This window comes from Anopheles funestus, chromosome 3RL (genome assembly GCF_943734845.2).
Source record: "Anopheles funestus chromosome 3RL, idAnoFuneDA-416_04, whole genome shotgun sequence".
Lineage (NCBI taxonomy): Eukaryota > Metazoa > Arthropoda > Insecta > Diptera > Culicidae > Anopheles > Anopheles funestus.
In genome coordinates, this window is record NC_064599.1 from 76,467,515 (window position 1) to 76,750,225 (window position 282,711).

Below are 282,711 nucleotides of genomic sequence, written 5' to 3' on the forward strand. Positions count from 1 at the left end.
GGTTGCCAACAAAGTGTAAATCGAGCCATATAACATCAATTTCAGGTGCATGCAAATGCGTTTGAATGACGGTTGCTTTGAGCGATGGAAGATTGCATATATATATTCAATCTATTTTTAATAGTATGGCACAAGAGTCAATGAACATAAAAAAGTTGGATAAAAACAGTTTTGCACAAAAAGACTGTAAATTTGATTTTATTTCAAGGATCACGTTTAGAAAAACTGAGCAAAAGTTTTAGCTGCAGCGAGATTTTTGAGCGTATAATTGACCTTTTCAGAGGGTTATTGCTCTATGCTTGAATTATATGTCTGCACAACCGCTGCAATTGACTCTTTTAGTGGGGTTTTGAGTTGTACTGAAGACAGCATTTACTTGTATAGCAACAAGTTGATCTATGTGTGCAAATTGTGGCTGGCAACACTGTTGCACAGAAATGTATAGTAACAAGCAATATTGCATCTAATGAATCCATCCATTCAACGATCGCAGCAAGCCCAAGTTCGTAAACGAATTTAACATTTACGTAGAAACCATTCATCACGATATGTTTCCCATTTGTACAATCTGCAACCATTGGCTAATCGAAGACATTATCGCGCTAAGATGTGGCCACCTGTATCACAACGCCTGCATCAGGAAGTTTCCACAGGACTCCATAATGCCTTGCTCGAAACTGGGCGCAAGACAGCTGATGAGGTGCAACGAATATTGGCGCTTGACCGCTGCAAACCGAAATAGTGGAAGACGAATACGCCGCCGCAGGATCTATCTTAACTACACCATGAAAAAGCACCAGCAGGATAAACGTTTGTATCAAATTATGGAGGAACTTGCCAATGCGGAAAAGGAACTAAGGACCTACGATGAACTTCTTTTGGATGGGCAATGTTACAGTTGTAGACGATCTACGAAGGAGCAGACTGAGGTTAGGAGCATTAAACGAAGTGTTGATGGTACGCTGAAAGAATGATAAGGCGATGGTTAAGAAGTGAAAGGAATTTAAAAGCGTTTTTGGGTACTAAATTCTAATAAAATTCTGTTAAACCTTGTAAATGAAATTCAAATATCAGAAGATAAAATAATTTACTAAAATATAGAGTGCAAATGAACAGGAAACTAGATAAAAAGAATAAAGTTAAGATTCAGCATGAGAAGCACCTTTTTGGTAGGGCATGATCCGGCATTCTCATCATGTGTTTGCCTTCGCCAATATGTACGATGAACAGTTCCTTTTCATTCCGCTCCGAACTACCGGTCCTCAATCAGGATGTGGTATATGTTGCATTTCGTTTCATATCAAGCCTTTTGGATCGAAGGACCTTGTGAATTCCTCAGTAGGCACGATTTCCCTACGATCGTACCAAGGTAGCAGATCAACTGATCAACTATCTCGAGCTCATTGTCGTCAATTGATATTCTGTTCCCCAGACGGGTCCTATCACAGTCAGAGTCTCTGTTCAAGCAGACTCTTGGTCTTCTTGAGGTCTCGTGTTTTTGCAGGTGTATCACTGACGTTGATGCACGTCTGATGATTATGTCTACGGTGAAGCCAAGTAATTGGGAGGAACGGGTGAAAAACATGCCCTGGATGCCGAAGCCTATAGTTCAGGGCATGAGAAATTTAAAATGTTTTCAGTTAATTGAGGCATTTCTTTAGCCTTTTTCGCAGAAACTTTTTTTTTCAGGAATTCTTTCAGCTCTATTAGGGTGGATTTTTTCTTCTTCTTCTTCTTCTTCTTCTTCTCTTTCTTCTTAGCTTAACGACCTTTAAGGTAAGTTCAGCTATTTCAGCTACATATTTTTACCGCTCAGCTGGATAGTCAGTCTTTATTACTAGCGGACAGTTCGAATAGGATTTCATACCCGTTCCTGTCGTGTAGAACCGGCGCCGTTTATCACGTAAACCACCGGGCCACCATTTTTTGTTAGAAACACCAAACTGCAAAAGAAACGAAATTCAATTTCAAACTCTCGTTAAGCGAAATTTTGCTCATCTAATGGGGTATTTTTGTAAAATTTAGTTTTGCTAGTTGTGCGGAAAATTTGATAAAAGGAGATAGACACTTAAATGTATGGAATTAATAGTTTAAAAATAGTCAGCCACCATAGATGGGGGATAAAACAAATCCAATAACAAGAAAATGCATACTTTCAGGCGTTGTTGTGCCATTAAACATGTTCTTTTGATAAATATTTTATTATATTTATACAAAATTATTAATATATTTTATACAAAATTTAAAATAAACAATTGGTTTATGGGAACGAATGCCCTTATTCCTAAAATGTGGACACAAAATACAGCACCCAAGCCGATCACAATTTGTGTTGCCTCCACTGTAATGCGATAGCAAATCCTTGGTTATCCCTCATTTCACCTCAAAATCGTTATCTACCTCCGCAACATCAGTGGTGGTAACGTGCGGTGCGCATCATCATTGCATTAGAAATCGTTCCATCCGATTCAAAGGTGGGGCCATACTTCGCCGACAAAACGGCAGCTGCAACGACAGCGTGCTGCAATTGCATCGTTTGATCATCGGTTCCCGAATCTACTCCCGCACGGTTTGTAGTTTGACAGTTGCGATTAACAGTTCCGACAGTTCGCTAAACCCGGTGTATTTCTAATTTAATTGAACTAACCGCCAACCCACCAAAGCTGCGGGGAACGTTGGGGATGTAATTTCGCGACCACAATCCTTCGGATGCAAATTGACGGGAGTACAGGTTTGCTGGCAAGATGTGGTTGAGGCGAGGTAAGGATGCCCCAGTCTTGCAGTGTGCAAGCCGTGCTCGGGTACGTTTGTGTTTACCGGTGCAACGAAATTGGATCTGGCTGTGATTTCCCGATCCGTACAGCCGAAAGGCTCCATCAGACGTACTGTTTCTTCTGACGTCTTGTTGCGTGGGGTCTGCCTCCTTGATTGCCTGGTTGCCGGTTGCGCTCGCTACTTCTCGAAGGCTGGTCCAGATGGGCCATGGGATGCGACGTTGATCTCCGTCAGGCATTGGGAGAATTGTTTCATCTTCCAAGTCCAAGGCCCTTCCGTACCGAGCTGAGCAACGAAGCGTCAAGCATTGTACGCCACGAAGACTTCTACCGCAAGTAATTTTAGGGGGAAATTGTAGTGAGGTACACGAGGAACAGTAGGATGCACTTTTGTGAGTGACATCTTTGAAAGGTACGCTGAGAGATCTTTGGATCTCGTTAAAAGGGCCCGGAGTGCTAATTCACCAAACTGATATGTGGCATGTAAGTAGGGCTATCCGGAGTTGATGCTTACCATCCAAACGCATACAGCTCTCAAGACTTTGGCCTTCTCGAAGCAAATTTCGCGGAGCGATAGACTAACATACGGTTGCGTTACTAAGACTATAAACGCAACAACAATCGTCGGTACTATCATTAGCATTCATGTATTCAATCTCGATGGCACGATGAAGGCACTAGGGAAGATTCAAACATGAGTACCATTTGTTTTTGCATCCTAAAAAGTACATCGTGCTATTATGACTGGCCCTTTTACTGATGTTACATTAGACGTCATCAATCTGGATGAGGCTATAGGGTTTACTATGCATCGATTTTAAATCTTTCCATAAGATATTTTGTTTTAAGTACTTGTTGGGTGATTTTGTTAGCAAAACTCATGTTCTGCTATTAAAATATGTTTTGTTTTGCATAAACTTAGGTGATATCTTCGATTTATACGAGGGGTACTACATATATTTCTGGCCTAGGCCACAAGAAGTTTGGCCTGATCGAATCTGACATTTTTATTCGAAAGTTTGACATTTTGGAGCATAATCACACTCACAACGTTTTGACGTACGACCATCATTTGTGATGATTACATTGACTTGAAAAAAATCCGTTTGGCAAAAGAATGGAGTTAACCCGTGAACATTTTCGTGCGATCATTTTTCACAACTTTCGACGGGCACTATCTAGGCAAGACTGTTTTGATGAACTCAAATTTTTGTATGGCGATAAAGCACCATCCTATACGACTGTTAAGAACTGGTATAATGAATTTAGTCGTGGCCGAAGCTCGCTCAGTGACGAATTTCGTGAAGGTCGTCCAAAAACGGCCGTTGTGCCTGAGAACATTGATGCCGTTAGAAAACTAATTGCACAAGATCGTCATGTGACATACCGTGAGATAGAGGTATCTTTGGGCATTTCTTCCACCAACATAAACACTATTTTGCACAAACACATGGGCGTAAAAAAAGGTTTGCTGTCGTTGGATCCCGCACAATTTGACAATCCCTCAAAAAAAGGCTCGCGTCGATTGGTGCAAGGAGTTGAGTTGATCGTCGAGTTGATGGGTCATCCGCCCTACAGCCCTGACTTGGCACCCAATGATTTCTTTTTATTTGCGCACATTAAGAAAAAAATGCGTGGTCAACGATTTTTGTCGCCAGAAGATGCTGTTGAAGCGTTCAAAACCCATGTTTTGGGGTGTCTCAATTGGAGTGGAAAAAGGGCTTCATCAATTGGTTTGAGCGCATGCAAAAGTGTATTGATCATAGTGGAGAATACTTCGAAAAACAATAAAACCATTTTTGATGATAAATATTTGCACTTTCATAATCAGGCCAGAAATATAAATAGCAGCCTACGTATGATTTTCAAACCTTCGTTTAACTTAACCTAGGTTGCAATTTTAATTATTTTATTGAAGCGTCTCGTGATACCTATAAAAATAATATACACAATCATATTATTAATAAGTCAGTAGTACTGATGCTTCTGACCTGCGTACCTCTCTATGTTCATATGTTCCCTCGTGTTCCCGTCGTCATTGTGATCCTTTGGCTGTGGAAACTCGGCACACACTCTAAGGGGTTTAGTCCATTTAACTCCTTTCGTTTGTTCCCTCTTTGACTTACGATAGTCCTGCTTCATATCATTGTAAATAGTGTTAGTATTAGTATTAGTATACATACATTGTTTAGCCTTTACGGCGGATCTTTGTCTAAATAAATCTATTTTGAATTATGAAATACTCTGTTTTAATTTGTTAAAAGAAGAAAATTGTTTTTATCAATCATAAAGACGATGTTCTAGTTGCGATTCCTGAAATTTAACTTCCCAAAGACTGGATCGAGTGTGATAATTTTCTCTTAATGTACGGTAAACTAAGGTCAAATCTTTCGCTGGACATGAAAAAATGTTATACAATTTCTTGAAGATAATTTCCTCCTTTTGATAAAGGTCCTAAAAGGATAAAGGATAAAGGATAAAGGTTTTTGATAAGAGAAGACCTTTTGATAAGGGTCATTTGGTGAGTAATATGTTTGCTGGAAGTGCTACGAAATTATTCTATGGAAAAATGGAAGTAAAATCATTAAAGTTGTAAAGTGTTCAAGTTATTTGTTGATTATGTCCACAATCAATATAGAACTGTTTCTAGTGCTCCTAATCTTTCCCATTGCAAAGCGTCCCTAAACTACTAATTCACATGTGCAATATATTTGGTAGAAATGGTAGAACGGATCGGTTTTGTCTCGCTTGTATTCGTTTGCTGCGTGTTCAATGTGTTAATTTGTTTCTGTCACAACCAGTCGAGAAAAATTGGTGTGAAAATATGTCGTCATACCGTGTCCTATGTGACATTGGAAAATGGTTTTTATTTTTGTCATGTGTGACTTTCCAAAAAAGAATTTTTTTTGTATACAACTCTGCCAAAGTTTTCCAAACGATAGAAAACATTCTGCATTCTGAAAATATTTCCCTTAGCCAACAGTTTAGATCCATGATTTAGTTTTAGTGTATTTCTGTTCATTTGCCACTTTCAGACGAGTTGCAACGCTTGAAAGGTAATTTACAAACATATCAGCTACCCAAAAGCTCTTTCATTACAGTACGTAACATTTGTCTTTCTGTTCCAGCACAACCAGCTGACAAGGTCCTCATTTTATGTACTTTTTTGTTTCATCAGTGTACACCATCAAACATCCTATCACTGAACGTGGCCTTTTTGGGCACGCTTTTTTTCTCGCGCTGTTTTCGCCTTCATCCGGTACCGGTGCACTGGGCGGGAGATTGATTTCATATCACTGCGCTGCTGGAGCCGATCTTGCCGATAGCTTTCGGCTGCTGGGTTTTACGGCAGTAGATTTTTAACAAGATATCGCAAAATCTGGTTTTGGCGTTTGAAAAATCACTGCTCGCCGAAAACTGAACGCCGAAAACCGATCTCCCAGAATGTGTCTCCCGTAGAGCGCCGAAAGTACAGACATCAGTGGGAAGGCGTGGGTATCGGGTATGATATGCCGCCCTTTTGCTGTGATGCTTCACCTTCTTCCTATCACGGCAAGGCGACGTTTTCTTTTCCTGCTGCCAGAGCGAAAGGTTCCAAATGCGAGCACACGAGTGCTGCTCAGGGGCTTGTGTCCTGCGAAGTTTATTATTGTTACTGTCATTTCCGGCGCACCGGAAGGATGATAGCAGCAAGCAAAAAAAGTACTCGAACCAACTCGTGGCACAAGATTTCGTCGAACAGACGATGGACGGGATGGGACATTTGCTGATGATCGCAGAGGCATGGTTTTGAGGGATCGAATGAAAACAAGACACGATAGCGGGACAGTGGATAGAGGGTGGCATCTTTCGAGACGGTAAGTGCTTCGATGGTACTTGAGAAGCGGTTTCGAAATGATTGCATTTTGAAGGTACTGGCTTATTGATACTGCGCGAGCAATGTCATCCGATGAGAAGCTTGTTGAATGCTTCTTAAGAATAGTTTTGTACATGGTTTTGATTTGTTTGTTGATTTTCTTATTGTACGTGTATTGATGTTTAAAAATAATCCCTCGTTTCGAGTTACTTAGAGACATTTTTGTTTGCCGTTTTAGTATTATCAAATTAATTACTATGGACAGAAATGTTTCATTGGTCTCAAGAGGTACATTCGCAGCGAATCATAATAGATGCTATAATAATTTTATTTAAATTGTTAGCGAGTTTCTTGGAGAATATCTTTGAAAATCTTATCTATAGCTTTTTGGAATAAGCAAAGCTTTGGTGTCTGATGGGTCATTTGTTTCTCATGATAGATTAAACTGGTTCTGAAGTCATTTTACATACTCCATTTTGAAGCATGTTAAAAAAGCATGTTAAGATCTAACTGATAAGATTCTGATGGCGAGAAGAACAAGAAGTTGAAATATCATTTCAGGAGGCTTTTATGCTCAAAACTTAATATATTTGAACGTTAGAAATGTTACAGTAGAGTTATGGCCTTTTCGGCCTGTTTTCGGCCAAAAAAAATGCCTGTGAGGGATCTCAAAATGAAAAATATTTCAAATCTTCCAGGACAGTCATCATGAACCTTAATAGTAAGAAACGAGAAGTTCTGCATGATGGCGATAGATCAAATAAGGATCCCTTATAAGATAAGCACTAGTAATCTAGTGAAAAACTAGACTAGATAAAAGCTTCTATTCGTTGGTACTTACTCACATATCCGGCACTACAATCGTTCGCGATAAGAGTCCTCTAAACTACTCAAGAAGTAGATAAATTCAAGATATGCAAGCAATTATCGGGGAAAATATGGCGATCGCATCTATTCCATTATTCTATCTCAGTTTGGGTCGGCCAGGTCTCTTCTATCCATGCGGACAAACTAATAAGACTTTAAAGGCTGAGTCGTACAGTGCCATTCGAATTACATGAGCCCACCCCAGCCTTCCATTGCTGACGATAGTGAGTTAATTATATAACTCATAGAGCTCATCATTATAGCAGCTACTTGGTTATCCTTCAACACATGATCGTCCAAAAAGCCATATATTAATTATGTCTATGTCATCAGCGTACGCCAGGATCTTGATTATCTTCTAGAATTTGTCGGAAGTTTCCAACTTCTATGAGCGTTTGGCCCTTTCTAGCCGTAGGTTAAAGAGAAGAGATTGTGTAGTTCATGTTATTTAGATATTAAAACGATTAGGATTGTATTATGGAGGATACCATGACTTTTTGTTTTAAAATCCAATAATACAGGATATTCCGAAATCCATCATTCGTATAAAGTAGGATCAGATGAGAAAAAAATATTATGCGATTTTTGATAGTTTGATATGGACTGGTCATATTATTCGAATGGCACCAGACGAAGTAACCTGTAAAGTCCTTTTAAATCGTCCACATGGACAGAGAAGACGTGGTAGACCCAAACGGAGATGAAGTGAAGACGTTGATGCGTCCACCAGAAAGGCCTGGATTAACGGACGATGGCTTTAGACCGTGACCATTTGAGAGCACTCCTATAGCAGAGTGGTTGTTGCTCCGGATAAGCGAGTGAATACACAATTAAGAAGTCATCCAATTTTGGACCGGGTCTGGGATGACATTACGTTTTTATGTCGTGAATTCGGACAATTTTCTAAATGATTCTACTTGAGCAAATAGTGGGAAATCTGTGTTACTCGATTTACATCACTTCGCACAATTGTTTCATCACCTGATTATTAATCTCAATAAAACTCATAGATAATACCCACACGGAAGGCCTCTTTGATGCAGCGTGCATGAAAGCATTACCGACATTCAATCCGGCTTTCCCACATACATACATTCAAACACATTTTAAACGATGACAGCTTACAGACATCAGCCTTATTAGTTTTTGGGGAAAATGTACAAAATTAATTTACAACTTACCTTCATTTGCGAACACGGGGATACTGCTGTCAGGTGGATGATATTCAAGATTCAGTTGCCTGCATCCCAGCGCCCCGTCCAAATCGGGGCATTGGTTTGGAAAGGAAATTTTCTGGCAGCGGCAAGCAAATAGTTAACCGGCACGAGCGGTTTCAGTTTGATGTCCTACCGGTTGCGCAAAAGTTGATTGTGGAGAACTATGTATGGTTGTGTTACACAGCACTAGCAGTTCTCGTTTACGCACCCAAACCCAAACTATTCGTATGTTTGTTTGTTGAAATAAAAGCACAAGTTTTCAAAACCTCCCAACAAACAACGCGGGTTGCCCGAGAGGGGGTTGTGGCAGCACGGCCGCTACTCTGACGTGCGTTTAACTTGCGTAAGTTTATGCTGAAGCTCGCTATGTTAGCGCATGCCGGGCTGACCCTTGCGCCCATTCTGTTCATGTTTGCGATTGTCAGATCCGGAGGCAGGGAGTTATAATTAAACGAAAATGAATATATTAAAAGCAAACATTTCCTCACCTGATCGGGTAGCTTTTCTGGGTAGCATTGGAACTTTTGCTGGTCAGTGGAACTCGAACTGTTATAATTGTTTGAGGAGAGGGAAAGAGAGGGATAAGGGGGAAAGGGTTAGATAGAGTAAGCTCCAGATAACTTTTGGTGGTGAAATAAAAAAAAATTGCACTAAATAATGAAACGCACACAACTGGCTAAATGGAAATTTGCTCAACTAATAGGTGTATGGCTTACCCATCGCTTTTCTGTCTGGAATATCTTCGCTTTGAAGGCATCAAGCCAAGCGTGGAAGAAATGTATTACTACACATATTGACAGTGATTAGTAGACGAAACGTGAATGTAAAGTAAATATTTTAATGAAAAGTAAAATGTAACTCATAAACGAACATTTAAGGGAAGAACATTACCTGAGTTTTTGTCGTTAAAGTAAAAATAAAACAATAGTCTGAATAAATTCTAAGTTGTCTAATTTGTGAAAAAAGACATATACATATTAAATCAAAAATGAAAATATATAATAACAAAACAAAAAAGAAAAGATATTACAATAAAACAAAAAAAGAAACAATCATTATTCGAAGTGTCGTAATTTGAGATTATAAATAAAGATTAAGAATAGATGGTGGAATCCAACTAGAAAACTATGTTAAAGATTATCACATTTTCAATTTTTTTATTAAAGTTGAGAAAATAAACAAAAAATAACAAATAAAACGAAAAAAAATCCAATGTTAGTGGATCGACAGTGCACTGATGGTGTCTGGTCCCGGCAGTGACTGTGTGTGCCTATCCCGAAATCAATTCAAATCAAATAACACAAAATAAATAAACGCACCTGTCTTTATCGAGCGAATTTCCCATAAAAGGTTGTTATGAAAAACCACCATTCGAAAGCAAGCGTTGGGTGGAAGCGGCACTGAATGGAACTAAGGAGGGATGGTGGGTGGATGGATGGATGGATGGCTACAACCTAATGCTCGGGCATCCGGAAACGCTACGGGTTTCTTGATATATTTAGAGATTTTCTATACCAATACACCCATGCATTGGTGTTGAAAAAAAAGGGCTGCATCCGTGTATGTGTGTATTTATATGCTTGTTTTTAAATACATTTTTCTACTCTTCCCATTCGGCTGCTTTTGTTTACGTTGTGCTGAGCGAATTTTGTTCCGTATCGTAGCATTTACGTTGAGCGATTGTAAAAATGTTGTATTTGTTCAAGTGCGTTCAAGTTGTTGCCGATTTTACACTTTTTAAATATATTTTTTTATTCCTTTTTGGAAGAATTGTATGTTAACGAATTGATTGAATTGTTGTTTAAATTCCAGAATGGTAAAACGGAAGGGTGATAATTCCAGGCTTTCGGATATGTAAAAGTAAAAATGGTTGTAGGATGTTTGAATTGAGCTTAAAAGGTGATTATACTTTTTTCCATCAATTGAAATAAATGTTCAAAAATTTCACAATAACAATAATATTTATTTTTTGCATTACAATATGTCGAGATTAAACAAATTGGTTGGAAATGGTGTTTCTCTATCACATTAATTTAACTACACAAAATGCACCATTTGTCGTACACCCATGTCTAGCCGGGCGTGTTGGCTTGATTGTCCGCTTGTTAACATCCAGCAACAAGAACAAACCGTTGTATGTTTTTTTTATCGCTGCCTTCTCCCAACACCAGAGTGGGTGTGGTGCCCAAGACAGAAACAAAAATCTGTTCCTAATTTGCATACTTTTCCGTTAATTTATTCCGATAATTATACACAATGCGCCACGGTATCATCCGACGGATGCCCGCACCATCAACTACCGTTTGTTCATATTAAATGATGTAATTCCTAACACATGTCACATTCTCATCTTCCGAAAAAGTTGTCGCTGACTGTGTTACAGTTTTGGTTTTGGATTCTAGGCGCGAGATTTTTTTTTCTCAAGATATAGTTTGTCGTGTAGAATGGGTTTGATTGAATGAAAACAGTACCGTCATAAAACTCGTCGAGGAGTTTAATTGAATAGATGAAAACCTATTAGTTTTGTAAACATTTTGAATATAAAAGAATGATTGTCAAATTGATAACGTATAATAAACTAAACAATCGAATTGTTTGTTTTTTTGCAACAGTTTTTAATTACAGTGTGTCACAAAATTATATCGGTACGTGTTTCTTGATATTTTCGCAAAACGATAGTTGTGATGATTTTTTGAAAAATGATTAATATAAACGAGGACATAGACAAAATTGTTTTGTACAAACTTTGGTGAAATTATCGTGCTTCAACCAAAAGAAACAAGTAGTGCTTCAAAATATTTGTAAAAATATTTCGATTATCGAAAAAAACATACTGGGTTTATAGTCAAGCAGCAACGATTGCATTCTCTTGAAAAATGTATATTAGAGTGAGTGAAATTAGTAGGGTGTGTTTTATTTATTTAATAATATATTTTATAATCTATGTTTTAATGTATAACAATTAATATTATTTTATTTTATTTATATCATATTTTTTCTCAAAAACTTGAATAAAGTTCTAAAATTATGGCACACACTGTTAAAAGCGTTTTAGGTTTTTTTTTGCACGATAAAATAAATTGTTTAATAATTAGTGCGATCTAACGTATCCAGTCGGTTGCTCGACAAAAATGTGTGGAATTTCAACTGTTAAGTGTTTTTTTGTCGGATGCAGAAATCCAATCACGTTTAATTTATTTTAAACATAATTTGAAATATTGTTTGAACAGCGGCCAACGAGATATCAGTTTTGCATAATCGACACACGCACCGGTGGTACACCTACATCGGGCAGCCAACATGCAAGGTGCCGGTGTCGGATCAGCTCAGTCCATTCCACGTGCACATGGTGCCGGAAGCATCTGGTCAGCGAAAAAAGAAAAGGGGGAAAGAAAACAACGCGGAGAACGTTTCGTCGACATCGGAGCGACCGATGCACATGCCTTCCATGTGCGGCTGGTGGTAGCGGCTGTACAGCACATACCGTTTGCAGCTGTTTTTATCCGATCCGACCGACCTACACTCCAGGGAGAGAGAGAGAGAGAAAAGAGAGAAGAAAAAAGGGAAAAACGGAATAAAACAGACGACCCCGGGGCTGGACCATGCTGCTGAAAGGTCGTTTGCCATCGGCGGCATGTGCGTCGTTGGTCGCGTCTTGCACTTCTGTTCTTTTATTTGTTATGTTCTATTCTATGAAGGATTGAAAGGTATTCCATTTGCTGAACGGTTTGCAACAGTGTTCAAGTTGGTTGAGACTTGAAGTGAAAGTAAAACAGATTTTTCATATTTTTGTGATGAAATGAACAAATTAGTCAATTATGACGCAATTGTTTAAACATTAAATACAAAAATAAGAAAACTAAAACGAAAGAGTGTAGTGAAAAAAGGAGGAAAATTGCCTTACTTTCGCGAAAAAAAGAAAACAAAGTTGCTAACACACAAGTAAATTAAAATAAAGATAATAAAATAAAGCAATTTAAGAAAAACGGCAAAATGAATGAAAAACATCATACAATATAAATATAATAATAAAATTTATAAAATATAAATCATAAATAGCTATACGAACTCATGGCACCCTTACAAACGAATAGTTCCCATTCAATTGCATTAATGGATTGTAAAGGAAAAATGAAAAAGGAGGAATAAAAAAAATCAAACCATCATGCACAATAGTTCAACAGAGGTCCTTGTCGGGCATCACATCATCGGTTCGCATTTTGAGCATGATACTATCCAGCAACAGGAACAGATGTAACGCAGATGTTGTTGCGCTGGGAAATCACTTCATACTGCTGTAGATTGTTCCGATTGGTTGACTATAATGCGTTTTGTTAGAGCACAGTTTCGATCGGAATTAAAGAATGTGTTGTTCTTTATAAAAGAGATACCATACATAAAGTAAATAAAACTAAAACCAATCGATCAACATAGTATAAAAAATGTGAATAAACATCTGTGCTATCATGTTTCCCCCCCCCCCCCCCACTGTTTGAGGAATCTTTGATCCTTCGGGAAAACTATGTACTGTGTGTAAATGTTTTATAGCACCTTTGGTTGCAATTATTAAAATATCGTTCTATTGACACGCTGTACATAAAAAATTCAGCTCTGTTCGAACTGGGCATAACCTAGCACAATTACGCCAAGCTGCACCTGGGAAAGTAAGGATGGAAAACGCAACACTGCCCAAGGAGCGGACCAAAGAAAAGCGTTTTTTTCTCTCTTTCTCTCCTATTTTCCCACACACCACTTGGTTTTGTACTTGACAGGGTGGGGATGTGGGAAATAGTACACATGCAAATCAACACAGTCAACAACCGTCCCGTCGGCAACGCTGGAAAAAGTAGGCAAGATGGCAACCCAAAAAGGGGTTTCATATGCTTTTCAAATGCTGCCCTAGGCCAGCGAGGGAACCGTGCTGCCGTTTCCTCTAATCGGCACGGCATACGGCCAACCCCAAACCACAAACCACCGTACACTCGAAAGCGCTTTTTCGCAGACGCCAAATGTTCTCCCCGTTTCAGCGGGGAAACCGGCTCACCCAAAAACCCCCACCTACCCCTGCTGGGGGGGCCAAAACACCGAAAGACCATGTGGTGTTGGGTGTGTTCGGTAGATAAGAATTCTAATGAAACAAACACACACACATACAAATAGGAGCTAAACAAAAAAAATCTATATACACATAATACATCCCACCCAGTGGTAACAGCCGGCTGCATGGCAGAAGTTTTATTAGCGCTCCACGGTACCTCCGGCAAAAGTTCCGTGGGAAAATATTGTGCACCGATGGGTGGCGGCTTTTTTTTCTCTTCCCTCCAGGGTGTTTGGTTTCTTGGCCACCGATATGAAACATACTTTCTAAAAACGGCGCGTCCGAAAGGATACACAAATCGCGCATCAGAGTTTTGATATGTTAAATCAGTTCTAGGATTGCACGCAAAACGTTTGAAATGGATCAGTTTTGTGTCAGCAAGGCGAACCTCCATATAATGTCGGTTTTGGTAGAATGATTATTAGTTTAACGTATGGTTCACAAGTATTCACTAAGTAAAGCCATGGTAAGGGATAGTTTTAAAAATTGAATTAAATTAAAAATAAAAACTAATTTGAAATTAACGTAACTTATTATTAGACAGTAGTTTTTATGTTAAACATAACAAGGAAAAATAAGAAAATTAATCATAAATTTAAATAATAATCAGCATAAAGAGACATATAAACAGTAAATAAAAACCAGATAGTTGTAAACACACAAAGCAATAGGACATCTTTAATACAGAACAGTTATTACAACAAAACACACAATCAGAATAAATCATACTCGAAAAAGACAATATTATGAGGAGAAAAATGCTTCTGAGCATAATAAATTTTTTACAAAAACCGGGGTAAGGCGAAAGCAATCCATAAAAAGAATAAAAAAGATGGTATTAATATAATTTAGTTAATAGAAAATTACAAAGCAGTACAAATGCACAAAGTGTAAAAAAACGAAACCGTAAGTACATAAATACTTCACCTGCATTATTATCAAACAAAAGTAAGAAAAGCTCCTGAATTAATCGCACAATGAAGTAGAAAGAATAAATGAAGCATTCTGCTTTCCATGAAGGTATTAAAAAACTATAAATACGGTTGAAGTACTATTGACATGAACAAACTATAATAAAAATTTCTGCTAGGTTTCCCCTTATTTGTATTGAACAGTCTGAACTTTCAGGGTAGAATTAATTATATGCAAGGTATCAACATAAATCCAAATAAATAATCAAATTCATAAATCATTGGAATGAAATACTAATAATCCGTATCACAAAAATTTTACCGACCATAATAAAATTTCTAATAATCATTTGTTAATAATTGTAGGTACACAGTAACAGCGAATATTTTTTTCTTCAACGTAAACAAACACGGATTATCACCGCTTTTCGCTCGTTTAACAAAATAATGGTGGATGACATGCAACAGTTTCTTTTGGAGCAGCGGCCCAAAACCATCGCACACTCAACCGCGCCAATGCAAAAGGTGTGACAACGGCAAGCAAAGCCCAAAATATTGGTAAAACCGTGTAAAGCACCACTGCCGGGGTATAGTAAGGGGTGAAATGAAGAGAATAACAACATATTTATCACTGTGCACTTCGCTCCATCCGCTCCGGCCGCTATTCATTCATGATTTAATCTTCACGCTCCTTTCGCGTCGAATGTAAACTCCACGCCATGCCACGCCGAAAAACATACTCATTCAACCATCATCATCAGCGTAATCATGCCGATGTTCTTGTCCTGTTGGTATAGGAATATAAATAAATACCTACCTACTTATGTTGGGTGACACGGGAAGTGGGTATGGGTGGTAATAAAGCCGTTGTTCACTGTCGTGTTAATATTTCCCTCGAATGCATGTTGCTCGCCAATTTTTGTTTTATTTTTTTTAAGTATTGTTCATAGGTTAGTCAGGGTTTTTTTTGTGCATAATTTTCTTACACTTATTAAATGCAACAAAGAGTTAGGCAGCAACTTTACACTGGTACTGTATTTCAAAGTTACAAACGCCTGCAGGTATGCAATATAAATTTTAAATGTCGTTTATCATAAGAGGGATTGCGAGTTTTTAAAGTAACTGACTTACGAGAATTTTTAATAAGAATATAATTATAAATCAATGCTTGTATATTGGAACCACCCATCGAAGAAAGATATATGGCTTTGTTGTTGAGATTCGAATATACTAAACAACCTCCATTCAACCCGTACTGATTGATTGATATTCAAAATTAACCAAAAACAAATAGTAGGCAATTAATTTACTCCATAAATACTTAAAGGATGTAACAATTGAATGGAAAACTTCTTAGTAAAACAATATTGATACTGATGTTAAAAGTATGCCATACATTAACGAATAAAAATAAAACACCTTCCTTCAAAGAATTTACTATGTTTTATTGTTCAGTTGAAACAAGTGTAAGAAACAGCTTGTTCTTTCTTTTTAGTGACCGTTCTGCTCGACTGATACTTAGAGACTAATTTTATTGACTATCATTACATTATTACATTATTACAAAGTACACTAATACTAATACCTATAGCTAATTAGTTCGTGCAACTGTGTTAGTTCAATCTTAACAGTCGGACACCACATTCTGCAAGTTGTCCTCAACTTCCGGGCTTTCCAATTCCACTAGATTGCCCCACTTTTTCATGCGGTCCGCTGAATATACAGTAGAAAATGTACGCGTCGTCGTACCTGGTACACTGGCTACCCTATACCTATCATTCGGTAATTTTTCGCGAACTATATACGGTCCTTTGTATTTCGGTTCTAACTTTCGACTTCCGCCTGGCGTATACTGATCCTTCACTACAAGTACCATATCATTTACCTCGTAGTTATCCGCTTCTTTACGCTTTTTATCATAATACTTCTTTTGATTTTCTTGACTTTTTTTAATTTTCTCTGTTACACGCGCATTTAATTCCTCTATTGGTACTGATGATTCTGAATCATTTGATGCTATTGCCGAAATAATTATGTTTTTTAGCATATCCCTAGGTCTATAAGTCAACACCAACCTACACGGTGCGACCTTAGTTGTAGAATTTGGCATGGTGTTAATCGCATTTTGTACAATTTTTACCTTTTCATCCCACCTTCTACCTTCTTCTTCCACCATCGTTCGCAACGCTGACAATATCGTTCTATTGCTTCTTTCAACCTGGCCATTTGCCCTCGGCGTTCCCACTGCTACCAGTACATTCTCAATCCCATATTCCTCACAAAATGTTCTAAAGGCTCCTGATGAGAACGCTGTCCCCCTATCCGATATTATCCGCGAAGGTAATCCAAACACACTAGCTAATTCTTCTATCATTTCTATTACCGGTTGTGTTTTCGTCGTTCGCGTTGCCTTCATAAAGACAAATTTCGTGAATCCGCATATTGCTACCAAAATGTGCTCGTATCCTTTTACTGATTTTGGAAATGGTCCCAAATGATCTAAGTGTATCGTTCCGAAAGGAATCGGAGTCTTCGGAATGGGATGCAAAAACCCTTCAGGTTTTCCACCCTTTTCTTTGTAATATGCACATTGTGGGCAAGCCTTTATATATTCCGTTACATACCTTCTCATTCGTGGGAACCAGAACTTTTCATTCAACGTTGATAATACCTTCTCCACTCCAAAATGACCTTTTTCATCATGATACGATTTCAATATTCTCCATCTTACGCGCGTTGGAATAACCCAACATTTCCGTCCGTCTATTATTCTGAACAACCGATGATTCTCTAACACATAATTTTGATGCACCTGTCTATCTTCATCGCAATTTGGTTCCCTATTTAATGTGTCTATTATTTTAACTAAATTTTCATCTTGTCTTTGCAAGCTCACTATAAAATCATTATTTCCAAACTCTATCACCATCAGGCGATCTGCCACGGTTTCTTCCATATGTTGTGCTTTTTCCTCCACTGGTGCCCTACTAAGTGCGTCCACATGCTTCATTTGTGAACCACTTCTATGTTCCAGTTTACAATCGTACTCCATTAAGCGTAAAAAATACCTCGCTATCCGCGCATTCATATCCTTTTTCGCATGTGTGTCTTTCACCGCTGAACAGTCTGTTTTGATTACAAAGGGACGTCCAATCAAATAATGCCGAAATCTTTCCACGCTGGCGACAACCGCTAATACCTCCAGCTCGTAACTGTGATACATCTCTTCTGTTGGTGACGTCTTCCGACTAAAGTAGCTCACCGGATGCCATCCCTCATCGCTTTTTTGCATCAGTATACCAGCTACTCCCAATCTTGATGCATCGGTATGTAGTTCTGTTTCTGCCTGCGGATTATACAGCATTAGTATTGGGCGACTTATTAACCCACCTTTGATCGCTTCAAATGATCTTTGTTGCGCCTCATGCCACTCGAATTCCTTATTCTTCTTTAGCAAATTCAGCAACGGTGCCGCAATCATACTGAAATTGCGCACAAACCTTCTGAAAAATCCCGCCAGTCCAATGAACCGTTGTACGTCGTGCGTGGTTAATGGAATCGGGAACTCCTTTACCGCCTTGGTTTTGTCTTCCCCCGGTCGAACTCCATTTTCCGATATCTCGAATCCAAGAAATGCTACTCTTCGTTTGAAGAAATGGCTCTTCTCCAGATTGATGGTATATCCCTCGGCTCGTAATGCTACCAATAGTATTTCGAAACTATTCAGCAGCTCCTCTTCATTCTGGCCTGGAACTACCAGATCGTCCAGGTAGGCCACAATTGCTACCTTTTGCCGCTTACACACCTCCACAATCTTATTCATCGCCCGTTGAAATACCGCACAACCGTTTGCCAGTCCAAATGGCATACGCGTGAATTTAAAATGTCCGCTGGGCGTCGAAAACGCAGTGAAATCTTGACTATCCTGATGTACTGGTATTTGGTAATACCCACTGAACAAATCTAGCGTTATATACATTTTCGCACCACTTAATCTTTGCAAGCACTGTTCGAGGTCGGGCATAGGGAATTTATCCTTTACTGTCTTTGCGTTAAGCATCCGATAGTCGATCGCCATCCTAAATCGTCCATTTTTCTTCGGCACTAACACAATCGGACTATTATAAGGCGAATCTGTTTCCTTTATTACCTCCGCCTCTAACAGTTCTTCGACCATTTCGTTTAACATGATTTCTCGCGCATACTCCAACTTCCGTGGTTTCACATACACTGGTTCGATTTGGGTCAATTTTAGTGAAATTGCCGTCGATTTTGCACACCCTAACTCTTTAATATTCAACGCAAACACATCACGGTATTCATTTACAACCTTTATCAATCTGTCCGTGTGTTCGTAACTTCCATCCGAATTCACCATTTTGCGATCCACGACCTGTCTTGACCCTTCTTTAATGGTGAACATGTGCATTACTGATTTCGCACTATCATTCTCATCTTCTCTTTCTTTTCCCTCTGAGCGACAGTTTGGTTCCATCTGGAACGTTACTGATCCAGCACGCACTGTTACTACTAATCCTTCTTTTCCCAACACTTCTTCACCGATTATTATCGCGGTGTCCTGTACCCAATTTGGCACTACTTGAAGCTCAATTTCTAGTTTAACGTTGTCTAATAGTAATTCCGTGACAACTTTTGAATTCACCTGTATTTCTTTTCTACCAAACCCTCTTAAAATTTTATGAGTAGGCTTCAAATTTCCGATTTTATCTGCCCATTTTTGCTGAATGGTTGAAACACGTGCTCCTGAATCTACTAACGCCATCATGGTTTCATCTTCCACTCTGACCGTTTTTACAAACACACTTTTATTGTCCACTACATTCATTGGTGTGTTTTTAAGTGTAAGTGCTTTGCTTGCACTACGACAATCCTTCTTAAGATGCCCTTCACGACCACAATTATAGCATTTAACCTTTGTGCAGCTTTTCGCCACGTGTCCTTTTAAGCCACACTGGAAACACTTTTTCACTTGGTCGTCATCTTTCTCCGTCGTGCTTTTAGCAGGATCGTTGTAATCCTTTTTGCCATCTACTGCTGCAATTCCTTCAACCCAACTTATTTCCTTTAACAAGTCGGAGATCGTTGACACGCGTCCGATCGACAGTTTTGACCTCTTCCATAGATCACACATACCATTTACGATATACATCACTATCGTTTCCTCTTGAAATCCGCCTTTCCTGCCCATCGCTAACATCTCATAGACATACTCTACGGGTGTTTCCTTGGCGTTCCACTTTCTCGCGGCTAACCAATTATGGTAATACGCTTCATTTTTTGTAGAAGGGAACCCTGCTGCTAAACCTTCTTTAAATGCGTCCCACGATTTGATTTGGCTCTGTAGCCCTTCAAACCACAGCTTAGCACAACCCGCTAGACTTAACCGTGCGCAATGCAGCTTCACTGCTTCATTCCACCCATACACACAACTCGTGTCCTCAAAATTTTGTAACCACACTTTAGCGTCCGGACACACCGCGTTCTTCGGGTCAAACGGGGTTACGCACTCACGCAATTCTCTGATCTCGGGTATGCGACCTGTTAACGAATTAGTTTTGCGAACGTTTTGATCACTCCCGTCCCTGCTCGTCGCACTCGCACCCAAACTCTCGTCGAGCTTGCTCTGCAGTTCCTCTACCATGCGTTTAAGCGCTGCTATTTGGTTGGTCTCCACCTTTTTCTCATTTTTTCTTTCAGTGACAAACGCACTTGCCACCTTAAAAGTTTCAGTCTCGCTATCGCTCATCACTTTAACTAGATGATTTCGGGTTCAGCTATACTACAATTGATCCTTTCCGATTCTTTCGCTTCCGATCGCTAGCTACTGCTTTATCCGTAATCCTGTCTACAGTGTAAGAAACAGCTTGTTCTTTCTTTTTAGTGACCGTTCTGCTCGACTGATACTTAGAGACTAATTTTATTGACTATCATTACATTATTACATTATTACAAAGTACACTAATACTAATACCTATAGCTAATTAGTTCGTGCAACTGTGTTAGTTCAATCTTAACACAAGTAAACTACAATTGTTGTAATTGTTTATTCATCAAAATAGGCTATTTAAAAATAGTCGATGAAAATATTAGGAATTGAATCTAAAATTTTGTTTGTACCTGTTAAAAGACCATAAACACTCTTTATTGTAGTGCAGTTTGCATAAGTGTGGGCTGATTTGTTTTATGCATACAAAAACCTTATCATACAAACTGTAATCCAAACGGCTGATGCAGTGACCAGGATCATTTGTTTCGAAGCCGTGTTGAAAAAGGGTTTTTATTAGACTTTGAGTGTAAAAACTATGGCAATTTGTAAACATCGTTCTGTTCAATACTTACGGTTGATTGTAAATTTGCACTGAATAATGCTATCAAGTTTGCCAAACATGGCCAAGAAGAAGCAACGTAAGCAATAAGTTTCTCCAGTTTGAAAAAAAACAATAAGCTTTGAAAAAATGAAACAATAAAATGGAAAAATTAACAATAAAAAATGCTTATTCTACATTCAGTAAAGGTAAATAAAATGCAAAAATGTTCTTAAATTGTATAAGATTTTTAAACAGTTTACAACTGTAAAAAATTTTACTCATTAAATAACATCCATACCTTTTAATTCCATACCATAATTAATTTAAAAAATTATATAAAGCACCGAACTAATAAATAAGCATAAACCATAATCTAACATAGTTTAACTTTTTCCTGTTTGAAATACACAATTTCCAAGTGAACAGAAAACAATTCTCACTACTGTTGCACGGGGTTGCTCACGCTTCTCTTCTCACTTCTCATAAGCCGCGTACATGTTTCGTTCTCAGCGCATGCTCGCATTCGAATGCTCGTCTGCCGAATGCTACACGCTCGGGGTACGCACCGGTAGTCATTCACGTCGTGTCCGTCTACGGTATCGGTTGTGGTTTTCTGGGTCTCCGCAGAAACAGCTGCTCTGGTGGCTGTGTGGCAGCATCAACGCGTACAAAACTTCGTTCGGCCGTATCGAGCGCGCGGTAAACATCTGTGCCGCATCATTATCTCGCACAACGGGAACATAATGTGCCAGCTGCGTTGCGTTCATTCTGTCGGTCTAGCAGTAGTTGACAGCTGCATGCGAACCGTATCGCGTTGAGGCCCCCTTTTTGTTCCTTTTCCTGCTGCTATATTTTGACCGAGCGGGTTTTGCTAAAAGTGGCCAACGTTAAACAGTCGAATCCGTCGAACCGTTGTTGACGAAAACTGTGTGACGCACACGGGGGAAAAATCGTATTGCAGAACAGATTATCCACACACGTGTTTTACCCGTCAGGTGCCATCGGTTGGTGTGTTGTTGTTTAAAGTGCGTTTTTTGTATTCTTTCATTGACGTAAAGGTAAAGTTCAATAACAAAATTTTTACTATCAAACAAAGTTGTGTAATGTTCAAACCTTGATGGTGTACCGGGAAACAGGCATGCTTAGTTTCAAAGTGTAATCATGACGCTGGTTTAAACAAAAAAAAAACCCCGTTTACCGTGTTGCTTGTTGTGTACGAAAAGGAAAGGTTCAACCCTACGACGATCAGCTGTTTTAACGCCCCGAATACCGTTTGGGGGTGTTTGCACGAGGAACGTATTTTTCGGTCTGTTACTCGCACAAGTTTTTACACAAGTGTTGGTGTGCGAAACCCCCCTCCAAAACAGAACGCCTTCCGGTGAAACACGTGCGCGCGTTCCCGATCACTCTCTCTTACTCACTCTCTCCGTGTGCTGTTTGCTCTCACGTCCTGCCGTTCGTTCGTTATCCTTCCGGTACATCCGGGGGTACATCGCAAGAAGTTTGTCGAACAAGAAGTTGTGTGTGGGTGTTTTTGTGCAAAGTGGTGTTATTACCCTTAATCGAGTGTTTTGGTTTGGTGCCGGCATTGAAGAATAAGCGTACTTTCTTCCTTTCCGAGACAACATCACCTACGAGGACATCCGCTAGTGCTCACCAAAAACGAAAAAAAAATCGAGAAGCAAAAGGTAAGAGTCACCGTCTAACGACAGCTCACAAACTCCATTAGCGTTTTCGGTGTGGAATTTTCTCAAATTAGAACGAACCAATTACAAACACTCCAACGCATGGGGGAAAAAGCCAGTGGTGGAGGGTTGTGACGCGATCGCCTTTGCCGTCTGCCGCTCCATCTGTCACCGGATTAGGTGGACCATAAATCAAAGCAGTTGGCGCTGCACAGGATGCACTTCGGTCAGACCTGAAAATTCTGCTGCACCCGATGCCGTTAAGGTTATTTGTGGGGTGTTTTACGAACCGGCCGGCTAAGTTTCTTGGGTGGTATGATTATTATTGCCCACCACCGTGTCTTCCAACCTTGATGTTCCCTTTTCCGGCAGTGGAAACGCGGTAATAGTTTTGTGCGCGGTGGAGTCGTCGCCATCGATGATTGCCGTGCATCACGCAAACCGAAAATAAACATCGTGCAAAAACATTACAATTTCCTTTGGACCGTGACTTGGAAGTTTAGGTGCTCCCTGTGCTCGGGATGAGTGGAGCTGTAGACACGGCCTGTATATTATATAGCCCCCCCCCGGCAAAAAGACGTCCATCAGGTGGTGGACGGGCAAACGCACGTGCTACGGTTCCCGGAGCCGAAGTATCAAATTCCAATTCCTATGTCCTCTGTCGACGGTGGAGGAATGGTAGCAGTACTCTGCCGGTATGGATGGGTTGTCACAAAGTCGTCGTATAGCGCCAGACGGACCATCCGCCAAAAGGTGCATTTTGTGGTCTGCATCTTTAATGTGCATTGCGTTGCAGTTTTGGGACGGGTTTTTACATCGGACCGTTGGTGTGGGTGCCTTATTCGGCTGAGGGAATGTGCTGAACTAATCGGTTTTAGTAACGAGTTTTATGTGGGGAGATAGAAATGGCATTTTCTTCCAACGTTGTCTAGATGTACCAAGAATAGCTGAAACCAGCTATCCATGTCACGTACATGGGAAACATCTTCACGCAGCTATCAAACGGGACGACGGTACCAATTCGGTGCCACGTAAATGTTCTTCTAAGAAGGGTAATGTTAGAACGCGAACCTTCCTGCCCGAATACGAACCTTCTACACCTAAAGGCGCCAAAGAGACATCGTCCAAATCGCTTCGACATGCTGGGGCATGGCATTAACTTACACCTGTCTCGCATCGGTTCGGAAATTTATGTGATCATATGTTGACAGACTTTTCTTGTGTGTGTTTTATTTTTTTTTTTGCGAGCTCGCGTACGATCTATGGCATTAGCCGGTTTGGGAAGACTTCTTCTTCGAGGAGAGGTTGCATGTGTGAGTGTGTGTGAACGTACGGTTTCTTACACAAGCTGCTGGTCCCTGGTGCTGAAACGTTGTCGAACTTGCCCCGGAAGCGGGCTGTGCTGCAATTTAGCATCGTTTCGTTCAGCTGTTTTACGGCCAATGTTGTCCTGTTCGGTGCGTTCTGACTTTTACTCATTCTCATCGTTCGCGTGCACATGGTGGTACGGTAAATATGCCGTATATAGGCCTGGTCGGCCTTGCTGGTTTTATCCCCGCGGAGTGATCCTTTTGAGGGTTTCCTTCTTTCTTTCGTCTTTCTCTGTCTGCAGCCGTTTGAACGGTTGGGATTGAGACAAACGAAAAAGTAAAAACTGGTATAGAATAAAACATATGAGGAAGAATTTTTTTAATGAAATGACAAATTAGCTCACAAATTATGTTTTTTACTTCAAAACTATTTTAAAACTTTTTTTTTGTTACTAAATTCAAAATTCGTTAAACATTAAACTCTTGGAATTTTAACCAAAAACATTATTTTTTTAATATTTTATGATTAATATTTTAAAACGTTTTGTTTTTTATTTTAGTAGATCGTCTATTAAAGGGCCAACAAGTATATTTTCCATCACTTGATACTAAAGTGGATAGCAGTTGTTTCAAAAATGTTATAATAAATTGTTTTATTGATGATTTATGCTCAAAATTACGTTAAAAAAAGCTTCTAAACATTTTTTTTTCCGTTTGATGAGAAATGTATTTAACAGTTTTATTTATTATATTTGATTAATGTCACAAGATGTAAAATTCTACATATTTTGCTTTGTAATGAATGTAAATGTGAATTTTATGGGTTAATTTAATAGTTTTAAAATTTAATTTTAAACACGTTAACAATTAATTATTAAAATTATTGTTTTTCCGTAAATGTTTTCCATTTCCTCTTGGTTCAATGACACCAATTACGATTGACACATATAGGTTAATTAAGTTGGGTGTATTTTTACATTTTTATGAACGTTATGGACAGTTTGCATCGTATCATATGAACCATTACCTTCAACATTCACGACCAAACCCAGTCTGCGGGAAGTGTTCAGAACCATTTTCTTTCGCGCCGCACCGATATCACATGCTGCTGCCAGTCATTCGCATTCGTATGCACACTCATTTCCTCCCATGCGGGTTTGGCCACGAGGTTACGGATCGCAGTCTCGGCTACGCTAATGTTGTTTTTGTTTGGGTTTTCACACCGATTTTACAGCCGTGTTTTGTCCGACGGCAGGATACCGATGGGTTTCCACATTCGGTACGTGGCGCTCTCCCATAAGTCACAACACGGACAAATTGGTGATTGAATTATGCTGATGGAAGTGGAAGATCGTGGTTGCTCGCTTTTGGGAAGAATTAATTACAGTCGGAAAGAGAAAACGCGTGTAGAAACATTCCGAAAAACAAAACGAGAATCTAATCTTATCAAATGCAAAGGTCGATTTTAATGCAGTTGAATGAGCCGTAAATGAATTCCGTTTTTTTAGCTCTACGACTAGTGAAAAATAGAAGTGATTTTCTATGGTAAAGTGGTAAACTTTTTTCATTAGTGACTGAGTGACTGTTGATTCGACTTAGCTCAATAATTGGATTTAGAATCACAGATATTTCTTGAGATATCTGTTGTACAAGGATTCGTAGATTCGCGGATATTAAAATTTGTCAGCTCTGGGAGTTTATTTTTATAATTTAGAACAATCTTCTAAGTTATTGTTGATTGTTATCAATTAATTAAAAATATTGCTCGTCAAATTAATTTCCAACAAATAAGTGAAGCCAACTGTAGTCATATCTTTCAAGTATAGTAAGTTCCCAGGACTCCAAGTACTGCAGATAAGCAGATTTTAAAATTAGCCAGTCCATTACATTTTTTGAAAAAAAAATAAGCGAATAATTCGTAAAATTGGTTGATAAAGTCATTTTATTTATTGCAATAAATTCAAAATAATTTAATTTTTTTACATTTTTACATTTTTTTAAATGAAACGCGCCTTGTTACCTTCAGAACAACTTGTTCAGTAAAAATAAAATCAAATTTGGGGAGGGAAATGACCGGAGGCTTTAGAGTGATTGGTTCCTTATAAAAACTAGACTCCCTAATAAAACCTTAGAAAGGAAATCCTTGTTTGTCCCAACTAAAACTGCCGTAGAAGCAGTTTCTACGCCAATTTCACCGAAAGACCGTTAACCAAATTAATGCAAACATCCGTTTATGTGATACGTTTTCCCCGACGCACGGTGACCATATTCTTCAATTTAGCTGGCTGCTCAGTCATCCAGCCAGAAAAAAACTTCATTCCGTTTTTGTTTGGAAAGCAATGTGTATTTTACCTGCCTAAAATTGGGCGCTTTTCAAACAAGTGCGTTCTGGCATCTCCAACTCCCAAAAAGTGGTCAGTCTACCCAGACGCAAACCGGAAAGCACTGTCTGGGTGAGGTCGGTAACATTTGCCAATACGCAATTACGGCCACTCTGTGTGCACTGTTTGAGATGCATCCGTTGTTGTTCCAGTCGCATCGAGCTGAGCAAATTCATCGCGCAGAGAAAAAAATATCTATGCAAACGGAATCCTTCTTCCGATGTCCGGTTTGCTCGGTAGAGAAGTCTTCTGGTACGGTACCAGCACCCTTGGCACTAGTATGCATTGGCTGATGTTTCCTTAGCTGTGTTTTGGGAAGCGAAGACGAGACCGGTTTGCACGTTGCGTGTACCATTCCTTCATGGCCTCCAGAGATCCACCATCTGCAGCCGTAGCAGTGTTCTCCGGTACCTAAATATCCAAACATTGGCCAGGTTTGCTCGGACAGCGGTAGAAACAACAAGACACTGGTATAGAGATATGGTTCTACCGATGCATTCCGGCTGCATCACATCTTTCGGCCGTCCCGATGGCGCAACGATATCATCTACCACGCTTCTAAGGGGCTAACTGTTTTCGGGGGTTCCGACTTCGGCAAAACGGGCTAAAGCAAACAATGCCGTCGCTAGCACCGTGTGTGTCGACTATCCTTGGTCTTGTACCACCGCTTGCTGTACGGTACAGGCTGCGGGTTGTATCTTGAAAATGTGCCGATAGCCCGAGCACGAAAGAAGAGTGAAACCCGGAACCGCCATATCCTTGAGCATTCGTCGCGTACGATATAATTTCCTTGCTCACACAACCTACCCGACACAAGGTTTCGGTAGTCTTTGACGGGTTTTGTTGCTCTGATGCTGCCACTGTTTGTGCCACACCGGTACGGACGGACGATTCTTCCCCGGTGGTGTTTCATTCGGCCCCAGTATCCAACAGACGAGATAGCTGCTTTGATTTTACTCTCCCGCATTTTCCGGCAACCAGCGCGAACTGCCGATAACAAGTGCTCAAGTGGGTTGGCCCGTTCCGTAAACAGACACACGGCCGCCCTTCCTGGTAGGAACAACAGAAACGCACCCGAGCGGTTGAGCGGGTTCGTCCACCATTTTCAGCAATATTTTGGGGGGCTGAGCTGGATGCAAGCAACCGAAAAACTCGCATTCATCCACGATTGGCCGGATAAATGCAGGCAGCCAGACCAGGGGATGCCGGCCAGCGAGACAGCCAGAGGCAATGTCAAAATGCTGTGGTGAGACTCTGCAAAGTGGTGGGAGCTTTATCCTGTTTAAGCTTCCATTATTTCTGTCGGTTCGTGTTTTTTGTGTTGTGTGTTCTGCCGTGTGCAATTCAGCATGCGGGAACTGCTCGAGAACTGGGTGTGCGATAGTACACGGTGGGTTCTGCATTTCGCCGTCGCTACCTTGCGGACGGGGGAAAAACTCCGAAACAAACATTGTGCAAGTGCGGGCGAAATGACAACACGAATGTGCATACGGTTGCCTGGGTGTTAGGGCCAGGTCGGGAATGGATGGATGCGTAGACGAGGTTTGGTCTTATCGTTCCGAAAGATCCCTGCGTTTTGCGCCGTTGGTACGTGCAATTGACGCTCGGTGTTGCGTAGGGCTGCGTAAGACTGCAAAATAAAGTTGTTTGTAGAAAGGACTCTTGACCTATCGGTGGTTTAGAGTTTCTGGCGGTAAGTCGTATAGATTGAGGGATATTGCAAACAAAAATAGCAAATATGGCCTCTGGAAACAATACAGGGATTATTAATTCAAGTTTTCATAACTAGCAACTTATGCATTGCATTCAGAATTGTTTGTTAGCATATATTTTACGATTTTCTTATACTTTCTTACACATTTTCTGATTGCGATATTTATATTTCGCTGAATTCTTCTTTTTTCGTTAAAGATCATTTGGAGATTTACCATATTCTACCTCTACTTTTTGTTATTATTCATTTCGTAATGTTGAGCTTTGTGAAAAATTAAGCTTCGAGTTGGTTGAAATTTGACCTCAAGATAATATTTTTTTCATAAGAAATTTGTTCAGTTTTTTCATCGATTTAGTTGTTTTCATTATCTACTGTGGCGTTTATAGACTTGTCTTGACTCTTGATCCTGTCAACAAATGTTATTTAATTGTTGTGATGAATTATTATAACAATTTTTTTATTTTTTTCTTATTATATTGTTCTTGATATTATTATTTTATTATTTAATTAATTTATATTCAATTTTTTTTATTTCAATTAATAATTATGATTTAATTACAATAATTCAGATATTTATGCCAATTTTAAGGAAAAAGGATAACATATTTTAAATAAACCAATTGGTAATTTATTATTTTTACATTTCTCTTTTAAGTTTATGTATTGATCTTTTTGTATTGCTCCAGTTGTTTTCAGTGATTTAAGTACTGTGAAGGCATTTTATTACTATTTTTTATTATTATCTTGCAATGGTTAAAAAGCACAAAATACGAAGCTTCAAGGCCCTCTATATGTCTGAAGCTACAAAATACCGATGTGTAACTTTCGTGCTCCTTTCCGAAACCGAAAAATCTCCACACCCTTTGCCGGACAGGGTACGGTTCGCTTGTTTCTCGTTTTAATGACTGTGGGAATGGCCACAGCCGGAAGGCTTCGCGCGCATTGAAATCCTCGTGGGATTGCACGCGCCTCGATGGGCGCGTAACAATGGTGGCCCAATCCATTTGGGTGGGTTGGATGTGACACGGCAAACGTTGGGTTCCCGCCACCATCATCGTCCTGCCCACTCTGACAGGGTAAATAACAATTTCGGTAAACATCGGTCGTCGGAAACGCACGCTTTTGGGGCTCATTAAATCGGCCCGTCGCGGCCATTAATGGCCGTAATTGTGACCATTATTTCAATCTGGTCATTGGTATATGCTGGCCCGTTGTAGAAGGACTCACGGGTGGGGGGTCGATTGTATGGGTGGTGGGATAAGAAGGTTTAAGATTGGCTAGACGTAGCGTTACACAGACGAGGCGTGTGTACCGCCGGTCTTCACATAACGCTGGTAAGATGGATCAATAGTTTGCTGATCAAATCATATCAAATCGCTTCCATTCATTTTACTGTAAGCGTGAACAATGTATAGAAAGTGTGTTTAATAGTCTCATTATGCTGTCAAACTATTCTTAATATGACAAAATGAGCTTTTTTATTGTCCGCACCAGTAGCGATGTACATTTGTCGATTACTCAATGCTAAGTTAAATTTTCTATGAGCTCAATTGACGACGGTGTAAGCTTTCCTTTCAGCCAGCTACAATCGTACACCCATTTACTTGAAAATCTTCCTTAACAGTTTACTTCAAAAGCGCTCCCAAGCATTGAATTTCCTTCTCCAAAAAATCACAAAAAAGGATCAACGCCTCTCGGAGCAAGATGCGACACAGATGTAAATTATGCAACATATGTTCCTTTTCCACACGGGACGAAGATGTCCATGTCCACGCAACGCTCAGCATGCTCAAGCACGAGAAACGACACGCTACCGAGATCGTTTCACCATCTTCTGTGGATGTTCGCTTGGAAGGGAGAAGCATTACACGATTGCTTGGACAATTCGTGGGAGTTTATCCACATGGGTCACGAAAGCGGCCACTTAAATCCGCACACGAAACAGATCCACCACGGCACATGTGTGAGTGTGTGTGCGTTGGGAAGAGACATGCGAGAAACAATTTCCTTTCAAATAATAAGCCCTTGATTTAATAAAACACAAATAAAGATTGTGGATCTTCAACCGATGTGTACGGTAGCCTGAGCTGCCTGACACGGATTGTACGGATGTGAGCTGGTAATCGGTCGATCAAAGAAGGATTGTGTTGCACATGGGAATCTTCGGATTGGGTGGTTTGAGCTATGTGAGTGCCGTTAGTTTGATTCTTGTAGGAATGAAAATTGGACAGTAATGAATATTAATGTTGCACTGGATATGATTTGTTTCACATTTTTGAGGAGGTTTAAACAATAGATGAAAAATAATTCGTATTCAGTTATACAAATGTCAGGATGAGAAATCCAATCGTAGAAACTACAAATACATCTGTGGAGTTTAGGATTGTTGATTCATTATTTTGTTAAAAAGTTTCTGCAAATGATTTTTTCTGATTGACTACTGTGCAAATCTAAGTGGGAATTTAAGAAAAAATCACATATTACAAGAGAAGAAACTTAAAACAACAGTGACGAACAAGTACGATCAACGATCGGAACGTTGGTGCCGTGACCAGGATCACGTTGGATTTAGATAATCTGTTTATTGGGAAGGCAAGTTGAGATAATTTTTCTACAAATTAATTTTATTTCAATATTATTGATTCCGTTATAATGCTTAAGTTTCATAATGAAAGTTTAAAAAGCGTTTGTTTCCGAATTACTTTTGAAAACAATCACTCTAGGTGATCGAAGTTACAATAGTTTCTTCGTTTTAAGACATGAAGTATTTAAAAACATCGCTGTAAGTAACGATAAGCTTTCATCTCATCCTGCATTGTGCTGGAGTATTATTTGGGTTAAATAAAACTAGAATCGACCTTTTGGTTGACCCATGCGGAGGTGTTTCATTTGGATTGCCTTTTCTGTTCAAATATTTATCACAACACAACCACACACCTGGTGGGATGAAATGAGTTGTTCTTCTCAAATTTTCAGTTGTCCACATTATGGGAAAACTAAGCACTGATTTCCACTTCCACGATGCTGCGTGTCCAGCCGACCTGAAACTCGGTCAATGCTCTATCGACAATAGTTGAGAACAGCAACCAGCAAAGACAGAACGGTGTCCAGCACAATTTCTCCACGGCTGACATACAATGTATCGACAGCTTAAGTGCCATCTCAATTTGTCTTTCTTTCTTCACCTGCTACGCTGCTCCCGTGTATCGTGCCTTTATCACCAAAATACAGACATGGTAGCAACTAAACCACAGTCGAAAGAAGCGTCCGGCCAGCATCTCGGTATCTTTCTCGGCCGTCTTCTTCGATGCTGGCTGTCGGTGTGAGAGTTTTCCCAAGCAAGACTACTTCTTGCACAATCGCTCGTACACACGCTCGTATCCATCTACGTCCCCGGCTGTTTGGTCACAATTGGCACGAAGCGGAAGTAGCAAACGGGCACTGGGGAACGAAGACGATAGAATGGCAGCAAACCATCAGCAACGATCAGCTGCAGAACGTTTGGTCGAAGAGAGAGAGAGAGAAAGAAGCAAACGATGGTTTCCGGTGGGTTTCGGGTTTGTGGTAACGGATGGAAAATTGGAGAAAGAAAAAGGGAAAACACCTCTAACGGAGCACAATGAGCGTGCAGGCAGTAGAGCAGGCTGCCGGTAGAATACCGGTACCAGCTGTAGCGTGTGTTCGGGACACCTGTGACCACTAAAAAATTGTTAATGGAATTGGAGATTTTTGTGTATTTCTCTTTTTTTCTCCTTACCTCCCTTAAAGCCGTAGAATGGAAACGGTAAACGGACACGTTGGTGTGTGTAGGTGTAAGTGAAAGTTTTGCACACACAAAACCACCCTTTCGGAACCAGCTGGTCGGGGAGCAAGCAACGGCACCATTTCCTTTAGGTCCTTCTCCGTGTCAGTCCTCAAGAAAATGGTTTTTGGGGAAAAGTTTTGTGGGCTCCCTCTCATGCCGGATGCACAATGGCTGTTGTGTAGGATACCTGTGGGAAATTGAGTTCGGTAAAGGCTTACCTGGACCTGGGTAGAGGATTACGGGATGGAGAGTTGTGGCAAGCGGATGGGGTCGGTCTGTGTGGTTTACTGAGCTGAGAGAACAATGTCTGGAACGGGGAAGGTTATAGCCCATGCCCGAGGAAGTTTGCTGTCCTTCACGGACGGATGATGATGCCATGTTCTCGGCATTAGGCGAGACGTTCGGAGATTGAGCAGTAACGTGCCACAGGGCCACTGTGTGTACTTACCCTAATGGATGTGCTGCTGCTGCTGCTGCTCGGTGATCGGTAGTTGCTTCCCGATGGATCCGAAAACCTTCGGGAGAGGCATTCAAGCGGTTGTCAGAGACATTGCAACCCGCAACCCGGTACTGATGTTGACAGGTGCACTAACGATGCTTTTGTTGCCGGTAGAAACCTTCTTACCCTGGCGCTCAGTAGCGTAGACTGGTTTTTGTGTGCCATGGGAGAAGATCCTCAATTTCCGGTTTGACGTTGGGCTAGTACAGGATGCACTTGATGAAATCATATCCGTACTGGAGAGTAAGAAGTAGGGCGACAAGAATCTTAATTATCAATACACAATGGCATATGTGTGGGTTTTGATTGAATTTTCCTGATGAAGTTTTCTGACACCTGTGAGGTAAGAAGATATTTAAAGAAGCATTTTTTTTTCTAGAATAACTTCATCCTTGTCTGTTAATTATAAATAGAACCCTTTTTAATAAACCTTTTTCAACAGTTTTCGATTTTTGCTGATCGTCCTTTTCGTGTACGGTTTGCGGACGCTCTGGGACCGAGTCGATAGAATTGGCATAATTAATCATTGGTTGCACGTTTCACACACGTGTGCCCACTGTCCAACACCTTCTGTACATCGTTTCGCTCCTGTTAGCATATTCCACCGAGGTAGGCGATACCGATGTACTGGGATCTTCCCGGTCGAAGGGTGTGGACTGGTGTTGCCGGAAAGCAACCGACACGTTCACACGGAAGCGCCTGTAAACCACAGTTCAGCAATATATTAATAGCATTCCAGTATGTTGTAATCGACTCGACTATTGGCACACGCACGCAGTGCCAGGAACAATTGCGCGCGGCAGAGGGATCACCCAAATCGTGACAGGATCGGTTTCCCGGGGAAGGGGTTGGGCATGCGACCAGCGTCTGGTACGGGCTACACGCTATTGAGTGATGGTGTGCCAACTTTGAACGGCATCCCCGATGGCCTCTGTCCGACCGCAGCAATTTTCGGTCGGGTCTGGTTCGGTCAGGTCTGGCATACTGGGTTTTCACGCCGCCCCGACTCCATCCCGGACTGCGGGAACGGATGGGAAAACCCAGCGACGGAACATGGTGGGTCATAATTTTCTCACACTTGCGCTTACCACTACCGCACAGTCGGGACCACCTGCACCGTAGGGTAAAAAGGGGTCACCTGTACCGAAAATTTCCCTTCGTAACCCGCATGATGGGGGGTAGTTGTGCAAGTTGTAGGGTTAGTGACTATAGGGGCACCATGGGTTTCGGTGAAAGATGCTATCGGTTTGAAGCGTGTGGGTTCGAATTTATCAATCACAGTGTTGGACACAAAATTTGCAGAAAAGAATATTCTATATTTTATGTATGTTTCAAACAGTTTAGCTCACTTTTATTCTGTTTCCAATTATGTCCAGATTATTCCAGAAATATTTTATACAATTTTGATAAATGATTAGAATTTTATGTCAGTAATGAAGACAGGTAGATCTTTAAAAAATTAAACCAAATAAATATATTAAAATAAAATGCGCGTTGGTATATATCAGGGGTCTCCAAACTAAGGCCCGCGGGTCGCATGGGGAGAGATCTCGGATCCCGAGATTCCCTATTCCACTCAAAGTGGCCCACCATCTAAAAAGTTTGAAGGCCCCTGGTATAGATGACGGCGCCGTCATTGTCATGGTTAACATGACAGGACCAGGTGTAAAATTTCATCTGGATCATACCCCCCACGACTGATTATGCTGCTATGGGGAGTTTAAGTCAAGAAAAATCAGAAATTATAGGCCAAGATCTCTTTTGAGATCGTAGTGCCACATAAGAAGAAGAAGAAAAGGAAGAAAAGAAGACGAAGAAGAAGAATATATAAAAGTACTGAATAGCCATTTTCAAAAATCGTCTAACTCGAAAAAAATGGAGAACTTCTCTATGGTTTAATAGAAATATTTTTAAAATAAAAATCCAGAAAATACATAATGAATCGTTTTAAAAATTTCCTTAGAAGAAAGAAGCTATTGGAAAGTAGTAGATATTTTTTTTTAAATAAATTTTTCTACTTTTACATAGTAATTTCTTCGGGGTTTCTTTAAAAATGACTGCTCCAAACATTATTTGACAGATTAACTCTTGTGTGGCATCAATTTGCCCAGCATGCGAATAGAGTCAAGATTTGCAAATGATCCTTCGATAATTTAGTAAGCGCCTGTTGCGATCCACACTGTAACCACGAACTGTTGGGGTGTATAGCAAACATCCATATTGACTGCCAATACAACATTCGCCCAAACCCTTGTCCCCGTTACCACCAGCACGATCCTCCACCCTGTCCGAACGGTACAGATTTTGTGCCGACTGTTTATTAATGGTATTTTCAACACGTTTTCCGCACCGGACTTCGGCTTTGGCGACATCGACCACCATCGGCGGGATCGAAATGCCGGAAAATGGCGGTATGTGACCGATGCCGCGTGCACCCGCATTTTTAATTAGGTCGGTTATATTGTGCGCGATTATTAATTTGTTGCAATAAAAATAATAACAATAAATATTGTACACACCCACCCATAACTGTGTGGCGCTGGGTGTACGCAGCAAGCCTACGTGCGACATGTTTTTGCTGGGTTGTCACCAGAAGGTGGCTTTCGCTGTTGCGCGCCCGTTGTGATGGGGTTTTGTTTTTCGGGGCGGTTTTTGCACATTTCAAACCCCGCTCGGTGGGGGGTGGGGTCTCTTTTCGAGTCTATCATGCGGTGTGTGAAAGTGCATGTTGTTTGCATGACATCGTGGAGGTGATGAAGTGAGGAGTAAAAATGGGGATTTGTAGGGTGATTTTAAAGGAAAAATGCAAGCGGAACATTAGTGCGGTTACTGTGGGTTAGCCTTTTGTTACATCGGTTAGCAGATGTTTAGCGATTTCGCGGTGGGTTAGTCCCTAAATTGTGGTATTTATGAAGTGATTCAGAAAAAAATATTTATAAAATGTTAATTATTATTAAAATATTAGTAACAGAAAAAACACAATTTTCTTCACAACACAGAATAATATAAATAAATTACATATGCCGGAAGTGTCTAATTACACACCATTTCGGGTTCATTAATATTGTAACATATTTGATGTAACTTAATTTTGAACTTGCTTAAACTTTGTGTAAAAAACGAAATAAATTTGTATACGAATTAATACAAACAAATCAAATTTATTAGCATTAAATGAAAACTTCCTCAACCTATTTCTCCTACGACACACCTCTCGACATATTGTCTAAAGATTTGTTTAGAAAAGAAAGATGCATCAAAACCTTTCAAAATCATCACCCGCATTGAGGGCTCCGTAACAACCGTAAGCAGCCTGCATTCTTCGAATTTTCACTCTGCCGGAAAAACTGTTCAGCAAACATCCTCCAGACGGCGGTACCAAACAAACAAAAGGAACAAAAAAAACCCCAAACCCATACACCACATGCTGGTGGCGCTTGGTCAGTTGCCGGTGAGAATTGATTGCATCTAGTGGGGTTGCGTAAAACTTGTCGAAATTTCTAAAAGGGCTGAGGTTACGCCACACCATCGGTTCCATCCGATCAGCGTGACTTCGATCGGTAGGAAGCGATGGGTCAGGGACAGGTGGTGGAAAAGGAACCGAAGCCACCCAAAAACCACCTCCCGTCGGGGGTTGAAGTGGGGACCCCGAATGGGTCTGGTTGAGTCCGGTGTGGAATAACAGGTGTAAAATGGAAAAGTGTACTTTATTCATCATGCAGCGTCGGTCGTTGCCATATGCTCGTGAGACCACTTTTTCCCAGCTGGTTCTGCGTTAGGTGTTGTTGTTGTTGTTGTTGTTTTTTTGGTGCTTTGCAGTGAATGTGAATGTGTGTGCTGATATGTTCACGAGGGCTCGTAAGGCTGCTGACGTGTTGGACGGTGTTTTTGAATTAATTCAAAATTAAGTTGTTCGAAAGGCAGCTGGCAGATGCGTCAAGGTTCTCATTTTCATTCGCGCATTGAAGCTGACACGGGCCTTATCGGAGGCAGAAACGTTTTGCTGAGAGGAAACTTTTGATTTTCCTGTCGGGCTGGAGAGCCCAAATATTTCCACCTAAAACATACTTAAGTATGTATTGCAGTCTTACTGCCGGAACGGTGTTTTGATGGGTTAAATTATATAAATATTTTTATTGCAATGAAGGTTTATTAAAATGGTATAAAAATATTTTATAAACCTAATTTGTTGAATCCCCAACCCCTAGCTCACTTATTATAAAATTAAGTTTTATTTTGTTCCACACTACCCAACAGCGCCCGCTTGTACCAAACGAAACAATGCGAGAAAATTCAAATGCGCTGGAAAATGCCATGACGTATACGGGGCGAGATTTGTCGTGCCGGAGTTTGTTTTTTTTTGTTCCTTCCCAAGCAATGGTCGGTTTTCTCCGGCAGTGCCACAATTTACTGCCGGTCGGCAGCTGTGTGTCATGTGGAAAACTGTGCTAGAAAACAAAACAGAAAAAAACCCATTTAAACGAAAGAAACGAAATAGCAGAACCGAATATTACTGCACAACATTTGTTCGATATCGATATCCTTCATGTTCCTCATGGTTCTACCCATTCGAGACGGTGCTGGAAAACTGTGCTCCACGAGCGTTCTTGTGGAAACAGGGGAAAACAGGGAATGATAAGACGGGGGCCTTTTTCCCTTCCCCAATAGTATGAAGGTAGAGGTACTGGGAGGAGGCGAGGAGATGGGGCGAACAATTCTTTCCTGCCGGCGGTTGTATGTGTATGTTCGGATTGGCCAGAACAGACGAAAACCGGAACACATTGTGCACAGATGTGGCAAAGGCTCTGCGTTCACACCAGACTATATTTACCCTGGGCAGTGCTTTCCATACGCGTTCCGATACCGTGCGTCCTGCATTTTCCTTCAAATGCACACATGTGCACACACACGCACACACTGCTGGTGAATGTCTGTTTTCTCGCAATCGATGCCGAGTGAAGGGAAAATTCACTGCTTAGCACAACTTCGGCTGGATTGTGTCGCTCCCGGTTTTGCGCGTAGAGCTTCATCGTCTTGGGAGCTGTTCTCTTACATCTTACGCCTCTTGAGTTGCCTGTATTTTGTTTCTCCTTTTGCCATTACGGCCCACCCACATTCCGAAAGCCCCGGATACCCGAAGCGATGATTTAGAACCGGACCGTAGTATGCACGGTTTCGGACATTTCACACACGTGCACGGCAGATGCATTCCGGGCGGGTTCCTTTACCCGAACACGGCCGTAACCATTTTGATGGTAGTTTTTTTTTGTTTTATTTCTGAAGTCAAACATCTTAATCCAGACGGTGGTTGAGGTTTTTTTTTGTAATTTTGAACTTGTGCCGAGTCGGCAAAGTGATGATCGTGTGGAGGTGATTGATAATTTTAGATATATACATATATTTTGCTAGAGCATTATCAATGCAGGGTTTTCGAATAGTATCGCAAAATAATAAAATTAGTTTGAGAATAGTTTTTGCAAAAAAATGATCGTATCATTTTATTTTGATAACCAATTAGTTGACCAAACTTATTTTACAACATAAATAACAATATTTTAAAATATTTGTAAAAAATAGTTAACGAAAGAGGAGATAAAGTATGAAGTCTCTTTGGCGTATTTGATTTTTTTGTTAAAACACCAAAAATATACTTATACAAATTCCAAACTTCATATATACAGTGTTAAAACATCTTTTCATTTTTCCAACAAAACAACTTTTGTCAAACGGTATATCAAACTGCTCAAAATATGCGAATCAATTAACATGAAACTTTCAATAGATTTTCCTTACTCCATTTTATTTTTTTCACCGGTACACGAAGACAATTTATATTTTGTTTTAGGGAAATTCATTCATGTTCGGTTAAAATTTTAAAATATTTGGAAAATGTAGGCGAATATCGTTTCTATCGTTTCTATCGTCTAGTATCGTAAACGTCCTGAATTTTGATTTTAAACAAAATAAAAATGAATATTTTAATAATTCTCATGACAAGTCAGAAGTTACGTGATTCTACAGCAATCCGAAGTTAAACCTATACAAACGTCTTCTAGTTTGTTTATTTATTCCTTAATAAATACAATTTTCCAAAATTTCCCGATTGAAAATTTTAGATATTTTTTTTTCTTTAAAAAAGAATCACAAAAATCATTTTTTGTCCTGTTTTATACCAACGTATCTCATTTACCAAAGAACATTTTTCACCACCAAAAATGTCTATTTATTGAACATTAAAACTTAAGACTAAAATAGCATAATTTATGGTTGCCTGAAAATGAACGAAAATGAAAAGTGAAAAAACAGTTTTTTGTAGCAAAATACTTTGCAATTTCACTGTAAAGACTTTCTCAGTATATTTTCAAAAGAAATCTTTGAATAAAAAAATTTAATGAAGTAAAAATATTCTTTTTTTGTGGTAATTTCATGCCGCATATTTCACATGCCTCCCTCTTTGCTGAGTATTTGAATTTATCGTATTTTTTTTTGTTCAGCAGCTTCTAATAATGGAATGATTGCATAAATATGATCTACCCTTGCGAAGCACATTATCCGTGCAAACGCCACCGTCTGCAATGCCGATTGTTTATCATACACCAAGCACACCAGATTGGACCCTTCCCGAGGCAGATCGCTTGATTAGCCTCAATTTTAAGTGCCCTTCGCACATTACCTCACATTATCCGCCGCTCACCTAACGGGCATCACACCGTGTTTCGGATGATCGCCAACCATACGGCCACTCACACGCACTGCTGGCCCCCCGGGGGGCCTCGGCGTGGCTGTACGCGAAAGAGTGCTGCGCATAAATTTCATTAATTATTAATTATTATTATAATAACAATTAGAAGCATTTGGTCGGTTGTTTGTGTGCGTGTGGCGCAAGGTGGTGGTACTACCCGCGGTGGTGGAAAAACATAGATAATGGATTTTTCGACTGCTCGCACTGTGGTTTTGTATCGATGCGTACGCGTGAACCGTGTTTTGGCGCAACCGAAATCGAATGCTGGACAAATATTGGTTTGCAAGCAAGCGGTACGTTTCTCACCGGCATGAAAGCATACGGGCCACTCCTCGCTGATGATTGAGGGGAGGAGTTGTATTTAATTTGCATTCCACTGTTATGCTTCGCTGATGTTCGCCGATGTGCGATGGGGGACACATGGGAAGGTGTGTGCAATGCACTGTTGCCCGTTTTGCTACAGACGTTTAAGAATACGTACCAGACGAACGGAAAATGCCACATCATTCAAATAACGTTTCGCGTTAAAAATCCATTTCGTTTGCGTAAAGAAAACATTTTCCGCAAAACAATCACCTGTGTGGTTTTGCGTTCGGTACGTAAGCAAAATACGTACTTCTATCCGCCACCTCAAGGGACACTAAATTTGGATCCCATTCCGGTCCTCAGCTGCATGTTTGTAACCGATGTGGGAATGGCATGGGACAAAACACGCGAACCTGGGATAATGCTTTGGATTGCCAATAAATCAAATTAATCGCTAGAATTTCGGGAATATTGCGATATGATCCTCCAACCACTCCAAAAAAATAACCCCTATCCAGTACCTGGAACTGTCGCAACCCTGTCGAAGGACAATTTCGTCATCATCCTTGCTGCGGGTAACCACAGCCGTGGTGACACTTGCCCCAAACATTTGTGTTACATTTTGGGTGTGTTGTCTTTTTTTTTGCTTTTCGTTGTTCACCCACTCGTGTTGACTGTTTTTATGAAAGCCTCTTGTGTGTGTGTGTGTGTATTTGTGTTTTTTTGCATTCACTACAGGGCCCCATTTCGAACCGGTCCCAGGATGGCCTCCGTATGCCAATATAAATATTGTCTTGATCCCCAACCCGAGGAATATTGCCAAAAAATGGCAGCAACAGCTGCTCCAGCTGGAGCACCGTAGTTTGTTGTGCCTCTTCGTGTATGTGTGTGTGTGTTGTCTTGTCGAAGAGCTGGAAAAACAAAACGCACAAATGCGCGATGTGGCCAGACCCGCGGATAAAGATAGGCTTCCGGGAGGATTTCCGTCGTCGTCGTTGTCGCCGTTGTTCTGCCGCACCGACGCGCAGTTGGTACCGCGAGTACAGACGGTGGCAAAGCAAATGTGCTGGTACGCGAAGGAAAACAGGAGAGAAAAAAAGTAAAGTAAAAACGAATGCGGTTATTTGTACCGATTTTCATGAATAAATAAAATCACCATTAAACTCGATTGGCTTCGCACGCGCTGGGCTTTTGCGATCGTCGCGAGCTTAGGAGGTTGGGTTTTTCGACTGGAAGCGGCAAATGGTTTAAGCCTTTACTGGAAGAGATATGGCATCCATTTGGTGGAATTATTGATGAAAAAAAGGTCGTGTTTTGGGGCAGAGTGGGAAAGGGGTGGGAGAATGACAGGAAAACAGGAATGTTACCGTTTTACCTGGGAAAGTGACCACATTTGAGTAGTTTAAGGCATGTAGTTAATTTTGAAACATTGGTGTACGTATTGTATGTAACAATTAAATTAGAAAATAATTCTTCATTGTGTTTGAAGCGAGACATAGTGTTTGTTGCAATGATTAATAAAAAAAGAACTAATTATTTAAAAAACTAATTTTAAATCCTAAAAAAAAATAAAATTGTATCACTTACATACTGACACATAAGTAAATCATATGTGAGATAAAAGCAGAATAAGATTAAAAAAACTTAGCTAAATTATTAGGTGAGGTGACGAAAGTTCCTGTTTTTTTATTCTTATTACATAAAATGAAATCTTTTGCCATAAATATTATTCTTGAAACCTCACCTCAAATCAATAAATTTAAGAGATAAAAAAAAACAATTAAAAAAATCTTATATATATATTGATTTATTTATTTATAATTAATTATTACGGCTTCGGCCATATTGTCAGCCTCTGAAGCTGAAGAAGTACATTTTTCACAAGGCATTTCCTCCTTGTATTTTACCTTATCCCGGGCATACTCGGTTGTGAATCTTATATATAGTTAAATTCTTTATTTTACTAAAGTCCTCCAAATGCGCATCCTTGACACCAAACGCATCCCATCACCTGACATGACGCATACGACAAATGTGGTGAGCCTCAAAACATTGGAACCCATTACGCGCGCTTACAAGGTCGGTCCTGAAGAGATCTTAATTAAGGCGAAAACTGCCAACGGATCACGAGCACGTTGTGTTACTTCGGCGATAACTACTTTGTTTTTGTCACCTCCCTCAAAAAGAAAAAAAACCCTTTTTCCTACCCAATCCTGGTGTATAATATATTGCGTCCAAGTGTGAGTCGACCCTAACAACACACCCGGGTGGTGCTTGTAATTATGGCAACGAGCCGTCACTCACATCAGGATGTTTCGTTTGAATGTTTGACGGGAAGGGAACGAAGCACAACAAAACTCATCCGCGTGTTGTTTGGAATCAGTGCCGGGCAGAAGTGCTTCAAAATTTGCTCCAATGTGACACATGCTTCGTGTGTGTGAAAGTGCAAGACGTTTGGTGTGCCAGTGATGACTTAGTTCCAACTGACCGTATGTTTCATTTCTTCGTTCTATTTTCAGGTAATAGCCGCAAATGGTACAGGGCATACTGGTTCCAATCAAATCTTCCAACGCCTCCCAGGACGCGTCTGGCGAGGTCAGACGGCTGTGCCTTCTCAAGCAGCTCGGTATGCATCATTAGCCGACATACTAGACCGGGAACGAGTGTCGTGTTTTGGATGCGACTGGAACTTGGTAGCGGAGCGGTTGGTAGTACTTGAAATGTTCCAACCGTAGGGTTTTGGTGTTGTAAAAATTCCGCCAGAAAAAACCAGATAAGACCTCAACCGCGTTGAGCGAATCAATTAGAATATACCTCTGGATTGTATCACATTACAGCGCATCTTTCGTCACAATAGGTTGTGTTGCTATCGAATCATACAAACTCACACACGCACTCTAAATGTGTACTTCTACGTGTTTCCAGCATTTCCGCTTTCCGCGGCCGTGGGATTGAGAAATGATTTATAGCCGGTGTGGATCACCTGCGAAAGGTAAACAGTTTGCGCGTCGACTCGATGTCGAGATCTCACGCTGACTTGCTACTCCCGAATACAGCATTCCTTGAGATATGTGGTAATGAGCAAAAAAAAAAATAATAAGAAAGAAGTATAAAAAACCCCAAAACAAAATCCCTTTACCAAAAAGCTGTCTGCTATCTGTGCATTTACCATGCCACGTATTTGCCATACTGCCGGCAAAACGTCCGGCTGCACGATACGATGGAATGCCGAACATTGGGATGGTAGTGATCTGTTTTGTGTCCGCACCAGTCCAGTTGTGGTATGGAAAATATTTTAGTGCGTCTGTTTTTTCTTGAAATACACAAGCGATGCTGTCCGTGTGTGTGATGTAGCGGGCAAGAGGATGATTCCCTCACAGCCAGCTAATTGACTTAGTTCCGCAATGTAGTGCGTTGCATATGTTTTCATCTATCGGCTTGTACTTCTTGGAAAGCTGACCGTGCGTGGTGCAGTGAGTGAATGTACATGTTTTTAATTATGTTACATCATGTTTATAAAATACGTCGCGATTTAGACCATCAGCTGAACAATCTAAGCCCTGAATCGGTCCGTAGTGAGCGCATGGCTGATTTAAAAGATTTTTATCACTTCCATAGACTATCTAAAGAAGGGCTAAAACCACTTTTCTTATGTGTTGAAGTGATTTATCAAACCATAATTGTCATCTCTAGAGTATTACAAGTCCAAGGTGTACATGTCTACAACATGACGAGCTTGCTGATATTGGATTATGAATATCTGCTCAAGAGATCTGATAGAGTTTAGAAACGATTTGACATTCAACAGGTGAAAAGCATGACGTCTTCTTAAGAAATCCTAAGAATCTATATGATTCAAAACATTATTAAATTATTATTAAAGAAAATAATAATTTATTATTAAAGAAAAATAGTTGAAATAGAAAATTGTTATAATAAGATACTTTGAAAAATTAAGGAAACCATCTTCTAACAACCTTTTTGTTGTGTTTATTGTGAAGTACCTTCTCCTGGTCGTTGTGTATCATTCACATGACGTAACCAGCAGTAGTGTAATAAACAGTGAAGTCGTCGATGAATTGACATCGTCATTCTGCACAGATGAGTTGGTATATTTTTTTTCCATAACTCAAAAGATCTATGTTTTTCACATGTTCAATGGATCCGTTGCTCTAACTATCTTTGTTCCCGCCTTAGATAGGTGTATTTCGAATACAAATAAAGCTTCTTAGCTCATTGTAACGCGTTACTATCTCGTTATTAACGACTAGAATGGAATCGTATCGAAACGAATACGTAAAGAATTGAACGTATGTATGTTTGTGTACTGGACATTGTTTGCCGTAACTCGCTTATGTTTGTGACATTTTTCAACGTACTTGTCAGCATTATCATCGGTTTGTGAATCATTGGAATATTCCTCCAACTTTCTTTGTACAAGCGGAATCTTACCATCTTCCAATGCTTCTCCATCTTGTTTTGCCCGTCTGCGTCTAGTGCCTATAGTTGCTGTAAAGGGAATTCCAACTTTTTTAACACTCCTGCCCTCTGGCTGTCCGCGTGGAGGTGACGTACAACTTCTACTACATTTAGCAAGATGGCATTACGCAGGTACCTGTACATGTTGGCAATGTTCGCGACCGAGTATATCCGTTTGCTCAGCTGCGAGGCGTGTGTTGACGAAGCTGTTCAGCTGTTTTACCACTTGGCGCGAGCTCTTCGCGTTTGCGGCATTCGAGGTTGCAAGTGTTAAGTGTTTGGAAATGAAGAATGCCACCCCATTCATTGTGCGTGGCCGGTCGGGCGTGTTGTTGTTTGTATGACGCGTTCCAAAACGCGATGCTGTTGCCTGTGTCCCGCCAAGGTGAGTGATACTTTTTGGGGTATTTTTATCTTTTTACGTACGCTGGTATCAGTAGAATATGCTTGATTGGATTTCGAATTTAAAAATTTAAAATTCACCTCACTGATAATTCACCCAAAGCTTTCCCGCGGTTTTTGAAGAATGGAGGATAACAAGTTTTGGCAAGATCTTCTATTCCTTTCCGTTAGAATGTGTGTGTTTTTTTGTTCTTTTTACCATGGTGTGAATAACGAAGATTTAATATGTGTTCCCCAGGAACACTGACAGGCTGTCTGTTTGCTGGTAGTGGCCCGCATTAGTCTTGGCTTTCGGTTCGACCGGGCCGCCACTAGCGTTCTCCAAATCGTGCTGGTACGAGCGTTTATCCGTCTTTCAGCATGCCGACCATCCGGGGCACAGCATTCGGTGGGATCGGACCGGTTCTGGACAGCATCAAGTGGCGGGAATCGATTGAGCATTCGAAAACCAGAGTGTACGTTCGGTTGTTTTCGGGTGTTTAAACATCCCGTAAGCGCAGATTTGTGTGGAACTGTACGCCGTGTGCCAGTGGTCGGTTCTGCTGACGTACAGCAACATGGAAAAATACGCACTACGAAATGCGCGGGTTGCCGAGTTACTGCTGCCGAGCAAATGTGGCCACCCCGCACGGGCGTTGATTGGTTTTAAATGATGGAAGCATTCCGCCGTAATTGGTTGGAGCATGATGGTTTCAATGTGCCCATTGCCGATGGTGGACCAGCATCCGGAGCAATGGCGTCGCGATCACATTTGGGTGCTTCCCGTCACTGTAGGGAAACCTCCGGGCATGGAATAAATTATCACACGACCTTTCGCATCGGTAGTGTGTGCTGGTATGAAGAGTGAAAGCGACACGACCAGCATGAGCCGATATCTGCCGCTTTGTTGCAGTACAATCTAATGTTACGAAACGTATCCCTTCAAAACGTGATCCAGCATCGATCGGGAGCGTTCGACTTGTTGGTAGGAATAATGAAAAGAGTAATAGTTAATAGACAAATAATGGGTAAAATACTAATTATTTACCTAGTAATGACTAAATGTGGGAAAATGATTAATATTTCATTGAAACTTAAAATATCAAAATTATTTAGAAGTTGTGATTTTTAATTGAAAAAATGTTTTGAAGATGTACTGCTTCGTCCTCCTAACTTGATTAAATGTTTATAAATTTTGTGCTTATTGTTAATCAAAATTATTAGATCCATCTTTTTTTGTATGCTTTTCCTTTACAAGAAAAGATTTAACTTATGTAATTTTATTTTCAAATAACAATAAAGCTTTAACTTATTTTAAATAAGTTAGTTTTGTATTACTAATGGAAATAAAAAAATGTATTATATGTAGAATTAATAACTTCCCAACATACCCCTATCATCCCTATCAGTTGAGAGACTTTCTCAGTAAATTGCACATCCGGGCCTTTCTGCCGCGCCACCACTATACTTGATAATGTCTTGACAGACTTTATAGGATAGGTTGTCAGTCCGGTGTGATTCTAACGACATGCACAACCCAAATTAATTTATTTTTTTTATTTATTATTGAAATATCCCCTTTAGAATGAATCAAAATATTTATCTAAATATTTACAAAGTAAATTAAAAATTAACGAAAAAAATTAAAACCGAACATATATTAAGACAATTAAAGTTAAAAAAACTTTTTAAGCTTCAATCTAAAAAACATAACAATCAAGAAAAATATAATGTGCTGTACATTTAAACCGAATTTAGAGATATTTTATCAATTTCTGATAAAATTTGAATAAGTTATTTAATTTGAATAAATTCCTTCGATTAGGGATCCTCTGGTTTAAAGTAAGTAGATGGAATTTTTTTTGCATTGCTTTATTTGCAATGTTTTCTTTATTTAATGTAAGTAAAATATAGAAAAAAAGCGTACAAAAACATTAAACAAAACAGTTTTAATTTGAAAAAAAATGGTTAGAAAATTCAAAATTCCAGTAAAACATATCGATTCGTTCAACGAGAGCGATGGTAATTTGCTGCACGTGTCACACCCATCTTTCCCACCAAAAAAAAAGGTTTTTTTGTCTATTTTTTCACATACAATTTGCAACCCTGCCATTTCGCGCATCTTTACCATTTGAAGCGTTGCGCTCGATCGAAACCACTTCGACGAATATTTGCGGTTTTCCACATTGGGAACGGTTTGCCCATCCTGAACGCGATGAAATCGGACATGTATTGCCACTCTGGTGGCCGTTTGCTGGAATGTCCTAAAATAAACGAAACAACAAAAAAAAACATACAGAAACGGAAGGATGTGTCTTTGGGATGGGGACAAACCGAACCGAAAGCTAATGGACCACATAAAGTCCGAAACATAACCATTCATCGTAAAACAAGACAAAACCGTCCATCCGAGCAGATCGAATTGGAAGTGAAAATGGGAAAGGGGTGTAGGTTTAGGGTGACGCGAGGTCGTCGTTTCCACTGGCAAGGTGTCCGTTTATGTTCCATCGACGGTTTTATGTGGCACAGATTGATTCTATGGTTTTGTGTCACACAAACACACCCCAAACCCGTACTCCCACCACCGCTAAGCGCTATCAAGACGCGTTTTGCGTTACCTCATGTTCCTGAGTACGTATGCATCGTATGAAGCCCTTTTTTTCTCCCGAGGGAAATCGACGATCCGTGCGTTCGTCATAAATATTGATCGTAAATTAAAAAGTTTTACTTGTCGCACGCCCGTCGCCCCACCTCGTATACATTGGAACCCTGTTGGGACGGTATTTAAACAGGGTTTGGGCGCGAGGATTTGAATTTTTGGGGACGATTCTTCGGCGTGATTGATTTTTCTGTGTATGTTGGATGTGGTAGGATACAAGAAAAAACAAATGCACCCAACAAGGTTTTTGGGGACAGTCGTATGAAAATCATAAATGTAAGGTGCTCCTTTTGATTTTGCAAGGATACGAAAAAAGGACAAATTGAAATACGGAAACGCAATGTGTACCTTACCAAAAAAAAGGTATACACCTATCATTGTCATTGCACCGGTCGTTTTCCGGAAAAGGTATCCTTTGATTTTTTTTTACTCTGTGCGTTGTTTGGGTCTCCTACCACAGCCGCTCGGAGTTGAAACTCGGTAAGCTTTTGCCGCACCGAAACAACTGTCATTTGCCATGCATTTTGGCTTTATCGCGGAAAAAACCGTCCGCTGTCAGCGTCCGAAAACGTCCGGGAGTTTGGCCATCGTGTGGCCGTATGGGGGCCATACTCCTACGTAACATATTTAGTACGATCTGTTCACTCCGTAGAAAAAAACCCATCAAAAACATCAGCGAACAAGCTGAAGAATAAAAACGCTTCCGCCGACGACGGGGGGAAAATGATGTTCATACACACACGCACACACAGAAATGAAAGAAACACAATCTGCCGCACCAGAACTGCCTGAAATGTCCTCACGCTGCCAACATGATTCTTAAATACCGCGGTTGATTTCATTCGTGTCTGCAACGGATCAGAGTATCCTAAGGGTTATGGACATGGGTGTGAGGTTACGGGAGAGGGTAAGGATAATCTTTTTTTCCCTCTCGGTGCACGTTGGGCATTTGACCGGAATAAAAGTCCAAAAATTAACTTTTTATTAGCTGCAAACTAGAGCGTGGGTAATTTACTTTTTTAAGTTAACTGAAGTTAAACTATACAATATTGAGTCTCCGGTTTATTCCGTTTCAGATAACGAGGCCTTCAAAGTGGAAAATTGTAACAAAGAAATTCACGTTATTTTAGCAAACGTCAAAGTAATGTAAATATTTGAATACTATATCGATTTGGATATTTTTTTTTATTCAAAAATTTAATAAATTTAAAACTTTTCATGCATATTTGCTTGTTTTTTTTAGCTTTTATTTGATATCATAGCATTATTGAAGAGACGTCGAAATATGTAACACATATTAGAGTAACGTACATATTATCAATTTACGAACGAATTTTTTGAGACAGTTTTACCAAGTGGAAGTTTAATCAGGTTTTACTTGATAGCTTACAACTCGTTTAAAATGTGCGCTTTAAGTACAGGGTGTCCTCGTAATAGATTTTTTTTATATTAAGTTTTAGGTCAGGTCTCTAAGTGTTTGATATAAAATTAGAAATATTGTGATTTAAAAAAAACTGAAATTTTAACAGGAAATTACTGGTTAAGTTTATTAAAGTGGCACAATCATATAGGATTTAGTATTATTTCAAAAACTTTAGTCGCACTTTTTGGGGCTTTAGAAGAAGAAGTTAATACTAGAAGAAACAAGTTATTACTAGAAGAAGAAGTCATAAATTCTACAGAATACTCCTTGATGCTTGATTAATTCAAATTCACTTATTAAAAGGTAGAATTTCAAGAAAGAGCCTCCTGATATTTAAAACAATGTGTATGCTGCTACTTTAAATGATGAGCTTGCTTCACTTTGTCCATAATGTCTTAATATTTTTAACATCAGTACCGTAATCACTCTCAGTTTCAATCAAAAACTACATCTAATTTACAAAAATATATTTTCAAAATTTTGCTTATAAAATTCCCGCTGTGCAATGGCGCACACACACACAGAGGGATGACACCGACACCCGGGTAGACACGATGTGAACGAGGGTGAATCCAATCGTGTGGCCACGCGAGAAAAACAAACTATACTGCACGCGCAAGGCGTAGCGAAGGAAACTCCTCGCACACTCACACACACACGTTGAGAGTCTAACCTGAGACGGGGTGGGATGCAAGGAAGGCGAACTGCAAAAACCACAGACAGGGAAGTGCACGGAGCAGTCCGCCAGAATGGGCAAAGCAAAAATGGCGGGAAAAAAAATGGAATTATAAAAACATGTCACAAACAGACGTAACATTTGGTTTTTAATCTAATTTCAACGCGCTTTTCCCAGTTCCTCGCTTCGCTCGTACCCGACCCCCCCGATTCCCCCGGTTCCACAGTTCCACGTGCCGTGCATCCTTACTTTGTGTGGTGGAGTTTTGTTGCCTCTCATTTCATCTCGTGCTCCTCAAGCACCTCACATTTGCTCTTTATCCCACTCGCATCGACATTCCTTTGTTTGTGTTGCAGAAGCAGTACCAGTTCCCATGTCCTGGACGTGTCCTTTCGACATCCACTTCTGTGGTTGGATTTTTTTTGTTGTTGTTTCTGTGCGAAATACTTTCGAGCGCATCAGCTTCACTTCCCTGGCGGATGTGAGGTATTATTTGCTGCTTCCGGATTCTCTTCTTTAACCGCAAATCGTACGCACTGCACTGCGAATCAAGCGATTGCTTTCGGGGCGGGGGAACGTCCGTTGTTACCGTCCGGTGTACAGCCGTTCAGGCATCGCACGCGCGATTTTGCAAACTTTATTTTCACCGCAAAACGCCGCTACCCGATGAGCGAAACAAAAACGGCAGAACGTGAAGAGGAGTGTACTACTTCGTCTGGAGTTTGTTTGAATCCCTACAGCTAAGTGCTGAGTGCAGCAGCAAACTACGAAGCAAAGAAAAGGTGAGCCCCGGTGCATTTTGTGCGGTTGTGCGGTACAAGCCACAGGCAATTGTTGTTTTTTTGTTTTGCTGTTGTTTTGTGCCCGTGGTTTTCGTACTTTGCTGCAGCTACTATTGTTCTTTGAATTGAGTTGCATACGGTTGCCGTATCCTCCGGACTGGTGTTGCAAGATTTTAAATACGACACCTTTTTCGAAGGAAAAGTAATTTATTTTCCACTGTGTATGTCACGGAACTGGCAGATAATAAGGATTGTTAATTTTTTTTTGACAGGAACGGAAAAAAATAAAACGGAATTTTATTTTAATTAATCCTAGCGTAAAAAAATGTTCCAAAAGGGCCTTCTTTACATAGATTTTTATCCTTAAATATCTGATATGAATTTAATAACTGAAGGTGATATAATCCATCAAATTCCCGAAACAAGAGATTGTTTTTGTGGTTCCATATTTGTTTGAGATTGTTTTCTGAGCTAGTATAAAATTTAAAAATTGTAAACAAATAATACTTATTTTAGTATAAAAAAGTGTACTATAAAAGTATATAAAATTATGTTTAACAAGCCTTTTCCTAAGGTACAATAACTTTCGAGGTATTTAAAGACTTTTAAGTATTTCAATTTCAATTCATTTTCAACTGACAGATAGGTAAATGTTGAAAGTAAATGTATTTTTTCTCATTTAAAATATTTTCAATACTAAACAAACTTAATGATTCGAAATCTGCTCTTTTAAATTCATTACGTTTTCAAATATTCTATATAATATGTTCTGTAAAATAATTGTTTGAATAAAAACCCTTTTAATGCTGAACATATGCCAGGTTCGGATAAATATGCTTGTAGTATTAAAACTGTTTTTTTTTTATTTTATAAATATCTTGAAACATATTATTTCAACTTGTTTTTCGGTTTCGAGGAGAAATAAAAAATCGAATTTTTTGCATATGTTGGTTATATATCTCCACTAAACGGATAAATTACAGTGGGCAAATGGAGTGGCCTGGTGGTTTGTAGATAATCATTCTGGACTTTATTCATTTTGGATAAAATTGGTACATAATGCTACAGAAATCGTTTTTTCTTACGCACAACAACATTTTCATTTACTACGTGTAAACAAACTTGGAAAATAAAAAATAAAATAAAAACAGAAATGTCCGTTAATGAGAGGTAATAGAGTTCCATTAAACCTTTAACGAATTTTAATTTTTATTGTAATTATTGAAATTATATTAAAAAAAACAATTAAACAACTAAAGCGAGCAGTTAGCTATTGGTAGAAAATCTATAAACGTATTTTATAAATAACTTAGTTTTTTTTAAAAATATTTACATGTAAATTTATTGCACTTTGTTAACTTTTCTTTTTAACTGTTCGTTCGAATTTTTAAAAATTCCCAATATTTTTCATTTTACGCTAATACTCGTCATGGGAAATCACGTTCGCTTTTCCTATGCAAACAAATTTCATATTTTATGTTGCAATCCGTGTTTGGCGATCCCATACTTTTATCTATAATAAACCGAAAGAACCAAAGAATATCCCTTTATGCTTCTTAACGATCTGTACACAGGCGTGATGGAATTTGGTTAAGTTATCGCTTCAATCGACATCAACGATTTTCCTGCAATTTGAAAACTCTTTTGTCTACGCTCGTTAACTCGTCTGCTGGTACGAGTTTCGTTTTCTTTCCGCTCGGGAATACATTTTCACCACCACCACTTCAGAATCACTTACAAAAATCATCTGTTGAATCTTACCCACTTTTTTCGCTTTTTCCCCCAGTACGTATGTGTGTGTGTGTATGTTGTCCATTTGCTTGACTCGCTTCCCGAAAGTCAAGAGCAAACAATGATGCAAATGGCATATCGTTTTGCAATCGGTTTGAAACACTGCAGACAACCCTCTGTTTGGTGTTTGGAGTAGCAAAGCAGACGAAAACAAGCGCAGAACAAGCTGAGAAACTACGCAACTGGCTGGAAAGTAATGGTGGCGTTGGCGGCGTGTGAGCGTCGTAAGCCGGGAAATGTCTAAAAGGCACACGGACATCTCCGGCACTAAAGCCACTCGAAAATATTTAGCTCTCGCACGGTGGATGGAAAGCAGAAAAACTTTTCGGTTTCACGATAAGAAACAGCCCCGAGCATGGTTCATGCACAAGTGGAAGATCTGCAGTAAGGAATGGAAATGTTTCACTGCATTCACAGCCGTCGGCAGCGCTGAAGATCAAGTGAAGGTATTCGGGTGTTGTTCCAAGTTGCTTTCCCTTTCTTTCGAGTTTGCTGGGAATTGTTGACGCTCTAGCCATACCAGCGCTACTATCATCACCACCACAACAGGGTACACAATCCCATTGCTAGCAGTGCTGACGAAGACGCATTTTTCGGTAGTTTGTTCAGCTTTCTGCTACCACAGTAGCGTGCGTTTATACCGCCCGGTGAGTTCATTCACTTAAACACGCTTCATACGGCCCGAAATACCACGTGCTTACATTTTGGGTGAATATTTCACACCCCTTCGCACTATTTACGCGCCATTTTCCCGACGCCGAGTGAAAAGGTGTGTGTATGGTATGAAAGTGTCAATATTATGGTTTTAATTGATGGAGATAATTCCGAATTTTATCAGATTTTTATTATAAAAAAGAAAAAAAAATTATTTAAAAGTTTTGCAAGAAGATTTAGTTTTTTCTTATACTTACTTTATTTATTAAACAAATCTAGGAATTTGTTCCACTTACATCATTGCGAAAGAATTTATGGAAATTCTAGGAAAATCGCTAGCCAATGTGAAATGTTCCACATGGCACCGATAACTAACAGACAGATTGAAAATCGCTCCTCAATGTCTCGCTCCTATTCAACCGCACCAAGCGCTTTTTGCGGGAACAGGAATCGGAAGTGGAAAACACCAAGAGCTCCCCCACCACTCACTTCACCCCACCTCCCTAAAGATGGCCACTTTAGCTTCGTCAGCAGCTGCGCGATTTTGCCATTCGCCGTTAAATGCTTTCCGGTTCCTCTAGGGTTGCACCCGGCCTGGTTGGAAAATGGTAGCCAAGGATGGACCGAAGGGAGCTACACAAACTTCCAAACGAATTGCTGAGGAATGGGGTGTGATGCGTAAAAAGGGGTTGGGGAGAAAGGGATGGTGGAGCGGTGAGTGGTGATGCCGTTGCTGCTGGGGAGCAGCATATGGTCATATGTGTCACCGCTTCAAATATGTTTATTTAGGTATTTTAATCATATGGTGTCAGAAGGAAGACAAACATTATTTCCTTTATCACTGCAGGACCGCATGGTGCTGTACCGAGCGCCATGTTTTCTGCCTCGGCTGTACACCGGTGCTTTGCTATATGTGGTACACAACATGCGATTGTAGGAAGTAGTTTTTTGTGTGTGAATGTGTTTGGATAGCAGATAGGATGGTAGAGTAGAAAGGAGGGAAGGAGGAAGGGAGAGGAGGGGGAGCTACAATTTATCCGACATGGTGTGCAATCCTGTCCAACCTTTCTTCTTGCCAGTATCTGATTACAATTTTTCCATCAGAATCCTTTTTTTTCTCCCCGTCCAGCAGATGGAATAAAAAGGGATGGTAAAAAATGGATCCAGTTTCCTTCTGGTCCTTCGTAAACATGATTGAGAAGCGAAAAGATGGGTGTTTGAACGTTTTTCCAATGCCGGACAGGGTGTATGGACATTGTGCTAGAAAGCTGTACGTTACCAGTTACATCACTCGGCGTTACTCAAACCTTAAGCTACACTGTGCTCTAAAATGATAGCCCGACTCTAAAGACATTTTAAAAATAGTAAAGAAACAAAACAAATAGAACGAACAATATAATAAATGGAGGCAAAATTTTGCTCTAAAGAGATGTTTTAACAATTCATAATTTGTAACTTTTGTTTTAGAATATTTTTAACTAAATTTTCTTAAATTTTGTTTCTGTTTTTTTGTTTTTGCTTTTTCTTTTTTCTCCTTTTTCTTTTTTTATTTTAAAGAACCAACCTGTTGTACAATGGGCTGTAAAATAGTGTATGATTCTCTCTTAACGAAACAATGTGATTCTCATCTGAAATCTCGCTGAAAACGTTCGTTACAATATAACTGCTGAAATCTTCAAATCATTCTTCAGTCAAAACCTGAACAAATCGTAATTAAATAGCATTATTATACCCTTATAACGTTATGCTCTTGAATCAGTAAAATGGTTCTTAATAACATGATAATTTTTAAATGAAATTTTAAGTATACTATAAATATGGCTTATGAACTTTACATCCTTAATACATAGTTTGTCTTTTTATTCTATTGATTAATACTTTATTATCGTGAGGCTTTTTTACTCGTTTATCCTTAGGACATATTTTTCGACTCTTAGAAAATAAAAATCAATTGATTGCTTATTTTTCAATCAAAAACAAAACATGATTATCATATTTTTTTGCTATTCTTCTTCCCTTTTGTGTATGATAGCAAAAACCACTAAATGTGCTATTTCAATAGTTTTGTTAATAGTATAAATTAAGAATAAATTGTAAAGAATAGAAATAGAAAAGAAATTTAGGTAGCATTCCTGGCGACGGCCGAAAATTGATACACAAATTTTAAGCAAGTTTTTATCTCTTCATCGAGAATAGAAAATACATTTTTTAAACTTTCTTTCCTTTCCATACATTTGAACAACGGTTCATTTAGTTGTTATGTTGTTCTTTGTCCGTAGATTAAAAACACTTGAAGACGCACGAACCCGCGCAAGTGGCATCCAGTGTTTTGCAACTGGCAGCCCGACGGTGAACAAACCTCTTTCACTTTGGCACGATGTTTGTGCGCACACGAATGGCAAACCAAACATATGTGCAAGTTTGAGCGACAATGAAGAGCTGGAAAAAATAAGAGAGAGTTAAAAAAAACTACGGGCATCATCCCAATTGCACACATGGCGCTGCAAGTTGCAAGCTGCCCGAAGAAGAGGATGCGTGTGTTGTGCCAGCAAAATGGTGAAGTGGCAGTATGTTGCATTAAACTTTTCCCCCTTTTACCCGGTTGGAAAAACCTCCCATGCGGTACATGCAGGCATGCAGCTACTCACTTGTCCGGTCGTGGTGCAGGATGGAAAAGGAGCCGGTAGGATGGAGACACGGTGAAACCATACACTCTCTCAAGGATTAATAGTGGAGGAGGCAGACCACTCTGTCCCTTGGTTGTCGTCAATCCATTAAAATCTTAGACACACATGTGCTAAAGCGAAGGGAACGACATTTTAGGGGTGAGGTTAGCCGGAACGGGCCAGGGTAGAAGATGTCGGGGCCATTACGAGCAACGCAAGTGTTTGTGATGGCGGTTTGTTGTCGTTTGTTTCGGGCGGGTTGTAGCTCCCTGGTGCTGTGGTTGCAACTGATTGGGATTTGGTCGTGGTCCGAGACGGGGATTGGTGGTGCGTTCGGACACATTGGGACGAGTTTCGCCGAGATGAAATACATTATCGGAACATGCAGCACCTAGAGGTGGCATTGTGTCCGACGCTGGTTCACGTAACACTGGGCCTGGGTACGGCGGGAAAGGAGGTTTTTCTTTCTTATCGAGATGTCGCAGGCAGTTCTGTTCGGGATTGTTATGGTACTGATAGGTGGTTTAATACCTCTTACACTAGAATTTTTGTACCATGCCTTAAGCGAAAGGAAATACAGGGAAATAGTTTAATTGTTTACCGACTTGAGTGACATGTTTGTTAAATCACATATTTTTATTCTGAAAATTTGAAAAAGCAATCCAAGTGCAAAACTTCCTACTATAATTACAAAAAAGGAAATTTTCTTAAAATATATGTATAAGGCTTTTTGAACCTTTTTGGAATGTTTTAAACAACATACAGTTGATTACATAATTTTATGACAATTGTATTCTTAAAGATTATTAGAATAAGATAATAAGTGGTTTAATAATTTATATTATTATTTTGAAAAATTGAAAGTCGATGTTTTGTAAAGTTTCATTTCTATGTATAGGTTGACTTTTAGTTTAAATGCTGTGCATTCTTCAATTTTATTCAGCTATTTTTGTTATCAAAAATGGACTGTTCTTGTAGTCGTCTGCTTCGATCACCAACATGTTTACATGTTTGGCTAATTTTGTAAATAAATAAAATCAACATATAGGAAGACAAGAGGAAATGCTAGAAAAATAATTTTATTAAGAGTTGAATTATTGTTATCTATCCTTTCTTTTTTCAATATCGTCAATAAAGAATATGTCGTATAGTTATGTTACACACTGTACGTATTTCATTTTTACTCTTCGTTCTTGACTTAACATTTCTTCCTTTTTTTCATTAATTATAATTTATATTTTAAATGTCATAAAGAAATTTAATTTATATTATAATGCATTATGATATATTATACTAAAAATTATTTTGGTAATTAAAGGACAAATCAATCTTCATTCATAAAAAACAGTCCAAAAAATGTTTTAAAATTACTAAAACCTTCTATTTTATGGGAAAAGCAAAAAACTGAAATATTATTAATAATTTCTTGTGTGTTGTTTGAAAAAACAATTACTAAAACTTCAAATAAGTCGTAATATAATTCAACTGCTTGTTAAAATGTATTATAATATATTATTTTACAAAACAAAAATGATAACAGATTGTATAATAAACAAAATTTTGTTTCATTCATACTGCGTTTCAAAAGCTTTTAAGAAAAATGTTCTACGTCTTAGAGCAGAATGAATTGAAGAACAACATTTCTTTCGTTAGCAAAACTGCGAGCAAAACTGCGCGGTTGGTTGGCATTCCAAAACATGCTGGTCCCGCACGTGTGTGGACACGGCTGTTTGTGTGCGGTCGCGAACGACAGTGTGGTGATTTGTTTTTCCAGTTCAAAAGGGTGGTAGGTGGTGCTGCCGGGGAGGGGGGAAGTTCGGGATGGAAGAGTTGCTTGAGAACGTTGCCTGCTGTCTGCGCTGTGCTCATTCCATCCGGAATAGTTTTCGTTGCGCTGATACCACTTCATGAGGGTGCCAGTAATCATCCTCTTCCCCGTACCAGAAAGTGCGATGTTGAGGAAGGTAGCTGGTGGCAAACGTCTTGCAGCACGAGTTCCAGCACCAGCAGCATCGTCTTCCGAGGACGAGGGTTAAGCACCACTTTCTGCACAAAACTGTTGCTGAGCTTCTGAAGGTGAAGGCGAACTTTTCCAACCCTAAGTTTGGCGACCGGCGAACTCGGGGTATACCGGCATGATTGTCTGGCCAGCATCACGGACAGCACTTCTGCAGCTGATGACGATGATGGAAATTATACGCCTTCCAGACCGAGTGTGCATAAAAACGCTCAAATGCAACACGCTCCTGCTACGAGCAGTGGGCTCTAATCGCCCGGATCGCGCGATATCACTCGTACGCCTTTGTCACCCAAAATTTGTTGAGTGTCGAACTCATCCGCACCTTCCGAGCGAGGGAACAAAAATCGCATGGGAAGTGGGTCGGAAAATGTCACCAACATTTGCGAGTGCGAGAATCAATTTCAAGCGCTTCGTTGCGCCGTGAGATGCTTCCCGTACGGACCGTTTTTGGGGGTGGGTTGTCTTTGCGCACTGCTTTCTCGCACGGTCTGACAGTGACGGTGAGTGAGTGTTTTTGATTCCTTTTGTTTTGTCAGCAGATAACATTCAGCAAAGGAATTTGTTTCGTTTGTGATGGAGAAAGCATGTTTTGTGTGTGAAGAAAACAGAAAACAAACTTTGCTGCGGAGTGTTCAACCATTGCTTTCCCTTTGATCGGCACGAGCAACGATGGATGGGCTGGATCGAATGTGGGCTGTAAATCGGCCGTCGGTACATAACAGTTTCCGTAGTGTAGCGGTTATCACGTCTGCTTCACACGCAGAAGGTCCCCGGTTCGAACCCGGGCGGAAACACATTTTGGTTTGACAGTGTATGAAGAAACTATTCGGGAAGAATGAAGAAACTGTGAAGGGTTTGGGAGAGTTTTATCTATTTTGCATTTAGATTGAAAAAACTCCATAATTGTTTATTTTTTAAATATTTCCATATCAATCATCAAACTCAGTTCATAAATTTTGTGTTATTAAAGTTTTTGCTTCGTATACGATATTGATTGCTTTTTAAAGTTAAAGTGCCCTAATTTATTCTTATATAATTTTTATTTTAAAATTTTCACACTTTTTTTACTACTTTAATAAAGACAAGCGTTGTTTTGGGTCTATTCAGCATTTTTAAATTTAGCATCTTTTTCATTTTTTCTTCATGTGTAATTTGTTATATCGTTATATGATGTTTTTTTATAACAGGCTTAAAGCTACATAAAGGTGTTGAAAGGTTTGGCGTACTTTACTGTAACCTTCTAGTAAGAACTCTTATTTTAATTTTATCACGTATTATATTATTATATAAAATTATCTTCTTAAACATTTTTCATCTTGTTTTCTACTCTATGTTTTGTTCGTGTTGATATATTGCGTTAATCATTCTAAAAAAGAATTCACATGTTTTATGGTTGTTTAACAAAACAACTCCATATATCGTGACTTTAAATACTATGATTATGATAAATGGATTGCATACTTTTAGGCGTAGATTAAAAAAAAGTAAAAAAGAAAATGTTTATTGCGGAACTGTAAAATGTAGAATACACAGAACTCCCTAAATAAAATTACTTAACATGTAAAAATAAATTGAACCCTTGCAAGAGTTGTAAATCACTCTTCGGCTGCAAAAGACTTTTGACATAATCGAACCACCATTTATTCTAAAATCACCGTTAACCTGCACAAACCCGTCAACAGCATCAGCTTTCATGGGTGATTAGTGCGCGTTGTGATGCATTGAACACACTGTAGCAAAACTGCCATCACGAAGAAAAAAACTTCCATCCGGAACCCATTTCCAGCTCGCGGTAGTTGCGGGCGTTGCAAACGATTGCACACAGCACCAGGCAGTGGAACCGGTCATCGAAGTGCAACCCACGTCGGTGCATTTGATTTTGGATCGTTCCGTTGGTTTTTTGTTTTGTGCCCACTCCACGTTTAGGTGTGTGATCCTTTCTTGCGAAGGTGGTTGCTAGAACCCGGAAATGCTTTTGGGTGTTTCGGAACGCGGGTGGAAGTAGCGCACGTCTGTGTTTGATGGTGTGGTGATTGTGGGTGTTGGAATGCTTCCAGCCTCGGGGTTGAGCATTGAAATCGACTGGTTTCGACGGGCTGCCAGTGCCAGTGCCGAAGTTTCGATTTCTGCCGTTGATGTATGTGATGTTTGGTGTGGATTTTTTTGTTGCTTCCTTCATCGTGGTGTAGTTGAATCTGTGGGTTTTTTTGGTGTGTGTCGTTCATTCAACTAGCTTACGGAATGAGTTGTACCGAGCATTCTTTCCATCACCCACATCTGAATGGAATTTCCTTTCGCAGCTTCGGTGGGTTTGTGACGATTTGGCACGGCGGTAAGATTGTGTTCGGTACAAACTCTCTACCCTTCTAACTAGAACATAATCCAACGCAGGAGAGAATGTGTTGGTCTATTAAGGATTTTTTTGTTTGTTTTGAATTCCCGTACACATTCCCGTGCACGAATCTCATTGACGGGGGTGTTGTGCAGTTTGAGTGCGCCTGCTGTCAGGGTTTCGACAGCACCTTCTCCATCCCTTTAACCAGCACGTCAACTGCAAGAAGCAGGTCAACGTCAAACGTCGGCAACAGCAAAATTGATTGTACCGAAGTTCGGAACAGTGATCAATCATGAGTTTTGTGCACTGCCTCTAGTAGTATGCGGCGAGTACAACAGCATCTACGGTGGAACAAAAACAAGAACAAAGCAAAAAAAAACCCACACTTCTTCATCTTTGTTCATGCCCTTACCGATTTGTTTTACCTTTCCTAGAGAGTTCCCTGCAGGGAGCGACACACGTTGAAACGATTTGCAGGTGGACGGATAGCGAAAAAAAGCCTTCCCGGATTTTGCAAACGAACGGACGACTGTTGATTGAACTTCGAAATGTGCGATTGATTGAGTGAATTCCGGTAGCTAAAAAAAAGGAAAACCAAGGAAAAAAAACATCCGGAAATCCGTTTTGCACTTGAAGTGGTAGCGAGTTGTTATCAGGCGTCTTTTTTTTTTTTTGGGGTTTCTTTTGTTGCTTCGTTTGTTCTTGATCGAAAGGGAAATTATGCTGACAGGGATAAAACCCGGAACTCCCTGCATAGTAGTGTAGGATGAAATTGCGCTGGAATCGATTTCGTTTTTGCCCTCCTTTCTTCAATTTGGTGTGACAATCTGCTTTCGCAAATCGTTTTCTTGAGTTCATGTGTCCCATCAAAAATCCGGTATGCGATTGATGTTTGTGTTTATGAGCAAGGATCGATTGATGCTCCGCATGGGTAGGGTTTAATTAAGGAACAATCATTTTGAGAACTGGCCGTAGGGTACATTCCCTTTGTTAAATGCAAAAATCGATTGGTGGTGAATTCTTTCCAACCACTTCTGTTGGAAGGTATTGTAGAATGATTTTTGTGAGATTATTGTGAGACGATGTATGGAATGATGTAAGAAAAGTTTACGAATTAAGATGCTTTTTAACTGGCACAGTTAATTATTCAAACGTTATGACAAAATAATGAAAATATAAATATAAATTTGTTAAACAACAAAAAGAAAAGAAAAAATATTAATATTCTGTTGAATTTATAAGTATAAAAAAGCAGCTTAAAGTAAGTTAAACTTACCTTTCTATTTGAAAAATTCTACTGCTACTAATCACTGAAGCAATCTTTAGATTTTTCAATCGCTTCGTTCGTTATTCGTCAAACCTTTAAATTCGTTCTGCATTTGTTTGTTACAATGCTCGTAAAAGTGCAACACGTCAAAAATCGCACGTTGAAAATATTTAATTTTTCGTGTTTATCACGAAAAATATTTTTTAATTTATTTTCCGGAATGACGTTATGAGCTAACTAATTGGCTTAATTTGCGATAGCAAACGATAATTTAATATTTACTATCTCAAATTTCTACCAAATTTATACTATTCGTTTAAACTTTTCTATACTTTTGTAGGTGCTTATGATACAAGTTTACTATTATTATCAGTAATTAGTTTAAAAGTTTCTTTTCCTTCTCAAATATACATATTTTCATTTGTATTGACATCACTTTATAATCTATTTTATTTTATCAAAAGAATTATCATTTAGTTTCATTTCCCGTCATATTTAAATAAAACAAAAATAGTAAAAATTATATTTTTGTGTTACACTGAAAGCTTAATGCTGCTAGTAGTTCCAGTTTGCAGCCAAAGAAAAAAAAATCATTTTTATTGTCCGCACATTCGTATTCCACTGCTCAAGCAAACCATCTCCAAAAGCACACATACACTTTGCAAGCAATTTATCTTCCATTTTACGATTATGATTATCGTCGCATAAAAAATCATGCGTAAAACTTCTAACGCCACCTTTTCACCAATGTGGCAGCGCTAGTCAACAGGTGTAGCATATAATTAACTCACTGTGTGGGTTGATTCAACATAACCAGTTCAACCAAAAAAAAAAAAAAAGAAAAATACACACACAGATCGAGCTTTTATCGAAAGTAAAACTGCTCCCAAAAGCTCCTATACCGCCATGCCGCGTGTGAAGTTCGCTTCAATTACATCGGCCCAGGTTGGCTCAATAATCCGTGTCACATAAATAACCATTCGATAAAGTTAACCGTGCGCATTTTAACTAGCCCGCTCGGTTGTCGTTCCTTTTTGCTGATGGTGCTTTCTAGCGGGAAAAACGCCGATCCCTGTCATCTTAGCACGAGGAAAAACTCTGCTGCTCCTTTAATCGAACACAGGAAATAGGCAACATGGTACCAACTGGTATCGGTACTAAGGCCACATTTCTCCTCGCTTCTTGCTACATTTCCGCCCAACTGGTGCTATGGCAGTTAATTGAAATTTTAAATTAAAACTTATCAATTCCAATAAATTGTCCCGCCCGGCCCGACGGCAGCAGACATAAATTGCAACTGTCTTCCGGGGCAAAGGAAACGAAACTGTGGCAATGGTGTAACATTGATTCAATTTGAATGAAAAACTCTGGCAAGTCGAATAGAGAGAACGTTTTCTTTGAGCTCCCCCAGTTTCTCCCCAGTGGATGAGTTTTTTCTTCTCCCTTTTAGTTAGTTAGGTTTTCACACACGATAGCAGTTGGTTCGGAAGACTTCATATGAAGCGAGTGCGTGTTGGCGATTTGCTCAAGGAGGCTCGAATTCCCGTTGGTAAGGGTCACATATCAACTAGCTTTCTTGCAGAATCAGTGTTTTCAACCACAGTAATAGTTGTTTCAAAAAAAAAAAGAAAAATCATCTTCTCTATACTTCTAACTGTCACCCATAGACGAACGAGATACCAGCACACGAGAAGAAATCGGGTAACAACCGTCCGCGTACTGAGTCTCTAAAAGGTGTCGAAAGGAAATAAAAATGGAAGTCCAAAAAAAAAAGGAAACGAGCAAGGAGACACATGATCCATCCATGGTACCAGTACAGAATCAATTCCTTCTTGTGCTTTTCATCCACAACCGACAAACGCGGACACAAAGATTGAGTCGGCTTTTCGGGTGCCCAAATGGTTGCAGCCTTCGACACCGGCACAGCAATCGTTACAATGTGCTGCAGTTTGAAATGGGCCCAAGCACTCAAAGGAAACGGTTGCCATTTTTCCCACCGTGTGGTTCAGCGAGGAAGCGAAGTATAAAATAAATAAAAACTCAAACTAATGTCGAACACTCGGCACCGTGCGCGCCATGTTCCCTGGCAAGTGGAAGCTTTGAATAAGGAAGAAACGGCTGCGAGTGGTTTTTGTGTGCGCTAGAAATGATAGCTTGGCTAAGCATTGCTTACTATCGTTCGTATTGTTGAGAAGCTTTCAAGAAAAAGTTAATTGAGTTGGTAAGGATTTTTTACTCTCAATGCAGTGAATTCTAAGAATAGAAATGGAAATTGTGCTAAGTTTGTGTTTCATTTTACAACTATTTTTTAACTAATTTTTAAACTATTAACGTGTATGTGAAGAACGTTTAATTATTTTTTAATTAAAAGACATGTATTAAATTTTGTATATTTATCTTTTGAAATGTAACTTAAAATTTCGTTTTTCTGTTCTAGTGTGAAGAAGATGTATTTTTACATCTTTGGTAATATTTATCTCCTTTCATCTGTTCATCTTTATTCACAATTACATTTTACAATCTTTTCACTTATTTTTCTTATCCATTTGCTTTATGTAATCAAATTATTTTGTATTTAATTTATATATTTAATTATTTATACATTTTTGGTTTGGTTTTTCCCTAACACCTATTATTTATAAGCTTATTAAAAATATATATTATGTTTGTATTAATGTTACTCTTTTGGTTTTCACTTTTTTTTTTAAAGTAACTTCCTTATTCATCAAACTCTCACGACGTAAATGATAAAAACTAAAAAAAAATGAATAAAACCCATGAACAAAAACACAAAACGCACTTCAGTTGAATATCGACCGAAACGGGGAAAAATCATTCCGACCATCCGCTTCGAATCACATAAATTTACTACCCAGAATCGGTACACATTTGGCTTTGGGAAACTTTCGTTATTAGTTTGGACGTTAAAAGAATCCATTTTTTTTTCTCTCCATCGCCAACCCCATTTTGCACTGTGCTCCACTGCCGCATTTCCGTCATTTTATTTACCTTCAACTGCACCAACTGGCAAAAAGTGCCACCGGCACAGCTTGAACTGTCGTCATCATCGATGTATTTCTGACCCGCCTGGCACTACTACCCAAACATTTATCCCCAGGACCAGGGGAAGGTGTGGAAGACTCTTCCGGTGTGGGAGGGTTTTTCGAATTTTTGACCAAATCCGAAGGCAACTTCCGACAGGAGGCACACCGTGGCCCGACCAATGTGGCACGCTAGCATTAATTCTTTCAGTCACAGCTGTTTCCGTCCCATGCAAAACGGAGTTTTCCTTCGGTTCTGCGCCAGCTCAAGAAGTCCCGGCTGCCGGAAGGTCCTTTTTGCAGCAGCAGCAGCAGCAGCAACAACAATCGTGCCAGTGGGTGTCTTTGGGTTGGTCCTGTACGTGTGGCACGGTGTGGGAACGGATTCGTGGTACTCCTTTTGCAGTGGCAGTACTGAAAACCGTATGCTACAGTCGGTTGACTCGCACGGAGGAGGTGGGGCACCGGTGCGAGGAGAACTGTTTCCTCGGTTTCGCCTGCAGCTGTGTCATCGTGCCGACAGGTTTCGAAGATGATTACCGGAATCTCTCTCCGTCCGCGTCGTACTCCCTTCATACTCCTGGAACTATTCGTCCGAGGTCCTTGAGCAATATAGGTGGACGACGCAACGGTAAGCGTCATCGGGCACATCGGGAACGCCATGATCTGAAACCAAACACGGATGCCGGTCTAATGGACCATTTCCGTCTCGGATTTGTGTCCTACGTGCTGGGTTTTGGGTTTCGGGTTTAGTCCACTCTTTCTCCAACCCCAACATGCACGAGCAGGTTGACCATCGCCTTGGGTAGGGGCGAATGTGATGCGTTCGTTCAGGTCCGTGCAACATTTGCGGTTTATGCGAAATTCTCAGACAGATTGCTGCTACTGCCGGGTGCTGCTAGTGCTGAGACGATCGCCACTGCAACCGGTTTTGGCAATTATGGCGCATGTTCTGGGCACCATTTTGCCTGACAGCTAACTAGCCTGTTTCAATTTGCAACAGCAATTGTGTCATCGGGGCTGTTACACACATCTTGGCTAAATGGAGATCGTAATTGAAATTTTACAAAAAAAAATACTGTGCTTAAAAATAAATGTAAAAGTTGCATGCTTGTAATGAAAAATTTGAAAAACTAAAATATGTGGAAAAAATCAACAAAACACATTTTTCTTATTGAATCTTATAATCTTATGCAAGTCTTATTAAATAATGCGTGAAGCAGAAGGATAAATGGTATTATTTTAATTTTTTTAATAGCTTCCCAGTATTAAAATATGATTGAATTAGTCAAAGAAAAACAAAACAATCGAAATTAAATAACATCAACAGGAACAGTAAAATAATATCGGATTTTAAAATAAAATATTTTTTTATAATAATATTTTAATATCGGATAGCAATATAAATATGTACAGAATGGAAAAGATGAACATGATCTAAGCTGATTTAAACTAATTATTTTTGTGAGTTCATTTTCTTGAACAACTCTGGTGTCAGTGTAAACATAGAAAAAAGTGTTTTTATTTTCACAAGACAATTATTAATTAGGTACAATTTTTTATTGCAACAAAACCAATCAAAATTTATACTTTTAAAGTTATCTTCCACTACTGACGAACCTTCATTTGTGTCATGATGTTGCAACGCCTGAAACTATGCAATCCTTATTTTTATTATCTTTTTTGAACGTTTTTTTTAAGAATGCTTTTGTTAGTTTTGGGCACGAAGCAGTTTGTAAATATTGTAAAAATAATCAATGATGTTCTTGGGGTAATCTGAAAATTTAAAATGAACAAAATATATTGCAATATTGTTATTATGTATAATGAGACGTTGTACAAAAACTAAACAAAAATTAAAAAAGGCAACTTTGGTGCATGAAGTATTACTGAAAGATTCCACAGTATTTCTTTTTAAACCCTAATCGTGCACCATATCTTCCACCCAACAAAACGTAGACTCGCTGCCAATAAATCTCTAACGACTGTCAAACAGCTGGGAACTGTTACTCTCGTTTCGTTCACTGATAAGCACCATACAAACACCCCAAAAAAGGCCGTACATCCCTCAAGAGCAGCGAAGTACCGATTAAGACAGTCATTTCCATTTTCCCCCTCGTACTGATTTGGATTTGATTTGGGAAGAAGAAAAAAACACACACACACTGTAATCCCCTTTCCTGCCGGGGTACTTTCCAGGGCAGCCAAAGCCAGAAGCTTCAATTGGATTCGTCGGTACATTCGCTTTCCTCCAAGTGGGAAACGTATCGTTTGTCCGTTGCTCAGGTGCGTACGGAGTAACGCACGGACATCGCAATTTAGCCAAACGAAACGAACGAACGGACGATGACAGTTTGTGTTCGGTTCGGTAGAGATAAGCGTGGTGTCTCATTTCGGGTACGGAGACAGTACGCGAAAGGCCAGGATTAAATCCTGGCAGCAAATATTTGCTACTTACAAAACCACCGAATGTGGCGTGTGAGGGTGGATAAGGAGAAGAAGAAAGGGGAAGTGAGCTTGAGGGAAGCTTTTTTCGATGAAGCTGTGGTGTGGTATGGGAGAGAATCCATCGTCGATGATGCTAATGCATACTGTGTTTTAAATGAACGGCAAGGTAGCGATGTGGCTCATGTGTCGATGGATTAGAATGTAACAGAAGGCGAGGAATACAAGGAGAGAGATAGAGAGAGATCCTGCTATCCATCCTCATCTCCAACCAGCTCAGGAAATTGTGGGATTCAAACCCACAGAGTGGAGACCTCATCCCTTTCCAAGCGGGTGCAAGTGTGTATCACCACGAAAAACTTCTACAGCACAATTTCAATCCATTAATATCGTGGACGAGCTCGATAGCACGCTTGTGAGAGTGTGGAAGACGGAACGGACGAGCTGGGCAAGCTGATCGTGTTAATGGGCGAAGAAGATGATGGTTGTGGTGTGAACCACGGCGGATGGTTGTCGCCCTTGCAGTAAGCGTAGCGCGAAAGAGAGAGCACCAGCAACGAGCAGCGAAGAAGGAAATAAAAAGCACGCAAAGGATCAGGTGGGCAAGCGAACCGCATCGGAAAATGCTTCCCGAGGAAAAGCGTACCAAGTGGGCCCATATGTTCTATCTGTCAAAAACTTATGAAGAACGATATTTTAATATAGGTTATGTTACGCCGGGCTCCCCGAGCTGGTGGCTTTTGTGGATCTATCGTAGGATCGTTTTTTTTCACTGCTTCTTCTGCTCTTCCTGTTGTTCTAAGGGTAGTCGCTGCTGCTGGTATTAGTATTGGTGGGTGGGAAAGGGAATGATAGGAGGTTGGGTGGGTCGTTGGTTTTACCATCGAATAGGTGTGCCAGCATCCACCAACCGATGGATGTTTTGTATGTGTGCCCACTCACACTGTCCAACACACACATACACACAGACCGAAGGTGGTTGAGCTAATCCAGCATTTTCCACTCCAATTTTACGACGAACAACATAATGCACTCTTACGGGCACTTGCACACATAGAACGGCGGGCGGTGTAGCGTCCATCGTCTTTTCCACACCCAGTTCGGGTCTAAACCCCAAGGTGGTGGGGTGGTAAAGGAACAATGTCTCGACAAATGGTTCCACGGTGGCACAGATTTCAAATGCGTCCCCTTAGGATCGTTCCACCCACATACATACTTGCCCGCATAAAGGTAACTCTCTTCTCCTAATCGTCGCCTTCGAACGAAAGAAAAACCGTGTGGAAACGTCCCATGGTTGGCATTTTTATAAATCGATTTGCAACGCCTGCGGGTCAGCAGTTATGCAGGTGTAAATTGAGCTCTGGCCACAATTCTACACGCCCGTTTGGTCGATGGCATCCTGCATGGTGCAGCAGGTGTGCAACTTCTCGCAACCCGCAAGAAACCTTTTTCTCGCTTCGTTTGCTGTTTCTGTTCGGGAAATCGTTTCTTTCGTAAACTACGGTTAGTGTTATTGAATGAAATGATGTATTGCTGTTATAACTATGATAAAAATAAGAATTTAAAAAATAATTAATTTTACTTTATACAATAATAAAAAATAATAATTACGACAATATAATGCAATTTTTTATGTTAAATGGTTCCTTCTTGTGTTTTTTTTTGTTATATTGCTACTGATATTTTTTTTTATTTTTTTATTATTGTAAAATTGTAAATGTTCAATTTAAAAGAAGTTTTACTGCTTCCCGCAATAAGTATATCGATTGAACATGTTATGAATTTGTAAATATGAATGTAAATATTTTTAATTTTGAACAAGTTATATTAAGAACAAGCCGTTCAAATTGAGATATAAATTGCAACAGTCTATAATTAACTATCACTTGTCTTCAGTTAGTGTACTATAATAGAAATAGTAATAAAATTAGAACATGCTATAGTTAGAACAAGCTGTAGTAATTCTGACAGCAAATACAACTTTTCATATCTAATAGTAAATCGTCACTTATCTTCCACTAGCGTGTTGGTAGCGGAAATGTAAAATTAGAACAAGTTAAATTTAGAACAAGCAGTACTAAGTTCTGCCACTAAAGTTACATCGTACCCATGTAACAATTAGCCATCACATGCCGTGCATTAGTGTATAACAATGGACATGTTGTGTGCAGGTGTTGTTTTTCCGTTCCGTCAATTTCCCAACATTTGTACGGCTAAGTGATGAGCCTGAAAATATACAGCAGCACAAACACATAAAAGCCGACGAGAAGCAGCTCGTCGGTGGGCACCGAATTCGTGTGCTTCGCTAAATGCGTCTTCGCCACGTTCGAAAACAGCTGGCATGGCTGGAAGCAAATGGTTTGATTTGATTTTGACGGTTTTCCGTTTTGTGCCATCGCTTTCCACAGCTGTGCACTGCTTTTTTTTCGGTGTTCTTTCCTTTTTCCTCTGGAAAGTGCGAGTGTTGAAAGGGAGTGGGTTTGAAAGGGAGGGATGGAGGGATGAGGGGACATTTTTCCTACAGAGCGGTTTTTTTGGTTTGTTTCCATCTTCTCTGCGTTCAACACACTGCTCCAGTGAGGAACGTCTCGATCAGCTTGTCGTCTGGTGAACAAAACTGCCGAAAACAATCGCTCCGGTTCGATCGCCACCTCTCCACCCTGTATGTTGTTGACTCGTTTCATCCACACCCTTCCTCTATCTTTTCATTTCCATTCGATGGTAAAACGTGTCGATGACAGTTTTTCTAATTGGAAAAAAGGGGTTGAATGTCAATTTAATCGTTTGACCAAGCGAACCGGTTTTTCGGTCGAGAAAGAAAATGTCGTACAAAGCGAAAACATACAAAACAAAAGCGAAAAAAGCAACACAAAACACAACACAGAAAGGAAACCGATTGCGATGCCACTTGAAGGAAAGCAAACGTAAAACAGTGGCTAGTGTGTGTGTTCTGTTTGGGTGGGAAAAACCCGAAAATATAACGACGGAGAATGAAAAATGGTGAGCTAGCGCGTACGGGGGTGGAAAATTCGCACAAATGTTTCGCTGCTTCGGGAGCGTCAGCCGGCGGCACACTGTAGCAGACGTGACGCGTCATTATGGCGCAACCGAAATGGAAAATGTGTTGCATTAATCAATCACGGGCGGAGCTGTGGACTGAGAAGGAAGTGAAGCAACAAAATGCCAGAGTTTGTAGGTTGGAGTTAGAACAACACCTGGTGTTGATAACACAGTAGGAAAGTGGCCAGTAAATGATGTTGTCTAAATTTTCTACGTTTTTTGTTCTTCTTTGCAAGGCCGAACATCGATTACGATTGGTTGTTCTACGTCGGACTTTTGATGGACGGTGAAGCACCAGGGTGCCATGGAGCATGTTTTTTTTCGAGTCAGATTGAAGAGTTGTGTATTGTTAAAGAATCGTGAGACATCCTGCAATAATATCTTTTTTAAAATAAAATAACAAGAACCGTTGAATTCGAATCAATGCAAACATTTTTTAATGGAGGTCTTGTAGTTCTGAAGATGTATGAAGATATTTAACAAAACATTATTCAATTGTTGTTAGGTACTCAAAAACGTGTGAAATTTAAAAGAGTTTTAAGAATCAGCAGATCATCATCATCATCATAAAGAATAATTTGACTGGGAATTGCATACATTTAGGCGCTTTTCACTTAGGAAGCAATCTAGCACGATTTCGATGCTGCTAAATATTTTATTTCTGATAATCAAAAATGTTCGTTTACTTCTATGCTCGTCTACTTAAAACTTTGCTAATTTAACTATATTTTAAAATGTTGTTTCTTTCAGATGGCACTTGATGGTAAAGCAATCAAAGAAGAGATACCAGATAAAGATACGTACGAGACGAGTGCTCGTAAATTGAAAGGTAAGCTCAAGTTGAACATTTTCGCAGCCCTATTCACTATTCTTCTCGTCGTTTAAAAAATAATATTTTATTGCAAGCCATTTCCCGCGCATCTTCCCTACGTTTAATTTTACAACGCAAACCCGGGGGTTTGCTCATATTTCACTCAAATGTATTGCCTTTTTGGGGGTGTAAGATAAACCACCACCATCAAGGTAATAAATGGGACAGCAACGGTCGCCCGGTGTAATCGAATGAAAACTCACCTGGCAAATACATTTGCCGTGCTTCATCCTAATTACAAATCAGGTGCTAAATTGTGTTTACATTAGGGAACACCGAACGCTTCATTACTTTCGGTGACCTTTTGCACCGCCGGTACACCATGGCAGATCGGGCCAATCTTGCGAAAACCCCGAATGCGAGAATGGCTCTTATCAATTCAGCCACAGCCAGGGCAGGAGTGTTTGTTGAACGATGCTGAAAGATGGTAAACGATGCTTTGCAAAGGAGTCATGGATAATAGAAGCGAAGAGTGAGCGGGAACTAACATTCCATTCCCGAGCTATCCCGAGCATGTGTTGCAAAAGCGGGAAGGTAAATGTTCCTTGGGGATGGGAGAAACGTTGTCTACAATTGTGCAGGTGGGCTGAAGTTGAGTTTTCTCACCCTTCTCGCTGCCAGCTTGAGTTCGCTTGCGTGTTGACGACAAGGATTACGACGACAGGAGGGCCAACGAAACGTGCTCAATCCGTACCAGCAGAAAAATGGAACCATTCCTTTACTTTCACTTGAAAGCGAATAAAGAAAATGGCGTGCAAAATAAAAGTGGAGGAAAAAACACGCACCCCCGTCCTTTGCCGCAAAATGTCCTTTAGTGTCCTTTTACGAAGAATCTTAACTGAACGAACTGGAAGATTTGTTGATTCACCGCAAAGCGCCATTTAGGTGGACTGTTCCGTAAGGGTGGTTGTGTACTTGGAGCGCAAATCTATCTTGCGATATTTTCAGCTCCCATTCCGTTACTCCTGCACGTTCGCACTGATTTTTCCCACCCTCGATCGGGGCCCGGTGTCGTGTGGGAAAAACCACTCACCGAGCGCGTGCGGCTGATTTGATAAAGAAAGAATTATATGTGCACTCGCTGGTTGATTTTATTTTCTTCTTCCACTCCCTTTTCGGGCCCTCCGCCACTTGGTCCTTGAACCAAGTCGCACAAGGATGGACTGCTACTTTATCGCATTTTTCGCCACCCGTCAGCACGGGCAATGGTTGGGGGAATAAAGTTCTCCTACACTGTGGTCGCGAAAGAAAGGCAAGCATAACACCGGCAAACACGCAATAGAACCGTGTGGCTGGATGCTGATACGCGTCCCGAAAAGGGCACAACCCAGTCCGGAAGGATTCCATGAATCAGCAAATGTTTGCAAATTGGTAATCATGTCTTGGATGGGTTTTTTGGTACGTTCAACGTGTTGAGGACGGGCGTGGTGTTGATGATGATGGTGAGACCGAAAACACCCGGCAGGGGGAATTGGAATCCGTGTCTTTCAGCGACCGGTGTGGGCAGAATTTTCACCCCTCTGCTCGATGAAGCATGAATGTCGCGCAACACAATCCATATCGGCTACCGAGAGCAGCAAAATGCAACCGCCAGGAGTGGCTTGTTAGGAAAAAATATTTTCCACCACCACGTGCATGCCGAACTGGTTGGATTATTTGGAAGCGGCCAGGTGACAGTGGAATGCGGCGAAAAGAATACACCCTGTTTGTCGTGCCGTTTTCCATTATTTTCTCCCGTCGGAAGGTTACAAGCGGTTTCCGGCAGCTGACCACCACCTTTCGCGGGCCAAGACCAATAACAGCCGAACCGGACAATTGAGCTGAGGTGTTGGTTGGGGGTTTTCGTTGCGATCGGATTAAGCAAGCGGCAGCTCTCAACACACTGCGCTACGGTACGAATCGCAATTACAGACCGGCAGATGAAAAGCTTTTTCTCCTCTCCAACGGACGACGGTATTTGGTACCGAAAACTTCGGTTCGCAAAATCAACACAAAAAGCACCGACGGGGGTGAAAATTCATTTGCATATCAGCGCGATGGTACGCGTAACTACGTTCGCGCTGCAGCTCACACTTTCGTGGCAGTAATCCTTTTGCTGGTTGTACGGTTGAGGTGTGCTGGATGGGCAGATAACGATTGAAAGGTTTTTGGAATTCAGAAAAATTGTATAATTAGTTGTGAATATTGGATTTAGTACAATGGTTTACACCAATGTTATACGTGTATATATGAAAAGAAAACGTTGAAGTGATTACGAAAAGTAATAAAAAGTAGCCACTAATCAAGGCGAAAAGTAAAAAAAGAAAGATTAATATCCTAGCCCATGTCTTAATAGAACATTTTTTATAAATAACTTTTTGAGGTATTAAATAAATAAAAAAATGAATTTAGTTTTTATTTATTTTATGATTTGTCTTCAACTTTTTCTTACATTCTCAAAAAATTCATTGTGTTGTTATGGACTTGAAAGATAGGTTAGTTAGAAGTTGGAATGGACAGTTGAAATTATTTTATGACTAAAGCAAAATGGCATAACTTTAGGTGTAGATAAAATTAAACCAATAACTTATTTCTGTCGTAATTGAAATTTTTAGAGGAAGAAACGATATTCATTTAAAATCCCGTTGCCAACTCCTAAATGTATGCAAAAATATTTTTTTAATTTTTGTTGGATTCAAATGTAATGCACTCAAAGTAGTGTAAATTCTACCTATTGTTGAAGAACTTTTGTATTGAGGTAAGTCACTGCCACAAAAAATCCATTTTTTGCACTAGATGTGGAAAAGTTTAGTAAAATGATTTTAATTAGAATTGCCCAACAACTTATCAATTCACTTTTCACAAACACGCAATGAGCGCGTCATCTCCGTCTACTGCTGCCGCATACGTGCAGGCAGTTACGCGAACGGTGCTGATGCTTTTCCCACGATTTCCAACGTAAACAAAACTATTTATGCAAATCGTGCGCCACCTCACAACGGGCCCAGGTCCGAAATGGCGAAATGGTAATTGCGCTAAGTGTTCGATGGTTTGCCGTTTCGGGAAAAGATTTGATTGATCCATCGCGTGCGCTAGTGTAACGGTTTTCCCCGGTACCCCTGTTTTGGCGCATTCGGCAGGATGGCGGATTTGGTGATGATAAATCAACAACGTGGTATAAACTTCTTTGGCGTGGAAGTACGAACGCTCTGTACCGTGTTGAGGTGTGATAGTGAGCGTGCTGGGAAGTGTGAAAAGGGCTGCTTAAGTTTGATTCAGTTGGAGGTTGCTTTTTTATCGGTACTTGTACTGGCCAGCTGGTCGTAGGGATAATACTGGCCGAGTGGTTAAATATGAACGATGGAATGCGTGCGATAATGCTAAGACGAAGGATTGCGTTGGCAGCACGAACCGGGTCAAATTGCTTTACCATGTGGGGTGACTCGATGAGACACTACTGTAAGGGTCTTTAAAGCTTTCTTTGGGCTATTTGTGATAGTTTTGTTATTAACGGCAAAACACCGACCATTTGTAAGCGCAGTTTTGGATGAATGTTTCTGCTTCAGTAAATCTTTTTAAATATTTTTTTATAATAGTATATTGCATACATTTAGGCGTCGATCCAATACAGTCTGTAATGGCCACTTGTGTTTTGAAGTAAAAGGGGACCAGATAGATTAAATTAAATTTCTAAGCAGCTTTAAAAAGTAAAACATAGTGTATTTAATTTTTTTTTATCTTTACCTTTATCTTTATCTTGTAAAACGTTATTAACAATATATTTACACTACATATTGGGGACTATCGCTTCTTGAACCTAAGAAAATATTTCAGATTATTTGATGCTAGTTGTATTTTAAAATATTTTTTATACGATCACACTGGTATGATGATTTATACGATCTAAAAACCACATAATGTATGGTAGGTGGTTGTATAATCATTGTATGTGTACTAATGTTCGAATTAGAAAAAAGTTTGAATAATATATTTAAAAAAATAAAGACAAATATTAAAAAAAAAATACAAAAAAATTAAAATTAGAAAAGTCTCAAAAACACACGTTTTTTATCATATTTGAAAGACATACTTTATTGCTAATTTTTTCAACGGAGTTTAAACTACTATACAAAATCGTAAACAGTTTTTCTTATAGCTTTAATTTCGTGTAAAAAGATCAACCTGACTATAACATAATTATTCTTGTCCAGGGTTTCGACACTGTCCTGTAGCTCACACCACCGATGGCATTTGTGTACATTTCACACGCTTGTTTGTCTACATTTATTCACGTGCGAATGGTATGGTTATGGGCGCTATATGGAGTGAGAAACGGAACAAACAGAAAACAAGAGGGACAAAAGCAAAACAAAACAAAACAAAAAAATCCCAAAGAAAGTCTAGAAAAACAACCAAAGCAAAAAAAGGGGTCGGAAAGGAAGCCGCTTTTCCGACCGAACATTATCCCCACGTTCGCCCCGAACCCCTTTTTCTACGAACAAACGGAAACCACCCGCACTACCCGACACGGGATGGGAAACATGACGGCCGGTGTGAGTGTTGTGCATCCATCTGCAAAATCATCCTCGTATTCTTTCCTTCCAACGAACCAGTTCCCCCACCGTCTCCGTAAGGCGGGGGTTTTTTTTTGGTCCGGGCGGTAAATTAAGCCGCAGGACAACACGCCTGGGTGGATCGGAGGGGGTGCGGGGGTGTGGAACAGGATCCAACGTTTAAGGCAGGAATGCAAAAGTGACGGAAAATCGCCCTCCGGTGTGCGAACATGGCCAGCTGAAGGTGGCCAAGGTTCGTCTGCAAAATGAGAAAGGGAGAGGGAGAGAGAGAGAGAGAAAATGAGAAAGAAAAACGCAACAACCGACACAGTGAAGGAAAACATAATCAACCCCCATGGACATAGAAGCTGATGAAGGTGTACGAGGGGAAAGAAGGAAAGCGAGGGCAAGCTTTCCATGTACTATGAGCGGAAGGCGGCACCGAGATGGAACGGGGAGCGAGAGAATAAAAAAAACTACAATCACGCAAAGAACGCGATGAGGTGAGGTGAGAAAGATGGAGCGATTTTTATTGCCACATTTTGATGCTATCGATGAATTTTCCCACCGATTTTGGGACTTTCGGGTGGGAGGGTTTTCGTGTGTTCACCGCGGGAAATGTTACGCCCGATTGCTGGACGGCGGTTCAATCCATTTTGGGGTTTTCCGATAAATCCTCCCCCCGACCCCTCTGCTGCCCTGCAAGCGCTTTCCCAAGTGCCAGGACCTGGTGGGCTTGTTAGTTGATCGGAGATTGGGATTTTTCTTCATCACTTAGCCTCACTTGCGATTTTCTCATTCCTTTTTGTACTCCAGTTTGGTATTGTTTTGTTTATCCACTTATTGCAATTGAGTGGAAATTAAACCGCACCAAACCTTCGGTGAAAGTTTTGCAAGTTAGCAACTGTTTTTTTCTTCCCGTTTTCTATTAACCCCAACACTATTAACTCTTTTATTTGCAAACCGTAAAAAAGAGTACCTCAACTCGACTGTACATTTTTAATTGAACAACACTTTCCACATCGCTTGCGGAGTGAAATTACGCTTTGTCGAAATATTGTGAATTAAAATAGCATTAAATGGAAAATAAACTCGGGCTCCGGTACTATTATGTTTCACTTTTTTTTGTTTCTTTAAATTTTTCCACTGCATTGACATGCCGCAGCCTTTAGCGAGGCGCTTTTGCCGGCCTCCAATTTCCAGCACCTTTCCGTGCGGCCGAACGCAAACGTTCGCTTCAATGGCCACGTCGTTTATCCAGCTGTTACGGTACCGTATTCGCCCCTAACAAAACCGAAAACTTCCTCCCATGCCCTTTTTTCCATCGTGATGCGAGGCGAAAAACCTCCCACCGTTTTCACACGGTGCGTTCGGTGACAATGCCCAAAAATAAACCACACACCCAAACACGGCACCCAAATGTGGCATTGTTTTCGTACAATTTATATAAAATAAAAAAATAAATATTTTAATACACTGCCCACAAACACACCCACACGCCTACTGGCATGGCAAATGCACTTTCGGAGAAAATGTACCGGCGCCAGCCAGCTTCCGATGAAGGGGTGGGAAAATTCGATGGAAATGTGTGATATGCAGGATGTGCGAATGTGCAGGCTAAATGCAGCTGGAAATTTTCCCGATCGGTGCACTTCCTAGTACGGCCTTCAGGGCTTTTCACAGCCAACTTCTAACACTCTCCGTGTTTGTCTGTGGTTTTAAACAGGAGAACTTAAAGCAAGTAAAATTTAATAAAGCTGGATTTTGAATATTTTTGATTCCTTATAAGAAAATATTTAACATAAACAAATTGAGTGAAAAAACACATTACACGTAAGCCATTCGCTTTAAAAAGGATTTATGAAAGATGAATTATAGTAAAATGAATTATAGGATTAAGCCTTAATTGTACATTAGAGATAGAAATAAAATCACTCTCAAACAAACCTTCCACGAGTGCACACGCAATATTATAGAGAGAGAAATCGTACAAATTGTTTTAACATCTTCTTAAACTTGTTACGTTTTTTATCCTTTTATCCTATTTCTGAAATTTATATTATTTTTTAAAGATAGATAAAATTCTGGAAACATGAAAACGATCTTATTGAGACCAGGTTTTTTTCTGTTAATTTTTGTCAAAAAATTAGATTCAGCTAATTCGCCTAGTAAATTCCAATAGTTTATCATGAAACAAATACCAGGTGGAAAATTTCATTCCTTTGAATATGAATACTTCCACACGAAAACACAACCAATATTAAACACTATTCTTTCACCTCTTTCTACACGGATCACATTTTCAATCCTGTTTTTCGAGCCTTTCAATGCATAACTGCTTTTAAATGTGCTAAATTTAATTTAATACCAATAAAAAGAGAGTTTTCTACAGAAACATAATAAAAAAATAACTCTATTACTGTTGTGCCTTTGGATTATGTACACAAATGTCAATTCATCGTTAGTGTTGCATTTAACTTGATTTTTCGGATGAAGTGCTTTTAATTTATTTCTCTACTCTTGGTAGGCATTTTCCTATTGTCTAGTTAATCCTGAGAGAGCCATAAAATTGCATTTTCTGACTTCATATTTGTTTCAATTTTTGCTGGCTTTTATTGTTTTATTAGTTGCTGTTTTGTTCACTTTCGCGTAAAAGTCAATAAGTAATTATGCAATATTCAGTTGAGTTTTATTGCTTGTATTGCCATCATATTTTTTTCTTATTGGTGACTATTTCGATTACATTCATTAACTGTTCTAGTTAACATTATTGCCTTTGCTATTTTTTATTTTAAAGATCCATAAAGCATTTCTTTATGGATCTTAAGGAGCGGCCCGGTGGTGTATGTGATTAATAGAAATAATTTTAAGAAAGAAATTCTTAACATAAGTTGAATAAAAGGTATGAACAGAGGTGGACGGGAACGTAGACGTCGGTAGGGAACATAACGGTTTAAAGAAGAAAGCGAGGATTGGGCATCGATATTGTATAGCTAGAAGCGCGATTGTTGTTCGTCTATGCTCAACATCCACCAACGTATAGGATATGGTGGTATAGGTACTTAAGAGTGTTGGATCGTTACGCCAATAGCTGTACCTGGAAAATTATTTTTCGATTCTCACTATCCTTTGAATAGCACCCTTGAGATCATATCTTTCAGGCATAGTCAAGAACTGACTGAACAGAAGCAGCAATATTGAGCCTTCGGATACGATAGATAGATACGACCACGAATACCTCGAACACATTTTCAAAATTCATTTTTCGCAGAGTAAAAATTAATTAAGAATTAAAGATTTATATTAAAAATATTACTGAAGTTTTGGGGAATTATCGATGTACACTCCAAACAATATTCGCATCACAACATTGAAAGTGTAGTGCTTTAGACTAAAACCTTACTTAATTTTTTGAACGAGACTCCCAAAATATCCAGTATTTCAATGTTAATAATAATAATAAATTAATAATAATATGTAAATACTTTACTTCTATTATTTTTCAAATACAATCCTTAAAAAATATGCATGAAACTGCATTGTTCGTGCGATATGATAACAATCATATATGGTAAAAAGTATGGTCTGCATCGAACGTTCAAACTCAACTCAACAGCCGTTAGAACTGTGGAAAGCAAATCTGCATTACGTCACTTGCAGACGTCACGGCTTTTGGTGTAACGTTAAAGTGCAGCAGTAGCAGAAGTCACTCGCACCGGTCGTTCGTCGATAATGACAGAAACCAACCAGACCGGTGGCGTTTCCTTGCACAGCACCCAAGGAACTAGTGAGTCAGGCATCCGCGCGTTCGGACATTAACCGGAAGCCAGCGTCTCGGGTAGCAGAAGAAACCATACTTCCACAACCCAATATCCAGTGCTTTCGGCCACAGACAGGGCTGCCACTGACAAACGCCAAGTGCCGCTGCCAACGTTTCATGCCCGCCTGTTCGTCTGTTCCTGTACTTGCTTCTTCACACACACAGAGCGAAGAGAGTTCACTCCAAACGCCATCAGTACCAGATGGCTAGCGCGCACGTGTGAGGGAAAACCGACCGAGAACCTGTGAGTGTCTGCGTCTGCTGAGCGTATCCACCACCACCCTTGAGAAAGGCAGGCAACCAGAGCAGATGGCGGAAAAGTAATAGAAAACAGAACTCCACCGGCAGTACTGGTGGGCCGTAATGAAATGCGCGCCCGGTCGATGTTTCGTGCCCTCCGGGTGCTGGTTCTTGGGTTCACCACCCGACACCCCACAATCCGGGCCGGCTAAGGTTGGGTGGCTAAGAAGTGATTAACCCTCGCGCACGGCAAACGATCTCCCGACACACTTACCTTACCTTCTGTCTCATCCTACCGGCATGGCCATACGTATTGGCCGTTGGTCAACGAAGTTTTCCGCTCGAACCCAAAAAACCCCCCATCTCATAGAAACCACGGGCCAAGGTTTTACCGGGCGTCCTTACTCGTTTGCTGAGCTCCTCTTCGCGAGCGGCTGTTTCGCCTTTCCATAACCTTTCCATCCATTTTCGGCACGGCAACCATTCGGCCGCTGGTTGCCATCTGCAGCGGACGGGTTCTAGTGTGCGTGAATGAATACACTTCACTGCCAGCCGCAGGTCGGTCGAGTCGAAGCTTTCGGGACATGCCTGCACCATTCTTCGGGACATGCCTGCCAGCTGCTGCCACGTGCAGCTCCACTACTAGTCGTGCTTCCATCGGTTCGGTTTCGACCATCGGGATTCGGTTTCCGTTTCCTGTTGCCAGCCTGTTCACCGGTACGGTACAATGCGCGAGGGTACACTAGAGCCGGTTCGGGACACTGTCACTGACAACTTCGTAGCCGTACAATGCCAATTTATAATGATTTGTGAAGAATATTTTTCCCACAGAATGCCAGTTTGAGCTGTAAAAAGGAGATATGTTTTTTTCTCTCTCTGTTCTGTCACTCTTATACTTCACGACAGTTAAAGAAAAGCGAAAAGTTTTGGATTCTAGACCATCTTTGGAAGCCGGCAGAAAGACTCTCCGAAATCATTACAACTCAATATCGATTAGTTCCTGTTTCTGTCAGTAATTGTGTACAGAGTGGTCTGCATAACGGACACTCCTCCACACCAAAAAAGCAAAAAAATGTGAGAGAAGGTCGTGTTAAAAATAGTTGCACCTAATGTAACGATTTGTACAACATCTTGTGGACAGCCGCCATTCCACACGTACGTGAAAGCATTGTCATTGTCATGTACACCGCTGCTGCTAAAAGTGGAAACAATCGAGCCCCGGTTTGGTATCGTTGCACAATTGTGAGCTCGGTGATGTGTTTATTTATGGATTTCATCCACGTTTAACGAGTACGGTCCTCCAGAATCGATGAACACACAACGTGAGTTTATGTAAGAACGGGCTTATGTAAAGGTGGGCCAGCGGTTAAAATTGGACCCAATTTGTGAATGAGATCGTGAGGTAAATTGCTAGAAATTGATGAGAGGTATCTTTGATTATTAAGAACTGCAAATAACATTTATTACTTAACGCTTTTCATATCAATTATTTTATGTTGAGAAGATGTTTTTAATATATTTTTCAAAAAGTTTTATTTGATAATTTTGAATTTTTTATTTACAAAAAATAAATCGTACAGAAGCTTCTTATTACAATAAATACAGATCTTCGCCTTTAGAAAAAAAAGGTTCCTATAAATCTATCTTATGTGAAATTCTGTCACTTAGGAATCAAAGGCAAAATCCTTCTTCCGTCTATAATACAAGCTCTAGCCGGAATCCCTCTATGTAGAAGATATATTCATCTTTCTCACCATTTTCTCCCATTACCTGCCTGCCCATTACCGATCAGACCAATCGGCATCGGCATCAACCACGGATCGAATGCGATATCGCATATGGTTAAATCTGCAAAACAAATGTAAACTGCCATAAATTGCCGCATTAGAACGCCCGAACACCCGGACGGTTGATCTTCGGGTCCGGGTCCGGGTTGGGTGGATTCGCTTTGCACCGAGGACTGATGCCGATGAAATCATGCAAATAAGCGGAAGTCGTAATCTGTCTTCGTAGCGTACGGTGCACGGCCAATATGTCTGCATATGTCCCATGTTTGTCTTCACTAATCCCTCACTCGGTTAGAAGCGATCTGTTTCGGTATCGGTGGCGATGCTGCTGGGTGCAAGACAAAAGCGTGAATTTATCGACCGAAGATGTTATGCATGAGAGCAATCATCAGAAATGGCACCTTTTGAGCAGGCGATCCTTAGCAATGCCGATGGGAATGGGATGAGGTTGTAGGTTTTTCTTTGCCACTATTGGTAAGATATCGCTACGAAGTGGTATTTGTGTGAAGATAACATTGCAATTCATTCCATAAATCATATGTGAAGAAACTTTTTTTTCTTCTTAGTTCTAATATCTTTTTTTGTTATTTTAGTTTATTTGTTTGATTAGTTTTTTATCATCATGTTGGTTTTGATGGTGTAAGTTTAATTATAATAATTCTATTATTCTCAAAGGTACACTTTCCATAAACCACTTAGAGTTTAAAAAATCTTTTTAAAAATTTGTCCACAATTTTTTGGCGTAAATATAACTATTTAATGTATATATGCCTTTAATATAAAAAAAATGTGGATAAACATAAAAGTGATTTTCAAAAAAATGAAAAAACTCTTTATAACATTTTTTTGTATATTTTACGCTCATTGTAAGTATGTGTAGCGAATAGAATTTTATGGTTCTTGACGTAAAATTTCGTGTCTTTAGGGTTTCGATACTCTTTTAACCGCACGTAACGGTTTCACATTTTTATCTAATACTACTAAAAAAAACCTTACAAAATATGCATATACTTCTCTGATACAGTGCTGACAACAAGTACAGAAATCAACATAGAAAAAAATTTACATATACATCGAGTTGAGTGGGGCATAAACATCGAAAACTAAACGTAGAAATATTTCTAAAATTTGATAAAATCTGTTATAATTAAGAATCATAGGAAATACTACGAATAGCAATACGGCCAGGCCAGGTTCTTTTGTGAAATAAAAAAAATACTATAAACTTTGTTTTCAGAATTTTCTCGTAGTCTTGTTTTTATTTGTCTTCAACTTTGTACATCGTCATTTTCCTCTATTTTTTAAACCTTTTTCTTTTATTACAATAAACCTAGCTGCCTTATAGTTACGTTATGGACTGTATTTTTTTCTTCAATGTTTTTTTTTAAATATCAAAACATTACTTATGAGTATGACCGCTTCATAGCACTTTATTAAATCGTACAAGGATGTAATATTATAAATTTCCGCGTGAAAAGTTGTAGTAAACAGAATTTAATTCTAAGAACACTCCTACTACTCCTACATTTATTTTTAAATCAAAATCATTGTTTTGATTGTTGCCCTATATTTAAGACGTTGAGAAGCGTATGTTCCTCTTGGCGTTGAAAATCGTTCAGAATTTTCGTTCACCTTGGTGTGCTGGAATTCCAACAAAACAATTAGCTTGGTAGTAAAGCAAAACACATCAACTCACTGCCCTGAAGCAGCTGCGGGAAGATGTTGAAATTTCTTCAACATTAGCACGTGTGTACTACTGCTGCTGTAGTACTACGCGGTAGTAACGTAAAAATGGTTCGATCAGTATCGTTTCTGTTGCCGACACGCCAAATAGCTGGCGGGCTTGTGAAAGAACGGCAGCAGCAGCAGCAGCAGCAGCAGCAGCAGAAAAACAATATCCGGTGTCGAAGGATTCGGCAAGATGCCTTCATCGTCATCAACAACTTTTAACCTGCTGCGAGGCATTATACGATAAAAATGGGCCACTTTTACAACCGAAAAAAGTTTGCAAAAATAAATACCACCAGTGAGGCCTACAGGGGTGGGTGATTGAGAAAGAATTTTTCTCAATGAAATGAGTAGCGTCGTAGTGGACGATGTTGATTTTTAAAAAGAGCCTTCAATGCACCACGTGGAGACCCAATATTCCAAGTGCGTATTAGCAACTTTGGTGAGATAAAATTGTATTTCAATCATTTAAGCATAATTTTTAGCAACATATGTATGTATTTGTTTTGTTTGTTTGATCCAGCTGCTGCTTGTGCACCGGACAGCTTGGTTTTATTTTAGCCATGCTGCAAGGTGGACGGCAAAATGGACGGACGGCAGGAATTGTGTGTGTCATTTTGTTGTTTGTGGTTTCACCGAACGTTTTGTAGACGAACGATGTGTCAGACGGAATGTTTGCAACCAGAAACATACACCAGACCATCAGATTCGCTTCGTTTGCAGATCTCGATCCGAATGGCAACGACAAGGAATCCCCACATTCCCATGAAGCGTTATGTTTGTGTGTGCGGGATCAGGTTGAATGCTGTTTGGAGGTTGCTTTCATCTCCACAAGCAGCCCAATATCACCCAAATATGTGTACCGTGTACCGAACAAAAAGGGGGCAGATGTGATGTGGTGGCGACATTCGAAACTTTCCCTCCCCGAAACACGTGGACGGTAAACATGCCGGACTGCCGGAGACAGGAGAGGCCCATATTTATAATGAGACTGACCGCACGATACCAAAAGCCGGAAATATCGTAAATAAATATTTTGCAGGCCGAAATGTTTATGACGCGTCCGCTGCGGGAGCATCCGAGCTTTTGTTGTCAGCAGCCAAACAGTGGTCAGCATGGTACCGGTCCAATTCCTGCACACTGCATGTGCTCCCGGGGTGTTGTTGCTTGCTAGTTTTCCCCTTTTTATCCGCTTTTTTTGTACTAGTCGTCTAGCTGTCTGCCGTTTTGCAATGGTTTGTCTGTTCTGCAATGGGACAGTTTTTCCTAGTCCAACAGCGCCTGAAACTATGCAATCTAGTTGTAGGTCGAACATATCGATGAGTGTTGCATTGAAGATATCGTAACACAGAAGGAAGGGAATGAAAACAAAAGTGCAGCAAGGAACGAATTCCCATAAGAATGGTCAGAAATAGATCATGTTTTCGTGTTGTACCGGTGGCCTGTGTTAGTCTGTCTGTGCTAGATTTGAACTCTTTTTTGTGTGTTGTTATACCTTCGACAAAAGCGTCATCTTACCGGCTGTGTGACGTCTACAAGAACCCCTTTTCGGTAGCAGTTTAAGAATACACTTTGAAACGTTTGCCAACTGGAATGAAAAAAAAAACATAAGAACAAACATACATACAAGCTGCAAATGTTGACATTTTGTTTTCATGAAACGTTTCTTTTGTAGCAAAGGAACGAAGCCGATTATTTACATTTCGCCTTTGTGACACAGCGCCGAATTTGTGTTTAATTAAGACAAGCATTAAATAATGGGTTCTATCGAAAGCGGGTTGGGAATGATTGGCATTTTCTATTCAAACCTCTTTTTATTTGCGATATACTTTTATTTGTGGTACTTAGACATGCTTGTATAACACACATATTAAAAAAATAAATATCTACTTAATGAGCTTGTCAACATCGCGATGGTAAGCATTGCTCTGTCTGTTATCAGTACATTCGTGTTTGTTTCTTATTGCGGCTTATTGAACTGGAGAAGAATTTATATTGACATTATGCATCATTATTATCATATGTGTTACGAAACATGTAATAAAATATATCTATAATTATTGATTTATAATCCATGAATGGAAATATGAGTTTATTTATCTCTTAATTGGTAAGAATTGTTACGAAAAACAGCTAAACAGTTGCTATTGTTTTTTTCGACTAATTAATATCACATTGGTTCGAGGACATCGTAATGCATTTAAGCTCCACTATATAGTGCTTTTATAGCATTTTTAAGCTTTTTAAAAGATTTAAAAGAATTCATAAGGTAACAGGTCAAACTGAAGTACCAGTAAAATGCAGCAAAAAAAAAGGATGAAGATCAAGCGTAGAGTAACTTCAGCGTTATATCAGGATGTTTGGGGTGCTCCTGAAGATCCGTCATCAAGAACATAGTCTAGCTTCAATTTTTCAATTATATTAAAATATTATGATTCTTAAATACGGTTGACAGTACAATTTTTTGTGGAGATACTCCAATATTTTTTTCCAATAAGTGACAATTAATAGGGCAGCAAAAAGGCCAAGAGAAAACATTAGATCAAATTTTAAGCAATTATGTTTTACTTAAAGTTTTGCGGATAACGATACCAAGAAGAACATCAAAATCACAATTAATTCAAAGAGGATTGGTGCGAGTAACTATCGAGGATAAATTTGGACTAAAGAGGGTTCTAAAACTGATGAGACGAGAAACATTGTAAATCATAACAGAATTCAAATTGTTGTCAAATTATAACATAATCAATAGATTAGGTTTACCTCCAGCGCTAGTTGAATTATCTCAGCTCAGTTTATCAGCTCATTATCAGCTAGTTGAAAGATGTTATTTAATTATATTAGTAGATTACTTTTAGCTGGAAAATGTAATATTTGCACGATAAAACTATTAAGTATCAAAAGCAATATTTTAGTAGTCACTTCTGCACAAAACAATTTCTTTTTCTTTTATGACACTACAACCTTAAGACGTTAAACATACACCGCTGCGTTCCCAAAATAACAATTAATATTTGTTCATTTTAAATTAAATTTAAAAAGTTTCATAAGAAATCTTGAAAATATCTTTCCTTGCAAATGTGATTTAATTTTTTTTCAATTTTTTTTGCTGCTGCAGCAGCTTAATTAATAGTTTTTCCTATTTACTTTGGGATTTGATGCAAGTTTCTTTTGCTTCTGGAAGCTATCTTTGATTTATTCACTTCTATTTTATACGGTAACTTTACAGGGCTTCGTACCATCTCGATCCAACAAATCATTGCCTAATTTGTCGTTTTGATTAATTAGAAAATGAAATTCCCTGTGATTACCGTGCGGATTTATCGAAAACAATTCATGTTTACATTATAGAAAAAAATCACTTAATTGATCATCTACTCGATTTATGTGTTGCAAGTTGGATGTACACACTTTCAATCTTCATTCTAAATCTCATGAACAATTTAGAGAAATAGGGAATTTTATCATATCGACACCGAAAGCCAGTGCAATTGAATTTATGCGAACAAATCGCTAACATAACCCATAAACTTTAAATCGTAATGCAATTAGTTTTATTTTCTCCGCACACCCATACCACCCATCGTTTCGAAACGGATTGTATCATCAATCAGTACCGACCGGCAGACCGATCCGCTGACCAGACGTTTTCAAATTAGAAAATTATCACCACGTGCAAAGCATGTGCTAGTCGGTTTCCTAGGGGAGGTTGAATAAAAAAACCCACCCAAACCAGACGGGGTGGTAAAATAAATATGGATCGCTCTGGCATTGGGTCTGGTGGGTTGGATGTAATTTTATTTCTGTCCAGAAACGTTCGCATCTTCACCATCTGTTTCCGATCGGGCCTGCTCGACCGGGTGGCCAATGGCAAAACGCGGGAGGCTCACTGGACAATGTTTTGGATGCCCGGTAGCGACCGGCGATGGGCTCAACCAACAGCCATACTGTACGCGTTGTGTTCCGCTGTGGTTGTGTCAATGGTGAATGGTTTTCAGAATGGCCTTTTTTGTGTGTGTGTGTTTCTTTTTTTTTTGTCTTCTGTGTGTATGTGTTGGTGTTCGCTTTACTCTTCAGATTCCATTCTCGTCTGCAGTGGCATGCCAATCTGGCATGCTTCAAGCTCGATAGATCAACAGCAGACGCGCCTCGCCTGCTGGAGCCACGAGTGCCAGCTGCAGCAGCAGCAGAAGTGGAATTACAACGGAGCAATAGTTTAGCACGGCAAACGGAAGGAGGGCACACCCGTTGCGGTGAAAATGCTGAGCCCGAGCCGTTGGCACCTGTCACTGGCAAGCTGTTTCCAATTGATTAAATCGAAAAATGTTTGAATTAAATAGCGCTTGTCGGATAGATTTGGTGGCGAAAGGTTTACCGAAGGTCGGAGCGGGCGTTTGATGCATCTGTTCGTGTGCTGTCGTCGAAATTGCTGTCAATGATTGGATTCACCTGATTCGATCGAACGGCCCCACAGCATCGGGATGAATGAAATGGATCGAAAATCATCCCACCACCCTAAACGGCCACCCTTTCAGATCGTTCACTTTCGGTTCCGAAACGATGCAAATCGATTAAGTGGTATCCTGGTCTAGGAATGGTCTGTGCAAGTGTCACTATTTGTACCACCGGACGAAAGGATTAAATTTCGATTGTTATTACTCTGAGCGATCGTTCTCGGATTTAGACCTTTATAGACCAAACACAACAAAAAAATCGATCCAACTAAACTAGAAACTCACTACAGACAATAAATCTCTCGAATAGCTTTTTTTGGAAACAATCGCACAGGAAACCGATTTTTGCACACGAAAAACGTTGCAAGTAAAATAGCAACCAACACGTAAGGAGGTGCAACGTATCATCGGCAATTTTGTTGATGTTGGCCGACAGTCGAACGTTCACACCGGCGTTCGAGTCTGGAGAAAACAAATATCGTGCGTTGTAGTGCAAATCGTCTAACCGATATTCCATTTTTATCGCCTGCCACGCTTCATGCTTCTCGATTGCAGTTGTGAGTTTTCACATCAAGGCTTTTGCGTATTTCGCCGCGTCTCGGAAACGTATTTCTACGGTCGCGTTGTCCGTTCTTTGCGGAAAAGCTTTGCGGTATATTGATGCGTTTATACCTTTTGTGGCTATCTTCGTTCCCGGTCGTCAGTTCTACACTGGTTTGTGTTGATCACAGTGGCAACAAATTAGCGTTTCAAGATGTGTTTTAAAATTGACCATTTTTTTATTTTTGATTAATTGAACTGGAAATAATTACTGTAAGTGAAACTTTTTTTTACCAATATTATTGTTTTATTTGTATGATATAATTATGTAACATACGTACGTATTTTTGAGGTCTCAAATTTCCCCAATAATTCTCTATATGATCTTAATATTAAAATTGTTTGATTAATGGTTTTAACTAGTGTTGGATGAATCTGATTCTGATTCAGATTCATGAACGAATCTTTGTACTGAATGAATCATTGTGAATCTCTATTCGATTCATGAATCGTCATAGTATAGAATCTTAATCTTAATGAAATCAGTCCACCCCCTGGTCAGCCAGGATTGAATCATTTGAATTTATAAAAAAATTCATTAACATTTTGGGAGTCAGCTCAAGATTTGTATGACTCTTTATTGACGATTAATATGAATGATCGAATTTGAATCTTTCAAAAAAATTCAATAGGGTCAACACTATTTTTTATATCAATTCAAGCGCCTTAAAATATGCTATATGCATGTCATTCATGCCCGGAATTCTCTTAAGCACTTTTATTTAATTTAGGACCTGATATAAGAGAATAGTTTAAACATTTCTTTTGTTAAAATATTGAGTCAAAATTACTTAAAATTCTTATGGTTTTGCTAAGCGCGCCATTGTTGATTATAATTGAATTTCAATTATATATTCATAGATTTTCAGAGATTATAACAACACTAAAACGTAGATTATGCTGCAGTTCTATAGAGACCTTTTAGAGAACATTTAACGTCATACAATATTATTCAGGAAAAACGTTTAAATACCAAATTTTCAAATTGATAAACGGTCATTGTTGGGCCACTTTCACTTTTAACAAATTTAAAATTACTTCATATTCTAACAATTAAACAAAAATAATATTTCTTAAACCATCTTCAACCTACAAAAATAGGTTACGATTATTTTCAATTTATTCTTTTGTCGTACGTTTCACACAAATTTCCCATTGTGCACGTTTCTGAGATATGGTTCAAAACCACTCTGCTATGTTGATAGCACGTTAGGCACTGGAATCCGCCGGATCGAGTTTGGCGTAATAGGTGGGAAGTGTCATGTTCAGCGTGTGTTGCATCGTACACAATGCACTTGTGTACCAATTTTTACCTTCACCATTTTTTTGGTCCATCCCCGGGACCCTTTTACTTTCCAACTCGATCGAAACATTCTTGATTGCATTGCCTGCAACGCCACCCGTTTTGGTTTGCTGTTCGGCACCTTCGCACGAACTATTTCCACTTCGGGGCATCACTTAGCGCGCTCAATCACGGGATAAAGGATGCGCATTGCGCTTGCCGTAACGTTGTGGCTTCCGGCGGGAAAGGTGACAGTCGGATCAATTGTTCAATCGTTTGCATTGTCGCGCCTGACTGTCATGTCCTTTTTGGCGGATTTCGGGCCACTACCTACACGATGAGTGCATCAACAAGCGAGCAAAAAAACATGCAGGAGAACAACGTATACCTGAGTTCCTATCATCGAACGATTGTACGATAACACGATCCGAATGGAATGTGCTGAGATATCACGTTCGATGAAATGATGCAAAACATTTCACTAGTAGTTTTGCTCTTTTTTTTTTGGTCGTACGAGATTGTCAGCTGCAAGTGTATCGAGTTCAAGTGAAATTGGTGTTGGCATGTTTAGATGGCGTTTTTTGGCAGTTTGGATTTTATTCAAAAGCAATAAATATGTCGATTTGCCTGTGCAATTTAGCGGTAACAATTGATGCATTGAAATGCATTTTTTAAAAATTATATTAAATTATCCTTAACGCCCCTTAACATTGATAAGGTCTTAAAAAGCTTTGAGTTGACAAAGTTTGTATAAAGAATTTTAAAAAATCTTATATTTTCTTTTACGAATTCATCACTTTTTTTAAATTTTGACGACACTCAACTGAGCTTTGCACTAGTTTCCAGAGCTCTGTAACTCACCCAAAATTTCGTACTTTTTTTCGCCATTTACCGGAAAACTGCTCCGTCGCGCACAGCGAATGAGTGAAAATTATCCATTCATGGTAAAGTTTTTGGTTATGACAGTTTTGTAATTAGTTGCAAAACTGATTGGTTGACTGGTTGAGTACCCGATTCAGCGCGAAGTGTGCGGCGGTTATTTCCTCCCTGGAACGGGAGCCGTGCTACCAACTGAGGGAAAGAGAGAGAAAGAGAAAAAACACACACAAAGAGGAAAAATAAAGGAACACCACCTGGCAACACCGACGGCAGTAGGTGGAGTGAAAATAGTGTTCTCACTATACCACCGCTCGCCAAGTGGCACGAGGCTAGCGCCGGAATAGTTGCCGAGATGAATGAAGGCTTCATTTGCTTTTTCCTCTCCCCACGCGCCACACTTCTGTACCGCCCGGATAGCGTGTATGTGACACCGGACCGTCGGATGTGGTGTAAGCCGGGGCAGTATAGGTATAGAGGGATACCCGTGTAAAGCGTATCCTAAAAGGACGCTTTTCCAGACGCGCACCTGTTTGATGGAAATCCGTTTCAGGGAACTCGTTGTGTGTGTGTGTTTGAGCGACTGGTAAAATATTTTTCACCCCAAACTCTCTTCCCTCACAAAACAACGAGCGTCACCAGGCGTCTCCATCGGGTGTGGTTGATTTTACTGCACGGCCTTGGCCTGGTCACCTTTTGCCGATTTCCCAAACCATGTCCCGGTCGTTTCTTTATCCGGCAAACGGTACGATGGCGGTACAATTAAGCGTTTATCCCACCGTTTCGGGGAGCACCCGGTTGAACCGATTTTGATTGAAATTTCAATTAATTTCTTTCTTTTTCCCCATACACACCCAACGGATACACGCGGGCAAAAACAAGCGCACATACACACACTTGGCTTTCATATCGGAAGTAACCACAGGTAGCCATGTTGCTTTCACCAAAGCCAACACACCGGGGAGTGAGCGCCGAACGACACGGTGGTCCTGTCACGAACATTGACTGATTTTGCCACTCCCGAAACTCCCGGGCGCTCTCATCGATCCTCCATACTGATCTGATGTTTTGTATTTCTTCTTTTGCTTATTCTCTTTTTTCCGTTTTCTTTTCCTTTTCATCTCATCTTTGCATCTTGTGGATGGGAAATACAACACGACGCAATGAAATCAACGCCCGTATGAATGGAAACGCACCGCAGGCAAAGAACAATGCCGCACACCGGACTCACCGGAGGGGGCACGGGTAGTGGCACCCCGGTCGCCCATCTCACCGCAGATCTCGCAACATCACAGCACGCTGGTACCGCCAAGATCGGCCTCGTCACAAGTCAATCGCCACGGGAGCTCATCGCCGACCGGAACTGTCAATGGCAGTGGCGGTAGTCTCGGCAGCCTGACGCCACCGCCGGCAATCACGCCCGCTTCGGCGGCTGCCGTTGCTGCAGCGGCTGCTGCTGCCGCCGCCCAGCAGGACACCGCCAAGCTGCTGAAGATCCGCCGATTCCTTGGTGCGCTCGTTCAGTTCGGCCAGGATGCGAACGTCGACACCGGTGATCGGGTGCGCGCTTTGGTACTCTCACTAGCGGTAAGTCGTCTTCGGTAGATTCAGTTCTATACGGAAATTATTTTAATTTTTACGCTTTATGAGTTTATTAGTTTGGTTTATATTTTTTTTCATTTTTTATGAAATAATTTCATGAATGAATATAGTTTTCATAGGAAAATAAATTAGATGCTTCGATATTTTGTGTGATAAGAATGTGTAGATTAAGAAAAAAATCTTGTATTGTAATAAACTAAAAGAATCTGGCTCTAGCTAGCTGGCTAGCTCGCTAAAAACATGGATAAGCTCACTAACTTGTGCATTAAAAAAACTTTTTTCAAATGGATGGTAAAAAAGACCTGAAGAATGATTTATTTTTTAGCTGCATTTTAATTTTTAGGATTAATTCTTGAGGAATCCCGCTCCAGTTTGCACCTGTTATACAGAACATTAGCCATTGGTGTAAAAAAAGTTTGTATGTATATTTTCCCGTCCCAGATGCCTTTTTGATCAAATTATCCATGTTTGTGGTTACGATTTTTTTTAAACATATTTCCCTGTGTATATTAACTCATAATATTTCTATCGGATTGAGCTACGGCAAGTTGAGAAGGTAAACACTACCAAGCACTTCAGTTGATTTTGCAATCGCCGTGGATTGACTTTACCGTATGTAGATATATATTTTGGCCTTATATTTTTTGACCGGCAGGTTGTTTATAACGAACCTTTCGACCCACCACACGGCCACCTTGCCAAAGAAATGTCCAACATACCAAGAAAGTGCCCGATATCAGTTTTCCGTCTGAATCTCTATTGATTCCTCCGATCAATTAACATGATCAGATGGCCTGAACCAGAACCTCCGATAGATTTCCTAATATAAAGACGTGCCACAATTTTTGTAAAGTTTCCGCGATCGTTTCCGGCTGACATGAAGTGTGCCACGATGGCTGATTTTGCTGTTGACCCGAATGGGTTCGGCGATTTTAATAAATCTCAAATCAACGTTCCTTCCCTTTCTGGAACGATAAATATCATTCGTTCAGCCAAAACGAAAAAGTCAATCAAGCTAGTTTTTCTTCTTTTGTGGCACTACATTTGTCGTTTTCCTTGATTTTATTTCTCCCGTAGCGAATACGGATGGAATTTGATATCCATTGCTTTCGCGTAAGACCGGCGCCGGTACCATATACGCTACCGAGAAGCCCTGCCTGGTCCTGGATACAAAATAAAAAAAAATCTTTGTCTTCTTCTTGGCTTAACGCCCTTACAGGTCATTAGATTAGATTAGATAAAAAAATAAAATAATCAATAAAGCAAAACTAATAATACAAAAAAGCGAGACTCGTCACCCTTGGATGAACAAAGAGATTATAAATTAGAGAAATAGACAAGCTATTAGAAAACGAATACTAAAGTCTAGTACAACTGAAAATTTTGTTAATAGCAAGAATTTTCTATAATTTTTTTTTTATTTTTTATGTTTTTATGTACCCAAGCAGCCCCAACATTAAATTTATTTAAAACAATAACTGCAAACTAATCACTTCAACGTGCCATTTTCTTTTCCTATCCAGAGCGGTGCCATCACGGTGGATGAATTTCAACTAGCGGTACAGGAAGCGACGAACTTTCCTTTGCGTACCAACGTCGTACCGTTCCTAAAGTCGCACGTTCCGGTACTGCAGCGTGAGATCAACATTCTTGCACGATCAAACAAGCAGGTGGGTGAACCTAACTACTCTTATGTACTACATCCCCTTGCCACATAGCAACAGGAAGTTCATATCCTTCCTGTTGATTTAGCACGATCATTTGCCGTTAGAGTTCGCGAAGGAGAACTTGTTTTATTACTTTTGAAGAAACCAATATGTGATCTAACTATTGCCGACGATATTCTTTGGCCATCTTCTGTCAAAACCACGCTTTGTTGGTACACAGTTGACGAAGAAGAGTAAAAAAAAGCCCAGACACACGCCTTCATACTCAGCGCATGAAAAATGTAGTCTTCGCAAATAGGAGCGAATTATCACCAACCTGCCGACCGCTCGTGGGAACTATTATCCTTGCCAACTTCTGTTGCTGTTTAGGTTGGGGTTTTTCCTTTCACCACAAAACTTCCCGTCCGGGAGTTCCGCACCACCACCACCCCAAATGGAAACAGTGAGCGCGATGATGATTGACGACGGTGTGGGAAAGAAAACAAGAGGCACAGAACCAGAACGTTTTCGCGGGTGGGGCTGCGTTGGTGGAAATTCGGAAGAATAGAAAGAAAATATCCCTCCGCTAAACGTTTGCGGGCAGGAATCGTTGTTCCTGGCACACCACCTTTCATACACACACACACACGCATTCAACGAACGCTGCAAGGCTGGAAGCTTTTCCCAGCTGGTTCTTTTGGTTCGTTTCGTGGCCGCCAGACTGCTCCACGCGCGGATTTTCACCGACCGATTGAATGCCGTGCGATCCAAACATACGCGCCTGTCTGAGTTTCCTGTAGAAGGGGTGGAGAGGGGCGCCTGGGGGTTGGTTAGAGGGAGATCTTCTTTTTTTTTAATTCTCCAAAGAAAGAACTCCTATGTTGTGCTGGAGCGGAAAACACTTTGAGGTCGTGTAAGGACGCAAGTTTGAAGAATTTCCACCTACTTCTCCCTGCAATTGATGGAAGCAACCAAACCGGTCGAGCGACAGAGAGAAAGAGAGAGGAAAATGAAGTGGTGGGAGTAGGAATTTGCGGTAGGGAACGTAACCGGTGGCGAAAAATGCACGAACAGTTAGAAAACACTGTTTCCGATTTTAATCTTTTTGAAAAACAAATTTCGGTGTATTCCGTGCAGCTGTGACACGCTCGGTTTTATCTCGTGGCGTGGCGCACAGGGAATTTGCTTCCGTGAGGTTGTTAGTGTATATGTGTCGGTGTGTTTTTTGTTTTTCTTTCGTTTTTCCCATACTTTCTCATTGTTCCCCTCACCTTCAAGTAACACACTTGTGGGACCAACAAAAACCCACCACCGCTTTACCCGGGTGAACGATTGCTTTCGTGTGCGGTTTTACGTGAATTGCTCGCAGCTTTTCCGCGAGAGCTTAGTCTGTTGCGTTTGTGTGTGTGTGTGTTGCGAAATTTGTGGAACAATCGGAACCAATTCTAAAGCAATAGGATTGGCAATGAAGGATTTTATTTATGGAGTGTGCATTCGTAGAGCGTTGCTTCGCGTGTGAACCATTCCATGCGTGGTCAATGGAAACGATGTGAGCTTATGGGAGAGAATGTTTTAAAACAATAGTTTTTATTTATGAGTTGCTAAAAATTATCTGAATTGAACAGTTGACATTTTTTGAATAGAAAACAGAGGAAAACTCTAATTCAATGTAGATTCAATTATTTTATAACAGTTGATTGAGATGGATACATTTAAAATAATGTTTTCTTATACGATACAAGTTACGATACAGTTTTAAATGGATTTGAAGAAATTTAAACAATTTTAAAATTTTCCTTACTATTTCCTTAACCAACAGAATTATCGAAATTCATGAAAGTCTAAGCGATTGATCGCGCTATAAAACTAACATTTCATTCATAAGGTTAGTTAATTAACTTTAGCCGATTTAGGCTTAAATTTAAATGGATTAGAAGAAATTTAAACAATTTTAAAATCTTCCTTACTATTTCCTTAACCAACAGAATTATAGTAATTCATGAAAGCTTAAGCGACTGATCGCGCTATAAGACTAACATTTCATTCATAAAGTTAATTAATTAACTTTATCCGATTTAGGCTTAAATTTCCCTAGTGTCATTTCTTTACATAGGACTTGAATGATCAGACAGGTCAGAAAACTATTACTTTTGACTAATACAAGAAATGATAAACATCATTATAAAATATATTCGTCCAAAATACAATTTAATACTTACTGGCTTTCCTAAGAACATAAACATTGATCTGTTATTTTTCTTTTGTGGTACTAAAACCTAAAGGGGCCCTGGCGTGCCATTGCTGCCTTTCCTTGGCTTTATTTACCCGTAGCAGAATAGTCAGCCCTGTGTACGCGATTTCAAACCGAATCCGATTTGATTCCCCGTCCTGTCGTGTAGAGACCGGCGCCGCTTTCATCTCCATTAATAATTTTATCAAGGCTCAATATCAAACAAATTGATATTGTTTTTTTAATATTTTTGTTCGTTATTTTAATAATTTATTTAAAAAAATAATTTAGTGTAACAGGACATAATCCGGAAATGATTTAAATTTTTCAATTGTATGATGCCCAAACCGTTGCCAAGTAGTGACAAATTTCTCGAAGCAAGCTGTTACATCGAACAACATGTGGTAAAGGTGGCCTCTTTTCTTTGCTTAGCATTCCATTGCTATTGGGTTTGCTTGTAAAATTTATTGGGTTTGCTTGTAAAATTAAAGCACACTGTCCAAGCTGTTTGCAAAAGTTGTGCTCTTGGTGTAGAGAATGAGCTTTGACTGTACTTTATCATCATTGTTTAACAGCTGATACTATTATTGGCTTCCGCTATGATGTTGGTTCAGCTGGACAGGAATGTAATTGATAGAATACAAAATATCCGCAATTTTACGAAAGCAGATATGGGGATTTCACGGATGTATTACAAGTTTCTTGTATTAAGTTTTGAAAATGAACTTTGGATTTAAATCAGAAAGACATTTATGGCCATTTCTATCACTTGGTCAGGAATTCCAATTCTGACGATCATATGATATCCTGATCTCAATATGTCGCTATAGTCCTGCAACAGTTCTATAACTCATTTCGTAGTATCTTAATTAGGTATCTTAAGAACAACATTATTAAATCATTAATTCTCCATTTCCAGACATCAGCACAGTACGTCAGATCGAACGAAAGCAGCGTTATGGAGTACGTACAGAACTTAGCCGAAACGGCTGAAATATTTTTGCCACACGAGGGAACCTTCGCCTCGTCGGTAACAGCTGCCGCAGCGGCTGCTGCAGCCGCCGCAGCTGCCGTTGCAAGTGGTGCTGCTTCCGGAGGACCTACAGCCGGTGCAACCGTAAACGGGTTGGGACTGAAACGACGAGCTTCTGATAAGTGAGTATCACAAGTGATTGGTGATGTAGAAGAAATATGTAGAACTTATTTTAAAGCAAATCTTGCTTCAGCTTATACGACACACATTCGTCGGGACCTCCAGAATGGAGTGATTACGTGCTACCACCAACCAAACGTCCCCATCCGTCGCTTCTGTTGGCATCCGGTGCATCGCAACTCTATCCTGGCCACCCGGCTCTCTTCGAATATCAAAACGGTGGCTTACATCCACATTCCGATGGTTTGGTAAGTGTTTTGAGTGTCTCAAACTCATTTTTTGGTTGACCAAATTCTTACTGTGCCCTTCTTTCCACAGCATTCCATTCATCGAGACGACCGGGATTTGCGAGCTGGCTCAACCGAATCTCATCGGCCACCGAGAATTCCACCGGGCGGGGGAAGTGGTGGTGGCGCTGGCGGTGGTAGCAGTACCGGCAGCACTGGTAATGGTACTGGAGGTAACAGCAGTATAGGCGGTGGCTCGATTGGTGGCGCAAGTGGCGAAGAGGAGTGGAAAAACATTCACACAATGCTGACCTGCATTTCGGCAATGGTGGAGAAAACGAAGCGAGCTATCTCGATTCTGCAGCAGCGTGGTATCGATAACAGTCATGCGCGAGATCATCAGGACACCTCGATGGCAGATATCAAGAGACAAACGGAGGAAAAAATATCCGAATTTCGGCGCACTGCCGAAGAGTCCGTTAATCAGGTAAGGCAAGGCATTAGCTTGAGTAAAGTTTCGGAGAAAATGAAGTAATGTGGAATGGTTGCCTTTTTGTTGCAGGTTAAGCGACAAGCCGTTATGGAGATACAGCGTGCCGTTGCGGCTGCAGAAGCAAGAACACTGGAGATGATCGCCCAGGAACGGTTAAAGATGGAGAAGCTGTACGCTGACATACATCGCAACAGTGCCGATGACACAGAGCCACCCATCACGAGTGGTAGTCAGAATGTAATATTCAGTTGAGAAATTGCTATGGCCCGTTTAGAGACACAAACCGATTAACCAGTGACCTTTGTACCTTGCAGGCTTGCTGGAACTGTGGACGAAAGGCAAACGAAACCTGTTCCGGCTGTAATTTGGCACGGTACTGTGGATCATTCTGTCAGCATAAGGATTGGGATCAACACCATCAGGTAAGATAAACTGCGATCTTTTATTGGAGAACAACTAAACAGACTGTTCTCTCTTTTCCCAAGGTTTGCGGTACATCACGTGCGGAGAACAGCTTTCAAAAGCACACGCAGAGCTCCCGTACGTCTATAGCATCGCGTTCGACTACGCCTCAGCAGCAGAGCAACAGTACATCGAACGGTACGGCTTCCGCTGCAAAATGACGGACTAAACCGCTGAAACCTAAGAAAAAGTATCTGTGCTAGTCAAATTACCGTAGTGTGTTGAACCTTCAGGCTAGGAACCGTTCCGGAACGGTTGGTTCATGTTGGGAAGAAGAATCGTGCCACGCACGACCATGATCCCTCTCGTCAGCATCTGTTTCGATATCTTTATCTCGTCTTAGTCGGATAGGCTGGTAGGTGTGTTTCAGTAATTTTAACCATAGACGTACGAATACAACCTTTTACGATTTATCCTACTGGTGTACGGTCCGAATGAATTGTTAGCGCGTAAAGTTTATTGTTTATTTTGTAGCTAAAGTTAGTTCAATACCTAAGTTCATTACACCCAGTGCAATATAACGTTTCATTTTTGTTTTAAATTATCCTTTTGTCTTACGGTATGATAACACGGTAGGGAAGGTTTAGGGATAGCAAAGAGCCAAAAGTAAAGTTTATTACTAAAATCCCAAAGTAGATGTTGACCAAAATAATTATTAAATTTAGCCGTAGCTATTGTAAGCAAGCGGAAGCAGTTGGCAGACGTAATATTACTACAATAGAGCAAACCTAAGCTCACTCACATAGCTGTAGATCTACACACTGAATGACACAACTTCTCTGAATGCACTAAAATCTGCACAACTGATCGTTTTTTGTGTAAGCACTACCCCTACAAATACAATATCAAACGTCTAACGTCGTGAATCATAAATAGAAGTAACGTTTTTTGCGATCGTACGATGCTTAATGTTAATTTTTTCTCATGACACGATCGTGAAGATCGTACGAAGCTGAGGTTCGAAACGTTTTTTTTTGTTATCTTTTTCTGGAAAATTACTATAAGCCCACCAATTAAAAATGAAGACTTGCGTTAAAAGAAGAAGAAGATATGAGTTTTTGAGGAACTCCCTTTGAAATGAAATTTAAACCTGGAAGAACTTTATTTCGATTTATTCTCTCCAGCATCGAATTTCCACAACTTGGCATCGCGTCATCGATGTATAATGAACAAAATGACGCTCTCCCATCTTCATTGCCGATTAAAGATCAACTACGATTCAGCCTTGTACATATTCGATTGTTAACTAATTTATTTATACAAATGTAGCTTAATTTTTTTTACACCACCGTAACATGTTTTGCTTTGCATTAATTGGTACACATTTGCGGAACGAATCAACTGTAGGTGTAAAAGATCTGGCTGATACGATATGTTTCCAACTTTAGTCAAACGCGTTTAAATTAAGATTGTGAAGCTGAACGAAACAGGAATAAAGTACGTGATTTAATCACCTAGATGCGTTATTTGGTTAGAAATTCTTTTCACCTTGCTGATTGATGCTCCAGTTTGTTGAGGTACGGTAGGAGGCTAAAGTCAAATGAAATGGTATAATGACCACAAAATAGCACGCAAATAGATATCAATCTTTCAGTACTGTATATATAGCTACTTTCTGTACAACTTATCGCAACCTCTTTATCACTTCGAGTCGTATCATACGATGTAAAATTAAACAAATAATGAAGAAATAAACCAAAATTGTATTTGTAAAATGAGCACCCAAAGTGGAATGGTTGGTTATGTTTAGAAAAAAAAACAGCAGACATCCGAAAAATTCGTAAGAAATGGTGACACCACCATAAAGCAGCGTGAACGCTGTTTAAGAGCTTCCTAATAGGTGCGAAGTGATTTGTATTCTTGTTGCAAAAAAGACGGAGTTTTTACGCTTAAAATCGAGGTTTTCTTCTTTCATTCAATTATTTTACAACTTTCATTCATATTTCAATGCCACGACTTGTATTACATACATATTTTATAAAATTTATTAATTTGATTGTTGGGTAGCGGTTCTTTCCAGTTGGGCCAAAAAGTAAACAAATATTGAAATGACAGTTCGAGTCGAACGTCAGTTCAGCATTTGCGTCATGTTTATTTGTGTTCTTCGTGGCGAATAGGAACGCGATATATTCGTTAGATTTTGCATTAATTAAACCTTAATTTAAGTATCATTTCATCCGAAAATGACACTCAAACGAGCCTTCTATCGAACCGGTGACGCTATTTGTGATGAAATTCTTGGACTGCTTGAAAAATTCGCCAACGAAACACTCGCTAAGCAGGATAAGTTCCGTCTAGGTGTATCGGGTAGGTCAAAACGCGTGCATTGAATTCAAAGTGAATTCAAAGTCATTCTCCTACGTGCTGTCGTGCGTGACCGTGCTTGTACCTACTTGACCGATTTTCATTCCAGGTGGCTCATTGGCGGACATTCTATGTGAGGGTATGTCAGATCTGCGGTCCGATTTCAGCAAATGGCAGATATTCTTCTGTGACGAGCGAGTTGTCCCGGTGGCAGATAAGGAATCAACGTTCGGCATTTTTAAGCGAGATCTGCTTGCGAACTGTGATAACATTCCGGAAAATGTATTCTTCCCGGTGAATACTTCGCTGGACGTAAATGAAGCTGCAGTAGATTACGAACGTACGATACGTAAAACGTTTGGGTTGGATAAACCCGAAGATGTACCCTCGTTTGATCTACTGATATTGGGTATTGGGCCCGATGGGCATACGGCATCACTGTTTCCTGGCCATCCACTGCTCGAGGAGAAGAAGAAATTGATCGCCCCGATCGAAAATTCTCCGAAACCACCACCAAAACGTGTCACCATGACGTTGCCGTTGATTAACAATGCCAAGGTGTGCCTGTTTGGTGCACAGGGCGGTGGAAAAGCGGAAATGCTGAAGGTAAGGGATATTTATGGTTTAATTTATTGAGCACTATTTTTAATGTAACATATTTCCACAGCGTATAGTAGCAGACAGGGACACTACATTGCCGGCCACGCTGGTCGATCCTCCCAAGGGTGAACTCATCTTTGTTGCCTGCGATGCAGCTGCCGCCCTTATAGAAGGAGACCCATTTCCACGATCGTAAAACCATTCCGCACTAGATTCCTTCTTTCCCGGTGCCTTAAAAGTGTATCAAACTGTGCAGCTGCTTATGCGTGACTAAACCCAACATTTAACCATGGCATTTTACAACACCTGACGGCGGTCGTCGGTGTGCCCGATCGGTGGCGGATTGGCTTTTATTTTATTCTATCTTGTGTGTACAATAAATTACAACCAATACTAAAGAATATGTATCACATAACAGTAACACCGTTGCGTTTCGCTGAACGAAACATCGTCGATCGGATAGTCCGATTCTAGTTAAAATACTAGCAATACTGTGTAATTGTTAGCTACCATTTGCTCATCGATCGCTAGGCTAGCGGATCAGTCCTCGTCGATGAACTTCTTGTATTCGTAATGTGTCGCAGGATCGAGCGGTCCCCAAGCAGGCGTAGGTTTGAAGGAGTTCTTTATTTTCTGCAAAAGAAATTTTGATTACTAAAATTACCTTTCTGGTTCAGTTGTGTCGATAAGTTGATGAACATACCTCGTTGAGCGTTTTCCCACTCTGCTTATAGACGGCATAAGCACCCCAAATTGGAAGCTGCAGCAGTCCGAATGCGAAAATGCACCAACCAATGTCTGCGTAAAAGTGAAAACAGTTGCCGGGAGAAGGTTTTAATATGAAAGCAGATCAACTGTGGACTAATAATGTTTCGTACCGTATGCGATCGTCGGATAAACGTACTGCTTGTACATTAGCGGTTCCAGCGTGACAAGGTTGTAGATAAGAATCACAAACATGAGAAGCGGTGTGATCCAGCGCCAGCAAAGCCTCCAGTAAAGATTTGGCCGATGTCCCAGCATGAATTCCGTATCCTTACACAACCGGTCTACACCGTAAACCCAGCCGATTGCAATCAGTTCAGCAATCGCGAGTACCAAAGCGATCGACGAAGCACCATAATAATCAACCAACTTCAGCACGTACTGGCCACCCTAAATGGGATGACAATGAATTAAGAAATATGTAGTAAATATTGCACATTTCTAACACATCCCTTGTAACATACCGGAGTAACGTAAATGCTTCCGAGCAGCACACCGCAGATAGCGATAATCGTTGCCGCTTGCCAGTTGCGTACCTTGGGGAACTGATCCTTAATAACCGTCATAACGCACGATGTCATCGCGACATTACTACCAATACCGAGCACGAACAGCATCAGAAAGAAGAGTACCGAAAATGCTTGTGGCAATACCTCAAACTTAGCAATTGCCTCCGGGTAGGAAATGAACGCCAAACCTGCATCCGATTTGACAACATTGCCAACATCCGTTTTACCGGTAACGTGTGCCAAATGGCCGAGAATGCCAAAAATAGTGCAACCGGCCAGCAGCGAGGTAAAGGTATCGATCGATGTGACGATCGTGGCGTCGCGATATACATTGTGCCGGAATTTATTGTAAGACGAGTACATAATGATGTTGCCGAAACAGATCGAAAGCGAGAAGAAACACTGCGTCACTGCTGCGTACCATACCTTGGGGTCGTAGATTTTGTCCCACTGTGGTTTAAGGAAGTACACGATACCGTCCACAGCTCCTGGGAGTGTGCAGGCGCGAACCAGAAGAACGGTCATAACAACGTATGGGAAGAGCGCCAGGAAGTAGGAAGCTTTTCCAGAACTTTTCACACCTAGACGTTCAGAAATAAAGAATGTATTAGCTTGCTTGTACTCTAAATCGCTGGAGACACTATAATTACCTTTGATCAGGGTCAGAAACACCAGCGACCATGACAGAACCAGGAATAGGGTCAATCTTAGATCCGGCAGTCCAATACCATCGTCAATTCCGTCCAGTTCCTTCAACACTACCTTACTGTAATCAGATTAATTGGTGTGATCAATCCCGTCCATTTGCTCATCAGTCAACACACAAACCCATCGGTCAAACAGAACGCTTACAGCCAACACCGGACGAGAGACATATTGTACCACCACCACCAACAGAGACGGTCGACAGTTCTATGTCCGCTAAACTTACGTAAAGTACAACTCCGAACTACTGGCCATCGAGAGACCTGTGCCGTTGACACTGTACGAAGCCGATCCCATCGCCTTGGCTTCCGAATCAATGCAGTTCGGTAACCATTCCTGGCGACACTTGGCCCAAGGCAGAGGATTCATAAACGAGTCTATCATATACCGTGCAATTAGCGCCATGAGCGAAGAGTAATACGTTATTAGTGTAGCCACCGAGAACAGCTGCCCATAGCCAACACCTTGCGAATAGGGGAGAACCAGAAGGATAGGAAGGGTAAGTACTACGCGAAGGGTTATTATTGAGCTCAACCGATGTTAGATGCGCTTGAGTGACTCCAATCGAAAGGTTCCCAGTCGTTTCGATTCGTATACCGTCTTATTACCGCTAGCGTTTGGAAGAATAGTAGTAGAACGTTTGCCCCAAATGTTTTTTTGAACTGAGACAAGATAGCTCCACTTACGTAAAGTACAGTTCGGCTGAGGAGGTCCTGTTGGACAGTACTACGGTATCATTAAGATCGTTCATAAGGGTAGTGTTGCGTGAGCCCGAGGGAATGCAGCTTCCTGCCCAGCTGTCCTCGCATACCGCCCACGGTAGGATGCTTTGAAACGAATCGAACAGATACCGCAACGTGGTGGCCATCAGTGAGGCATAGTACGTGGTGACGATTGTTGTTGAGAGTATCTGTCCATACCCGACGCCTTCGTAACGTTCGTAAGTTTATTTATGGGGTAAGAATCCATGTGATCAAAACATTCTTCCAGCTCTTTGGAAATTTTTCAATACCCTGAAGGAGGGAACTCAATTTGGTGATAACTTACCTCGCATGATCGGGGCCATATCGTACACCTTAACGCTTCCCCGGCTAGAGAACTGCCCAATGATCATCTCCATGTAGTAGACCGGTTTGCCAACGAGTAGCAGCACAATGATGTACGGTATCACAAATGCACCGCCACCATTCTCCAGTGCCACGAACGGAAATCGCCACACATTGCCGAGACCAACCGACATGGCGATACAGGACATCAGGAACTCTATACCCTTACCCCACTGGTCTCGATCGGCACTGGGTTGGACGGGCACAGCGGTACCGGTTCCATTTCGCGAAACGTTTTCCGATGCCGTTGTCCTGTGGACGGTTTTACCTCCTGCCAGTTCCACATCGGTAAGAGCCACACCCTGCGTACCGGGGACATGAACTCCATTCGCAGGTGGAGCATTCCAACGGAACTGACCCACTATAGAGGGGCTATTATCACCGATGAAGCCATTATTATCTCGACCTTCCATTTTTCCTGTGTTATATCCGTTGTAATCGCTACCGAGATCCGTATGTGAAGGATGGCGTGGCGTTTGTCTGCAGAAATAAAAGATGAAAAAACAAATCATAAGCCAAGTTGTCGGTTCCATTTAGCAGAGCTTGCAGATAAGAAGCAGTTAATGGATAATTTATTGCACTTTCAAACGGATTTCGCACAAATGTAATAAATCTTTGCAGCACGTGAGAGGGAGAATTAGAGAATTCGAATGGAATTAACAAAACAAACATTCCAACTACCGACATGCATAAAAAACACATTATCATAGATCGTTTTAAAAGCCGTCCGTTAAATTAATACAAGCCGTTAAAATTTTGCTGTCCGAAGGCTTTTTGGGAGGTAACCTCCTTCTGCGTGGTTTGTATGTGTAGAATGTACTGGCAAAACAAGTTTTTTTCCGCATGAACGATCGGTACCTACAACCCTTTGCCGGCAGTGTGCATGGCCGATCGGTAAGGATTTACGGTTAGCGAATTTCAATGTCACCGTAACGGACATCATGGACAAGTCAACAGACAAGCGCCGGTTTACCGAGCGCCGTGTACTGCTAAGCGCCCTGTGTATCGATCGCAAACGAATTGGCCATCAATGTGCGCGAAGGTCAAGAGCAAGGTATGTTGAGGAAGGATTGGTTCGTGAAAGAGGCAAAGTCAAGTCTACCCGTATAAGCTAAAACATGTTTTTATTTTCGGTCAACTACGTCACTAAACTGGTGACGCTAATTTTGATTATTTTACATTCCCGGCAGCTATTGGAATGTGAACTGGAAACTGCGGGATAATCTTATTTTTGATTGAGAATATAACTTGTTTGTCAGGTTCAAAACCAGGATCTTTCGGTGTAATATCGTCAACCACTGGAGATATGAAACAAGAAACTGTTCTTTAGGGTATACGTAAACAATATATTTCCAACATGTACCATTGAGATGCATTATCACAGTTCTCTTTCCTACTGAATTAAAAAAAAACGCCTTCTTAAACCTCAATCTTCAAGCAATGTCGAAAGGTTGCGTGTGATATATATTCCGCGGATACGGCCCAAGCTTTACCGGCGATTCCGAGGATGATCTGCGTAATGTTCGAACCTTGCTGCAGGATGACACGGTGATTTTCCGCCTTCAGCGAACGTCCCGGTGTCCACTTGACGATCGCACCGTCGCGCTGCAACACGTACAGCAGGTTGTCGCGGAAGTCCAGCTTCAAACCACATGGTCGACCGAGCAACCGTCCGAGATAGGTAACTTTCGTTTTCATAATGATCTTCCGTACGCCATCTTCCGGAAAAGCGAGCTGACGTATGTTCCGGACGGGAAGTGCGAACAAGCGGTTGCTCACCGTATCTGCTATGTACAGCTGGTTGTTGTTGATCGTCACCTCCGAAAGGGAGATCGGATGCAGTGAGGTAAGATCGTTCTTTCTGCACAAGAGGGGAGGAAGCTTAAGTATGGAAGCTTTAACGAGAGCAATGATGATGTTTAACTTACTGAAACTGTAGCTTGCCTATCGTACGCTTAAACAAGGAGTACAGCAGTATGTGATCCTCATCTAGAAGGGTTATAAACGCACGTGTATCTCCATCACTAGCCGGTACTGGGTCAACAACAATCGCGTGAAATCGTTGATTATCGGTCACACGAAACTGGTGGTGTATCTCACCCGTAGCAGGGCTAAGTAAACTACGAATGACCAGTTTCGGTGGACAGGTTAACTTGTCTCGGTCCGCTCCACAAAGCACCCACAGCCGGGCAAGTCGATCAATATCCGTACCCAGCACCTGTCTCAATCCACGACACGACCCTTCGTCCCAATCGCTCGACAGCACGCGAGGCCTCTGATGGCCCGTATTTTCGGGCCAGGTTGTTTCCACCAGAGACACTAAGAAAGGGATAGACAATATTACTAGCGCACCCTATTGTGTAACACGTGGCCACGGAATGTTCACTCACCGTTGGATGATTCAATCGTTAGGAATGCTCTCGAGTGGTACAACGAAACGTGCCGCACGCGGAATCGATCGATCCCGATCGAGCCGAGATCCCACGAGTGGCCGAAACGCACGAAAGCACTTAACAGCAAGGCGCAAAAGATGCGACACTTCATCGTGAACTGATTCCAGACCCACTTGAACACCGGACACGGTTGTCGTGTGCCACGGATTCCACCATTGATGCATACCTTTCGCGCCGCATGTTTGCGCTGACGTTGGCACACGGGTCGCGTGGACACCGTTCACGGTGGGAATGTTTTACAAACAGTCAACCTGCTGCAAGGTCGTTGAAGAATGTTGGCAGGGCGAGTAAAGTGGAGCAGTTTTGGAATTTGGACAGTTTAACAGTGATATGCTTGGTGGACGTAACGGGCTGTTCAAAAGGTGTTGGAAGCGTGTGTTTGCGTGAAGTGATGCTTAAGTTTACACTTTGGACATTTACGGTTAGCTTTTGAAGGGATTGGAAATATTATTTACCAGAGCAAGTAATAGCTTAATTTACAGAGTAACTTCGAAGCTGTGCAACATTTCTCAAATTTTAAAATCCTTCAATAATACCTTTAGTATCTCGAGGAATTTGTTGAGCAAGTGAAACAATTCTTTTGTTTGGACGAGTAAAGTGTACATGAAAATATGTGAAGAGCTGTAATATAAAATGGTTATCTGCCTATTCATGACTAGCTGTGGAGGTTATACGTAACTATCCAATAAAACCAACCAGAGATAGCTACTGACGCCGTATGTGACCTTGGTTAAGTTTAGTGCTTTAGAGGCTAAACTCGGATAAAATGATGTTCTCGTTTCTTCATTGTGATTTTCCTTGAAGAGTATAGGATGTGCTCAAAATCAGTAAAACTTTGAGATAGAGGAGAAAAGAGGCGATTTAAGAAATGGGGAGAAAAAAGACTTTCTTTTTGGATCTTATCAATCCTTCCATATATAAGATAGCTTTAAGGTATTTAAGTTTTAAATTAAATTTTACTAATTCTTCATTTTCTCATTGTGTTAATCGTGATCATTCTCAAACTTTACCGTTTCTTTGTCGAATGAATGTTCTACTGCACCACATCAATCACCCACAAACTATTGCACGCATATTACAAATAGCTGCCCAACCACTTCCACGTACGTAAATCGTTCCTCATTTACATATGCAAAAGCACCGGTGCGTGCCTGTTGCGGCTAGATACCGCATCACACGTGGTCCCGTTTGGTATGCGTGCCTGAAGGTTTGAATAGGACCGCGCTGCATTAAAATTGCACTCAGGCACGGGTGCATGCACGTAGCAATTGCAAACGAGCGTCCGTCCGTTTTGGTGGAGGGTGTTTAAAGACACAAAAACTCCATCATCGAACGTCTTGTTGATGATGCTATTGTCGCGTTGTAATTGTCGACATGGGCTCGAATACTAATGGCCATGTGTGCCTGTGGCGGAACTGGAACAGTTCGTACCATGAAACATATGTTCATGATCGACATTCATATCGGTTGGCCCATGTGCAAGGTCTACGTCGCTTTGTGTTGTACCACGAAGTTCTCAACCAATATGAGAACGAACAGATTTGGTTAATCATCTGGTTAGTTCGATGATGACGATAGAACAATAAATCACTAATTGCATAAGAGAAACAAACAGCGATCTCACGCCATCACCTCCACATATCGCCGTATCTGTGTTAGCCCCGGCCTTGGCTTCACAGCACGTGAGTTACGGTGGCTTTCCGTCGATGTTTCAAGCATCAGATCAAACCGATGCAACTTGCAAGCGCGCACAGTGTGGGACAATCAACTGATGCGCGATCATCTCGCGGTTACATATAGACATAAGGCCATACAAAGTGCAGCAACTTCCCACCGACTCAACAGCTGATTGCTCGAGGTCATGCACTTTTATGATCCAACCGATACCCTCCCAGATATGTGGATCCCAGTGAAGATTCCAAAACCTTCCTTCACCTGGCTCGTCGTTGACATAGGGACAATCTAGACACCAGGCCACGAAATATCGTGCTGCTGTACCCCCGCGGCAAACTTTATGATCGTGCAAAATTGAGAGATAAAGCTCAGCTTCCCGGACAGTTCGGCAGTACTAACGCGGTGACTGCCGATAAAGCCGCAGTGTCTTTGTTTTTCTAAACCGTGTCGCACGAACGTCAGGATGGTAAAATAGCTTTAATGATTTTACAACCACATCTGTCTTATCTGTTTCAACCCCTACATCAACCGGTTGGAGGGTAGTAGAACACTCGGTGGCATTTCGTATCGTGAAGGAAGTAATTCGCGAAGGAATAATACGCCTTGCCCCTATTCAGGTGCAGCCACGTACAGAGCTGCAATACGCCTTTCGAGAGGGTGCAATATTTTGTGCCGCGAGACATTGATCCACTTAGAGCTTAAACCGGAACTACACAGACGGATATACTACCACTCACCATTGTACAAAACCGTGATGCTTGGCATTCCAATGTAGGTAGTAACGAGGAAGTGGAGTTTTCTGTTTTTTTCTCTACTTCGTTTTTCTAACCAACAATCATATTGGATCATGAAGGAGGGTTTTGTTTTTTGTGGAGAAGGTCTATTTAGCAGACGTTTGGCCATGTGGCACCAGTGTGGTAAACAAAACTTTGAACCAATCTCCAAAACGACGAATGTTTACTTTCCCAATATTTAGTGGCTCTAGACGACCGAATGATGAGCGAATGAGTAATGAGTTATGAATATGCACAAAGAAATATCATTTTCCATAAGGGAAATTCCCAATTCCCGACTCGACGTGAGAAAGATGTTGTTTTGCTATCGTTTTATCTTTGCAGAATGGAGTGCAATACATGTTGCTCGTGGTTTTTTTTTTATTCACTCAGTAATACTTCAACAAATAAAAGGGCATCAGTTTTGTGTGCCTTTTGGATGAGCAATTGGAATAAATTACTTATGGGACATTTGTAACTCTTCAAACAAACTGATATAAGACAATTTTATCTTGAAGACTTTTGAAATCGCACTGCAATCATGTCTTATCTTCCGACAAAAGGTATTAGTCCTTTATTGCAACGCAACGTGATCTTTAAGGCCCTCTTAATGGCTTGGTCTATTTTTCTTGCATATGTGCTTTTTTTTATTTTCACTCTAAAAGGTACACATAACGACAGCAATTAAGCATTGATTGAAATTGTTTTGAAGTGATCATTAGGGTCACTTTTGATGGAACAGATACAGAGGGAGAGAGAGGAACAAGGCAAATAGAACCAGAACAGAGTGATTGTTTTTACCTTGGTTTGATCGTAACAAGCTTTTTTTCTGTTAAACTACGGTTTGATTCGAGCTTGTAGTCATTCAGTTGAAGCTTTATCCACTCATCAGTTATGTAAATTATGCTCTCCAAACAAACTTTACGTGTGAGCATAACCTCACTTATAATTCGATTCTGCTTTGGCTCGGGTATGAACGAATCTTTCCTATTTGGAATGGGCCGTATCAGAAAAATGGGTGCTGTAATAGTAACTATAGCCAAGCCCGTTCGATTTCGGCTCAGTTTGTAATCAGTACCAAGCGATCATCTATGTGTGATTCATGCTAAAAGATGAAGGAAAAGAGAGAGAGAGAGAGAGAGAGAGAGAGAGAGGGAGCAACAAAAGAAAGAAAAACAGTTTTCTTGCCTCATTCCAAGGTACAATGATCGTTTGCTACTAAATCATTTAGCTCACCACAGTCACCCTGGGCGGAAGGTGTGAACGATGGTACGTTTGTTTGCATAATGCCCCTTTCGATCGAGAGCGCATCATACCTTTGCAATCGATTATGTTACCAAACGTCCCGGCACGAAAATGAGTCGTTTGTTGAATATTTTCCATTTTACGAGAACTAACGGGTGGCGAAAAAAAGAGGAGTAATAATCATCCGCTAGCATCGGCAAGGCCATCGGCACAATTAGGCGAATCTGGGCTCACACATCACTGTTTTCGAACGGAAAAGGGATGCACGGTGGCACCAATCCGTCCGGCATGATGTGTGTGCGAAAACATAAACCAAACCACCTATGGCCAGATGGATTACACCGCTGAAAGCAATTTACGCGGCACAGCTCGTGACGATCGACAGATTACGGTGCTTTCCATATTCGCTGCAACATAAGGTCACCGACGGACCCACCTGTGCTGTGCATTGCTGTGGCTAATCAATGAAATTCTCGCTGGTGGTGATAAATCAATGCTTCTGGTTGAGAGACAACGGCACATAAACGTTGCAACATTGATAAGGAAATGATGAAAATTTTATTTATAAGCATCGCACACTATAGTAGCTGTGATGACATTGTAAATAGAAAATTAGTGAATGGGGAAAGGTTATGCGTTTTTATGGGTTTCTTTTACTCCTATACTCTCGCTGAATTTGTGTATGGAAGCTTGATTGATGTTTCGAAATTCGGACCGTCGGTGACAGGCTGGGCAGTAAAAGTTTAAGGTCGTTAAAAGAAATTTTAAAATAAAAGTTTATGTGTCTTTTATGTTTCATTATTAAGATTTTTCCATTTTACTCGGTAAATAAAAACATGACCATAAATTTCACATTTTACATGATTTTATTTTAACAATAAAACACACGCTTTTTATAACTGAGAAAATATTTCCTCACTTCAACTATCTTTCTACTACTTTTTCAATTGTCTTCTTTTTTTAATTTTTTAAAGTTTTTACGATAATATTTGCTTCAATTTTGTTTCTAACTTAGTAAACAAGAAATAACTTTCAAAATAAAAATTTGGTGATGTGTTTTCCTGCCAATAAGTTTTGCTAAAATTTACTGAGATATGTTTCTTAAAAAAATATCTTTAGAAATATAAAAATATTTACAAATAGAGTTTGACAAAGATTAAACAGTTGTAAAAGTTTTTTTTTTGGAAATTAAAAAAAATAAATTAATTAATGAACTAACATATAATAATTTTTCATACACCAAGACAGTAATGTTACATGGCATTTTAAAATTAAAAAACCATGAACTTTTATTAAATAAATTAAAACACTAATATCAATATAACTAGAAATTGGATAATTGTGCGACAATAGAGAACAAATTATACGTGAAATTTTTTTTAAAATATACAAATATATTTCGTCGGTCGTGCGTTACATTTCTATTCTAACATTCCATTGCGTATCAAGTACTAAAGTATGAAGTATGATTTATGACTGTTTGGTCTGTTTCTTCAAGAATTGCTATTTGAGTCACATGAAAGTGTTTTCATATTAATGTTTTCTAACTAACTAATTTATAAACAAACTGAATACAACTCATCTTGACATTTCGTAGAATAACTCTATTGAAAAGGATGGTCGTACGTACTTCCCCATGCTAACTCACAGCTTGTTGATATATTTATAACGCTCCAAAGGTGCTGTCCACGATGGATAGATTCATAGTTCATGCTGTAAAACGTGATGCTGCAGCTTTTCAAATTTAATCGAAAAAGCGGTTACTTCATCATCTTCAATCCTATTTCCTATTTTGCATTCCTATACGAGGTAGTCTGTCGTGAATTATAACACCAATTCCGCAAAAACACTTCAGCACAGTGGTAAATTTCGCTTGAATTTTGCGGTTTACTATTGTGTGCTTATGACTCGGAAGTTTCGTCGAAATGGTGAAAAAAGATTAAACTGTACGAGACACGCGATGATAACGATCCGTTTGCCTCATCTTCATCATCAGCTTTCGTGTCGTAAAGATTTCGTAGAGTAATGGACCTATTTCATCGTGCAAATAGTAGGTTTCCGGGCGGTTAGAGCTGTAAAAATGTTTATTTGGTTATGTTTGACAGTGGTTTTTTTCTATTTTTGCAAGCCCTTCAACAGAAAGAAGACGATAAAATGCTGCAAAATAATTTAAAGCACCAGCGCTTAAAGTGTCCTTAAAGTGTACCTCTTCCGGATTAGTTCAAGCGATGCTCACAAGACATGAATGCGGCGCCGAGAGGGATCACGCTAGAATCGAGCGCAGTTAGGTGTATGATCTGTGGAGATTTTTTTTCTTTCTTCTCTCGTAATTCGTCTCGTTTTTACCACCCGGTCAGTAGGAAGTCGGTTCCAATCCCGGCTTTCAAACAAGGCACGAACCGCAATCGTTTGTTGAATTGCTAAGCACCGATCATGAACCGGTGTTCACGCGTTATTCTAGATTTTGTTTCACTCCTCAATTTAATGATTCAAGGAAAACTGGTGCATGCCTTCGGCCGGGAGAATGTGACCGGGCCGGGAGTGCTAGAACTCGTGAATTTGTTCTCAGCCCGGACCAGCTTACTCGAATCGCGTGTCTCGTTTCCTTTCGCTGATCGATCGTTTGCCAAAGACGGTAGTCAACGAGGTCCACCTGTCGTGCTACTGGCAGGCATTGCGTGAGGTATGTGTGTGCCTGTGTACTACTTCCTGTATGGTGGTGGCTCAATTTGCTATGGTTCTAAAAAAAAGTTATAAATGGAACCGTGCCCCATGCACAGGAAACAGGTTCACGACAAAGAGCTCCTTTTACCGGTTGATTGAGCGAAACATTGATCGAGGCACGCGGTTTCGGATCGGTTATTGACTTTGTTATTTTGGATGTAATAAGATCAACAAAATAATAACAATCCACGCAAAAGAAAACACATGAAAAGGTGCTTAACAACTTGCCTATGAAGGTTTCGATTGAAATTTCATTGTGATCGTGAAGGTAGCAAATTGAAGTGACAAAACAAATTTCTTTACTATTAATTATTAATTTTTTTGTGTTTTTTTTTATTTATATTCAATTATTACGGCGTTTAGCCGTAATATTTATTTTATTAATAAAAATATTTTATTACCCCAAATGTTAAGTTTTATAATTAAAATACTAAACTAACTTGCTTTAGCTTTCGCTTTTACTTCATTCGAAGCTTGAACTTCGATTAAATGTTTGCGGAAGTAAGCGACAAACAGAAATGGTAAAGCACATTATTTACACGGGGATTTTGACATATATTCTTCGGAGAGTGAATGATTTGCTGCTAATAACAATGCGGCTCGAAAAAATACCAACCATGTAAACTCAATCATAAGGAATGGGGATGAATATGAGGTAGAGGTCTAGATGAACTTGAAATCGTACCAGAATAGTGTTTAATCGAATGCAACGTCATCGTCGCGTAACATTGAACTCGATTTCTCCGTTCGTTCGTACGGCGGGCGGTTGATGGCCAATCAAACTGTAGGCCACAAGGGAAAAAGGAAAAAAAAACAAAACATTTCGGACCATACCTAATAAATGCTCATTGTAGTTTGAGAACCGGCACGATGTACGGCCAAAAAAATGGGAAAACATTAATAAGTTTCGTGTGTTTTGTTACGATCGTTTAAAATTGTTTCCAATCAATTATCTGCTTAAAATAGAATTTACGTAAATCTGATCGTTTACGGACCAAAATAAACATACAGCATGGTCACTTACCCTAACACGCGTACTGCATGTGCATGCGCCTGGATACAACGGTTGTATCCGAGTTCCTTACGGGAGATGGTACGATAAAATGTCGTTACGGCAACGATGACCAGCAAAATGGTGGGTACAATAATGTTTTTCGCAAAGCCTGTTCAGTAAAGATTTTGCAAATAACACTACGCGTTGGGGCTGTTTTTTCTTCTTCTTGTGTATGTGTTTTACTGCTACTCTACTTGTTGGCTTCACTTAAAGCACCCAAAACGAAGGCTGTTAAGGAGGATGGACACACACGAGAAAAAAAAACAAACCTTCACTTAATGCTTTTACTCTGTAATTATCCTCAAAAGGCTGACCTATTTGAAAGTTGCTTTTGGGCAACACAATGACATTAGCATCACAATTGATCTACAAACACACGGAGTAGTGAAGAAATTAAGCAAAGAAGAAAAAAAAAACGATCGTTACAATTATTCAATCACTTCGCACCGAGCACAAATCAATCTGTTTAACCTTGCTAGCACAATATAAAAAGAGCCCAACTAAATCACACTTAATAGTAAATTAATGTCCGCAAAAACACTAAAACACCCGAAGAAGGTATTCACACAAAAAAATCACCGAAAACATCAATCAAATTTCAAATCACTGAACACATCCAACCAATTTCGTCCAAGGTGGCGTTCATTCAGATTCGATACAGTTTAGCCGCATTTAATGGAAGTTCTACTATCGCCCTAAGCAATGCCCACCCGAAGGTAAAGGAACCGCGATGGAATGGACGAAATTTTACACTTTGCGCTCGAAGGGACGAAGGAGTTGGGCGCACAGTTTGTCGACGAACCTTTTGTTTTCGGGAGAACAGCTTGCGCAAACCGAACGCGACGGCTGCTGGATAGAAACTGAAAGTCCGCTTTAGCGCGCCAATCGTTTTAAATGGCGGGTAGCGATCCGCTTAGAAGCGATCGCAATGCTGGGCGGCTAACGTTTTCCGCCGATGCTGTTTGCTGTTGGAAAAATTTTATGGGTTAATAAATTATTTGTGTGTTAGTCATTAAAGTGAATTAATAATATTATTCTAAGAAAACATTGTAAACATATTTCATTTGATTTGGAAAAAAATTGCACCAAATCTAATACACAGGTAATTGATGTGGGTGTCTCGCTATATTCGGAACGCACTGTATTGGAGCTTTTGTAAAAGCTTCGAAAAAGCTCTAACTCGCATGCTATGTTTGCCATACATCGTAGTCGCTATTTTGAATGAATGGAAAACTGATAAATGTTTAGAATGAATAAAAATTATGAATATTTTGTGCTGAATAAAATATAAATTTTCCAAAATATTTTCGTAGGAATATTGACCATCGGAATTCAATAAAGAGGTAGCAACTACGATTGCAATTCTAACATGCAAAGGATATCGATTTAACTGCAAAGAAAACCGTAAAATCGTTCAAATGGTCACTAGTAGTGTTGGGTCAAGAGCGAAAGAGGTACCTCAATCGCTCCGCATATCTTGTTGTGCGCGCTCCCGCACAGCCCACGCAAAAAAGAGGTAGCTCCGTACGGAGCGCTACACACAAGAGCGATTGTGCGATGCGCTCCCATTTGAAAATTTCATAAGGCCATTTCATAGGCTTAACTTTTTTTGAGCAATGCAGCAAAATTAATAAATGTGAAATATTTGAATGCGAATTTGTTGCAATAAGTTTCTTTTCACTCAAATAATGCTTTAAATTAAAAAAAAATAAAAAATGAGAAAAAAATTTCAAAAAAAATTTCCACTCGAAAATTTCATAAGGCTTACCCCTTACGTTTTTTTTGAAAAATTTTGCAAAAAAAAATTAAATTGATTTATTTTAATGCCAATCGGTTGCAATGTGTTTCTTTTCACTCAAATAATGCTTTAAATAAAAAAAAGAGTGAAAAATAATCAAAAAATCAAAAAATGCAAAAATATAAAAATTTACTAAGGCCCATTTTTGCACCAAATTTTGCCTATAAGTCGGTCGGTATCCAACGGATCGCCAATCTTTAAACTGTGGTCGATAGATGGCACCAATGGCTACATTTTCTTCTTGGACGGCCATGCCCTCAGATGTCTGTGCCAGAAGTTATTCGAGGAACCAAGTTCCTTACCCTGTTTGAGAAAATGTAAAATTTTCTTCATTTTTGAGCAATTTAGCAAAATTTTTAAATGTGATATTTTTTATTGCGAATTTGTTGCAATAAGTTTCTTTTCACTCAAATAATGCTTTAAATTAAAAAAAGAATAAAAAATCAGAAAAAAAATTCAAAAAAATTTTCCACTCGAAAATTTCATAAGGCTTACCCCTTGCCATTTTTTTGAGAAATTTTGCAAAAAAATTAAATTGATTTATTTTAATGCCAATTGGTTAAAATAAGTTTCTTTTCACTCAAATAATGCTTTAAATTTAAAAAAAGAATTAAAAATCAGAAAAAAATAAAAAAAATATATAAAAATTTGAAAATTTCCTAAGGCGATAGCTAGCGGGTCAAGAGCGAAAGAGGTATTTCAATCGCTCCGCTCATTTTATTGTGCGCGCTTCCGCATAGCCCACGGGAAAAATAGGTACGAAATCGCTCCTTCGAGCAGCGCTCCTTGTGGTGCGAAACTTCGCTCCTGGGAGCGCATCGCACAATCGCTCCTGTGTGCAGCGCTCCGTGTGGAGCTACCTCAAGCGCACCGCACACTTTAGAAGGCGAGAGCGGTGCGCTCCGCTCTTGCAAAAGAGCTACTTGACCCAATACTAGTCACTAGTGTTACTTTACTTCATAAAACGGTAGTATTTAAATCATGCTTTTATTAGGAAACATAATGCAATTTATTGGGAAATGCTCATACGAAATCGCTCTCTTTGTTCCTAAAAAACAATGCGCTGTATCAAAAGCAATTTTTTGGCGGTTTGCGGGTAAAAACTAGACTATAAAAAATGTTTTGAGAGTAGTTAAGTTTTTATTAAACGAACGATACGAGCAGAAATAAACAAAGGTATTTGGCTAGGAACGGCCTAGTTGTATCAAGATTTTTTTATACCAACGGTTCGGATGGGTTTTGAAACTCGGTTCTGTCGTGTGGAACCATTTAATGCTCAGAGCAGGTTGCTCAAACAAAATTATTTAAAGCTAGTAAAAAATTATAGTTGAAAAAGGAATTTAAATTGGAAATGGATAGATACATGTGATAATAAATAAATAAATAAATAAATAAACTTGTCAGTAATTTGTATATAAAAGAATAAATACTTAATTCTTTTTTCAAAATATTCGAAATATTCTTTTTATCGAGTTGCAAATATTTTAATAAGCAATAAAGTTATCCACTTTTGCATGTGGATGAGTGTACTTCTTGGGATGCTGCTTTGTCATGTTTCATCATACTTATATTTTTACCAGATATTAAAAATATTATTTCTATAGTTTCTTCTACAAGGTGATGGTGCATGACTGTATATGACAATTTAAATTATTATAAAATTTAAGTAAGTAAGCTCGATGAAAACTGTTACCTTCAATGTTAGAATCTATTCTGTTAACATCATCATTGAAGTGTCTGAATTTTCTTTTACTTAGTTTGTGTTGGTTTGTACTGTATTAATTTATGACTATTTTTTAGTGCTCCCTGGGTTTGATTAAGTATGGCTTTTTTCATACAGCTATAAAGCAGTACAGTAGCCCTTAACAGACATTACAACTTCTAAACTTTAATTTTTTTTCATTACATCCATGTATTGTCCAACATCCTATCGTCCCGTAGGAAAAAGAACACGTTCATCAAACAAATCACACTCAGATCCAACGGATGCTTAGCACATTTTGTAACCATTAACAAACAGTACCCAGCACGGCAGGGAATCAGTTCTACTCACGTTTAACATGCACGTACATGCTGGAAAACCACCTACTTACAGTATGTCCAATTTGCGCTTACCACCCGGTCGGACAGTTACGAGCTGTACAACCTTCACACTCAACATTCGACACTGTCAATGTCATGGCAGTCCGCAGCCTACCAGCACCAAACTCCAACCAAATGCGCCTGTAGATTCACATCAAATTACGCTCAAATTATTCCCGCGGTACAAACAAAAACTCAGTCCCCAGCGTACAGTGGCTATTCGGTACAAATGTGCACTACCGTTGCGTTTATATGAAGTTACGATAGCGTGGAGGCTCATCGTAGAGGCTGCCTGATAGAGGATGGATGGAGAGTAGGTAACAGTAATCGAATCGGAAATGATTAGTTAATGGTGAAATATTGTCCGATGCGTTTGGTACATTTCGATGTTTGCAAATACGATTATCCAGAATAAAGGCGTGTTTTTTTTAAAGCATACCATTGTGATATTCCATTTTCGTGGTACATATTGTAAATAACAGCAAGCCTGAATAGAATTGTTTTCCACTTCAAGGTGAAGGATAAATTGCTTTTATAACACGGTGCATATTTCAATATGTTGTTTTATGTATTCGAATTTAAATATTGTTTATGTATATTGTATGCATTTTTTTAAAACAAAAAATGTAAAAATTTAACATAGGTTTAATTGATCAATACAAAGTTATTACCAAAATTTTGGTTTTAATTAAGCAGCACGCTTTTGAAGAAAAAAAAACAACTAATATACATACCGTGAGAGACAATCGCAAGGTTTTCAGCAAAACGGCAAACAGTTATAACCGTACGCTACTCATTACCTTGAAATTCCGACATACCGTTCATTCGCAAAACATGAATGATAATTACCTTCCAACCCAGCAGCTATCATCATTTAACATCAACGTGCAACATTGATACCGTGAACGATGCACAACCTTCCACCTTGATGTAGTCTGTTTCATCGTTCGTTTAATTCAATTAGTGTAGAAAAACTTCCTCAAGGCCCTTTTCTCCCGGAGATTTGGAGCATGCAAAAAACATTTAGCGAGGATGTAAAGCTTTTGATATGAAACAAGGTGAGTGTTTACAAAGCAAAACGATTGATTAGATACTAATTATAATTTATTTCCATCTGTCGTACACTTACACACTATAAAGAGCGGCAAACATTTGTATCTACTTTGTCCAGTGGCACAATAAAAAGTCATTTAATAAAAAAAAAACAAACTATCACGATACCATCCGCGGAAACTGTTTTCACTGAATTGACGGTTGCGAATGGAGTCAACTTTTCCTTTCAACGTTTATCACCGGTTCAGTCGGTCCAGTACCCCTCGCTGTTCTCTCTTTCGATTCTACGTTGAAGAGCATCTTGATTCTATCGGATGCTTCCACAACAACCCTTCCCGTTGGGGTAGGGCATTGCGCTCATTGACGTTCCTGTACGGTTAATTACCAACCCAGGCGAGAATGGCGAGAACAATAGTGAATGTGAACGTCATTGGTTGGGTATTGAAGTCTTCGCTCGCTAACACAAAAGCACGTGCCATAACATCATCAACCTTAGGGATGTGTATGGACGTTTTATGGAGCAAAAAGTACGGACGATAAACGGAACCTGAATGCTCGGCGTTGGAATGTCTTCGCAGCCGATCGTCGGTGGGGTTTTTAAGGGGGGAAGTAAAATATCGGATCAGCTGTCGTTCCAACCTGTAATCGAAGGGGCTAACACAGGGTTCCTAGTAATACTGACGCAATGGGAGTACACGCTTCCGCGAGTTTGTCAAGAGAGCGATCTTCCGCTTAAACGGAGACGCGATAGGTTTTGTCATTTCTGTGCAGTACTCGTCGCAATCGGCTCCAGCGTGATTCGAGCGGTTGATAGTTGTTGCAGAATTCCAGATATTTTTTGCGCACCTCCAAGCTTTCTGGTCCCCAATCGGAGAGGGGTTTACTAGCGGCTACAATGCGCTTCTTGAGGGTGGACTCATTACGCTTCCGGACGGCAAACCATGCCCACACCGGAATGGGCACTAGTGCTCCAACGTAGATACACCATCCGAGTACTGTGGGAAGAACGATAGAATTGTTACAGATTAGTGAAAAAGAAAGAGAAATAGCAATGTGAACTTACCATGATATACATCGTCAATACCCTCGGGACGTTGACTCTTTACCAGTCCAATAATAAGCACAACGATCAGCATCACCGGTGTGAGGAGCTTCCAGCAGAATCGCCACAAGAACCCGGTCCGACGGTTTAGCATGAACTGAATATCTCGGGTAAGTTTGCGAATTCCATACAACCAGCAGAACGCAAACAGCTCAAAGATGGCAGAGGTGAGCGTCACAAACTGCACACCGTAGTAGTCGAAGTAGTCCAACATCTTGGAACCGGACGGTGTGACGAAGAGTAGCCCGAGCGCAAACCCGAGCACACCGATCGTGACGACCGTCTTCCAGGACTTTAGACGTGGTGTGCTGTCCTGCAGTGCCGTCATAACACTGTTGATAAGTCCGGTACAGCTACCGACGCCGAGTGTTAGCAGCATGAAGAAGAACAGCAGTGCGAACAGATTTGGCACGTGCTCGAACTTTGCCAGTGCGTCCGGGTAGGTGATGAATGTAAGTCCACTGCCCGGTTTCACCACCTTTGTGTAGTCCGTTTCATTGGTCAGATGGCCCAAATGGCCGATGATGGAAAATACCAGCGCACCCGACAGGAGAGAAGTGAACGTATCCAGCCAGGAAATGATCATCGCATCCCGGTAGATATTATTGCTGAAGTTGTTGTACGAGGAGAATGCAATCACACCGCCGAAACAGATCGACAGTGAGAAGAAACACTGCGAGACGGCCTCCTTCCACACGTCCGCATTTAGCAGCTCATCCCAGTCGGGCGTGATGAAGTACTTCAGACCTTCGCCGGCACCGTCGAGCGTGAAGGCATACACCGCAAACGAGATCAGCACGACGTACGGGAAGAGGGCAAGAAAGTAGGCAACCTTGCCCGAACCACGGATGCCCTTCACCATCATGATGGTCATCGCGACCCAGATGAACAGTAGACAGAGCGTTAGCTTCCAGTCGGGCACACCGAACTCACCCTCGACCAGCAGTCCTTCACCGGTGACTGAGTGTCTAGAAGGTACAACACCGAAGTGAGTAATGACGTCACAGCGCGGCGCGGCCCAATACTTACGTGTAGTACAGCTCGGCAGAAGTTTTGACCGGCAGCGAGTTGTTGAATGCCGGCGTCGGACCGGTATTGGAGGAGTTCACACAGTTGATGCCGGTCCAGCTTACGTCACAGCTAGCCCACGGCAGAGGGCTTTCGAAGGAGGCGACGAAAAATCGAATTGCTGTCGCGATCGTTGCCGCGTAGTATACGATCACCACACAAATCGAAACCATCTGTGCGATACCGATGCCTGCGGGAAAAGGTAAGAAAAGGTGGTTAAATATTTGGTGTGGAAGAACATTTGCTTGGTCGTGAATGGAGTTACGCATTTAACGGTCTATAAAACAGGGTTTTTTTAATGGTTGCCTGTGGTGCGGTAAAGGAATTTTTACTACATTCTCTTTTTGCTTAGAGAATGATTTACGGTGTTTAATTTTTTCGTTTTTCATACAATGTTTTACATTATAAATATTTTATGAGATTCTATGACAAATATAATTATGCAAAAAGAGAGAAAAAAATCTGAATATAATTCTTCAATAATAGGAAAAAGTAGGAAGTATTATATTTGTTTCTTTTTGGGATTATATTTTTAGTAACCTTGGTGTGGTTCTGTCTTACACAAATAGCATAGACATAAGGGAGTGAAGATTCGAACCCAATCCGGGAGCGCGTTGTTGAATCGTGCTTTAGCACCTATAGTAATTGGTAAACATAAATTTAGTAGGAAATTGGCAACCTGAATGCTTGTGGTTTAACAAACTGATGACATTCATTTAATTGAATTATGCTTCAACTCGTCTAGTTTTTTTTTGCTCGATTAGAACGGCCTGGCCGTATCAAGACATATTTTACCACGCAGCAGGATAGTCAGTCCATGCTACGGGGAGACGGTCCGGATGGGATTTGAGCCCGGTCCTGCCGTGTGGATCGGCGCCGTTTATCACATGCACCACCGGAGCCGCCCCATTCGTTTAGCTTTTATAACGTGTACAACTTAAATATTGTTTATACCTTAACACTACTAGATCAGTTACTATACTATACTAGATCAATTAAAGCAACAGCACATCAACAAACTAAAACTTTTTTTATCGCTTCCGATAATGAAACTAGATGAAAACGTTAGAAAGCACCTATTATACTTCGCTAAACGTTATCTTAAATCACAGTTAGAATAATAAGTTCTCCCACATCTACCTAGATAAAAATGCAGTCTTCGATAAGAAAAATAAACTATTGAGCGATGAGAACTTTACCCCATAAAGCCACTGATTCTCGTTCAGAACATTTGAACTGTCTGTTCTTTAGTCAATATCTTTGAGTTTGCTAATCATGTATTAGAAGCTTACAACTTTTAAGTGTGCAACTTAATTTACATTTGTCATAAAATGCTTTCCAATCAACAATCCATAACAAAACCAAAATACAAAAAAAAAGAATGTAACGATAAAATAGACCAATCAAAACACAAAGGAATTTAAAGTACTTCAATAAAATCCATTTATACAGAGAAAGGCAGCAAATCATATGTGGATAATGAGACTAATTTTGCGTTGATATCCACACAACGAAAACATTCTAAATTACTTTCGAAAAACGTGCTCTATGAAGATGCAATTGTCTTTGATATGTGTACTTCCCCGTACCCAGCTGTGCAAAGGCACGTGTGGAATCGCACCGATCGTTTTGCTTTCTTTTAAACTTAAAGGTAACGTTGTTACATACGTACACCTACACGCACCACACCGTAACGTACGTTACCTCTCATGATGGGCGACACATCGTACACCTTCACGCTGCCACGGCTCGAGAATTGACCCATCACCATCTCCAGGTAGTAGATCGGTCGTCCCACAACGAGCAGCACAATCAGGTAAGGGATAACGAACGCACCGCCACCATTACGGAACGCGGTCGATGGAAACTTCCATACGTTGCCCAAGCCAACCGATAGTGCGATGCAGGACATTAGGAACTCGACACCCTTGTCCCATTTTTCACGCTCCACGGCTGGTGGTTTGTCGAGCTTCTCCATCGCTGGCGGTGGTTTCGATCCATTCTGTAGCTGTTCCGCTGGCAAACCGGCGTCATCCGTTGTTACGAAGCCAGGATTGTCCGTACCGGACATTGTGGTCGTTATTATTGCGCGCTGTTCTGATCGTCAAATCAATTCGGTACACTATTCTCACGTACAAGTCGAAAACCAATCGGTACGTGTCCTCAGTCACAATAGACACAATTATAGTATGAAATTTCCACCTCAAAACACCACAATCACTGTAGAGAAGGGCATTCGTTTTTTTTTTCTTCTTTCAATTGTTTAAATTAATGCACCAACAGATCCACTAGCGGCCGCGTCTAATTTACACCTCTGCTTCAACAAGCCACGATCATGCGGTGGGCATTTGTTGCGGTTTTTTTTTTATCTGATTGCAACTACGAATTCGGCACACTGTAACGCACTGAAGCGTGGCTTTAAACATACACTTCTCAAGGACCTAGAATGAAGGACAGTGCCACTAATACACACACATTTGGACACCTGAACGAGCACTGATACGCATCCAATTTGAGGCTTCACGGTTTGAGGATCTTCGTATTTTATCCGAGTTGTGATTATGGTCGATCACTTCCTACACACTGATAGCGACAACTTATAGTATAACTCTTAGTAGCTCAAATTTGCTCACTTCCTATTCAACAATAATGCCTTAATTCCCTTTTCTTCATCTACCGACTCTAACTCCGGGACTCTCTATTGCAATTCGCACAGGTAGTAACTAACACCCGGGACAAGCTCGATCTCCGTAGATCGATCGCAGGAGCCTTCGGGTGCGCTTATGTCCGTTCGTCTTGAACGCTCGTTTGCTAGTGAGGTGCTACGATGTCGGCGGCAATTAGTTTATAGCCATCGACCCAGCGTTCGCCGATTCTAATCAGCCGCTCCGTTTTGACGGGACGGGGCGCCATACCTCTGCCTCTGGCACACAGGTGAACGATTATACTCCCGATGCGCTCAATGGAAGGGGATGGCATAACGCGCTTTGATTGTCTTGGAGGTACGTTCGGGGGATTTTGTGTTTTTGCTAACGTTCTTACACACGTAGCTTCGCATCACAGACACACGCATAGCACGGACGCCGATCAACGATCGTTTGTTGGCGAGTCCCAAAAACTTGAAATGGGGAATTCTGTTCCGAATTTAGACAACAGAAAAAACGCATCTCACGTCGTTAAAGGCAAGATAATGGGGTTGGTGGCTGGTTTGAGCTTCTAGACGACATAAAATCGTAGAACCGTAGGGTAAGGTAGGGTCGCTTACGTAAAAGGCACTCCAAACCACAACCGGACAGGCGTTACAATGAGGCTTTTTTTTTCGTTGTTGCTATTAATATTTGCACGTTGTTCTTGGTGCAGTTTCAGTGGTACAAGACACACATTACAACGGCTACACAAAAATTGCACACCTCAACGGTGTACATATTTGACTTTATAATTCTTCCGCAATTGAGCAAACAATACAGTGGCGGAAAATTATAGCAACATGTTTTGTGTTTTGCTTTGTGCGTTAGTTACGCGCTGGAGATGTTTATAGTACCAGCAGATACTTTCAATTTTTATCGATTCATTTATCTACTTCAGCTGACATGTCGCTTATTTCCTTGTTTTGCATATAGTTTCTACGGCTCTATGCAGACGTTTTCTTGATTTTAGGGTGACATTTTTGTTGCTGTTGGTGGTGTTGAATTATGATTTTTTTATAACATAACTGTTATCTTTTATTTTATTTACTTTTTTTACACATTTATTCTCTCTTCGGTACTTATTGGAAGCAATGCTGTACTTATTTACTTAGCAATGTTTTTATATGTAATTGCTTAATATTCAAGTAATCAGTTTTATTTTAATGTTTGATTGTCTATTTTTACTAGTATTACTTGTTTTTTACTGTTTTTTTTTCTTTTTACTTTAAGTAATACTGTTTTACCTGTTTGTTTTGAGGGTTAAACCAAAATTGAAATAAAAGAAATATAGTTTTTTTCTGTTTTCCTGCTTATATAAAGCAAGTTACGAACATTAAATAATAATTATTGAAAAGTCGTAATAATATGTAAAATAAAATAAATATTTATATTAAATAAATAAAGTTTTTTATTTTTTTTCTTGAATTATATCTCCTATGGAAACAATTTCAATTTTGATCAAAGTACAACTCATGCAACTTGTGATTTATTTATTCGTTCAACAAAAGGCCCTGATCTCATCGACCATTAAGTGTATTAAATTCCCCTAAAACCTGATCCCGTGATTTTTTTTTCAAGTGTGCTTCGTTATACGGCCAGCGATTGAAACTAAGAGCCGGCGGTGTTTAAGATACGTTTTCACCTTCACCGTCAGTTCCACTGGCCAAATTCCGCAGTTTTTGGTAAACTGAAGTTCAACGCAAACTGCCATTTCTACATTTAACGACTGTTTGACGTAAATCACCACATTAATGGAATGGAAAATGTTGCGTTGGTTGTTAACGTTAAGGCGGATCGTTCTGGTCGGTATCTTACTCTGGCAGCCTTCATCTTACAACTCGTGCTAATTATGCAACATCTTTAACTAACACAGTGAAAGCAGAATGATTGCCTCACTATTTAATACTTCACACCCGGGAAAATGCTTATCAGCAAGGTAGCCAGGAACGATCATTCATTCCAGCTCACGTGCCTCACCTGTTTGCAACGATAGGAACAATTCGCTGCGCACGAGGACCCATATAAATATTTACCTTCGAATGCAATCTTCCCTTGGGTTCTGCGAATGGCTGAATCCGGATCCAGATAGAGCCGGATCCACCATGTGACAAACCCGTACGCAAATAATCCATCCAATGTTCCCGCGCACTGAGCTCTTAGGGGAAGAAAAGAACTGTCCCACTTCAATCGTCAGGTGCTATAATTCGCTGTCGTTACTGGAGCTACAATTTCCTGTTCGATATCTTACCACCGATACTGAGCGTCTACGTTCTGCAAACAAAAGCTGACGCCAAAATGTGAAAGACGAACGCAACACATCAATAATAATGCATTTTACCCTACTCATGGCATAGTTTACGATTTAATTGGTATGTCATCAGTGATAACACCTCTTCCCAGAAGCATTGGACTGTTTGTTTGTTGTTTTTTTTCAGCTCACATTCTTTCATCCCTTTTTGTGCGCATTCAAAACGGGGCAGACTTCGGCCATATATTGGCTGGAGTTTATATTACTGTGTTATTGAAACTTAATTGCCATTAGGCGGGAGTAATAGCAACAAACCGTACGATGCGTACGGATGTGCGATTTCGATCTTACACAATCGTAAGCAATGCACCCCGTCCTAATCGTGTCCGGTGGTTTAGCAAAGAACTTTACACTGTCACGTCTTGGGCACGTGGTGTTTGAATCGCACGGGGAAGAGTCAATATTATTTACACCGCCATGATTTGCTATCTTGTCCGAAAAGCAGTAAAAGTACTACAAACAGTAAATGGATTTTATTTATTTTTTTCCTTTCGACGAAGTTAATCTTTAAATAACAAAAAACAATTGGCTAGAAATGTTATATCATTGGGAAAAGAAAATTGTGTCTGTAATGACTAATTTGAGGCTGATAAAATTAATTTATGGAAATCCCAACGTAATTTTAGTACTTAAAGAAGAGCTGTTTTTGAAAAAAAATAAATAAAACTGGATTTTTTTTTAATTTGATTTTATTTAAAAATATATTTATACTTTTTGATATTAATTCTGTTTTTTTGTTTTTTTGTTGTTGTTGATTTTCTCAATTTGTTTTTTATCATTTATCAAATTTCACATGTTTGTTATTACTTAATTTTACAATCTTATTTTGTGCGCACTTTGCTTGACTTTGCCTAATACTTACGATTGGTTATTCGTTATTAGTACGTATGTAAAGTATATGATTCATTTCTCTTATTTATCAGTTATATTATACGGTTCATATTTTATTTTGCATCTTAAAGATTGTTTGTTTGAATAGCATTGAATACTCTAAAACTGTTTGTAATTCATTTTATTTTTTTATTCATTTAGAAAGGCCTGGCTGTATTGATATTCATTATATAATTGTAAAGAAACAAATGAAACTTTTACTTATTTACTATTACACTTTTCAAAGAGCAATGTATGTTATAACAATATTTAAAATTCGATTAGACTTACAATCTACCCGTTCTAAAAAAAAATCAAACTGACGGTGACTGCTGTACACGACTTTTTATACATATGGAACACTTGAAACCTTACACAATGTCAATAATTATATCATGAACATACAGTTGCGGCTTCAAGATGTACTACTGCTAGGGAAAGGACAGGTATGTAATAACTATTCCGCTTGTTAGTGAGAGTACTTATATAGAAACAATATCGTGGGACTTCCTTCCTACAAAGCCTCATTGTGATACCCATTTCAAAATTGCCATGTAATGTGGCCCATAAAAGCGGTTGCTACCAAAAGTCTTCGTTCTGTTTTAATCTGCCTCTCCTTCATGCTTCGTCAGTCAGTCTGCCTCCGATCAATCACATTCGCTAAACAGCTCACGTATACCGTTCGCATCCGTCGGTGGCATTCAACAGAAGGGAAAGTACCGCAAACCGTCTTGATTGTGAATTATTCCGCTGGTGAGCTTCCCGCACGCGTTCACTCGTTTTCTGGCACGAGTGTAAGTTTCGTGCTATCAAGCTTTTTCCTAATGGGGCAGAACTTGTCCCTCGTGCGATACTTAAGCCGGGAATGTACCGTGTGTAAGGGAGCTACTTATTAGTCCGTCTTTCCGTAGCCCTGAGAAGATTGCCACAGCCGTGGAATTTAACTGCCCGTGGATCACCTGTTGTCATATTTTGCTGCCCACTTTTTTGGATGGCATTCCCAAAGGAGTTGTTCATTGGTTTGGGATTTCCCTGCGGGTAACCCGGAATGCTGGGGCTTGACGGAAATACGCGTAAAGGTTTTATCCTTACGTTTGCAGATCGTTCACCGTGTTGATGTATCGCTTGTTTTCTTTGCATATTGTTTTTGTTGAACAAATGTTGGGAATCCCTTTCTTACCAGCCCCCATCATTATTGACTATTTTGGACTGTGTTTGTTTTTTTTTTTGGCAGCGGATTGAACGCATGTTAAATGAATTGTTCGATTTCGAGACTGTGAAGTTTCGGTGATTTTTGTCAACCTTGGATCAAACAAGGAATATAAAAAACTATATTATTACGGCTTTTGCCTTACAGATGGTTACAATATAACCAAGGCATTTCCTCTTAAACAAGAAATAATTTATTATTATGCAAAACGAATGCATTCAGTGTGACGAATGGAAAGTTTTTGTGTCGCAGGGTGTGTATAAGTGTTTGGAGTGAAGTTGTGGGTAGCATTTGAATATTTCTCTTTGTAAAAATAAATTATTATTCACTGATGATTCGTTTCAGTTAGTATTGGTAACGTAATGTATGAATAATGAAAAAGTATTCTTTTTTATTATAAAAGTAATGTTTTTTTTTTCATTTATGAAATATTTGGTTTATTCAATTAATGATTTTATTATGCTAAATTTTTTTTATAGATAATTAAGTCTTTATTTATTAATTTAAATATATTGCTTATTATTTTACACCTGTTCATAATATTTTTCAATTTGTTTGTCTTACTTTTGTTTAGTTTTTTTACTATTAAAAAAGGAAAATTTATTTCAAAGAATAAAAATTTTAAAGAACTAAAAAAAAATCCTCATTAGTTTGCTTAGTAAAACTTTGGTAACGTTTATTAGTATCATAAAACAGCCGAAAATAAAATTATACATCTATCACGTTTCATTAATGTTACATTTAATGGTGAACACACAAACTAGAGTGATGTTATTAATTCTAAGCCGCGTTTTCTCAAAAGGTCGAGAAAAAAAGTAGCACCCATCCGGATTCGAAAGTAAGCTCGATTAAAAAGGTACTATCACTTGTCACTGGTGGTTGTGATCACATTCCGAACGCCCTTTGCCAATCAACCAATGTTGAACATTCGCTTCTTGATGCGCTTCAAAGCATTCGTGCCCGTTGGATGAAGGTTTTGATACTGGTCCTCCTCGGTCTGGTACTGTAACCGCACGGTATCACTTTCCGGACCCCAAATATCCATCGGTTCCAGTGCATTGCGGGCCGCTTTACGTAGCGATTCCATCTGTTTGCTACGCCGCCTGTATATCGCATAGATGTACCAGCCGGGTAGTTGCAGAAAAGCGATGGCATAGATAAACAGTCCTAAAACTGAAAAGCAAACACAAACGTCATTCATTTTACCAGCCCGATGACCTTGCGCATGATAGTAAACCTACCATTGTACCCCATCGGGACCTTTTGCAGCTCAAAGTCGGCAAAGCTAAAGATAAGAATTAGTAGTGTGGCGAGCGGTGCAATTAGTCCCCAGCACACCCGCCAATAGAACGAGGTTTCGATGCCAAGCATAAACTTGATGTCTCGGCAGATGCGATCAACGCCGTAAATCCACGCAACGGTGGCGAGCTCCAGTACGGCAAACGTGAGCGTCACGTACTTCGCACCATAGTAATCGATTACATCCAGAAAGTCAAATCCGCCCGGTGTCAGGTAGAGCAAACCGAAGAAGTATCCCACGGTAACGGTGCCCAGCACAACCTGCCAGTGTTTAAGATTTGGTCGCTGGTCCCGGATCGCGGTAATGATGCTCGTCGTTACGCCCAGATTACTACCGACGCCAACAATGAACAGCATCAGGAAGAACAAGGCGGCAAACAGCTGGGGCAAGAACTGGAATTTGGCGATCGCATCCGGGTATGTCATAAAGGTAAGACCGGCACCGTCTCGTGCAAGCTTCTGTATGTCCGGCTGACCGCTAACGTACGCCAAATTGCCGATCACTCCGAACACGATGCAACCCGCAACGATGGAGGTGAATGTGTCGAGCCAGGAGATAATGACGGCGTCACTGCGAAACAGGAAAGGGTCAAACGATCGTTTGGTTTGGAACTTATAACGCATTTTAACGAGTAAAGGAGTACCCGTGCGTCCAATTATCGCTGTCTCAACTCACCGATGTACATTGTTGCTGAAGTTGTTGAAGGACGAATACGCGATAATACCACCGTAGCAGACCGAGAGTGAGAAGAAGCACTGCGTTACGGCCTCGTACCAAACCTAGGAGAGTGAAGCGATGTGAGTGTAATGCGGATTGTCTAACTTTAGGGGGCTTGTTTGTGGGCGTAACGGTGTAACGACCTACCTCGATGCTAAGTAGCTTATCCCACTGCGGTGTTATGAAGTATAGGATGCCCTGCATTGCACCATCCAGCATAACGGTTTGGACGAGCAGGATCAGTATGATCACGTAAGGAAAGATCGCGAGAAAGTACGAAGCCTTGCCGGTACTTTTTGCTCCACGGATGAGAATTGTCGCAACGACAATCCATGCGAACAGTAGACATAACGCAAGCTTCCAATCCGGTATGCCCAACCCATTGTCCAGCGAGGGAGCTTTATGGATGACTTCCTTGCTGTAGAACGAAATTAAATTATTGTTACAAAATTTCCTCAAGAAAACTTAAAGAAGCGTGTGAGAATAATTACAGGAAGAACAGCTCGGCTGATGATTGCAAACTGACGGATGTGTTGGTGGGTTCCAGTTTACCGACAAAGGAAGAATTCACACAGTTTGACCAGGAAGGATTACACTCACTCCACGGCAAAGTACTGCTGAACGATGCAACAAAGTAGCGAAACGTAATCGCCAACACTGGCGCGTAGTAAGTCATCACGACGAACATTGCGATCGTTTGTGCCACACCGATGCCTGCAAAGAATTAATTTTGTGTGTTATTTGTCGTGTTTCTTTCACCACATCCAGAAAAAGAATCATACCACGCATAGCCGGTGCGAGATCGTACAGTTTTACACAGCCTCTACTAGAGAACTGACCCAATATCATCTCCAGATAGTAGATGGGTCGTCCAACGATAAACAGTACGATCAGGTACGGCAGCAGAAATGCTCCGCCTCCGTGTTTGAGGGCCGTATATGGGAACTTCCAGATGTTGCCAAACCCGACCGAGTACGCAATACAGGATAGCATAAACTCTATGTCTCGGCCCCATTTGTCACGCGTCGTGCTCGTGCTGGTTTTCGTATCGTCACTGATCGTTTGCAATGTTGTGCTAGAATTCATCGGCTGCAAAGAAGGAAATCGATTAACTAAATCAATTAACGCTAATCTACTAAACAGTCCCAGAAGCAAAACATTCGGACACTTCAAACAAGCAGGCACACGCGGATGTTGGCGCGATGCTGTTCAGCAAATTGCACTGCATTGTCATTGTTGTGAATACGGGAAGCAAAACAAACTCAACATTGCATGTGACGCTGCTTATCGGTTACGATCGCTGCGTCATTTTGACACTTACCGACGCTACCGATCGATAATCAGCCTTCCCGTTCTCCACTGTTCCTTCACTGTACGCGTGGTTCTCCATGATTGCTCTCGAGATAACTGCCAAAACTAGTACACTGAGAGTACCTGAGACTGCGAGTTCTTCGCTTACTCTCACTTCGAGGTTGATTGCTTGGTTCTATTTTGCAACAGCGCGTTTGTACACCGTGTGTGCGCACCGATGTTGTCTCGATCGCGTGCAAACTGCATTTAACGGTGCTCCACTGGATGCAGGACACATTTAATCGACGAGCGTTTTCTGAATGAACCCCCGTTCACAAGTGTTACTCAATACCAGCTTAGTTGTGACGAGGGTAACGCGATGAAAACACTAGTCACAGATCATCCCGTACCCGTGCACCACACGTTACGATCGTGTGCGACAGTGTCGACTACAGTGCACGATAGTAAACCCGTATATCTGTGGTGGTAGTGTACGTGATGGGTAACGGCAGTATTTCCATCTCGTAAAACCCGAACTCGGGGCCAATACACGTTTGATACATGGACGCGGGTTATTCCCAAAAGCGAAACCGGTAAACTAACTGCGTACGCCCAGACTCGATGCATCACGGTCGCTCAGCTAGTCTTTTCACTGCATACAGCTGTACTTTCTACGATATTTTTTGTACAAACTTTTATTGGTTTTGTTGTTGTTTTTCACTCTAGAAAGTTGGCAGCCACCTGCGATTGTAAACTAGCTCTTGGAGCCGTTTCCGAGCGGGAACCGTCGGTCTTCCCGAAGGAAAAATTATTAGTGAAATATTAATAGCAAACCACTTACTACCACGAATACACGATCACAAGCTAGTTACATCTTTGCAGACTAAAATTGTTCAGAATTTTTCCTCTGCACATACATTTCATAAAGATTACCTAATTATCATTTCTCAAGATAAAGCTCTACCTGGTACATAACTGTAAAGTGAGCACATAAATTACATTTCCTACCCATAAACAACGCTGCTAATGTGATAAGAGCTCACGGTTCCATCTTTCCGATGCAATAAAGAGCACAAAACCCGTCAGCGGGAGTCGCATCTTCTCGATCTGGACGGTCGATCCATTTGCACGGTGCATTACGGAATTGGCATCAATTTGATGTACATTCCACCGGGAAAGTGTCTACAGTTCTCTGGAATTTTGTCTTCAATCATCAGTCCACTAAGCTACTCGAATGGGAGAATACGAGCTGCAATCATAAAATTTTTTTTTTCGTAACAGATATGCATCGTTTGCCTTGGATGCATTTGGGATTTCACGTAGAATCGAAAAGAACTTCTGACGAGGCGTGCTTTTATTTCGTTTTCTAGGGAATAGCTGTGTTAGTCATGCTGCATGATACGCTGTAATAGTTTTAGAATGAGGGAAAACATGTGTTCTGAGCTATTGAAAATAGTGACTAGATGCTTAGTTATGAGATCAAACAGTCATGAACATTCTTTCTTGGAGAGTCATATCCACTTAATGAAGAAAATGATTTTGTCGTTTCCACTCGTTTATTAGAGTTTCAAAAATTAAATTTTTGATGGAAAATGTTTTGTTTAATAACGGATTTTCTTATAAAAAAGTATTGCTGACAAACTACAAAATCTTTTGTATCGCATTTATAGTTAATTATGTAGAGAATTCAATTTGTCTTGTTCACAATCGTACTGCGCTCAAGAATCGCCTGACACCATACCGTTTACTGATAATCTTTTTTATGTTAAGGAAACTTTTCTTTAAAAATTTATGTATATTTCTGCTAAGTATTCAAGTCCCTTGGGAGCAAATTTTTAGTAATCAGTTGATTCAGACAAGACAGAATAAAGATTAAAACAGAGTGATTTTTACAACATCTTTGGAAAAACACAACCCAATATCATGACTCAAGCTCATGATGCTCTAATTCGGATGGAAAAATAAGTATATCTTTGCTTTTTTATTACACTGTACGCACAATTAATCATTTTATTTCTGATAAAACGTATTCAAGATTTTACGAAGAACGTTCTTCCCTACCCTATTTTCCTCACGCCGTTTAGACATTTCTGTTCGATATTTCATTCGCATCGAGGAATTCTCCGGACCCCAATCGGTCGTTGGTTGACAGGCACCTTTTATCTTGTCGATGAATGTCTTCTCCTTCCTTTCGTGCAATGCGTAGACAGCCCACGCTATTACTTGCACCATAACAAAGCCATAAAGACACCAACCAAATACTGGAAAATAGAAATAGTGCTCTTTAGTAGAGATTTGAAATAAATCGTAAGTCTTCGTTTCTCGTACCAGTCATTCCGATTGGAACTGGAAGTGGGGTGTATTGAATGAAGCTGAAAAGCCATATAATGATGATAATAGCGAGTGTTACAAAGCTCCAACAAACTCTCCAGAATACACCGGTTTTTCTGTGGAGCATGAGTTGTATGTCGTGTGCAATCTGGTCCACACCATACAACCAACAAAAGGTAACAATTTCCAACATGACAAGTGTAAGCGTTGTCAACGTAACACCATACTTGTCCACTACGTCCAGCACGTGTAGCCCACCCTGGAAAGGTATCGATACGGTACATGAAGTAGCTCAATACAACTGACTATTCTCTCAAAGAAAGCTCCTACCGGTGTAATGTAAACCAATCCACAACCGAATCCATAGATCGCAATCATCATCACCACCTTCCAGTTGGACAGCTGGGGATATCGGTCCCGGATGGCGGTCACAATCGTAGTCACGATGCCAGTATTGCTGCCCAATCCGAGCAAGAAAAACATCAGAAAGAACAGTACGGCAAACACGTTCTGGGCCGCATCGAATTTTGCAATCGCATCCGGATAGGTGATGAAGGTTAGCTGGGGACCTTGCAGTTGCATGTCCTCCACACGATTGCCCGTAATGTGCGCAATGTTACCGACGATACCAAACACCACGATGCCCGATATGATGGAGGTGAAAGTATCCAGCCAGGAAATTATCATCGCATCGCTGAAGAAGAAAGATGAAGAATGAATTTGATTCAGAAATGAAAAAAAAATGCATTTTGCCCTTCATTTTCAACACATTAATGTTTTATGGTTAAATTACTCGCAAATAGAAACTAAATAATTAATCTGCTCTTCAAAATGTTTTGTAGCTATTTGCCGCAAATTATGATAAACTTCATGATAATTAACTTAGTGATAAAAATGTGCTCTGATGTAACGAGATACATGGCTAAATACAATGCTGAATCCATTAAAAAAACTCATTGTGCCTGAATTCGATAAACAAATGAGAAGAATTAAAGTTAAAGTGAATTGTAATGAGAGTGTAAAAACTTTTGTTCGATTTTTTTATATCTTAAAATTTCAGTGTTTACAATTTCATTCGTTTTATTCAAAAATATGCGTTTGCGTGCTACTTGGAATCATTCCTAAATGGCCTAGAATGTGTCATCCCATTTAGATTCAATTTTGATACCCCTGAACTGTAATGGGTTTAGATGAAAATTACTTAAACATTCCAGAAATTTTATTACAAATGATTATGTACTCAGCTTAAATGTGCCAATCATGAAATCTATAATTTGAATTATTTATGCAAGGAAAAAAAGTGCTGACCAAAGCAGGTACATATAAGAGCTTTAGACACAACAGTTTAGGCATGAAAAAAGGGCAAGAAGTAAGATGAAATCTGAATATGCAGAAAGTGATTGTTTTAGTTAAACTCATTCAGGATGGTATATTGCTATGGTTAGCTATTATATCTTACCGGTAAATATTGTTGTTGAAACTATTATACGAAGCAAAAACAATCACCGAACCAAGAGAAATCGTTAGCGAGAAGAAGCATTGCGTTACTGCTGCATACCAAACCTGGCAAATGATGTTTTAGAATGTTAAGTTATAGACCATCGCTACCCGTAAAACAAGCCTCCGGTATTGACCTACCTGTACGTCAAGCAGTTTTTCCCACTGTGGTTGTAACAGGTACAGTATGCCCTGGTCTGCACCGTCCAGCGTACAGGTACGGATGAGCAGTACGATTAGTATCAGGTACGGGAAAATAGCCAAAAAGTAGGATGCCTTTCCAGAGCTTCGAATGCCTTTAATTAAAATGCAGGTAATACAGATCCAGCAGAAGAGCAAACAGAGTGTCAGCTTCCAATCTGGCACACCAATTCCATCGTCCACGGTCCAGTAGTTGTGCAGAACGGAGCGATTGAAGTAAAACTCGGCCGACGGTCGAAAGGAGGCGTTCTGAACGCGCCCCTTGAATTCCGAATCAACGCACCCGACCCATTCCGGTTCACATCTACCCCATGCAAGCGGGCTACCGAACGATGCAACAAAGTAGCGTACCGAAACCGAAAGTACCGCGGCATAATAGCCGAGAATCAGCAGCAGTGCAAGTGTCTGTCCGATGCCCACACCACGCATCAGTGGAGCCACATCGAACACCTTGATGCAGCCACGGCTCGAGAACTGACCCATCACCATCTCGAGATAGTAGAGTGGACGGCCGACCAGAAACAGTACCACCAGGTACGGTATCAGAAAGGCACCGCCACCGTTCTGCATTGCCGTGTACGGGAAGCGCCAAATGTTGCCGAAACCGACCGACAGTGCGACACACGACAGCAGGAACTCGATACCACGGTCCCATTTCTCGCGCACCGCATCATCCGGCTTCGGTTGGGTGTTGACTTCCGGCGCCTCACTGCCGCCGTTGGTTAATTGAGCAGAGCCGCTGACGGGTGTCGGGTTGGGGTGGGTGTTCATGGTGTTCTGTAACTTAATTATATCATCAAGCAGTTAGTTGCCATGTTGCAGTGATTGCCTTTGATTGAAGTCGACGGCGGGAAACTATCGCCGATTGGGGAACGTGACCAGCCAGACATCTTATGAATGAACTTCGGTCGTGTGCGGTGAAAGTGCTATTGGCAAAGTACGTATCACAAAAAAACACTGAAGCATCGCATTATGTGGTTTAATAGTGGTTATTTAATGTTTTTTATCCTCTTTGATCTATATTGTAACTTTATATGAAAGCTTAACGAAAAATATTTTTGTGTTGTTTACTTAATTTCGATCAATAAGATATGGTTAAAATATTTCAAAACAACAAAAATATTTCATAAATAAAATCAGTTCAAAATACATTTTTTTTTTCATTTGAGACTACAAAACATGTGAATTTTAAGGCGAAGTGATATTAAAGTTTGCTCATTAGAAAAGAAGTTTCCTTCTTGATGTCAAACAAATCTCAACATGTCTCAGACTGACAAAACAAAGTTTTATCTGTTAGTGGCAAGGTGTCGTAAAACTGTAAAAGCTCTGACGCACGATATCGTTATCTGTTTTATTAGCCATCTAAAATGAAAGAAAAAAGTTTTCCTAAATTAACATTCCATAGTTAATAGGAAGGTTAATATTATTTGAAAGTTTTTAACTTAATAAAATTGTTTAACACTACTTTTATTTGCCATTTATCCTTCAAGCAGCTCGAAGTAACTTCACTTTTATTATCTCCAGATGATTTCAAAACATTTCAGAGTATTTTGTAGATAAAATTGATAACTTTACATTTTTATGTTTACCATTAATTTTAATACATTTTGGAACATAAACTTTAAATAATTTAATTTTTGTGATTAAACAATTCTACTGTTGTTCATACATGACGTTTATATATCTTTTGTCTGGTAAGAACGCCGAAAAATGTTTAAAAAAAATTAGCTTTTCGAAATGGTTAATCAATATTTAAAACTTCTTAAAACGCTCGGAAGTTCCAGTACTAAAATTGAACATTCTACATACCTCGTATCAATTTAATCGATTCAAACACAACCCATAAATTGTTAGTACGTACTTAACTTTTGTATCTGGGTAAAATAGATTATTCAAGCTGTATTTTTCAAATATTCAGGACCTAAGGTCATTCCGTACAACAACATGATGCAGATATTGCATGTAAGCTATATTTACAAGCATTATTGATTTTTAAATCCTTCCACTGTTTCTATTTGTAAACAACCATCAAATATAATCACTTTTTTTCTCAAAGAAATTATGCACAACATTTTCACCTTTTCACTATCGACTTCCATCTGGATAGAGTCACTGGCATGTGTTTTTACTGCGCCATTCGGTATATTTTCGATTTGCGTCCCCATCGATGGCTTTGTTCGGCATTGTACACCGTTCGAAAGGCACTTTCATTCCACTATTTTTCGGAAGAGGAAGTTTTTTTTTGTATGTGGTTGCGCACTTACCACAATCGTTTTGGCAGCACGCCTCGATAGTAACACCACCTACGGTACCGGTTGCTTGGTGACTGTCTTTTGTGTACTGAGCGTGATTCTCACCGCAACAACCAACGAGACATAAAACAGACATCAAACGATCGTGTGCCGTTGGTGGAAGTGCTTCTACCAGGAAAATCATTCGCACTGCAAGTGCAATATCGATGCCACCGGGAAAGTGCACCAATGGCGCATCTAAGGCGAACTTTTATTGCTGATGGATGGACAACTTTTAACAATTCCGATGAACGATTCCATAGAACACACCACTCCATTGTGGTTGTAAAGATTTCAGTTCAGTTCGTAGAATTATTTACTCTTGTGCACAATGGAATCGATTAAGGAGCGTTAATTTTCTTTGGCAACCGACTCGACAACGAAACTGCGACGTTACCATACCGTATTCCTTTTACTGGTGATGCAAAAATGGTTGGAATTTCTTTTGCTTTATTATCATCTTATCATTTACAGCTCACTGCATAGTTTTATCTGAATGGTGGTGTTCGGTATGCGAAGCAAACGGTTAAGCGGATAACAAGGACAAGGGAGGGAAGATAAATATTTGTCCTGCTGTACTACTGTTAATTAAATATTTTACCACACAATCTGTGCGTACAATGTCGACTTGGGTCAGTAGTAAACTGGCACCGTTTGTTTTCCATCTTGTTGTATTGTTCACGGGTGCTTTCATTTTCTGGACCCCAGTTGGTGGTGGGCTCGAAGGCTGTTTTCCATTTGGTTCGACATTCTTTCTCGTCTTGTGTTATGATCGCGTAAACGGCCCATATTGGTAGCTGCAGGATGGCGAATGTGTACAGAATCCATCCACCAACTAGAATTAGTGAGGAACGATGCATAATTACTCATTTGCTGTGTTTAGACATCTCCATTGAACTTACCATTATACTCCACCGGGACGCTTAGTGGGACGTAATCGACAAAACTCACTATCAGAATAACACCCACCAGTAGCGGTGCAAGTAAACCCCAGCACACACGCCAAAACAAACCCGTTTCGATCTGGAGCATAAACTTTATATCACGACAGACTCGATCCACACCGTAGATCCAGCCGAAGGTAAGAATTTCAAACAGTGCGAGCGTGAGCGTTACGTACTTCGCACCATAAGTGTCAAGTACGTCGAGAAGATCCAACCCACCGGGTGCTAAGTAGACGACACTAACGCAAAACATCGTCACACTAACGCCCATGACGATTTTCCAGTTTTCTACCGTTGGGCATCGATCGCGGATGGCTGTGATGACGCTGGTGATCGCACCCAAATTACTACCAATGCCTACGATGAAGAACATCAGGAAGAAGAGTACGGAAAAGAGCTGCGGACAGTACTCAAATTTGGCGATCGCATCGGGATATGCCATGAAGGTTAGTCCCGGTCCTTCCCGCACAATATCCTGGATGCTGGTTCTATGCGTGACGTGAGCCAGATTGCCTAACACACCGAACACGATGCATCCCACGATGATTGATGTGAAAGTGTCTAGCCAGGATATAATCATTGCGTCCCTAAAGTTTGAAGACATATCATTAAAGCTCATCCTTTTTCGGAACCGTGGCACTATTACTTACCGGTAGACATTATTGGAGAAATTGTTGAAGGAAGAGTACGCGATGATACCACCGAAACAGATCGATAGTGAGAAAAAGCACTGCGTTACGGCTTCCATCCAGACTTTGGCCGTAAAAAGACTTTCCCATTTGGGCGTCAGAAAGAACTTGATACCCTCGAACGAACCTTCAAGGCTTAGTGAATGTGCAAGCAGAATGAAAATGATCACGTACGGAAAGATGGCAAGAAAGTAGGCCGCTTTGCCTGTGCTCCTTACGCCCTTGATAAGGATCACAACGAGGATGGACCATGAGACGAGTAGACAGAGGACCAGCTTCCCATCAGGCCATCCGAGTCCTTCTGCTAACGGAGCTCGATGCATTATAGTGTTGCTGTTGTCGGGGGGGAAAGGATTAGAATGCTAGTTTCACTTTGACAAGGTTGGAGATATTCCAACTTACGTGAAGTACAACTCCGCGGACACATTTCTTCGATCCTCGATGGAAGCTTCGGACGTGTTGGAATATCCGCGAAAATCGGAATCAATACACCGGCTCCACGAGTGATGACACTTGCTCCACGGTAACTCACTGCTGAACGATAGCAGCAGATAACGCAAGGTGATGGCCAACACGGGCGTATAGTAGGACATTGCTACTACCATTGCGACCGATTGGCCCACACCGACACCGCGCATTGCCGGTGCCATATCATAAATCTTAACACACCCACGGCTACAGAACTGTCCCATTGCCATCTCGAGGTAGTAGAGCGGACGTCCGATCACAAACAGCACTACCAGGTACGGTATCAGAAAGGCACCGCCTCCATTGTCCAGGGCGGTGTACGGGAACTTCCAGATGTTGCCGAATCCGACCGAGTACGCTATACAGGAGAGCGTAAACTCGATGTTGCTGGTCCATTTCTCGCGCACCGGCACGGTTGGGGACGCAATAGCCAAGGTGACACAGTTGGTGTGCTGAAGTGAACACAAGAATGCATTTATTTGAGAGTACAGGTAGGGACGATGTAAATATTAGCAGTGCTGGCATTCATTCACTGTGCGTATAAGTACACTCCCTCAAACTGTGTGTTATTTCTATGTTGTGGATGTTATCGGACCTATTCATGCATTATATCGGTTTTTATAATTTGAACTTAGAAAATTTTTTCAATTGTTTACTGCAGTTTTTGCTCTTACATGGTCTAAATTTTCAAAATGATGTCGTTGATATATCGCTCACAAAAATCAGAATTAATAGGGATATTTTTAAGGCACTGAGTATAGCTTCAAAAAAGATGTTTCACGTTTGTTAGTCGAGTTTATCGTATGATTTATTTTTAAAGCGATAAGTTTATTTTCATCTGTTAGATATTTTTAGGCTTCCATATCAACATGTCTATATTTGGTACTATATTTTTTTTGGGACTTTTTCCATTAAGACATTTCTAACGAGTACTAAAAATAATAATTTAAAAACTTCGCTAATAAACCCTTTCCATGCCAGGCTGGACTGTTCTTCTTAATTTCTTGAGTTTTCTATCGCGATTCAATTATCATTCATACTTTGTTGTGTCTGATATGTACACAAATGGTGTTTTTTTAATCTTTACCCACCCGCTCACATTATTCTTCCGAATTTTACAAATAACATGAAACAACATTGTCAACAAGGTAACAGGATATACTGATCTCGCCGTGCCCTACTTCTCGGGTGTTACTCGAGTGGGGACGGGATAATAATAGCCAAATTTCTGTTTTTGTTGCAATTCCCTATCTGCCTGTCGCACCACATCATGTTTCCATCCGTAAGACGGACCGTCGAGTAACACGAGCGAAGATATTTGAATCAAATCGATCAAACCAATTGAAATGTTTAATGACTACTGGGAACGTATCGTTTGGCACGTGTGACATAGGCGCACAGCCACGCAACCACACACCAATACACGAGATGAAGGTACACGGTGATGGATGGTTAAATTTATTTTGGAAGTTTACGCTCGACACTGTTAATGTTTCCGCTGGCAGAATGCCAGCAAACGAATTCTTGCCGTGGGGAAGTCGGTTTTTGCTTTAATTCTTGCACTACACTAGGCGGAAAAGCGGAAAACTGCAACACTTCCAAAATGGCATCCAAACGAACGAAAACAGATGATACCAAACACGGGACCACAGTTGCTGGGGGTGACCTTTGCACGAGGCAATCGAATGAATGCCGCCGGGTGGATGCATCCCAATCACGTACGGTTAATCCTTTGGCAATTGTCTTTGGGGTGGAATCCATCGTTGAATTGATCTGCTTTGTTTTAAATAATTTGTTTGATTGCTTTGTCGCACTACAATTCACGTGCCGTTGGTTCGATCGGTTGATGCGATTCTGCGGAATTCTTCATTCATTAGCACACATTGCACATGCCACAACAATTTGCGTATCGGGATGTGGATCCGAAGGGACGATATTGCTTCTTGCTGCACGGAGCGGCAACACACTGCTGCGTGGAAATGTACCGAATCTCAGGCTGGCCTGATACTGACCGATCGATCGATCGAACCGGATGGTGCTCGGTTTTTCGTTGGTATAAAAAGCTTCGACGATTCGGATTTTGGGTTGATTTTCTGCGCAAGATCAAACGATGCGCGGAAGCTTGGTGGTACAAAGCTTACAGTGCTTCTTACGATCAATCCAGCTATTAAAGTTTAATCAACAGTTAAAACATTTATTTACTATGTTTATTTACTATGTTAATATGTTTTCTATATATGTTGAAAAAGAAAATCTTTTTATACTTGATCACCGTGAGTCAAAATAACGAGAGATTAGTTAAAACTCCTTAGTTTATTAATTGCTTATTTCATTACATTTTTACATTAAATGTGAGAAGAATTCATTGCTAGAATTAAATATTTATTTAGTCTCCAAGTTGATATGTTGATGTTGTTATTAAACCAAATAAATAACTTATTAAAATTAACCTAAAAAAAGTCGATGTTAGTGAAACGGTGAAACGTTTTCATTCAATCGTTTAGAACGTTTAGGAAAAGTTTGATAATAAAGTTTTTTAAAAATTCTCTGTTGGTCCCACATTGAATGTTTTTAACATTTCTGTATATTAAACTGTTAATTTTTATTACTTTATCACTTATCACTTATACTGAAAAAAAAAGAATATGAAAAGGCAATATTCGCACACTACCGTTCATTCTGATTGTAAGTGGTTTTCACTGACCAGATGATTAATGAAAGCATTTGATGAGCAAAGTGATTCGGAGAAGCGTATTGCTGCGTGGGAAGTCTGAAGCGTCGGTCAGCTGTTTGTAAACACCGCAAACCACAATCCGCAAATATACGCAATCGGATGCTTACGTTCGTAATGTATTCGCAACGATCTTCGCTGCAGGGTGAGTGTGTGTGAAATATTTTAAAATTTATTATTTTTATGTCGCAGTTAATAGTGAGAGAAAAACATTTTAGATGAGAAAATAATAGTCTAGTTTGGTGGTTAGAAAAGCATTTAATCAAGTTTTATAAGGTGTTTACCAAAACTAATTCTAATTCGTTACAACTAATTGAATTCCACTTTTTTATCTATATAATATATGCTAAAACAATTGCTGAACAAAAGTTGAAGTAAAGAAACATTCAAGCAACCAAAAACCACCCTGTATATAACGTAACAACATTGGTAAGAGCTACTCAATGAAATACAGCTGATACAACCGAACGTACGCATGCGCTCGTTTCATTACAAACGAAGCACCGAATGACGGTCATGGTCATCCCGACGAGGATGCACTACCGGGCGAAGAAAGGGCGTCAGGAAGGGTTAGCGTGTTTGTGTGTCTTGTTGAAAGTAAAACACCGCCGACGGCTCTTAGTCGTGCAACAACTCGATGCAAAACGCTCAATGTCACAAGCTGCTATAGCTGGTGCTAATACAGTAGAGCATCGCGAAACACAATAAAAATGTTTATTTTTCGTTTTTAACAATTTACTAATAAAAGTAAAACACATATTTGTTATTAGAAAAATTAATTTATTAAAAATTAGTGGCAATCACACGCTCGCATTAATCACAGATCTAAACAATACGCTTCATTTGAACAACTTTCTTCGAACTTTTTCCACAAGCGTTCCGGCACGTTGAGACGACTGTCGTTTGTACTCGTCGATGAAGGTGCCGTACTCCGATCGCTTGGTAGGATCTTCCGGGCCCCAGTCGGCCATTGGCCGAAGAACAGCTTTGCAGCGTTCCCACCATACCAGGCCTTGCTTTTGTAGTATGGCGTAAACAGCCCAACAGGGTAGTTGCATCACGGCAAAAGCATATAAACACCATCCGAGAGCTGGAATGACACAAAAAAGGATATTAGTTTCCGTGAAATGTTTAAATGGGAATTGTTTGATAAATTTTATCACATTCACTACATACCATTGTAACCGAGTGGAACGTTCTGTGGTTTGTACTGTATCAAACTGACAAGGAGTATGAAGAGCACGGTGATGGGTGTTATGATGCCCCAGCAAACACGCCAAAACAATCCTGTCTTGATGCCCAACATAAACTCAATATCCTTGCACACTCGATTCACGCCATAGATCCAGGCGAAGGTAAGCAGCTCAAACACGGCCAGCGTGATCGTTACCAACGTTGCACCATAGTAATCGAGCAGCTCTAGGATAATCAACCCGCCCTAAAGTTGTGGAAACAAAAAAAGCAACAGCAAAAGGTATTAGTTTTACTAAAAACAAAATCAACTCCCTGTCTCATCCCTTCCCGATCACTTACCGGTGTGATGTAGATGAGACCAATACAAAATCCGGCCAACCCCACCGAAATGACAATCTTCCACCGGGCAATATCCGGTCGCTGGTCGTGAATGGCGGTAATGACGGATGTTACGATACCGATCAGTGTGCCAATACCGAGCAGAAACAGCATGAAAAAAAACAGCACCGAGAAGAACTGAGGCAGAAAGTCAAACTTTGCTATCGTGTCCGGGTACGTGATGAACGTTAGGGCAGGTCCACTTTGGACCACCTTCGAAATATCCGACTGGCCGGTAACGTGAGCCAGATGACCAATCACACCGAACACAACACATCCCGCCACCAGCGAGGTGACTGTGTCCAGTGAGGTGATAATTAGCGCATGTCTGCAAAGGAAAAAAAAAAAACAAACTTCATGATGAATCTTCTTAATGGACATAAGAGACAATATTTACTCACCGGTAGATATTGTTCGAAAAGTCATTAAACGACGAGTACACGATCAACCCACCGAAACAGATGGTCAGTGAGAAGAAACATTGCGTGACGGCTTCATACCAAACTTCGATCGTCAACAGTTTGTCCCACTGTGGCTCAAAGAAATACTTGATACCGGTCCACGCTCCTTCGAGTGTTAGTGAGCGTACCAGCAGGACGGCAATGATGATGTACGGAAAGATGGCCAGGAAGTAGGACACTTTGCCGGAACTTTTAATGCCTGGAAGGGGAAAAAAAGTAATCATAAATTGCCGGCTTTTGAATTTAGATCTATTTTACAGCTTTTGTGGAACTTGAAAATTTAATTACAATATGCTTTGAGCCTTTGATGTTGATTGGTTTCAAGTTGATTTTTAATTGTATTTGTAATATATCAAAAACAAATTTTTAAATCGTTTCTTTGGAAAGTCTTAAAAATGTTGGAAGACACTTATGATATTCATTTTAAAAAGACAAATTCTTAATGATTCCTTGTATGTTAACCTTGGTCTAGTAACTAGTAGATTATTAAGCCAATTATCAATCTATATCAATCTTGGTAATGTTTCTTTTAAAAACATTATAAAAATGGCCTGCTTTCAGGATTCTGAGCATAGGATTTCTGATGAATTTATAAATATAAATTTGATCCTAATGATGATTTTAAGTTTCTTTGATAAATAGCTCGTTTCCGATCTAAGGCAGACATGTCCAACATACGGCCCGCGAAGGAAGAACGAGAGCATCGATTAATATCTGGCTGGGGTGAGGTTTAGCTTGGAAAATTGAAAATATATGTGCATATGTTGTGTATGTACTCTTTAACACTTAAGTAACACGCTCTTGAATCTTCTTGAAGTCCAAACAACTGTTGAATTTTATTTCCTTCCGACTTCTCCCTCCCCTTTTGACTTGCCTTGGCTCGCAAGATAATTTTTGTTTGCAATCCGGACCACAAACCAGAATGAGTTTGACATCATTGGTCTAAGGTGATATTTGGACGATAAAATAACCAAACTTATTAATTTGGTGATTAATACACCTTCTAGAAAAATGCATCGATGCACTACTGGTCGACATCATCCCAGGCCGGCCAGGGCCGTAGGAAAGGCTACCAAAGGCACAAGTATTAGCATTTGATTCAGTTTTTGCATGTCCTTAGTGATCACTTCTCGCTCCATGTTGACCTCAAAATTATTGCATGAGATTAGTGTTGGAGCAAACTCTTTGAAAAGAGCTGAGTGTTGTGCGCGATGTACCTAGTTCTCTATTGAGCAAATTGCGATTGATAGAAATTCAGAAAATTCAGAAAAGAGCTCGTTTAGCGAAATTCGCTCAAATTGCTAGAGCTCAAATTGAGCTCACATAGAGCAATATAACTCAATTAAGCTCTTTTAAATGATATTTCATATCGAAATCTTTTTAGTGACACTACACGAAACACGGATATTAATAGTAAAAGTTACAATTAAATATGTTTAATTAAAAATTTGCTTAGTTGAGAATTGAGAAAAACCGTTTTATACCAATTAAGCAGATCTATACCACTGTGACTAGAGCACAATATCACATTTTACACATTTGATTGACAATTTGCGGTAATTAGTTCGACTCAACTTCCACGGCCAAGGGAAAACCTACGTACCTTTGATCAAAATGCCCACTATGCAAATCCAGGAAACGATCAAACACAGTGCAAGCCGCCATTCGGGAAAGCCCAAACCATCGTCCAGTGAGTCAGCGGAATGCATCACCGTGTTGCTGTTGAAGTTTGATCAAGTTTTTGTAAATGAGCGTTGCGACTCTTGCGATAGCCTTATGCCATCGATGCACTGCCAACCACTTACCGGAAGTACAAATCAGCCGACGTTCGCGGTTGCGTTACGTTTGCGCCCAGCGTTATGCTGCCGAGCCGGCTAGAATCGACACAATCGACCCAATCGGGATCACACTTGCTCCAGGGCAGCTCGGGGCTGAAGGAGGCCACCAGATACCGGAGGGTTACGGCCAGTACGGAAGCATAGTATGTAATTACGGTAAAAATGGCTACCGTTTGACCGACACCGATACCACGCATGGCTGGTGCCAGATCGTACACCTTGACACAACCACGATTCGAGAATTGGCCGAGCACCATTTCCAGATAGTAGATGGGACGTCCAATAATGAACAGTACTATCAGGTACGGGATAACGAATGCACCGCCACCGTTCTTGAATGCCGTGTACGGGAAACGCCAAACGTTGCCGAAGCCCACGGACAGAGCCACGCAGGACAGCAGGAACTCGATGTTACGTCCCCATTTCTCACGAAGCGGTGGTTTATCGTCTGTTGCGGACGTTTTTAGATCGACTGCCGTGTGATGCTGCATGGAAATGGAAAGCAAACAGGGTTCTGTGAATATTTTGCTTGTTACATGATCAAATCATGTTACATGAACATGATGATGAATGATGGTTAAATTTCTATGTATTATGCATGAACAAGAAGTCAATTAACTAAGCTGGAACCATTGAGCTAGTGTATAATGAAGTGCCTTCGAAATTGAATTGTTTCAAAACATGAAGTGCTTTTGAAACTCAGGTCCTTGAAATTATTTGGAATGATTTAAGAAAAAGGCGTATATATTTGATAAGATGTCATAATGCAGTTGCATTTATTATCATTTTTTTATTATCATTTTAGATTTTGAATTTGCTTTTATTATTTCTATAATTACGTAGTTTTCATCTACATGGTAGTTGATAAAAATGTGTAAACTCTGTTGATAAAAATTGGTTTTATTTAGAGAATTTCATGACTTTTCTAAAAAACTAAAAACTAGGTTGGAAGAAAATCCTTCTTTTCTTCGGTGTGGTGATTTATTAAATAAAAAATCATATTTTTACGAATTCCTATAGACTGTTTGGTTCAAATTGAAGTGAACCAAAACTATGCAATGATTTTTATTTCTTGGTTTGATTATTTATACTTTTACATTACCTTCACGGACTACTACAGAACAAAGTGATTTGCTGATAAAAATTAAACGGCTTGTGCGTATTGTTAGGAATGAAATTTGTAAAATAATTATTTATTAATTGCACTTCACATCAAACAACGAATCTTGGGTACTTGTATGATTATTGCACTTTATTAAAATATAACACAATTGTAACGATCTGATCATGCACCACATTCTAAGCACATCATTTTATCTACTATCTCAACCAAATGCTTAGTCATCCTGAGGGTCGACAATTTCAATTCCAACGTAACTGCCATCGGTCACCAATAAAACCACTTTCGTCCACGTTTCGAACAAAAACACCGGCGCCATACGCCATTATTCAATTGCAGACACACAATTGCTACCGGTGGTACAGTATTTAACACACACTCCCGGCACGTGCTTTTGGTGTATGCAGCCGCGTCTAACATGTTCGTTAGCACCCTCATCTTCACCGGCCACAGTCACACGCAAGATGATGCGCCGGCGCACCAATCAATGCTTCAGAAAGCAGCACATTTTTTTATAAGCGCGGCGCGAAGGTAAAGCATGTTTGCTCCATCCAATCTTCCCGCCATCAATGCCGAAAGTGTAGATGCTTACGTAATGGCGGCATGAGTCACTGACGGGTTTTTACCGTGCGCGCACACGTGCAAGCCTTCCGAGCGTACGCGAACACATCAAACATTTGCGATCACTTTCCAAAAACTCACCTGTGCGTGATGATGATGGTAGGAACCTGCAAGCCCACCGACGGGCAGTGTGTCAGCATTCCAGGTTTCATCGCCGACGTAGCTTCTGTTTTCCATTCTGTGAGTGAATTCCCGACCCGTGGTCTACCGTGGCGGTCACACTTTTCCACTATCCGAGTGTACCAGGATTTTTCGTCACTATTTTACGAGTTTTCTTCCGAACCGTCGTATATGGCACATATATGTATATCTCTCACAAATCTCACAGCGACTCACTAACGTACGATCCGCTCAGGTGTAGCGTCGCCAGTCGAGTGAACGCTTTTTGGCACGATCGTTCGTTCACCAGTTCCAGTCGAGTGGCGGGCTCGCGTGTTTGCGAGCTACTACAGGGGAGTATATATCAACACACCGACACCCCAACTGGGTGGCACTAATATTTAAACGCCGCAGTCGTTTGGTGGGGTTTCGTTCCAGCAGCTTTAGCTGCAGCTTCCGTTGCCAGACACACAGCCACCACCCTTGGCTGGCGAGGCACGCGTTTGGGAAATCCCCCTGCCAATACACTTTCCAGCGAGTTTCAGGTTTCCAGTGAGGCTCACACTCACCACCTAAGACAGGTAGGTTTTTAAAAACGGAAACTTGTTTGTTTGTTTGCCAGCAGGCCTTGACATGTGTGTTGACGATCGTGAACGCCAAAACATATGCTGACGATCATTGAACGCGCGTTACCATGGTGTAGTGCGGCACGGTGATATACTGATCGCATCACATTTGCACCTTTCACACCCACATGCACTGGCAATGGACGTTTCTGTGTCGAATGCAATTTTCCCCACACTTCCGCAGCGCAAAAAAAAACCACTGTCACACACATGCAATTGGTGGAAATTCCATTGCGCTTTGGGGTTGATCGTGAACCCCATTCATGCAGGCAGATGGCCAACACGGTTCTGGGCAGGGCTGTAGAAACACCGTGCGACGTTGTTCGCGCGCGTATTATTTGAACCTAGGAATGGGTCAATTTTCCCGCTTCACTTTGCGGAATGCAATGTGACTCAAATGTGACATCATCTGCAGGACTGTGGGGATTTGACCGGCCCTACAAATGCCGTTGACTAATCTTAGACACTGCGGAGGACTACTAGAAACGGGCTTCGTAGGTCGAGATGGAAGGGGATGCATGTTTGCTGTAGAACGCGATGGCATTTCTTATCAATGACTCGTACCATTAAGACACGTTTCGTTTGAAAGGGCTCGCGATGTACTGGAAGTATTAAAATGAGACAGTTCAAATATTAACTCCAACAAGATTGAGTTGCTGATGTGGATTTGTAGAAACTTTTATCTTAAGATTTGTAGCATCAGCAAAAGTGTGATATCTTATTTTTCTTTACTTTGTGAGCTACTGCTTCTTCAGGGAATAATTTTAAAAGGTGACTGAAATAGCGATCGTAATCTTACTCTTTGTTTTGTAGTAATTAAAATTAGCATTATTCAACCTTTGGGGGAATAAACTATCTAAATAGCTCATTTACAAGCAATAGTCGAAACAATTGTTTTTACTTTATCTATAAAGTTAACTGTTAATCTTGAAAGAAATATCTCAAATACGCAACTTTTGTTAATTTTTATTTGCAAAAACAAAATATGGAATTCAAAAAATTATTAAAATGTTTCACTGAAAGTCAAACATCAACACCCCAACCAACGCGATGTGGTCAAATTACAGTTGAATACTGCAATTAACAGATCGCTGTCTTGGTGGAACAATAGCAACAAATTGGTAATTAGTTTCAATATGTTAAAGATATATTGCTCATGTATTTATTAACGGCAATTGGAAGTAATTACTGTCAACAAGCTTGTAAAGCTTGTAATTGTTTCCGAGTAAAAATATGAATCTTTACTTTTCTTGAGCTGCTTCAACAGCTTAACGCAACGATGGTACAAGTTTGTGGGGATTCCCGGGCGCTTCTTGTGTGATGAAATCAAATAAAGCTCACTGCCAGTCGGTATCACGGATCGTAGTGTGGAATTGGAGAATTATACACCAAAGAATGTTGTTTGATGAATTCTTGACTCTTAATTAATATGAAGTTTCATAACAGATGTGTTAACATATTCAAAGGACTTGTTTTGAAGCTTGATTAATTGAAACATTAAGCACTTGTTGCATTCAAACATTAGACATCGGACTTAAAGTTCCTTCAGCTCTGTCATTAAATATGGATAGATACGTTATTAAAGATTAATCATATCTGTGGTTTTTGAGGAGCACAGGAGGATCAGGTGGAGTCGAACCCGTCGGAGGTCGGATGAAGCCGTGGCTGGAGGATTGCAGCCCTGGATCTAGTTTGCTGGAAACGGATTGGCGACCTGGCCATGTCTTCAGGACGTGCTCGACCATGAGCGGGTCAAGAAAGAAGAAGGAATATCTGTGGTTTTGCTTACTGTGGGAGGCCCTTTAGGATATCATTCTTTGTCCAATACGAAATATTCTTTTGACCATTTTGCTCACGACGATAGCTAAGAAATTCAGCTAGAGTGTCTACTTTAGACGACCCCGAAGTTCTCAAAAGAGATCAAAACCATTCATTCAAAATCATCTCTTTATTTAAAAAGACATTTGTATCTGTTTTGTATACTGGAGTGCTTAAAACCATATGTTTTAATTTTATTTATGCCTAATGCTAAAAACCAATTCTACTCTTAAATGCGGTTCACATCCAGAGTGAACGAAGGTTCGCAATAAATGCTTCAGCTGAACACATTATCGTACATCCTTCGCAGTATCGATCGATCGCGTGGCAGTGATTGTTCATATTTGTACACCGATTCATGATACTTGGCATTAAGTTCGGGGTCTTCCGGGCCCCAATCGTGCGTTGGTTTGAAACAGTGAAGTAAACGATCTCTCCAGTCCGGTTCTTTGCGCTTGAGAAACGAATAAATGGCCCAAGCCGGGAGCTGTAATACACCGGCGGCAAAGATGCACCAACCGAAGGCTACCGGTAGAGAATAATTGTTGGATTAGATTGATAGATTATTATATGTTGGATTTTAATACGTTGCTATACTAACCATACATCCCATCAGGGTACACGTAACCATTGAAAGTGAAGGTTTCGTACGTTGCGATGTGGTACAGCAGAATAGCGGCCAACAACGTCGGAGTGATAATGCCCCAACAGATACGCCAGTACAGGCCCGTCTTGATGCCGAGCATAAATTCAATATCACGACAGATGCGTCCCACACCGTAGATCCAGGCAAACGTTATCATCTCAAACACGGCGAGTACGAGCGCCACGAACGAAGCGCCATAGAAGTCCAAAAAGTCCAACACATACTGTCCACCGGGTGTGGTGTAGATGATTCCGATGCCAAACCCAACCACAGCGATCCCAACAGCAACCACGGCGGGCTTCAGATGAGGAAACCGATCACGAATTACCGTCATGGTTGTGGTGGCCATACCGACGTTGCTACCGATGCCCAACACGAACAGCATCATGAAGAAGGCGATCGCGAAAAACTGAGGCCAGAAGGTAAACTTGGCGATCGCATCCGGGTAGGTGATGAAGGCAAGTCCTGCTCCACCACGTACAACCTGCTTAATGTCGGGCGCTTCCAATACGTGGGCCAGATGCCCAATCACACCGAACACTATCAAACCAGCCAGCATCGATGTAAGCGTATCCATGATCGACACGATCGTCACATCTCTGCACAATGCAAGAATTAAGTTAGAGTTAGACAAAAGCTATACTTTTTTATCTTTTCACAAACGTCTGATCCATGCACCAACCTGTAAACGTTGTTTTGGAACCGATTGTAGGACGAGTACATCATTACGTTTCCGAAGCAAATCGTGAGTGAGAAGAACACTTGCGTAACGGCCGCATACCAAACCTTCGCCTCGAGGATACGGTCCCACTGCGGTTTGATGAAGTACAGCATGCCATCACCGGCACCCTCCAGTGTGCAGGCACGCACCAACAGTACCAGCATCACTACGTACGGAAAAATGGCCAGGAAGTAGGCAACCTTACCGGAGCTTTTAATTCCTGGCAAAAAGGGGTCGGAATGTAATTGATGTTGTAAGCGTGAATGTTTCTATGTTGGTTAGTATTTTCACGAGTGCAAGGAATGCATTTACCTTTGATGAGTGTTAAACAGATACAGGTCCATGGTACGAGCAAGCACAGCACCAAACGCCAATCAGGCGTACCAATGCCATCGTGTATAGTGCTTGCTTCCTTGAGCACGTCTTTACTGCAGAGTAGAAGAAAACAATGAATTAATACGAAGGATTTGGTCTTTGATCTGGTAATTCATCAATGTCTATTAATCAAAAAATAAATAGTTATATCAATGCCATTGCGTGATATACTCAACTGGTTCTCAGAAATGTTTTATCCTATTCAGTAAAATCCTTGCCACCATTATTTCAATATCCAATGAAAGTCAAATTAATTAAGTCTAGTTCCTACAGTCTTCTGAAGTAAATTAGAAATCATACTTATCCTTCATTTGATTGAACGTCATTTAGCCCTTGATTTTTATTTCACATGTAATTATTAAAGAAATTGCATTTCTTTTTCTATTTCTAGCACTACAACGTCAGGGAGTGTTGATCATTTTTGGTATGCTATGGCTTAATTTTCAGGTGATTTTCCATACAGTCTGGACGAGATTTCTTTTCCTCGATGTTTAATGGCTGTATTCAAAGTAAGAAACTTTATAGTACTCCCAGTAGTATACGTCACTCTACTATCATCGGAACTTAGATACTTCACATACTTTCATCAGAACACAGATACTTCTTATTATTATTAGGATCTTATTCATGGATCTTTAACTATACACTGCTTCAAAGAATGCAATTTGACTTGAAGTGCGGAGGGAAATTATTTTCCCTTTATTACAAATTACTTGCGTAATACGAGAGTTTCAATTTACAGCGTTTGGTGTGTTATATCCACGATATATTAGGTCATCCATTTGCACCTTTTTTTAGCAACGACTGATTTCGATGTTCATATCAGTGTTCTTTTCAAACCAATTTTAACACCCAACGCCTCGTGTGACAGTCAACAAATTAATCTATGAATTTATTGCCTATTGTTAATTTTGTGGTACCTTAAGCAGGGCATTTAAATGTGCGAAATTTTTGACAAATTTCGTAAGTAAAATAGCTATGCGTAATGTAAAGGCATAAACGTGACAAACATCGGACAAAAATGTGTTTAGTTAACGAGAAGAACATTTGCACAAGGATGTGCTTTCTTACGTTCCAGAAATCAAAAGCAGATCAACAAGCTGTTGTAAAATATTTTTAATAGAATTGTTATAGTAAATGCCATAAATTTTACACTGATGGAAATACTTGAAGTTTTTTTAACATGCCAAAAACGATCGTTCAAAACATTGACCGAAAAAAACTTAAAACATTTAAACACTTGTTCTTAAAACATTTAAACACTGGACTGGACATTAGATCATCGGATTACATCAGATATTGGGAATATCACGGTCGTTAATCCGAGCTCCAATACTGGTATTATATGTTTATTAATTTTAGATATTTCATAATTGTACATCTCATCTTCTAGCTGTTAAAAATTAATTATTCACCATTTTTCGTAATTTAATCAGTATACATCAGCTGTTGTAATATAATTTAAAAATAATTGGCATTGGTTTAATCATTACCTCTTTAAAAATGAATAAAAGTTTTAACAGTCTCACATAGTTATGTTAAACATTGTATAGATTATGCTCTTTAGATTGTCAATGTATATTTTAGAAATATTCTGTAAATTTACGAACAATAAAGGAGGCCCTGGAGTGTCGTGATCATTCAGCACATGTAATTAAAAATTATTAAGCTCACGTAGGGGATATAACAGCGAACAAACAAGCTGTGTAAATTCCAATGGCACTAGAACAACCAATCCATCATATCAATTTTTGCGATTAAACAATTCAACCATCGATAACGCCTGACTTTTAATCAAACGCTGTAAATGGCTAGTGTTAAATCATGATAATGGGATTACAGAATCTAGCTCGGTTAAAACATAATCGAGTGAAAACTCTAAATAAAGACTTGACAGGTAATTAATTATAAATCATTTCAGCACCTAACGCAGCACCTGTCGCTTAAATTGGAAGCAATAATCATGGGCAAGCTTGAATATAATTGATCCATTATTTCTAATATTTTTTATAACAATATGACGGCTCATTGTCGTATGGTCAGCCATAATCAAATATAATAAACCTGCCCAGTACAGTAACAATTTTTAAAGTGCTTTTTCTCCTAAAGGTTTTTAATTAAAAAAACAAAAACAAATAAAATTCAAACAGGTATGGGAATCGTTGCTTGATGCTTGGAAATTTTGATTTTACGAAAAGCAATTTTTCCCTTAAATTTGGAAACTCTCCATACGTCTCAGGTTACAAACAACAGCAAAAACTGTTGTCTCTTTTCAGTCCCATAATACCTCCCAAATGTCCCAACAAAGATATTTGATACTCACACAAAGTACAGCTCGGCCGAGGTGACGGCCGTGGTGGTCGAATTTTCGGCCATGTTCGTGATCAACCGTGAATCGATACAGGTGGCGTTCCAGGTTTCGCTACATTCACTCCACGGTAGCGGATCGGCAAACGATGCAATCAGATATCGCATCGTAACGGCCATCAGTGACGCATAGTAAGTCATCACGATAATAGTCGAGTAGGTTTGACCAACACCGATGCCACGCATTGCCGGCGATGCATCGTACACGTTGATGCAGCCCCGGCTCGAAAACTGACTGATCAGCATCTCCAGATAGTAGATCGGACGACCGACCAGCAGCAATACGATCAGGTACGGTATAACAAAGGCACCGCCACCGTTTTCCAGCGCAGTGAACGGAAAGCGCCACACATTGCCCAGTCCGACCGAGAGCGCTATGCAGGAAAGCAGAAACTCGATATCTTTGCCCCATTTGTCGCGCTGTACCTTGTGGATGTTCTTCACGAGGTTCATCTCAAGCAGTGCGCTGGTTCGTGTGTTGCCACCTTTGTCCGGTGGCTCCTGGAAGTGGTTCACCTTGGCAGTGGACGTTTGTGGCTCGCTGGTAGCGGACTGCTGTTCGTTGGAGCGCGTCTTGGAGAGATCGTAGCTTGGCGATCGTATCGTCCCCACCGCTAAGGGCTCATCGTTTTCAAATGCCGGATTACTGGTCGCCATGTTGTAAAAGGGTGGATTGGTAAGTGCAAAACTGGAACTTCAAGGTTTGACGCAGCGAGTGTGCGGTTTCGGGGGAGTCTGATGCGGAGTTCACTTTACTGGTGACAAACTAGTGACACTAGACACACCAAACCGACTACCTTACTGAAGCTTCACAGGAATGGTTCTTCTAGGGTAGCATCTTATGGCGTCTTTCTACGGATACAACAACTACGGACATGGCTGGGTAAGGTTAAGCAGGTACTAATACTACCGTGAGAACCGGTTTCCCTCAACACCCTTTAGAACACCCTTTTTGCTATTCGCTAAGCGCTATGAAAGAATCTTCTCCAGGGAAGCCGGCACTCACCAAACGGTAAGAAAAGGCAGTAGGGGTGACAAAGCACTACTAAGTCTATCGAGAGTCCGGTTCCGGCTAGAAAAGAGTCCGAACCGGCACGTGCTACTAACTGGATTATTCTCAACACTGGGACGACCAGTGGCGCCAGTCTACTAAATATGACTAAAATGCCTCTACCGCCACACAATAAATTCGCACACTGCTGCTGCTGTTGTTACTGCTGCTCACCGACAAAAGATCTAGATCAAACGGAACTCACTGTTCGAAGGCCGGCAATCCTTTTCCGCCAAACGCACAACCGTATATTAAAACCAATTATGTCCACTTAAAGTTACGCCGACGCACGCCACTTTCTATTTGATCTGCCGAGGTTATGCAGTTCGGTGTTTCGATTTGTACGCTTCTCGGTTTAGCTGGCCGGTGCTTACGGGCCTGCTGAACGATCCTTACTGCTGAACGGCTTCCAGCGTACTGATCCGGTACCGGGCCGCACCATCGGAAACTACTGTCAAACCATCGTTCCTTAATAGAGCCCACCCCGGGCGGAGAAGAAATTTAAGCAGCACACCAGGCTGGACATTCCACTATTAGTGTAAATGACTCGCTACAATTATAATACCCGGCACATTTTTCAGCACCAAGCAAACGTTCCTGCCCTTCTGAAATGTTGCGTCCAAAGCGGTAAAGCATGCACCTCGCTCGCAGAGTAGCAGCGAAACCTCACAAGTGTTTTCTTGGGCATTCCTTCAGCTACCTTACCTGTCAAAACGGGCGGAAGTCAGAAGGGGTTCTAATGGAGAAGTGGGTGGGTGGGTTAAGCAAATTCCCTTAAGAAAAAAAACTCGTCCACCAAGGTGTCCAAAAAATGGCCCCGAAAATAACACCAAACCTTTTTCCTCCACGCTAGACTGCACTTGCAAGAATGTCAAGAGTGTCGTAAGGATATTTGTGTTTTGTTTCTCATTTTGGTTTGCGTACGTAACATGATCCGTACAGGCCGGCGTTTTTTTTTTTGGGCGATGATGAGGGTACGCTAGGATGAGGCGTTAATGCATTCCCTGATCGGTGCGGTGAGCCCTATCGTATGTCGGTTACTGTAGTAATTCGGGGAATTTTGCCAAACTACGCACTGCACGCACAGTGCATCAAGGAACTAATTACAAGCTTTCACTTTGCTGTTGGAATAATACAGGAATAATACATGGTTTTAGAAAATAATATTATATTTTTACTTCTTTAATCATCATGGGGAGACGACATACGCTCCCCGTAATTAGAAGCTTGAAAAAAATGAATAATTTAAAAAAGTTTAAAGCAAACTCTTTAATGTATTTGACGGCTAGTAATGTATATTTGAATGTATAGTTATTATATAAAAATTAAAAAAAAATCTAGAAAAATTTAAAATTTTAGCTCTTTGCAGCGGTAACATATTGTCAAGAAACATCCAAAACATTAAAAAAAAATATTTTTTGAACTAAATTAAAAACTAAGTAACTAATAAACAAAAAGACTTTCGTTTAGCTATCTTCGAAGCAGATTGCAAAATCATCAGTAAATGATAAAATGGCGTTCATTTAAAATTTAAACATCGGCTTTGAGCAAATGTTTATCTAAACTTTTCCAACGAAAAGAAATTAAAAAAAACATCTTTGTTGTAAAATTTAATTTGTTCCAATATAATCGGTTCACATGTCTCTGAAAAAAATCTGGGTATTGATTTGCAAAAAAAAATTGTTCTGACAAACACGATTGAACTTTCTAACATATGCTTATTTGCATAGTGATGAGTTTGCCCGTAATGACTTATTTTATTTATTGGTATTTTGATTTCATATTTCAAAAAACGGTTTTATCGCACATACTAATTGAATATGTTTTTACTCTCCCTAAAATTAATTAAAAAACTTTTCATAAAGTTGATTGCTTAATTCAAATTCAGTAAACCAATTTTCTAGCATGAAACACTTTTAAACATGAAACAAATTTAATTTAAAAAATATGCATTCCCTTAATGTTGTATATTTTTTTGAAGGCAACTGTAACCACAATGCCACCACCGCAATAAAGGAATGACGTTTATCCATAAATTTGCGGTTAGTAATTGGAGTGATTGATTTTTTAATCGTATCAAATTGGAATGCTATCTGTCCGTTTAATAAAAAGCCTTAAAAATGTATCCGATTACATGCTAGTAACGAAGGTTTTGCTTGATAAAAGGATTTCCGGCGCTGTTGAGGTAGGACTGTCGACGTAAGTGGCAGAATATCCTTTTCAATTTTGAAATACAAATACTGTCCAACAAAAAAACCCCCCTATAAATGGTTTTATTTTGGACTAACATCAACAACCTTTCATTATCAAATAACTGCAAACATTGTGCATTCTTTTGGAAAAAAAGAGATTGTACTTGGTGCTGTGATTTAATTAAATTTCAAAATTAGTTTTTCGAAGTGATGAACATTGATTAACATGCACCTTAGTACATCAAATAATTGAAATAGATTCAGTCAGAATTCATGCTATTTATTTGCGACAATGTTTAGTTAGAAATACGCCACGTGCTTTTATTTTTCGATGTTCGAATGTGTTTTGCATTCTTGAAAGTGTGTAATTACACAGGAAGCTGTTTTTAATTACATTAACTTTTAGGGAAATTTTAATAAGATTTACGTTTTGTTCATGCTTCTTACGAAAGTTCACCAAGCAGAAATTCTCTTTCATTAACATATTTCTAAATATGTTATAATATTAACAATTTGAAATTTTCACATAAACTTATCTAGAAATACAAATTCTTAAATATACTAGCGCACGATTTCGATGATTTTTTTGTATTAAATTTAGCCTTGTAATTTCTTGTTATTAGATTCTAAAACAAATTTTTCATATAAACAGTTTCTCTTATCGGCCATTTGAACATTTTCACATGTTCTACAGACAGTTGAAAATTTCAACATTAACCCCCGCTTGAATGCCTAGACATATGGTAAACAGTTTGTTGTCTTCCTGTGTGTCGTTTATTGCAACCTGTTGGAACACTAAACCGGTTCGTCGATCTTTCCAACCTTTTCCACCCCCACCATAAGCACGGTGTACGATACGGTTCGTGGTCGGCGAATAATCAAACGGACGGTTTATTGGGTGGTTAATATTTGTCGCCCGGGCCGACGACTACAATAAACCACGTGCGCGTAACTGGGTGAACATTCTAAAGCCCATGTAAATGCCATTAAAAAAGAAAGGAAAAGAGGAAACGTTTTTTGCACTATGCCTTTCTAAATTAATGCTATTCAACAGCAACAATAAGATGGGCTCTTTTGTGTAATTCACGTCAAAGCACATCACAGGTGAAAAACTTTCACTTTTGAACTTGTCGATTTTTTGGTTGCTTCGTTTGCGTTGTTTGTCACATCTTCGATGTTTATTTCGAAAGTTTAAACAAATGTTCTTAAACATCTTTTTGTACCCAATGTACATAAACACTAATTGTTTTACCCACCTACACACTAATCACACTCCCAAACGCGACCTGTTACTAAGGCAGACATCGCTATACTGTTGTCGCGGCAGAGCGAATACATCCAGCTGGCACCCCCCGTACAATGTGGCTGCTGTGACTACTACAACCTATCACCTACTTCCCTTTCTTTCCTTTACACCGTTCTCTTTCGGTCTTTTCAATCGTGTCCACAGTAGATACACTAAACTACCCTACAACTAGTAGAGAGTGCATCGGCATGCAGCACACATAATCCACCCCCGGGGACGCATAGTGGTGGTAGTGTTAGCTACCACTACCCCACGTCAAACCACATTTGATAATCCGCATTAGCATTGAAGGTGAGCATGATTACCGTGGCCCATTCTACACCCCTGTGACCAAGTGATACGGTACGATGATCGATATGCCTGTCAGCTGTAACTCGTATCATAAACGATTCGTACCCAGCATCAAACAGCCGGTGTTTTTTCGTACGGTAGGTCAGGCTACAACAATCAGCGCTTAATTGACTGCCGAGAAGATATTTGTCATCACTGACCATACTCAGCACGCACGCACGCACCAGCTGATCGGGTGGCACGCACGTCATGAGGTACGTCGATAAACATACGCGGAGATAGGAGTTTTTAAGTGGTGGCAATTTCGATCCTGTATACCCAAGCGAGAGGGTGGTTTTTTTTATCAATGCGAACTGTTATCCGCCGTATAGCACAGGGATGTTGCACCAAAATATTTATTTTCATCCATTTTTAGACGTTTCCCGTGAAAATGTGACGACGGATGTATTATTTTATAGTTCCCAGGTGTGAGCTTAGTGATAAAACAGATTGTGGTCAATTTATCATTTACAACTCTTAAATTGCTTTAGCGCTCAATTTCTCCGAAGAGACGGAGTAAATAATTTTGTTGTAAAATACAACACAAGGTAGAGTTAGAGCTTAAGCAATCTATTGAAAACAGATTTTTTTTCCAGAGCAAATCTTTTTAATTTTATAATCCCCAAAAGGTAAGCAGTTGATATAAATTAATTTTGACTTATGAAATCCAACAAATTTAACGCAATTAAAAAAATGTTCCGAAGCTTACGTGCAATCAAATTGCATACACAAAGGCGTTTATCTTCGAAAGCTTCGTTTGCTCAGTTGAGTCGTACAATCGTACGAATATTTTTTCTTCACATATTTCGATTATGCATTTCAATTTGTTAACAAAAAATCACTTGCAATGCAGTATTTAACGTATACATCAGTCTTGAGTGTTGCTTATAAGCTCCTATCGCGAATAATCTTCTGCAGACTTGCGACCTTGCCACAGATTTCGCCACCGAACTATGGACCACCGTGTAGCAGTACGGATTTCCAGGGAAGCTGGTACGGCAGTTGAAGGCGAGGTGGCAAGGCAAGGCGAGAGTTCGAATCTCACCGTGATCTGAGGCAAGGGGACGGACTCTTCTGTTTGCTGTTTAACATCGCTCTGGAAGGTGTCATGCGAAGCGCGGGCTTCGACTGAAACGCGAGGGCTAAAGAATTGGATTGAGGATCAATGCGACGAAGACACAGTACCTGGATCTTTGGCGGTGTGTGCGAGCAGGGCGTGTGGAGAAGGAGAATGAACCACGAGCTAGCTGAGCTGTTTGGCGGTGCAGATATCCTGACGGTGGTCAAAGCCGGAAGAATACGATGGCTGGGGCACGTGATGAGGATGCCGGACTCATGCCCCACCAGGAAGGTGCTCGTCAGTGATCCGTTCGGCGCGAGGCGGAGAGGAACACAGCGAGCTCGTTGGCTGGATCAGGTGGAGTCAAACCTGTCGGAAACGGATTGGCGACCTGGTCATGTCTTTAAGACGTGTTTTGAACGCTCGTCTGTCTTTCGGCCAACTATTGAGCATTGACAGAAGGAGCGACTGAACAGAACAGAACAAACAGAACAAATTTGAGGACAACACAGTATGGGAATTACGCAAATTATGTTATGTTAGTCGCTTTTTAGTGCTTCCGTGGACAACTGCATACTAAATGAGGAAAGTACACCACTTAACGAAGTAAATTTAAAAAATTGTACGACCGATACTTGAAATGTACGAAAAAGTTAATGTATATTTATGTATATATACTTCATTATCTAATTTATACTTATATATATATACTATATATATATAATATATACTTTAATATTTATACTCTAATTGATAGATTTAATAAACTTAATTAAATCTATAATCCCATGTAAAGGATTGCCATTGCGGAACAGGCAGCACATAGCATGAAGGCGGAAGAGATAAATGTTATTATAATAGTGGATCCAACCGAATCAATTACTGCACCAATCGCTAATGACACAATTAACTGCAAAACGGAAAGATCATAATTAAAAAGCTTTTAACAAAAATGTAAAAAATCATTTATACCTGTGCTAAACATAGCATACTGCTCATCATCGAAACATCCACTCCGAATCCTCGTCGCTCGATGCTTTCCACGTACTCTCCATTAACCTCAACGAACTAGAATTTAAAGCAGCACGAAACAAAAATATCACTTTAAAAACAGCTCATAGCCGATTAATGTTGTTTGTGGTTTGGGTAAAACATACGCAATTTTTCGAATGATAGTGTGAGATCAACAGGAACGGTATAGAGTAGATGGTGGCGTACATGACGCCCGTAAGGGCGCAACATGAAAACACCACCAGCTTATAAGGAGCAAGTCCCATCATGATCATCCCGAAGCAATGTGCCAGCAGACCGCCAACATAAACTGACCGAGCACCAAACCGAACGATGAGCCGTTCGATGAATACGGAGTAGATGGAGGAGGTCGTGGAGCAGAGTGCCATACCGAGACAAGCAAACCGGACACCGTCCGCGTATCGTTCAGCGGCTTGAGAACCTTTCAAAGCCTGCAAAAGGAATAAAAAAAGATTTTGTAAGTTATTTAAAGTTTTAGATTCTAGAAACACTTTTTAAATTCTTTAAGAAAATACTCCTGAATGTTGTTCCAAATTGTTGAGTCTGAATGTTTTAGGGATGATATATGTACTACAGATTTAGCTTTGTTACTTAAACTATTACAGACGTTAAAACGAGAAATGGTCCACCCCCATTTATGCCAAATATGCCAAGTTTTTTATACTACCATACGTTATATGCAATTGGAAGATTGTTATGAAGGGGAATAGGAATCAAAATTATTAGTTAAAAATGAAAATAAAAAATCGAAAAAATACAGCTTTTTCGAACAGCTAATGTATAACAGTGCTAAGCATAAATATAAAAACTCTTTGTTTTGATCCTCTTGTTCCACGTTTATCGGAGATAAAGTATGTAATAGCGTCTTTTTTAAAACACATCTAATGCCATATAGCATACTGGAAATAAATATTTAACATGAACTTCACTCATAGATTAGTCTATCTTTTCACATCTAAAAATCAAACGTTCGTTTAGTTAAGTTAGACACTGTCTTATCATTATCACACTTCAAATTTCAACCACTCCGGCATCTCTTCACTTATTTGTGCACTCACTCAATTGAAAATAACTTCCATTCGTAGAAAATTTCCACAACTTATCTCTTCTTTTCACCTTGCACAAGTGTCACCAATGCAAATGTCAATACTTACCCGTACATCACCTTCGTACACAGTAGCACCGACAAAGTCCGTGTAGTACAGACAGTACGTGAGGTAGCTCATATGACTAAGCAGTTGCGTCAGGCAGAGGACTTTCATCGATCGGGGCATGTGCAGAACGTTTAGTAGGAATTGTTTAAACCCAACCACCTCAGGGACATCATCCTGTTCCACTGCTTCGCTCATACCATGCTCGCGTTTTACCTCCTCGAGCAGCATCTTCTGTGTAACAGGGCGTAACATTGGTTCCGTCTCTTGCACTGCTAGAGGAATCTCGGCGAAGCTTGTCAATGTCACCAACAGTCCAACGAACAGCACGATCCAGTTAGCGGCAAACACGGACGCATCGTTTCCACCCAGATAGTGTCCTATTCCGAGCCGGTTCCAATCGATAGCACCAAACAGGGCACCCATCGTAGCACCGATTCCACCCGTTAGTACCATAATGCTGAGAACACGTGCCTGATCCCGAATCGTGCACACCTCCATCGCGTACGTACGGCAGAGTCCGTTACTCGTTTCAGCCGAAAAGTCTGACATAATTAATCCGAACGTTGTGATCGTTGCCAACCACCCAACGCTGGTCAGCCCAAGCAGTTCACCAACGGCTGGTCCGTTCGGTAGAATGAGCATACCGGTGAGAGTCGTTATACCAAGCGCAAGCATCACCGGACGTCGACGACCCCAGCGGGATCTTAACCGATCGCTGACGGAGGCAATCACGGGTGCGAACAGTAGTCCAGCCATCGAGGGTGTTGCCCAGATCATGGTCATGACGGTGTGTGGCAGTCCTATGCCAAGCAGAATCGGTGCTACTAGTGCTGTTTCTGTTGCGTACGTACATTCGATCCCCACGATCAGTAGCGATAAGCGCACCAGCTCCCATCGGGATTTCTTCCTGGAACGAAACATTCAGTTTGTTGCAAGATCACCACAATAGATCTCCTAGATTTAAAAACTCACCTAAAAGTATGCTGATATCCTCGGTTGTTGTCTAGTTTGGCAAAGTTGTGCCGCCTCTCCAACATACGCTGTAATATTTCATCCTCCGTGAGACGATCTTGCTGCTGGTACGTTCCGTACATAGCTACTGCTGTTAGTCACCGTCAACTCCAGAATCATACTGATACAGATGCTGATGAGAATCAAAACGGGCACGCATGTGTAGCTCCGGCGTCTGTAAGACAATCGTAATCTCTCCAACAAGGAAACGACAGGCGCTCTACGGCTATTGTCCCATTGGTAATCTCAAGAGTCTTGGGACAGTTTTTTCCCCTTTTTATTGTATACTTCCGGAATTGTGTAGTTAACGTCATAGATAAGCCTTTTTCGTATTCTTGGCCAGCATCAAATGGAATCAGTGTATTGATTCAAGGTAACGAAACCATATGCTTTAATCATGAGACAAATTTTGCGATTATGATTATTAAAGTTTGCTCGGCTACTCTTGGTTGGGTTAACCCTATGGTAATGCTGTGCTAGGCTGGGAACAGTGATTATTATTTTTTGTGTGTTCTGATTACAGCAATTGAGTTCTTGACATGATGCTTTTCAGGTCAGTAGAGAATTCGTAAATTGTAAATAATTTGCTGATACGACGTCTGCGAAAAACCATTTAATTGCCGTTTCTAATTTACTGCAAACTGCACCTAATCATCACTTTCACCAGCAAATTCCGAAGAGGTGCTAAACCGTAATTGATCATTTTACGCTTGCTAACAATGTGTTGAGCGATTCGTTGTTTAAAAAAAATAAAAATAATAAAAAAAAACATTGTTTGATTGTGCTTGTAGAACATATTTGAAAAATTAATCTCCAAAATTAGTAAAGTAAATGCATTAGAATAATTAGACTTACGAAAGATGAAGAATAAAACTAAAGAAAAATTGAACGAAACCTTTTTTTTTATTCCGAAATACATGAGGTCATCTCAAAAACCTCATTGATGTCTTCCCGTGCAGTGAAGATCGATCAGCATTTAAATATAAACATTTCAATCAGTTCAATTGTCACCTGTGAAGATCCTCCGTTTGAGGTTTTTCCCGTAAAAATTGTGTTGGTCGCATCTCAGGGATATTTGGTTTCCCACGAAGGTCGTGTAGGTTGTAAATTAACCGGCTGTCATGCTTGTCGCTGGCATTCACCGTAAAGTAGATTTCTTTATAAAATCATACCTCGATACCGTACTTCCCCAGAATTATGTTTATGCGACCTTCTTCAACCTGTGTCAATCACTAAATACAAACGGCCGTCCTTGATTGATCCTTTCGGATACCATTGGCTTTCTTCTTCAGATACTTTTCTAACGTTAAACCGGTAGCTCCAAACTTTAAGACAGGCCTCTTTGTTTTCAACCTACTACTTTACTTTCTGCTGCAGTTTTAGGTTAAGTAATCTGTTGGGGAACGGAATTGAAGCTTCTGTACAACGTTCTTTCGTTTTATCAGAAGTAGGAGAATATTATATTAACACCTAGTAATCATTAAGTAGAAAAGATTGATTGAAATTTCTCATTCGCTATAACACCAATTAACAATGACTCCTTTCTTATTCCCGATGATTCAATTTTTAATCAGCTTGGCATGTTTGTTATCATTGCCTTGCACCAATGTATCATTATTTCGAACCTTCATGGCAACGAGGTTTAGCTTGCGCGAGACAAATCACATTAACTGTCGGATTAAATAATATGTTATATCACATGTCCTGATTATAGTCCCGTGCACGTTTCACGTTCCCGACTGTCCGAATTCTATCGTATTATCTATCACAGTCCCATGTAGACTATCTGTGAGGCTGTCAGGGCAGCGACAAGGGAGAATATACTGGCAGAGAAGATTACCACCACGTTCGATTCGACCGCATCGATGATGCTTCCAATGGCAAGCGATATGATGAGCTGTGAGAGTAGCAACATTATAATATTAGTATCTTTATGAGAGATAGTGAGTGCAAATATTTTCCTTAAACTACCTGTGCGAGGAAAAGCATGCTACTCATCATGGAAACGTCAGCACCGAAGCCACGCTTGGTTGTGTTTGGAATACATTTACCATCCTTCATCTCAAACTGTAAATCACAAAAGTACATTAAGTTTTCCCATTTTTTTGATGCACGAATGTGTTACTACAAGAAGGAACTACTTACTGAATTTTTAGAGTGATATTGAGACACCAGTAAGTACGGTAGAGAGTACATCGTTGCATACATAATGCCTACCGTCGGGCAGGCAATGAAGATCATAAACTTCTCCTTGAACAGTCCCATAAACAACATGCCCAAGCTGAACAGCAACAATCCTCCCATGTACACTGGGCGAGCACTAGAGAAGTGGATAAGATTAATGCCTCCCTTTCATCTTCTTCATATATGGTTTATCTTCTTGAAATATGGATATAATTTATACCTGAATCGCTTCACCAACTGCTCGATGATGGCTGAGTAGGAGGCACTGCATACAGCAAATACTGCCATACCCCAGCAACCGTACCGTACCCCTTCTTCGTACAGTGCCGCTTCCGGTGATCCAGGCGGTGCGGAAACATCGCCTCCAAACACTTCAGCACCCACAAAGTCGGTAAAGTAGAGACAGTAGCTGAGATAGCCGAGTTGCGAGAAGAACTGTGTCGAATACAATATGAAAAGGCTTTTCGGCATTCGGACAATGTTCCGCACGAAGTCACGCAACTTCAGTGGCTTATCGTCGTCATCCTCATCTGTAGACAGTGCCGGATCTTTATCCGGTTTCACCGGGTCAACCAGAACGTCCTTGGAGATGCTGTACACGGCCAACTGGCGAGTCTTCTCCGCTTCGAATGCGTTGGAGTTGATTGGTCGCAACAGTCGATCGCTCTCTAACAAGGGCAAAGGGACCTCACGGTAACTAGTTAATGTGATCAGCAATCCGATGCCGAGTACGATGAACACAAACAGAAATACAGTCGCTTCATTGCTGCCGAGGATGTCCAGATTGGTTTGGCTCCAGTCGATTGCACCCAGCACGTAGCCGGCTGTGCCTCCTAGTCCACCGATGAACATAGCCGTCGTCAGTACTCGTGCCTGATCATCTGAGGATATATAGAAAATTGTGAATTCAGATAAAGATTTTTTTTATATTTCGTCATGAGTGTTTTGCACCTCCTTTAAAGCTACTTGCTGGATAACTTCTCTTCACGAAACCTACCCGGTGTACACATGTCCATAAAATAGGCCCGTGCAATACCATTGCTCGTTTCTGCATCGAAATCCGTAAGCACGAGCCCAACTATTGTGACCGGAATTGACCACCTGAAGCCCTCCATCTGATCAACCGGCACATCGGGATCGCCGAAGAATACGCCAATCGTTTTACCATGGGGCAGTATCCACATTCCGGTCATCATCGCGAGCCCTAACGCTAACAGGACTGGACGGCGTCGTCCCCACTGTAACCGTATCGTGTCACTGAATGAAGCTATCATGGGCGCAAAGAAGAATCCCAGCACCGGCGAAAAAGCCCAGATCATTGTCATGAACGTGTGCGAAAGGCCGATTCCCAGCAGGATCGGTGTAACGAAGGCCGTCTCGGCTGCATACAAGAACTCGATACCGACGATCACCATAGACAGTCGTATCAGTTGCAATCGCGACTTCTTTCTGTTGTTTGGGAGATAAGAAATAATGGAAAATAATATTAACACCAGATAAACACTACACTCTGGAGACACATAGTCCACTATCTCTGAAACCATGACTTTAAACTATTCTCATTTTAACTTTTAAATCTACGATCGAAGGGCTGCCAGTTCACCCTTATCTTTTGAACCAAGTGTCTCCTTTACATTGCGTGAAATTTACGATAAAGTAGATACTTCACAGAGTTTTTCATAATGTACTACCGCCTTTAAGGTTTGTAGTAGAGATGAGAATAACAACTCTTTTTAGTGAGTCAACTCAGAGTGAATGAGTCGTTATTAGGAGTCAGCTCTTTCAACGACTCATTTCGGAGTAATAAAAACCCCACCCCGGTCAGTAGTTTCATAATTTGACTTCCTCCGATCGGTCATCATGGAATGCAAAATAAACCTTATTGATTTAAGTTTATCGACAGTGCGACTCTCTTTAGTTTTGGGGCCAAAATTAACATTCCGCTTGGGACCTCCGAGAAGCTTGATCCGCCTCTGCTCCTAATGCCTATTTTTTACCTTTTTTTTGAGTAATTTAGCAAAATATAATAAATTGATTTTTTTATGCCATTTGGCTCAAATAAGTTTCTTTTCACTCAAATAATTCTTTAAATAAAGAAAGGATGAAAAAATCATAAGGAAATAAAAAAAATCTAAAAATTTGAAAATTTCACTCAAATAATACTTTAAATAAAAAAAAGAATAAAAAATGCTATAAATTTACCAATCTTTTAAGCAGAGGCGGATCCCGTTTCATGTCCTTGCCGATCAGACAAACTCGCTTGTACGCTTATGTAGGTTTGATAGTTAGGCAGAGCGAGTAGTATATTCATTTGGCTAGTTTTGGGTATGTACAAATGTATTACGTTTCAACTCTTCAAACGTTTCGTTTCCACTCAAAATTTTCGAGTAGAAATTTTTTTTGAATTTTTTTTCTGATTTTTTATTATTTTTTTAATTTAAAGCATTATTTGAGTGAAACGAAACTTATTGCAACAAATTCGCAATAAAATATATCACATTTAAACATTTTGCTGAATTGCAGAATAATGAGGAAAATTTTACATTTTCACAAACAGGGTATGGAACCTGGTTCCTCGAATAACTTCTGGCACAGACATCTGAGGGCATGGCCGTCCAAGAAGAAAATGTAGCCATTGGTGCCATCTATCGACCACAGGTTAAAGATTGGCGATCCGTTGGATACCGACCGAGTTATAGGCAAAACTTGGTGCAAAAATGAGGAAAATTTTACATTTTCTCAAACAGAGTAAGGAACTTGGTTCCTCGAATAACTTCTGGCACAGACATCTGAGGGCATGGCCGTCCAAGAAGAAAATGTAGCCATTGGTGCCATCTATCGACCACAGGTTAAAGATTGGCGATCCGTTGGATACCGACCGAGTTATAGGCAAAACTTGGTGCAAAAATGAGGAAAATTTTACATTTTCTCAAACAGGGTAAGGAACTTGGTTCCTCGAATAACTTCTGGCACAGACATCTGAGGGCATGGCCGTCCAAGAAGAAAATGTAGTCAATGGTGCCATATATCGACCACAGGTTAAAGATTGGCGATCCGTTGGATACCGACCGAGTTATAGCCAAAATTTGGTGCAAAAATGAGCCTTAGTAAATTTTCATTTTTTTGATTTTTTTTTATTTTTTTACTATTTTTCACTCTTTTTTTTATTTAAAGCATTACTTGAGTGAAAAGACACACATTGCAACCAATTGGCATTAAAATAAATCAATTTCATTTTTTTTTGCAAAATTTCCCAAAAAAACGTAAGGGGTAAGCCTTATGAAATTTTCGAGTGGAAAATTTTTTTGAAATTTTTTTCTGATTTTTTATTATTTTTTTAATTTAAAGCATTATTTGAGTGAAAAGAAACTTATTGCAACAAATTCACAATAAAATATATCACATTTAAAAATTTTGCTGAATTGCAGTAAAATGAGGAAAATTTTACATTTTCTCAAACAGGGTAAGGAACTTGCTTTCTCGAATAACTTCTGGCACAGACATCTGAGGGCATGGCCGTCCAAGAAGAAAATGTAGCCATTGGTCCCATCTATCGACCACAGGTTAAAGATTGGCGATTCGTTGGATACCGACCGAGTTATAGGCAAAACTTGGTGCAAAAATGAGGAAAATTTTACATTTTCTCAAACAGGGTAAGGAACTTGGTTCCTCGAATAACTTCTGGCACAGACATCTGAGGGCATGGCCGTCCAGGAAGAAAATGTAGCCATTGGTGCCATCTATCGACCACAGGTTAAAGATTGGCGATCCGTTGGATACCGACCGAGTTATAGGCAAAACTTGGTGCAAAAATGAGGAAAATTTTACATTTTCTCAAACAGGGTAAGGAACTTGGTTCCTCGAATAACTTCTGGCACAGACATCTGAGGGCATGGCCGTCCAAGAAGAAAATGTAGCCATTGGTGCCATCTATCGACCACAGGTTAAAGATTGGCGATCCGTTGGATACCGACCGAGTTATAGCCAAAATTTGGTGCAAAAATGAGCCTTAGTAAATTTTCATTTTTTTGATTTTTTTTTATTTTTTTACTATTTTTCACTCTTTTTTTTATTTAAAGCATTACTTGAGTGAAAAGACACACATTGCAACCAATTGGCATTAAAATAAATCAATTTCATTTTTTTTGCAAAATTTCCCAAAAAAAACGTAAGGGGTAAGCCTTATGAAATTTTCGAGTAGAAAATTTTTTTGAAATTTTTTTCTGATTTTTTATTATTTTTTTAATTTAAAGCATTATTTGAGTGAAAAGAAACTTATTGCAACAAATTCACAATAAAATATATCACATTTAAAAATGTTGCTGAATTGCAGAAAAATGAGGAAAATTTTACATTTTCTCAAACAGGGTAAGGAACTTGCTTTCTCGAATAACTTCTGGCACAGACATCTGAGGGCATGGCCGTCCAGGAAGAAAATGTAGCCATTGGTGCCATCTATCGACCACAGGTTAAAGATTGGCGATCCGTTGGATACCGACCGAGTTATAGGCAAAACTTGGTGCAAAAATGAGGAAAATTTTACATTTTCTCAAACAGGGTAAGGAACTTGGTTCCTCGAATAACTTCTGGCACAGACATCTGAGGGCATGGCCGTCCAAGAAAAAAATGTAGCCATTGGTGCCATCTATCGACCACAGGTTAAAGATTGGCGATCCGTTGGATACCGACCGAGTTATAGGCAAAACTTGGTGCAAAAATGAGCCTTAGTAAATTTTTATTTTTTTGAATTTTTTGATTTTTTATAATTTTTCACTCTTTTTTTTATTTAAAACATTACTTGAGTGAAAAGAAACACATTGCAATCGATTGGCATTAAAATAAATCAATTCTATTTTTTTTGCAAAATTTCTCAAAAAAAACGTAAGGGGTAAGCCTTATGAAATTTTCGAGTGGAAAATTTTTTTGAATTTTTTTTCTGATTTTTTATTCTTTTTTTAATTGAAAGCCTTATTTGAGTGAAAAGAAACTTATTGCAACAAATTCGCAATAAAATATATCACATTTAAAAATTTTGCAGAACTGCTCAAAAATGAGGAAAATTTTACATTTTCTCAAACAGGGTAAGGAACTTGGTTCCTCGAATAACTTCTGGCACAGACATCTGAGGGCATGGCCGTCCAAGAAGAAAATGTAGCCATTGGTGCCATCTATCGACCACAGGTTAAAGATTGGCGATCCGTTGGATACCGACCGACTTATAGGCAAAACTTGGTGCAAAAATGAGGAAAATTTTACATTTTCTCAAACAGGGTAAGGAACTTGGTTCCTCGAATAACTTCTGGCACAGACATCTGAGGGCATGGCCGTCCAAGAAGAAAATGTAGCCATTGGTGCCATCTATCGACCACAGGTTAAAGATTGGCGATCCGTTGGATACCGACCGAGTTATAGCCAAAATTTGGTGCAAAAATGAGCCTTAGTAAATTTTCATTTTTTTGATTTTTTTTTATTTTTTTACTATTTTTCACTCTTTTTTTTATTTAAAGCATTACTTGAGTGAAAAGACACACATTGCAACCAATTGGCATTAAAATAAATCAATTTCATTTTTTTTTGCAAAATTTCCCAAAAAAACGTAAGGGGTAAGCCTTATGAAATTTTCGAGTGGAAAATTTTTTTGAAATTTTTTTCTGATTTTTTATTATTTTTTTAATTTAAAGCATTATTTGAGTGAAAAGAAACTTATTGCAACAAATTCGCAATAAAATATATCACATTTAAAAATTTTGCAGAACTGCTCAAAAATGAAGAAATTTTTACATTTTCTCAAACAGGGTAAGGAACTTGCTTTCTCGAATAACTTCTGGCACAGACATCTGAGGGCATGGCCGTCCAGGAAGAAAATGTAGCCATTGGTGCCATCTATCGACCACAGGTTAAAGATTGGCGATCCGTTGGATACCGACCGAGTTATAGGCAAAACTTGGTGCAAAAATGAGGAAAATTTTACATTTTCTCAAACAGGGTAAGGAACTTGGTTCCTCGAATAACTTCTGGCACAGACATCTGAGGGCATGGCCGTCCAAGAAGAAAATGTAGCCATTGGTGCCATCTATCGACCACAGGTTAAAGATTGGCGATCCGTTGGATACCGACCGAGTTATAGCCAAAATTTGGTGCAAAAATGAGCCTTAGTAAATTTGCATTTTTTTTATTTTTTTGATTTTTTTATTATTTTTCACACTTTTTTTTATTTAAAGCATTACTTGAGTGAAAAGAAACACATTGCAACCAATTGGCATTAAAATAAATCAATTTCATTTTTTTTTGCAAAATTTCTCAAAAAAAACGTAAGGGGTAAGCCTTATGAAATTTTCGAGTGGAAAATTTTTTTGAAATTTTTTTCTGATTTTTTATTCTTTTTTTAATTTAAAGCATTATTTGAGTGAAAAGAAACTTATTGCAACAAATTCGCAATAAAATATATCACATTTAAAAATTTTGCAGAACTGCTCAAAAATGAAGAAATTTTTACATTTTCTCAAACAGGGTAAGGAACTTGCTTTCTCGAATAACTTCTGGCACAGACATCTGAGGGCATGACCGTCCAGGAAGAAAATGTAGCCATTGGTCCCATCTATCGACCACAGGTTAAAGATTGGCGATTCGTTGGATACCGACCGAGTTATAGGCAAAACTTGGTGCAAAAATGAGGAAAATTTTACATTTTCTCAAACAGGGTAAGGAACTTGGTTCCTCGAATAACTTCTGGCACAGACATCTGAGGGCATGGCCGTCCAAGAAGAAAATGTAGCCATTGGTGCCATCTATCGACCACAGGTTAAAGATTGGCGATCCGTTGGATACCGACCGAGTTATAGGCAAAACTTGGTGCAAAAATGAGGAAAATTTTACATTTTCTCAAACAGGGTAAGGAACTTGGTTCCTCGAATAACTTCTGGCACAGACATCTGAGGGCATGGCCGTCCAAGAAGAAAATGTAGCCATTGGAGCCATCTATCGACCACAGGTTAAAGATTGGCGATCCGTTGGATACCGACCGACTTATAGGCAAAACTTGGTGCAAAAATGAGGAAAATTTTACATTTTTCAAACAGGGTAAGAAACTTGGTTCCTCGCATAATTTCTAGCACAGACATCTGAGGGCATGGCCGTCCAGGAAGAAAATGTAGCCATTGGTGCCATCTATCGACCACAGGTTAAAGATTGGCGATCCGTTGGATACCGACCGAGTTATAGGCAAAACTTGGTGCAAAAATGAGGAAAATTTTACATTTTCTCAAACAGGGTAAGGAACTTGGTTCCTCGAATAACTTCTGGCACAGACATCTGAGGGCATGGCCGTCCAAGAAGAAAATGTAGTCAATGGTGCCATATATCAACCACAGGTTAAAGATTGGCAATTCGTTGGATACCGACCGAGTTATAGGCAAAACTTGGTGCAAAAATGAGAATTAGTAAATCTTTATTTTTTTGAATTTTTTGATTTTTTATAATTTTTCACTCTTTTTTTATTTAAAGCATTACTTGAGTGAAAAGAAACACATTGCAATCGATTGGCATTAAAATAAATCAATTCTATTTTTTTTGCAAAATTTCTCAAAAAAAACGTAAGGGGTAAGCCTTATGAAATTTTCGAGTGGAAAATTTTTTTGAAATTTTTTTCTGATTTTTTATTCTTTTTTTAATTTAAAGCATTATTTGAGTGAAAAGAAACTTATTGCAACAAATTCGCAATAAAATATATCACATTTAAAAAATTTGCAGAACTGCTCAAAAATGAGGAAAATTTTACATTTTCTCAAACAGGGTAAGGAACTTGCTTTCTCGAATAACTTCTGGCACAGACATCTGAGGGCATGAACGTCCAAGAAGAAAATGTAGCCATTGGTGCCATCTATCGACCACAGGTTAAAGATTGGCGATCCGTTGGATACCGACCGACTTATAGGCAAAATTTGGTGCAAAAATGAGGAAAATTTTACATTTTTCAAACAGGGTAAGGAACTTGGTTCCTCGCATAATTTCTAGCACAGACATCTGAGGGCATGGCCGTCCAAGAAGAAAATGTAGCCATTGGTCCCATCTATCGACCACAGGTTAAAGATTGGCGATCCGTTGGATACCGACCGAGTTATAGGCAAAACTTGGTGCAAAAATGAGGAAAATTTTACATTTTCTCAAACAGGGTAAGGAACTTGGTTCCTCGAATAACTTCTGGCACAGACATCTGAGGGCATGGCCGTCCAAGAAGAAAATGTAGCCATTGGTGCCATCTATCGACCACAGGTTAAAGATTGGCGATCCGTTGGATACCGACCGAGTTATAGGCAAAACTTGGTGCAATAATGAGGAAAATTTTACATTTTCTCAAACAGGGTAAGGAACTTGGTTCCTCGAATAACTTCTGGCACAGACATCTGAGGGCATGGCCGTCCAAGAAGAAAATGTAGCCATTGGTGCCATCTATCGACCACAGGTTAAAGATTGGTGATCCGTTGGATACCGACCGAGGTATAGCCAAAATTTGGTGCAAAAATGAGCCTTAGTAAATTTGCATTTTTTTTATTTTTTTGATTTTTTTATTATTTTTCACACTTTTTTTATTTAAAGCATTACTTGAGTGAAAAGAAACACATTGCAACCAATTGGCATTAAAATAAATCAATTTCATTTTTTTTGCAAAATTTCCCAAAAAAAACGTAAGAGGTAAGCCTTATGAAATTTTCGAGTGGAAAATTTTTTTGAAATTTTTTTCTGATTTTTTATTATTTTTTTAATTTAAAGTATTATTTGAGTGAAAAGAAACTTATTGCAACAAATTCACAATAAAATATATCACATTTAAAAATTTTGCTGAATTGCAGAAAAATGAGGAAAATTTTACATTTTCTCAAACAGGGTAAGGAACTTGCTTTCTCGAATAACTTCTGGCACAGACATCTGAGGGCATGACCGTCCAAGAAGAAAATGTAGCCATTGGTCCCATCTATCGACCACAGGTTAAAGATTGGCGATCCGTTGGATACCGACCGAGTTATAGGCAAAACTTGGTGCAAAAATGAGGAAAATTTTACATTTTCTCAAACAGGGTAAGGAACTTGGTTCCTCGAATAACTTCTGGCACAGACATCTGAGGGCATGGCCGTCCAAGAAGAAAATGTAGCCATTGGTGCCATCTATCGACCACAGGTTAAAGATTGGCGATCCGTTGGATACCGACCGAGTTATAGCCAAAATTTGGTGCAAAAATGAGCCTTAGTAAATTTGCATTTTTTTTATTTTTTTGATTTTTTTATTATTTTTCACACTTTTTTTTATTTAAAGCATTACTTGAATGAAAAGAAACACATTGCAACCAATTGGCATTAAAATAAATCAATTTCATTTTTTTTGCAAAATTTCTCAAAAAAAACGTAAGGGGTAAGCCTTATGAAATTTTCGAGTGGAAAATTTTTTTGAAATTTTTTTCTGATTTTTTATTATTTTTTTAATTTAAAGCATTATTTGAGTGAAAAGAAACTTATTGCAACAAATTCACAATAAAATATATCACATTTAAAAATGTTGCTGAATTGCAGAAAAATGAGGAAAATTTTACATTTTCTCAAACAGGGTAAGGAACTTGCTTTCTCGAATAACTTCTGGCACAGACATCTGAGGGCATGGCCGTCCAGGAAGAAAATGTAGCCATTGGTCCCATCTATCGACCACAGGTTAAAGATTGGCGATCCGTTGGATACCGACCGAGTTATAGGCAAAACTTGGTGCAAAAATGAGGAAAATTTTACATTTTCTCAAACAGGGTAAGGAACTTGGTTCCTCGAATAACTTCTGGCACAGACATCTGAGGGCATGGCCGTCCAAGAAGAAAATGTAGCCATTGGTGCCATCTATCGACCACAGGTTAAAGATTGGCGATCCGTTGGATACCGACCGAGTTATAGCCAAAATTTGGTGCAAAAATGAGCCTTAGTAAATTTGCATTTTTTTTATTTTTTTGATTTTTTTATTATTTTTCACACTTTTTTTTATTTAAAGCATTACTTGAGTGAAAAGAAACACATTGCAACCAATTGGCATTAAAATAAATCAATTTCATTTTTTTTTGCAAAATTTCTCAAAAAAAACGTAAGGGGTAAGCCTTATGAAATTTTCGAGTGGAAAATTTTTTTGAAATTTTTTTCTGATTTTTTATTCTTTTTTTAATTTAAAGCATTATTTGAGTGAAAAGAAACTTATTGCAACAAATTCGCAATAAAATATATCACATTTAAAAATTTTGCAGAACTGCTCAAAAATGAAGAAATTTTTACATTTTCTCAAACAGGGTAAGGAACTTGCTTTCTCGAATAACTTCTGGCACAGACATCTGAGGGCATGACCGTCCAGGAAGAAAATGTAGCCATTGGTCCCATCTATCGACCACAGGTTAAAGATTGGCGATTCGTTGGATACCGACCGAGTTATAGGCAAAACTTGGTGCAAAAATGAGGAAAATTTTACATTTTCTCAAACAGGGTAAGGAACTTGGTTCCTCGAATAACTTCTGGCACAGACATCTGAGGGCATGGCCGTCCAAGAAGAAAATGTAGCCATTGGTGCCATCTATCGACCACAGGTTAAAGATTGGCGATCCGTTGGATACCGACCGAGTTATAGGCAAAACTTGGTGCAAAAATGAGGAAAATTTTACATTTTCTCAAACAGGGTAAGGAACTTGGTTCCTCGAATAACTTCTGGCACAGACATCTGAGGGCATGGCCGTCCAAGAAGAAAATGTAGCCATTGGAGCCATCTATCGACCACAGGTTAAAGATTGGCGATCCGTTGGATACCGACCGACTTATAGGCAAAACTTGGTGCAAAAATGAGGAAAATTTTACATTTTTCAAACAGGGTAAGAAACTTGGTTCCTCGCATAATTTCTAGCACAGACATCTGAGGGCATGGCCGTCCAGGAAGAAAATGTAGCCATTGGTGCCATCTATCGACCACAGGTTAAAGATTGGCGATCCGTTGGATACCGACCGAGTTATAGGCAAAACATGGTGCAAAAATGAGGAAAATTTTACATTTTCTCAAACAGGGTAAGGAACTTGGTTCCTCGAATAACTTCTGGCACAGACATCTGAGGGCATGGCCGTCCAAGAAGAAAATGTAGTCAATGGTGCCATATATCAACCACAGGTTAAAGATTGGCAATTCGTTGGATACCGACCGAGTTATAGGCAAAACTTGGTGCAAAAATGAGAATTAGTAAATCTTTATTTTTTTGAAATTTTTGATTTTTTATAATTTTTCACTCTTTTTTTATTTAAAGCATTACTTGAGTGAAAAGAAACACATTGCAATCGATTGGCATTAAAATAAATCAATTCTATTTTTTTTGCAAAATTTCTCAAAAAAAACGTAAGGGGTAAGCCTTATGAAATTTTCGAGTGGAAAATTTTTTTGAAATTTTTTTCTGATTTTTTATTCTTTTTTTAATTTAAAGCATTATTTGAGTGAAAAGAAACTTATTGCAACAAATTCGCAATAAAATATATCACATTTAAAAAATTTGCAGAACTGCTCAAAAATGAGGAAAATTTTACATTTTCTCAAACAGGGTAAGGAACTTGCTTTCTCGAATAACTTCTGGCACAGACATCTGAGGGCATGAACGTCCAAGAAGAAAATGTAGCCATTGGTGCCATCTATCGACCACAGGTTAAAGATTGGCGATCCGTTGGATACCGACCGACTTATAGGCAAAATTTGGTGCAAAAATGAGGAAAATTTTACATTTTTCAAACAGGGTAAGGAACTTGGTTCCTCGCATAATTTCTAGCACAGACATCTGAGGGCATGGCCGTCCAAGAAGAAAATGTAGCCATTGGTCCCATCTATCGACCACAGGTTAAAGATTGGCGATTCGTTGGATACCGACCGAGTTATAGGCAAAACTTGGTGCAAAAATGAGGAAAATTTTACATTTTCTCAAACAGGGTAAGGAACTTGGTTCCTCGAATAACTTCTGGCACAGACATCTGAGGGCATGGCCGTCCAAGAAGAAAATGTAGCCATTGGTGCCATCTATCGACCACAGGTTAAAGATTGGCGATCCGTTGGATACCGACCGAGTTATAGGCAAAACTTGGTGCAAAAATGAGGAAAATTTTACATTTTCTCAAACAGGGTAAGGAACTTGGTTCCTCGAATAACTTCTGGCACAGACATCTGAGGGCATGGCCGTCCAAGAAGAAAATGTAGCCATTGGTGCCATCTATCGACCACAGGTTAAAGATTGGCGATCCGTTGGATACCGACCGAGTTATAGGCAAAACTTGGTGCAAAAATGAGGAAAATTTTACATTTTCTCAAACAGGGTAAGGAACTTGGTTCCTCGAATAACTTCTGGCACAGACATCTGAGGGCATGGCCGTCCAAGAAGAAAATGTAGCCATTGGTGCCATCTATCGACCACAGGTTAAAGATTGGTGATCCGTTGGATACCGACCGAGTTATAGCCAAAATTTGGTGCAAAAATGAGCCTTAGTAAATTTGCATTTTTTTTATTTTTTTGATTTTTTTATTATTTTTCACACTTTTTTTTATTTAAAGCATTACTTGAGTGAAAAGAAACACATTGCAACCAATTGGCATTAAAATAAATCAATTTCATTTTTTTTTGCAAAATTTCCCAAAAAAAACGTAAGAGGTAAGCCTTATGAAATTTTCGAGTGGAAAATTTTTTTGAAATTTTTTTCTGATTTTTTATTATTTTTTTAATTTAAAGCATTATTTGAGTGAAAAGAAACTTATTGCAACAAATTCACAATAAAATATATCACATTTAAAAATGTTGCTGAATTGCAGAAAAATGAGGAAAATTTTACATTTTCTCAAACAGGGTAAGGAACTTGCTTTCTCGAATAACTTCTGGCACAGACATCTGAGGGCATGGCCGTCCAGGAAGAAAATGTAGCCATTGGTGCCATCTATCGACCACAGGTTAAAGATTGGCGATCCGTTGGATACCGACCGAGTTATAGGCAAAACTTGGTGCAAAAATGAGGAAAATTTTACATTTTCTCAAACAGGGTAAGGAAACTTGGTTCCTCGAATAACTTCTGGCACAGACATCTGAGGGCATGGCCGTCCAAGAAGAAAAATGTAGCCATTGGTGCCATCTATCGACCACAGGTTAAAGATTGGCGATCCGTTGGATACCGACCGAGTTATAGGCAAAACTTGGTGCAAAAATGAGGAAAATTTTACATTTTCTCAAACAGGGTAAGGAACTTGGTTCCTCGAATAACTTCTGGCACAGACATCTGAGGGCATGGCCGTCCAAGAAGAAAATGTAGCCATTGGTGCCATCTATCGACCACAGGTTAAAGATTGGCGATCCGTTGGATACCGACCGAGTTATAGCCAAAATTTGGTGCAAAAATGAGCCTTAGTAAATTTTCATTTTTTTGATTTTTTTTTATTTTTTTTACTATTTTTCACTCTTTTTTTTATTTAAAGCATTACTTGAGTGAAAAGACACACATTGCAACCAATTGGCATTAAAATAAATCAATTTCATTTTTTTTTTGCAAAATTTCCCAAAAAAAACGTAAGGGGTAAGCCTTATGAAATTTTCGAGTGGAAAATTTTTTTGAAATTTTTTTCTGATTTTTTATTATTTTTTTTAATTTAAAGCATTATTTGAGTGAAAAGAAACTTATTGCAACAAATTCACAATAAAAATATATCACATTTAAAAATGTTGCTAAATTGCAGAAAAATGAGGAAAATTTTACATTTTTTCAAACAGGGTAAGGAACTTGCTTTCTCGAATAACTTCTGGCACAGACATCTGAGGGCATGGCCGTCCAGGAAGAAAATGTAGCCATTGGTGCCATCTATCGACCACAGGTTAAAGATTGGCGATCCGTTGGATACCGACCGAGTTATAGGCAAAACTTGGTGCAAAAATGAGGAAAATTTTACATTTTCTCAAACAGGGTAAGGAACTTGGTTCCTCGAATAACTTCTGGCACAGACATCTGAGGGCATGGCCGTCCAAGAAGAAAATGTAGCCATTGGTGCCATCTATCGACCACAGGTTAAAGATTGGCGATCCGTTGGATACCGACCGAGTTATAGCCAAAATTTGGTGCAAAAATGAGCCTTAGTAAATTTGCATTTTTTTTATTTTTTTGATTTTTTTTATTATTTTTTCACACTTTTTTTTATTTAAAGCATTACTTGAGTGAAAAGAAACACATTGCAACCAATTGGCATTAAAATAAATCAATTTCATTTTTTTTGCAAAATTTCTCAAAAAAAACGTAAGGGGTAAGCCTTATGAAATTTTGGAGTGGAAAATTTTTTTGAATTTTTTTTCTGATTTTTTATTATTTTTTTAATTTAAAGCATTATTTGAGTGAAAAGAAACTTATTGCAACAAATTCACAATAAAATATATCACATTTAAAAATGTTGCTGAATTGCAGAAAAATGAGGAAAATTTTACATTTTCTCAAACAGGGTAAGGAACTTGCTTTCTCGAATAATTTCTGGCACAGACATCTGAGGGCATGGCCGTCCAAGAAGAAAATGTAGCCATTGGTCCCATCTATCGACCACAGGTTAAAGATTGGCGATCCGTTGGATACCGACCGAGTTATAGGCAAAACTTGGTGCAAAAATGAGGAAAATTTTACATTTTCTCAAACAGGGTAAGGAACTTGGTTCCTCGAATAACTTCTGGCACAGACATCTGAGGGCATGGCCGTCCAAGAAGAAAATGTAGCCATTGGTGCCATCTATCGACCACAGGTTAAAGATTGGCGATCCGTTGGATACCGACCGAGTTATAGGCAAAACTTGGTGCAAAAATGAGGAAAATTTTACATTTTCTCAAACAGGGTAAGGAACTTGGTTCCTCGAATAACTTCTGGCACAGACATCTGAGGGCATGGCCGTCCAAGAAGAAAATGTAGCCATTGGTGCCATCTATCGACCACAGGTTAAAGATTGGCGATCCGTTGGATACCGACCGAGTTATAGCCAAAATTTGGTGCAAAAATGAGCCTTAGTAAATTTTCATTTTTTTGATTTTTTTTATTTTTTTACTATTTTTCACTCTTTTTTTTATTTAAAGCATTACTTGAGTGAAAAGACACACATTGCAACCAATTGGCATTAAAATAAATCAATTTCATTTTTTTTTGCAAAATTTCCCAAAAAAAACGTAAGGGGTAAGCCTTATGAAATTTTCGAGTGGAAATTTTTTTTGAAATTTTTTCTGATTTTTTATTATTTTTTTAATTTAAAGCATTATTTGAGTGAAAAGAAACTTATTGCATCAAATTCACAATAAAATATATCACATTTAAAAATGTTGCTGAATTGCAGAAAAATGAGGAAAATTTTACATTTTCTCAAACAGGGTAAGGAACTTGCTTTCTCGAATAACTTCTGGCACAGACATCTGAGGGCATGGCCGTTCAGGAAGAAAATGTAGCCATTGGTGCCATCTATCGACCACAGGTTAAAGATTGGCGATCCGTTGGATACCGACCGAGTTATAGGCAAAACTTGGTGCAAAAATGAGGAAAATTTTACATTTTCTCAAACAGGGTAAGGAACTTGGTTCCTCGAATAACTTCTGGCACAGACATCTGAGGGCATGGCCGTCCAAGAAGAAAATGTAGCCATTGGTGCCATCTATCGACCACAGGTTAAAGATTGGCGATCCGTTGGATACCGACCGAGTTATAGCCAAAATTTGGTGCAAAAATGAGCCTTAGTAAATTTGCATTTTTTTTATTTTTTTGATTTTTTTATTATTTTTCACACTTTTTTTTATTTAAAGCATTACTTGAGTGAAAAGAAACACATTGCAACCAATTGGCATTAAAATAAATCAATTTCATTTTTTTTGCAAAATTTCTCAAAAAAACGTAAGGGGGTAAGCCTTATGAAATTTTGGAGTGGAAAATTTTTTTGAAATTTTTTTCTGATTTTTTATTATTTTTTTTAATTTAAAGCATTATTTGAGTGAAAAGAAACTTATTGCAACAAATTCACAATAAAATATATCACATTTAAAAATGTTGCTGAATTGCAGAAAAATGAGGAAAATTTTTACATTTTCTCAAACAGGGTAAGGAACTTGCTTTCTCGAATAATTTCTGGCACAGACATCTGAGGGCATGGCCGTCCAAGAAGAAAATGTAGCCATTGGTCCCATCTATCGACCACAGGTTAAAGATTGGCGATCCGTTGGATACCGACCGAGTTATAGGCAAAACTTGGTGCAAAAATGAGGAAAATTTTACATTTTCTCAAACAGGGTAAGGAACTTGGTTCCTCGAATAACTTCTGGCACAGACATCTGAGGGCATGGCCGTCCAAGAAGAAAATGTAGCCATTGGTGCCATCTATCGACCACAGGTTAAAGATTGGCGATCCGTTGGATACCGACCGAGTTATAGGCAAAACTTGGTGCAAAAATGAGGAAAATTTTACATTTTCTCAAACAGGGTAAGGAACTTGGTTCCTCGAATAACTTCTGGCACAGACATCTGAGGGCATGGCCGTCCAAGAAGAAAATGTAGCCATTGGTGCCATCTATCGACCACAGGTTAAAGATTGGCGATCCGTTGGATACCGACCGAGTTATAGCCAAAATTTGGTGCAAAAATGAGCCTTAGTAAATTTTCATTTTTTTGATTTTTTTTTAATTTTTTTACTATTTTTCACTCTTTTTTTTATTTAAAGCATTACTTGAGTGAAAAGACACACATTGCAACCAATTGGCATTAAAATAAATCAATTTCATTTTTTTTTGCAAAATTTCCCAAAAAAAACGTAAGGGGTAAGCCTTATGAAATTTTCGAGTGGAAATTTTTTTTGAAATTTTTTTCTGATTTTTTATTATTTTTTTAATTTAAAGCATTATTTGAGTGAAAAGAAACTTATTGCATCAAATTCACAATAAAATATATCACATTTAAAAATGTTGCTGAATTGCAGAAAAATGAGGAAAATTTTACATTTTCTCAAACAGGGTAAGGAACTTGCTTTCTCGAATAACTTCTGGCACAGACATCTGAGGGCATGGCCGTTCAGGAAGAAAATGTAGCCATTGGTGCCATCTATCGACCACAGGTTAAAGATTGGCGATCCGTTGGATACCGACCGAGTTATAGGCAAAACTTGGTGCAAAAATGAGGAAAATTTTACATTTTCTCAAACAGGGTAAGGAACTTGGTTCCTCGAATAACTTCTGGCACAGACATCTGAGGGCATGGCCGTCCAAGAAGAAAATGTAGCCATTGGTGCCATCTATCGACCACAGGTTAAAGATTGGCGATCCGTTGGATACCGACCGAGTTATAGCCAAAATTTGGTGCAAAAATGAGCCTTAGTAAATTTGCATTTTTTTTATTTTTTTGATTTTTTTATTATTTTTCACACTTTTTTTTATTTAAAGCATTACTTGAGTGAAAAGAAACACATTGCAACCAATTGGCATTAAAATAAATCAATTTCATTTTTTTTGCAAAATTTCTCAAAAAAAACGTAAGGGGTAAGCCTTATGAAATTTTGGAGTGGAAAATTTTTTTGAAATTTTTTTCTGATTTTTTATTATTTTTTTAATTTAAAGCATTATTTGAGTGAAAAGAAACTTATTGCAACAAATTCACAATAAAATATATCACATTTAAAAATGTTGCTGAATTGCAGAAAAATGAGGAAAATTTTACATTTTCTCAAACAGGGTAAGGAACTTGCTTTCTCGAATAACTTCTGGCACAGACATCTGAGGGCATGGCCGTCCAGGAAGAAAATGTAGCCATTGGTGCCATCTATCGACCACAGGTTAAAGATTGGCGATCCGTTGGATACCGACCGAGTTATAGGCAAAACTTGGTGCAAAAATGAGGAAAATTTTACATTTTCTCAAACAGGGTAAGGAACTTGGTTCCTCGAATAACTTCTGGCACAGACATCTGAGGGCATGGCCGTCCAAGAAGAAAATGTAGCCATTGGTGCCATCTATCGACCACAGGTTAAAGATTGGCGATCCGTTGGATACCGACCAAGTTATAGCCAAAACTTGGTGCAAAAATGAGCCTTAGTAAATTTTCATTTTTTTGATTTTTTTTTATTTTTTTACTATTTTTCACTCTTTTTTTTATTTAAAGCATTACTTGAGTGAAAAGACACACATTGCAACCAATTGGCATTAAAATAAATCAATTTCATTTTTTTTGCAAAATTTCCCAAAAAAAACGTAAGGGGTAAGCCTTATGAAATTTTCGAGTGGAAAATTCTTTTGAATTTTTTTTCTGATTTTTTATTATTTTTTTAATTTAAAGCATTATTTGAGTGAAAAGAAACTTATTGCAACAAATTCACAATAAAATATATCACATTTAAAAATTTTGCTGAATTGCAGAAAAATGAGGAAAATTTTACATTTTCTCAAACAGGGTAAGGAACTTGCTTTCTCGAATAACTTCTGGCACAGACATCTGAGGGCATGGCCGTCCAAGAAGAAAATGTAGCCATTGGTGCCATCTATCGACCACAGGTTAAAGATTGGCGATCCGTTGGATACCGACCGAGTTATAGGCAAAACTTGGTGCAAAAATGAGGAAAAATTTTACATTTTCTCAAACAGGGTAAGGAACTTGGTTCCTCGAATAACTTCTGGCACAGACATCTGAGGGCATGGCCGTCCAAGAAGAAAATGTAGCCATTGGTGCCATCTATCGACCACAGGTTAAAGATTGGCGATCCGTTGGATACCGACCGAGTTATAGGCAAAACTTGGTGCAAAAATGAGGAAAATTTTACATTTTCTCAAACAGGGTAAGGAACTTGGTTCCTCGAATAACTTCTGGCACAGACATCTGAGGACATGGCCGTCCAAGAAGAAAATGTAGCCATTGGTGCCATCTATCGACCACAGGTTAAAGATTGGCGATCCGTTGGATACCGACCGAGTTATAGGCAAAACTTGGTGCAAAAATGAGGAAAAATTTACATTTTCTCAAACAGGGTAAGGAACTTGCTTTCTCGAATAACTTCTGGCACAGACATCTGAGGGCATGGCCGTCCAAGAAGAAAATGTAGCCATTGGTGCCATCTATCGACCACAGGTTAAAGATTGGCGATCCGTTGGATACCGACCGAGTTATAGGCAAAACTTGGTGCAAAAATGAGGAAAATTTTACATTTTCTCAAACAGGGTAAGGAACTTGGTTCCTCGAATAACTTCTGGCACAGACATCTGAGGGCATGGCCGTCCAAGAAGAAAATGTAGCCATTGGTGCCATCTATCGACCACAGGTTAAAGATTGGCGATCCGTTGGATACCGACCGAGTTATAGGCAAAACTTGGTGCAAAAATGAGGAAAATTTTACATTTTCTCAAACAGGGTAAGGAACTTGGTTCCTCGAATAACTTCTGGCACAGACATCTGAGGGCATGGCCGTCCAAGAAGAAAATGTAGCCATTGGTGCCATCTATCGACCACAGGTTAAAGATTGGCGATCCGTTGGATACCGACCGAGTTATAGGCAAAACTTGGTGCAAAAATGAGCCTTAGTAAATTTTCATTTTTTTGATTTTTTTTATTTTTTTACTATTTTTCACTCTTTTTTTTATTTAAAGCATTACTTGAGTGAAAAGACACACATTGCAACCAATTGGCATTAAAATAAATCAATTTCATTTTTTTTGCAAAATTTCCCAAAAAAAACGTAAAGAGTAAGCCTTATGAAATTTTCGAGTGGAAAATTTTTTTGAAATTTTTTTCTGATTTTTTATTATTTTTTTAATTTAAAGCATTATTTGAGTGAAAAGAAACTTATTGCAACAAATTCACAATAAAATATATCACATTTAAAAATGTTGCTGAATTGCAGAAAAATGAGGAAAATTTTACATTTTCTCAAACAGGGTAAGGAACTTGCTTTCTCGAATAACTTCTGGCACAGACATCTGAGGGCATGGCCGTCCAAGAAGAAAATGTAGCCATTCATGCCATCTATCGACCACAGGTTAAAGATTGGCGATCCGTTGGATACCGACCGAGTTATAGCCAAAATTTGGTGCAAAAATGAGCCTTTGTAAATTTGCATTTTTTTTATTTTTTTGATTTTTTTATTATTTCTCACACTTTTTTTTATTTAAAGCATTACTTGAGTGAAAAGAAACACATTGCAACCAATTGGCATTAAAATAAATCAATTTCATTTTTTTTGCAAAATTTCTCAAAAAAAACGTAAGGGGTAAGCCTTATGAAATTTTCGAGTGGAAAATTTTTTTGAATTTTTTTTCTGATTTTCTATTATTTTTTTAATTTAAAGCATTATTTGAGTGAAAAGAAACTTATTGCAACAAATTCACAATAAAATTTATCACATTTAAAAATTTTGCTGAATTGCAGAAAAATGAGGAAAATTTTACATTTTCTCAAACAGGGTAAGGAACTTGCTTTCTCGAATAACTTCTGGCACAGACATCTGAGGGCATGGCCGTCCAAGAAGAAAATGTAGCCATTGGTGCCATCTATCGACCACAGGTTAAAGATTGGCGATCCGTTGGATACCGACCGAGTTATAGGCAAAACTTGGTGCAAAAATGAGGAAAATTTTACATTTTCTCAAACAGGGTAAGGAACTTGGTTCCTCGAATAACTTCTGGCACAGACATCTGAGGGCATGGCCGTCCAAGAAGAAAATGTAGCCATTGGTGCCATCTATCGACCACAGGTTAAAGATTGGCGATCCGTTGGATACCGACCAAGTTATAGCCAAAATTTGGTGCAAAAATGAGCCTTAGTAAATTTTCATTTTTTTGATTTTTTTTTATTTTTTTACTATTTTTCACTCTTTTTTTTATTTAAAGCATTACTTGAGTGAAAAGACACACATTGCAACCAATTGGCATTAAAATAAATCAATTTCATTTTTTTTGCAAAATTTCCCAAAAAAAACGTAAGGGGTAAGCCTTATGAAATTTTGGAGTGGAAAATTTTTTTGAAATTTTTTTCTGATTTTTTATTATTTTTTTAATTTAAAGCATTATTTGAGTGAAAAGAAACTTATTGCAACAAATTCACAATAAAATATATCACATTTAAAAATTTTGCTGAATTGCAGAAAAATGAGGAAAATTTTACATTTTCTCAAACAGGGTAAGGAACTTGCTTTCTCGAATAACTTCTGGCACAGACATCTGAGGGCATGGCCGTCCAAGAAGAAAATGTAGCCATTTGTGCCATCTATCGACCACAGGTTAAAGATTGGCGATCCGTTGGATACCGACCGAGTTATAGGCAAAACTTGGTGCAAAAATGAGGAAAATTTTACATTTTCTCAAACAGGGTAAGGAACTTGATTCCTCGAATAACTTCTGGCACAGACATCTGAGGGCATGGCCGTCCAGGAAGAAAATGTAGCCATTGCTGCCATCTATCGACCACAGGTTAAAGATTGGCAATCCGTTGGATACCGACCGAGTTATAGGCAAAACTTGGTGCAAAAATGAGGAAAATTTTACATTTTCTCAAACAGGGTAAGGAACTTAGTTCCTCGAATAACTTCTGGCACAGACATCTGAGGGCATGGCCGTCCAAGAAGAAAATGTAGCCATTGGTGCCATCTATCGACCACAGGTTAAAAATTGGCGATCCGTTGGATACCGACCAAGTTATAGCCAAAATTTGGTGCAAAAATGAGCCTTAGTAAATTTTCATTTTTTTGATTTTTTTTTATTTTTTTACTATTTTTCACTCTTTTTTTTATTTAAAGCATTACTTGAGTGAAAAGACACACATTGCAACCAATTGGCATTAAAATAAATCAATTTCATTTTTTTTGAAAAATTTCCCAAAAAAAACGTAAGGGGTAAGCCTTATGAAATTTTCGAGTGGAAAATTTTTTTGAAATTTTTTTCTGATTTTTTATTATTTTTTTAATTTAAAGCATTATTTGAGTGAAAAGAAACTTATTGCATCAAATTCACAATAAAATATATCACATTTAAAAATGTTGCTGAATTGCAGAAAAATGAGGAAAATTTTACATTTTCTCAAACAGGGTAAGGAACTTGCTTTCTCGAATAACTTCTGGCACAGACATCTGAGGGCATGGCCGTCCAAGAAGAAAATGTAGCCATTGGTGCCATCTATCGACCACAGGTTAAAGATTGGCGATCCGTTGGATACCGACCGAGTTATAGCCAAAATTTGGTGCAAAAATGAGCCTTAGTAAATTTGAATTTTTTTTATTTTTTTGATTTTTTTATTATTTTTCACACTTTTTTTTATTTAAAGCATTACTTGAGTGAAAAGAAACACATTGCAACCAATTGGCATTAAAATAAATCAATTTCATTTTTTTTGCAAAATTTCTCAAAAAAAACGTAAGGGGTAAGCCTTATGAAATTTTGGAGTGGAAAATTTTTTTGAAATTTTTTTCTGATTTTTTATTATTTTTTTAATTTAAAGCATTATTTGAGTGAAAAGAAACTTATTGCAACAAATTCACAATAAAATATATCACATTTAAAAATGTTGCTGAATTGCAGAAAAATGAGGAAAATTTTACATTTTCTCAAACAGGGTAAGGAACTTGCTTTCTCGAATAACTTCTGGCACAGACATCTGAGGGCATGGCCGTCCAGGAAGAAAATGTAGCCATTGGTGCCATCTATCGACCACAGGTTAAAGATTGGCGATCCGTTGGATACCGACCGAGTTATAGGCAAAACTTGGTGCAAAAATGAGGAAAATTTTACATTTTCTCAAACAGGGTAAGGAACTTGGTTCCTCGAATAACTTCTGGCACTGACATCTGAGGGCATGGCCGTCCAAGAAGAAAATGTAGCCATTGGTGCCATCTATCGACCACAGGTTAAAGATTGGCGATCCGTTGGATACCGACCAAGTTATAGCCAAAACTTGGTGCAAAAATGAGCCTTAGTAAATTTTCATTTTTTTTATTTTTTTTTATTTTTTTACTATTTTTCACTCTTTTTTTTATTTAAAGCATTACTTGAGTGAAAAGACACACATTGCAACCAATTGGCATTAAAATAAATCAATTTCATTTTTTTTGCAAAATTTCCCAAAAAAAACGTAAGGGGTAAGCCTTATGAAATTTTCGAGTGGAAAATTTTTTTGAATTTTTTTTCTGATTTTTTATTATTTTTTTAATTTAAAGCATTATTTGAGTGAAAAGAAACTTATTGCAACAAATTCACAATAAAATATATCACATTTAAAAATGTTGCTGAATTGCAGAAAAATGAGGAAAATTTTACATTTTCTCAAACAGGGTAAGGAACTTGCTTTCTCGAATAACTTCTGGCACAGACATCTGAGGGCAAGGCCGTCCAAGAAGAAAATGTAGCCATTGGTGCCATCTATCGACCACAGGTTAAAGATTGGCGATCCGTTGGATACCGACCGAGTTATAGGCAAAACTTGGTGCAAAAATGAGGAAAATTTTACATTTTCTCAAACAGGGTAAGGAACTTGGTTCCTCGAATAACTTCTGGCACAGACATCTGAGGGCATGGCCGTCCAAGAAGAAAATGTAGCCATTGGTGCCATCTATCGACCACAGGTTAAAGATTGGCGATCCGTTGGATACCGACCGAGTTATAGGCAAAACTTGGTGCAAAAATGAGGAAAATTTTACATTTTCTCAAACAGGGTAAGGAACTTGGTTCCTCGAATAACTTCTGGCACAGACATCTGAGGACATGGCCGTCCAAGAAGAAAATGTAGCCATTGGTGCCATCTATCGACCACAGGTTAAAGATTGGCGATCCGTTGGATACCGACCGAGTTATAGGCAAAACTTGGTGCAAAAATGAGGAAAATTTTACATTTTCTCAAACAGGGTAAGGAACTTGCTTTCTCGAATAACTTCTGGCACAGACATCTGAGGGCATGGCCGTCCAAGAAGAAAATGTAGCCATTGGTGCCATCTATCGACCACAGGTTAAAGATTGGCGATCCGTTGGATACCGACCGAGTTATAGGCAAAACTTGGTGCAAAAATGAGGAAAATTTTACATTTTCTCAAACAGGGTAAGGAACTTGGTTCCTCGAATAACTTCTGGCACAGACATCTGAGGGCATGGCCGTCCAAGAAGAAAATGTAGCCATTGGTGCCATCTATCGACCACAGGTTAAAGATTGGCGATCCGTTGGATACCGACCGAGTTATAGGCAAAACTTGGTGCAAAAATGAGGAAAATTTTACATTTTCTCAAACAGGGTAAGGAACTTGGTTCCTCGAATAACTTCTGGCACAGACATCTGAGGGCATGGCCGTCCAAGAAGAAAATGTAGCCATTGGTGCCATCTATCGACCACAGGTTAAAGATTGGCGATCCGTTGGATACCGACCGAGTTATAGGCAAAACTTGGTGCAAAAATGAGCCTTAGTAAATTTTCATTTTTTTGATTTTTTTTATTTTTACTATTTTTCACTCTTTTTTTTATTTAAAGCATTACTTGAGTGAAAAGACACACATTGCAACCAATTGGCATTAAAATAAATCAATTTCATTTTTTTTGCAAAATTTCCCAAAAAAAACGTAAAGGGTAAGCCTTATGAAATTTTCGAGTGGAAAATTTTTTTGAAATTTTTTTCTGATTTTTTATTATTTTTTTAATTTAAAGCATTATTTGAGTGAAAAGAAACTTATTGCAACAAATTCACAATAAAATATATCACATTTAAAAATGTTGCTGAATTGCAGAAAAATGAGGAAAATTTTACATTTTCTCAAACAGGGTAAGGAACTTGCTTTCTCGAATAACTTCTGGCACAGACATCTGAGGGCATGGCCGTCCAAGAAGAAAATGTAGCCATTCATGCCATCTATCGACCACAGGTTAAAGATTGGCGATCCGTTGGATACCGACCGAGTTATAGCCAAAATTTGGTGCAAAAATGAGCCTTTGTAAATTTGCATTTTTTTTATTTTTTTGATTTTTTTATTATTTCTCACACTTTTTTTTATTTAAAGCATTACTTGAGTGAAAAGAAACACATTGCAACCAATTGGCATTAAAATAAATCAATTTCATTTTTTTTGCAAAATTTCTCAAAAAAAACGTAAGGGGTAAGCCTTATGAAATTTTCGAGTGGAAAATTTTTTTGAAATTTTTTTCTGATTTTTTATTATTTTTTTAATTTAAAGCATTATTTGAGTGAAAAGAAACTTATTGCAACAAATTCACAATAAAATATATCACATTTAAAAATTTTGCTGAATTGCAGAAAAATGAGGAAAATTTTACATTTTCTCAAACAGGGTAAGGAACTTGCTTTCTCGAATAACTTCTGGCACAGACATCTGAGGGCATGGCCGTCCAAGAAGAAAATGTAGCCATTGGTGCCATCTATCGACCACAGGTTAAAGATTGGCGATCCGTTGGATACCGACCGAGTTATAGGCAAAACTTGGTGCAAAAATGAGGAAAATTTTACATTTTCTCAAACAGGGTAAGGAACTTGGTTCCTCGAATAACTTCTGGCACAGACATCTGAGGGCATGGCCGTCCAAGAAGAAAATGTAGCCATTGGTGCCATCTATCGACCACAGGTTAAAGATTGGCGATCCGTTGGATACCGACCGAGTTATAGGCAAAATTTGGTGCAAAAATGAGCCTTAGTAAATTTGCATTTTTTTTATTTTTTTTTAATTTTTTACTATTTTTCACTCTTTTTTTTATTTAAAGCATTACTTGAGTGAAAAGACACACATTGCAACCAATTGGCATTAAAATAAATCAATTTCATTTTTTTTTGCAAAATTTCCCAAAAAAAACGTAAGGGGTAAGCCTTATGAAATTTTCGAGTGGAAAATTTTTTTGAAATTTTTTTCTGATTTTTTATTATTTTTTTTAATTTAAAGCATTATTTGAGTGAAAAGAAACTTATTGCAACAAATTCACAATAAAATATATCACATTTAAAAATGTTGCTGAATTGCAGAAAAATGAGGAAAATTTTACATTTTCTCAAACAGGGTAAGGAACTTGCTTTCTCGAATAACTTCTGGCACAGACATCTGAGGGCATGGCCGTCCAAGAAGAAAATGTAGCCATTCATGCCATCTATCGACCACAGGTTAAAGATTGGCGATCCGTTGGATACCGACCGAGTTATAGCCAAAATTTGGTGCAAAAATGAGCCTTTGTAAATTTGCATTTTTTTTATTTTTTTGATTTTTTTATTATTTCTCACACTTTTTTTTATTTAAAGCATTACTTGAGTGAAAAGAAACACATTGCAACCAATTGGCATTAAAATAAATCAATTTCATTTTTTTTGCAAAATTTCTCAAAAAAAACGTAAGGGGTAAGCCTTATGAAATTTTCGAGTGGAAAATTTTTTTGAAATTTTTTTCTGATTTTTTATTATTTTTTTAATTTAAAGCATTATTTGAGTGAAAAGAAACTTATTGCAACAAATTCACAATAAAATATATCACATTTAAAAATTTTGCTGAATTGCAGAAAAATGAGGAAAATTTTACATTTTCTCAAACAGGGTAAGGAACTTGCTTTCTCGAATAACTTCTGGCACAGACATCTGAGGGCATGGCCGTCCAAGAAGAAAATGTAGCCACTGGTGCCATCTATCGACCACAGGTTAAAGATTGGCGATCCGTTGGATACCGACCGAGTTATAGGCAAAACTTGGTGCAAAAATGAGGAAAATTTTACATTTTCTCAAACAGGGTAAGGAACTTGGTTCCTCGAATAACTTCTGGCACAGACATCTGAGGGCATGGCCGTCCAAGAAGAAAATGTAGCCATTGGTGCCATCTATCGACCACAGGTTAAAGATTGGCGATCCGTTGGATACCGACCGAGTTATAGCCAAAATTTGGTGCAAAAATGAGCCTTAGTAAATTTTCATTTTTTTGATTTTTTTTTAATTTTTTACTATTTTTCACTCTTTTTTTTATTTAAAGCATTACTTGAGTGAAAAGAAACACATTGCAACCAATTGGCATTAAAATAAATCAATTTCATTTTTTTTGCAAAATTTCTCAAAAAAAACGTAAGGGGTAAGCTTTATGAAATTTTCGAGTGGAAAATTTTTTTGAAATTTTTTTCTGATTTTTTATTCTTTTTTTAATTTAAAGCATTATTTGAGTGAAAAGAAACTTATTGCAACAAATTCACAATAAAATATATCACATTTAAAAATTTTGCTGAATTGCAGAAAAATGAGGAAAATTTTACATTTTCTCAAACAGGGTAAGGAACTTGCTTTCTCGAATAACTTCTGGCACAAACATCTGAGGGCATGGCCGTCCAAGAAGAAAATGTAGCCATTGGTGCCATCTATCGACCACAGGTTAAAGATTGGCGATCCGTTGGATACCGACCGAGTTATAGGCAAAACTTGGTGCAAAAATGAGGAAAATTTTACATTTTCTCAAACAGGGTAAGGAACTTGGTTCCTCGAATAACTTCTGGCACAGACATCTGAGGGCATGGCCGTCCAAGAAGAAAATGTAGCCATTGGTGCCATCTATCGACCACAGGTTAAAGATTGGCGATCCGTTGGATACCGACCGAGTTATAGCCAAAACTTGGTGCAAAAATGAGGAAAATTTTACATTTTCTCAAACAGGGTAAGGAACTTGGTTCCTCGAATAACTTCTGGCACAGACATCTGAGGGCATGGCCGTCCAGGAAGAAAATGTAGGCATTGCTGCCATCTATCGACCACAGGTTAAAATTTGGCGATCCGTTGGATACCGACCGAGTTATAGCCAAAACTTGATGCAAAAATGAGGAAAATTTCACATTTTCTCAAACAGGGTAAGGAACTTGGTTCCTCGAATAACTTCTGGCACAGACATCTGAGGGCATGGCCGTCAAGGAAGAAAATGTAGCCATTGCTGCCATCTATCGATCACAGGTTAAAGATTGGCGATCCGTTGGATACCGACCGAGTTATAGCCAAAACTTGGTGCAAAAATGAGGAAAATTTTACATTTTCTCAAACAGGGTAAGGAAGTTGCTTTCTCGAATAACTTCTGGCACAGACATCTGAGGGCATGGCCGTCCAGGAAGAAAATGTAGCCATTGCTGCCATCTATCGACCACAGGTTAAAGTTTGGCGATCTGTTGGATACCGACCGAATTATAGCCAAAACTTGGCGCAAAAACGAGCCTTATAAAATTTTCAAATTTTTAGAATTTTTTTAATTTTCTTAAATTTTTTAATTCTTTTTTTATTTAAAACAATATTTTAGTCAAAAGAAACTTATTTCATTCGATTGGCATTAAAATAAATCAATTTAATTTTTTTTGCAAAGTTTCTCAAAAAAATGGCAAGGGGTAAGCCTTATGAAATTTTCGAGTAGAAAATTTTTTTGAAATTTTTTTCTGATTTTTTAATATTTTTCTAATTTAAAGCATTATTTGAGTGAAAAGAAACTTTTTGCAACAAATTCGCAATAAAATATATCACATTTAAAAATTTTGCTGAATTGCTCAAAAATGAGGAAAATTTCACATTTTCTCAAACAGGGTATGGAACTTGATTCCTCGAATAACTTCTGGCACAGACATCTGAGGTCATGGCCGTCCAGGAAGAAAATGTAGCCATTGCTGCCATCTATCGACCACAGGTTAAAGATTGGCGATCCGTTGGATACCGACCGAGTTATAGCCAAAACTTGGTGCAAAAATGAGGAAAATTTTACATTTTCTCAAACAGGGTAAGGAACTTGGTTCCTCGAATAACTTCTGGCACAGACATCTGAGGGCATGGCCGTCCAGGAAGAAAATGTAGCCATTGCTGCCATCTATCGACCACAGGTTAAAGTTTGGCGATCTGTTGGATACCGACCGAGTTATAGCCAAAACTTGGTGCAAAAACAAGCCTTATAAAATTTTCAAATTTTTAGAATTTTTTTAATTTTCTTAAATTTTTTATTCTTTTTGTATTTAAAACATTATTTGAGTGAAAAGAAACTTATTTCATTCGATTGGCATTAAAATAAATCAATTTCATTTTTTTTGCAAAATTTCTCAAAAAAATGGCAAGGGGTAAGCCTTATGAAATTTTCGAGTAGAAATTTTTTTTGAAATTTTTTTCTGATTTTAAATTCGTTTTTCTAATTTAAAGCATTATTTGAGTGAAAAGAAACTAACTGCAACAAATTCGCAATAAAATATATCACATTTAAAAATTTTGCTGAATTGCTCAAAAATGAGGAAAATTTCACATTTTCTCAAACAGGGTATGGAACTTGATTCCTCGAATAACTTCTGGCACAGACATCTGAGGGCATGGCCGTCCAGGAAGAAAATGTAGCCATTGCTGCCATCTATCGACCACAGGTTAAAGATTGGCGATCCGTTGGATACCGACCGAGTTATAGCCAAAACTTGGTGCAAAAATGAGGAAAATTTTATATTTTCTCAAACAGGGTATGGAACTTGATTCCTCGAATAACTTCTGGCACAGACATCTGAGGGCATGGCCGTCCAGGAAGAAAATGTAGCCATTGCTGCCATCTATCGACCACAGGTTAAAGTTTGGCGATCCTTTGGATACCGACCGAGATATAGAAAAAACTTGGCGCAAAAACGAGTCTTATAAAATTTTCAAATTTTTAGAATTTTTTTAATTTTCTTAAATTTTTGACTCTTTTTTTATTTAAAACATTATTTGAGTGAAAAGAAACTTATTTCATTCAATTGGCATTAAAATAAATCAATTTCATTTTTTTTGCAAAATTTCTCAAAAAAATGGCAAGGGGAAAGCCTTATGAAATTTTCGAGTAGAAAATTGTTTTGAAATTTTTTTCTGATTTTTTATTATTTTTCTAATTTAAAGCATTATTTGAGTGAAAAGAAACTAATTGCAACAAATTCGCAATAAAATATATCACATTTAAAAATTTTGCTTAATTGCAGAAAAATGAGGAAAATTTCACATTTTCTCAAACAGGGTATGGAACTTGATTCCTCGAATAACTTCTGGCACAGACATCTGAGGGCATGGCCGTCTAGGAAGAAAATGTAGCCATTGCTGCCATCTATCGACCACAGGTTAAAGATTGGCGATCCGTTGGATACCGACCGAGTTATAGGCAAAACTTGGTACAAAAATGAGGAAAATTTTACATTTTCTCAAACAGGGTAAGGAACTTGGTTCCTCGAATAACTTCTGGCACAGACATCTGAGAGCATGGCCGTCCAGGAAGAAAATGTAGCCATTGCTGCCATCTATCGACCACAGGTTAAAGTTTGGCGATCCGTTGGATACCGACCGAGTTATAGCCAAAACTTGGCGCAAAAACGAGCCTTATAAAATTTTCAAATTTTTAGAATTTTTTTAATTTTTTTAAATTTTTTATTTAAAACATTATTTGAGTGAAAAGAAACTTATTTCATTCGATTGGCATTAAAATAAAACAATTTAATTTTTTTTGAAAAATTTCTCAAAAAAATGGCAAGGGGTAAGCCTTATGAAATTTTCGAGTAGAAATTTTTTTTGAAATTTTTTTCTGATTTTTTATTATTTTTTTAATTTAAAGCATTATTTGAGTGAAAAGAAACTTATTGCAACAAATTCGCAATAAAATATATCACATTTAAAAATTTTGCTGAATTGCTCAAAAATGAGAAAAATTTCACATTTTCTCAAACAGGGTATGGAACTTGATTCCTCGAATAACTTCTGGCACAGACATCTGAGGGCATGGCCGTCCAGGAAGAAAATGTAGCCATTGATGCCATCTATCGACCACAGGTTAAAGATTGGCGATCCGTTGGATACCGACCGAGTTATAGCCAAAACTTGGTGCAAAAATGAGGAAAATTTTACATTTTCTCAAACAGGGTATGGAACTTGATTCCTCGAATAACTTCTGGCACAGACATCTGAGGGCATGGCCATCCAGGAAGAAAATGTAGCCATTGCTACCATCTATCGACCACAGGTTAAAGTTTGGCGATCCTTTGGATACCGACCGAGATATAGCCAAAACTTGGCGCAAAAACGAGCCTTATAAAATTTTCAAATTTTTAGAATTTTTTTAATTTTCTTAATTTTTTTATTTAAAACATTATTTGAGTGAAAAGAAACTTATTTCATTCGATTGGCATTAAAATAAAACAATTTAATTTTTTTTGAAAAATTTCTCAAAAAAATGGCAAGGGGTAAGCCTTATGAAATTTTCGAGTAGAAATTTTTTTTGAAATTCTTTTCTGATTTTTTATTATTTTTTTAATTTAAAGCATTATTTGAGTGAAAAGAAACTTATTGCAACAAATTCGCAATAAAATATATCACATTTAAAAATTTTGCTGAATTGCTCAAAAATGAGAAAAATTTCACATTTTCTCAAACAGGGTATGGAACTTGATTCCTCGAATAACTTCTGGCACAGACATCTGAGGGCATGGCCGTCCAGGAAGAAAAAGTAGCCATTGCTGCCATCTATCGACCACAGGTTAAAGATTGGCGATCCGTTGGATACCGACCGAGATATAGCCAAAACTTGGCGCAAAAACGAGCCTTATAAAATTTTCAAATTTTTAGAATTTTTTTAATTTTCTTAAATTTTTATTCTTTTTTTATTTAAAACATTATTTGAGTGAAAAGAAACTTATTTCATTCAATTGGCATTAAAATAAATCAATTTAATTTTCTTTGAAAAATTTCTCAAAAAAATGGCAAGGGGTAAGCCTTATGAAATTTTCGAGTGGAAAATTTTTTTGAAATTTTTTTCTGATTTTTTATTATTTTTCTAATTTAAAGCATTATTTGAGTGAAAAGAAACTTATTGCAACAAATTCGCAATAAAATATATCACATTTAAAAATTTTGCTGAATTGCTCAAAAATGAGGAAAATTTTACATTTTCACAAACAGGTTATGGAACTTGGTTCCTCGAATAACTTCTGGCACAGACATATGAGGGCATGGCCGTCAAGGAAGAAAATGTAGCCATTGGTGCCATCTATCGACCACAGGTTAAAGATTGGTGATCCGTTGGATACCGACCGAGTTATAGCCAAAACTTGGCGTAAAATGAGCCTTATGAAATTTTCAAGTTTTTGGATTTTTTTTTAATTTTCTTAAATTTTTATTCTTTTTTTATTTAAAACATTATTTGAGTGAAAAGAAACTTATTTCATTCGATTGGCATTAAAATAAATCAATTTTATTTTTTTTTGCAAAATTTCTCAAAAAATGGCAAGGGGTAAGCCTTATGAAATTTTCGAGTGGAAAATTTTTCTGAAATTTTTTTCTGATTTTTTATTCTTTTTTTAATTTAAAGCATTATTTGAGTGAAAAGAAACTTATTGCAACAAATTCGCAATAAAATATATCACATTTAAAAATTTTGCTGAATTGCTCAAAAATGACGAAAATTTTACATTTTCTCAAACAGGGTAAGGAACTTGGTTCCTCGCATAACTTCCGGCACATACATCTGAGGGCATGGCCGTCAAGGAAGAAAATGTAGCCATTGGTGCCATCTATCGACCACATGTTAAAGATTGGCGATCCGTTGGATACCGACCGAGTTATAGCCAAAACTTGGTGCAAAAATGAGGAAAATTTTACATTTTCTCAAACAGGGTAAGGAACTGTTTTTAATTTTTTTATAATTTTGTAGTCTGTTTTTAATTTAAAGCAATATTTGTTTGAAAACAAACTTTTTAGAACCAATTTTTCATTAAAATAATTCAATATAATTTTTTTTGCAAAATTTCTCAAAAAAACGTAAGAGTTAACGTATTGGGTTGCTAAACTCTTTTATTTTATTAGTAATGTACTCTTACATTCGATTACCGGTGGTCTCTTGTCTTTAATAAATGTATTTAAAAGGTCTTTGGTAAATAAAATGTGTCTAATAAGAGATCAAGATTAATTCCTGAACACTGAACTGAACTTTGAGGACAACACCATGCTGATGAACAAATATATACTTCTTGGATCATCTTCCAAAACGGATCATTTCTAAACCCCATAGCAGCCGCAAAAAAGATGTTATTCTTAGATAATAATTGAATACGCTATGAGAGAAGAAAGAAGAAACCCAGAGAGAAGTTTGAAGTACAGCTACGCTTTGTTATTTTGATGAGCCAGGATAAGGATATATTATTGATTAAAGGGCATAAACTTAATCAAACTTTGAAAAGTTTTTGTGGTTGTTTACAACTACTAACAACATAAAAGTTATACATTCTAATAACTCATTGTTTAGCCATTCATTGAAACTGCTTTGTAATCTTGCCGGATCTATGTTGTACGGTTATCGGCTATGGTGTTAACCCTACCTCCTTAACTAAACAAAACCACACTAACCAGATTGATGTCATAAAGAAAGAAAAGAGTAAGTGCGCAATTTGTTCCCCTTCAAAATAAATTTAACTTAACACCGCAAGTTTCAAGTTTACACAGCACAAATGAAAACGGGAAATAAAACATATCAACTGCCTGATGCACTTATCTGTCCTGTTGGCAACAGTTTCTTAGATTTGGACTATAACCTGAACAGATTATCGCTTACCGTGGGATGACAGCAGCTTGTATAGGGAGATAAAAACAGGTTTAGGGCTTTTTTTTGTTTTAAGTAAACGCCCCAAAAACAAAACCACAACTTCATCGCGTGAATTTTAATCCTTAAAAGAAGAGAGTAAACAAATCCGGAACATGGCTTCCATATAATGACGTCAAATACTCAAAAATAATAACATCTGTGGAGTGATAGGTCGCCTTAAAATTGTCCCAAAAAAACTCAACAAGTTTGCGAAAACCGTAACGATAAGATTTGACGACCTTACGATCTGCTAACGATAAAAGATAAACCGACCAAATTGGCAGATTAGTACACGTTGGTTAGTATTGACAGATAGAAGTCATAAACGAAACCTGTATAAACGAGCTCATACGTTATTAATTGACACTTCGTTTAGTACCGGCAACAGTACCTTTATCGTATGGCTCGGTCTGGGTTATAAACGTGCATAGCTGTATAAGTAAAAGCATCAAGATATTAAATTTACAACGATTGTAAAGTGTCTACACGTCACTCGTATTGGGAAATTATGTCAATGACACCTGGGAGAGGAAGTGCGCCATTGTCAGCCATTTATATCTGTGCTGAATTCTTGTATTGTTGCAATTGTTCAATGTTCCAGAAACGATATGCTTACAAGTTGTGGAATATCTTTTGTTTGTAGTATTTTAGGAAGAAATCATGGTAATTATGTTAACTGCCTTCTAAGCTATAAATTTCTGTTGGTGTAGTACACAAACATACACCTTTCTCATGATTACTATCAAAATACGTTACATAAATACTAGTAACATATTTAACAATGATTTTCCAATTCTATATAGATCGAAAAGATAAATTAATCGAGATAACACAATTCGACTCTTCTATGACAGTTAATTGATTTATAATAAATATAATAGTTTTAAACGATGCTATGTTTAACTACTTCTGAATATACAGAAAAAGCGTACAAATTATAAATAATTCTGAGAAATCGTAATGCTGTTCAACGGTTTCCAGCTAAAACCAGCTCACCCGGGAAGGTATTCACCGTGACAGTGATAACGTCATTTGGAAATGCTTCACCGAGCAGATAATTTCCGTTGAAATTATAAACAGCTTGCCAGGTGACACAGAGAGTCCATCATCATAATCATCATTTCTAGACACAGTTAAACTCGATACGATCTAATTACCTGAACAAATGTGAATAATCGCGATCTTGCTTTTTGGCATGCAGAAAGCGCACTTGCAACATGCTGTCCATTATCTCCTTGTCGCTTGGTACGGAGTTGCCATTCGCGTACACCGCGACTTCCGTTTTGGGCTGCTCCATCGTGTCCGCCATTGCGTAAGTAGCACAATCACGGTGCACAATTGTGGAAATGGGCAAATCAGCTGGATTACTATCACTAATAAAGCTTGTCCAAGCTTGTTCAAAAGATGCGCTGATGATAGTATAATTCCAACAGATTTTTTCTTTTTTTTATCACTCTATTATTACACTTTTGGAGCACTATTTGGGGTATTTACTTCAGAGCTGTACAGATGGCAAACCGTCACCCATTACCGGAGAATACCGACACGGTGGAATACATCTTGCACTTTGGCTTTGAATTGAACTCTTGCAACGATCGCGATATAGCTAACGGCACACTCACAACCTTTTCGTGTTGAAAACGCGTCGATCCTGAAGAAAAGGTATTCCTCCACACATTCCACACGACAGCTTCACAAGCAAAACATTCACAAACGGCTCTATGACGTTAGAGCCCGATTCTGAACGGACGAATGGGCGTTCTTTTCGTCACACGAATGCAGCGAATTAAAACTTTGCCTAAAAACTGCTTCAGTGAGACACGACAACGTGAACGCAACTAAACCGTGTCGCCGGTCGCGATCGTGTTTTTATACCGGCGTTGCTAGTACCTGTACAAACCGGCTGTTAACCACCACCACCATCACGATAGAAGATTACCGGGGCGGGGGAATTTCAACCAATCTCCCGCCGCCCTGAACGTCCTTGAGTGGGTAGGTGATCACAATTGGAAGAAAGTATCGTACCGAATAACGACTGATAAGGCGGAATTTTACGGTCTCACTTTATTATCCTAAATAGGGCTGCATTGTATTTGCAGGCTCTCTAATCGTGGTCCATCGGTACGATATTCCTGTACCATTAAAGGTCAGTTCACATCGAAGTTACGCAGCAGTATCAGCCGTTTATGGTGCCGGTTTTGTTTTTGTGTGTGTGTATCGCACGAGTGACTACATCGCTTCGTACAGGACACTCGATTACAGGATCTATTTCGATTGATGTTTGATGATAGATGAGAATACATCAGCCCTTTTCTTTCGGGTTCAATGTGAAAATAGGCAATACCTGATCCAGCTGATTACGTGATTGATGGAAAGTGCTCGAAGGGATGTACAACTTAACCATGCGTAATGTTAATTTGAATCGGCAATAGATTACTGGTCGGTAATATGCAATTATGACGCATAGATAAACTCAGGAATAGACAACCAGGTGATTCTATTCTAGAATCATTTAAATAACACGATCGTTCTAATGAATAGAATTGAGAAATTAATATGAAATACGATCGTTCAATAACATGAGCTGAAGCGTATTTGAAAACCATAAAGTTCCAAGTGTTTTGAACGATCTCGCATAGAAACGATCATTTCAATTCACTTAGAAACAAGCAAAGTTTTTCAATATTCAGTTTATAGCTCAAAATTGCTGATTAAAAAAAATGTTTACAGTTCTTTAAAGCTTAATTTAATGTTTACTGCTATAATTCCTTCAATATATCTTTATCATACAATCTGCTCAGCAAAAGCAGCAACTCGAAAAAAAAAACGATCCAGAGGATAAAATTCAAGTGCTTTTGTTTCCAGAGGGAGATATCTATGCAATGGTAAAGAGCTTGTTCGGTCATCATAGTAACAGTGTCTGGGATTATATTATATATTATATCATATATTATATTATATTATATTAAATTTAAGGAATTGTAAAATGTTATGTAACGATTTTTAATGTATTAAAAATATTCAAATGATAAGCCTATTAACTGTTAAAAATGTGTTAAAGGCTTACCACTGTCATTCAAGTTACCAACATGCTTAGTATATGTATACTTTTGACCCGATACTGTTATGTGGAAGACTTTAAAAAGTCCATTTTTTCTAGCTTACACTGCACAGCTTCTTTAATGTGTCTTTTTCTTTATTAAAACCGTTTTTTTACCTGAGCTTGTTATATTTTCTTAAGCTAGATATATTATCTTATTTCCGACAGTTACTTGTACTCCTTTAATTTTCATCATAAAATTTATTGTACATACTTTGATTTATGTGAACATATTAAATACTACTGGTAAGTTGAGGATGGTTTCTTTCGAAAACAACGGCCCTTCAATATGTCTGATTTGATGATCTGTTGATCTGATGTTGAATATCGTATTATACATGAATGAAGGCCATGCAAAATCATAGTCGGGCTAACTGTAAAACCCCGTAAAGGTCACATTAAATTTTCATAGTCATCGACAGTGTTTGTCTATTTGAAGATTAGTTGCTGCGCCCTCCCAGATACAGCTGTTTATGTTTTATTTTTTTGACTCCACTGCCACTCTGCACACTCACAGTCAGATATATGTTGATGCGAATGTGTACGTTCACCAAACGGTGAGTAACCTGTTGTTACTTCTGGCATAAACGGAAGGTCACTATGTGGTACGATCGTTTCGATTAATCGGTGTGATCAGAATCAATTCGTCAACACGCACCACGCGCAGAGCGAGGGCAGAAAAAACTAATTGACATGAATGAACGGTAATTTTCAAACACGTTTTAGAGCGGCTTTTCTGGCTAGTTACTAACATGCGCAGCAGTACTTTGGATAAACTAACTATAACCCGATCTTTCAAATCTGGTTTTACGAGTAAGTGATAAGGAATAAATGTTTAGCAAGGTTTTTTCCCTGATTTTCTCAGCCAGCATACAATAGGAACAAACATCGATTGATAATCATCCTTAATCCATACCAAAGTGCAGAAAAATATCATTCTTTACAATAAAACAGCAAGTTATAAATTATCGCATCGAGCGCAAAACATCAAATGCAAGCGGCCAGACCATTTCTCGACCGAGGGGCGTGCTGAAGGATACACACATTAATCGCTTCGCATTGCCATTATCGCCAAAAATTCAGCACTTTTACGTCAATAAAATCAACGTTTGCACACGCAGTTCTCCGATGGAACGCATTTAGTGCAATATCTCACCGATTGCGAACGCTCCCCGTAGCCTAAGATGCCGTACCATTTATATGACTGTTTAATCAATCCCACGATAATGTATCCCACAGTGTGTTCCGAAATGTTTTCGTCGTTTCACGCCATGCCCACCATGGCATTATGAGAACCAATGTGAGATAGTTATCTGTTGCCGAAATTGCTTCACAATCACTACAAAGCGTACCAATAAAATGGATTGTTTTACAATGGTAAAAGCATTTTGTATCCGTATTGAAGGGAAATTGGTTAAGTTATCGCGGTTGATTGGTCAGAAAAATTATATCCACTGAATGAATGAATGAGATAATAATACCGTTTGTGGGAGTGTATTATAGGATCTTTTAAAACCTCAAAAAATAAATTTTAAAAGGAACGTTTTCTACAATCTTGCTTTTTGCGAAACAAAAATATATTCGGTTGCAAAGGAATCTATAAAGTGCGCTTTGATTTCATACCACGCTTCGCACGGGAATGTATTGCGCTTTGCATACTCGTTAGGCGTTGAAAATAAAATATGTAATTTCTATTGATTATTATAAAATTAAAGGATATTTTTTATCAAAACGTTACAATCATTGCAATCATTCCGAAACACGAATGCAAACTGTGAGGCATAAACCTTTGAAAAAGAGATAAATCCAATCTTGATCTGAACATGATAAGGATGGAAACATGATTAATCATGCAAAAGGTTTATCAATAATCAAAATTGTAACAAGATAAATAGGTGAACGAAGATGTTCTTGCCCATCGCGTCATACACGGGGCAAAATACAATCGTGATTGAATATTAGAAGTCGGATAGCACCAATTAGAAACAGCTTCGAGTAGCATAAAGATAAAAACCTTTGTATCGAACTTGTCCGGCTTTTTTTCTCATTTCATGACCGTCACCGTGCCATCAATACTCAGGTAATCATGACTACGATTTCGACATAGCTTCCGAAACAGATTGAACACCTGTATGTAGTGGGCTATATTTATCTAGCAAGATGGCCAAACGTGTTGTTCATACCGAAATTGTTGAAGCAAGTTCACCATACCAGTAATAATTTCATTAACAATGCAGCAACTATTTGAGTGAAAAGAAACTTATTTCAACCAATTCGCAATAAAATACATCAATTTATAAATTTTGCTAAATTATTAAAGAAAAAAGCTAAGGCTATAGCCTTTGGAGATTGGCAAATTTATAGAATTTTAATTTTGAAAAATGTCCTCGAGCTAAATTTTTATTATTTCGAAGTAACAGCTATTCTTCTGTTTTAAAAATAGTATTTACATTCACAACAATTATTTACAACAAGTACGTACTTTAAAAAATTAAATGCCACTTGATTTTTTTAAACTTTACAATATTTAATGACACTGAAGCGATCTGATTTTTCGAATATGTATTTATTTACCTTGTTATTGCCAGCAAAATCGAGCTATTCTCGTCTTAAAATACACGTATAGCGGCTTATAGCAATTTTTTTATATGGAGTTTTGCAAAAAAATTTGAATTACGTTTGCAAACGCGACAATTGCTAAACGTTTAGGGACGGGATAAGTGGTGAGAATTGTTAGTGTATTTCTATTGCATACATTTAGGCGCATTATTTTCACTTCTCAACAATATTTCTCCTAGAGTAACAAAACACGATTTAATCCATTCGTAGTTTCATGCGCTTTAAAAGCACGTTTTGATTAATTGTATTTTCCTTTAAATTTATTACTTCTTCAAATTACATCTATCATTAGTAGTCTATCAGTTATTATTGCTAATCTTATTCGAACATCTTTTCGCTTCCCTAGTATCACAATGTGTAGCTTACAACACTTAAACGCACCTTAATTGCTACCACCGTGCTACAGATCCAGATACTGGACCTGGGTGGCACATATCGACGCCAAAAGACTGCACACGCTGGCCGTGTAAATGACCGATGCCGTCGTTCCGGTTAGCGTCACCAGTGGACCCATCGTAAGGGAGAGAATGATTTGCGCTACAAATAGCATGCTGCCGATGATTGAAATGTCCGACGCTAGCCCACGCCGTGGCTGCATTGAATTCGCTTCATTGCACGAATCAAGCTGAGGTAATAATGGTGAAAAAAATGTTTCATTATATCAGACATGGTGTGGCTATCGATTTAATTATTTAAAACATTCGCTTGCGACGCATTTCGATAACTTACCAATCCTTTTGCATGATACTTCGCCAATATGATGTAGGGCATTGTGAAGAGTAACGCACCAACAATGCCACCGGTAACGCTGAACACATACACCGTCACTTTGTTGGGGAACATGGCCATACACAGCATGCCGACAAAATCGATCAACAGGCCACCACTGTATACCGTCCGTGCTCGAAGCAACCTTATCAGACGTTCGATCGTACACGAGTACGTTGAACATGCTATGGAGTAAATGGCCATTCCGAAACATCCATACCGAACGCCTTCAATGTATAGTTCGTACTCATCCGAGTCGGAATGTGCCATCGGATCACCGCCAAAAACTTTCTCGCCTACGAAATCGGTAAAGTACAGCGAATAGCTGATGTGGCTCATCCAGCAGAACAGATTCGTCACACACAACACACCAAGTTTGGACGGTATCCGGAAGGTGGTCTTCAGGAACTCTTTTGCCGAACGTTGATTACTCCGTCGCTCTTCTTCATGAAATACACTCAGCAGAGGTTTCTTATCGTCGGCTCGATTAGCAATGGAAACATCCTCATCACAGTCGAGCTGAAGTAACAGTGTGTCCGCGAGGTCTTTCATCGGAAGAAGATTCTTCTCGGTGGTGAAGCGCTGTCGCTCCTTAGCTATGATGCGCTCCGTTAATGGTTGCAGCAGTTCATTACGCTCCATCAGTGGAAGTGGTATTTCTCGAAAACTAAATACAGTTACACCAAGACAAAGGGCAAATATCACCGTAACCAGGATGAAGACGGTGTTAATATTACCGCCGAGAAGCTCGCCCAGCACCGTACCATCCCAGTCGATGGCCCCGATTAGGTAGCCAATGCATCCACCAACACCAGACAGCAGCGAGTACGTACTACAAGCTTGGCCATGATCCTCTATTCAGGGGAAAAAAAGATAATTAATAATGTTTTAAATATTAAGAAACTCATTAGAATTAAAAGCCTCTTGGAAACGAATAATATATCTTCAACATACCCGGCAGACTCACATCCAGCAGATAGGCCATAGACGGTGCTTGTGAAGAATCGGCACAAAAGTCTAATAGTATCGTACCGAATATAGTCACCACTATTGCCCATTTGTAATGATCTGTGCTAGCAATAGATGATGAAGATGATTGGTACGAATTATAATTCCGATCGATTGTAACTGTGTTGTTTATTACTGGCTCTCCGGACTCTCCTATGTCACCTAGCCAGTGCCCGATCGTTTCACCAAACGGCAACAGCAGGCAGCCTGAAAAGTAGTGCGCGAAATTGTTTGTTACTAAATTGATGATTTTTTTGTACTGTAATTTAATCATTCATGTAGAACGATGTGACCGCATTACAAAAATTAAATGTTACTCTAACTGTATATATTGTTCACATTGTTGATATTCTCATACGTCCCTCAACTACCTCGACTAAAGGACCCTCTCTACCCTCATGTAAAAGAAAGCCAGATATTGTAGATCAAGACCTTTTGAGGTTGTAATAAAGAAGTTTCCCAAACTACACGATTGCTTCCAGGTATTGAAATGAGAGAAAATGTTAATATAGGTTAAATTTTAAATACAAGACTAATAATAGTTGTAATAAAAATGTCTTTACTGTCATAAGGTAAAACATACACTCTGAACAGAAATGGAGGAGTTGCTATTTTAACGAACTCTTTGCGATGATCTCGAAATCATATAACGAACCAGATACTTGATCAGGTTCCGGTAGGTTATTCACGTCATTAGAATGGACTTCGAGCGACCTAGTCCGTTACTGTTTTTGTCCTTCCAAATAGGAAGAGGAAACTTTGTAAGCCGAAATTGAGATGGAACGATTGTATTGATGTGTCCGAATGTACCGTGACCCGATCAGACAAAATGAACCAAAAAATGCCCTTGTTAGGTTTTATAAAACATATCAATAGCGTTGAAGAATAAGGAGTACAAAGTTAGGAATCGATTTAATAAAATAATGTTCAATAAGAACGAATGAAAAAGAATTAACAAAAGACAATTATTGTTTCTTTTACGAATGTAGATGTTTTATAGAAATAGGCCAATACATTGAGATTATTGTTATTCACGGGAACTTGTTATATGTTTTATTTATCCTTATAAATATTAAAATTGTTGAAGTTCATTAAGTGTTTCAAATTGTTATGAAACCTTTGTTATGAAACCTTCTTTTCTAATCCGGGACACTACCAATGAAGAGAAATCTCAAGATCTCTTGTTTTTTTGTGTATACAGTTGTTCCACATATGCTATCGTTCTTCACAGAATCAGAATGTTGAAAAATAAAACAGACGAAATACATTTCTGTGGATTTAGGTTAGATTTACGCAAACACGTGGATCTAGGCGAGAATCACATTCTTCGACGAACTCAGCATCAGTCTAGACTCTAGACTAATGAGTATTATTTTATATAGATTTTTTATTTTTATTTTATATTATTACGGTTTTTCTCGAATTAACATAAACTTTTTTGTATTAATATTTTCGTCATCTCACTCCTATTGCATGACATAAATACATACGATTACTACTGTTGTTAAAGCATTTTATAAGAATACAAAACAACTACTATTTCTCAGCAAATATGGCTGATTCATTTTTATGTGTGTTTATGAAATTTAAAAATCAACAAAAATGATAAGTCTCCCACCAAAGCACCGTTTGCTTACATAAGGTTAACAAAGGGAACACGTTCCTAGCGCAAAATTGTTTTACAGTCCTTATAGATTAAAGATTATCAGCACAAATGCATTCTGCACCGCTCATTAGATGGATGAGCAACGAAAGTCATGCTGCAACGATGCAAACCAGCGGAGCGCACTTGTCATCGTACAGGGAGCAAAACCGAATAAAAACAAAACCACACACCATCGATCAGTAATCGAATGGTAAAAAATTAAATTAAATCAAAGTACATTGTTTGATAGCTGCTTGAGTTCAAATCAGCCGGGTAAGGTGAGCGAAGTAATAAAGCAGACAAGCTTGATAAGCTCATTGAGTCATGCATCTATCGACCCGGGTAATTCGGGTTCAGGTTCGTGAATGGTAGCACCCCAAATGGGGCACTTTTGAACATATCCTATTAAGCCGCTCGATAAGCCGGTTGATAAATCTTTTTTTTTTCCGTTCCAACTAGACGACGGCATCCGGCGTCTAGACGGTGTGTTCGAACTTGTATCTCGGCGCTATGATCGTAGCTTAATTCGTGGGTTGCTTTTCAAAACGATCGCACCATACATGTGCACACACGCAGCTCGTGATGGAGTGATAAACAAATAGCTGCGGGTTCGAGATGAGTGAGCAACAACATACACACAGGGGGTAATGATATTTTAGAACCACCACTGTGTGATAAAATACGACGCCATTCACGCTAGTGATTGAAGTTAGAGCGAGCAAAACAATTTTCAACCACCATCTCGACAATGTGTCTAACGTTAAATCGGATAGTACAGTGTTTCCATTACATGGTCGCCCAATTTTCTCCTACCACTGGTGTAATAACCCAACATCAGCATCTGAACCGTCTCACTACCTCACTAATCTCCTGTAACTGAACATACAGGCGGTTGCATTAAAAACTGGTTGTACGACACGTGCCAGTGTTTTAATAAGGGCCACTCACCTAGTACGAGCCCCATCCCGAGCACTAGCAGCAGTGGTCGACGTCGCCCTAACCGGGACCGGCACCGATCGCTGAACGTGCCGAGAAACGGTGACACGATGAAGCCGATCAGCGGCGAAATTCCCCAGACGATCGTCATCAGCTGATGTTCGATACCGATGCCGAGCAGAATCGGTGTCACGAAAGCCGTCTCAGCTGAGTACACAATCTCGATGCCCATGATAACGAACGACAGTCGGACGAAGTCGAGCAATGATTTTTTCCTGCCAAATGAAGTGCAAACGAACGGATGAAAAGCTGTTTTCCACCGTACACTGTGTACTGTTTGTTTTGTGCGTGAGCATCAAAGTGACAACGATGGAGTGATATCTTAACAGCACTGTAGAAAGATTATGAGTTAATCTATATGAGAGGATTTAAATTCAGGTCATTCTTATCGAAAGAAAAAAGCTTTTAATTTAGAAGAGTCTTTGAATAGTTTGGGATATTTGTATCCAGAAGTCACTTGTTACACTTTGTCGGAACATTTGCAAGGTTCCAACATGATAGATCTTTTCTGCGATTAATCTTTATTAATAAATCACACGTCTCACTATTCACTTTAGTAATATTATTCAACATCACTACCATCACTGTCAAGTACATTCAGAGGCTTCACTAATTTTCTCACGAGTTCAACGATCACCATCAGTTACTTCCTCCTCACCGATATCACTGTACGTCCTTCCATTCTTTCACGTGAAGGCACGATTAAGTAGCACACACAGTGTGTACACCTTTTATCAACAAAAAAGCTTTTAAAAGCATAACTCTAACACGCACGCGCAGTTGATGGCACACTCTGCCGAACATCGATCATGCCTACCTGAACACGTGCGAATAGTCGTACTGCTGGTGGCGTGCATTTTCCACCCGTACACGTCGCAACTCCTCCACGATCGGATCCGTACCGGTGTGTGACTTTCGGCGTAACACAACCCGGCCGGAAGCGGCCGAAGAACCACCACCCGAGCCCGTCTTTACCATTGTCGCGTCTAGTCCGGAAACGGAACAGCTTCGGTACCGTCTGGTGCACTGTAATGCCCGTATCGGTCTGGAAGTGCTCAGTGCCCGCGTGCCACTGATCGCAGCCGACGCAAGCCAGTTGTAAATGCTCTTTATCTCCCGGTACATGATAGCGGAGGCTGTGTCCGAGCTGAGCGCGTGTGAACCTGCACTCCGCTCTACACTCGCACACAAGGGGCGCACGGTCACGTCACCTTGCCGAAGGAACCGCAACGTGCACTGTTGCGTCACCTGCGTCACACCACACCCGTTACAAACAAACCCACGCCGGGGCGGGACCGTGTCACACTCGTAGATGCGCGGGCAGATTGCCGTTCCTGATAAAAGCGCCACCGATAACGGAATGTTTAGAGATTTGGTAATGCGCGTCCCTAGCGGGTGTACACAGGTACCGAAATCATTGTCAAACAAAATCAGTTCTCCCGTTCGGCAAGCTAATCGATCGGGCGGCAAGCTACTACTGAAGCGTTCGGCAGGTATCGCACCCGTACGTCGATTGAAACATTGAATCATACACGTTAGCTGCCCGCATATGACATGACTGTTGTGCGCCGAATGATCCAACCGGGAGCGCCATTCTGCCAGTGGCATCTGCCGACAGCAGGTGAAATGGAGGCAATGCCTCTTGCTGCTACTGACAGCTTATCGGTAAGCAGATCTCAAGCTGCTTTAATGGAAGGGAACGCAAATATGCTGACTAGCATCAGATCGGCGCAACCACAAGCGATCGTGGATGCTCTGATTGTAACGTGGCATATTAGTGTCATGTTTAATTAAACTCAAATGCAGAGAGAAAAAAATCTCCACATTGATGTTACAAATAAAATATCTTTAACTAGGTTAATTCATTCAATGTGGATTATATCATTCAAGCACATAGCAATTGATATCGTGTTTTATTACTACCATTTATCACGATTGTTTATAATTTCCATTCTATTTCCTGAACAACGAAGGTCAGCATCATATTTCCCTGCACAATATCCGGGATATTTAGATAAGTCAGGTCACGTCTGTGGCTCTGTTTATTCGTTGATCGTGTCATTATCATGGTGCTGATAAGGTTGAATAATCGTTGCTGGTATGTAGTACTTTTCCTGCCATTAGTCCGTCGCAAGATTATCGTTAACAATATTTATACTCGTAAACAAGAGGCCACAGCATTGTGATTTAATTAAGTAACAATCCTAACCTTATGATGGGATGGTATTGTTCTATTTTGGTAACATTTATTTATCACAGCCTGTACAGTTGTGAGCAGTAACGCGTGTTTTGTGGAACAATCCTTATCAGCAGATTTGAGCTGTGGATTGCGTGATGTCTACATTTAGGCGCTCAATTTTTCTCGAGCATTTTGTGCGTTTAAGGGTTCATTTATTTTTAAATTCAATGTCAACCAAACCAAGATCCTGTACTATTTTGTTAGTCATCAAAAGAGTTTATTCCACAGTTATTGTATAACTTCGAAGGTCAAATATTGAGCCTCCTACCTAACAACTATGTATATGTTTATAACGATTCATGAATACAGGCGTCCCCCGAGCTACGACTGTATTTGGGACCGAAAAAAGACCCCGAAGCCGGGCGTAAGTCGAAATCGTCGTAAGTCGAGAATATCCATACGTAGAGAGTCGAAAGCTTTATTTAAATACTTCAGAGGATAAAAATAATCTAGAAATCGTTTAGAAAAGTATATTAATTGATCTTTTCAATATTTCATTACAATATTTATCGAGATTGTATAAGTTTATTCCAGTAATTTAATTTTTATATTCAGTGTAGACCAGGATTTTTTAAAATTTAATTTCTAGTATGACGGCATATGCGGTAATGTCAAAAATATAATATTAAATAAATTAAAGTGTAATGTAAAATAAAACAAATGGCAAATCTTTAGTAAAGCATTTAAAAATTGTAATTTTATTTAACAAATTCCAAGCATCATAATAAATACCGTACCATGTAAATCATACACCCCCGGTCACGAACAACATGGGAGCGCATTGCATTGAGGATGTTTATTGCGTCAAGTTAAAACATAACAATACATTAAAAAGTAAGCATCGCATCGTGTCTCCTGCCTTACACCAACATTTTACACAATTTAAATAAGATGCTAGTAGTACGCTTGCGGCACAAAGTAGTAGAAGCAACACTGCCTAACGTTGGTTGGTATCACAATGGCACCCCACCATTACCACGGTTCTGTGGGTTTCGTGCTGTCCATCCTTGTTGGAGGCCAGTTACAGATCCATATAGACAACTTGTGAGGCACAAATCGAGGCTAGCAGACTGCAAATACTCGCACTGAACACGACGACGGAGGTCGTACCGAAGACAGAGATAAGCGATCCCATACCGAGGGCAACGATGATCTGTGCTACGAAGATCATTCCACCGACGACGGCAATGTCCGTTGCAAGACCACGCTTCCGTTCGTGTGTCGGTTCGGCGCCCGGTTTCGTTACTTTAAACTGTGGAGCATGAGAGCAAGGTTTATATGTGACCATTCGAAACGAAATGTTACGGCGTACTTACCGTTCCCTTCGCATGATACTGGCCGATCAGCAAGAATGGCATGGTGAAGAGCAGTGCGTAAACGATTCCACCGCTGGCACTGAGAACATACACGGTCACCTTATTCGGGAAGAATGCCATACAGGCCATACCGATGGCGTCCAATATTAAGCCACCACAGTATACCGTGCGGGCTCGCAACACTTTGATAAGCTTCTCGATCGTGAACGAACACGTGGAGCACGAAATCGAGTAGATCGCCATACCGAAGCAAGCATACCGGACGCCCTCCAGGAATAGCTTATATTCGTCCGTATAGGACGGTGCAGCCGGATTGCCCTTAAATACTTCCTCACCAACAAAATCCGTAAAGTACAGTGCGTAGCTGAGATGGCTCATCCAGCAGAACAGATTCGTCAGGCAAAGGATCGCAATCGATTTCGGCATCATGACAATGCTCTTGATGAAATCCATCGGTCCCATTGGAATATTTTCATCTTCTTCCTCCAGTTCGACGTTATTTTTTGCCGCCGGTGCTCTCTCCACATCAACCAGAGCGTTGTTGATCTTCTGCGGCACGACATCTTGCGGCGATTGGATCGATTGCAGCTGTGCCGTTAGCGCCTTGCTTACATCTTTTACCACAAAAATTTGGTTCTGGCGACGAGCTTTCTCCTTCTTAATTACTGCTTCCGTCAGTGGACGTAACAGTTCGTCCGATTCGAGCAGTGGAAGCGGTATCTCCCGGAAGCTGGTTAAGCTGATCGTTAGGCAGATGGTGAAGATGATCACCACCAGTGTAAAGACGGTTTTGATACTTCCGCCCAGGAACTCGCCAAATGAAGTCTCATCCCAATTGATACCTCCCATCGCGTAGCCTACGGAACCACCGAGCCCAGCCAGAATCGAGAATGTGCTACACGCGCGTGCATGATCCTCTGGAAATAAGAAAGTTAGTTCTTGATAAATAATCTACACTGAGCACTACAAAATAACAGTCAATTCTTACCTGGCAACGATATATCCAACAGGAATGCTCGGGACGGTGTCATACAGTTGTCCGCATTAAAGTCGGTTAGGATCGTACCGATGATGGTGATGACGATCGCCCATCGATAGTCTGTCCGATGTTCGGCAATTTCCTCATCAATTCGATAGAAGTTGTACGAGTGGAACGCATCGGACACGACCGTTCCGTTGAGATCTATGAGGGCGGCCGCACTGTTGAAAGTATTCACCGGATCGTCTACGATTTCCCCCAAGTCACCAAACCAGGCACCGATGTTCTTACCGTACGGTACCAGTAAGCAACCCGTTATCAGGCCAACCCCAAGCGCAAACAGTATTGGACGTCTACGGCCAAACCTCGATCGACACCGATCGCTAATGGAACCGATAACGGGCGATAGGAAGAACCCGATCAGTGGCGAAATGCCCCAAACCATGGTCATTAGCTGATGTTCGATGCCAATGCTGAGCAAGATCGGTGAGACAAAGGCCGTCTCGGCTGAATACACAAACTCCATACCCATTATGACCGCTGAGATTCTTATGAAATCGAACCTGGATTTATTCCTGTAAAGAAATGGTAAAAAACATTGGAAAATGATTTGTGGTTACAAAATGCTTTGGTGATTTCGTGACGCCCGCTAGATGCAGTACAAACCTAAATACGTGTGAGTAATCGTGTTTTTGACGTCGTGCATTTTCTTCCCGAATTTGTCGCATCTCCTTCGTCACCGGATCATTGCGGAACTCCGAGTGGAAGTTGGTACTGCTACCCGCGACCATTGTGAAGCTGTTCTGTAATGAGGAGCTGAGTTGTGCTTTTCTCGATGCAGTAGGTTTGCTGCTGCTCGTACCCGGTTGTCCTGACGAACCTACGCTACCTCCCTTGTTTGGATCCGCGTCTGCTTCTAAAATGAGAAAAGAAGGTGTCATTAGAGTTAGTGAAAATGTTCGTATATAATGCTGCTTTAAACACAACCATAACCATTCATGCTCAAACATTCGTCAGCCTGTTTGTGAGCTTTAGACCGGGGACGTATTCCACTACCCTACAGAACCTATTTAGATGATCAAAGCAACACTCAGCAACAATTGAACAAACGAACCATAATCCGTCTTGGGTTACGAACGTTAACTAAACGTGACATTCCGTTCCGATGACCCATTAGGTACAAAACAGTTCACAACCCGAGAACCATCGCTGTCTAATCGTGAAGACTTTTTTTCTGTTTACACCCTGACCATCTAGCAGACGAAAAAACGCATCCTCTGCGATACGTTATCAACGATTTCATTCTCTGTGCCATGATGTTACGGCCTGCTGTCACTCCTTCCGTTCGATTACATGGAAAATTTTATGCTGCATTAACGACCAACCAGAACGAACCAGAACGGTTGTATTTGGCTATATCTCGTTAGTCATGCCCACTATTTACACCACTTTGTAGGTTACTCACTTTTCATGGTGGTTTATAGGATGGAGAACGATGCCAACCGCAAATAACAGAACATTTCTTCCGAAAAAAAAATAATGTTTTGACAGCTACACCCTCACGACCTCACTCTTCTCAAGTTGGTTGAGGAGAGTAGTCAAAGCCTACTACTACTAAGCGTATTGCAAAAAGTAGACTCCTCTTGGCGGTGAAATTGATCGACCTCCTATGTATATTAGTGAAGACTGTTGTCTAAATTCCCATAAGCAGTGGTTTACTTTCTCCATAAAGATATGTCTTTCGCGGTTCGGATGTGCTTCCAAATTGGTCGATCAATTTGTGGTATTATTGTGTTGTTTTTATTTTAAAAATTTAATCTTCAAAGTTTTCTTTTAAACTATGCTCTACTTGAGAATGCCTTAATGTATGTAAAATGTTTTGAAAATATGTCTGAAAAACTATGTCCCCAAATCCAAGATTCTCTCATAAGTGATGTTTGAAGCACATTGAAGCACTTTTATGCAAATTGAATATTAATCAAAATTAAGTAAGACTTTTGTACTTTTTTTTGCTTGGTTGTACCATTACTTGGTATAAGAATGTTTTATTAGCTCGGTTTTATTTCTAACATTATCTACAGTAAAATGTACAGCCGATTATTGATGCCACTCATGTGTACACGCCTTTAGGTTGATTGTTTTCATAGTTACGGTGTAAACCGATCGAAGCTACTACTGAAGCTCTTAAAATACCCGAGCACAATCAATGTAATCTCTTTATTGTCATTCCCATACCCAGTTGTTGATTTTTATGTTTTCATTCAAACCATTCAAAAGATAAATGCCATTCCTGTGGTGATATGTGTTTGATAACTGGCGTTGGTAAATGCGTTAAATTCTTTTACAAATTGGAAAAAGGAGTAAAGGTATCCTTTGATGTATAAATCACACTTTAATTAATTAAGCTGAGGTATAGAAATGTTCAATTTGGAATGAGAGTATTTAAAAAAAATTGCAGTAGTATATAAACTACGGCGTAAATTATAACAGGAATTTTGAATCATAATTTCAAATAGATTTTTTTATTTATCTCTTGAAAAGTCTTTTCAACTTGTGTTCTAACTTTTTTCTGTTTTTTTTTACAAATTATGCTAAATATTAAACAAATCCTGACCGTCTATCCTTAACGATACTGATTGTTCTAAGAAACACTCTTGAATTTATGACAACACATTCTCAGCTCTTTACTTCGCAAAAAGCACGAGTGAAAACGACGAAGGTAGAGAAAAACTTTGCTTTTATTTTTCGGTTGAATTTTACTCATCCTGTCTAGAGCATAAGAAAAACACTCTAAATCTCTTTTACATTAACAGATTTGCCTCTCGCTTGTGTGCGACGACACACATGGCAAATATAAGTCTTAAGTGATTTTCACACATACATTCATCACATCACATCATCAGCATCTAAGCAGTTCCATGTTACGGCATCTAGAAGACATTAAGTACCATTCCCATCTCTAGAAACCAACCGGAAAAGACGCAAATCAATGCAAACACTTTGCCAACGAACGTCACCCGTTTATCAATGGAGTTACGTTAGGTCATGGCTTCCCTCCGTGCCTCTAGGTGCTTCTAGCCGCTTTATAGCAAGTGCATTTTTGTCTAATTAATTAGTCAACACAACCGAAAAGGATCGCTAAACAATCTAAATTGTTTTGCGTATTATGTCATCGAACATCGGCAAAACGTTATCTGCTTTCCATTTCTTCTTCAGACCATTGCGCCAATCAAGCTTTGCAACGAGTGTTTAAAAGATTAGAAGGATCCAATTAATGGTTAGCTGTCTAGCTGTTAACGCTCTTTACTTTTGCAAAGTGATTTGAGGTACAAGCAGGAGAAATCATATACACAAAATACCGCAACGTAACATCAACCGGCACTGATAAGTGGTCTTATGCTTCTGTCTACAGGAAGAAACTTCCATCGACAAACAGCTACAAACAAAACAACCTTCTTAAGGGGATTTAGCTACAACTTGTCATGTTTCAACCTCAATAAACGACTAAACAGTGAACGAACTGAAGTGTCCAGCTGACGATGACGGGTAAGTGGCGGGGGGAAAAATGTGTTTATAAAATAATAAAAAGAAACATCTTTCTAAAAACCACTCTCAAGTGCATACTTGATGCTCTAAATATCGGAATATCGGATTTTTTTTCTCTTGCAGAGGCTTAAAACACCCACACCCACACAATGTTACTGCCGCCCATATACTGGGGAATGATTGATAACGAAATTGCAACTCAAAAGCATACAGATGGTTCATACAGTTGCAATTTTGCCATTTTCCCACAACAGTTCAAGTTCACCACGATGCATTCATTCCGCATGTTTGCACGGTAGAAGCAAGCATAATGTTTTCCAGTGCTGATTTGTTTGCACAGCAGTACGCATGTAAATGAGAGTGCTGCTGCACTGGGAACGACGTTCTGCAACATGCGAATGCAGCCGTTTTGCTCGTCTGCGTATGGAAAACATTTGTGTCAATGGCAACGATATTAATTGAACGTTTGAGCTTAAATTCGACATGGATTGGATATCAGCCAAAAGATGAAAAAACTGGTAATTAGCGGGTTAGCTTAATTTGAATTCCTATGAAACAGTTATTACAACTAGTTTCAATTACATTCGCACAAAAATTTCATTGCGTAGGGAGCTGTGGAAATATTTCTTAACAATACAAAATCTAAATCCAGAATTGTTTTTTTTTTTCATTCTACGCTTACACATATTGTTTGGTATGCAAATCTTGCAGCAAACCAACTCAAAAGAATTCTTTTAGATTTTTAAATATTTTCCAACAGCAATATTTTAATAAAAGCTGTAATATTTGCTCCAATCCTTTTTGTAGGATCATCACATGTAAACATACAACACTGAAAAAGCTTAAATATGCTTTTTTGAAAAACAATACCCTGCACATTACAAGCTTTACGAACGCTTTAAAGTAAAGAGAATAAATTGGTTTAATTATCTTGCATGTTATCGTGTATTGTTTCCTTTACTGCTGTAACATCGTTGCCATAGTGATGGTGGAAAGCATTAAAAATAAATATATTTATCACCTTGCATCGCATATTTTTCACTCGTAAATTTTGCTCATTTGGAAACAGCTTTAAAAGGCAACTTAAAGTGCTGTTAAGTGCAATAACCCAACGGGACAGAAATGCGAATAGCGATAGGTTTAAAAATACTTACATACATACAACGATAAAGAATATCATTTGCTTGTTTCAATTTTTTAACAACGACAATATGATATAATGTTCATTATATAATATTATTTTATAATATTTAAACTAATTATGCCTTATGGCAATAATGAAATACTATTAAAACCACAAAACCTTTCAATAGAATTAACTAATTGTAATAAATTTAACAACGCTCTAACGGACACAACGGAAAACTGGAACACAATTGTTGAGGAAGAATTAGCACAACCGAAAGGAATTTACCAAAACTATTTGATTGTTAGTTCGAGTGCTAGTAGCAAAACTTTTTGTGCAATAGTTTCATACTACAGCTGTAGCAAAATCCTAGAAAATAGATGTTACACATGCACAAGTTAAACATCTGCAATAGCAGAACCCGCATCCTTAACATCTTGGTAGATAACAGGAGGTTCTTGGAACTTGGATGTGAAGATCTCAAAACTTCTCGAAAAGTAAGAATGCTGACTGTACGAATAAAATGCTTGTGAGGTCGTACAATAACAATTCACTCAACAAAAGTGGAATGCATCGAATGACATTTAAAAACGGCAAGGTAACAGTTTATCACAACGTCCATTCGAACCAATCACACTGACATTCGATCGTATCTTACTCATCATCAATCAAAATCGAAAGCATTCACACAGCTCTTCACCATAGCAACGCACAATTTCTTCAACATCCTCGTGACCGGATTATCGCAGCCTATTCGCAAACTGAACGGGGGGGGGGGGGTCTCCCCACACTAAATCGTTCAAGTACTCACCCAACTACTCTGCAGAAGCGAGGCGCGATTTTTCAGTACTCTCGACCGTGCAGAACAAGTTCAATTCACGGTTCACTGCTTAAAGAATTACACGCTAATGTTCTCCTTTGCTGACGACCTAATGCCTTCAGACGTCGTGTCTTGTAGTCGACGAATGTGTACGCCTTGCACATAACTTTCACTCACTACCGAGTTGTCGCACTTGCTCGGTGTTGTACGTTCGATTGGGAGGAAAGTGACGTTACGTCACGGGTCCTTAACTGGTGTTGCCCGGTCAGAGAACACTTGTCCCATTCAGGAATTTAAACAATTTGTCACCAACACACTCTCTGCTAGACGGGGAACAATAGAGACACGATTGCTATGGAATGGTTTTTTAATGACACTTTTCCACTCTTGAAACTATTCGGAATATGATAGAACCCCGAGAGACACGAGATGAATATTTCCTTCTAGACCGATCACGTATACACAATCCCGGGCGAACAATTCGAACAATCCCGTCGTGAAACCCGTGCTATACACCAGCCGGTTATCTACCGCACACTGAACGTTCCGTCAGCCGTGGCAGATTAATTTATACAAAGCTGCTCACTATCAGCCCACCGGCCGCCTATTTGCAAGACGCGCTGCACTTCAGCCCATCATCACGCAGTGAACCACCCATCGTTGTGTTGGAACGAATAGCGCTGGAAGGGTGTGAAACTGATCAACTCTTTCCGAAAGCTTATCGATGATAATGCGTATCACTGAAGCTGCATCTCAATTGTGCCTCATTCGGGTAACACCTTTCGAGCACGCGATACTGCTGCGTCGAGCGGTACTGTTCCTGGAACTTTTTTTTCTCATTTATTTTTCATTCAGCTCAATTCTTCAGACCCTTGGACAACTGGTGACATTTCTCTCGGGCGTGCTCTCGCACCTGTGCGAAACAATCGAAACATCCTTGGCTGTCAATTTTCTCCCCAAACCACAGCTGTACCATTATCTTTCCCTTCGACCCAGTTCCGGGATGATACAACTGTCCGTGCAAATGGTGGGTTCTATTTGGTTGAGAGAAATGTATCAAGTCACCTACCGGTAGGGTATAATTTGAGGTCAATAGTGACGGGCTATTTGTGTTTGCCTAGGGAAATAATGTAGGAAAATGAAGAGAAAAGAAGGAACTTCCTGCAAAGATAACTCTTAAGATAGATTACAAAGTAATGAGGTTATTTTTAAACGCAAATGCACAAACAGTATCAGTAAATAGAAGAAAAAACGGCCACAAGGCATATCCTCATTTTGAATAATTAATTGAAACGTACAAAATTAGAACACATGTCTGTTGCGTCTGAGGCGTAAAACACATTCATGATTTAGTTCTTCTGGACAATTTTGCTTTGGAGCTCCAATACAAAATCACTTTCTTAGGGTGGAATTTTGATTGCATTATTGACAGAGTGTAGACAATTTAATGTGCATTTTGACCACTTTAACTTCAACTTGGTGACTCAGAGTTTTAAGACACATTAATTAGTACGCACTTGGCAATAATGAAAGCTTAGATAGATTTTTTTTTTTGTACAATTGCTATCACCTCTTTGTTCATTTCATGTCAATAATGTTCGAATCTTGTGATCGAGCTGCATAAGAATGTTCGAGAGCATTAAAACAGCTTGTCGTAAGCGGTAAGTCTAAACCCGATTAAACCTAAATAGAATTTGAAATAGATTTGTAGTAATGCACGATAGTCGACAAATTACTCATTGCCTTTAAATAGCTGATAATCAATAATAATTAATTTTTCCATCATTCCATCTAGAACAATCTTTCCCACGCAATCTTTGTCCATCAATCGTTATGTCTATTTGCCATTCTGTGTACACCCTGGAATTTCACTACCAACTTCATAATCAGTTAGTAAACAATAACCAAAAACCTACACCAAACCAATACCGGCTGGAGTTTGGCACGCCGCTCTCGATGCACTTTTTTCGAGTAGCTGACTTTTCAAAAAAAAAAATAGACATAGAAACACGATCAGACATTTATTTCATCACTCATTGAACGGATTGACAACCGTCCGGAATCAGTTACGGGCGGTTTCTTATCAATGCTTCGATAATGAACAATTCGGTATTCTTTGCACCGATCACAAACGAGTATCCGAAGAGACAAGATGCTGCAACCAGGAACGAACTTAGCACCAGCCATTATCAATCACAATACTGCGTGTCGCCGTTTGTACGTTTTGTGAAAGTTTTTAGGCAACCAACCCAAATTGAGAAAAGCAGATGCATCTGCCTTTGCAGAATGTGATAGAAATATTATATACCGGCCAGTCAGTGATGAACTGTCGTAGGCGCGTCACGTCATCCATCACGTAGGCTTTCCTTTTGGGATCAGTGCGAAGTACATCGGGCGTGTGGATCGTCGTCGCATGCGTTATCTGGACCCGGACTGGGCTATTAGATTGAGATAGGAATTTTCCTTTAGTTCCCTTTTTCTGCTGCATCGTGACGTGTGGCGGTTTATCAGTACCATCACTCAGAGAGCATCTCTGGTGGAGAAGCATCTAAGGCACCTTTCTAGAAATTGGCCATTTAATAATGTCTACACTTGTGGTGGCCATGGTGCAGCCTCTACTACCGGGCTTTAGTGGTAGGAAAATGCAAATAAACAATGACAATCCGCGATGATACAATGCTAAGCCTTAGGGTGTAGAACGTGCCATGGATATGGCACTGCTGCTTACGTAAGCTCCAAAAACCACTTCCTTCTGAGAGTACCCTATCAAAAGGGTACCAACAGAAAGGGTCTGATAGTTTTGTGTTGTGAATACCGATGAATAGAAATTATGGTCTTAAGTATATCGATATGGTTGTAGTTTCCGAGGATTAATTTTTATACATTCTAGTTGGACATAACAAACTAAATTGCATACTGAATATTGGTATGCATGTCTTTCTGCCGTTTTGCTACTACACACCGCTTCAGTGTTAGCTGCTTCTCACTATCTTGGGGCGTGCAGTCACTGTCTGAGCACTGCGATAGGCTAAGCAATTATTTTAAGCTACCGCAAATGAGATTATGAACCACGATCTGTCAGCAATCATTACCACGATCTGCCAGCAATAATTAGCTATAAAATCGGAACGTAGTTCTATAAAAATCGGCATTCACTAGTAGAACTTGTCAGGGTCTTATTGCTCTCTAGTTGGCATGACCTTCGCCTGGCTAGAGAAAAGCGTAGCAAATGCGTTAGATTTGAACATCCTACAAATAGACTTGGAAGAAAGAATAAAGTAGTTTAAATATTATAAAGAACATTAATTCACTTTGACAACGCATAAATGAAAACCCGAAAATACTTCAGTGTTTTAATTTTTTATGTTTAAAAATAACGTTGAAATCATTTTCAGAATATTTCTAAGTGCGTTTGGAAAACTTCTCCCAATTTTTTACCTCTCTTTATTCGAGTATGTGCACCCCCCCGCAACGAGTGACAAGTCCGCTATTGGTGCCGTTTTCACCAACACCAACACTCACCATTTTCACCAGCACCACCATCAAACAATAGAACCAGTATGACATGGACCCACATGGATTCAACAACAATACGCACAAAAAGCAATAGGACTTCGAACAAATCAACCCACAACAACAATACCATCAACAACAGCAATAACCACAAAACGCACTATCACAACCGAGTATGCCCGGGATAAGGTAAAATACAAGGAGGAAATGCCTTGTGAAAAATGTACTTCTTCAGCTTCCGAGGCTGACAATACGGCCGAAGCCGTAATAATTAATTATAAATAAAAATAAATAAATATTCGAGTATAATTTCCTTAATTGTTAATAAAAATTTAAAATTGTAAATCCTATGAATTAAAATATGTCCTGTCAACCTGTCACTGTAAATGTCAGATAAACAAAGAATAATTTTAATAAACCGACAAACAAATTTAACAGACAAACCAGAATAGGAACCGAGAAAGCTGTTTGTTTAGTATTAAACTTGCTTTACCAATATATTCCCTATGCTAACAACTACTAATTAGTTCATCGATTCATTTGCGGTTAGGTGTGTCTTCTTCGAAAGCACACAAAGTTGTTGATTTACATGCGATAGAAAATTACAACCTTTGCCAGGATTCAACTAAGCATTACTTCACGATGAAGCGAAAGTTTGTTTGCCGTAAATAGTCAGGAAGAGGATAATAATTAATGATTCAGAGATTTATTTAGCTTTCTGGATGCTTCCATTTTCCTTGTGTGAATAAAACGATTCTTTGGCGTTAGCGGCAGTACGTAAGCGTAAAAAGGCAATGATTTTCAAATGAGTTGCTAAACGCCCTAAAGTATGCAATTGAAAATTGAAAAAGAAATTAAAACTTGCTATAAATTTTAATTATGGTAGCGTTTAAAACGGTCAACACCCAAGCATACTATCATACCATACACCCAAGCATATGCATACTATTGCCTCATATAAACAAATTGTTTTGTTTATCAAATTATTGCTAAATTGCTGTTATTTCTACATATTAACATTTCCTATAAAAAGGAAAAACCAAATGCTATGATTTGTATGATGTGTTTTTACTGTCCACAAAAAAGAATAAATATCAAATATTGATTTATATTCATTGATGTCCTCCTACCCTAAACTGGCTATGAATATTTTTGCCCCTTTTCCCACCCTTTTTGCCCCTTTCCTACAAATGTATACCAGTCCATTAAATTCACCGTTTTCCTCTTTGTTTTTAAAGCGTAATCTATCGCCCTCTAGTGTCCCCCGTCCGACTAACAAAAACAATGCCTAATGATGTTTTCTATATTTATGAGCACCGGGTACGGTCGGGATCCATTTTCGACTACGACAAAATAAATCCTCATTTCCCCCCTTCGACATCAGGAGCTACGTACCATCAAAAAAACAAACAGAACACCCACAGAAAAAAAACGCTAAAATAATCTGACACCTCGATTCCAACCAAAGCTGACAGCTTCGTCAATCGATCGGAACGAAACGAATCGACGGATGTGTATTTTCTTTGACTTTTTTTTCTCGTTTAACCTGAAGCTAATTTCATTCCCCTTCCGGATGAAAGTGATGGACATCGGGCAACCAGCACTGTAACGCACCACCTTAACCATCCTTTCTGCCGCATAGGGCAAATCCGTTGATGCACGATGGTCATCCGTTATACGAAAGGAAGTGACAGAATGTTTACCAGCACAAATGTTACGCCGTCCTACGTCCTGATGCTACACCCATACTCGTACCCGTACCGGAGCTGGGAACGTTACGCATTGGCTTTTTCGCTCGAAATTCGTTAAAATGTTGTACGGAGGAACGTTTTTGTCAATCGGCAAATCGATGTCACACGACAGTCCAAAAGCAACTAGCGTGAAAATGGATCAAATTTTATTTTTATGAATATTTCACCCCCAATCCTTCCAACTTTCAACTACTTGAAGTTTCGTGTCACCCAAAACAGCCTGGTGATCTTGGCCATTCGGTATCGGGAACTGGCTTATCTGAATCGTTCATTTGGTTTGTGCGTTCAAACTGGCTCAATTTTCCATCGATTTTCCCGCCCTCGAACGTCTGCGGGGTGGTGATTAGCTTAGGGGTTTATCTGCCACTTCAAATTGACCACATGTTCACCCAGCCAGTGGAGAACTATTTTTAACCTGCTGTGTTCGTGTACGAGGTGGACTTGTTGCACCGTTCCTAGTGATGCGATTCTTCAAAAACCATTATTCATTCCATATTCTTGCGCGTTTGGCAATGAAACTTTCGCATCATACCTGGATGAAATTCTTTTTTATTTGCTTTGTCTAACTTTTTGATGCAAAAAAAAATTCTCTTAAAAATTTATTATAATCTCAGATGGACTAATTGACAGGTGAAAGGATAATTTGATTTACGCTCATTTTTTCCATTAGGCGTGGATTTACATTTTTATATACTTACCTTGAGAGGGACATGTTAGCGGAATCCGTTAGAATTTGAGTAAAAACTAATCTAAATTAAATAAATTTACAATATTTTTAAAAACGACATAGGAACTAAACACTTGACGAGTGCGACTTTGAAACAATAAAGAAAATATGAAAAATTGGCAAACAATAAGAGTAAACAAAATCAATTTGTCAGTTTTTTTTTAATTTTTGAATATTTGGTGACTTTTTCAGCAAAGGTCTTTATATTTGTTGTCAACTTATTTTTCGAATTTTTTACCTTAAAAAACTTATCATAATTGATTTTTCAAATTAAGTCCAAACCTTTAATTTTCTTGTCTGTTCTCTTTTTTAAATTCTGTCTCCATGGATCAACGCATTTAAAACTCTCAAAGCGTTGTGGAAAATTAAACCAAACTAATTTCTACTCTTTTTAAACACGAAAGAAAAAACACTCAAAACAGAAGAAAAATATAAACATTTAAGCAATATATTGATATTTATTTCAAACAGTCATCAATATTGCAGCAGAACGTCTAATTTCCTTTTTGCAACTCAATTAGCACAATCATTAATTATACTTAGAAGTAATTGAAGCTTTCACGCCGCTTTCGAACTATCAAAATGTTAATGAAATGCAAATCTAGTAAAAGGTTTTGCATAATTTATATTCAAAGTTTACATTTTCGAGAATGCATTTTCCTTTAAAACTATTAAATAAATTAAAAATGGTCTGATGTAAAAAAACGACAAATTTCCTTTCAACGAAAATGATTAGCATTACTTTTTAGAAAAGCCGCAATCATAATCAAAAATACCGTATACACTAATGTATAACAGACCAGAATATTTAAAAAACTTTATCATTGTTTAAATCGTCTTTAAAATACATAAAAAAATGGCTAAATTTCAAATGTGTCGCTTATATACACATAATAGATGTAAGTGTTTTTTACCTTTCATTTTCCCTTTCATGTTATCATTACCAGTAGGATGCTTATCACTCGTGTAAAGAGTTGTTTTTTGCCTTTAAAATACTACTAGGTATGTTCCACCTTCGGATCGTAAACCTAGTCGAATTAGCCGAAGTCACTCTCACGCTCACGGCTCGGTACATGAACGCCGGGATATTCGGGAGAGCATCTTCGCCGACACGTCCAGATAGCGCCGGGGCGAGAAAAGTGCGCTACTGCCAGCCGTTGTACAGATCGACGCACGACCTCAGTTGCGTTACAACCGTTGGTACGAGCACACGGCGGAAAATTGAAACCAACAGACGAAGAAATTCCATTGCGAGAAATTCCACCAATCGTGTGTTTGAGGGTGACTTCTAAAAATGCTTTGGCTTCGGCAGTTATGTGTGAGATGCTCGATGGAAAAATGTAATCCACTCAGAGCTTAGTTTAGATTTGTCTGTTCACCCTAAGATGAAAAGTTGATCCATCTTGAAAGAAAACAGTGAAAAGTGAAAAGAAAATCCAAATCCGAAAGGTGAAAAATTCATCTGCGTGACGTGATTACAAACACATTCCATATTGATTTATTGCCTGTCAAAACGCAGCGCAAAAACAAAAGTTTAAAAGTAAAAAAACCAAATTGACTGACAAAAAAAAGGAAAACTGTATAGCTTGCCAGTTATACAGAGTGATGTGTATAAATGTGTGCTGCCAACAAAGTTTTGCTAGATTAAAATATATTACCGTGCAAAATGATAAGATGAATAGTGAAAAAATAATATAATTACAAATCGGATGTTGTCAATCTGCTTAGATACGGAAAGTGGTATCTCGTACCACTAAGTGGTACACTGAGTGGTTCCAGATAGTATCCTTCGCAGAATGTTGTCCTTATCGTTCTACGCATCGATGGCAAACGACCCGAAAGTGGGGATAAACGGACGGGAAGGCTTTATTAATTAACTCACCGGACGGTAGAACATGAACCGAAAGGATTACTAATTAACCATCCAAACAGACCCTGCTAAACAAACGTCCATTCCTGCTGCGTACCGCCTACATACCAACAACAAGAAGGTAAGCATATGAATGGCTAAGTGATCTTTTTGCTAGTGTTACTTTGTTGTCGATTAGTCCCGGCGTTACGGTATCGAACACGATCAATCAACGTATCGCACAGGCGTTAAAAAGGGTCAAACAGTACGGTACGGAAGGGATGATAAAAGTTTTACAGGTCAGTTTCATCATTTTTCAATGATTTCATTTCATTAGCATAATAGGTGGTAAGAGCACTTGCGCTGACATTTTGTCAAGGGTCACAGGAATCATTTTTTTGGTCAAAACGGAAGATGGTGTCATTTGAAATTGATACTTTTTTTAACCGTAAAATGTGTTTATAAAAAATTTAAATTTTCATTAAACTGTCATATTACTGTCTGTAACTGAAACGTAAATTTATGTGCTATGGGGTTGATGCCTATAACATTACTACTTGCCATTCTCTGTGAATATTTGTAGTATCGAACTATAGCATGGTTTAAGGAGAAATATGCATTCCGAAGATGGATTTTGAAAATAAATAAAACCTGTCAATAGTTTCAAGTCATTCGGTTCATAGATTTTCGGAAAATTTTAAGTTATCAATTTCCAAAATGTTGTTTTGAGAAATGCTCATTTGAACATTTTATGCGTTGTTGCATGCAGCCGATGCGTTTACTTTTTGGGTTATAATTTCGTAATTTGTTAATATTTTGATTTTAAATTTTCTCAAAAAACGTGTTTGAGAAAAAGATTTGCAGAAGACCGAAATTTTCATAAAAATGCTAAAAAACAAAGATCGATTTCATCGAATATGCTGACTTTATAACCGCTCATAACATTTGCCGTCGTTTGTTTTCGGACAACATATTTTCGGAACGTTTTAGCTCTTCGCGCGCTCTTAATCTCTTTTTAGAAGCGTGTACCGCTATGAAAATTTATCTGGGTCGTTTTCCCACCTTTTTTTCATGCACCAATCCAAACAAATATAAAAAAATCGTAATATGCTTCAAACTGTAGTAGAAACTTCAAAGAAAAAACAAATGACTCGTCAGGTATTCATTTCCGCACACATTTCAATTTGGGTAAATAAATTAGTACTGAAATCATATGCATTTAATTTAATTCCTTTTTTAAACTTTCTGTTAAAAATTTGAATTCAATAACATTAAATCACTTCTTTAGTTATGTTACAACTATTAAAATAATTTATTAAAAAAAATATTAAAACACATTATTTTTATTTTTTTTTAATTTACTGACAATAATCTACAATATAAAGTGACACTTGTGAAGTGACAAACAAGAGCAAAGTAGAGTCAAACTTGATGTTACATACCAAAACATGTATCAATGCACACACACATTAAAATCACAAAAGAAGGTGTGAGAAACTGGCCACAAATTCTATAATATTATCAAAGAAAACAAGGCAAACGCCTAATTCAACATTATGCAAAGATACGGTACAGCGAAAAGTGTTGGCATACCAATCCGAACATTGTGTGGTTTGGAATGGCCAAGAATTTACATTTGATCATAATGTACAAACAAAAATGTTAGGGATTTTCGTGCCTAACCAAGGCAGTGCAAACAACCACTATAAAGCGCTAGCGCATAACTGTCGAGTCATAATTTTTTGTTTGTTTAGTGATTTGATGGTACAAATGTTACCTACTCTAACGAAAAAGGTCCTTTACTAACCAAGTTACCAAGGTACCTGGATGGTCCTGGCGGTTTTCTAATATTGGCTCCAAAAGAAGTCCTAAAAGAGCTAAAATATTTCCTATTTAAAATATTGTTTACCACCAATTCGACACTTTGGCTTTGTTTTCGTTTGCATAGGATATTTCTCCCAAGCAAATAATGTTTCGTATCTATTGCTTGTAACATGTTCTTGAACAACGTTAAAATCTAACTGACTTCACCGACTTTATTGCTGTCTCGAATGGTTGTAATGCCATTCAAAACTAGAAATCACAGAAATCGTTTTTAATACAAAATAATTCAGGACAAGATTTGTAGAAAAACTGTGTTGATTTAAGGTTCACAAAAATGGAATACTTGTAACTAGGTAATTATCGTTCAAAACAAATGAAATGGGCATAAAAAATAGTGCACAATTGTAGAAGTTCCCTTGTAATTACTTTAATGGATGTGTTCGATGTGTTCTTAGCAATGATGGAATATTCAATCAAACCATTATTTATAGCTATGTATGTGTCTAGAAAATAATGGACATTTGCAGTGTGAACTTTGTGATTTATTTTCCTCAATAATAAATGAGCTGACATAGGATATATTTCGAGAATGATAAGAGAGCTATCACACGACACACACGATCCGTATGGTTTGGAAGTATAAAATTGTGCAACTTCAGCGTAAATCAACTGAAATGGTCATAACATGGTTCCATGGTTGGGCGAAATCATCCGTTCTCATAATCTAAGATCAAAGTTTGATTCCAATTACCGAGCCTAGGGGTATGGTGTGACGTAAGCCCTAGTTTTAGGTGGCCTGATTTTCCAAGATTTTATTTTTTTGAAAACTTTTTTTTTCTTTTTTTCATTTATTTTTATATATCCTCTTATATTTATATATCCTCTCATATATATTTATATATTGTCTATATTGTACTACATACCAATATCTTTTTATAATTTCTTTCATTTTATTTCTCGGCTTATCCTTTAGGAATTTCTGATTTTTTTTTGTGTCAATGTCTATTATATTGATAAATATTAATGATTTGTCAATGTACTTATTTTATTAATATTTTTCCGACAAATTTTATTGCTTCTAGGTAGGTTAAACAATGTTGTAGTTTATTTCGATTTGAATTCGATTTATGTTTAAATTTCTCCGTGCTAATATTAAATATTACCTAATTTTAACAATTCAGTTTCGTTTTTATTTTAAAGTATGGTAACGAAAGATGCGTTACGTTACCAACGTATTTATTTAAAATTAAACTAATGTAACAATAATAGTAAAAAAGAGATTTTTTGGTTGTTATTTTTGCAAAATGGTAAATAAATAAGTTCTGTAATTTTTTCATGCGATAATGATATTTGGGCAAACATAAGAAAGCGCCTGTCACTTGGTAGAGCAAGTCGATTTATTTTTTTGACAAAATGCGCTTCATGCATTTCAAATTTATTTATAAACAAAAAGTTGTAACTAATATTTCATGATAATATGCTTACCGAAATTGTAAATTAGAACAACATGAACGAAAAAGGTCTTCATACAAATGACATGTCACTGTCATGGATCACATCAGCTAAGCGAATTATCTGACGATATTGCATAGTATATTAACCCAACCGCAAATTCCACTTTCTTTTCATGGCTCATGTTTCCAGACGCATACTAATTCACTCCGAAATTCGAGACAAAGAAATTCCATTCCAAACAATGTCCTTAAAAACATGGCTATACATCCACGAATCTCAATTACACATTTCACGGTATTAACGCAACCCCATCGGAGAGAACGACACACACACACGTAATTAATCCGGAGATGTGTGTGAATTCGATAGCATTTACCCTGAACCATGGACACCTAACGACGGTCGTAACAATGCATAACATTCTCATCGGCGGTATGTTCTCTGGCAAAATGGGAAGGATCCTTAACGCACTGTCGCAAGGACACATTGCCAATCCGGTAATAATCGAGTTTGTGTGTTTTTGGGAACGCAGATGTGGTCGGGACCCTCATCTCATATTATGACAGGTGGCGTTGGGCCTCTGCCAGAAAAGTAAGCATATCATTTATTATTTTTCCATTTTGTTCAGCCCATCGGGGTGGGTTGCATATGGTTCAGCGAGCATTTGGATTAATATGCTGCAAACACATTTTTCCCGAAGGGTTTTTCAAACAATCAACAATCGTCTTAAGCTGCAAAAAAAAAAGAAAAAAGGAGCTTTTTGTACGCACTGTATTGTGTGGTTAATAGTTTTACAAAAACTTGTCAAATATAATAATTTAACATCGACGCAAGACATCGGGACATCTTCTTCTCTATTCTAGATGGTATTTCATGTTTCACTATTTTGCACAACACATTTGCTCACATGGGCGTAAGATCGTACATATATTCGCCTCCGATGCCTACTCGTGCGTATAGACACATTTATTACATTTCTCACACCGAAAAAAAAATCATATCTTTCACCTACCGGACCTGTCTCTCAATAAGGGAAATGTAACCCCGCCTGGAACAAAGAACCATATCAGCAAACAATTTCACAGGATGTCACAAGAAGAAAAAGGTGGTTTACCGGATGATTCGTTTTGCACGAAGTATACTTCTCCTGGGACATGCTGTGAAAGATATATGACTATAAACGTAGATTGAACGTTTGTTGTTCCGATTTTTTTTTTTGGTTGGTGCTTCTGCAGCCTGAAGGCTTTTTTGTCATCGATGAAACATCGAAAGAATGATCCAGATCATTCCTGTGCGATAGTTTGTCACACATCGTAGCGATGAAAAGAATTGAGGCATATGAACGGCGAACCCCAAAACTAATTTGCCATTTCGGTTGATTGTATAGTGGTGATAAAAATATGGTTTCCTAATTGATTTTCTTCGCTTAGCTTTTTGTGCGATAAATCACGACACACACTGGGCAAGATGGGAAAAAGTTAGCAAATGCACAAACGAAGTCAAACTCCACTTCCACTAGCTAAATAGCAACGAATTCCGCAACGAAACCACTTGATGCGAACGATGAATAGCTTCTTTGCTGGGTGGGAAAAAGAAAACCGGTGAATGAAAAAGCCACAAAAGTCGAAGCTTCTGCACACATCCTGTCCAGGAGGTAGAATTGCATTAGCACAGCCGGAGATTTAATTACTGACCAGTATCTCCAGCACCGCAGGAAGTGGGACAGTCTTTGAACTATTTAAGGAGCAGCAAAACGAAGCGAGCTTCGAGAAAAAGAGAAAAGCGTGGTGTTTATAAAAAAAATTGGTAAAGGTTATCCTAGAACAACAAGTTATATCATAATACCAACATAGCGCAAATCAGGATTAAGAATCAAATTATTAAAACTCCCTGCGACCACAGGTACATACAGTGATAGGTAAAATAATATCCTCACATGTTTCAAATAATAGTAACTTATAATATATTGTAATATGTGATACTGTCCTCAATTTGTTTTGTATTTTTGTTCATAAAGAACGGCCTATTGCTACTTTCCTCAATTTGTATTGAGAATTTAAAAAATGACTTTGCCGTAGCTTTAGAAACAATATATTTAGACCGTGCAAAAGCATTTTGGTAATTTATATGTTCTCCGTTGGTCTTCCTTTGGCAACGAGGGTACTAACTTTTTTAGACATGATTAATCTATTTCATTGCAAGCATAATCTAAGTACTCGAAACTTTTATACACTCTGGCACAAATTCAAGATCGGAATAAGGTTTGAGTTTTGGGGTGGAAGTTCCTGCCTTTTTATCACCATAACATCGGTAAAAGCCATGGTCATCTTAACAGCCTAATTCTCCTGAAGAGTTTGAACCATTCTTCAGTTGAAATACATACTTCTCTCCAAGACCTTTCTGGAGCAGTGAATTCTCCTCATCCTTCATCTCCTCCAATTCTCACAGAATCTTGACATGGGAAACTGAAGTTATTATCCCGTCAAATTTTCCGTCATTTTACATTCCTACCAACGAAATACACACACATGTTATCATACTTCCTGCTCTTTGTTTCATCTTATCTTGTATATAACGCTCCGGAAGTTTATGCTCCCCACTCTGCACCAAACACGAAACCGTCCGAATTTGGATCAACTGTGGTACTATTGTATTAACTCGTTCAGAGAGAACTGTTCTTCTGAGCTTCTGAGAATTTCTTGCATGGTTCTTAGCAAACTTAAGTAATTTGCCTTTGCATGCTTTACTGATTTTTCTTGGCTTGTTGATCGCAAACTGATAACTAAAAAGTTTCCAGAATTTCGCGGACAACTTCCACGCAGGTCTTCTTGACTTCGTTCAGACTATTCTTGCGTTCTTTTTGTATTTTCTGCGTTTAGTATCATTTTCCCGAATCGCCAAGTTAACGGATGCACAAAAGGATTGTTTTCGAAGTTACTGTGTGCCTCATTTCTTCAATTGATGCAAATAAGATGAATGGTATCACTGCAGTTGTATGCTTTCAGTGTTGAGAGGAATTTATCGAAAAGTATTCGTACACTTTCATTTCTTTCGGATTCTTTCACTAAATATAAAAATTATTTTCAATCTGTAAAGTAGTATTGAAAAGCAAAAAATTGATGTAACTTGAACGAAAAAAAGACTAAAGTTTGAAAACTGTATCTTAAACGGGATTTTACGTGTACTGTATCTTATTTAGTGATACTATTATTTAAGTAAAGTATTATTATAAGTAAAGAATGTCTCTATCATATTTTTATCGAAAACTAGCTTACCCAGCAAACCTAGCTTTGCCTATAAACATGCATTTTGTAATTCAAGTTTTCTAGCAAACATTTTAAATGTTCAATCTTGATCCGTGTGGCATTGTTAGAGTGGCGATTAAATAAAATCGCTTTTGAAAATTGAGCAATTGAAAATTTTAAAATTCTTCTCAAATTCTTTTGTGGCCCTTCTTCTCCTTTTCCGGCATGACATGAGGCATTTCTGGCTTTCCTTAACGATTGGGATTTAATACCAGGTCCTTCCGTGTAAGACGCCGATTCCACATGTATCACCGAGCCGCAAATCACTACACACCATTTTATAATTATTAACACATTTATCATGCTTTTTACTCACTTAATCGCGGCCTCAAGAGAAAGTTGAATCTTTCGTTTCAGTAGTGTTCAACATTATTCGTGTTGCAAAAATGGCTATGACCACTTGATATGGTAATAACTGTCAAAACCCGCGTAGGAAAAGCAGAAAAGAACCCATAATATTGGCCAGAGGCCACCCAGCGAAACGAAAAGTACTTATTCTCATACCTAACGAACGTTCAGCGAAAATTTCATGCAAATCGGTTCAGCCGCTTAAGAGGAGTTTGCACACTACCACCGCGACACGAGAATTTTATATATCCAGAATATAGAAGATAGAAGAAGATAACTTGGTTTAAAGCACATCATGTTTCCGTATCGATCTGGATCGCATCTTCGGTTGCAACACAACAAAAACCGCTTGAAGCAAATTAATCTCCACCGGAACCGTTGTTAAAGTGTGAAGTAAGTTTAAACGCTCCATAAAATCACTTCCCCGCTCTGGAAGCTGTGGCACCTGTTAAAGTATTTTGCTTCCCTTAATTTGCGATGAACGATTGAAGCACAAGTGCGCTCGCATAAACATCAGTGTACAGGGGAGCGATAACTAGGTGCTGTGCAAGATGATTCAATTTAAAAGCAACATGGTGCAGTTTTACTTTTCTAACACTCTCCTTTTTTGCCCTGCCTTCACCTGCAGGCTTACACCCGTTTGCCGAACATTGAAACTGTCTAAACAAATCGTTAAATCTGCTTGAATGCGGATTCCGATTCACACCTTCTTTTTTTGTTTTTATTCATCCACCCATGCCACGTGTGCCATGGCTGAAACGCTATTACAAGTTCAATATTCCAACCATTTCCTGTCTTTCACGGGGAGGTGGGAAAGCGAGAGAGTATTTGTGTTAGAGAGAAAAAGGGAGAGACACGATTTGAAGGTGTAATACATTGCAAAATTGGAGCTTTATATAAACAGTCGAACTTTTTTCCCTTATTAATCGAAACAGTAGAAATTTATAATAACAAACTCCACCGGAAGAACAAGCTGTTGCGCCAAGCACCTCAATGAGAGAGAAAAAAAATCATTCATGTCTCTAAAAATGGATTGTATTTGAATGCCGATTGCAAGGACGCCATAGCGTACCCGTTTCGATCGTTTGCGGTACCAAATTAATCTTCGGCCCAGTGCGCCTTTAATGTTGGTTGTTGTTAAAAGAAGTATTAATTCCTCTGTTTAAATGCCCTACACACCACCCGCTTCCGGTGCTGCGACCCGGGCACCATGCAAACACATAAACAAAGGGATTAGCATCACGCGCGCACTACGAATCCAAAGGGACGGCCATACGGGGCGGTTTTGTGCACACTTACATCGCTTGGTATCGAAAAGCGACGCATGCAATGAATTAAGAGACATTCGGTACGTTCGACCTCCATCGTGTCTGTTTGTTCGTCTCGTTTGCACTGGCAATTTAATTAGACCAATTATGGCGAAACGGCAGCTGATAAACATTGGCATCGAGCACCAACCGGACACCCTGGGAAGCTACGATTAACAGCACCATCGCCCACCCTCCGGTTGGGTTGACACGAAAGCAACGCGCGACGGGAAGTGCAGGGGAAGATTGCTTTGTGATAAGGGGTACATATTTAAATTATAGTAATAGATTTTGGGCACCATCTTTATCGTTTGCGAACTTTTAATCGAAGCGAAAGCGGATTTGTGTTGTTTTTGATAAATATTTACGGCTGAATGGTTTTGCTTCTTTCGGCTTTACATTGATTATGCAGTTTAAATTCAACTTGAGGTGGTTTGAAGTTGTAACGAGATTGGTAATAATTCCTAATTTTACAGCTCTTTAATACGAGAGAGATTTTCGGATAAGGAGCAGCAGAAACGATATCGATTTAGCAATATTTGATTCATATTTAAAGCTTGTTTTAAATTAAACGAGGAATTGGTGTTCATGGTTATTTGTTTATGAAAAAAGGGAAATTTATATTTGAACTGTTGTTTGTCAGCTCCAGGCAAAACAAAAACGGAGAAAATATTCATTTGTTGAAGTTAAAGCTAAACATAAATTGTTTTAAATGTTCTTATTTGAAGAAAAAAAAAACAAATGTTGATTAAAAATTATTGTCGTTTTAAATCGATTTTTATCACATCCTACTCTCCATTGTAGGAAGAACAGAAGAATTTGACTAGGTATTGAATATCAATCATATTGATAGGCTATCTTTAGTTTTATATACTTAAAACCGAACAATAAATCGTACGTATTGAGTAGATTTCAGTTGAGTCACCAATTTACCAAACACACTATTTGAATGATCAGTCATAAAGTAAAACAACATAAAAAGAACGAGTAAACACTAATTTAGTTTGACACTACAATGTTACGCGACATTCTACAACCAGGTTGGATTGTCTACGGCTTTAGCTACTCTCAATTCTATAGAGTTTGTATAAAAGTATGTTGATTTGATCCACGTCATTCCGTGATAAGATCACCGCAATTTTATACACGAAAAGCACCCAAAATGGATGTGGCTAAAATTATAAAATGATAAATAATGTTTCTTACTGTTTCTAACATATATCTACTAAAAACCTTTCAATGAATAAGCACAGCAAAATGGGTTGCATATTGAATATAATTTTACATTCACTACAATACTTTTATGGCATCACAATCGAGTCCATTCCAAGTAGCGAAAGCGAACCGCGCTTCAACTATAATACTTCCCTATTAGCACACGAAGATGCATATTTTGTAGACACGGTGCATTGGTCAATAGTTGATTCCAGTTCTAAAATGGCTATATCAATATCCGACGCGTACTGGCAGTGGTTTTACGTTTCAATTCAATGAGCTAAGCTAATCATACTATTGTCCATCCATACAAACATAAATTGAAACAGTTGTGAAAAACCTTCTATGCATTGTTTCCGACTTACATTGAGATAATGAACTGATAAATTCAATTAAACAATTACCGTTTCTTCTATTTTCTTTTCTATTTTCATTTGTGGTTCGTATATTCAGGGTTTTTATTTAATTTAAGCCTAAACAGTATTCATTGTTTTGTTTTACTTTCTGCTTCGTAGTTTATGGTACTTTATAGTTGTGCTACGATAGTATTACTGCAAATGTTTTTTTTGTGTTGTGATTAAAGCTTTGAAAATTGAAAATTATATATTTAGATGTTTGGCAGATTTGCTACTCATTGATCAGTTCAGTTAATGAAAACATAATACTTTATCCACAAATAGAATTTGTAAACGTCTCTAATTCAAAACACAAACAAAGAATTATTTACTTACGTACTAACTTACATAACAATCCAAAAACAATCCAGAACAAAAAAACATGAAAATGTATAAATATTTATATTACTAACATGGGTACTGATAGTTAGTAATACAAGAGCTATCAAATGTTTGAGTTAAAAGAATGGGTAAAATAATATTTTCTTTTTACTTGCGGTCTTGATTCGATAATTTGAGAGCAAATATTGTAATAAAATGCCAAGAAAATGAATTCCATAATCCCGAAAATGAAATCTTTTGTTGAAATAGTCGGCTGTCGAAATTATGATAATATTTTAAATGAGCCATAATCTATATCTATATATGTACATACATAAAATTCTCGTGTCGCGGTGTTAGTGTGCAAACTCCTCTTAAACGGCTGAACCGATTTACATGAAATTTTCGCTGAACGTTCGTTAGGTATGAGAATAGGTTTACCGCTAATTTTCATTTCGCTAGGTGGCCTCTGGCCAATATTATGAGTTCTTTTCTGCTTTTCCTACGGGAGTTATCAAGTAGACATAGCCATTTTTTCAACACGAATAATGTTGAACATTACTCAAACAAAAAAGTTCTAACGAATAAATCAATCAAAGTAGTAGTGTCATGTGTACGAAGGTTTATTTGTGCAACTTTTTCATTAACGCGTAAAGTGAGTGATAAATAAGAAAAAAGCAAGTGTGTGAATAATTAAAATATGCTATTAAGTGATTTGCGGTACAAGTGGTACATGTGGAATCGGCGCCTTACACGGAAGTACCTGGTATTAAATCCCAATCGTCAAGGAAAGCCAGAAATGCCTCCTGAAGTAGCAGAAAAGAAGAAAACGAGCCACAAAAAAAAGAAGAAAAACAGCTTTGATTGGGAATATCATTTAAATAAAGAATGGCAATAATTTAAGAATTTTCAAATAATCAACAATATTCTCTAATCGCCACTCTAATAATACCACACGAATCAAGACTGAACAATCAAAATGTTTGCTTTAATTACAAAACGCATGCTTAAGGGCAAAGCTAGGTTTGCCGGGTAAACTAGTTATTTTTATAATTTTTTATTCTGTTTTTCATTTAAAGCACTATTTGAGTGAAAACAAACTTTTTCCAACCAATTGGCATTAAAATAAATCAATTTCATTTTTTTTTGCAAAATTTCTCAAAAAAAACGTAAGGGGTAAGCCTTATGAAATTTTCGAGTGGAAAATTTTTTTGAAATTTTTTTCTGATTTTTTATTCTCTTTTTAATTCAAAGCATTATTTGAGTAAAAAGAAACTTATTGCAACAAATTTGCATTAAAATATATCACATTTAAAAATTTTGCTGAATTGCAGAAATACGAGGAAAATTTTACATTTTTTCAAACAGGGTAAGGAACTTGGTTCCTCGAATAACTTCTGGCACAGACATCTGAGGGCATGGCCGTCCAGGAAGAAAATGTAGCCATTGTTGCCATCTATCGACCACAGGTTACGGATTGGAGATCCTTTGGATACCGGCCGAGTTATAGACAAAAATTTGTGCAAAAATGAGGAAAATTTTACATTTTCTCAAACAGGGTAAGGAAGTTGGTTCCTCGAATAACTTTTGACACACACATCTGAGGGCATGGCTGTTCAATAAGAAAATGTAGCCATTGGTGCCATCTATCGATCACTGCTTAAAGATTGGAGATCCGTTGGATACCGACCGAGTTATAGCAAAATCTTGGCGCAAAAATGAGCTTTACGAAATTTTCTAATTTTCCTAATTTTTTAATTTTTTTATATTTTTTTATTCTGTTTTTCATTTAAAGCATTATTTGAGTGAAAACAAACTTTTTCCAACCAATTGGCATTAAAATAAATCGATTTCATTTTTTTTGCAAAATTTCTCAAAAAAAACGTAAGGGGTAAGCCTTATGAAATTTTCGAGTGGAAAATTTTTTTGAAATTTTTTTCTGATTTTTTATTCTCTTTTTAATTCAAAGCATTATTTGAGTAAAAAGAAACTTATTGCAACAAATTTGCATTAAAATATATCACATTTAAAAATTTTGCTGAATTGCAGAAATACGAGGAAAATTTTACATTTTTTCAAACAGGGTAAGGAACTTGGTTCCTCGAATAACTTCTGGCACAGACATCTGAGGGCATGGCTGTCCAAGAAGAAAATGTAGCCATTGATGCCATATATCGACCACAGGTTACGGATTGGAGATTCGTTGGATACCGACCGAGTTATAGACAAAAATTTGTGCAAAAATGAGGAAAATTTTACATTTTTTCAAACAGGGTAAGGAAGTTGGTTCCTCGAATAACTTTTGGCACACACATCTGAGGGCATGGCTGTCCAAGAAGAAAATGTAGCCATTGGTACCATCTATCGAACACTGCTTAAAGATTGGAGATCCGTTGCATACCGACCGAGTTATAGCAAAATCTTGGCGCAAAAATGAGCATTACGAAATTTTCTAATTTTCCTAATTTTTTAATTTTTTTATATTTTTTTATTCTGTTTTTCATTTAAAGCATTATTTGAGTGAAAACAAACTTTTTCCAACCAATTGGCATTAAATTAAATCGATTTCATTTTTTTTGCAAAATTTCTCAAAAAAAACGTAAGGGGTAAGCCTTATGAAATTTTCGAGTGGAAAATTTTTTTGAAATTTTTTTTTGATTTTTTATTCTTTTTTTAATTCAAAGCATTATTTGAGTAAAAAGAAACTTATTGCAACAAATTTGCAATAAAATATATCACATTTAAAAATTTTGCTGAATTGCAGCAAAATGAGGAAAATTTTACATTTTTTCAAACAGGGTAAGGAACTTGGTACCTCGAATAACTTCTGGCACAGACATCTGAGGGCATGGCTGTCCACTAAGAAAATGTAGCCATTGGTGCCATCTATCGACCACAGGTTGAAGATTGAAGATCTGTTGGATACCGACCGAGTTATAGACAAAAATTTGTGCGAAAATGAGGAAAATTTTACATTTTCTCAAACAGGGTAAGGAAGTTGGTTCCTCGAATAACTTCTGGCACAGACATCTGAGGGCATGGCCGTCCAAAAAGAAAATGTAGCCATTGGTGCCATCTATCGATCACAGCTTAACGATTGGAGATCCGTTGGGTATCGACCGAGTTATAGACAAAAATTTGTGCAAAAATGAGGAAAATTTTACATTTTCTCAAACAGGGTAAGGACGTTGGTTCCTCGAATAACTTTTGGCACACACATCTGAGGGCATGGCTGTCCAAAAAGAAAATGTAGCCATTGATGCCATCTATCGACCACATGTTACGGATTGGAGATCCGTTAAATACCGACCGAGTTATAGACAAAAATTTGTGCGAAAATGAGGAAAATTTTACATTTTCTCAAACAGGGTAAGGAACTTGGTTCCTCGAATAACTTTTGGCACACACATCTGAGGGCATGGCTGTCCAAGAAGAAAATGTAGCCATTGGTGCCATCTATCGATCACTGCTTAAAGATTGGAGATCCGTTGGATACCGACCGAGTTATAGCAAAATCTTAGCGCAAAAATGAGCTTTATGAAATTTTCTAATTTTCCTAATTTTTTAATTTTTTTATAATTTTTTATTCTGTTTTTCATTTAAAGCATTATTTGAGTGAAAACAAACTTTTTCCAACCAATTGGCATTAAAATAAATCAATTTCATTTTTTTTGCAAAATTTCTCAAAAAAAACGTAAGGGGTAAGCCTTATGAAATTTTCAAGTGGAAAATTTTTTTGAAATTTTTTTCTGATTTTTTATTCTTTTTTTAATTCAAAGCATTATTTGAGTAAAAAGAAACTTATTGCAACAAATTTGCAAAAAAATATATCACATTTAAAAATTTTGCTGAATTGCAGAAAAATGAGGAAAATTTTACATTTTTTCAAACAGGGTAAGGAACTTGGAACCTCGAATAACTTCTGGCACAGACATCTGAGGGCATGGCTGTCCAAGAAGAAAATGTAGCCATTGATGCCATCTATCGACCACAGGTTACGGATTGGAGATCCGTTGGATACCGACCGAGTTATAGACAAAAATTTGTGCGAAAATGAGGAAAATTTTACATTTTCTCAAACAGGGTACGGAACTTGGTTCCTCGAATAACTTCTGGCACAGACATCTGAGGGCTTGGCTTTCAGAGAAGAAAATGTAGCCATTGGTGCCATCTATCGATCATAGCTTAAAGATTGGAGATCCGTTGGATACCGACCGAGTTATAGCAAAATCTTGGCGCAAAAATGAGCCTTATGAAATTTTCTTAATTTTTTCTATTTTTTTATAATTTTTTATTCTGTTTTTTATTTAAAGCATTATTTGAGTGAAAACAAACTTTTTCCAACCAATTGGCATTAAAATAAATCGATTTCATTTTTTTTGCAAAATTTCTCAAAAAAAACGTAAGGGGTAAGCCTTATGAAATTTTCGAGTGGAAAATTTTTTTGAAATTTTTTTCTGATTTTTTATTCTCTTTTTAATTCAAAGCATTATTTGAGTAAAAAGAAACTTATTGCATTAAATTTGCATTAAAATATATCACATTTAAAAATTTTGCTGAATTGCAGAAATACGAGGAAAATTTTACATTTTTTCAAACAGGGTAAGGAACTTGGTTCCTCGAATAACTTCTGGCACAGACATCTGAGGGCATGGCCGTCCAGGAAGAAAATGTAGCCATTGTTGCCATCTATCGACCACAGGTTACGGATTGGAGATCCGTTGGATACCGACCGAGTTATAGACAAAAATTTGTGCAAAAATGAGGAAAATTTTACATTTTCTCAAACAGGGTAAGGAAGTTGGTTCCTCGAATAACTTTTGGCACACACATCTGAGGGCATGGCTGTCCAAGAAGAAAATGTAGCCATTGGTACCATCTATCGAACACTGCTTAAAGATTGGAGATCCGTTGGATACCGACCGAGTTATAGCAAAATCTTGGCGCAAAAATGAGCTTTACGAAATTTTCTAATTTTCCTAATTTTTTAATTTTTTTATAATTTTTTATTCTGTTTTTCATTTAAAGCATTATTTGAGTGAAAACAAACTTTTTCCAACCAATTGGCATTAAAATAAATCGATTTCATTTTTTTTGCAAAATTTCTCAAAAAAAACGTAAGGGGTAAGCCTTATGAAATTTTCGAGTGGAAAATTTTTTTGAAATTTTTTTCTGATTTTTTATTCTCTTTTTAGTTCAAAGCATTATTTGAGTAAAAAGAAACTTATTGCAACAAATTTGCATTAAAATATAACACATTTAAAAATTTTGCTGAATTGCAGAAATACGAGGAAAATTTTACATTTTTTCAAACAGGGTAAGGAACTTGGTTCCTCGAATAACTTCTGGCACAGACATCTGAGGGCATGCTGTCCACTAAGAAAATGTAACCATTGGTGCCATCTATCGATCACAGCTTAAAGATTGGAGATCCATTGGATACCGACCGAGTTATAGCCAAAACTTTGTGCGAAAATGAGGAAAATTTTACATTTTTTCAAACAGGGTAAGGAAGTTGGTTCCTCGAATAACTTCTGGCACAGACATCTGAGGGCATGGCCGTCCAGGAAGAAAATGTAGCCATTGGTGCCATCTATCGACCACAGGTTACGGATTGGAGATCCGTTGGATACCGACCGAGTTATAGACAAAAATTTGTGCAAAAATGAGGAAAATTTTACATTTTCTCAAACAGGGTAAGGAAGTTGGTTCCTCGAATAACTTTTGGCACACACATCTGAGGGCATGGCTGTCCAAGAAGAAAATGTAGCCATTGGTGCCATCTATCGATCACTGCTTAAAGATTGGAGATCCGTTGGATACCGACCGAGTTATAGCAAAATCTTGGCGCAAAAATGAGCTTTACGAAATTTTCTAATTTTCCTAATTTTTTAATTTTTTTATAATTTTTTATTCTGTTTTTCATTTAAAGCATTATTTGAGTGAAAACAAACTTTTTCCAACCAATTGGCATTAAAATAAATCAATTTCATTTTTTTTGCAAAATTTCTCAAAAAAAACGTAAGGGGTAAGCCTTATGAAATTTTCGAGTGGAAAATTTTTTTGAAATTTTTTTCTGATTTTTTATTCTCTTTTTAATTCAAAGCATTATTTGAGTAAAAAGAAACTTATTGCAACAAATTTGCATTAAAATATATCACATTTAAAAATTTTGCTAAATTGCAGAAAAATGAGGAAAATTTTACATTTTTTCAAACAGGGTAAGGAACTTGGTTCCTCGAATAACTTCTGGCACAGACATCTGAGGGCATGGCCGTCCAGGAAGAAAATGTAGCCATTGTTGCCATCTATCCGTTGGGTACCGACCGAGTTATAGACAAAAATTTGTGCGAAAATGAGGAAAATTTTACATTTTCCAAACAGGGTAAGGAAGTTGGTTCCTCGAATAACTTTTGGCACACACATCTGAGGGCATGGCTGTCCAAGAAGAAAATGTAGCCATTGATGCCATCTATCGACCACAGGTTACGGATTGGAGATCCGTTGGATACCGACCGAGTTATAGACAAAAATTTGTGCGAAAATGAGGAAAATTTTACATTTTCTCAAACCGGGTAAGGAACTTGGTTCTTCGAATAACTTCTGGCACAGACATCTGAGGGCATGGCCGTCCAGGAAGAAAATGTAGCCATTGGTGCCATCTACCGACCACAGGTTACGGATTGGAGATCTGTTGGATACCGACCGAGTTATAGACAAAAATTTGTGCAAAAATGAGGAAAATTTTACATTTTTTCAAACAGGATAAGGAACTTGGTTCCTCGAATAACTTCTGGCACAGACATCTGAGGGCATGGCCGTACAAGAAGAAAATGTAGCCATTGATGCCATCTATCGATCACAGCTTAAAGATTGGAGATCCGTTGGATACCGACCGAGTTATAGCAAAATCTTGGCGCAAAAATGAGCTTTATGAAATTTTCTAATTTTCCTAATTTTTTAATTTTTTTATAATTTTTTATTCTGTTTTTCATTTAAAGCATTATTTGAGTGAAAACAAACTTTTTCCAACCAATTGGCATTAAAATAAATCGATTTCATTTTTTTTGCAAAATTTCTCAAAAAAAACGTAAGGGGTAAGCCTTATGAAATTTTCGAGTGGAAAATTTTTTTGAAATTTTTTTCTGATTTTTTATTCTCTTTTTAATTCAAAGCATTATTTGAGTAAAAAGAAACTTATTGCAACAAATTTGCATTAAAATATATCACATTTAAAAATTTTGCTGAATTGCAGAAATACGAGGAAAATTTTACATTTTTTCAAACAGGGTAAGGTACTTGGTTCCTCGAATAACTTCTGGCACAGACATCTGAGGGCATGGCTGTTCAAGAAGAAAATGTAGCCATTGGTGCCATCTATCGACCACAGGTTACGGATTGGAGATCTGTTGGATACCGACCGAGTTATAGACAAAAATTTGTGCAAAAATGAGGAAAATTTTACATTTTCTCAAACAGGGTAAGGAACTTGGTTCCTCGAATAACTTCTGTCACAGACATCTGAGGGCATGGCTGTCCAAGAAGAAAATGTAGCCATTGATGCCATATATCGACCACAGGTTACGGATTGGAGATCCGTTGGATACCGACCGAGTTATAGACAAAAATTTGTGCAAAAATGAGGAAAATTTTAAATTTTCTCATACAGGGTAAGGGACTTGGTTCCTCGAATAACTTCTGGCACAGACATCTGAGGGCATGGCCGTCCAAGAAGAAAATGTAGCCATTGATGCCATCTATCGACCACAGGTTACGAATTGGAGATCCATTGGATACCGACCGAGTTATAGACAAAAATTTTTGCGAAAATGAGGAAAATTTTACATTTTCTCAAACAGGGTAAGGAAGTTGGTTCCTCGAATAACTTCTGGCACAGACATCTGAGGGCATGGCTGTCCAAGAAGAAAATGTAGCCATTGGTGCCATCTATCGATCACAGCTTAAAGATTGGAGATCCGTTGGATACCGACCGAGTTATAGACAAAAATTTGTGCAAAAATGAGGAAAATTTTACATTTTCTCAAACAGGGTAAGGAAGTTGGTTCCTCGAATAACTTTTGGCACACACATCTGAGGGCATGGCTGTCCAAGAAGAAAATGTAGCCATTGATGCCATCTATCGACCACAGGTTACGGATTGGAGATCCGTTGGATACTGACCGAGTTATAGACAAAAATTTGTGCGAAAATGAGGAAAATTTTACATTTTCTCAAACAGGGTAAGGAACTTGGTTCCTCGAATAACTTCTGGCACAGACATCTGAGGGCATGGCTGTCCAAGAAGAAAATGTAGCCATCGGTGCCATCTATCGATCACAGCTTAAAGATTGGAGATCCGTTAGATACCGACCGAGTTAAAGGCAAAATTTGGTGAAAAAATGAGCCTCAGGAAATTTTCAAATATTTACAATTTTTTTATTTTTTTATTTTTTTTATTTCTTTTTTTATTTAAAGCGTTATTTGAAAGTTATTTCTACTGATTCGCTTTAAAATAAATCAATTTATAAAATTTCTTTTAAATTACTCAAAAACAGCTAAGGCTATAGCTAGTTTCTATGTGTATAATACCTGAAATGTTTCATATTATTAATCAATAACAATACATAATTTATAGTACTATGTTTAATTAGTTATTTCACATAATAATTAAGGCATAATTAAAAACTGATCGGTACAATATGCGTTAAATTCGAAACATAAATTGTGTCGTCGTCCCGCCATACAACATTCGCGATTTGAGCGGAAGCTCTTTTTCTTGTATAAATCATTTCTTTTTTTTTCTTACAATCAAGATACGCCATTTATTTATTTTATCACGCTTCTACGATGTAACAAGATTACAAAATGAAGATATTATTTTACACTTGTTTCTTACTCTGTACAAAATTACATCCAAAGAAAATGGAGGCGCCTAATTGCTCACTCCGATATAAATCATCCAAACCTTCAGCGACCTTGCATCAAGCAAAATCAACGTGCTTTCCCACAAACTTAAAAAATTATTATGATGTATTTCAACCATACAGCAATTGCCAATGAAAGCATGTTTGATTTAACTTCCTGGCGCGGAAATTCAATAGAATTAGGGTTAAATTTATATACGCAAATATACGCACCGTGCATAGAACATTGTTGCAAACAATGTTGAACAAAAAATGTTGATTCCGGCACGTATATTATGAACCAATGAAAATCAATTTCATTGTATCAGCGCTAGAAGCAAAGTTGGTTTAATATGGAAATATTTGAGGCAAGTTCTGTTCCATCGACTCACATTTTTCTTGCAGGTCGGAAAAAGTTTTTCTCTTTCACATTGTTCCACTGGCGGTTGTAATGGATGCCGCATCCAGTTCTATGCAACCATCTAAACAAATGTAATCCATACAACGAGATGCGAAACGAGAGAAGTAATTTCAAATTGGCCGCTTACTTTTCCCATTTGCTTTTGTTTGCCGACGAGCTACATTTGTTTTCCATCAAATATTCATCATGCTTTTTAAATCCATCTGGCTTGCTGCGTACTTCTTAAATAGAATAAATTTCTGAAAATACTCGTCGGAATTGAAGAAAGTACCGTGCTGCTCAAATTTATTACATCGAGTTATCAAACTAAAGAAACAAACAAACTTAAAATAAATCAACGTCACTTTTTGTGACATTCATGGAGAGCTTCTCCTTCCGTACAACACTGCAAAAGTATTGGTTATTTATGCTATGTTACGTGAATACCAAATTAAAAAAGTTTTGCTACAGTAAATTTGGTACGGTTGACCTAACCTGAGGCTCAAGAACTAAATAAACTAAGCGGTAGCAGTAGAGCGCAGACTAATCAGAGGCCTACAAAATTGTTAGAATCGAAAATATATCAATATTAATGCCTCATCAGATTTCGTCTTCACATTCCGAGGTGTTTCCCGAGCAATAAATCGATTCTTTTCGATTGTTTAGATAATATTTTCCTCGGCCACAGTTCTGTTGAGCACTGTAGCATATTTATACAACCACTTAATACTTATAATCAACAGAATGCTTGATTTTCAAGCTTTGTTGTTGCTTAACACTATAACTACCAAGCGTTTTAAGCGTAGTTCGTTCGTGGTTATTTTTCAAACAATTTCGAATAGCTGGAGTATATTTTATTGTTTATGGGAGATTTTAATATGGAATATAGTAACACTCATGTTTCAACCACCTTAGGATTGATTAACCCCAAAAAAATATGATGAAAATGAACCGTTTCAGTCAAAATGATTGGTCCGGTAATTCTAGTGTAAAAAAATAGTAAAACAAACGCTGACTCTTATAATTGCAAAAAAAGAAGATAAATACCTACTTCTTTATGGCACTAAATTTGATTTCTGCGTCAGGGGAAACGGAAACAATTGATACACATAAACATAAAGTTAATATTGAATTTAATGCATCTTTTTATTGTGAATGTGCAGTTTAATTAATGTTTATTACAAAGATATAGGTACTAAAAATTACAACAGGCAGTGTACTTCTTTCATAGCTTCCTCGAGTACTACATTGGCAAGGTTGGAACCAATGCTAAATCTGGTTAAGCTAAACTAGAATATTTCGAGATGGATCTGGTATCTGTCTCAGTGTGTGGATTTTGTGCCAAAGACGATTCCGATCAAAGCTTGCTTCTCTACACTGATACGCACACAAAATATGCTATTAAAATTGAACATGACAGAAATGGCCAATCAAATTTATCACTTTAACCTGCAAACCCTGCATTAAACTACGGCAAGATAACAAAAAAAACAAATTGTCATGTGTACTCATTAAGAATCTGTTATGTACTGCAGCACCAGCAAACAAGTTATAGAACATTCTCAATTAGATACGCACCACTAACTATGTGTGTGTATGGGAATAAAAATTCTTACAATTCTACGTAACTACCTCAATATACATATTCTATCACAAGTGTCTGCTCTTTCTCGCACACCCCCAAACCCAACTGCTTTTCTGTTCGCTGTTCACCATTCGCTTTCTACATCTTAGCATCGTTGTATCGGTACAGCACGAAAAACTTTATCATTTAATTACGACAAACCCATGTACGATCAATCATTGGTATGACGGTATACCCTGCGTCTTAGTTTTATCCCATAATTGATGTCACATTTCCATGGCTGCCAGCTGCCGCACGATGCTCGCACGGCTCGATTGTAGACAACTTTATTAACTCGTTGCAGAACGGAAACGAGATGGGAGGGGGAGACCAACGGCATCGTCAATTAAATTGCTATCTTGCGCTCGTTCCTTCCAAACACCCTTACCGTAATGGATTGTACACATGTGTACGAACGTGCTACATGGATTGAAGATTCATCCACCATTGCAAAACACACAGGCAAAACGAGCGGCACCAATTAGAACCAGTCCGTACTACAATCGGACCGTCAGCTCAATTGAATATCGCAGCTTTATAAAGTTAAGCCAACGGCGAAGAAGGTGGAATGGCTTTTCGGGTGGATCCCGGTGGGAAAATGTATTCACAAACCCATATACAGTACCGCCATTGCTGATACAGCAGCTAGAAAGGCACAACCACCGGCGACGAATGTGATCACGACCGTCGTACCGGCTGCATCGATTAGAACACCCATCACTAGTGAAACGATTAGCTGTAAATGATGCACAAAGCAATAAACGTTAGTGTCCGGGTTGGGAACAATGTAATAAAATCACGGAACAAAGGTACGGGGGAGGAATATACCTGGGCAAGGCATAGGACGCTGCTCATCATCGACACGTCTGCTCCGAAACCTCTTGGTTCGCTACTTTCCACACACTTGCCATCTTCCATGTGAAACTGGTGTGAAGAAAAAGGTTAATTTATAGTGCATGTGCGATACGATCGATTAGCAGCAGTTCAACACATTCATGGGGATGTACAAGACCTAATTACTTTTGTTGATTAATTAGCTCTTGCAGCGCCAGAAAGTATGCAATCAGCGGTTTTTACACCATTTTAAAGACATTTTAGAACGTAGCTGTCATACGTATTGCATACTTTTAGGCGTGTCATCGAAAGGAGAATTAAAACACCTGCGCCGTTTAACAACTTACCGAGTTTTTCGAGTGATAATGCGATATCAACAGAAACGGTATGGAGTAAATGGTGGCGTACATTATACCGGTTAGGGAACAGCACAACATCACAATGGCACGGTTGCGAAGGAAACCCATCGCCAACATGCCCACGCAGTGTGCCATCAAGCCACAGACATAGACGGGTCTTGCACCGACACGATCAATCAACTTTTCTATCACCAACGAGTACAGTGAGGCACAGCCGGCAAAAAGTGCCATTCCCCAGCAGGCAAACCGCAATCCTTCCTCATATCGCACAAAGGCTGGCGAATGCTCCGGTGCCTACGAGCACCAAAAAGGGCCGTCAAATTTTAATCACTTTAAACGATAACTGCACAAAACCATTCTTACCTGTACGTCACCGTTAAACACCTCCGCACCGACAAAATCGGTAAAATATAAACAGTAGGGTAAATAACCCATATGGGAGAGGAACTGGGTCAGACAAAGGATCTTCATCGAGCGTGGCATCTGTACGGTGTTGCGTATAAACTGCCGGAAACCGATGCTTTCGGTAAGCGTCGTTTGGGCCGCATACTCATCGCCCCGCATACGTTTCATCTCGTTCTGTAACATCCAGTGTGTGACCGGTCGTAACATTTCGTCCTCTTCCTGCACCGGAAGCGGAATCTCCGAGAAGCTGGTCAGTGTGCTTACCAGTCCAACCAGCAGTACGATCCAGTTGGCCGTAAATACAGCTGCTTCGTTGCTTTCAAAGTACTGGCCAATCGGAAGCGCACTCCAGTCTATTGCACCGAACAGATATCCAAGCATTCCGCCCAAACCACCGATCAGCATCATCGTGCTGAGGACACGCGTCTGATCCTGTATCGTGCACACCTCCATCGCGTACGTCCGACACAGCCCGTTGGATGCTTCCGCCGAGAAATCGGTCGTCGTCAGCCCGACGGTGGTGATGGTGGCAATCCACGCTACACTGCGCAGTCCGATCGTTTCCCCAATCAGCCGCCCATGCGGCAGTAGCATCATGCCGAGCAGCATCGCAATGCCAAGGATGAGCAGGACGGGCCGGCGTCGGCCCCAAGCAAACCGTAGCCGGTCACTGACGGACGCTACAACCGGCACAAACAGTACGCCAACGATCGGTGGCATTGCCCACATCATCGTCATCAGCGTGTGGGGCAGTCCGATCGCTAGCAGGATTGGCGCAACGAACGCCGTCTCGGTCGCGTACGTACACTCGATGCCGACGATTAGCAGCGACAGCCGTACCAGCTCCCATCGTGTTTTCGTTCTAAAATTACACCAAAACAACCGACCACACACGTGCGCGTCCGTTTGACGTTCAACTCACTCCACAGTGTCCATGGTGACGCGATTCTACCGATGAGTGATATAGGTGTAACCTTTCTTTACAGTCACTTACCGAAACGTGTGATGATAAGTACTGGTCCGGTGAGCTTTAGCATAGTGAAAACGCCGGCTCAGCATTCCCTTCAGCACTTCGTCGTCTGTTTGCTCCTTACTTTCCATCGCACGGCAATGAGGGGGGGCTTGTATTTGTGTGACCGTGTATACGATTGATCTAATCTAAATCCACGCACGAAACTCCAGCCACGAACGAATGGTCACAGGTACTGAATGGATGGAAGGGAATTCCCGATTTACAACACACCCGAAATGGTCTTATCTAACGATGGTGCTTACTGTACTTTGTCACTTGCTACTTGTTGCCCATCTGACACGCAACAGCGTTCGGGTGCGTCTGATCGCGCAATCGCAACCCTTCGCAATAACAGCCTAACGCAACCGCAGCGAACCGATGAAGCATGCGCAATGAATTCTGGATCTGAAGCGGCAAGTTGAGGCGATCCAATATCGTACAGCTGAACGTGTGACACCGAGAGAGGAGCGACAGAATGAGAGTCCAATATCCAAGACGATATGATATTTGTTAAACAAAGCTACACGCAGGCAGTAGAAGACGAAACAAAAACAAATATACACACACACTCGCGCAACACGGTAGCCGCCATTGTACGTCATCAGCAAACAATAAACGGACGTTAATTTTTGGACGAGGTGAAATGAGAATGCCGTCACCCAAAACCACCCCCAAGTCACCCGACGTTCTTTTTCGCACAACCATATTGCAATTTCGATGTCAACTCTACGCGGCCACGCGGTGTCGCTTCTTTCCGTGTCATTCAGCATTCGAGTTGCCTTGGGGAAAAAAGAACAAACAGCTCCACCACAATGTTTCGGATGATTGTTTCGGGGTTGTTGGGTGGCGCCAACAGCAGCTTTATTGCGGGATGGTCCCCACATCACATTGCGTGCTATTAGTTATCTTCCAGTAGTTACACTGAGTAATTGAAACGCGTTATTTAAGGCGCAACGTTATACACCAATCAATGGAGATGGTTTACAGAACTATTTACTGTCGTTTCATCGTTAGATCATTTTGTAGTACTAATGAGCGTAATGATCAGCATTATCTTTTGTGTTTTGTTAAATTTCATTTTAATATTTAAGTATCACAAAAAAACGACACGAGCTCAAACCTTGTCTCTGACTATATGGTGATTATGTGAAAAATGTAATGAAGTATTTTTTCGCGGGGTGCAACTTTGCTTGCGCTACTAATTATAATCATACTCAGTAATTTAAATAACCTGTTTTCCGAAAAATAAATATTTTATGGAACTCGTTTTGTTCTTCAAACGATGGCGAATTTATGAAACTCAAAGCACTGTCATCTCTTGTTTAAGCTTTAAACCAGTCGGTCAATAAATATCAGCTCTAAATGTTTTGCGATTGCATACTTTCAGGCACTTCTAACCTAGAGCGATATTGTCGAGGAGTTTCAAACAAGAATTCCAAATATCTTTCTCTTCGTAGGAGGAATTTGATAGGAGAAGAAGACACTGGATTGCTCCGAAAAGAGCCTTTGTATCCTTAAACGCATAGTTTTGCATGTAACAGAAACAAGGATTACAACCACAATTCACCTCAGTAAATGTTCACTAGCACAAACAATCAAACGTAAACGATTCGCTAACGGCTTCTTAATATGTTACAACCCTACAGCAAACTGATGGACCAGAGCTTGAACTTCACCGAGCGACCTAAAGCTATTGATTTTGCTGTCTAACGTTGAGCGATGAGAAATGTACATTATTATTAATATTTCAGTGTACAAATACGATTCGACACTGATGGACATCAATTGTGTCGTTAGTTAAAATATAATAACAACTGAAATATATGTATGAGCAGCTTTCTATTGTTTGGAAACAAAATTTCTCTTACCACTTCAATGATGTCGATATAAAGTTGGTACAAATACCACGAAATCAAAATTAAATAATGAAACTTAAATCAATTAACCATTCACGACGTTTTACCCCATCACAGAACAACATTCCAATCACTTTGAAAGCAATTAAACTCGTTAAAAATCTTCCTCTACCAACTCGCATGTTCGTGCTTTCGTTTGACCACGAATTCATCATCTGCTTCGAGCTGTAACCTTAGCGAATTTTAAATTTTACCACTTCCGAGTTGCAGGCTAATGAATAAAGCTCTGGGATGACTGTTTATCTAACTGCTCGACCGAAAGATCAACGTCAGCAGGGCTGAGAAAAGCCATGGAATCTTTTCATGACAGTTTTGCTGGTACCTTGAAAGAGTACAGCTTCGAGCGAAATCATTTCTTTCCGCTATTACCACTACTCCACCGGAGCAAACTCAGTGGCTTTTGTGTTCGCATAAACTTTATAACTTCGGTACGCAAACAATAAATTTCCGTTTGCAGCTTCCGCTCCGTAGCGATAGAAGTGAAGGGAAGGGAACATTTACAAACCTCAAGTTCATTTATTGATTGTTGTTTTGCAGAAACTGTATCTAGGTTACGCTTAAAAAACAGAAAGATTGTTTTTCATAATTTTGTTTCCATGAATTATAAGATGGAACGGATAGCTTCGGATTCGTTTCAAGTTGCAATCAACAATTTATAAGCAATACTGGAATCACTTCTCTATTCTGGAGCTTTTAAAATGAGAAATTTAAAGAAAAAACAATTTTGTTATTAAGATTTTAAATACCCTGGCAGTGCACATTGTTTAACTTCATTTTATGAAGCATCGTTTGTGTAATTGCATGTTTTCAGGCGATGGGTAAGCACAACAAACCATAGTGGTAGGTCGAACCTTTTGTTTAGACTAATGAAATTCCAAATATATTATATAAAAAAAACAACTTGCACTAAACAACGTTTGCTGTACTTTCTCTGTTCCAGAAATCATGCAAGCAACGGATATCACGGCATATCACACTGCCTACAACTACACACTCAACCAGACGGACGTGAAAATTGTCCTGGAAGATGGTAGGCAAGCAGAATGGCGTATGGAAGAAGCAAATCATCTTCACTTCACCATACTTCTCGTGACTGGTTTCTTCTCCCTTTGTGTATAGAAAATCTTTACCAAGTTCCCATCGGACTGCTGGTGCTGTTGTCCATTTTCTACGGCACCATCAGTATCCTGGCAGTGATAGGAAATACGTTGGTGATTTGGATCGTCATCACAACCAAGCAGATGCAAACGATCACCAACATGTTCATCGCCAATCTGGCACTAGCGGACGTCACGATCGGTGTGTTCGCCATCCCATTCCAGTTCCAGGCGGCCCTGCTACAACGTTGGAACCTGCCCGAGTTCATGTGCCCGTTCTGTCCGTTCGTGCAGCTTATCAGCGTTAACGTGTCCGTCTTTACGCTCACCGCCATTGCTGTCGATAGGCACCGGGCCATCATCAATCCCCTCAGGTGAAACCAACCATAGGATAAATTTCGAAACTTTCAACAACAACTATTTGTAAGCATTTACGATGACTTTTCTGTTTGTTTTGTGTGAATTTCCCTAACAGAGCACGAACGTCGAAAAACATCTCCAAGTTCGTCATTAGCACCATCTGGATGCTATCGTTTGCATTAGCCGCACCGATTCTGTTCGCACTACGAGTACGTCCAGTATCCTACATTGCGCTGGGTACGTGTCCAAACACTTCCGCTTCTACTACGGTTCGGTTCGGTTACTTAAAAATGGCCGTTTCCTTCTTGCAGGTGGTATGAACGAAACGTACACAAACGTTACTGTTCCGTTCTGTAAGGTGGTCAACTTTGAGCATGGGGAAATTCAACTGTATCGCTACATCCTTGTGCTGGTACAATACTTCATACCGCTGTTCGTTATCAGCTTCGTTTACATACAAATGGCCCTTCGGCTGTGGGGCTCGAAGACACCGGGAAATGCGCAAGACTCACGCGACATTACTATGCTGAAGAACAAGAAGAAAGTGAGTGCTGAGTTGAGGGTGGATAGTTGAGTGGATGATATTCTCATCTTTAATGCAACACGAGTAGTGAAATTATTCACTATTATTCACGCTTGTTTGTACCACTTTTTTTTTAAATGCAAATTTTTTTCATCGATAGGTTATTAAAATGCTGATTATCGTTGTGGCACTGTTTGGCGTTTGCTGGTTTCCTTTGCAGCTGTACAACATCCTACATGTGACGTTGCCAGAAATCAATGAGTAAGTAAAGTGCGAGATTGAATGCTAAATGAAATAACCTATTTAATATTTGTTGCTCGTAATTGTCACCTGTAAAAAAAAGATGCGAGATTAGAAACATTTGACAGTACATAGAAAAAAATCTGTTTCATTGCAAAACGAAACAATTTTATTGAAAAACAACATTACTACACAATTTAAATGAAATACGTAAATTAAAGATTAAACATAAAGTAATCGGAACCAAAAAGACTTCCAATTGCATACTTTTAGGCGCTTTCAAATTTTTACTCATATCAGTATAATCAGGGCAGGAAAAATCATTTTACTTTTGCCACATTAAATGGAAGAATTTAATTATTAAGCTCTAAAACGAATGAATCCAATCTAAATGCCATTTAATCCACGAGCGATACATCAAACGCCAACATTGGCGCATTTGATATTCAACGTGCATGGTACATTATGAGGTATGCAATTTGGCTTTCCATTACAATTGTGACTCTAGGGAAATCTTAGCAAATAACTACGCTTTCATTACATCACATAGCAGCGTGCCTGGCGGACGATAATGAGCTTGCAGGAAAGTTGGTTAAATTTCGATTATCTTTCGCAGATATCGCTTTATCAACATCATTTGGTTCGTCTGTGATTGGCTGGCAATGAGCAACAGCTGTTACAATCCATTTATCTACGGCATTTATAACGTAAGTAGATATTGGTAATTTTCTCTCCGATGGCGTCCACTAACGCATTCGAACGTTGTTACTTTGATTTTCACTTTGATGTTCAACAATTTTGTCACCCTCGTATGTACTTCGGATAGGAAAAGTTTAAGCGCGAATTTCGCAAGCGTTATCCATTTAAACGTGACCAAACGTACAACCACACACATGACACGGATAAAACATCGTCCATTTTTACGCGCGTCAGTTCTATCCGGTCCAGCTATGCCACATCGTCCATACGCAACAAGCTGAGTACCAATCGCTATTCGGCATCGAAGCAGCTTCAGGCACAGTTTAAGTTTCCTCCACCCAACCATCAGTTTCATCATCCCTCTTCTACCCACAACAACGGAGCCCATCTGCACGAGCTAACGTATGGACTAAAGAAAAATCTCTTGAATTTTGACGACACTGCAACGACCACCTTTGCTCAGAACCGACCGATCAGCTGGGAGCAAAAGATGGACCAGCAGTTGATTGAACACGATAAGCTGATTGTATCCTCCATAGATCCTGACCAGCATGGAATACTCGCGAGTTCCAGCATGGACGACAGCGAAGATCATCAACTACGCACAAAGGCACCGATCTCGTTACCATTAAAGCGAACGGAAACCATTGATAACGTTACGAGTCGAACACCGAATCAGCGAAATGGTTCGTCTCGAGAATCCACCCTAACCACCAATTATATCGACCGGATGGCACTGAAACATCCACATCCGGACAGTGGAGGTGAGAGTGGCGATGGTGAACCGAAACCGGGTAAAAGCTCCATTGAGGAAGGTAATTCTGGAGGACATTTGTACTGTAACGATTTGGACGAGCTTGGACCATACTTTGACTAAGGGGGGAAGCAAGCTTAATGCCGAATCTCACACGTCATCCAGTGCGAGAAATGGTGTATTGTGAAAAGTTTTTTTTTAGTTTTTTTTATTAAGTACAAAACAAGCAAAGTGTATTAATTGTGAGCTGTTTGCATTTAATGAGTCTAAATAAAGTTAAGATTATTAATCAATATTTTCATTATCGTTAAGAAACATTTGTCTCAAGAAAAATGTAGTTTAGATGTGATAACATAATTGTCTAAATTAAACCGATAAAACAAAGATTAAATAAAGCAATCGTATATCACAATCACGGTAAAGGTAAGCATACATTGTGAAACAAATATTTAAATTTGGTTTTGAATTTAAATTCAATAATTCATTTTTTTTCATTTCTTTCTTTTTATTGGTGTGTGAAAATTTTTAATTGGAATACCAACAAACAGCCTTTTTATGAATTCCAATTACGCTTTCAGCATGTACGTTTTTGGAAGTCTTATAAATGTATGCAAACAATTATTGATTGGCTAACTTTACAATGGTGATTAATTTTGAGATGTTTTGTTTTGGCTGCACTTCGTAGACCTTTTAATTAATATTGTTTGGTTGCAGCACAGGAGCCATTTAACATGATCCGGAGCTTACTAACACTAACACGTTACATTATCGGTGAAAGAATTTCATGAAAATGACAGACATATTTTTGGAAATATTATTAAAAATGAAAATTGAAATAAAGAAGTGACTTTTGGTTGTACCTGTGGCCTGTGGAATTGCCGTTATGAAATGAAGTGCATACATTTAGGCGTTGACTTCAATTTAATACCACAGTACTAGCGGAGAAGAATGGTCAATATTAATGTTTTTAAAACATTTGATTTTATTTATTAAAGTTACTAATAAAGTTTTGTTTTTATTTTTAAATTTTGATAAAAAATTTCGTTCCTGTCACTAAGATGCTTAAGTTCCAAATTCGAACATGGAGCGGCCTAGTGTATGTGATAAATAGCGCCGGTTACACACGATAGGACCGGTGATCAAATCCCATCCGGACTGCCCCCCCGCTAGCAAGGACTTTCCGGCTACATGATAAAAATAAGTCTAGTAAGCCAGAAATGGCCGGCGTGACCTTCAGGTCCTTCAGCCAAGAAAAGGACAGGTCCTTCAGCCAAGAAAAGCGAGAAAGAGAGGAGTGTCCAAAATGATGTTTTGTTCATTGACCGAAAACAAATAGTTATGATTAATTTGTTAATGTACTTTAATATACAATACTGATATACTTCAATATGTTTAATTAAACACTCTAAATGGTTTTGATACGATTTTTATAAAACTTAAATTTCAAAAGTATTAAAGTATTCAACTGTAAAATGGAACATAAAATACGAAAAACTTTTTTATTTCATTCGAGTTTAGCAAATTACATTGCACAAGCACAACCATTTCATCTGTTATTTCTATTACCTTCGGTTTTATGGATTAGTTCACTGTACTGAAAACACTACCTGGAAGGATAATCCAACGTTTGAAAATCATAGGTTTAGCTTATTGCATCAAGCACTAATCAATCTGTGCGAAATGAAACGAAGCGTATGATTGTATGAACCCTTTTGCTTTTATTTTGTGACTGTAGCTGTCCATACCGATTGCTTTCCTCCTGTTACTTAAATTCCACAAATCATTCCATGATGATTGGCCTGCTCTATTGAATCGAACTGACTACCGATGTTCATTGCCGTTCCCCTGTCAATTCGAGAGCAATTTTGTCTATTTCATTTCACCCATCACACGATTCAATACTGCCCCTGACAAAAAGTCACTTCTGCCATTCTGTTGAATAATTTCAATTGCTATTGAACAATTTGTCATAACAAAATTGCTATTATTTTTTGAATTCATAACAGAAAAACGTTCTTCCAACATTTTTCGTGCAATATATTTATTTTGCATATTCAAAACTCAATTGAATGTTATTACTGCATAACTTTTTATTAGAAATAATTTACTTGCATGTAATTTATGTTTAAAAATAGATAAGAACAATTTCAAACACATGTTGCTTTCATTATCGACATAAAAATTACTTACCATGGAAACCTTTCTTTTCTCTCAAACCTTTCGTTTTACTCAACTCACTCAATGATCTTGTTATTGCTCCATACATATTTCACGCATCTGGTTTTGTTCATTTTCGTTCGGATCCGAATGTCACGTGTGTCAAATCTTTACGATATCAAAATCGAAAATAAATTTCGCACCACGTACAGTCGCTGGCCAAGCTTTAAGCACATATAGACCCACATCAGCTTGTGGAACAGTTGACACAAAAAGTGTATCCTATCCGACGACAGTTCAGCAGTGACAGGTTCGGCACAATGGAGTGGTTAAAAAGTTGGAAGAAAATAAAGATATTTATTACGGTGCGACAGAGTATCAATTCCAAACCCTCCTCAATACTCCCACCCAATCGTTCTTACCTTCGATGCCACGATACGCTTTTCACGCCCGATGGTCGATCCTTGAGATGGGGCTCGGCAAGGAAGTAGCGACGTATGCCGGGAATGTACGACTGAAAGTACTCATCCCAGTTGACGGTGGACAAATCGAATTCGAGCATCGATACCTCGGTGGGCGTAAGTAGCGTCCGCAAACGGACCACGTTTTCGTTTGCGATGTGCCACTCTCGCAGCCCAAAGTATGCCATCGTTTCCAGGAATCGGTTCGTCTTCGATACCATTCGTCGATAGCTAGCGGGGCAAGAAGCAGAAGGATGATTGTTTGCAAAAGAAACCAGCAGCCGTACGATGGTCGCCAGATTTCAAAATACAACCATCAACAAACGAACGACCCCTAATGTTATGTACTTACATGGGACGTTTGCCTTGAAGTTTTCGTACGACATCCAACAGCCAGGCCGGAACTGTATGGCAGCAGAGGGAAAGAATTCGGAACAGTGCCCTGTACGATACAATCGTATACGCATGATTCCTAGAGATGGAAAAGGCCGGATAAAGAATGAGAATAAAACTTGAGCGAAGAAGTGCCACATCTTGTAGGACGTGTCCATCATGTCCGTCTAACGAGTGGGCGAATGAATGTACAAAGTGTACGCAGAAAATCGTCTATGTCTGTTTCTGTTTAACTTTTCTTTTCTGCTCCATAATTTGCTACAATGGTCAATGAATTCGATGTCCTGAGACGAATAATATTTCATTCCGTTCGGCATTCCCGCGGAATTTCGATATCACGATTTAGTGGTCAGCAATCCACCACAATCACAGACACAGACCAGTGGCGTTTCTTTGCGAAAAAAACACAAATCTATTAAAAAAATTCCTTTAATCTAAACTATTTCGTATGCGCATATCAATTTAGTTGATATGATGATTTCCATTTTTCAACTACGATTTTTACTTCATTTTTTTTCTTCAACTTGAAATGGAATGTGTAAAAGCAGGTCTGGAATTCTTGTGATTCGATTTTGTTCAAAATTAATTAGATGCTGTATAAAGCATTCTACATTTTACAGCACAACTTCCATTATCACTTATCTGTTATATCCATTTTAGCTATATAACATGAATTCCGTGGTTCTTGAAATCATGAGGATACAATTTACAATGCAATGCTCCCTTTTAACGGCCTTCGAAATACTAAATTTTTAAATGAAGTACTCTAAACAAAGTACTTCTAAATGAGTAGAAAAAAGTAAATTAAATATTGATTGGTGTTGAAAAAAACACAACAGGTATTGTTAAGTTTTTTACACAAAAAAAAAATCAACTTATCCTTGTTCTACAATTCTGGAGCAAACAGTGTGGCAAACAGATTGCGTTTTGAAGGATTTTCTCACGTTTTTCCCACAACATCTTCCATAAATATGGACCAAACTAAATCAAACAAAAAACGCAACTGCCAAAAAGCTTAAAATTTAAAGCAACAGCGCTGTTGTTCTGGTTCTATTTTTTAAGTGTTGCACTATTTTCTGTGTCTATCAAATTTTCCTCTGCCTAGGCACTAAGCGCACTGTTGAAATTTTTTTAAGCACTTCTATGCTAAACGGTCTATAAATAAAATCGAACTTAACAAACTTTTTCAATTTGAAAGTTTAATGTTTCTACCGCAAAACGATCATACGATTCAACTCATAAAGTATCGGAAGGTGATCCGTAAAAAAGAAGTTATATGCCACAATGAAGTTAAAATTATGTCAAGTATATCGGATTTTAATTTAACTCACAAAAGAACAGGGAAACATTTGTCTGGTTAAAAATGGAAAACCACGATTAAAATAAGTTTAAACTATGGTATATTTTCTCACATCTACTAAATGGTAGCTAGAGGGATACGTTAGTATTTTTCTGGAATTACAATAAAGAAAGTACATAAAAAATAAAATAAATGCAAAATACAACTTCTTTCACCAGTCATGTACTTCACTTGCACAACACTAAATGATGGTCAAGCAAAGTGAAAGGTGAAAGTCAATGTTTCAAAATCTGAGGAAATATTCGTCACCAAATTCAAAATTACCAAATAATATAACTCAATTATCAAATAAAAATGTCAATTACAACAAAAACGATATTCATTGAAAAATTCCCTTCAAATTTTGGCAAAAAATTAGGCTTTAAAATCAACACCGAAGTTACATTGCAAAATATAAAAAAATAAATAAAATTTTATAAACTCTTCGGCACAGAATATCAAAATTGAACTTTCAAAACAACTTACTTCAAACAAAAACTTACTCCATTAGAGAGAGCCCATACGGTCAATACATACGCCTCAACGGTATGGTCTGATGGAGCAAAAATATCATAAAATAACATTGCAACGAATGCAAAACAAATGATGTTCCTCCTTGGTGCCGTACATCCTTGCTTCACGAGAAATATAAAACACCAATTTAAAAAAAAACAACATCTAATCAATATTCAAAACACATGCATATCAATAAGCTAATCAAATACGACATACGACAGTAAACAGAATAAGCTCATGGAAAGCAAACATAAGCACATTACTGTTGCTCAGGACACTGAATCTAATGATCAAACAACCTCAAAACTTGATAAATAAACCTTGTTGAAAAGGTTCGCAACGCAAGTTCAGAAGTTAAATTTATCAAGGAAAGATGCAATAGAAAGACGCATACTAAAACCTTGTATTATAAAATTAACATACTTAGTACTACTACTGCCCAATTGTATGTATACATCAAACTATCTTTAAAAATGTATGTTTCGTTTTCATGCTAGAATGCCGGAGATTTAAAATAATTAGATTCTTTCAATTATAGAAATTGAAAAGTATTATTCCCAAGATAATTACCTTAAATAAGCTGTAGACAACATTGCGTCTCATCAACTTGACTTTCCATCGCATGAAGGAATGGTTTCAAATGGTTCAACACAAGTTTACCTTTATAATGTGTTCCGCTTTGGTACCATTAATACAAGGACATTTTAAATCAATAAATTATTGCCGATGTTAAATCAACATTCAATAAAAGAGGAAAACCTGAGACAATCAACTGCCTTCAGTCCGACGTGTTGTACGCTGACCTGTAACATTCACATTTCCCTATTGATTATCATCACTCACCAGCAAAGTCGCTTGATCCACCCGTCGAATCCCATCGATACTGAGCTCATGTAGCGTCCCCAGGTGAGGGTCGATTGTGCGTACATGTAGTTGTATACCGGGACCAGTTGCTTCGATTCCCATGCACCAGTTACAAGCAGTTCCGGTTTCTGCTGCCGACCTATCGATCGGTCTGCTACATCAAAGCCCGCCACTAGCATTGCGTTCACGCAGTAATCCACCGGTACTAGGTTGGCCTTTTTACGCCCATTGCCAAAAATCACACGCACGTAGCCCTTTACCGTCCAAAGGCAAAGACCGGCTGGACCGTTGAGATTATCCGTCCAGCCAGCGATTGGTTCCCGGTATGTCGAAAGCACTAGAATAAGAGCACGCGATCAAAACCAAAATGGGACAAGGTTTTCTTCTAATCCTTACCTATTGGTGGTCGGAAGATGCCTATCGGAAGGTCGGAAAATTGTTGCTGGATTAATGATTCGGCACACTTTTTGCTGAACGTGTATGTATTGGGGAGATCACCGACCAGGCAATGCTGCAACTTACTCATCTCATCGGCTGACAGGAGCTTAGATAGCTTAATGCAGAACGGGGACAATTATTAAGGACAATTATTTTCAGGAGAAAGATTAAAGATTTAAAGATACTCAAATATATTTAGCTGCTAAAAGAGAATCATATGAAACTTTAAAGACTTTGAAGTCTAAAATATCAGAACGCTCCAATATTCTATTACATGATTTAAATCAAAGAACCTGTTTTTTGTGCATACTTTACGGCGTAAGAAATTAAAAATTTCGAATCAATAAATTTTTACTCTATTCCAACATATACATCGTAAGGTTGGAATCTTAATCAAACTTCGAAATCAAAACAAACAAAACAAAATAACTAAAATACCTTAAATAAAGACCCATTACACACTAACCTGTAGCACACTGTCGGGATTAGGCCACGGGTCCGCATAAACTCTTTCTTCTATATGTGTTCGATCGCAGTTCGAATAAAGCGTGGACACGTGCACTAGAGCTTTCAGTCGATGCATACGCCGAGCAAGTTGCAGAATCCGTCTCGTCCCTCCCACATTTGTGTCGATAGCGTTCTTGATGCTTTCGTTGAATTTCACTGACGCAAGCACATTAAACACAACATCAGTTTCCTGTAGCAGTAGAGCTTCCTTCGAACCGTCGATACCCAAGCCGGAATCGTCTGCTTCCAGCGAAATTTCTACCGCATCGATGCGTTCGAGCAGCTGGTCGATGGAGGTAGTCAACCGAAGTCGATCGAAAATCTGGCCACAAAGAGAACAGCAGTCCAACACACAAATTAACCTCCAACAAAAGCGGATCAGATTAATTCGATTCCATCTCAGCTAATGCAATACGCTTCGCCTTTCCTTTGCCGTACTACTCACCGCATCCTTAAGCAAGTCCTGTAACCGTTCGGTCGGTTTTCGTCCATCCTTGCTGCGAATGGCCAGAAACACCTTCCGAACGTTCAAACAACGGAGAATTTTTTCCAACAGTACCTTGCCGAGAAAGCCGGTACCGCCCGTTACCAGAATAGTAGCGTTACGGTAGAAATCCAACACACGCTCTCTTGAGGGTTGTTCCGCATCGACACCGGTGCGCTTTGTCTCCGTACTACAGGCGGACATTTCGGTGCGAAACGTGTGACGCCGTACCGTCCCGAGTACCAGCCATCGACTGACGGGAAGTTGGTGCCAGGAACTGTAATCAGGTTACCGGATTATGCAGCCTGTTACAGACACGTTTGCCTTCAAGGAAGGAAATGAACGTGCGTGAATCCTACTAACCCTTACGGTAGGACGCTACATTGAAGAAGGGCATACAATATTGATAACGACGGATGGGAACTTTTAGCAGCTGCTTCTCATGAGGTGCTTGACAGACGGTGAGTTGTTCAACTATTTTCTAGTTTTTTGTCTAGTTTTATTCACCCTAGCGATGGTGTGTGTGTGTGTGAAGCAAGTCAGTGGAAAAACTACCGGCATGCCAAAAATTTCGTCTACCGGCTCTAAAGTTTATTCGTTAGGGGATCAAATCATCATTCTGTGAACAACGTAAGGTTAATTAAAACTGAAAATCTGGGAAATGGATTTCCTTTGTCTATATCATTCTGACGTAGGCCACGGGGTGTAGCTGTTTGCGATACAAAACGTCTGCCATGTCTGCTGAATGCTAGACCTATCAAGCTTAATGGCTCGTTGCAGGATAATCGAATTATAATAATAGATCATGTTTGCTGATGTTCTGTGCAATGTTTGCCACACATTACATTTTACATTGGATTCTCCAAAAGCAGATTAAGCTGTGCATGTGGGCTATGCATAACCCTTGAGAATGGCTGGCATTGTTCGATGTAGCAACAATAACATAATTAAAACATTCTTGCAATGGTTATAAAACAAAAATATTCGGTTTTTAAGCCTTGTGGCAAAATCAAATAATCTCATAACAATCGGCTCTCCAGGTATTTACTATCTCAGAAAAGCACTCTAGGCGAAAAGACGAGCCGATCCCAACAATCCAGTGGAAAAATTTACCCCCACCGAGCCCCCTTTTTACAGTAAAGTAAACGCACTGCAATACCTTTTAAATCTTGTTTTAGTGTGTATACCTTTTAATAAAACATTCCTTCTCTTCCGGTTTGGTTGATATACCTGTGGATATTCTGAAAAAGTACTATGTTTTGTTTGTTCCAATACTTGTAAAGTTATGGCGCATGTCTTTATATTCGTCTATCTTTCCTGATTTGTGGAAGCGTGTCTGGCTTGTATCTGAAAGAAAGATCCTCCCTTGGTCTCAATTTACCGCGGCATCTCACTTCAATGTACGATATTAAACGTGTTTTAGTACTTGCTTCACTCTTCTGAAGTTCGTATCTGAAGTTCCTAAGTTCGTATCACTCTTCTGCAGTGATCGTTCGTATTGTGTTAAGTATAACAACGAACTCTCCTACCCTTTTCCTTCCTCTGCGAGAGTTTCACTAGGGAGTGGCCTTAGTCCTTGGTTGTTTGTTATTTCCATAAATAATATCACCATGTACCATGTTTCTCAATGATTGTTTCTAGTGCTATGCAGATGATTTAAAAATCTTTCATCTTGTGTACACTTGTGACGATTGCAAATCTCTGCAAGGCATCCTCGACCGTTTCTCCATTTGGTGTGCTCGTAATTCCCGTACCCTTTATTCCGACAAGTATAGTGTTATTTCATTTAGCTGATGTCAAACTCCCAACACACAAGATCCTATGATCTTGGCGTTCAGATTGTCACTCCATCTCACGGATATCAAAGACTTGGGAATCTGGCTGTACAAAGATCTCTCCTTTAATCTCCAATTCCGATGACCCGCCACCGATTCCGTGGTTGGAAGAGTTTGGATGACCCTGGATTAAACGTATTGCTCGGGACTTTTCGGATCGCCTAGGCTTGAAGGCTTTGTACTACTCGCTGGTCAGATCGTTTCTGGAATATTGTTCGGTAGCATGGTCACCATTAGCCAAAAACTCATATCGAGCGTATTAAGCGAGTGCAGCGATCGTTCACCAGGTTTGCAATACGCAAATTATTTCCTCCCCCCTGCCTGAATATGAGTCCAGGTGTCAACTACTTAGTTCGCTGGAAGTTCGCCGTGTCCAGGCTAAATCAACCCTCATTGCCGCTCTCCTTTTCAGTCATACCAATACTCCCGCTTTATTATCATCTATTCCGGTTGCTTTCATGAATTTCTTCTTGGTAAATCTTTCATTGGACTTTTCGTACTCTTCTTCCCGATCACCTCAAGTCCAGAAAGAAATTACATGTTTAATCTATTCAACGATGAAGCTACCCTGCCAGCTATCCACTGACATTCAATGTCTAATACTCGTCATCCATACAATTAACGACGACGCCCTTTTTCTGAGTTATTTTCTGCTACGCTAATGTGAACGTCCTCGATGTATGCTTTTGTAAGACTACGTTGCGCTGACTCAAGCTACACCTAACGCTAAATGTTTCAAATACTAACCTTACACCCATTTATAAAGCTTCGACAGTCCACTCTAATTTACATAAATATTGCTTAATACTGGACCTAAACCATAACTAACACATTATGAATCGATATTATTAGACTTAATCTACCTTTGCAGTCTGTTCAAATGACTGTTAACCACTGCTGAACCACAATTTTTAATTATATCCAAAAACAATGCCTAATTTTTCTATTACATGTTTAGATTGTCATCCTTCTTTCTTTTTAAATAATTAAAAAGTATGCTTTGGTTTCGTAGAAGTGTAGTAGTGGGCACTATATTTATTAATTTTTTTTTAAATTTATCCAAATCGTCTGCACAGAAAAAAATAAAATTGTCATTTTCACTGCGTTCCTTGTTCAACACTATTAAAAACCCGGCCCTGTGGAAAGGTAAAATGAAACACACACAAAAATATTATGCTGAAAATCTGTTCATCTGTTCCATCACGTTTTCGATACACACAGTTCTACACGGAACGAAAAAAAAACTGACGAATACAATGCGACACAAACAATTTCCCACTGCAAATAAAACACCCTGTACCGGTGGAAACGTTCACCAAACACACAAAACGAAGCAAAAGCACACATATTTTAGTATTATAGTTTTAAAACGTTAGAGTAAGAAACCAACCGGACGATTAAATTTGCCTTTTTAATTTGATTGCATGCGAAGGGCGGAACAAGGAAAATGTGTCGATTCAGTAGTCTGTCCATTCCGGTACATACCATCAGCAAAGATGGCACTTCGCATGGCACAGGGCATACGAATGAGCGTGAAAAACGCACCAAAAACAGAAGGAAGTAACGCTTGAAGAATTTCGTCTCAAAGCGCAAAATCTGTTCCGATCGAAAGCATCCAGCGGAGGAACTGCATTCTGCAACGGAACGGCAACGTTTTGCTGCTATTCACTGTTCCGCTCGCTGCAGCAAATGGAAACAATGGCTGTGAAATTTCCCAGCACCCGTTGTCAATGCAGTTTTGCTTCCAAACCGAGCGAAAGACCATTTGGAGAGTTAGAGAACTTGTAAAAGGTTTGTGCGTTCGGTGACACTTAGCTGGACTCGGTAAGAGACTAAGAGTCCATCGGCTACCAGCTTACATAACGAAACGCTTCAAACACAAAGATGAATACACAGGAGGGTTTACAACTCAATCGGAAGTGTCTTTACGCGACGCGATGGATGCACTAATGGATGCAGAGATGAAAGTAGAACGAGGCGAAACAACGAGGCACAGTTAGCACCGGGGTGGATCAATTTGTTCTTCCGACTAGGGACTAAAAAATTTGATTTTTCATTTTACCTGACAGGCAATTTAGTTCTTCGAACGACATCTTTATTTACTCGAGCAAATACAGCTCCCCAAAAATACTGGGACACAACCCTTTTGGAGGAGAGGTACCGTTCTTGCGTATGGCAAGGGTATAAAGGTGTTAAAAATATAAATAGCTTTTCCGTTTCAGAAATGATCTTTTTTCTTTATCTACACACACTAGGAGGTACACCCGACGCAATAGGATTGTTTGGAGATTACTTCTTTTTGATTCGTTTTTCTTTTCTTTTTTTGGTTTCAAGCCATGTACCCGATTGTGCCTATTTTACCTCTACCAACAAAGACATCACACACTTACACGCACACGAACACAATTTGGACAATCACACAAAACGAAGTACAAGCAGCAAGTCAAACGAGCAAATGCTTAAGGGTCGAAGTCAGCAGTCAGTTGTAGCCACGGAAACCGCTGACGAGGGTTGACCCTACGTAGCTAGCCGGTGAGGTGCCGGTGTAGTAGCCGTAGCCCAGGTTGCGGTTACCGTAGTAGTTGTCGTTGTTGTAGCCATAGTACGATTGCAGTCCACCATTACCTCCGAAGCCACCATAACCACCGTATCCGCCATAGACGCCACCACCGTACGATGGCGATCCGACACCGAGCGTGTTCGTTCCTGGGTAGTAACCGGCACCGCCATAACCGCCCGACTGTGGACAGACGAAATGGAGTAAGTTTCGCCCATCATCGTACCGCTGGATCGTCGATTCTATTGCTTACCGGATAGTAGCCTCCTTGTGGGTAGTAGCCACCCTGCGGGTAGTAGCCTCCGGATGGGTAATATCCCCGATTACCCGAATAGTATCCGGGTCTGCTAAACAGCCCGAGATCGAACACTGGCGCAATGAGGTGCATGAAATTAAACAGCACAGTAATAAGGGTATTTGCTTCATGCACACGATGAACAACATCAACCGTAAACTACTTACAACGTTCGCTCGAACCACCACCATAGTAGCTGCGCTGGGTCCTTGTCGATGCTGCCGGACGTAACAACTCGTCCGCCACATTGCCACCGACCGTCTTGGCATCTTCATTCGTCTCAATGCTGGCCGGCACCCGTACATCCGCGGACAATGGTTTGGAAGTTTCGCGCCGTATACGCCCCAACCGCTGACAGTGAACCACTTGTGACAGAATCGAGGTCAGCAGCAGCATCTGCAATGAATGGGACACCAATCAAGGGTGAGAGAGTTCGCTCGATTTATGTTCCTGTACCGTTCCCCGTCGGGTCACTGCATCACTCGGTAACTAGGAATGTGGCTTATTATTGGTAGCTTTTATTTACATCGTTTTGCACTTATTGTGTGCATTTGGCGATTGATGCTTTTAAAACGGATTATTGAATTCCGAGCATGTAATGCATATAGTGCCATTACATTGTGGGTAGCGAAACATCAAGTACCGGTATGATTACATTAGTGTCATGGTTCATTAATATCTGTTTGTGAGTCATTTTACAGCGTCAGCATGAGCATGGATTTTTTACGATCGTTTTTGTTACGTTTTTAATTGATTTGTTTTATTAACGTACAGTTGTTTTTTTGTCAAGTAACAAGTAACACATACAGCATAGTTTAATGGTGGAATGCTTTACGTAAACAGTATTTATTTAATGGAGTGTTATTGTTTTTAGCAACATTTGCATGTACGGATAAATTCCTATAATATTCCATCACGAGAATGAAAAATATCCAATTTCCACATGTATTCGTAAGATATGTGACATGTTTTTGCTTTTTTGCAAGTTTTACAAATGTTTATTTAAAGTTCAATAAATGACTTAACGATATGTTTCCTATGTACATCGACATCAATTGATTTTTTCCGAGTTTAAACTTTGAACAACTTGATCCATAATGTATATGAATTTAGTTAACAGTAACTAAACTGTTGAAAAGAAATTTTGAAAATTTCACATATACTAAGGTATTTCGGCTGATGTAAGACTGATTTACTTCGAAAAAAAATATCGAGCAAGTGTAAATTATTTGAAGGGGGAAATACAGTAAGTTATTTTTTTTGCATCTCAAGGATCAAGATCATTTAGTGAAAAGTTTAGTACAATGTTTCAATGTATTTTTTCTCAAAACCTCGTTCTGCAAATCGGTACCAAGAATTTCTTAGACACCTGTGAATCGTTAGTAAATGCTATACCCAATGTTCTAGAACTTTTCACAGATTTTTTTTCAATTTTTTTTCTCTTTAGTATGTAACGACATCTTGTTTTTGATTTATTTAATATTGTCTAATCAATATTTCGTCTACAAATGTCAAATTTGAAAATACAAAACCGACTCGTGTAATTTAGCTGGAAGGTAAACATGTTCAAAATTCCTTCCAGTTTCCAATTCATGTTCGCACTTGTTCGTTCAAAAAATAAACCAAAATATTCAAAAAGTAGGTTGAAAACCTTTTTAACTTTTATGATTATTTAACGGGTCAACACATTGCTACATATTTTTAACTTTTCACAATTTATGTTCACCCGCATGGAAGGTTTGAAAAAATCATTTGAAGTATTAGCCAACATAAATTGAAAAAAGTGAACACTTTCATACGTGTAACCATTTACCAAAAATATTATTAGGAGACTGTACAATAGTTTGGGACTTCACCATCACCCACAGCACAAACACATAACAACACTCACCTTAAAAAGCACACTTGTGGTAAACATTTTGCAGCCAAAATAGATATTTCCCTTGCAAAACAGCAGCAACACGTTACCCTGTAAATATACCGAACGATTTTACTTTCCACTCCACTTTCCCGAAAAGCCGTATGATTAATTGCCGGAAAATGTCGACCGCAACAAAAATGGTTTGCTAGCACTACACAACTTCTTTTGGGGGCGAACCGTGAACTAGTTGCTAGCAAACTAGCATCTCCGTGGCACTTGAACTTGATAGTGAATTTTGAATATTTGGTGAGAGGCAGATGAAAAACGTGGAAGTAAACCTCCCAAAAAAACACAACGAAAAAACTGAACAATGCAATCGATGCTATCCTACTTCATGTAAAAGTCTTTTGTAAAAAAACGCTAAAGACAAACCGCACGATAAATGCTTCCTTTCACTATTTTCCACTTATTTGGAGCATCTTTCGCTTTTATGAATGAGCTTTTACGCTAGAATGTTTTTTGCTTGCCGTCGGTGGAAAACACAGTTTTCCGTACTGTTAACCACCACTCCCCGAAACATTTTGCTACGATATTTGCATGCAACCACCCGTCGAATGTTTTCCGCCCTCTAGATAGCAAAATTTTCCTTCTCTCAATCACAAGTACGCACAAACACACACACCAGCACTATCACTATCAGAACGGAAAATTTTTGCTGCTTTTCATCGACTTTGCACAACATTTCATCACAATCTGCCGGTTTGAAAGAAACTTACTGATTAAACCACTTAAATCTGCCTCCAAGCTGCAGTTGTTGCGCGTTGAAACGTTCGGTTGGAAGTAATGGTTTTTCCCAACACCGGCATGATTTTATAGTCACCGAAGTTTTATGTGTATTTTTTTTTTCGGTGCGTCACCACAGCGTATGATCGTCGAGCAACGCACCCCGAAAGAAGTTTGCAGCCAAAGGGTAGGCACACAATGGTGCCGAATGTTTCGTCGCGAATGGAGGGCCCCATAGCCATAAGCTTGTGGAAGCGAAGTAATAAGCAGGTTGAAGATCGCGTTCGACCATTGGACGCGGGTGTGTACGCGATCAAGTCCGGGGTGTTTTCCACCCCGAAGTAGGGTAGGCAAGGGTCGCACAGTTCCGGTGCAAATAGATGAAGGTGGCGGTGGTGTCAGTGCCACGAAATGGTGAGAATTGTACGATCGCTATGGAATCAGCCCGCGTACAAACATTTGCGTACCGGGTGACCGATGCGATAAGAAGCCCATCATCGTACACAATTTGGGGATTGGTTGTAAGGTTAGGGAGTGGTTCTTCGGTTGAACTTGAACGCACGTACATCGGGTGTGTATCCATCCCAGTGGAAGAAGGTTCAGACTTGTTTTTTCCATGATGGAAATGTTCCGAAATGCTTTGCGAACTTTCTGCACTTCCGTGGGCCACTTTACGTAGCACCAGCACAAACACGAAATGTCGCCAAGCGGACAGTCCTTTATTTGTCAACCGTAACAAACACAGCTTCCAACGTTACAGTGTTAAGGTCGCTGGAGTGGAAAGACCATGGTCGTTCATTTCAACGGACAGTTTACAATGGCACTCTTCTTGGTATGTCGGAAATCGATATATTCTTTGTTGACATAACGGCTTTTAAATTTACCCGCTTGTCAAAACTAGAACTGTGTACAGAAAATATTCTTGAAGTTCTTCTTTTAATTACAAAGAAAATTGAACTTGAGGAAAGAAGAACTGTATTCACTGCTTTATGTGTAAGTAGGTCATCAGGTAAATGAAACTTTAAGAAAATTATCGATAAAAGAATTTTCTGCAAACATATTTAAAAACCTTTAAAAATACTCCAGTTTAGAACATCTTTTGGTTTATAAAAAAAATTAAAAAAATAATTCATAATAATTCATTTTATTACATCAAATATCCACCGTAAAGGCTTAAAATGTTTGTAATATAACCAAAACTAATACTAACAATATTTAGAAAATATATGCAGCAGTACTATCGTAAGTCAAAGCTGGAACAAAGGAAAGGGGTTAAAGGGACTAATAGTAGAGAGAGGATACATCAAAATGGGGAACGAGCACGCGCACAGAAAAAGGCTAAGGAAGAGAAATAAATAGAATAATATAGATAAATACATAATTAAATAAAGAAATAAAAAAATAAATAATAAGATTAATAAAATAATTAAGATATTATTAACTAAATAAAAAAATTAATGAATAAAAAGATTATAAAAAAATAATTGTTGAAAATTTTAAATGAAAATTGTATGTAGCAAACATGTACATGCATCGAACATTGAAACAATTATTTATTGTCCAATCAGACAGATTTTCTCAAGCAGAATAATATAATCACACAATATCAAAGATTAATGTTTAAAACAAAACATTACTCAACAACACCTTGAGAATCGATACTGATATTGCACTTAATGTTCAAGTAATTTATCTAATCCAAATCAAATTTATAAACCATTGGTTTTGAAAATGTAGTAAACAAATCTTGATTGTAATTTAGTATTTAATTACATAAAAGACTTAAAGACTTACATAAAAGACATATAGAAAAATTCATTGTTTTTGTTTGGAGAAAAAGTAACTCAATATTGCAAATTTTTATCAATGTTACAAAAATAGTTTAATAGGCAAGAGATTAAAGTTATTCTTGTATTTTTCAATTCAAAAGAAAATAATATTGTGACGTTTTGCAAATTATTGCCATTTGGGTATTTTCCTGTTTCTCATTTGTCACAAACTATGCAATATCATTTGTCTAGTTCCTTTTTTTCAGTCAATTTGCTAATGGCCCTAATGTTTATGTATGTAAACCTCTTTGTCTTTTTTTTTGTTGTTGCTGCACAGTACGTGACCAGAAACTATAAAAAAGCACAAAACCATTGACCATCGTTTATTGCGATGCTCATCATTTATCTCCCAGAACTTCATTTTCTCAGTCAACAACATTAGCCCGCCCTATGTACGCTTTCCAGCAACGAAGGAAGCATCTTACTACTGCAAAACAAAACGAAAAAAAAACAATTCCTTCTCGCAACCTTAAATGGGCGCTTTGTACGAGCAACCTGTTTGAATCTGAAATTACCATCGGGTAACGCAAATGGTCCGCTTGTCACACATTTCCGACCGATTGTGTAATTAGTGGGGTGGTGAAGGATAATTTTCGGGGTATATATTTAGCTTGGGTAAATAACCGCAAACAACCGGCGGACCCAATGTGCTCTCGCGGTTTCGTAGGCATGAGTTGCCCCCTATCGGAAAATTCGGCGACGGGACGCAACCACAACGGGAAGCCAGAACGGTGAATCACATTTGCCTAGCCTCCTCGCTTTCGATGTTTGCTATGCTTTATCGCTCTTCTGTCGGTTGTTTGGTGATTATTGTAAAACTGAAGGGTAAACCTCACCCCGTAACCTTATTCTTAATCACCGTTGGTATGGAGAATCACTGAAGAAACTATAGACACCCTTTCAAGGACGCTGGGAATGTCCCATGCAAAAGGTATATCTTGCGTAAACGCTATGTATCACAACTTGCAAAACATAATGTAAAGGATTTAATGTTGGTTGTTGTAAAGAAACTTTGAACCGGGTAGCTACATTCGTCCCTGTAAATAATTTATTTTCCACAGAAACCACCATAGCTGTTGTTGACTAATTTCTCAACTGAGGATCTAGACGGGTTCGTAACCTTCCAGAGTTATCGTAAATCTTTCTGTCAAAAGACAGGAAAATGTTTGTGTAGTCAGTCGATTCGAACATCAAGATAATTTTTTTTATTTCATTAAGGACGATCTGATTTTATTGCTATATATAATACAAGAACCGTTTTAGGAATTGTGCGTTTTGGGAATTGTTTTTAAAAAATTTCTATTTAAATTTAAGATTTTTTTTAAATTTTTCATCCTTCATTCTAAAGTATATTCTAAAGATTTTAAAGATTAAAAATTTGTGAAATATTTTTTTCCTTTAAATTTTGTCTTTCATGACGGTTCAGGTAGATATTTTCGTAAACAGAAAAGCTGCAATCAATCATTTTAATATTTCATCAATTTCCAGCCCTGATGAGAAGCAGACACGTTTGATAAATAATGCCTATTTAATTGTCCTTTTTGCTTGCTAGTATGCATACTCACATTATACGGCACGATGCAAAACTGCTTTAGAATAGCTCTGCAGTACTTGTTCTCTATCCTCTATCCTAGCAAATAATATCAACTTATGCAACTGCAATCTGAACTACCCCTCTCCCCCAAAGGACCATAAAACACCTGCAAATAATCTCACTGCAAAACATGATACCACAACAAACCCGTTGATTGTTGTGGAACAATTAAACGCTCATCACTTACCATAACGTCGATGTTTATCGGTTGTTGTTTTTTTTCTTCCACCATTTTCCACAACAAAGCCACATCGCCCAAATGTCTCCACCAATGCACTGCACGATTCACACCCTTGGAACGATGAGTTCATCCAACGGTTCAGACCCTATGGGTGGAGGAGTGATTTTTGTGACACAAAGAATCTAACACCCACAGAATGCACCTTACACGCAGGATGGGAAAACACACTCCCATGCTTTGTGTGCGAAAAGAAAACGAAGCGTCGTGCGGAGCCGTACATTACATTAGCACGATAACAAGCGTGTTTTCTTTTACTAATTTCGTCAATGTAAGGCGTGTTGTAAAGTTTAACCATCCAACACATGCGACATTCATTTTGGGAAGCGTGCGCACGATTAGTGGGCGTAAAGTATGTCTTTATGGCGTGCTGTAAAGACAAAACAGTGAACTTTTCGGTGGGAAAATAAACGTCGTACAATTGTTGCTATTGTAATTGTGCGGGCAAATGTGGTTTTGTAAGTTATTTTAAGTGTTGTACAGAATGTTTGATGTTTTAAATTTTATTGCTGTTTTAGTTTTACTTGATCTTAAAACAAAAGAAAAAAATCGTCAAAATTAAAAAAAAATGTGTTAAAGCAAACAACTCAGACAAAATATTTGCCAACAATTTCAAAACTTACTCAAAAATAAATACATCACAAATCAGTTACAAAAACACAATAACAATAAACTAATAACTTCCAATGAACGATTCATGTACGCTATGACACATGTCTAAGCCCCCAGTGCGGTCGCCATGAGCTACAAAGCGTGTTTTTTTGCGGTTATGCAATATTACTTACCCACGACACACGGGCCACAACACGAAGAGCACACACGCCAAATTGTTGACGACTGTGGAGACACCTGATAGACACTAATGGGCAGATACAGCGGGAAATGTTGTGCTAATGCTCTGTCAAACCGCAAACGAGTGCAAATGTGCAACATGAACGCATGAGGTACGACTATACCGCCCCGTTGATCAAACGCTCGCTGTGAATCAACCAATGTCAGGGATTTTCTCAATTGTTGCCATTGTGTTTGTAGCCGGGCGCCGATGCCGGAGGTCAACCCAAGACGGATAAAATATATGACCGTTCCGTTGGTCGCAGTGTGCTTTTTGAAATCGGCACTACTGATTGGGTCACAGTAACGAACCAGCCACAGTGACACCGTTTAGAGCAGCCCTTTACTTGTACTTTTGTCCATCAAGGGTGCAATTTTGGAGCATTATGGTAACTAGATGCCAGCTTGTTTATTGCAGCTACGTGCCATCTTTCGCTTTTCATCAGCGGGTAATGGGAAAACTGTGTACGTACTTGGAAGGATGTCTAGTTAAGCAGATACAATATATATAGTAAGACAAAGTTTTGATCATCTCTAACCTGTACGATATGCTGCTAAGAACTTGACGATGAAGTATTAAAATCACTTCAAAATCTACAGCACGCAAGCAAGTAACGCAGTAAGACCATTCTCGGATGGCTTAAAGGAACTCTCTGTGTCTCCCTTTTATAACCACTCGAATCAATCGCTTTAAACATTATAATCCCTTGTTATAAATTATAGGAAGAGAAGAGGAAGGTAGAAATGCCTTTCATTAGCAGTTCTTATAAGCCTCATGTCCGTAACTTGTTTTTGCTGGTGTATTTTACATCTAAACCGTTAATCTCATGACATATTTCCTATCAACAAGCTTTTCGCTAAGTTTTCCATTCTATCACATTGTAATAATATTACAACAATATCCATGCTGTATACAGGTTCTGTTATGAAATATTCATAGTAATTTAAGCAAAATCATTTATAATCTTTTTCGAATCGTAGTGATTTTTAATTACTTTGTTGCTGTAGTTTATGCGAGTTTTCGGATAAACCTTCTCGAGACAGGCGCAGTTCACGCCGACTCAAGCACTAATATCTGAAGCCTCCACACCGGGGTACTTTTAGACATACTGCCTTTATTGGTTAAATTAACGTTCTTAAATACTAAATTTTTGCTTACTTAACGATAATGTTTACCATACGCGCACCACCTGTTGCTGGCTTATTTTATCGTTGCACGGCACTCAAATTGCCGACGATGCAAAGCCGTGGCAAGGTACGTGGTGCGTGCGATCAACGATGCACCAGCATTTTGGGCTGCGATTGATCGTAGCACCCAAATTGTTGACGCCGCGAAAACCGCGGCACCGGTTTGGGGCGCGAAATTCGATCATCCACTGCACCCAGACTGCCGATGCAGCTCTTATGTCTCACACGCGGCGTGCGCTTCTAACGGAGTGACCCTGTCGGCGACATCCCCACCCCCGTAATTCCTTTCAGAGGGGTTACAATTCTATATCATTTGACGGTAGGGGGAATGGTTTCTTTTGATTTCGGGGATGCCACTTTACAATAGCGAATGCTATTATCATCGCAACGGATATCATGCCTATGGCTATTCCTATTGTTATCGCTATTATTGGATCTTCGCTCTTCTTTTCGTTTATTGGCGAAACCGACGACATTTGTTTAAGTGATTTAAAATATGTTTTGTGGAGTATATTTTGCCTTGCTATCACTGGTTGGATGGTTATTTCATCTGTTTCTACGCTACATGTTTCAGATAGCGTGATTACCCCTATATTGTGAGCAGGGTTGGTTATTGTTCGATTGCAGTTTAAATAAATTTTGTTTGGTTGTGTCGTATAGTACAAAATTTTGTTCGGCGAGTGCAGAGTAACAAATTTTGTAAACGGGACATTTAATTTTGATACCATGCACGTAATATTAGATTCCTTATGCAATATCGCCGCTACAATACAATCTAAGTTCCTGCGAATCGTCGTATCGTGCGATAAGGCGTGCGTGTCATTTATGATCGTAAAGCTTCCTGGGTATAAGTAGTTACCTTTGTCGCTTATAGCTATCCGTTCATTTTTGATGTTCAGTATTGAGTAGTTCTGCATGCATGGAATCGGAATGACGTTTAGTATTTCGAAATGCTCATTGCTAAGTATTGTATATTCTACGTGAAGAATAATCTCTCCGTTTATGAGAGCCTTGTTCTTTACAAAGGGGTTTTTCAGAACTTCGTTGTTCGGAAGTTGTGTCTTTATCTCCTTAATCATGGCATTCTGATCTTCGTTTGTTAATGGGTTGTCGGTTAGTGCCTTATACTTGGTTATAATTCCCTGAATTACTACATTTGCTAGAATTAGTGTTTCTTCGATATATTTGGACATTTGGAGTTTTTTATTTTCATTTACGGCTTTGTTTAATGCGGTTATTCCGTCTTGTAATCGATGTATTCTTGTGCTCAAGTGACTTTCAACCTTGCTGTGGTTATCGTTATCTCTTTCTAGTTTATTTGTAATAACTGCCAGCCTCTGATCTTCTGAAGTTCGAAACAGAGCGAGCTGCTCGTCGATATCACTGCCTCCAAATAAAAAGTCCTTTAAGATTCCGAATATTCCTCGACTTCTTTTTTCTCTGAACTTGATGTTGTCTTGGATTAGTTTCCTTGCGTATCTACATTCATTATCTAGCGACGTCTTTAGGTTTAAATACCCTTATATCTGTTTCATTGGTTGCCAACACGGCGTTCTTCAGCTCTAGTTCGATTGTAGATATTAATTTCGTATCGTTCTCAGGACGTATACGAGTAAAATATAGTGTATCCCACTTGCCCCTTTCTAAAAGTAACGTGCCCGCGTGATCGAAGAACAACCCGGCCTCCAAAACGGGCTCTATTTTAAGAGCGGATACGGCACAGCACACCAAAAGTACGAATTTTATGACAATTGCCATGTCACGGGATTGATTGTCACTCTGGGACGTTTTTTTGATATACTTTGATTTAGTGCGCTTGCCTTCTCTTTAATTAGCTTTAGGTCTAAGCTTCGTTTCCTTCCCCAAGTTGGTGGGGAGTTGTCTTGGTTTTGGTCGCTTGGTTTTACGTCCAAAACTGCTAGATTCACCACCGCCTTACGATACTCGTTTTGCCCTACCTTGAGTCTGACCGATCTTACGATCCCGTCTTGACCAGCAAAGGTTTCTGTGACTCGCCCTTTAATCCACTTTCCTATCCTATTTTCGTCGGGGAATGTGACGATGTCGTCTACTTGCACCGGCTTGGATAGTTTTAGCCACTTTTCTCGTTTCGAGATTGTTGGTAGGTATTCCTTAATCCAACGTTTCCAATACTGCTCCGCTATCGCTTGCGCAGCCTTCCAGTTGGTTCGGGTCGTATGTGACAGCTCTTTACCAGCAGTACTGGGTACTGCTTCACCGGAATGACCTATTAGAAAATGGAACGGTGTCAACGGTTCGTCATCTTCTTGTTCAAGCGGAATGTGGGTGAGGGGTCTATTATTCATAATAAATTCTATTTCGGTTAATACGGCCCTAAGAGTGGCCTCCTGGAAGTTCTTATCTGTGGGGAGAAGGCTTTTTACTTCCTTGACCAAGCGTTCCCACGATCCTCCAAAGTGAGGAGCTCCTGGTGGATTGAAATGCCACGTGATCCCTTCGGAAGCGCATCGTTCCACTAATGACTTTATTTGGTTATTTGCTCCGATGAAGTTCGTGCCATTGTCACTATATAAGTGTTCAATTTTACCTCTTCGATGTTGAACGTTGCGTAAACACATTATGAATGTGTTTGCGCTTAGATCGTGAGCAACTTCCAAATATACTGCTCTTGTCGTCAGGCACGTAAATAACGCACCCCACCTCTTTTCCACTCGTCTTCCAATAGTTATATTCAGAGGACCAAAGTAGTCCACGCCGGTGTGGCTGAAAGGCATTTGGAACGCGGCCATTCTACATTCTGGCAGCGGCGCCATTATAGGAGGTATCGGTTTGGCCCTTTGATTTTTACAATATTGACATTTGTTGATGATGCCTTTCAATGCAGTTCTTATGTCAGGTATCCAAAATTTCTGGCGGATAGCCGCCATGACTGATTCTGCCTTTTGGTGGAAGTACCTTTCGTGATAATGGGCAATTATAAGGTTCGTGACATGATGTCCCTTGGGAAGAATGACGGGACATTTTGCTTCAAATGTCATGTATTTTGCGTGTTCCAAGCGACCCCGTGATCTCAGCAGATTTTCTTCGTCTAGCATTGGGCATAGACCTCGAATGTTGCTGTTATTAGCCGTCGGGATCTTGAGTGATAAATGCGTCATCTCTTCCGAGAAGCTTTCCCATTGTACCTTCCTTAGAAGGTATCGTTCGGCCTTGTCTAAGTCCGCCTTGGTGATGGTGCTGGAAAATTCGGTGCCCTTATTTTTGGCCTTTAGCCAATCGATATATTTTAAGCCGATCGCTAACGATCTTTTTAGCCTGTGCCAATTTGAACACCACTCAACTGCGATAACGTTCCAGTCGATCTTCGTTATCGTCTTTATGGTATGGACTGGGCGCACTTCTTCGAACGTTACGAATAGTTTCGGTTGTGTCATGTTTATTACCACGTCCTGTAAAAATTCTGGCCCCTTTAACCATTTTGAGTTTTCTAGGATCACCTTTGTGGCTTCATCGGCGGGGTTGCTTTTGGAAGCTACCCACTGCCATTGCGATGCTCTGGTATCGTTTAAAATTTCCCCAATTCGTAGCGCGACAAATTGTTTGTAATTTCTCGCTTCTGAGTTTATCCAAGCCAGAACTGTTTTGGAGTCTGTCCAAAAATATTCATTGTCTATCTTTACTCTGACTTCCTTCTTTATCATTTCGGCTAGTCGGACGCCGAGCACGGCGGCCTGTAACTCAAGCCTCGGAATTGACAAAGGTTTAGTCGGGGCAACCCTCGTTTTGGCAGCGATTATGTTAACATCCACTCCTTGATCGTGGATCGTTCTCATATATGCTACCGCACTGAAAGCCTTTTCGGATGCATCGACAAAAACATGCATCTCCCTTATCTTAATCGATGATGCCTGCGAAAGGCATCTTGGTATTACAATTTCTTCGACTTTCTTTATTCTTTCGAGCCATCCGTTCCACCCAGCAAGTAGATGTTCGGGGATTGAATCGTCCCAATTAATGCCGGCTTTCCATAAGTCCTGCATTAAGATTTTCCCTTGAATTATAATATTTGCTAATAACCCAAGGGGGTCGTAAATCCTCATGATATACGCTAACATTTCTCGTTTACTTAATGGTTGTTCGTAAAGGTTTTTAAGTTTGTAACGAAATACATCGTTCCTCGTGTCCCAGTACATCCCTAAGACCTTTTCAAAATCTTGGGTCTTATCATGAAGGTCGTACGTTTTTTGTTCCGAAGCCCTGTCCTTTGGAATTTTTGCTACCAACTCCTTAGAATTCGATATGAAATTCCGTATAAAAAAATTGGCTTTGTTGTGGATTTCACAAACCTCTTCAATTGTTTGCGCCGCCGATTCTACGTCTGGAAAACTGTCGAGATAGTCGTCGACGTAGTGGTTTTCCGTGATGGCTTTCACTGCTCGTGGGTTCGATGCAGAGTATTGTAGCGCGTTACTATTTTTTACGTATTGAGCGCAAGCTGGCGAACATGTGGCGCCGAAGGTCATGACTTGCATGACATATACCTGAGGGACTTCCAAGGGAGACTTTCGAAAAAGAAATCTCTGCGCGCATTGATCTTCTTTTCTGATCTTAACCTGGTGAAACATCTCCTTTATGTCACCTGAGCATGCAATTTTATGTTCTCTAAAGCGCGATAGCACCCCGAATATAGGGGTTGTGTTATCAGGTCCGGAGTAGAGTTGCGAATTCAGTGATATACCTTCATTCTTCGCCGCTGCATCGAACACAAGTCTTGGCTTCGGGTTCTGTTTGTTTAAATTAACCACCGAAAAATGAGGGATATAGTTTATGTTGCCTGTCGTTTGGAGCAGTTCTTTGGGGTCGGCCTTTCGTGCATACCCTTTGTCGACGTATGAGGAGATTTCATTGAAATACCATTCTTTTAGCTTCGGATCATTTTCCATTTTTCTCTCTTGGCTTTTCAAACGGCTAAGGGCTTGAGCGTAGCTATTAGGAAGCGTAGGCTTGTCATATTTCCAAAGTAGTCCTATTTCGTATCCCTGGTCAATTCGTTTGCAGGTCTTTTTCATGGTGTCGAGTGCCCTCGCGTCAGCCTTTGAGGTTATTATTTCATTGTTTCCCCGCACTCCGAACTCTTCCGTCGAAAAGAAACCTTTCATTAGGTCGTTTAAAGTTTTTTCTTCCTCCTTTACCTTTTCTATCATTGTGAAGATATGATAATTATCCGTTTCACTAACGGCTGTGTCTTTACCAAATAGAACCCATCCTAGTCGGGTTTTGTGTGCTACGGGTTCGTCAGGTCCCCCCGCTCGGTGCCCTAAGGCTTGGGTGTAATAGGCGTGAGGTAGACCTAATAAAATTGTGGGACGAGCGTTAGAATAACTGCTCATGCTGATCCCTTTAAGATGAGCGAATCTCTTCTTCATTTCTTTTGCGTCGATACTTTGCCTAGGTAGATCTAACTCCTTTACTGTTCGAACGTTTTTTATATCCAATAGCCTCTTGTTTGGTCCACGGATTTGAATTCCGACCGAGGTACTTTGATCTTCCACTTGGAAGGTTCCGTTCGTCCATGCAAGTGTTAGTGGTTTCCGAGGTCCTTGTACTCCTAGTTCAGATCTTAACTCTTCGGTCATAAGGCTGGAAGAAGAACCAGGATCTATGAACGCATAGGTGTTCACAGATTTATCTCCGTTGTACGCTGTTACAGGGATAATTTGGAATAGATATTCCGCTGCGTTTTGGTGACAGTTTAAACGTGTTTGTCCGAAAGAGTCATGCCGATGTAGGACGGTGTTATGCCTTTTACCGCAGCCGGCAATTGTGCACTGTGGGGCAGAGCGGCAATCGTACGCTGAATGATTTGATGCACAGCAATTGCTACATATATTCTTGTCCTTAAACACCTTCCATCTTTCCTGATTAGGCATACTTAAAAGTTTGCGACACTCGACAGTTTTATGATGACTACCGCAGACGGCACATGCCCTTTTGTTTTCCCCGCGTGGCCTTGCTTGATGGTAGTTCAGTTTCACCGGTTTCAATCTTTGATTTCCTTCCGAAGCAAGGAGGGCGATCGCTAGTTCTTCGGTTGGTTTCAACCATTTGGAAAATTGAGTAAGCGTTTTTGCCTCCTTCGATTCGGATTTCAATGCTTCTTTTAGCCATTCATTCCTCAGTTCCGGTGATAACTTCGCTACCAAATCTTGCAGGAGCCTTTGGTCCATTAGATATTCCTCATGGCCTAGCATTGCCATGTTTTCAACCATGTTACATAATGCATTCGAAAAGTCGATTATGGTTACTGGATTGTCTAAGGACGCTCCTTTAATTGCCATTAGGTCCTTCAATAGCGCCGAA

The 282,711-nt window shown here is 39.1% G+C and overlaps 18 protein-coding genes, 1 long non-coding RNA gene and 1 other non-coding gene across 35 annotated transcripts; 5 read left to right on the forward strand and 15 right to left on the reverse strand.

Moving 5' to 3' along the window:
• Positions 1 to 21,631: 21,631 nt before the first annotated feature.
• On the forward strand, positions 21,632 to 98,125 carry LOC125767005 (protein CBFA2T2). 4 transcript variants are annotated; one of them, XR_007418716.1, is made up of 10 exons: positions 21,632 to 22,740; positions 69,924 to 70,002; positions 90,565 to 90,950; positions 92,489 to 92,635; positions 95,761 to 95,996; positions 96,053 to 96,242; positions 96,313 to 96,708; positions 96,784 to 96,961; positions 97,029 to 97,136; positions 97,200 to 97,313. XR_007418716.1 is itself a non-coding variant. In XM_049433202.1 (10 exons), the coding sequence occupies exons 2-10, from the start codon at positions 69,924 to 69,926 to the stop codon at positions 97,335 to 97,337; spliced, it is 1,848 nt and encodes a 615-aa protein (XP_049289159.1). In that variant the 5' UTR covers positions 21,632 to 22,740; the 3' UTR covers positions 97,338 to 98,125. The 4 variants fall into 4 exon arrangements, 3 of the variants coding, with proteins under 3 accessions (XP_049289159.1, XP_049289160.1, XP_049289162.1); XM_049433202.1 differs by having other exon boundaries at positions 96,784 to 96,951; positions 97,200 to 98,125; XM_049433203.1 differs by having other exon boundaries at positions 96,068 to 96,242; positions 96,784 to 96,951; positions 97,200 to 98,125.
• Positions 57,747 to 57,819, forward strand: Trnav-cac (transfer RNA valine (anticodon CAC)). Its single transcript has one exon. It is a non-coding gene; the product is annotated as a tRNA-Val (tRNA).
• Positions 98,126 to 99,235: 1,110 nt separating the features above from the next.
• LOC125767081 (6-phosphogluconolactonase) lies at positions 99,236 to 100,481 on the forward strand. Its single transcript, XM_049433333.1, has 3 exons — positions 99,236 to 99,483; positions 99,590 to 100,086; positions 100,148 to 100,481. Exons 1-3 carry the CDS (start codon positions 99,360 to 99,362, stop codon positions 100,274 to 100,276), a joined length of 750 nt encoding a protein of 249 aa, XP_049289290.1. The 5' UTR covers positions 99,236 to 99,359; the 3' UTR covers positions 100,277 to 100,481.
• Positions 100,363 to 113,992, reverse strand: LOC125766997 (sodium-dependent nutrient amino acid transporter 1-like). Of its 5 annotated transcripts, XM_049433185.1 has the most exons (10): positions 113,891 to 113,964; positions 113,403 to 113,454; positions 113,059 to 113,316; positions 103,107 to 103,645; positions 102,746 to 102,986; positions 102,005 to 102,120; positions 101,310 to 101,935; positions 100,959 to 101,235; positions 100,784 to 100,878; positions 100,363 to 100,713 (listed from the first exon to the last, which is right to left on the reverse strand). In XM_049433185.1, the coding sequence occupies exons 4-10, from the start codon at positions 103,576 to 103,578 to the stop codon at positions 100,621 to 100,623; spliced, it is 1,920 nt and encodes a 639-aa protein (XP_049289142.1). In that variant the 5' UTR covers positions 103,579 to 103,645; positions 113,059 to 113,316; positions 113,403 to 113,454; positions 113,891 to 113,964; the 3' UTR covers positions 100,363 to 100,620. The 5 variants fall into 5 exon arrangements, with proteins under 5 accessions (XP_049289142.1, XP_049289144.1, XP_049289145.1 ...); XM_049433187.1 differs by lacking the exon at positions 113,403 to 113,454 and having other exon boundaries at positions 113,891 to 113,992; XM_049433188.1 differs by lacking the exon at positions 113,403 to 113,454 and having other exon boundaries at positions 113,840 to 113,953.
• On the reverse strand, positions 103,653 to 113,047 carry LOC125767066 (uncharacterized). Its single transcript, XM_049433314.1, has 3 exons — positions 105,556 to 113,047; positions 105,094 to 105,484; positions 103,653 to 105,026 (listed from the first exon to the last, which is right to left on the reverse strand). The coding sequence occupies exons 1-3, from the start codon at positions 105,707 to 105,709 to the stop codon at positions 104,585 to 104,587; spliced, it is 987 nt and encodes a 328-aa protein (XP_049289271.1). The 5' UTR covers positions 105,710 to 113,047; the 3' UTR covers positions 103,653 to 104,584.
• A 4,058-nt stretch (positions 113,993 to 118,050) lies between the features above and the next one.
• LOC125767003 (sodium-dependent nutrient amino acid transporter 1-like) lies at positions 118,051 to 123,035 on the reverse strand. The gene is made up of 4 exons (XM_049433198.1): positions 121,896 to 123,035; positions 120,153 to 120,381; positions 119,085 to 120,091; positions 118,051 to 119,016 (listed from the first exon to the last, which is right to left on the reverse strand). The coding sequence occupies exons 1-4, from the start codon at positions 122,260 to 122,262 to the stop codon at positions 118,754 to 118,756; spliced, it is 1,866 nt and encodes a 621-aa protein (XP_049289155.1). The 5' UTR covers positions 122,263 to 123,035; the 3' UTR covers positions 118,051 to 118,753.
• Positions 123,036 to 127,916: 4,881 nt separating this feature from the next.
• Positions 127,917 to 131,225, reverse strand: LOC125767002 (sodium-dependent nutrient amino acid transporter 1-like). Its single transcript, XM_049433197.1, has 7 exons — positions 130,605 to 131,225; positions 130,066 to 130,372; positions 129,775 to 129,997; positions 129,431 to 129,701; positions 129,242 to 129,345; positions 128,508 to 129,136; positions 127,917 to 128,439 (listed from the first exon to the last, which is right to left on the reverse strand). Exons 1-7 carry the CDS (start codon positions 130,671 to 130,673, stop codon positions 128,177 to 128,179), a joined length of 1,866 nt encoding a protein of 621 aa, XP_049289154.1. The 5' UTR covers positions 130,674 to 131,225; the 3' UTR covers positions 127,917 to 128,176.
• Positions 131,226 to 132,150: 925 nt separating this feature from the next.
• On the reverse strand, positions 132,151 to 137,219 carry LOC125767007 (sodium-dependent nutrient amino acid transporter 1-like). The gene is made up of 6 exons (XM_049433211.1): positions 136,867 to 137,219; positions 134,543 to 135,385; positions 134,364 to 134,467; positions 133,235 to 133,598; positions 132,902 to 133,163; positions 132,151 to 132,834 (listed from the first exon to the last, which is right to left on the reverse strand). Exons 2-6 carry the CDS (start codon positions 135,371 to 135,373, stop codon positions 132,584 to 132,586), a joined length of 1,812 nt encoding a protein of 603 aa, XP_049289168.1. The 5' UTR covers positions 135,374 to 135,385; positions 136,867 to 137,219; the 3' UTR covers positions 132,151 to 132,583.
• Positions 137,220 to 137,326: 107 nt separating this feature from the next.
• LOC125766999 (sodium-dependent nutrient amino acid transporter 1-like) lies at positions 137,327 to 141,038 on the reverse strand. Of its 3 annotated transcripts, none has more exons than XM_049433192.1 (5): positions 140,642 to 141,038; positions 138,929 to 139,446; positions 138,488 to 138,859; positions 137,796 to 138,424; positions 137,327 to 137,728 (listed from the first exon to the last, which is right to left on the reverse strand). In XM_049433192.1, exons 1-5 carry the CDS (start codon positions 140,753 to 140,755, stop codon positions 137,478 to 137,480), a joined length of 1,884 nt encoding a protein of 627 aa, XP_049289149.1. In that variant the 5' UTR covers positions 140,756 to 141,038; the 3' UTR covers positions 137,327 to 137,477. The 3 variants fall into 3 exon arrangements, with proteins under 3 accessions (XP_049289149.1, XP_049289148.1, XP_049289150.1); XM_049433191.1 differs by having other exon boundaries at positions 140,630 to 141,038; XM_049433193.1 differs by having other exon boundaries at positions 140,717 to 141,032.
• A 1,446-nt stretch (positions 141,039 to 142,484) lies between these two features.
• On the reverse strand, positions 142,485 to 147,907 carry LOC125767001 (sodium-dependent nutrient amino acid transporter 1-like). Its single transcript, XM_049433196.1, has 7 exons — positions 147,419 to 147,907; positions 145,564 to 146,081; positions 145,362 to 145,477; positions 143,699 to 143,957; positions 143,259 to 143,625; positions 142,902 to 143,163; positions 142,485 to 142,815 (listed from the first exon to the last, which is right to left on the reverse strand). Exons 1-7 carry the CDS (start codon positions 147,512 to 147,514, stop codon positions 142,565 to 142,567), a joined length of 1,869 nt encoding a protein of 622 aa, XP_049289153.1. The 5' UTR covers positions 147,515 to 147,907; the 3' UTR covers positions 142,485 to 142,564.
• Positions 147,908 to 149,995: 2,088 nt separating this feature from the next.
• On the reverse strand, positions 149,996 to 159,117 carry LOC125766996 (sodium-dependent nutrient amino acid transporter 1-like). Of its 4 annotated transcripts, none has more exons than XM_049433179.1 (6): positions 158,489 to 159,117; positions 153,946 to 154,856; positions 151,560 to 151,675; positions 151,209 to 151,467; positions 150,482 to 151,125; positions 149,996 to 150,405 (listed from the first exon to the last, which is right to left on the reverse strand). In XM_049433179.1, exons 2-6 carry the CDS (start codon positions 154,644 to 154,646, stop codon positions 150,158 to 150,160), a joined length of 1,968 nt encoding a protein of 655 aa, XP_049289136.1. In that variant the 5' UTR covers positions 154,647 to 154,856; positions 158,489 to 159,117; the 3' UTR covers positions 149,996 to 150,157. The 4 variants fall into 4 exon arrangements, with proteins under 4 accessions (XP_049289136.1, XP_049289140.1, XP_049289139.1 ...); XM_049433183.1 differs by lacking the exon at positions 158,489 to 159,117 and adding an exon at positions 155,246 to 156,172 and having other exon boundaries at positions 153,946 to 154,635; XM_049433182.1 differs by lacking the exon at positions 158,489 to 159,117 and adding an exon at positions 155,246 to 156,172.
• A 1,586-nt stretch (positions 159,118 to 160,703) lies between these two features.
• On the reverse strand, positions 160,704 to 163,791 carry LOC125767115 (proton-associated sugar transporter A-like). Its single transcript, XM_049433382.1, has 5 exons — positions 163,087 to 163,791; positions 162,115 to 163,021; positions 161,086 to 161,391; positions 160,901 to 160,996; positions 160,704 to 160,838 (listed from the first exon to the last, which is right to left on the reverse strand). The coding sequence occupies exons 1-5, from the start codon at positions 163,206 to 163,208 to the stop codon at positions 160,707 to 160,709; spliced, it is 1,563 nt and encodes a 520-aa protein (XP_049289339.1). The 5' UTR covers positions 163,209 to 163,791; the 3' UTR covers positions 160,704 to 160,706.
• Positions 163,792 to 163,944: 153 nt separating this feature from the next.
• On the reverse strand, positions 163,945 to 200,774 carry LOC125767023 (proton-associated sugar transporter A-like). The gene is made up of 6 exons (XM_049433245.1): positions 200,059 to 200,774; positions 166,307 to 166,758; positions 165,530 to 166,190; positions 165,271 to 165,445; positions 165,097 to 165,192; positions 163,945 to 165,022 (listed from the first exon to the last, which is right to left on the reverse strand). Exons 1-6 carry the CDS (start codon positions 200,208 to 200,210, stop codon positions 164,891 to 164,893), a joined length of 1,668 nt encoding a protein of 555 aa, XP_049289202.1. The 5' UTR covers positions 200,211 to 200,774; the 3' UTR covers positions 163,945 to 164,890.
• Positions 166,789 to 199,984, forward strand: LOC125767120 (uncharacterized). Its single transcript, XR_007418738.1, has 4 exons — positions 166,789 to 169,777; positions 171,921 to 172,300; positions 186,776 to 191,442; positions 197,325 to 199,984. It is a non-coding gene; the product is annotated as an uncharacterized LOC125767120 (long non-coding RNA).
• A 4,088-nt stretch (positions 200,775 to 204,862) lies between the features above and the next one.
• Positions 204,863 to 210,753, reverse strand: LOC125766973 (proton-associated sugar transporter A-like). The gene is made up of 5 exons (XM_049433126.1): positions 209,855 to 210,753; positions 208,990 to 209,252; positions 206,343 to 206,603; positions 205,350 to 206,242; positions 204,863 to 205,245 (listed from the first exon to the last, which is right to left on the reverse strand). Exons 1-5 carry the CDS (start codon positions 210,643 to 210,645, stop codon positions 205,021 to 205,023), a joined length of 2,433 nt encoding a protein of 810 aa, XP_049289083.1. The 5' UTR covers positions 210,646 to 210,753; the 3' UTR covers positions 204,863 to 205,020.
• A 1,264-nt stretch (positions 210,754 to 212,017) lies between these two features.
• Positions 212,018 to 219,652, reverse strand: LOC125766995 (membrane-associated transporter protein-like). 2 transcript variants are annotated; one of them, XM_049433178.1, is made up of 5 exons: positions 219,055 to 219,652; positions 214,238 to 214,487; positions 213,581 to 214,146; positions 212,593 to 213,509; positions 212,018 to 212,528 (listed from the first exon to the last, which is right to left on the reverse strand). In XM_049433178.1, exons 2-5 carry the CDS (start codon positions 214,360 to 214,362, stop codon positions 212,298 to 212,300), a joined length of 1,839 nt encoding a protein of 612 aa, XP_049289135.1. In that variant the 5' UTR covers positions 214,363 to 214,487; positions 219,055 to 219,652; the 3' UTR covers positions 212,018 to 212,297. The 2 variants fall into 2 exon arrangements, with proteins under 2 accessions (XP_049289135.1, XP_049289134.1); XM_049433177.1 differs by lacking the exon at positions 219,055 to 219,652 and adding an exon at positions 215,037 to 216,014.
• Positions 219,653 to 226,022: 6,370 nt separating this feature from the next.
• LOC125767014 (substance-P receptor-like) lies at positions 226,023 to 256,619 on the forward strand. The gene is made up of 8 exons (XM_049433226.1): positions 226,023 to 227,045; positions 253,467 to 253,556; positions 253,646 to 253,997; positions 254,099 to 254,220; positions 254,295 to 254,527; positions 254,667 to 254,767; positions 255,363 to 255,453; positions 255,573 to 256,619. The coding sequence occupies exons 2-8, from the start codon at positions 253,472 to 253,474 to the stop codon at positions 256,320 to 256,322; spliced, it is 1,734 nt and encodes a 577-aa protein (XP_049289183.1). The 5' UTR covers positions 226,023 to 227,045; positions 253,467 to 253,471; the 3' UTR covers positions 256,323 to 256,619.
• Positions 247,498 to 251,245, reverse strand: LOC125767029 (proton-associated sugar transporter A-like). Of its 2 annotated transcripts, none has more exons than XM_049433255.1 (6): positions 250,879 to 251,245; positions 250,593 to 250,803; positions 249,557 to 250,460; positions 249,182 to 249,487; positions 248,829 to 248,924; positions 247,498 to 248,736 (listed from the first exon to the last, which is right to left on the reverse strand). In XM_049433255.1, exons 2-6 carry the CDS (start codon positions 250,697 to 250,699, stop codon positions 248,605 to 248,607), a joined length of 1,545 nt encoding a protein of 514 aa, XP_049289212.1. In that variant the 5' UTR covers positions 250,700 to 250,803; positions 250,879 to 251,245; the 3' UTR covers positions 247,498 to 248,604. The 2 variants fall into 2 exon arrangements, with proteins under 2 accessions (XP_049289212.1, XP_049289211.1); XM_049433254.1 differs by having other exon boundaries at positions 250,874 to 251,245.
• Positions 256,620 to 257,745: 1,126 nt separating the features above from the next.
• Positions 257,746 to 264,422, reverse strand: LOC125767024 (fatty acyl-CoA reductase wat-like). Its single transcript, XM_049433246.1, has 7 exons — positions 263,320 to 264,422; positions 262,834 to 263,196; positions 262,326 to 262,482; positions 261,909 to 262,266; positions 259,170 to 259,289; positions 258,779 to 259,048; positions 257,746 to 258,638 (listed from the first exon to the last, which is right to left on the reverse strand). Exons 1-7 carry the CDS (start codon positions 263,560 to 263,562, stop codon positions 258,527 to 258,529), a joined length of 1,623 nt encoding a protein of 540 aa, XP_049289203.1. The 5' UTR covers positions 263,563 to 264,422; the 3' UTR covers positions 257,746 to 258,526.
• Positions 264,423 to 264,473: 51 nt separating this feature from the next.
• On the reverse strand, positions 264,474 to 270,803 carry LOC125767089 (uncharacterized). 2 transcript variants are annotated; one of them, XM_049433348.1, is made up of 6 exons: positions 270,683 to 270,803; positions 269,937 to 270,014; positions 268,213 to 268,441; positions 268,004 to 268,119; positions 267,819 to 267,933; positions 264,474 to 266,329 (listed from the first exon to the last, which is right to left on the reverse strand). In XM_049433348.1, the coding sequence occupies exons 2-6, from the start codon at positions 269,961 to 269,963 to the stop codon at positions 266,316 to 266,318; spliced, it is 501 nt and encodes a 166-aa protein (XP_049289305.1). In that variant the 5' UTR covers positions 269,964 to 270,014; positions 270,683 to 270,803; the 3' UTR covers positions 264,474 to 266,315. The 2 variants fall into 2 exon arrangements, with proteins under 2 accessions (XP_049289305.1, XP_049289304.1); XM_049433347.1 differs by lacking the exon at positions 264,474 to 266,329 and having other exon boundaries at positions 267,267 to 267,933; positions 270,683 to 270,798.
• Between the last annotated feature and the right edge of the window lie 11,908 nt (positions 270,804 to 282,711).

What these genes read in the sequence shown, in the direction of transcription:
- LOC125767005 (XM_049433202.1), top strand. Translation starts at nt 69,924, where the DNA reads ATGGCACTTGATGGTAAAGCAATCAAAGAAGAGATACCAGATAAAGAT. An exon ending in CTTTGGTACTCTCACTAGCG is followed by an intron (nt 90,951 to 92,488) that starts GTAAGTCGTCTT and finishes TTTCCTATCCAG; the next exon opens with AGCGGTGCCATCACGGTGGA. An exon ending in ATCCACATTCCGATGGTTTG is followed by an intron (nt 96,243 to 96,312) that starts GTAAGTGTTTTG and finishes TTCTTTCCACAG; the next exon opens with CATTCCATTCATCGAGACGA.
- LOC125767081 (XM_049433333.1), top strand. Translation starts at nt 99,360, where the DNA reads ATGACACTCAAACGAGCCTTCTATCGAACCGGTGACGCTATTTGTGAT. An exon ending in GTTCCGTCTAGGTGTATCGG is followed by an intron (nt 99,484 to 99,589) that starts GTAGGTCAAAAC and finishes TTTTCATTCCAG; the next exon opens with GTGGCTCATTGGCGGACATT. An exon ending in GAAAAGCGGAAATGCTGAAG is followed by an intron (nt 100,087 to 100,147) that starts GTAAGGGATATT and finishes ATATTTCCACAG; the next exon opens with CGTATAGTAGCAGACAGGGA.
- LOC125766997 (XM_049433187.1), bottom strand. Translation starts at nt 103,578, where the DNA reads ATGGAAGGTCGAGATAATAATGGCTTCATCGGTGATAATAGCCCCTCT. An exon ending in TATGGCCCCGATCATGCGAG is followed by an intron (nt 102,987 to 103,106) that starts GTAAGTTATCAC and finishes AACGTTACGAAG; the next exon opens with GCGTCGGGTATGGACAGATA. An exon ending in GTTTCTGACCCTGATCAAAG is followed by an intron (nt 101,936 to 102,004) that starts GTAATTATAGTG and finishes CTGAACGTCTAG; the next exon opens with GTGTGAAAAGTTCTGGAAAA.
- LOC125767066 (XM_049433314.1), bottom strand. Translation starts at nt 105,709, where the DNA reads ATGAAGTGTCGCATCTTTTGCGCCTTGCTGTTAAGTGCTTTCGTGCGT. An exon ending in AACGATTGAATCATCCAACG is followed by an intron (nt 105,485 to 105,555) that starts GTGAGTGAACAT and finishes TCCCTTTCTTAG; the next exon opens with TGTCTCTGGTGGAAACAACC. An exon ending in ATAGGCAAGCTACAGTTTCA is followed by an intron (nt 105,027 to 105,093) that starts GTAAGTTAAACA and finishes CCTCTTGTGCAG; the next exon opens with AAAGAACGATCTTACCTCAC.
- LOC125767003 (XM_049433198.1), bottom strand. Translation starts at nt 122,262, where the DNA reads ATGTCCGGTACGGACAATCCTGGCTTCGTAACAACGGATGACGCCGGT. An exon ending in TGTGTCGCCCATCATGAGAG is followed by an intron (nt 120,382 to 121,895) that starts GTAACGTACGTT and finishes CTTTTCCCGCAG; the next exon opens with GCATCGGTATCGCACAGATG. An exon ending in TCTGCCGAGCTGTACTACAC is followed by an intron (nt 120,092 to 120,152) that starts GTAAGTATTGGG and finishes TGTACCTTCTAG; the next exon opens with ACACTCAGTCACCGGTGAAG.
- LOC125767002 (XM_049433197.1), bottom strand. Translation starts at nt 130,673, where the DNA reads ATGGAGAACCACGCGTACAGTGAAGGAACAGTGGAGAACGGGAAGGCT. An exon ending in ATAAGCTACTTAGCATCGAG is followed by an intron (nt 129,346 to 129,430) that starts GTAGGTCGTTAC and finishes TCACTCTCCTAG; the next exon opens with GTTTGGTACGAGGCCGTAAC. An exon ending in TTCAGCAACAATGTACATCG is followed by an intron (nt 129,137 to 129,241) that starts GTGAGTTGAGAC and finishes CCTGTTTCGCAG; the next exon opens with TGACGCCGTCATTATCTCCT.
- LOC125767007 (XM_049433211.1), bottom strand. Translation starts at nt 135,373, where the DNA reads ATGAACACCCACCCCAACCCGACACCCGTCAGCGGCTCTGCTCAATTA. An exon ending in GATTGGTTTACATTACACCG is followed by an intron (nt 133,164 to 133,234) that starts GTAGGAGCTTTC and finishes ATACCTTTCCAG; the next exon opens with GGTGGGCTACACGTGCTGGA. An exon ending in AGTTCCAATCGGAATGACTG is followed by an intron (nt 132,835 to 132,901) that starts GTACGAGAAACG and finishes TCTATTTTCCAG; the next exon opens with TATTTGGTTGGTGTCTTTAT.
- LOC125766999 (XM_049433191.1), bottom strand. Translation starts at nt 140,755, where the DNA reads ATGGATTCCACCCCAAAGACAATTGCCAAAGGATTAACCGTACGTGAT. An exon ending in CAACTGTGGTCCCGTGTTTG is followed by an intron (nt 139,447 to 140,629) that starts GTATCATCTGTT and finishes TGTTCACTTCAG; the next exon opens with CACACCAACTGTGTCACCTT. An exon ending in TCCGCGGAGTTGTACTTCAC is followed by an intron (nt 138,860 to 138,928) that starts GTAAGTTGGAAT and finishes CCCCGACAACAG; the next exon opens with CAACACTATAATGCATCGAG.
- LOC125767001 (XM_049433196.1), bottom strand. Translation starts at nt 147,514, where the DNA reads ATGGAAAACAGAAGCTACGTCGGCGATGAAACCTGGAATGCTGACACA. An exon ending in GTCTCATCTACATCACACCG is followed by an intron (nt 143,164 to 143,258) that starts GTAAGTGATCGG and finishes CCACAACTTTAG; the next exon opens with GGCGGGTTGATTATCCTAGA. An exon ending in CGTTCCACTCGGTTACAATG is followed by an intron (nt 142,816 to 142,901) that starts GTATGTAGTGAA and finishes GTGTCATTCCAG; the next exon opens with CTCTCGGATGGTGTTTATAT.
- LOC125766996 (XM_049433179.1), bottom strand. Translation starts at nt 154,646, where the DNA reads ATGGCGACCAGTAATCCGGCATTTGAAAACGATGAGCCCTTAGCGGTG. An exon ending in CTGTTTAACACTCATCAAAG is followed by an intron (nt 151,468 to 151,559) that starts GTAAATGCATTC and finishes CCTTTTTGCCAG; the next exon opens with GAATTAAAAGCTCCGGTAAG. An exon ending in TTCCAAAACAACGTTTACAG is followed by an intron (nt 151,126 to 151,208) that starts GTTGGTGCATGG and finishes TGCATTGTGCAG; the next exon opens with AGATGTGACGATCGTGTCGA.
- LOC125767115 (XM_049433382.1), bottom strand. Translation starts at nt 163,208, where the DNA reads ATGTACGGAACGTACCAGCAGCAAGATCGTCTCACGGAGGATGAAATA. An exon ending in GGATATCAGCATACTTTTAG is followed by an intron (nt 163,022 to 163,086) that starts GTGAGTTTTTAA and finishes GTTTCGTTCCAG; the next exon opens with GAAGAAATCCCGATGGGAGC. An exon ending in TGTACGAAGGTGATGTACGG is followed by an intron (nt 161,392 to 162,114) that starts GTAAGTATTGAC and finishes TTCCTTTTGCAG; the next exon opens with GCTTTGAAAGGTTCTCAAGC.
- LOC125767023 (XM_049433245.1), bottom strand. Translation starts at nt 200,210, where the DNA reads ATGGCGGACACGATGGAGCAGCCCAAAACGGAAGTCGCGGTGTACGCG. An exon ending in CAGTTGGTGAAGCGATTCAG is followed by an intron (nt 165,446 to 165,529) that starts GTATAAATTATA and finishes CCACTTCTCTAG; the next exon opens with TGCTCGCCCAGTGTACATGG. An exon ending in AATATCACTCTAAAAATTCA is followed by an intron (nt 165,193 to 165,270) that starts GTAAGTAGTTCC and finishes TGTGATTTACAG; the next exon opens with TTTGAGATGAAGGATGGTAA.
- LOC125766973 (XM_049433126.1), bottom strand. Translation starts at nt 210,645, where the DNA reads ATGCCACTGGCAGAATGGCGCTCCCGGTTGGATCATTCGGCGCACAAC. An exon ending in GCTGGATGTGAGTCTGCCGG is followed by an intron (nt 206,243 to 206,342) that starts GTATGTTGAAGA and finishes TCCCCTGAATAG; the next exon opens with AGGATCATGGCCAAGCTTGT. An exon ending in AGTATCATGCAAAAGGATTG is followed by an intron (nt 205,246 to 205,349) that starts GTAAGTTATCGA and finishes TTATTACCTCAG; the next exon opens with CTTGATTCGTGCAATGAAGC.
- LOC125766995 (XM_049433177.1), bottom strand. An exon ending in GATTACTCACACGTATTTAG is followed by an intron (nt 214,147 to 214,237) that starts GTTTGTACTGCA and finishes ATTTCTTTACAG; the next exon opens with GAATAAATCCAGGTTCGATT. An exon ending in AGTATCATGCGAAGGGAACG is followed by an intron (nt 212,529 to 212,592) that starts GTAAGTACGCCG and finishes CATGCTCCACAG; the next exon opens with TTTAAAGTAACGAAACCGGG.
- LOC125767029 (XM_049433255.1), bottom strand. Translation starts at nt 250,699, where the DNA reads ATGGAAAGTAAGGAGCAAACAGACGACGAAGTGCTGAAGGGAATGCTG. An exon ending in TGTTTAACGGTGACGTACAG is followed by an intron (nt 249,488 to 249,556) that starts GTAAGAATGGTT and finishes TGGTGCTCGTAG; the next exon opens with GCACCGGAGCATTCGCCAGC. An exon ending in ATTATCACTCGAAAAACTCG is followed by an intron (nt 248,925 to 249,181) that starts GTAAGTTGTTAA and finishes TCTTCACACCAG; the next exon opens with TTTCACATGGAAGATGGCAA.
- LOC125767014 (XM_049433226.1), top strand. Translation starts at nt 253,472, where the DNA reads ATGCAAGCAACGGATATCACGGCATATCACACTGCCTACAACTACACA. An exon ending in ACGTTGCCAGAAATCAATGA is followed by an intron (nt 254,768 to 255,362) that starts GTAAGTAAAGTG and finishes TATCTTTCGCAG; the next exon opens with ATATCGCTTTATCAACATCA. An exon ending in TTATCTACGGCATTTATAAC is followed by an intron (nt 255,454 to 255,572) that starts GTAAGTAGATAT and finishes TACTTCGGATAG; the next exon opens with GAAAAGTTTAAGCGCGAATT.
- LOC125767024 (XM_049433246.1), bottom strand. Translation starts at nt 263,562, where the DNA reads ATGTCCGCCTGTAGTACGGAGACAAAGCGCACCGGTGTCGATGCGGAA. An exon ending in AGGACTTGCTTAAGGATGCG is followed by an intron (nt 263,197 to 263,319) that starts GTGAGTAGTACG and finishes CTTTGTGGCCAG; the next exon opens with ATTTTCGATCGACTTCGGTT. An exon ending in CATCTTCCGACCACCAATAG is followed by an intron (nt 262,267 to 262,325) that starts GTAAGGATTAGA and finishes CTCTTATTCTAG; the next exon opens with TGCTTTCGACATACCGGGAA.
- LOC125767089 (XM_049433347.1), bottom strand. Translation starts at nt 269,963, where the DNA reads ATGTTTACCACAAGTGTGCTTTTTAAG. An exon ending in TGGTGGTTCGAGCGAACGTT is followed by an intron (nt 268,120 to 268,212) that starts GTAAGTAGTTTA and finishes TCATTGCGCCAG; the next exon opens with TGTTCGATCTCGGGCTGTTT. An exon ending in CACAAGGAGGCTACTATCCG is followed by an intron (nt 267,934 to 268,003) that starts GTAAGCAATAGA and finishes GTCTGTCCACAG; the next exon opens with TCGGGCGGTTATGGCGGTGC.